Source organism: Pagrus pagrus, assembly GCF_965226575.1.
Source record: "Pagrus pagrus genome assembly, chromosome: 9".
NCBI lineage: Eukaryota > Metazoa > Chordata > Actinopteri > Spariformes > Sparidae > Pagrus > Pagrus pagrus.
The window spans coordinates 7,020,311-7,271,805 of NC_140193.1; the positions used below are offsets into that span (position 1 = coordinate 7,020,311).

The 251,495-nt window shown below is 40.6% G+C and overlaps 9 protein-coding genes across 30 annotated transcripts; 2 read left to right on the forward strand and 7 right to left on the reverse strand.

The window, feature by feature from the left end:
* Positions 1-2,518: 2,518 nt before the first annotated feature.
* slc39a10 (solute carrier family 39 member 10) lies at positions 2,519-39,457 on the forward strand. Of its 4 annotated transcripts, XM_084362769.1 has the most exons (12): positions 3,726-3,774; positions 12,562-12,644; positions 13,196-13,444; positions 19,913-21,304; positions 22,693-22,870; positions 30,824-30,999; positions 32,341-32,511; positions 32,609-32,717; positions 32,791-33,099; positions 33,968-34,048; positions 36,502-36,692; positions 36,883-39,457. In XM_084362769.1, exons 4-12 carry the CDS (start codon positions 19,934-19,936, stop codon positions 37,033-37,035), a joined length of 2,739 nt encoding a protein of 912 aa, XP_084218895.1. In that variant the 5' UTR covers positions 3,726-3,774; positions 12,562-12,644; positions 13,196-13,444; positions 19,913-19,933; the 3' UTR covers positions 37,036-39,457. The 4 variants fall into 4 exon arrangements, with proteins under 4 accessions (XP_084218893.1, XP_084218895.1, XP_084218892.1 ...); XM_084362767.1 differs by lacking the exons at positions 3,726-3,774; positions 13,196-13,444 and adding an exon at positions 2,519-2,537; XM_084362766.1 differs by lacking the exon at positions 13,196-13,444.
* A 1,150-nt stretch (positions 39,458-40,607) lies between these two features.
* On the reverse strand, positions 40,608-116,081 carry dnah7 (dynein, axonemal, heavy chain 7). Its single transcript, XM_084362155.1, has 66 exons — positions 115,915-116,081; positions 115,565-115,661; positions 115,321-115,480; positions 114,786-114,849; positions 114,067-114,247; positions 113,707-113,779; positions 113,406-113,531; positions 112,437-112,556; positions 110,639-110,822; positions 110,374-110,553; positions 109,810-110,082; positions 109,300-109,427; positions 108,909-108,987; positions 108,364-108,588; positions 108,087-108,233; positions 107,438-107,617; positions 106,603-106,743; positions 106,044-106,411; positions 104,366-104,552; positions 96,683-96,876; positions 94,329-94,527; positions 93,981-94,121; positions 92,829-93,041; positions 92,638-92,747; positions 91,814-91,982; positions 91,153-91,255; positions 90,255-90,382; positions 89,828-90,040; positions 89,398-89,496; positions 88,807-89,055; positions 87,558-87,707; positions 83,681-83,863; positions 81,839-82,015; positions 81,348-81,479; positions 78,578-78,799; positions 77,331-77,528; positions 74,510-74,665; positions 74,093-74,261; positions 72,952-73,078; positions 72,001-72,220; positions 71,169-71,795; positions 70,788-71,033; positions 70,271-70,500; positions 69,786-70,116; positions 69,330-69,676; positions 68,480-68,660; positions 68,087-68,272; positions 67,233-67,396; positions 66,311-66,465; positions 64,233-64,423; positions 61,414-61,547; positions 60,982-61,317; positions 60,623-60,749; positions 60,302-60,496; positions 57,197-57,289; positions 56,879-57,055; positions 56,477-56,638; positions 56,183-56,383; positions 55,821-55,982; positions 54,908-55,093; positions 53,737-53,874; positions 50,308-50,538; positions 47,745-47,897; positions 45,185-45,362; positions 44,378-44,481; positions 40,608-40,995 (listed from the first exon to the last, which is right to left on the reverse strand). Exons 1-66 carry the CDS (start codon positions 115,975-115,977, stop codon positions 40,789-40,791), a joined length of 11,970 nt encoding a protein of 3,989 aa, XP_084218281.1. The 5' UTR covers positions 115,978-116,081; the 3' UTR covers positions 40,608-40,788.
* Positions 116,082-117,984: 1,903 nt separating this feature from the next.
* Positions 117,985-132,282, reverse strand: esyt3 (extended synaptotagmin-like protein 3). Of its 3 annotated transcripts, none has more exons than XM_084362416.1 (24): positions 132,152-132,282; positions 130,775-131,200; positions 128,784-128,825; positions 128,518-128,652; positions 128,316-128,392; positions 127,903-127,972; positions 127,700-127,789; positions 127,335-127,390; positions 127,100-127,220; positions 126,619-126,795; positions 126,400-126,482; positions 126,147-126,195; positions 125,970-126,059; positions 125,618-125,680; positions 125,462-125,521; positions 123,301-123,372; positions 122,759-122,845; positions 121,310-121,459; positions 120,701-121,080; positions 120,467-120,565; positions 119,901-120,032; positions 119,663-119,768; positions 119,398-119,447; positions 117,985-118,652 (listed from the first exon to the last, which is right to left on the reverse strand). In XM_084362416.1, the coding sequence occupies exons 1-24, from the start codon at positions 132,152-132,154 to the stop codon at positions 118,598-118,600; spliced, it is 2,673 nt and encodes an 890-aa protein (XP_084218542.1). In that variant the 5' UTR covers positions 132,155-132,282; the 3' UTR covers positions 117,985-118,597. The 3 variants fall into 3 exon arrangements, with proteins under 3 accessions (XP_084218542.1, XP_084218543.1, XP_084218541.1); XM_084362417.1 differs by lacking the exon at positions 132,152-132,282 and adding an exon at positions 132,109-132,134; XM_084362415.1 differs by lacking the exon at positions 132,152-132,282 and adding an exon at positions 131,333-132,098.
* Positions 132,283-134,113: 1,831 nt separating this feature from the next.
* On the reverse strand, positions 134,114-156,266 carry LOC311262745 (protein mono-ADP-ribosyltransferase PARP14-like). 4 transcript variants are annotated; one of them, XM_084362405.1, is made up of 17 exons: positions 155,902-156,266; positions 155,677-155,777; positions 154,981-155,011; positions 150,257-150,529; positions 148,364-148,585; positions 143,904-146,173; positions 143,381-143,611; positions 142,894-143,115; positions 138,322-138,400; positions 138,067-138,213; positions 137,622-137,684; positions 137,224-137,400; positions 136,649-136,870; positions 135,954-136,547; positions 135,480-135,616; positions 135,092-135,266; positions 134,114-134,870 (listed from the first exon to the last, which is right to left on the reverse strand). In XM_084362405.1, the coding sequence occupies exons 1-17, from the start codon at positions 156,074-156,076 to the stop codon at positions 134,587-134,589; spliced, it is 5,403 nt and encodes a 1,800-aa protein (XP_084218531.1). In that variant the 5' UTR covers positions 156,077-156,266; the 3' UTR covers positions 134,114-134,586. The 4 variants fall into 4 exon arrangements, with proteins under 4 accessions (XP_084218531.1, XP_084218529.1, XP_084218528.1 ...); XM_084362403.1 differs by having other exon boundaries at positions 155,662-155,777; XM_084362402.1 differs by having other exon boundaries at positions 154,981-155,020; positions 155,662-155,777.
* Position 156,267: 1 nt separating this feature from the next.
* Positions 156,268-209,118, forward strand: parp9 (poly(ADP-ribose) polymerase family member 9). Of its 2 annotated transcripts, none has more exons than XM_084362419.1 (8): positions 156,268-156,323; positions 203,375-204,253; positions 204,748-204,984; positions 205,316-205,531; positions 206,070-206,136; positions 207,355-207,833; positions 207,994-208,153; positions 208,337-209,118. In XM_084362419.1, exons 2-8 carry the CDS (start codon positions 203,390-203,392, stop codon positions 208,609-208,611), a joined length of 2,298 nt encoding a protein of 765 aa, XP_084218545.1. In that variant the 5' UTR covers positions 156,268-156,323; positions 203,375-203,389; the 3' UTR covers positions 208,612-209,118. The 2 variants fall into 2 exon arrangements, with proteins under 2 accessions (XP_084218545.1, XP_084218544.1); XM_084362418.1 differs by lacking the exon at positions 156,268-156,323 and adding an exon at positions 201,564-201,817.
* Positions 158,448-182,104, reverse strand: LOC311262746 (protein mono-ADP-ribosyltransferase PARP14-like). Of its 3 annotated transcripts, XM_084362406.1 has the most exons (18): positions 181,743-182,104; positions 180,521-180,823; positions 180,297-180,397; positions 174,721-174,751; positions 170,174-170,449; positions 168,299-168,520; positions 164,812-167,081; positions 164,289-164,519; positions 163,802-164,023; positions 162,646-162,724; positions 162,391-162,537; positions 162,001-162,063; positions 161,613-161,789; positions 161,016-161,237; positions 160,321-160,914; positions 159,852-159,988; positions 159,464-159,638; positions 158,448-159,211 (listed from the first exon to the last, which is right to left on the reverse strand). In XM_084362406.1, exons 2-18 carry the CDS (start codon positions 180,693-180,695, stop codon positions 158,928-158,930), a joined length of 5,406 nt encoding a protein of 1,801 aa, XP_084218532.1. In that variant the 5' UTR covers positions 180,696-180,823; positions 181,743-182,104; the 3' UTR covers positions 158,448-158,927. The 3 variants fall into 3 exon arrangements, with proteins under 3 accessions (XP_084218532.1, XP_084218533.1, XP_084218534.1); XM_084362407.1 differs by having other exon boundaries at positions 170,174-170,446; positions 180,521-182,104; XM_084362408.1 differs by having other exon boundaries at positions 160,321-160,911; positions 180,521-182,104.
* On the reverse strand, positions 182,533-201,550 carry LOC311262748 (protein mono-ADP-ribosyltransferase PARP14-like). Of its 6 annotated transcripts, none has more exons than XM_084362414.1 (17): positions 201,361-201,550; positions 201,145-201,245; positions 200,440-200,470; positions 197,089-197,340; positions 195,903-196,124; positions 190,721-192,990; positions 190,197-190,427; positions 189,736-189,957; positions 188,692-188,770; positions 188,437-188,583; positions 188,000-188,062; positions 187,602-187,778; positions 187,004-187,225; positions 186,309-186,902; positions 183,798-183,937; positions 183,409-183,583; positions 182,533-183,190 (listed from the first exon to the last, which is right to left on the reverse strand). In XM_084362414.1, exons 1-17 carry the CDS (start codon positions 201,533-201,535, stop codon positions 182,907-182,909), a joined length of 5,385 nt encoding a protein of 1,794 aa, XP_084218540.1. In that variant the 5' UTR covers positions 201,536-201,550; the 3' UTR covers positions 182,533-182,906. The 6 variants fall into 6 exon arrangements, 5 of the variants coding, with proteins under 5 accessions (XP_084218540.1, XP_084218539.1, XP_084218537.1 ...); XM_084362413.1 differs by having other exon boundaries at positions 197,089-197,343; XM_084362411.1 differs by having other exon boundaries at positions 201,130-201,245.
* A 613-nt stretch (positions 209,119-209,731) lies between the features above and the next one.
* Positions 209,732-217,015, reverse strand: faima (Fas apoptotic inhibitory molecule a). Of its 6 annotated transcripts, none has more exons than XM_084362138.1 (5): positions 216,876-217,015; positions 215,433-215,563; positions 215,120-215,348; positions 212,769-212,818; positions 209,732-212,522 (listed from the first exon to the last, which is right to left on the reverse strand). In XM_084362138.1, the coding sequence occupies exons 2-5, from the start codon at positions 215,544-215,546 to the stop codon at positions 212,373-212,375; spliced, it is 543 nt and encodes a 180-aa protein (XP_084218264.1). In that variant the 5' UTR covers positions 215,547-215,563; positions 216,876-217,015; the 3' UTR covers positions 209,732-212,372. The 6 variants fall into 6 exon arrangements, with proteins under 6 accessions (XP_084218264.1, XP_084218263.1, XP_084218262.1 ...); XM_084362137.1 differs by having other exon boundaries at positions 215,433-215,566; XM_084362136.1 differs by having other exon boundaries at positions 215,433-215,588.
* A 3,534-nt stretch (positions 217,016-220,549) lies between these two features.
* On the reverse strand, positions 220,550-225,225 carry cxcr2 (chemokine (C-X-C motif) receptor 2). The gene is made up of 2 exons (XM_084361727.1): positions 225,095-225,225; positions 220,550-223,655 (listed from the first exon to the last, which is right to left on the reverse strand). The coding sequence occupies exons 1-2, from the start codon at positions 225,167-225,169 to the stop codon at positions 222,573-222,575; spliced, it is 1,158 nt and encodes a 385-aa protein (XP_084217853.1). The 5' UTR covers positions 225,170-225,225; the 3' UTR covers positions 220,550-222,572.
* Between the last annotated feature and the right edge of the window lie 26,270 nt (positions 225,226-251,495).

Sequence of the window (251,495 nt, forward strand, 5' to 3'; positions counted from 1 at the left end):
ACAGAACACCAGCGGGTCTGCTGGGGTGCCAATATTGCTCTGTATCAGCAAAATGTCAGCCAGGAACACTCGCACTCACACACACACTCACACACACACAGGATCCAGGCTGCATATTCCCGATGCCCAATTTCCATCAGCTGTAAAGGCGCATTCAAGATGGACGACCTTAACTTGACTCCAGTAATGCGGGTTTATAATGGGGGATATGACACGAATGAACTATTTCACTTGTGCCTGTGATTACACACATGATGGCCATTCAAGCCCTTATGGCCTCTGGCTCGTGTGAAAAGTTACACTTGTTGTCCTCATTAAAAATCACCTCACCTTTTTAACCACCGTGTGATAAAAAGGGCAATATCACCACGAGTCAGTGCCTCGTCTTTCATGCCAGTCGGCGAATCGTAGGCAAAAGCTGCGTCAGGTAGATTGCCTGCGGACCATAACCACTCTAGTTGCAGTGCAGGAAATATTACCTCAGTAATCTGCAGCAAGAGGCATTTCAGCAGGAAATGGCTCCCTGTGCTGGGTTGTATATATGGCCGGGGCTGAGTGGAGCTCATAATTCAAAGCGGCCGTTGGCACTTTTCATCCTCTGTCTGCTGGGGCTGGGTACTGGCTAAATGACAGTGAAAGCCACAATGGCACTTCTACTATTGCTTTACGACTGGCAGAGACCCTGGGGCGCCATGACCGGAGTGCTAAGTGAGAACATGGCTGCCAATCACTTGATATTAATCTCTCCGTGTTCAGGAGAGACAGTCGACACGAGAGGGGGAACCTGCAGTGGGGAGGAGCTGGGAAGTGGACCCAGGTGGTGCAAGGCCGACAGAAATTAGCTGTGTGTCCGCTCTGAGCATCCAAGCGTCTCACACTTACCTGCACACACACACACTTAGAGACACAGTGAAGGTCACTGGTCCAGAGCCTTTTCTCTACTGTAATATGGTAAGACATGAAATTTCAGACCATCACCTGATGGATTGCTTGGAGCACTGTGTTTGAAGTTATTGATTGCTTGCAAAGACTGCAGAAGAAGTCCAGTGTAAATATATATGAGGCCAGGTGGAGAGTTCAATGATAAAAACAGCAGCACAGAGGTGGTGAACCCCTCAGGCATTTACTGTTTACACAAATATGCTATGCTGGCATAATACAGTGTGATGTTTGTGTATTGTATAGTGCAGGATGCAGCGGTGATTCCCAAAGTGTGAGCTGTGCCCCCCTGGTGGACTGTCAAGGTAATGTAACATGGGCCGCGAAATGTCATTTACAATAAAAAAAATGAGTTTTAAGTTTTAATGTTCGAAGTTTTATGTTCAATTTTGTAATTGAAATTGCCATTAAACGTGTTATTCTTCATTTATTTGACTTTTTTTATTATCCGGTGTTGTGTTGAAGTCTGTTTCCTCAACCTGCAACCAGCAGTGTAGGTTTTAAGGTCAGATGGCATTGCAGCAAACACAGTTTGAACAAGAAGGCAAGATTATTTGACCAGGGAACAGACTTGTGCACAACATTAGCAGCACATATCTTCTGTGTCAACGATGGGATCAGAGTTGTTATTAAAAGTTTTGGTGGGCCCTAGAAGATTTTCTGATTTTAAAATGGGCCGCGTCATTCTTAAGTTTGGAAACGGCTGTTTTTAGTATATTTAGTTATATAGGCTGTGTCCAAATTTACTTCCTATTTACCAAATAGTGCACTATTACCTGTGAATTTCTCCCAAGGGGGATCAATAAAGGTTAAAAAGTGGTGTTCATGTTCAGAAAATGATTGTCTGAAATCTCCCTGTTGTACTAATCACCCTTGAAACTATGTGTAAACTGTGTATAATTGTAGGATGTAAACTCCTCCCACAGGGATTGAAACCTCCACATTCCCAGACACAATACTGACGACACGTTTGTCCTCAACTACGACCCTGCTCAGGTCACGTGCCCTGCATGCCACAGTGCTAATCCAGCCATGGTCTGCATGTGCTCATTTCCAAACGTGATAACCCTGCAGTAATCATAAGATAAATTACTGAAGAAAATAATAGATTGATCATGAAAAAACTCCTCAGGCCAGACTGTGATCTTTTAAACAGATTTAATTCTTGTAAACACTCTGGGCCAACTTAAAAGGGCACTATGTAGTTTTGGAGAAATTCAAACTCAGACTTCCCTGACCACTGTTTGAAGCTAGAAAGGTGGCAGGGTCCACATATAAACAAAGTAAAACAGTATGAAACAGTGTTGTTTATTTAGTTTGTTAAGGGATAATAAAAAAAATATCCATCAATGAAAATCTTTCTCTTCTGATTAAAAATTCTTCTCCAAAATCTACAGAGTGCACCTTTAAATGTTCACACACTACTAAACAAGCTGTTAAGTGTGCGTCAGTTCAAACATTTGGTAAGCGAATGAGGAACCTGCAAAAAAAGTCAGATTCAGCTGGTTTCAACTCGCATATTTATCTCTTCTCTCCTGGATCTCATGGATTTATTGACATTGATTTGTTACTTCAGCTGATCAATCAGCTGATGGAATGTAAGTACATTTACTCAAGAACTGTAGTTACTGTAAGTAAACTTGTATACATACTGTAACTTTATACTTCAACTCCACTACATTTTGGAGGCATATATAGCACTTTTTTTACCAGACTGTAACTAAGTATATTTGCTCAAGTACTGTACTTTTTTTTTTTTTTTTACAATTTTGAGGTACTTGTACTTTACTTAAGTATTTCAATTTTCTGCTACTTTATGCTCCCAATCCATTTTATTTTGGAGGAAAATGTTGGACTTTTACTCCACTACATGTATTTGATAACTTTAGTTACTAGTTACTTTGCAGGTTGCAAGCTGCATCAGAACCAAACCATAGTAGTGCATGTTAAAATGCATTTAACACCAATCAGATTAAACAAAAAACACTGATCCCGATAGTCAGTTAAATGCTGAATATCAGATACAATAATGTCAACAATCGGTCGACCCATAGTATACAGTGTACATGTAAATATATGTACATTTACATATACTTTTACTTGTACTTTTGATACTTAAGTACATTTAATATCAAATACTTTAAGACTTTTACTCAAGTACTTTTCATGACACAATTCAAGGGGGATCATAAAATGATGTGCCTCTCTTCACTCACTATCATGCAAAGTTTTTCCCATATAAGGTCTCATGGGGTCAAACCGGAAAGGGGCGTGACTTCAGCTCCCTATTGACTTTTTGGAGGATTTAAATTAACCTGAATTATTTATATTAAGTTTTGACACATCTTTACTCGGAAAATGAAGACTGTTTAAACGCATTTAAATAGTTTAGGAAGAAACAAAAAAATGGCTTCTCTATATCAAGAAACATGTGATGACACTGTAACCAAAGTTTGATGTGAGGACATCGTCGTCATCTTCCTGGACGTAAATGATGAGCTGCCATGAAATCACACAGGCAGGATGTGACTGGAGTATAGTGTGTGTGTGTGTGTGTGTGTGTGTGTCTGTGTGTCTGTGTGAAAAATCATTTCCGCAGGTAGTCATATGACAGCCCCAGACACAATGTGGCGGAAAGAAGCGTCAGTGCTTTCTTCTTCAACTCGCTGCGCACATGGCGTAGACTCTCGGTCCGCCTCTTCCGGGTTTCTACGTAAAGTACGTACGAGCCGTTGGTGAATGTCAGGCCTTTCGTCCGTTGACGTAAAGCAGACGGCGGATTTTTTTTTTTTTTAGTACCGAGCGGAGAGGGGATGCACACGGCACTCGAGTGAGGTAACTATATAAAAAACCCATTTGTTATCATTCACTCCCACAACATGGACCCGAGCAGCGTTTGCCGCAACGTGTTAGATGTTACTAACCACTGTTTTGAACATTTATCTCGCTATTACAGACGGCATGTGTCACGGTCGCTCTTTGTCGGCTGTGAGCTAATTTCCTCCGAGTCGTCCGCTAGCTAACGTTAGCTGGTTGAATTGTTGCTTCGTTTACGGGGCTGGCGTTAGCATTAGCATGTCCGAGAGGGGCGACTCTCAACTAAACAGACAGGTTGGATGGCTTTGAGCTCGTATCTCACGTGGTTTAACCGGCTGGATTTGGGTGTCGGCGAATTGTTAATTGCTGGTGTTGTAATCGCTTTTGTCTGTTTTTTTTTTTTTTTTTAAAAAAGCTGCCGTTTGCTAGGCACGTTTCAATGACGAGGGAGCCTAATCAGTGTTTCATTATGCGCACCACGTGCAGTGTTCAAGCCCCCCTCCGTTGAGTAGTCACTGATGGGCGGTATCCGTATCTTAACTTCATCCGAAAGCCAAATAGACAATATGCTCAAAGCAAGAACAAGTCATCTGATTGAATTGGCTTGATATGTAATTGCTTTTTTTTTTTCGATTTTTTTTTTTACATAAAATGGCACATTTCATCCAGGTCGTATGCAAATGTGGCATTTACCTCATGGTCCCTCCTGATGAATATTCAGTCCATGTGTTGTAATATGGCGCATGTCAGTATAAACAATTCAGTGTCAAAGAGATTAATTTTGAATGCACATGAGGAAATGTTTTGATTTGCTGGTGTGCTGATGTGAGAGAAATGAGTTTATAGATTTTAAGTAAAAATGGCGGTACTACACAGTGAAATACTTGCCCTGCTTTAAGAAGTATCAGCAACAAAAAATACACAGCACCATGACTATCTCAAAATAAGGTTTAATGGTATCATGGTTTCCAATATGATATTGTTATTATTATCAATTAAAAATACCTTTTTTTCATATATAAAAATTGGACACAAATATATATTTTTTTAGATACTGACATGGTTAAAGTTATTACCTTCGATCGGCAGGTGTACACGTTATGTTAACCGTCACTTTTAATACCACAGTATACCCTAAAACATGTATACCACCGAAAACCTAGTTCAAGGTCTGGTTTTTTTCCGGCATGTGACACAGCTGCAAAGCAGCCACCTGACCCAGAATTATTAACGTCCGTTTCCCCTTTCAGGCAGTATCAGCTATGTTTTATCTTACCGGTGCCCACGCATGTTTTTTTGTGTCAGGGACCTGACCCTGACCATTCACTGATAGCAGGGCCCTATAGGTAACAGATTCATTAATGGAGTAGTAGAATTTAGAAGGAGTGATTCCATAAGGCTTTAAGATCAATGTTTAAAATTGACTGGAAATTTGAAAATATTATCATTATCATGTGTTATTATAAGACATTTGTGTAACACCAGGTCTTACAGTCTGCACTCTTGAAACGCTGTTCAAACAACCACAAATATAAATAAATAATAACAAATAGAATTTAGATAAATAATATCAACTGTCTGCACTAAAAACTAAAAAACAACTGCCTGGTGTCTCCAGAGATTTTTATTCTTTTCCTCAGAGATTTTTACAATCTGGAGTCACGTGAACATGACCATGCAACTTTTTACGGTCAGTCGTCATGGAAACGTGACAATCATGGATCTACCAAAGGTACTCTGTAATCTCCTGTTTGGACCAGAGTAAACAAACATGTGTAAACGCGAACCAAGCTGAAAAATGAAACACTGGGTCATTTTCACATCTGGTGAAAGCTGCATGGGTGACATGCTAACAGCTAACAGCTACTAGCCGCTGCAGCAGCTGGCTGAGCCTCTAGAGCCGCGGCTTCACTCGCGTTAATGGCTACGAGGTCGACGTCGACTTGGTGCTTTCCTCTCGGTCAGCTGGTGAAGCAGCGGTCTGATGAGCATGGTGTCCGTGACATGTCCCGTTATGCGCAACGAAGTTGTGACGTTGTCAGGTGATGAAAAAGACACCTGATCACGTGTTGATGGAGCGCAAGACTGATTTAAAAAGATAAATAAACAATGCTTAGCATGGCGTGGGGGCAAGTAAGACCTGGCAGCCCGCCAGGCTTATAATACACTGGGGGAAACTATGGTATGTATGTAATCCGAGTTGTCGTCAACACGATTAGTAAACTGGCCATTCTGTGTAACAGTAGTGAAGTGCCCTGTGAAAATGTGTCAAGCTCCATTACGAAACCGTGTTCACAACCACAACATACTGCCACCTCTTATGATTGCAACACGCAGCTTGAAAGTATAGCTTCGGTGTATGGTGTAGAGACTTCCATTAGGTCATCATGCATTTTAAAACACTTACAGGGCTCAATGATCAAGTGTTGTTCTTGTAATGCAGTACACATGATCCCCTACATGAGTAAACAAATGCCTCTTCTGTAAAGTAGCAAACAGCCTCCAAGGTTGGTCAGAGGATCATTCCCACATGTTCAGCCGCATGATTACTCACAATGATTGATGGTTGAGATACAGGTCAGTGCTGGAAAATAGAACAGAGATTCGACAGTGTCACAAATGGGATCTCATGAGTTTGTCTGATCTGTGTATTACAATGCAACCAATTTTGTCTTCCGTATCACATACACAGTCTTGAATGCTGAAGTTGAAATTGTGTTTTTGTCCCGCCTTTGCTTGCTTAAACATCTTAAGTAAGCTTACTGTATGTGGACAGAAAACCAGGGCTTGTATATGTAACTGTTTACAAAATGGTTTTGTTGCTAACTTTTGGATTACACTGGGATACAAAGAAAGCAAACACAAACATTGCTTGGAGCTGGATTGCAAGCTGCCCGACCTTCCTTGAGTTTTCTGTAGTTTGAGGCCCACTGAGGACCAAGCTAGAGTATAAGGCATTATACTGAGCCAGACTGTTGCTGAAGTCAACTCTTAAATCCAAGAATGACCGCTCAACCACTTATGTAATTAAACAAGCCCTAAATTACCCTGTGATTGCTATGAGTGATGTGGTTGAATATTATTTACAGCGTCTATGAGTAAGATATCTCTTGCAGTATAATTTGCCAAAAATGGCCTTTGGCAATTTGTCCGCTGATATTACAGTCTCATGCTATCAAGGGAGTTTTTTTTACTCATCCTCTCAATGACGATTAATAAAACGACATCTAACCTCGCCCTTTTCAAAGTAACATACAGTACCTGGTAACTGTAAAGATACAAGGAAGAGGGGTGAACACCTGTAAAAAGGAGTGTAACACCCCTTAAGCCTGACTGTGTTAGCCACTTATTCAATGTTTACATTAACAACGCCTTTGTTGAGCTTCATTCTTTATCGCAAACATTTATCTTTCAGTCCCTCCTCAGTGTCCTCAGAGGCTTAAAGGTAATGTGGTTGGTACAGGTGCTGGAAATCCATGTAAACTAATTCAAAAATGGTTTTCAATGGTAGGAAAGTGCTTGGATTTTAGATAATGTGTTCAGAACTGTTGAAATTGTAGCTTTCACAGTTGTTGAAGTTGTTGTAAAATGTTTGATAGTGGCTCAGACAGGTTGTATAGGATGCAAAGTGCAAGGTGAGGCATTTTTTAAGCCTGAGTGTGTTAGCGCCTCATTATATATTTTCATTAAAAACATCTTTTGTTGAATTCAATCATTTCTTCTCAAACATTTGTGTCTTGGTTCCATGCCAGTGTCCTCGGGGGCTTACAGGTAACAGGATTTGTAAAGGTGCTGGAAAAGGCTTGAATTGAGAGGAAAAAAAACAATATTTTGGTTTTGTTGCAATATATCTTGTCATATGAAAAAATATTGACTCAATGATTAGCTCTATTTGGAAATAATAGGTCGTTCTAGAATGATTGAGGTGATTTTCTAGGGGGAGTACATTTATAAGACAACCAAAGCAGGCCAGGCCCTGCTCTGTTTGATAGATTTATCAAGGATGATTGTGATTGGTGATTCAACAAACTCCCATGTATTCAAGAACGCTTACATCAGAGTTAATGTTGTATATTACATCAGACAGGCTTCTCTGGTAGATTAGTCATGGAAAATGAGAACATAGCTTTTTTTGCCTTCTTGTATCAAGCAGCAAAAAAGCGTTAACGTGAGTCAATTCTTCTTTCTTGAAATTGCACATCTTGTGATGCCGCTATTACACATCAGCACATTGCAATGTCGATGTTGGAAATTGTAACTGCATTACTTTCATAATAAATTGTTTTATTTTGGCTCCGTCAGGTTATATAGGATGCAAAGTCTACCTACAGACAAGCAACACACTTTGAAATGTGGTTTTCCTTTAATTCGTCAACCCTCTTAGAATGTGTATAAACATGATATTTACCATGGATGTAAGATCCTGGAAAAGCTTGAAAACGCACCTCGAAAAGTGCTTGAATATGAACCTATGTAAAATGTATAGGAACTCTGAGGTAAGAGGACTGTGAAAAGCCTCTGAGGTTGTTTATTTTTTCATGTTACCCTACCTTGATACAGTACAAGGCCGGGGTGAAACTTACTGTTGCTGCCAGCTGCAGGTTTTTAATAAGAATTCCTCAAACATAGGCCTGGCTCTGTTTGTTTTAGTGCTCCGTGTCCACAACCTGCAGCACATGTAACAACATTCCCACACACCTGCTGTTTAAGATAGTCTTTTATGTGAACAGGGCATTTTGAGCCATGCTAGAGAATATATGTTAGTGATGATAAGCAACAAAGTACATTTACTCACATTTACTACTTTATACTTCCACTTTACTGCATTTTTTCGGAATAAAAAATTCAACTCACTACATTTGGCATGTAAGTACATATCATCAAGTATTGTACATAAACACCATTTTGGGATACTTTTACTTTACTGAAGTATTTCCATTTTCTGCTGCTTTATACTTCCACTCTACTAAATTTTGGAGGCAATTGTACTTTGTACTCCACTTATTTGATAACTTTAGTCACTAGTTACCTTACGGATTGCATGTTGAAGTATTGCAAGTTAATTTATTTTAGCAGCTAATGGATTGAAAAAAAACCCCACTGGTTCTGATAATCAGAATGATGCTGAATATTACATCTGATCTATTACATACATTCTATCTGCAGCCTTGTTTCTATTGGACTTAATTGACGAACACCATTGCAGTTTAGCTTGAGCACTATATTAATGTACAAATGTATTGTTCTCAGTCCCACCAATGTTTAAGCCATAACCTAGACGGAGCACATACCTCTGCAGGACAAGGATCAGTTCAGATCAGTGCTGACATGAGGTGGATAAGCTTGAAGTGTTTCAGCAAACTTACTGAGAATGATTTTTTTTAAAGGAAAACAAGGTGATCAGGGATAACACTGTGGCTGGACATTTTGATATATTCTATACATTGTAAGTTGCTGACTCGTGACTAAAATGTGCAGATGGTCTTACCAATAGTACGCATACACACCATGGGTAGCTGGTCAGGTGGTTGATTTAAGACTCAGCTCCCTGACTGCTAAAACATGCAGACACGCATTCCCTCCCTGTGCCTCCCCTCCTCCCTGTACACATTAGTTAAGTCACTCGACTCCAAAGCCTCAAAACATTCAACCTGTTACTTACGTTAGTGCTGGCGTGAACATTTCTTATTGGTGAGGAGTGACTCCCGTCCCTCTCTGGCTTATTTGTGACTTGAGGTAAGAAGCATCACTGTGTGTGTTGCCAAGGTGTTATTTCTTTGATATGAGCACAGTGTAGTATTTAGCTGACGATTGTCTTGTGTTACGTCTAGCCTTGCAGTCTTTTTTTTTACACTGTGATGAACATGTTTCCAGGCCGCGGAGCATCAGCCACGCACCTGCGTCTCGCCAGTCTAAATTCAGCACTATGTACAGCATCATCCGCATCCATCCACAATGTTGTCTTAACGATTCAGTGGCTTCAGCCTACAAAATGTGAACTTGTAGTATTTGTTCTTGTTTTTTAGTCAGTAAGAAGCTGAGGGTTGTTGTGGCGTGTTTATATGTTTGCACTTGTATGTGTCATGGTAGCCCACAGCGTAATTCCATACCACAAAGGGATGCAGGGTATTGCCTGAAATGATGAGGTGTCTTGAGGTGATTGCTGACCAAAGACAATCACACAGACAGTAAAGAGAGTTTGGATTAAAGCTGCAGCGATTAATTTGTTATACAACTATGAAATAAGTGGCAAACTATTTTGTGAATCAGTTAATCTGTTTGAGAAATTATATAAAGAAAAAAAGAGTCAAAATTCTTTGATTCCAGCCTCTTAAATGTGACTATTTTCTGGTTTCTTTAATCCTCTGTGATACTAAGCTCAATATCTTTGGGCTGTGGACAAAAGAAGACATTTGAGAACATCATCTTTGGTTTTGGGAAACGCTGATCGACATTTTTCACCAATTTCTGACAATGACTCGATTAATTGAGAAAATAATTGACAGATTAATCAACATTAAAAATAATGGTTGGTTGCAGCCCTAGTGTGGAATGGCCAGAAATCTGATTTGACTTTTCTTGATCATTATTTGTCTTCATATTGATTCGATGATGAGTGTGTTGGGATCTAATCAGACTAAAACATACGTATCTACCTACCACCGCACTGATAATGACTGCTATTATCAGGCTGGCTGTTAACAGGCTTTCTACATGTGTTGAGTCAGGAGATTTGCTGTCGACCTACCTACCGCACAGCTTATGACAAATTTCACAGAATAGCTACTCTTGATCAGAGGATTGCTAGTCTGACTATCCAAATGACTACAGTGATCGCTGTTTTTGTTTTGCAGCTAAAGTGGGTGGTTGTCCGTGTAATGACACAGATCCCTGCTAGTGCCTCTTCTGGACAGTTGAGCTAAGCTGTAACAATTTCATGTTTTGTCTTAAGGTGTTGATTACGTCTCTAAAACACTGATGGTTAAGCTGAAAACATCTATTATTTCACAAGCTTTCTGTTGTGGTCGTCAACAGAGATATGTTGCGTGAACTCAGGTGTTTCATCTGTCTTTCACTTCACTACATTGGATGATAAAACAGCAGATCGTGGTGCCCTGAGATTCCCACAGACCATCTGCTGTGAGTTGGGTCCATGTGGCAGCGGACATCTGCCCTGTCTTTTGCACCTCAGGCCCTGCTAAGTAAACCTCCACTCTGACGTATTTGTCCCATGACTGGATCCCAAATTGTGTCATCACCATTTATTGCAATTTTTGGTTGTATAGTTCCCCGGCTTCGCATGCGTTATAGGGTTGCATAGTTTAACTAATTTCACTATTATCTGCAGTTGAATACGGTTTGGAAGCCATGAAGGCAAGTTTCTGTTCTTACTCTCAGAAAAGAGACATAAACAACCAGACAACAAAGCAGGAAAAGGAGCATTGCACCATTTAAAACACCCACCAAAATGGCACTTTGACCTGTCATCGTAGTGTATTTTTGTATGTATTATTGTGTACTGTATTTTAGTTACTGTTTTATTTCTGTAGCAACTGATCACCAGAATAAATGTTGCCATCTAAGCGGGATATGTTGAAACTTTACTTTTCTTTATTTTGCAACTTTGTTTTGATTCAATTTTGAATTTAATCTTTAACAATGCTGTGCTTATTCTCATGGTTTAGCTCATGTAAAATGGTAATTTCTGCCTCTATTTATTGAAAACTTTCCTACTACAACAGATCTACTCTGACACCCCTCTGTCAAAGGATATTATTCAAAACACTATTGAACATTATACCAAATATTGTTAGTAACCATTAAAAAAAAAAGCTGTAGTGTGGGTTATGTTTTTCTTGTTACAGGTCTGAGAGTGCATTGTGCATATGTAGGTCAGTGTCTGTGACATAAATGCTTACAATGTTATAATCATATGGCAAATTTTTGTTACAAAAGTGACATTGTTTTGCAAAAGAAAACATGTTTATCTTATGGTCATTTCTTAAATACCGGAGGAGATTTTTATGTTTCCTTCCTGTTTTCAGTTCCCCTGCTGGGACGGGCTTTATGCTGATATGAGACGGATGTGTTGGTCGTGTGAGAATCATATGAGACAGCTTAGGGGCCAAAGTCAGTTTTTTGCTCCTTGAGAAAAATAACAAGGCTCCTGTTATTTCCAGGCGTCAACAACCTGTAAAAAGGGAACATATTTTTGAGACATGGCTTAATGACAGAAATAAGATTTTCTCATAACTTTTATCTTACAGTTCAACATAAAAGTTGTGTGTGTTAAAGTCTTTTAACCTGGTTACTTGGTCAGTTTTTTAAGACAAAACATTCATGCTCATCTAGTAGTTTTAGTCTACAATTAAACTGATTCAGATCATGATATCTTGATTCTGAAAGAGGTTGTATCTTTGTGTAAAAGTATACACAGGTTTATGTATCATTATGTAGCTTTAATGTATAGTTTATTTAGAAACCACTCCATGCCAGAGAAAAACAATACGCTTGGTTTTCACTCCAAAACCCAAAAACTTGGGTGGGCCATAACATAAGGAAGGTGTTTATTATGTACAAAAGCAATCTCAAACAAGCCTAAGGTGTCCATAAACCCAACTTCAGTTAATTTAATTGATTTAGTATCAAGTGTGGACTGCACCCATACATTAAAAGTTTCACTTCTTTTAGCTGCTGACAGAGAAGTTGTCACATCACTCTTCACTTATGACAACATGAGCACTGCTCGAGATAACCTTTTGTCATGTTAAATTCACGTATCTGTCCTCTTTAATGTCTTCACAGAGTGCACATTTCAGAAGAGTTTGAAAATCCCCCACATACAGTAGCATCAGGACTGGGGGCCAAGAAGGAGGAAACGTATTACGGTGAGTTGACCATGTTATTGTAATCCACAATGCGATGATTGGATTATTGACTTGTCAAACTGTGATTATATCAGTGGTTATAAAGGGCAAAGGGCAGACCTCCCCCTGGAGGGGTGTAGAGCCACTGCAGGGGAATGAAACAAAGTTGAATGAAAATGATTTGATCTTAAAAATATGCGAACCTTGCTGATGACATTGCGTCGACCTGTATTTCAGTTAAACTCAACTTGGATCATTTTTGGTTTACTACTTTACCCATTTATTGTTAATGATTGATACAGATTGCTAAAAAACAAAAGGAATTCAGGTAATCTGATGTTTTCTACAACAACACCCATTTAATAGAAACAAACCTGGAGTGCATATTATTGCACCGCTCACTAGATGCTTTATTTTCATTTATTAGAATATTAACTTGTAAGTAATCTCTTTATGTCTCTTAATCCAGAGACAAAAAAAAATCTGGATTCCCTTATAGTGAATGTAATGCTTACCTTTGTCGATTCGACACTTTAATGTACTAAACAGAGATTCTCTTGTTTCCCTCAAAGAGCAAACACAACAAAGACTCCAATCAGGAAAACACAGCAGGCTCTGTTACTGCTCTTAAAGATAAGTCCTGCTTTTGCCCCAACCTATCTGCCGCGAGGTTCATAGGTCACTGCTGTCTCATGTTTATAAACACTGTCTTCACGTAGGCTTGTAACCACACTTAACGTCTGCAGCCTGAGTCAGAACGGCATCATTCACTCCTTGGCCAAACTAAATTTCACACACCAGTCATTCAAGGGCTCACAGCGGTAAGTAGCCTTGCTTCCCTTGGCAGAATGAAGTCAGTGTTAAGTAACCAATTTAACTTGGTATGGTTTGAAAATGTTTGAATGGCCTTCAGAAGGCTTTGAATTGCACCGTGTGGTTTGTCTCATGGTTGACTCGTTGTAAAAGTGCATGTGTTGGGTCTAATTTGGCTGTTTTTTTACTTCAGCGCCAAGAAAAATCCTTTACTATGTCTTCATGAAAAATGTATCTCAATCATATAACATTATATTAAGTACTTACAGGTTGATGGTAAATACTACTTTGACACGTAGTCCTGGCCTTGTTTCAATGGGAGAAGGAAGTCTATGACAGTTACTTTACTGATAAGCTGTTGATATTGCTATTACAATATCGATATTGAAATGTCTTTTCCTGGTTTTAAAGGCTGCATGAAAGTAAAGAGATGACATTTTCTGAACTTATTAGACTGTTGTACTTGTTTTAATACTTGCCTTTACTCACTTAGTCTCTATATCCACATCCACACATGTGGTCAAAATATTGTAATGTTTGATTCTGTCTCCCAGTCCTTGCATTACCGAAGTGCTTTTGAGGATGTTTAAAAGTGTCAAGGTATATTGTGTGTTGAAATATTGCCTAAAAATATCAGGACATGATTTTCAGGCCATATTGCCCAGCCCTAGTGGGATGTGGGTAAAGCTGTAGCAAGCAGTATATAAATGTATAAGTTGAACTTTTTTGATTATTGTTTGTTTTAGTCACATTTCAAGCAAAAATGTCCAACATTTGCTGGTTCCACCTACTTAACTGTAAGGCTTTGCTGCTTTTCTCTGTCATTTATGATGATAATAATAATAATAATAATGATAACTTTAATTATATAGCACCTTTAAAAACAGGGTTTACAAAGTGCTTTGACAAACAAAGCAGAAGCAGGATACTCAGGAACAAATTGAGACAGAAACAGCAATAAAGAGCAATAAAAAGATTTCATATAAGAACAATGGAAACATATAAGAAATGTTACATCAATTAGTAATTACATAGAGTAAAATACGGGGGGGGGAGGGTAAAAAGGAGACGACATCACAAAAAGGCGGGTCTATAAAATCGGGTTTTAAGAAGTGATTTAAAAGAAGTTACTGATTCTGCAAGCCTTATCTCCTCAGGTAGGTCGTTCCAAAGTCGAGGGGCTGTGACAGAAAAAGCTTGGTCGCCTTTAGATCTAAGCCTCGACTTTGGACCCTCCAGGAGGCCCCCACCCAAGGATCTAAGGCTGCGAATTGGCTCATATGGGGGCAACATTTCAGTTATGTAGCTTGGAGCCAGACCAAGGCGAGCTTTAAAAGTGATCAGTAAAATCTTAAAATCAATTCTAAAACGAACAGGGAGCCAGTGCAGCGAAGCTAAGACTGTTAAAACCAGTGAGAAGCCTAGCTGCTGCGTTCTGAACCAGTTGGAGGCGAGAGAGGGACTTGTGATGTATGCCGGAAAGGAGGGAGTTACAGTAGTCTAGTCTTGAGAACATGAATGCATGGACAACTTTTTCCAAGTCAGAATGTGAAAGTATAGGTTTGATTTTGGAGATGGTTCTGAGTTGGAGGTAGCAGGACTGGACGACTGTTGTAATGTGAATGTGTACGAATGTGTCCAGCTCTGGTGTCATTTGTTCCAATATGGATGATGATGGTGCTGATGTTGGAGTACTTTGTTAGGATGGTGGGGAGTCTGTGCTTAATGTCCAGGATGCGGGCACCGGGAAAGCAGAGGGTCTTGGAGGGTCTGGATGAGGGGTGGAGGCGAATGTCACAAACTATGGAGCTGCCGACGACCAGGGTGCAGGTTGTTGAGTTCACAGGAGAGGGGAGGGGGGCAGGGGGGTCATACGATCTGGGAGGAGAGGGCTGAGATAGGTGGAGAGGGGGAGGTCGAGGTTTTGAAGATCCAGGGAGCCTGAGGGCTTGGGGTTGGTGGGGACGGGGCTGGTGGGGATGGGACCCATTAACCTTTTGGTGCAGCTCTGTATAAAGGGACAGATCAGACATTTTTTCTCACTTTTTTTACCTATGCAAAATAGGGCGTTGTTTGACATTTTCATTAATTTCTCAGGGATTCATGGCCGGATCTTGATTTTAAAAAACAGTATTTAGGTGGCTGGTATCTATAAGATCCTAGATCTAGTGAGCTTAATTTATGGTTAAGCAACTATGGGTTTAAAATCTAGAGTGATACAGGGCCATTGAGTGTGATATTGGATTAGGCTTGATTGAATTAAAATAGACTGCTGGACCTTGGTGGAGGTACATACTCTGAGTGACATTCTAGTTGTTGAATGAATCATTTTAAATTGGCGGATTGTTACAGGCTATACCAAACAGACAGATCAACAGCAGCCCATTGTAAACCTAACATGTTCTGTTTTAAAATGACTCTTCTGTGATACTTATATTCTGTATCCTCTCCGCTGAGTTATTTTATTTAGCAATGTCTTGCTTCGTGTGGGCATCCAGAAAGAAAGCTATGTAGTTATATTGTGCTGTATTTTGTTGTTGTTGCTCCCACAAGCCTACAGTGTGCAATCTGTTGTTTGGTAGCCTTGATAGCTGTGCGGAGGATCCATCACCCTCTTTGTTTTTAACATTTAGCCCAGTATCTATGGTCGGCACAGCACAACTCTATTCCCTTATGATGTGCAGGCTGTAAAACCAGTGTAAACTTTGCTAACAAGCTGGCTTCCAAAGACCTGTGTGTTACAGTATTCCTCATCTGACCTCTCTTTACTCCTCTCCAGTCCCGGCCCACCCCCACCCCTCACGCATCAACCACCCACAGGCTTCACAAGAGACCTTATGAGGATCATTTGACTGGAATGATATTGCTGCTTCAGGCTTCTGCGAGTGGGGAAAACAAGCAATTTGTTATACAATTCTCTGCAGAGAGTTTATTGTGCTCCAGAAGGGTCCCTGGTTCAGTTAGTAGACCTGTGATGCTAAGCTAAAGGTAGCAGCTGAGGTGGTTTGAGTGTTACAGTATGTATGGTGTGAAGGCTAATTATCCTGAATCTTTTTGTGTTTTCTGCTCATTATATTTCAACTAATGCTGACAGTGTTACACTGTAAGATATCAGTGCATCATTACTAGGGAAGGTATGATAAGGCTTTTTAAGGCAAATAGTGATCACTGTTTTAATTAACAACACAGGGAGTCATTAATCTGATCTCTTTAGGGTAACCACGCTGCCTCTTGTCTTTTATCCCATGATAATTGTGAGTTTACTACAACTCATTTTAGTTGTGAATGTGTGAGAATATGCAGTTTCATTATTTATATACATTTCAGTTTCTTGACTTAAACCCTGTAAGACCCAGATATAGCAAAAAATGAGCAAGAATTTTTTTGACCTCTCAGATATTGTTTTAGGAGGCCTCTGATGTAGAAATTAAAGAGTTTTCAAATTTTTTACATTTTAGTAAGTTTTTAGGGAAATGTTGCAAATTAGCAACGCTGGGGATAGTTGGGAGCAGAATTTCTGTGTTTGTACTCACTTTGTCTGAACAGATATACAGAACATTTAAGTAGCCATGGTCTGAGTTTCCAGAGTTTGTCCTTCGTTTCCATCTCTGACACAGTCAAGTAGAGATGTCCCGATACAGGTTTTTCCCTTTCCGATCCGATTCCGATACCAGAATTTTATGTCAGCCGATACTAACGTGCTTAAAAAAGCAATTAAAATGTATACGTCATTCTAAATTGTAAACACAATCAAATTGAGCATATTCTTCCTCTTAATAAAATAAATCAGCAAACAAGTTAGTCACAAATTGAACTTGAACATGAATACAGTACCAGTTATCAAACTAGTGCAGCAATACAGTACTGTAATATACTGTAACAACAATCTTCAATAAGTAGGTAAGCACAAGTGAGGTACCTATGGAATAAAGAAATACACAATAATCCCTGTTAAAGTGCAACCATAAAACTTTTATTTTCTTTTGTAGAAATATTTTTAAAGAAACAATATTGCAACGACAACAACATCTACAACTACTTCTATACTCTGCTGCTTCGGTCCCTTTTTTTTCTTGTTCTCGACAAACACCGCATACTCGTCGCGGTGCTTTTTCTCCAAGTGCTTAATTAAGTTGCTTGTGTTAAAATTGGCGACCTTTGTGCCACCCCTCGGAACATCCTTCTCACAGACCTTGCATTTAGCTGTTGGGCTGGTGGGTGTTTCTATTGTAAAAAACTCCCAAACTGCTGACATTTTTTCCTCTTCAAAATACCTAATCGCTCCACTCGGCTGCAGCAGCACGCATGCTGTTATGTTGTGATCATCTGTTTCCTGGTGCACGCAGCAGCGTGTACCACGTGATCAGAGCCAGAGCAGAATTTAAAGGAGCCGCGCACATTTTATCGGATCGGTGGCTAGGCTGGATGGTGCGCCGATCCAAATATGCCCAAATATGGCAATATCGGGGGCCGATCCGATATAAATATCGGATCGGGACATCTCTACAGTCAAGTTGTTTGTAAAGTGTAATGAAGTCAACAGAGATTGGAATCTGTTGCGGGATTTCACATCAGAAACAGGGATGTACTGTGTGTCTGCCTCCCAATACATAGGGACTCCATCCATTTGCATTAGGCCCATCTTCAGGTACATGCCAAGCATCTTCTCAATTCCCCTATTATTGGTGTTAACAGATGTTCCATTTTTTTGCAAGCTGTACTCATTTGTGTTTCTTGTCAGAGCCTCAATCATGTCTTCTGTCACAAACTTTTGGAATAGACAGGGTGGTAGACCATGTGTCGAGGGTGGAGATCTAAGTATTTCCATTAGTATGTCCATAAGTATTATCATTTCAATACAAATGCTAATCAAAATTCCACTACATTCAAACAATACTGTCTGGCTGGCCTATTATGCACTGTACTTATCATACTAAAAGGAACACATGCATCCCCCCAGAGTACTTACAGGTTTACATTCAAGACCATTTACACCTGTCCCTGAACAATGCAACAGGCATCCCCCCAACAACTCCAGAACATTCAGAACCTGTTTTTCTATCTCCTAATGCTACAAACTGCTACTTGGGCAACACTGAGAAAAATAGCTCAGGATCATTTAGAAAGTTAAAAAACAAACAAAAAACTACAAAGATACAAGGAGTTTCAAATACCCTATACAATTTATTCATATGTTTAATTATGGTCTAAGCTAAACTAACTGAAAATTTAACAGTAAAAACACATTTAGAGCTTAGTTACAATGAATCCTCTAACACTTTAAATTTCTACTACATTGTTTTTCAATTTGTGACCATGTGAGAAGTGCAGTGTCCTTATGTAATGTGTAAGGAGCACAGGCTATTTTGACTACCACCCTGATCCAACGTGGCAGAATTGCAACATAGACATAAGAAGCTCTAAACCAAATTTTATGAATGTTTTCCAAAATAACTAAATATGTACATGTTCTAGACATTGTAATAGACACAAAAAAAAATATCTAAGGAATTTTACTTACTTTAATCCTGACAAATCAAGTCATGCAAAAAAAGGAGATGAGCTCAGCGGGAAGTTTGCAGGTAGAGTGAGTTCATGGCCAGATGACCGAACCTATAAACACTTATTCTATCCAATAGCATTGTGAGGACAAACAATAGGACCCATTAACTATGTAAATGTGGTCTTGAGAAAAAAAAACATTTGCAGGCATTTTTTTAGAATTGTTAAAAGTGATGTGGCAAATTTGCAACAGTGGGTCCTACAGGGTTAAGTAGAATCTAACTGAGATGATATAATCATTTAAATCATTATGTTATTCTGTTCTGCCGTCTGAATTAGGGGTGTGACGATAGCACGATATTTAAATATGAAATACTGATTATTTGTTCAATGTATGATAAATATAGATATTGTGAGAATTCAGTGTAACTCAATATGCTGATATTCTAGGCAGCAGAGCATTTTGAGCAATCAGTTGATAAAACAGACATTTTACATGTGTTACACACCTCAGAAACACACCAAACCTGATATAAAGTCGGAGTTGCTGTTGCCCTTGTTGCCCATCAAAAAGTAACACAGTCACCTCAGTCTTTTGCGATTGTGATCTTAAAACTGGGTGCGGAGATTTGGAGCAAGACACATCTGCCTTAGACTGTGACTGTGACAGCCAGGACAACAATCCTCCAAAAACCTGCTTTCATTTATAAAACATTTGTAAATGATCTTTTTTATTTACTGGAGCGCTAATCAGGAACACAAACTCGAGAACACATGTTTACTTTGTTGCTTAAGCTGTTTTCTTCTAACTGTTTTTTCTGACTGTCAAATTTGAATACCACTGAATAAATCACAAAAATTATTGAAATATTGGCTACAAACATCTTTCCCACCAAGATAAATGTTGCGAAATGTAATAGTTTGAGAACAAAAAGGGATCCAACTCTGAATCTGTTACTTTCTTGTTTTGGCAGGGGACCAGAAGTGAGGGGACAATGCGAGTCCAGGTGCACACCAAGTTCTGTTTCCTGTGTGTGCTCACCTTTCTCTTCCATCAGTGCAACCACTGCCATGGAGAAGGGCACAGCCATCAGCACGGTGGACACCACCATACCGACCACAACCACACCCACAGCGACCTGCAGATTTCTGAGGCTCCGTACGTGAAAGGAGCCACTTTGTCTCCGGACTCCAACAGTACTCAAGGGCACTATCTAGAGGAGGAGCAGCGCTACTACATCCACGAGCTGTTCAAGCGCTATGGCCAGAAAGGCCGCCTGGATTTCCAGGGATTTCAGAGTCTGCTGTACAGCTTGGGTCTGGGCGAAGTGAAGGTGGTAGATGTGGATCATGAGGATCTGGGCCATGATCATGTAGCTCACCTCGACCTGCTTGATGTGCAGGAGGGCCTTCACTCACATTCATCCACCAACAAAAGCCATAGCCAGGGTCACGGGCATGGGCATGGGCATGGGCATGGGCATGGGCATGATCATCCGCACCACAAGCATCCACACAAAGAAGAAGCTCCCACACCGTGCAACCAGACTACTGCTGCCAGTCCAGCTGCTGGTGCATCTACAGGACATGAACATGACCATGACCATGACCACAATCATGATCATGATGGAGAAGATCATGATCACGCCAAAGTAGAGGATAGTGACCATAAACATTCTGATGGACGTGTGCAGGACACACATGATCATGATCATGCACATGACAAAGAGCACAAACATGATCAGGTACAGGTTCACTCTAACAGTAAGGACCCGTCTGCTCAACCTCACGATGATCACGACCACAGTGATCACGGACACGGTGATCACGACCACAGTGATCACGGACACGATGATCACGACCACAGTGATCACGGACACGGTGATCACGGACACGGTGATCACGACCACAGTGATCACGGACACGGTGATCACGACCACAGTGATCACGACCACAGTGATCACGGACACAGTGATCATGACCACAATCATGTCCATGAAGTGCAGGTGGTCACAGGCATTCCTCCCATCAACCAAGCCCAGCAGCCCTCTCCCCAGCTGGAGCCGTCCCGAGTCCCTCAGGAGCCACCGTCCTCTCCTGCCACCACAGAGAGTCGGCTCAAAAAGCAGAGAAAGGCCGGCAGGATCCGAGGACAAAGAGGACGAAACAGAACAACTTCCCCTCTCACGCCTCTGTCTGATGACCATGAGCATGTACACAGTCATGATCATGATCACGATCACGATCATGGTCACAGCCATTCTCATAAACATAAAAGAGAAGCACCAGAAGGGCCTGCCACTCCCACTTTGCGAGCCCAAGTCGCGCCTGGCCATCCAGGAGGATTGGCTCATCAGCACGAAGAGGTAGGACTTTGTCTGAACTCACAGTCTGACGTCTGCTTTGAGAAGCGCCACTTTCCCAAAGTTATGTTTTAGTTAACACTGGCAGTTATCTGCAGTTGAAAACATCTGACATATACTGTATTAATATTTTAGTTTAAAGCATTAAAAAATAATTATAAACAGAATGTGAAGAAATCACAGTTTTGACATCTATGACATCTATGCTTTGTGTTGCAGTTATATTTGAGAAGTTCTGTCTTAAATCTATTAAAGTAAGCACGCTAACCAGCTAGCACATAGCTACTTTGTACTTCAGACGTCCCCCAGTGCCCTGAGCTCCCAGTCTAGGCAGAGGCAGCTAGTACAATCACTAGCTTCATGGTTAACTGAGCTTACTGGCTAAAGGTTAACAGCAGTTGGCAGTTATTTTACTGTTATGCTGCTCCATGTTTGTTGAGAGTATGAATTTGATATCGGGCCACTTCGTACAGATGGCACCTCTGTAAAGTGATGCAACAACTGTCCTGCTGATGACCTGAGCAGTACAACAATGACTGCTCATTAATTTTTCTTAGCGACCTCATTATTCACAGAAATACACTGTTTTTTTCTTTGTTATACTAACTTGTTGCCCTGGAGCAGTTTCTGTCTTTTTTTCAAAAAAGAAAATTTTGCCGATGGGTATTTGTTGATAGCCTTTATTTCATGATTAAATGGTAATGACAATGTGAATGTGGAAAAAAAAAAGTAGACCACAAATAAATTAGTGTGAAATCTCTGTTCATTAGGCCCTGATGATTAACAACAGGATGAAATAATGTGCTTTGTTTGGGCGTACGACCTCAGTTAGATCACAGTTGCCATCTCACAGCTTTGATTGTATTCATTTTTAACCAAGCATTTATCTCCAACTCCAAACATCTTCCTCATGTTCCTGCTCAGTGCCATTCCAGTATCAGCTTCCGTTGTGGTCGAATGTAGAAGAAGTTTGTTCACGTACACAAAATTGTGGAGATTCTTTCTTGTTACTATTTGTGCTTACAAAGTTATTTTTAATGCGTTGGGTTTCATAAAAATTAGCTTTTTATAACGCTGTCACTATTGAAGTATTTTTAGAGTCTTTCTGGTCCCCTCTGACACATCACTTCAATGGATGTTGTTCTTTAAACCAAAACACCAGGAAATCGTTGGCTTTTCTTAGAGAGCGAGGAGTTTAGTAATCAATACTGTAAGTGTCAAAAAATCCTGAACTGTACAAGTGATAACTTGACACAAAATCTGTCTAACGAGGATCAAACACTCCACCCATGCAGTGTTAAAATGTGGCTGCAAGAAAGAGGAAGTATTTACACGGAGGAAAAGTCAAGTTTAGAGTCCCCTCATACTGTATGTTCTCTGTCTCCTTCCAGTGTTTGAACCTGACTCAGCTCCTCAGCTACTACGGCCTGAATCCCGATGCCCCCATCTCCCCCAGCCAGTTCGTCTACCTGTGTCCTGCTCTGCTCTACCAGATAGATAGTCGTGTCTGCATCCGCCATTACCACCAGATGGATGTGGAGCAGGAAGCCTTGCCAGAAGTCAGTTCCGGTAAGAACCCAAGTATCTTATTGATCCGGTCCATTTTCACTCAAAAGACTTGTAATGTGAAGAGAAACAAACAATCATTTTAGCTAGTGTCAACCTCAACACCGCCAAGAGCCCAGGCTGCAGTACGAGACCTCAGTCAGGGTTTTACTCCAGAGCCAAATAAGGTTGTGAGCCGACTTTATGTCCATCAGGATATGTGTTTCAGTTTGCGTCACATGACCTCTTGCCTCTTTACAATCAGCTCTGTGCGTTGTCATGCGGTAGAGAGGCGCTCTCCCCGAACAAAAATCTTTTTTTGCTCATCAAAATTGGATATTAACAGGTTTCTGGATATACACAAATATATGTAAGCTACTCCGCCACCAATTTAGAAGCTACGGTGCCATTTTTCCATATTTTGATGTGATAAACAACATGTTGGAGTAAACATGGTTGCATGTAAATGGGAATGAATATTCATTTTCATTAGCCATATAAATAGCTTAGTAGGAATATTGTCTTTTTCAGAATAAAAGAAAAAAACTGAATATTTTGTACACGTAAAAATGTATGTCAGGCATTTGAGGTGCAGAAAGTGCCTGCTGCTCTTTACCTAACCATTGTTCTGCATGAATCTAATACCCTGACAAAAGAAGTGGTTCATAGTTAGAAATTGTAGTAACAGCATGCCAGCATCGTCACGCTCTCAGTTAACTTGTCCTCTGATGTTTCTGCCCAGTTTTGTTTTGTTCCACACTTGACTTGACTGTGAAAGCAAACACTAGCTGGGCTGCCTGCTCTGTCACTGCTGAACGACATCCTGATGTACAGGAGATTTCAGATTTTTTACGCTCCATATGGCTTTTAAAGATCAATACCCCCCTCCTGAGCAACACAAATACAATGCTTGGATCAGGGCTGCCTAAAGTTGGAAGGCATAAGGTTCAGTTCGGCCCGCGTACGAGGTTTATACGGAACCAATTTAAACACAGTTTGTGTCATTATTCTGTAAGCATTACATTGTGCAATCAACATCACTTCACAATGCTCAGTGAAAGCAAAAACTTGTCTATTGGCAGTTTCATTAAAAAAAGGAATAGATAATATAAATCGCAGTTTATGCTGTTTTTCTTTTTTGTGAGTAAAAATGCTCTTTAAATTTGTTGGATGCCTAATTGTTTATTATTTTTTATAATCTGGGCCCTGCAGGTAAAGTGACACAGTCGAGTAATTTAGGGAACTTTTCGGTTCCCTTAGTTTAGGAAGCTTTGTCTTAACAAAACAATACAGTCGCCCGCTCACCTTTTAATTTTCAGTTTTGGCCGTCCAAGGGAAACTGTTTGGGTACCCCTGGCTTGAATATTGCCATTGTTCAGTCTTGGAAAGTTGTACAGTCTTCATACCAATAATTAACTTTATTTGTACAATACATTAAGTAACAAGAACCTTCAACACCCGTCAGTACATAATCACATTTGAAACCAACCTGCATGTTTGTTCAGTAGATCATCGTTTCGTAGTCAGAACCCATGAGTACAAAATCAAAAACAACAGGAAACAACTGGTGCTAGAACAGCAAATGAAAAACAACAGGAAACAACTGGTGTTAAAGCAGCATCCTGTATATAGTGACAGGATAAGAATTTTGTCTATGGAAGAAATAAAAGTCAACTGTAAGTGTATCTGCTGCCATCAGCCAGAGGAAACCACTATCGTCATAAGTGAAACCATTGGGGTTTATAATGTGATGCTATCAGGATCTATAACCTGAAGCTCCTCTCTTGGGGAGGAGCGTCAAGCCTGCATAATGTAATGTTTATTTGACCTAATTAAGCCATATTTTATAGTGATGATAGTTGAAGTGATCCAGGAGTAATAATCATCATCCCCTGGGTATACCCACCAATCTTTGCCCCATCTTCTCATTTTCATTTCATTGATAGGGAAGTTTTTGTCTTCTCATTTTCTGCCTTCCGGAGCAGCAGTGAACACTCACCAGAGCGTTATTTCAACACTGACATTAGTTTAAACAGAGTGTTGAAAGTCAGTGCAAGTTTCTTGAAGTAATTTGAGAGCCGAGACCCTCAGATCCAGTGAATATGCTGTGGCTGACTAACCTCAAGCTTCTTGTGTTTCCGCAACACCATCGCTTAATTAACTTTTCTTTAGAGATGAGGAAAGCATAAGATCTAACGGTTTTAAGACAGCCGCTGTGGAGAAGTTTGAGAATTAGCAGTATCAGAGAGGTGTTTTTTCTTCTTTTATTGATGCTCTTTGATCTTATAAACACTTTGCCAAGTCTGCAACATCACTGCCACAGACCTATCTAAGTGCAAGAACATGTTTAACTTTTATTTAGACTCAGAAATGGTTGTTAAAACCCCACATGCCATTCTCCAGGACATTGCTTCTTTTTCATGTTGTACACTTCTACACTACACTACTTTGCAGCTCTGCAGGAGCTCTCTGTAACTAAACGGCATACTCATGGCTCAATTGATAGTTACAGTGCACGGTTATAATAGTTTTGAATTTTCAAGCATTTTTTAAACTTTATTTTAGCTTTAAATTTTAGATTTCGGCTAGTTTTAGTTTGGTTAGTTTTAGTTTTGCAGTAGTTTGAGTTATTATTTTTCATGGCCAGGTATAATGTTTCAGAAGTGTAGTGTAGCTACATATACATACAAAATACATTACAAAATGTGCCTCTAAATGGGAACCTCATGTGAATTAGGAATTTGCATAGGATAAGCAAAGTCTGTTTTTGATGTGAAGGCTCCATGTAACATCAACGTTTCAGAAGTGGATCCTGACTGCTCTTCTGCAGCCACGTTAATAATATAGTTTAGAGTTGTTTTGCTCACTTTCTGCATGTGTCAGAAGCATAAATAGTTATTTGAAACTCATGTAGATAACAGGTGCCTGTGTGGCTGTACTTGAAAATGACAGCTTTTTGTTGCTGCTAACCTTCTCTGTCATCACTCAGGCTAGATATTGCCCCAGAGTGCCTCAATCGCAAACCAAAATAAATGCACACATCGTTTATTCAAAAAAGTTGTAAAAAATATATATTAAAAGCTGCATCTGAATGCACACTATTCATAAAAGTCAAACCGAACTGTACAATTGTGCATTGCTGATCAAATATGCATCAAGATTATGTTGCTACAAAGCGTTTATCCCACTTGAAATGTTTTCAGAACCATATTTTAGTTTGCGGTCAAGCTCTCAGACGAGAATGTTTATGACGAGTCAGCTGCCACTTTATGTCCTGCCTTGAAACGGAGGCTCATGTATCTCAGATCGTATGTCAAACTAGGTGGTGCTGATCAAATATGAATCTATACTCTGCTACTGCATTACCAAAGACATATTTTAGTTTACTGTTTAGCCGTATGAGAAAGTTTCTTTCCAGGCCGGCATGTTGGAAAAGTACATAGGGAGGACAGAGATTACTACAATATATCTTAATATAGCAAATAGTTAAGTGCTGCTATGTTAGACTTCTAAATGTAATAGATTCAACCTTTAAAAATCCACTTTTGTCAGGATAACTGCAGTTAAATGCATCCACCTGGAGATGTAGGTGAATAAAAACCAGTACAAAAAAGTCTCAGTTCAAACATAACGGCGTCTTAACTCATTACACTTCTTACGCCTAGCTTAAGAAGAGGGCTTATTCCAGTTATCATCCATTTAATGAATGGAAAGATACATTGGTTATTTTTAGACGTGATTGTGGATGCAGAAAGTATTTAGCATAAATCCTTAATTGATTAATTCTATCAGTCAATCACTCGTCTCCAGTGAGCGTATGCATAACTAATGGCCATCAGTGGGAGTTGATGGGCAATGAATGTATTAAGAGAGCTGAATATTTTGTGGGAAAGTCAATCTGGCATGAAGAGTGCTTTGAGCCACCCAGGAAGAGATAATTTATTCTTTTTTGGCATATTTACTGGGAGAAAGTTTGAAGGAATAGGCGGCCAAGTCACCATATCACACCACCACCACCACCACATCATGCGATCGACGCTCCAAATCAGGACCGTTCACTCACCTACCTGCAGCACTCGTGATGAATGTAGGATGATTTGTGTCTGTGCCAGTGTGTGCCCTCGTTATTAACTAATTTTGGTTGCCATGGCACCAAACTAGTGATCCTATTATGTGCTGTCAATTTGATAAAAAAAAAAAAACCCACAAAAAATACTCTTTTTGTGGACTCATCTCACTTATGTTCTTCAGATCATTGTTCGTCTTCATTTCTTTTCTTTCAGCTTGTGATCCAAATCCCCGAAGTAATTATATACAGAAAGGAAGAAACCCAGAAAGAGGCTGAAAGATCAGCTATAAAAAATGAAGGTCAATGTTAAGCCCTGCTCTGGGAGCTCACTGTGTTTCTAGGTTTATGAGAATGCAAATCATAAAATCACAGTGCCTTAAAGTTAATGAGTTACAGGTCATGAAATAAAGCCATAAAATATTGCTACAAATCAAACCCGGACAAGTAATAAAACTACAGAAAAGGCTGCTTTTTTAGCCGTTATGGTTCTGTGTGTGTGCATTAGTGGGTAATGTAAATGTAAATCTCTAAGAATAGAAAATGCAGCGTGAGCACCGCATGATAATCAATCTGATCACGCTGCATTTTTTTACCTGGTAAATTAATTTGTCCCCATGTTACCTGCAGCGGGATCAGATTTTAGTTTTCAGTTAAGTTATGCAAAGTAGGCGAAGAGGTCTGGGAGCTGTCACTGTAAACAACAGACAACATGGCAAGTGTGGGGTCAGAGGATGTTCTGCAGAAACTGGATTTATTTTTAATTAGAGGTAACAAGTGCCATTTTAATGAAAAGCTGAAGTTATCGCTGCTTTTCGTGAACTTCAGCATGGAATAACACTGTCAAAGCAGCACGGAAGTTCAACCATGAGATTGGAGGAATTCCCAAACTGTGCGCCCTCTTAAATCTTTAATTATTAAACACACACTCCCCTCTGGAGACACCTGTATCACGTGTGCCTCAGGCGGCAGAGTGCCACCACTGAAAACACTCATAAAAATGGTAATGACACCGAGGAAGACAGCACGAACAAGTCAAAAGGGCAAGAATGGCTCCTCATTAGTGCAAAACTAGAGGCGCTAGACTGTCTGTAATGGCGCACCAAGACTCAACCATAGGCATCGCCACACGCCACGACGCTACCTCTCATTTACCTCCTGCCGGCATCTGTGGGGGAGCTCAGAAAATTTGCAGTTGGTTTCTCTCTGGTCCCCACTCCCTTCTCTTTTTGCACAGTGCCAATTAGGAGAGCCCGAGCAATACCCTGGGCCATTTTTCTGAGCCAGGGCTCACAGGAGATGCGTAATTGGAGAGAAGACACAGACCAGTGGGTCTCCTTCTCGTCTGTTCTCTTCCCCTATCTACACTTTCAGTCGCCGCGCCGCAACCCCCCGCACACCTCGACGTCGCCACACACATACACACACACACACAAAAAACTGCATAAGGGTAATGAGATAGAGAAGTAGATGAGCTGCGTGAGTGTGAAGGACCTGCAGTAAAAGTACTGTCGGCCTGATATACAGTCGCCTCTCAGGGTTACACCATGTTCCGCTTGAAGAGACAAATAAGAAAGCAGTCAGCTGGAGCACCTTTATTTCTGTAAGGCACATTGGAAATGGTGGTAACAATAAAAGGAGAAGGCGAGGGTGATTAAAAAACATTTTCATCAGTCGGTGAGAGAATGAATTCAGCCCGCCCAGTTTGTCCTGTCTAATGATTGAGACTCTTCACAGTGTACCTTTTTTATCAAGTGAATTCAGCTTCTTGAGATTTTGATTATTTTTCATCGAGGTAACTAAGTGAAACAAATAGAGACACACTTCATGGAGCCACATTTTCATCAGTGTTACGAACGCCTATCAGAGGTTTCTCTTTATTAGATATTGATTCTGCGACAGAAAAACACTCTTACTACATTACATATTATTCAAAGAGTATTAAAGCATTAGTGTCCAAAATAAATGCAATAAATCAATTTTTTGCACATATTTACATATAGTCAAATTAGCTGACATGAAGACTTTGTTGGTGGATTCTTCAGAAAACTTGCTGCCATTTTGTTACCTGTTTTAAAACAGACGAGCCAAACCGAGCACCACCCAGCTCACAGTATGTCACCCATGATCAGGCTGGTTTATTGGCCTGGTTTGTAGGTTTTCTACCTGTTCAGCAAAAGGAAACAGCTCTTTTTCTGTTTTTTTGAGCCGGTAGCACCACTCTATGCAGTAGAAATACTTTTTTTTTTTTTGTTAGACAGTCCAGTTTTATGAAAAGACCATCTTCCCAGCAGTGAAATACTTCTTGAAACACCTATGGGAAATTTAGCAGCGATGAGCACCATCATTAAAACCCCGAATGTCTCAGATTCTTTGAGGGCGCATGTAAACCTGCAGCAAGAGTCAGGGTTTGGGTAGAAAGCTTCCCCAAAAGCTAATAATGCCAAGTGGCTGCATAATCAGCTCTTAAGCATCAGGACCTTCCTCTTCAGTGAAAACATTTCCCGCCGGAGGAACTCCAGCCTCCTGTTTTCTGGATGGAGAGTCGGCTGCCGGGGGACAGACTTTTTTTGGAATGTTTTTCAGTCCTACAGCTGGGTAATGGGACAGTAACAGCTTGATTCAGTCTCTCTAAAGACCGCTCTGTCAGGCAAAAGACATGTTTCAGATCATCTCTTCAGAAGAGACACCACCTGGGGCCGATTAGAGGAGGAGAGGAAGTGTGTCTGCCACTGTGATTTTACTGTTATTAGTCATTTTTCCTTCTGGCTCGGTGGCATCTTTGCTTCTATGTTTATATGAATTAAGCTTCATCAGTGCCCTATGGTTTGTAATATGACTAGATATATTGGGTGTTTTGCTTGAAAAATGGCTTGAACAAATAAACTATAATCAAAATATTTGGGAACTAATTGTTTTTTGATCAGCGCAGCAACAAGTGGACTAATTGTTGCAGCTCTAGATCGAACATAGAAAGAACTATTGGCCTTTTTTTAGCAATTACAATTTAGATTTTGCCTATGAAGCCTTTTTTTTATTATCTTCAAACACAAAAGTATAGAATAACCTTGAGGAGATTCCTTAAGACAAAATCCTCTCAGATTGAGTGTCTGTTGTGGAGGTACTTGACATGAAAAAGTTTGGGAACCCCTGACCAAGATAACCTGCTAAATCTGTGAGGAAGTGACATGTGCTTCACCTTTCTGCGCTGTATTTCTGGAGCATTCCTTGAATGCCTCACTGAATGCACTCAACAGCCTGGAAGATGTGCATTACATGCACACTGCGTTTTAGTCAATAGACGTCCTACAGCTGAATGTCAGCAGTGAAGGACCTGGCGTCGCTTTAGCAAACACACCACCAGCTGTGGTGTGACATTGAATTTCATACAACATTAAAGACTTTGTCCTCCGCCACGAACAAAGTTTTTCTCGCTCAGTGTTGTGCAGGTTTGAAACGCGTCCTGCGCTGACAGCTGGACTGACAGCTTAAATGATAGTGTACCTTTCTGACTTTCTCCTCTTCTGCTTCATGTGTCTCGTCTGTGGCCTTGAATGAAAAATGAGGCGAGTAAAATTCTGCTGAAATGTCACTTCCCATTTCTCGCTTTAGGCGTCATGTGTCATCACAAGGACACACGGATTGAAAACCTCTGGAGGTTTCCATCACATGTGAACAGGGTGGGAAAAATACCTTTCGTCAGGAGGAGGATGACAGTAAAGCCGTGGCTGTTAGTGTAGTCAGCTGGCTGAAATTTTGACAGCTTCTGAACCGACCGTACAGGTCCTTTCTTCTGTCTTTTCACAGCTCAACAGTCACACTACATCTCCAAAACAGTGGATGTGGCTCCTGACCCTCGCAGTGTAGTAAATGTAGAGTAAATAATACTCTGTCTTTGTCTCTTTCTCCAGTGTGGATTTGGCTGTGGGGTTTCGTGTCCATCACCATCATCAGCCTGCTCTCTCTGCTGGGTGTGGTGCTCGTACCCATCCTCAACCAATCCTGCTTCAAGTTCCTGCTCACCTTCCTGGTGGCGTTGGCAGTGGGCACGCTCAGCGGCGACGCCCTCCTCCATCTACTGCCTCACGTGAGTACACCAGAAGAGATGTCCAGAGCACAATCTGTGTACGGTGGATTAAAAACCTTTTGTAGAACTGTAGAATATTTTACATTATGAAATTTGTGGTCTTGACTTGAAAAAAAATCAGGGTTGGTATGTATAAATTGAAATAAATTAATTGTCCTGTACTGATGGGTTATAAGGTTTGCCCAAAGTAAAATGACACGTCGGGCTAATAAATCACATGTTGAGAACTACATTTGCATTACAATCACAAGAAAATGGTGGCTAGTAAAGATGTTTATGAGCTGAAGTACAAGCAAACATTTCAATGTTTAGTTGGGTTGTCTTGTGGAATGAAACTTCCACGATTCATTGTTTTGTTTTTGTTTTTGTTGTTTTACAAGTTTGAGATCAAAGCGGATAACATTAAACGTGACACTTAACTTTAGTTGCTGTTATTTGTTAACCGCTAATATGTAAAACAGTTTGTAAAGGGGCAAGTAAAAATTTACTTCTGAACCACGTGCATGACCAAACACTTCAATGTTTAGTTGGGTTGTCTTGTGGAATAAAACCCCCCAAAACAATAACCGTTGAACCCTGTAAAAGTAACTTTATACAAAGTCTTAGTGTGATTCTTTGGTGCTGAACGCCTGCATTCTTGTATCTCACAACTTAGCTAAAAGACTTATCACCATTTTTAAGACAGATATAAAACTGTTAAATGTAAACAGAAATGTGGGATAATATACGTGCAAACATTTGACTGTATTCAAGCTGAATCCGTCATGTCATGAACTTTTATATGCTTGGATAGTGTAGGAGAGAGATTCTTCATGAGGAATAACCTCTTGAGATGTATCACCTTGTTTCAGGAGGTTCCTCAATGATTATCACAATATTATATATAAGTAAATACAATATAAACGTAATTAGACAAAACATTTAATAGAAACAAACACAACAGATAAGATGAGTAAATGACACCAAATGAGATAAAAAGGAAAACAGAACAAACAGAAACAAAAAGAACAACAAATATAAAATGTTAAGACATAAAACATCCTTCAGACATCAGTGTTCATACTCATGTCATCACATGTGGCTGCTGACCCAGTTCACTTTTGAGTTCCTCGTCGTCTGTCCGAACACAGCAGGTCAATCTGTGAGCAGTCACACAGGAAGTGTCAGTGATCATCAACCATCCCCTGCTCGTTCTGTTCTTTCTCTCAGCCAGACGAGGCCTCAGGGATTTGATCTGTGTGACTCTAGGAAATAAAATCTATGTACTGATGAATGTGCGATCCACCTTCCTCACTCTCATCCTTCTCTCTCGCCGTCCTCTGTTGCTCTCCCTGTCTGCAGTCTCAAGGAAACCACGACCACGCCCATGGCGAGCCTGACGACGGCAGTGACACCAATCTGGTAGAAAAGTTTGATGGAGTGTGGAAGGGGCTAACGGCGCTGGCCGGCATCTACCTCCTCTTCATCATCGAACACTGTATCGGCATGTTTAAGCACTACAAAGACCACAGGGTAAAATAAACACGATCAAGCTATAGTTGCTGCTGTTTGCTTTATTCCTTCAGTTTGGTTCTTGTGACAGAAATCATAAAATTGTCTCTGCTCACAGGGCATGAAGAAGTCGAGCGAGGAGGGCAAGATTGGCAGGAAGCTGTCAGATCACAAGTTAAATCGTCGCTCAGACGCAGAGTGGCTGCACCTGAAGCCCCTCAGCGAAGGTAAGAAACCTTAACAGTCTTTACGGCACTTTGTTTCTGTGGCGGTCACCGTAACATCTCATCTCTCCTCCAGACCACGACAGCACCGCCGTCTCCTGCGACAACGGTCACAATGACACGCAGCTCTCGGAGCTCCAGACGCCCGACTCGCCCACCAACAAGACTCCACTGGCACCCACGAACACCCAACTAGACCAGTCGTCGCCCACAAAAGAGAACGGACGCAAGGCCAAGAAGCACGGACACTCTCACGGCCACGGTCACTCTCACGGTGGGAACTGCCACTCAGACCAGGAGATGAAGGACGCTGGTATAGCCAGCATCGCCTGGATGGTCATCATGGGCGACGGCATGCACAACTTCAGCGACGGCCTTGCTATAGGTAAGAGGTACTGTAAGAGCTGGATCAGCAGTCAGCCTCCAGTTTCCTGGGAGATTTGGTGCCCAGTTGTTGACAAAATTGCACGATATCGTAAAAAGGGGGACACAGCTGGCCTGGCTCTGTCCATAGGTAACAAAATCCACCTACCAGCACTTTATAAAGCTCACATTAACTGAAGTGAACACATTGTGGTTTCATGGAGAGTTATGTGCCAAACTAATAGCACTTTTGCCCAGAAATAGGAAACGGTAGAAAGCAGCAGATCATATCCCTCCTCAGACTACATCCCGAAGGCATTCAACATGTTTTACATTCTGAATTAGACACATCGTTTTTACCAGAGCTGATGATGAAAGTAGCTACGGAGGGAGACATCTCACCTCTCTCATTTCTGTTTCGAGTTACACATGCGCAGCACCGATCAGGCAGCTGACAGTAAAGATCGGGTAGCGACACAGAAGCCGCTGACAGCGTTACGGTGGTTACTTTTTAAAATATCTTCTACTTGAGTCTCTCTTTCAAAGTCGACACCAACTAAACGATGAAATAGATAAAAAAAGTAAAAAGCCAGCGTCGTTAACTTCAACACATGTCAGACCATCGTGGAGTAAATGCCGATTGTACCCACTCACATTGAAGACAAAAGCCAGAAGTTAGTGGGTGTTTGTGTTTTTTTGTCCAGTGTGAAAGGACAATAACCACCCAGGCGCAGTGACTTTCTCTAAAGATGACTTTTTGGGTTCAGAAGAACAATAGACTGCAGGAAGTCACGGTGCCTAGCCAATCACATTTCACAAAATGTCAAACTTTTCCTTCCTGTTTCTTTTTTTTCAATCTCTGACATTTCCTGAACTTGTTGTCTCTCCAGGCGCAGCGTTCAGCGCCAACCTGACAGGAGGCATCAGCACATCAGTGGCTGTTTTCTGCCACGAATTACCTCATGAACTTGGTAAGTCGATCGCACCGAGATCTGAAAAAAGACTAAACAAAACAAGTTATTTTCTCATTATACGCCAGACACTGCACACTTCATTTACTCAACAAGTCGAACAAAGCCGCTTTGTGAGGGGCTTCGCAGAGTTACTCACATAATGACAATGTCGAAATCACGGTCTCATGCTAAACACCTTCTTTTCTTACTCCAACTGAAACTTTAATCCGAGTTGGTCTCGCGACCCTCGGTCCCTAGGAACCCGCTACGAACCCAGTGGTGTCAATAATCATGGCTCCTCTCTTCACTCACACAAAATACACTTTTTTTTGTAGATTAATGGCTTTTGTCTGACAGCAGCGAGATGGCTCGTCTGTCAGTGGGGATGACGTACCGTACCTGGGACACGTTGTTCAATAGAGTCAGACTCAAAAGACGGTACAGCTGCCGGTGCGTTCATTTGCATTCAGATCTGTTGTCTCCGAGGACACTTTTGATTCAGTTTGACTCGGCGACTGTGAACATTTTCGTTCAGAGTAGTGTGTGTTTTTTTTTCTTTTCTCGCTTTACTCCACGGTGCTCTCCTCTGCCAGTTTGTTTATAGCGAGAGCAAAAGGTGGCGAGAGCGGGGTGAAAAAGACAGACAATGGGGCCATCCACGGCAGATCAGTACTAATGATGTGTCTCGCCACCGTGCAGCTTCCATGCCTCGTTTGTGTGCTTGATGAATAGAGTAGTGTCAATTACGGCAGAGTGTGAAGCGGTGAGTAATAGCCTTCGTTTGCTTGCCTGCTCCCTCTTGTGTTGACTCGCGGCTTCCTTTGCTATTGTTGTTGTTTTGTTGAGGGAGAAAAAGGCAAAATCTGTTGAAAGCGCCAGTGTGAAGGCTGAAACTAAAACCTGTGATGTTTAACATTTAGCTGTTTCCGTCTGTTGTATCTCGAGGCTTCAAGATGCCTAAAATCTTTAAGTCTTATCCAACATTTCTGTCCTTTTATTGCTATTTTTACTCCAGTTTCCAGATGGTTAACTGCAGCACGAGGAAGATTTTCAAGATCACTCTCTCCCCGTGTAATTTCACATTTCCTGTTGATTCGGCGCCCGTTCTTCAGGAGCCACTTGCCGCAGTGCCTTCACCCCTGTCGAGCCGCTTGTCAGACAAACCCAGCAGTTTGATGAGTGCAACTCACAGCTCCTCTTCAACACAAAAGCCGTCCCCCGACTGGCAGCTGGATGGCAAAGATGATGATTATGAGGGTTCTTTAACCACCCAGAGTGAAGCTAATTGGCAGTGATGGGTGTGTTAATTGCGGTAGATGAGGCGGCGGCAGGCGTGTCTGAGTGTCTGACGGTTTGGAACCGGGGAGGCAGGAAATGCCGGAGTAAGTTGAAGAGGGGGAGAAAAAAAAAAAGAGGCACTTTTAAGTGAGGTGTGTGCGGACTGTCTCTCTTTAACTCCCCCCGCCTTCTTCTCCGGGTTTGATTGATGGATGAGAGAGAAGTGGTAATATATTCATTGTGGTAATTAGCAAGGAAAAGAGGCCGCTTGTTACACGGTGCTGGAAATGTAGGCCACCCCCTTCTCAGTATTCATCTCTCTCTCCAAATCCAGGGCATTTCCGCTGAGACTTGGGCCTCTTCCCGCATTTGGCCCGGCAATGATTGAAGAGGGTAGAGAGGCTACGGCGTGCATATGTAATCATAAGTGTATCGGGACGGGAGTTAAAGACATATTTCTTAGAAAGAGTTCACCTGCTTCGAGACAGATCGCTGTGGCTGATGCATGGAGGGAGTTTGCTTCGAGCAAGTTCACATCATCGCAAAAGAGCAGCGCGCGACGTGTGCCGAGCCGCTCAGCGAGGGGTTAACAGGCAGCACGTCACTCTGCAGACTGTAAACAGAGACTGGACACGCTGCTGCTGCTGCTGCTGCTGCTGCTGCAGCACGTCACTTCCTGTCACTTTCACAAACAGCTTGTGAGTGAGCAGAATCATTCATGACAAAGAAGCTGCACTCAAACAAAACGATGTGGCGAAAACGTTGACGCGACACTTTCATCAAATGAAGTGTCGCGTTTAATGCAAAGTTCTTCTGTCATGTGGATTCCACGTTGATAAATTAAATAACTTAAAGTCTGATTAAATTAAAGAGCGAGTCCGTCGACGCTCTCTGCTCGGTTTTTAAACTGGAGTGGGAGTGAGTTTGCAGCACTCGTGGCCTTTCCTCCACCCACAAGTGTGATGATGAGTGACCAAAATGTCGGCCTGGAGGTGGAGTATGATGCTTTTATATCATCATGATTAGTCACTACCTGCATCGCCTCTCTATAGAATTAGATGGAAAATGTACATGTATTTAAAATCCCTAAAGTCGGTGTTTTAGGCGAATTATTCTTGGTGTGTTGCGTCAGAGTGAGAGGATGGATGGGGAAAGCTGTAATTGAGTGTGTGTGTGTCTCTTCTGGCTGACAGGTGACTTTGCGGTGCTGCTGAAAGCCGGGATGTCTGTGAAGCAGGCCATTGTCTACAATCTGCTGTCCGCCCTCATGGCCTACGTCGGCATGCTGATTGGCACAGCTGTGGGCCAGTACACACACAATGTCACGAGCTGGATCTTCGCCATCACAGCTGGCATGTTCCTTTATGTGGCTCTGGTGGATATGGTAAGTTGGCACACGGCACTCGAGCAGCCCCAGAGTGATAATTGTCCCTCAACAACATCAGCTTTAACTTTTGCTGTCTCCTCTCCCACGTGGGCAGTCAGACCTCTCCTCTCTGCCTCCAGATCTGCAATGCTAATTCCAGGAAAGTCTGTTTTTTGATCCCAACTGGTTACTTTTGTCTCTTTCATAGCTGCCAGAAATGCTCCACGGGGACAGTGAGGACCACAAGCGCTGCCAGCTGGGACACTTTATCCTGCAGAACCTGGGCATGCTGACCGGGTTCGGCATCATGCTGCTCATCGCCATCTTCGAAGACCAAATCGTTTTCGATTTTGGCTTTTAGTGAAGGACGCGAGAGGGGAGAAGGGGAGAGCTGGATGTATCAATATTGTTCTTCTTGGCCTTAACATGCTTTGTTTGCGATGTAACGGCCCAGTCTTGCATGCGATGTGAGTCTCGTTCATGGCCCATGCCTCCATTCCAAACAAGCCGCGGTAGCTTATGCATATCTCATGACTCTGCCAGTGATGTTTACACTCTGCTCCTCCATCACCTCTCCTCTGTCAGCTCCAATCTGTCTGCTCCCTGCGACACAAAGAGAAGAAGAGCGAGGCTGCACTCCAACCAGAAAACCTCCTCCTCTCTGAACCAGTAAACACCGTCTTAAAAAAAAAAAAAAAAAACAGAGCTGTAGATAGTAAGGTGGTGCGGGAGGTGTGTTCACGCAGAGTCGCAGCTGTCACAGCCCAGCAGCTCGCCGCCTATGCATCATCACCTGTTGTTAAGAGTGTCGTCGTCGTCGTACCCCACCGCTCCGTCTCTGATCCGCTCTGTGCTGTGTCCCATCATCCGTGCCTCGTACATCTGTGGCGTGTGTTCCACCCCGCATCCATCATCAACCTTCAGTGTCATCACGCTGTGTGTATCAGACGTCTCGTGTCTCTCTGTGCCAAGCCCTGGCCACTGGAGCAGCGTCGCAGCCGCTCCACGCAACCGTCACACCGCCGGAGCTCAGTTTAGCTAGCTGCTACACCGGCTACATCGTCGCTTCGCCCGCAAACCACGTCGAAACAGAAACGTGTTCCTCGGACTCAGTGTTTTTATTTCTTTTTTGTACAACTTCATTTAGTTGTGTTTAATCGTCTAATTTGATCTTTTTTTTAGTTCATAGTGATAGCTAACACAGCTGCCAAAAATAGCATTTAAGACTTGTTTTGACTCCGTGTTTTTGTTTAGAAACTAGATGTCACAAATGTCTGACGGATCTTTTTCTTTTTTTAAGGGTTTGACAATCTGTAGCCAGAGGAGACGCATCCTTGTTAGGCCTTTCTTTATAAGAATCAGCATCTTCAAAATGTGAATCCAGAAAAACTTGTTATCATCAGAAAAGTGTTGTAGTTTACTAGATTTATTTAGGGTGCCTCTTTGAGTTCCTTAAAGGTGCTTTTGTCCGACCGCACCGCCTGCAGTGGACTTTTTTAATTACACTAGGAGGTTGAGTTGTCTCATTATTTTAAATGTACTGTAAATACAGGAGGTCTTTATAGCGTCAGTAGTGTCAGTGAGCAGCTAAAAGCGAATAAGTTCCTGTTAAATAATAGTTTTTAAAGTACTTCTGTAAAGGAACTAATTAACTAATTAACCTGACAATCTGAGACAGACCAAGCAAAAGACAACAGAACGATAAACTGCTCTCAAACGACGGCATTCCCTGCACTTATAATGGAGTTATTAAACCGTTAGACTATAAAAATGATTATAATCTGTAATGATATGTTAGAAATCACACTGCTGATCGTGCCAAAACTGGCCCGAGTGTGGATTTTTCAGTGGCTGGTGCTTGATACTGCCCCATGCATCGTCACCCGATCCTATCCCCTCCCCCCTCCCCTGACATTCCATTGGCTGTTCTGCAGCTCACATGCTAAGCTAGCTCGCCTAGCTTCAGCTGCTGGAGCACACAGAAAACGTGTGTGGCTTCATTTATCCTGTCACTGTGTGACATCCATCGTCTTTGACTGACTGATGATTTGCACCCAGTTAAGACAGTCACTCGTGTGATCGATCTGACTCAATCATGCATGAAGCATGAGTGAAAAAAACGGTACGGACATCGTGTCGAGTGTAAATTTGTTTTTCATTCTTTGTACTGCAAAATTAAAATACTGACAGCCTTTGTTTAGTTTTTTGAATGAACTATGTGAAGATCATGAAGAACTCTTTGGGGTGTAGTGCACCTGGTGTTTCTAACGATGCAGCTGTGAGAGCTCGTTGATCATCTTTCTTTTTTTCTGGCATTGTCTTATTTAATCTTTTGTTCATATTTAATGACGGTGCACGCGACTGTTTAACGAGACCTGAATGTATTTTCTTTCAACACCAAGTTCATCATTTTCCGTCTTATTTGACATGAATTCAGTTGTTTCCTACAATATTCATTTGATCGTGTTTTTTGTTTCTTTTTTAAAAGATTCTGGCTCCTTTTTTTTTTGAAACGGTATTTCTCTTTTAAGTTCCTGTATTACTTGTATAATTTAAATCAGAACTGTGCTGTAAGAGTTGGTGACACTATGCCCCAAAGAACACGTTTCTTCACTGTTTACGAGGCAAAGATTGTCTGTTAAATGAAGGTCCATGATTATTTTGCTTTGTTGTATGTATATTTGTTTAGTAATCTGGATATAAAATGCAAAATGTGACATCCTCGCTGTTTGCCTGTCTGTGCATTCTCCCCATTACGAAAGGAAAATAAACTCTGAAAAGTTCCTGGACTCCTGATCTCTGATGGTTCTGGCATAATGTTACAGAGACAAGCTGGTGTACAGCTGCGAAACCACAGCAGCATAACACATCCATCAGTAATGTTCTTGTGCCTCTGGCTGCTCTGCTCCCCGCTCGTCTCCTGCTTCACTTTCTGCTCCCACATCAGCAGGTTTAGCTAAGTCGACTCTTAAATAAATGTGAAGGCTCAGTGAACGACGCATACGTTCAGAAACCAAATAGATGTATAAGGTGCTGCTGAGTTACTGTAGCAACCACGGCTGCTGCAGGAGCTGTCAAAACTGACTAGGGGAAGTCTCTGCCATCAAGCCTGAAATAAAGTACAACATGGTAAATTCAATTATCAGAGATGTGGCTGCTGTAATGTGTGGACACGTGACTTCTTCTCGGGTTTGTTTTGTGAGTTGCTGAGTTTCAGATATCGGCTGTAGAGATGTCTGCCTTCTGTTGAATATAATAGACCTGGATAACACTCTGCATGTGGTGCTCGAGCCAAAAAACTCAACAGCAGTGTCTCTGTAGAAATCATGACCCGGTTACTCGAGATAATCCAGAAACCTTGTCGTCAGCAGTTTCATGAAGGAACTGTGCGTCTACTCATGGATGAGAGGACAGATAACTACGCCAACTAACGTTACAGACACAAATCTACTATTTGGACCTGGAAGCTGTGGCGCTGCTCAGCTTTGCTTCCAATTTTGCCCAGCAGCCGCTCAGCAGAAATGTCTGTTGATAAGACACCTCGAACTGCAAACGTGGTCAATAATGACTCGATCAATTGTGAATTCGATCCATAATGATTTTTTACTTGTAAACCTTTCCTGGAGCTGAGGAAAGCTATTAACGTCACCACAATGTAAAGTCAGTGGGTGGAGCGGGAACTCGTGCACGAGGCTGGTCAGAGAAACTACTGTGCTTAAACTTTTTTTGGCCACTCTCATTGGACTGACTAGGCGCCGTCTTTGAGTTTGGTATTTCTATTTTAAAATCTATAGCTCAGACAATGAGGACACATTAATGCTGCACTGTCAGGAACTCGAGCCTTGTGGATTATTACCTTCAGTGACAGAAGAGTGAAATCTCTATGGCGTACATGTCTTAAACTCAGATCTAGATGGATTAATGACACTACAGTAAGAGAAAAAATATGACTTTATTTTGAGGTGAGCTTTCCCTTTAATGTTATGTACACACAATCAACTAAATCATCAAAGAACTTGTGCTCAGTGTTACACTCACTCATTGTTATGTACAACACAACAGAGCCTGTGTCTTCTTCAACCTCTTCCTTTAATTAAACGTCAAACAAAATAAACTATGAGCTGAGTTGGCAGAGCAGCGCTACCCCTCGTCTGATCCAGTGTTCAGCGGGCACGTTGGTGTCGAGCGTCATGGCGATGACATAATTGGTGGAGTGGCCGGTGGTGGACAGGGTGCCGCGGCGCTCGCTGGTCTTGTAGACGGGCGACAGGTAACACATCCTCTGGGGGATGTCCTGTCGCTTGACAGGCTTCAGCCACATCTGACGGAGACAGAGGAAGCCACGTGGTTATTACATTTTTTAAGGCTGCCACATTTGCCCTCTCCTCCTCCAGTCGCTTCTTTAGCAAACAGTCGGTGTCATTTAGCAGCTGCTTCACATGTAGAACAGTTGACGAGTGGAATAATTAAACCGGCAGTGAGATTGTGTTCGCCTCTGCTGACGTGCAACAAAGTTAACAGTGTTGATTTGATGAAAAATTCATGACGATGGGCGTGGCTGCTGTGAAAGAAACAAATTGATCAGATTGTATTTAAAGGGGCAGTTCACCAAAAAATTAAAATTCTGTCATTATGTACTGCATCCAGAAACCGATGAACAGCCAGGTTTCTGGAGCTTCACAGCAAAACAGCGTGACAGCGTCCTCCCGAAACAACTGAAGTGGATGGAGACGTTTTACAACATGAAAAAACTGGTGGGAAAAACACATAAAATTTCTCCTTACAGCTCGTCCAGCGTAATTAAAATGTCTGGCAGCTCAGAGATCCAACATTTGAATTTGAATTTATTTTAAAAACACTTTATTTACACCATTTTTTTACACCGAAATCTTCGCTGTGGCCGCTTACTTCAAATGTAAGCACACACCCCGTCTGAAGAGGACGCACGAGCTTGACTCGAGGGTGTAAACAACGTCTTTTCAAATCAATTTGGGATCTCAGGGCTTCCGGATACTTCCAGATGAGATGTATGGAGTCATTTTATGTTTCGTCTGCGTGTTCAGTAGATGATGAGTTTTCATTTTTGGGTGAACGTTTCCTTTCAGGTTCAAAAGTCAGGACAGGAAAGCTAAACATGAAACTCGGCGGAAACTTACCCGACCCTCCACTTTTTTTTAATCCAAACGTTATCTTACAAATCGGAAGTTTGGGGACGTAAACTTATAAAACAATAGCGTTAACGAGCAGGAGTCCCCTCTGGGCTATTAAGAAGTCTTGGTTTTGCAAAAGGGATAAACTGGGCCACAAAAAAAACATCTTTAAAAGAAAAAACAAAAACAGTTTGTTGAGCTGCAGCCAGGAAAGTACTCGTGTGGTTCCATAACGGGCGTCTCTGTTAGGATTTGCATTTCAAAGCCAGCCTCTGTTGTGCTCCCCTCCCCCCACCACAAATAATAAACACATTTTTAATTAAGTTCCGCTCTTGTCAAAAACTGATTCTGTTAATAACTTGCCCTGAAATGTCTGAATATTAAAAAAGTCAGTCTCGTGCATTATTCATAGTCACTGGATGTATTGTGGAGGAGAGAGAACAGAGGGAGAGGAGAATAAAAAAAAATAAAAAAAACTTGATCAGTCGACGCTCTCTGCCACCGGCGCTGTGTTTCCATCACTCTGTCAGTCTGCTTTCATATACCATATCAAGCTCGGTTAATTAATAAAAAGGATGAGAGAGCAGAAGGAGCCGGGCTTCCTGCAGGCTGAATGCTGCTGCTGCTCAGTACCAGGTCCGGAGAACAAGGAAGCTGCTGAACATCCTCCTGGGTGCAGCTGCAGCTACAGGATGACGCTTGTTGTTCGCTTTCTCCTCGGAGACTCGCAGTATTGGTCTCTGATGAAAAAGGAGAAGAAAAACTGCCGCCTCGCAGGAGTTTATAGGCTGAATAATGATGGAATCTGCCCCATTTTCATAATTTGATACGTGAACAGATATTATCTTTCGTCTCGTTTCGACACCCAGAGGGATTCGCAGGAGCAGAATCAATAAACCTCCTCCCTCCAACTTTATGTAAGAAAATGTTATGCAACTATTTTTTTATCTCCTGGTTGCCTGCAGTGATTTTTTTTTTGATTTTTTTTTCCCACCATACGCTGCCAACTTATCTTACAGCAGGGCTTGATAGTTTCTCATAATGAGGAGTCAAACCCGATTCTACAATACAGAAAATGTAAACCCACACATTTCTCTCTGCGTATTTGTAGTTTCACTAAAAAGTTTATAAAAAGTAAAAAAAAAAAAAAAAGCACAGATTTCAACTCTGATCGCCCTCGATTCGATTTCTCATGGAAGATGAAGACTTAAACTTGAACTTGACAAATAAATGAACCCTGAACCTTACATCAACTTTTATTCCAGTTCAAATCATTCAAGTGAACCAACATCTGAAAGCCTTGTAACTTATAAAAAAATCAAACCCTGCAGAGGATTCTCGATTCATCGGAGGATAAAAACTGAGCTTCAGAGTTCATTCCTGACCTTAGAAACAGCTGATTAGCAGCTGATCTGGAGTCTGGACTTTTTTTGCGTACTTGATATCCACGCTGGCTTAAAAGTTGAGTTGTAAAAACTGTAACTTTGACTTAAAGCCAACACGGATGAGAGAATCAAATGCTGAATCTCAGATTTGTTACTTAACTCAGATGGACTTCTACAGCTCTCCTGGTTGAATCATGAGTAGAAAAGATTAACAACTTTATTCGAAAATATTTTGTTCTTTGATAAAAAAGTACCAAAGCACGACTCCCAGGGTGCATTTCGGCAAGACACATCCACCCAGAGCTTATGCTGCAATCCCCTGCAAGTCGGAAGTCAACATTTCCAAGTCAGCGCGCCCGACTTTCAATAAAAATACATCCCGGTGCATCTGCTCGGGAAAACATGGCCCACAGCAAACGCGACAGCCATCTACAGCAGCTGATTTAACAGATTAGCACGCTTGAAGAAGACAGGAGGAGTCGGCTCGTATCACACAGTTGGAAAATGCCGACTAGTTGTTGTTACGGCAGGTTTCCCAACACAAACACTACATGAAATAAACAGCGATGAAAAGTTGATTGTTGGAGTTTACGACCTGAAATTCGTTCCATCACACTTTTCCGTGGTCGAAGTAGGTTTGTCTAAAGTCCCAGTGAGATGGACTGCAATGTTAAAGTTTTGAAAATTTGCATTTTTTAAAAATAAAAAAATATATTATATTGGATGTCAATATATAAGAACATAACATACAAAAATATACCTTTAACGTCTTTTTCTTCACAACTATATTTCAGGTGGGTTGGACATAAAATCAACCAATCGCACTCAAAAGCAACGTCATCGCCGTCTTCCTGCAGTTTGCTGACTATGTCCATGAAAAATAGCAAACACATAAATGGCCACAAGAATGAAACCCAGCTGCACAGACTGGTGGAGGTTGACTTTAGAAAAAAACAATAGCACTTCAATCCTCATGAAAAGAGTCGGATTGAAACATCACTCGCTGCAGAGTGGTCACGGCAGAACAAAACAAATAAAAGGAAATTGGCGACCCGAACACGATGTCAGAATGAAGGAAGGAAGTGAAACACAACGGAAAAATTCAGGTTATTTGTGAGATTTGATGCTCTGATCTAAGATCTGTGTACAGTGTATGTGTGCTCCTCACCACGGGCATGGGGTCGTGCAGCACTTTGGGGTAGGACTCAGCAAGAAGTTTGGTCTGTCTGTCCCAGCGGGCGCCGTCGAGGAACAGACCTCTGATGTACACACCTGAGTGTCACGCACAAGCACAGAGACAATAAGCGATACAGTGACATTAACATCCCCAAATACCTTACGATGTCTGCTGGCTCCTCCAGCGACCATAAACCTTTCTGACTCAAGCTGAACGGACCTCTGTGCGCTATCACTGTCTTTTCATAAAGCACGCGAGCCGTCCTATTAATAGGCTGGGAAAAAAGGGTGAGATTCAGAGATAGCTGACTATCAGTAACACACACCCAAATGCACAAACACACTGTGAGATTTGGAGCCTGGCAGTGTACTGTGGGCTGTGTTATTGTGATGAGGCTCCAGCTGGGGACTGATTGAGGGTGAGGCATTATGTGAGAGTTAGACTGAGATCCTCCGAGCAGAGCTGGAGGCACAGCGAGGGGCTGACGCAGGCCTGCATGCAGACGAGACGCGGGGAGGATTTGCTTCAACTTACTTTCTCACTTTACACTCTGTCTCTCTTACATTCAGCCAGACTAACGTCAGGTTTTGTTTCTTCCTACACCCACTGCTCATTTCATCTGCTTTCTAAAACCCCTTTCTGACTCCTTCCCTCTTCTTCTATATTCCTGGCCATTTAACCAATCAAAAGCTGTCCTTATATTTTGCTTTTACCATTAAACTACCATCCTTCACTCTGTCTAAACATCCAAGTACACAAACGTCCTTTCTTCTCCACCAACCCCAGTTAGTATCCTACCGTCCTCTGGGGGCTGTTTGTACTGTTTGTCATCCAGGACCTGGAAGTCGAAGCCGAGCAGGTCGATGGGGACGGTGTGTTTCCTGGCGTAGTTCTGCTGGCTGCCTGTGAGGAAGGCCTGCGTGAAGAAGAATCCCGACACCCAGAATACAGCAGGCGTCCCCTGATCGTACCAGTCCTGAAAACACAACAGGTCAAAGACGACAGACGGGTTAATCCATGAAATAAAGAATGTGTGTAAAAATGCACGGATGAACAACAAAAAACATAAAGTAGCAACCGCTACCATTAGCACAGCTAAAACAAATATGCTTATGAGCCTTACAGCTCAACAAAATCACTCTCTGCAGCTTAAAAGGTTGTCTTTTTTGGAAGTCAAGCTGTGCAGCCCTGGACCCCTGCAAACAGACAAACAGGACGAACAGAGAGATTTCTGTTGATAGATGCAGATAGTGAGTTAATCACTTCTGTCCAGGAGGAATTAGTACTTTAATCCACACGCCACAGCATGTGGATTAAAGTACCCACTTACCCACAACCATGCCAGTCCATTTTTAGTTAGGAGGGAGTAATGAAACACATTTGTAAAATGTGTGATGTTGCAGCCAAGTTCATCACAGTTTAGTTCACTTTAGTAAAGTGAGACAGAGATGTGCTGTTTCCCAAAGATCTGCTTTTTATTTATATTTATGTACGGGGCTCATAAAGCTATACTCATGGGGCTCTTGACTAAACAAAAGTTCAAGTCAGACCATCCTTTTTTACAGTATTGTTTTATTTATTAACTTGTCTATTCATTTTAAACAAAAAAAGCTTGTTTCTTGTGTGAATTCCTTTACATCTGTCTTCAAAACTGCCATTATTACACACTACAACATCATATTACATCTGTACACTTATCTTACATGTTTTCACTCAATCTGAATACTTCTACTGAACACACTGAGATGAAACTGATGTTTTTCTCCCAACTACTGTAAAAACAGCAAACATGTCGAGGTATTGTGTTTTAAGGAAGCAAGCTGTGTCAGACAAGAAACCCGTGACTGTCCAGCTCGCCCTGTGGGGGAGTCATGGGCATTCCTTTCATTCCACGAGCACCGACGAACAGGAGGGATACAGTACTTCTCCGACATGGGAACCGACTGTTGGGTGATGAAGGTCACTTTGCAGACTCACATGATACAGTAGCTCATGTCTCTGCATGTGTTTCTTGCGCCAAATCATGAGTGAAAAGCGTTTCTAGACCTCCTCTAACTCCTGTGTGTTATTAATTGAAGTTGTCTTTTGTGACTCAAGTGTGACACAGCTTAAGGCAGCGTTTCAGGTCTCTTAACATGTGATACCAGCTCCTCATCTCTGGGGGCCGAACGTTGTTCCAGGTCATAGAGTCTACGACAAGGAGCACTGAGGTCGATCCAGATGACTGTGGCGACTCAATCAAACAGATTTTATATCGGCTTTTCTTTTATGTGAGAAAGCCTGCTCACTGCCCAGCCTTTGAGGGGAATTCTGGTATTTTTTAAAACGTGGGCCCTATATTGACATTTTGGTGTGTAAATGATTCATATTTGATAAAGCTGTTGGAGACGGTCCAGCAGGTCGCCTCAGCTGGCAGCATCAGGGCTGCAGTGTAATCTGTTGAGGCCAACTTATCAAACTCACATCCGCTACAATAGACTGAGGTTGGTATTCTAAGTGTCTGACAACGTTATGGAAATGATTCCTGCAGAGAGAGACTGCTTCTGTTAGACCATGAGGCTCTTTTGCAACCAGAAACACAAGTCAAGGAGAGGTCTCGCTCTGAAATCTTACAAGAGGTGAGTTGTTGCAGAAAGATGACGGTGGAAGGAGTTACAGAGAGGAGTTTGGACTTTATCTAGAAGGAACTGCCAGCCAGAGTTTATTTCCAATTTTTATGTAACTGATTTTGACAATCTCCACTCAGGAACAACTGTAACAACTCCCCTCAGAGTGAGACCTCTCCTTGAACGAGAATTGTGTTTCTGGTGACAAAATGGCTGTTATTGTCTAACAGAAAGGTTTGTCCCCATAGGAATCATTTCTGTAATGTTGTCAGACACTTAGAATAACAACCTCAGCCTGTCAGTTTAAAGAAAACAAGCATTCTTAAAGGATGTAAAGGACGTTAAATATGAATCATTTACACACTGAAACATATAAATATTAGGGCCCAGGTTTAAAAATACCAGAATTGCCCTTTAACAGGAAAATTCTGGACATTCTTGAGTATTAATCACCATTATGTGATGTGTGCATCGCTATAATGTAAGTTGTATTTATGTCTCATTCAGAACTTATGGTTGCTGTTACATGTTGTTTTGTAGTGTTTTGCCTTAATTAGCTGAAAATACTTTCAGTTTTTCATATGCTCCTCATTTAGTACTGCCATCGGAGGTTTCCTGTATTGACAAATGATCTGAGAGTGATTTGCGATTGTACTCCCAAAGGCTTTTTTACTCAGTAGTGGCGTCAAACCCCAAAACACTTCTTTCACTTTTCAGCGTCTGATTTTGAGCCTCGTAGCTGGTTTCAGTACCTGTAAGAACTTGAGTCGCTCCAGGTGGTCCCTGACGTAGCTTCCCAGCGGTTTGAGGCTGGGGTAGGACTTCTTCATCCACATGCCCGGGATACGACCCGTCAAGATGCTGCTCACCACCTCCTCCAGCTCTGCAGACATCACCACCAGCCCCTGCGCGGGAACACACACACAAACACTCACACGAATGCAAATGCACGTTTTCACCCACAAACGAACAAACGACTGATTAACACCGTCGCTTTTTGAGAGTGTGAAGTTTTTAAAGCGCTCTTCTAACACTGAACTGAATATTAGAGATATTCAAGCTTGCACTTACAAACTTCTCTCTGCAGATAGGTGACAGACAGCCACATAATGGCAACCCTTATCGCTCTGCAGGGGGCTTTTCATACCAGTATGAAAGCTGATGTGTTCATTCGCCTTCCTGACTCTTGATGCTCTCTCCACTTCAGTCCCCTGAGACTGGTGTATCTCAGGGGGAGAGGGAATGTGTCTGAAGTTTGTTTACTAAATGGAATAAAAAGACACACTTGTGTTTTGGTTTTTATCCAGTTTTGAATGTGGTGTAATTAGGAGTGCGATGCTGCACACATTCGTGTACATATCTACTGTATTCAGATCACATTCTGTGTAGTCTTTGCCTGCAACACTTCATGAAATAATTTTATGAGCCAAATAATTACAGTCGTACTCTAATGTGGTCTAATTGTTGGCTGTGTCCTGTCCTACGACATCTCCAAACGTTTGGAAATACAAAGTCACATTTTTTTTTGCCTGAGGATGTTGTGGTCTAAGTAGAGACTTTCATTTCTTTCAGCATCACTTGCTGGCAATTTTTAAAAACACACTGATTAAAATTATATTAAGACTTTAAAATAAATATATTTGGGAGTCTGCCTAATTATCGAGAGTGTTAGCTCATCACACGCAGCAGTGGTGGTTACTGCTACTACTACTTAGGCACCCTCCCTCGTCCTTTTTATGAATCCAGTGACTGCAAAAGCACCACCAAAGTTTAAAACTATCCCTTTAGAAATCTGACATCACAAACATACGTTCATATTTTTAGGATATGCAAACGACGCGGCTCTGGGGATGGCCATTTTCAGTTGGCTGGACCACCCCTCTGGTTCAGACTAAAATTTTATGACCACTGTTACATAGATTAAGATCAAATTTGGGGCAGATATTCATGATGCAGAGAGCACGAATGTAGCTCTGAGGATCTCGATATGACGATCAACCGAAGATGATCTAAACGAAGATGATGAACGTGGTTAACATAATGCATAAGGCATGTTAACAATGAGGTAGGACTGTCCAACCAATCGGAGGGTCTGTGGTTTCAGTCAGTGGCTGCATTCAACACCCCCCAAACCTTTCCTAGTGGTTGTTCTAACAGTCAGTGCCACCAGTGCTTGAATGCTGACTGAAATGTGCTTTGAGTGGTTGGTGAGATTACAAAAGTGCTATACAAATGCAGTCAGTTTGCCGTTGTCAGTTAACAGGTAAGCTGTTAGCTTAAAGCACTGCTTTGCTTTGGAACAGCCTCAAGTACGACTGTAGATTAGAGCTGAAAACTAGAGACCATCGTGTGACAGGATCACACTGTATCATATAATTTACCTCTGTGGTAGTTCCTGCTACAGCAGGTGTCTCCGCGAACCACGTTTTGTCATGATGACACAAACAGATTCACAAAGCGAAAACATTTCCTGGCGATGCACTCACTGCTGGTAATAATCAGCGGAATAATCGATAATGACAATAATCATTAGAGGCAGCCTACTGTGGATTATTTGGTAGAGTCTATGGCCTCTGCAAAAGAAAGCAGTGTGACTAAACGTCTTTGCAGAGTGAGCTCAGTTCTTTTCTCTGCTACAGCAGAAAGGAGCACTTTCTGAGAGAAGGTCAGGAGCACGAGTTAATGATTTAGGTGGCTGCTTCATCCTTGTCATTCCCACAGGGTCGACAACATCGACAAGTATCCATTTCTTTTTTCCACAGCTCGTTGCTTTATAACTTTTTCTGGTGCATAATCTAATAGCAGAACTTGTAAGATACAAAATAAAGCAACAGACTGTACATAGATTTTCGGGAGGAAGCAGCTCTGCACGATGGTTAATTGCCCTAAACTTTCACAATTACTGTCCAAGTGTTTCCTTGTAATAGAATATTATGGTGTTACATCAGTGCATTCGGAGCGCTGTGCAGAGCGCTTACAGTATCTGATTTCTGAAGATGTATTACCGGAGTTTCCTCCGTAATCATTCATCAGAGGTGTGCCTCCTCTAATGCAATATTGCTTTCACTGTACAGAAATGTAAAATCAATGATGATTCATCATTCGGCCTCACTGTTTATCTAAAACAAACAAATTTAGTGTAATTACGGTCCATTTGGCCGTACATCACACTATAAGTATCCAAACAACAAGGATCCTTGGGAATGGGACCAAGATTGAGACTGTTAACATGAACATGAATCTCACATGTGGTCAATGTAACAATAACATTTTTTCCACCGCCCGACTGCATCTCTACCAACTCCTCCCGCTTACCTTTATGGCCTTCTGAATGTTGACACAGGAGTCTCGGATGGTGCTGAGCAGGTTGTTGAAGCGGCCCATCTCCTGCACCAGCACTGTGTTCATGCTCTGATTGTAGCTGGTGGGGAAGCGCCTCATCGCTGCCTCCAAGTCGAAGTCTCCCGGCAGCTTGCTCAGGATGTCAGCTGCCACATCAAAGACCATGTCATCTGAGGATTTGGCGTCTCCGCCTGACGAGCGGGACTGATCAGAGACACAGAGCGACAGAGGACGGATGAGAAGCGGAGGCAGGACTTGTGGCTCAGATCGGTGTGACAGTTCATCGTTTTTTGGGGAGAAATTATCTTTTGCCGTCCTTTGACTTGTCAAATCATATATTCCCTTTTAAGGACTCTTTTGCACTGGTGCTAATTTGGTCCCCAAAAGACCCTGATTTTAAGGGGTTGCGACTTCTGACTTGTCTTTGCTTATATTTCATCGTCTTTGTGCCGGATTGCTTTAGATATATGCTTTGAAACGACACAGAATATCGGTCATGCGATTTAAATCTTAATTTCATCTTCCCTTTCTAAATTCGACATTTCTCAGGCTAGAATATTGCCACGACTGATGATGAGAATCTATGCATATATTTACTGGAATCCCTCTGTGAACAAACACACAAACACACACACAAACACACACACACTCACACAGAGCCTCATAAGATGGAAGGCTTCACAACATTTCCCCCCCACACACAGAAATCTGACACAATCTTATCAACAATTCTGATAATCGTTCATGCTGATAATCACTCACTCTAATCTGTGATTCTTCCGCCTTCCTCTCGGCTCAACTTGCACCATTTACCTATTTGATGCTCAGTCACCAGCCAGCGGTAATGGATAATCATTGGCTAATGGCATTGGGGTTACAGTAGGGGAATGACAAATAGCTTTTTCATTCCATTTGAAGCCTCTCCCTGTTTATCGGTCATTGAGACTGATGAGAACGTATTAGATGCTAATAAAGTCCACACATGACTGAAGCCATTATTAATCTTGTTGAAAGGAGTTTATATGAATAAATGCCAGACTCCATTGAGCTCTAATTTTAGCTTGGAGTGGCAATGCCCGTGGAAATGATTTTCTATTTGTTTGCAGCAAGCCAGGTCTGTAGCTGTCTGAACATACTATTGGTGTTTGTGACAGCGTGCTGTATGTTGGTATCTTTAAGAGATTAAATCAGGGGAATGAGAATGTATAGGGTCCATACAGAGCGTGCACACTACATAGCTACATATACAACAAGAGTGTGATCTCGTTGTATATGTAGCTCACTTAAACTTGTTCAACATCAAGTTTAATTCCCACTGGGGTTTAGACAAGTTTTGGCAGGGTGAGAAATCTTTGCTAAATGAGAGGCGCCGCTCCGTATCTTAAAATAAAAAAAATAAATGGATACATGGATATATAAAAAAACTCTTTCCACTTTGCAGGCGAAGCTGCACTTCTGTCTTCTCCAAGTAGGTCTTGACTTGAAATCTGTTAGATTTGATTCGCAGCCGACACTGACTGGAGCCGGGAAGTGTTAAGATATAATCCTCAACAAGCTAACCTAGTCTAACTCTGCAGAGCTGAGATATAATGATGTGGGATCACACAGCTCCGCCAAAGCCACTGTGAGTCTTTGCAGTGTCAAAGGAAGAAAACGTAATAAGAGAGATTTCTATTGTTCTTTGAGAAGTCTCTCCGCAAACAACTGAAATATTTATTCATAGTTTTTCTCTTTAATTAATGTTGCATAGTACATTTTAATGGAGGGCAATAAAATATTTAAGGCTCGCGAAGATAGTTATAAAAGTCGGTGGAAGCTCGTGGGAAGCATATTGATGCTGTGTGCGTCTGTGTCAAACAGTGTTTCACTGCCTCGGTGGAAGTGTGTTAATGTGTTTACTTATTTGTTTGGTGTTGTTGTTTTGGTGTGTGCGTGTCATGCATGCGCTGGGCGAGAGTGTGATGCATGCTATCGACAATTTGAAAACGTACCAGTTGAGTGGTGACACTCCGACTGAGCATCTGGGATTTGGGCCAAGAGGGGGCGCATTAGTTTGGGAAGCGACCCAGAGCAGCTGGGACTGAAAAGCAGTGCTCTCTTTTTTCCCCCCTGCATCCACGCCAGGCCGCGCTGCTGTTTCATGTCTGATAGATTCTTAAAATGTATTTATGGTCATAAACCTCGAGGTCATTTAATGGCAGAGGGATCACAAAACTGCATGACATCCTGGCCCTCTGTCTTCATGAGTGTAAGCCATAGTATTCATCAACCAACCAATCATGAGCGAAACGGACGTCATGTCACAACCTGTTGATTGTTTGTTATCAGCTTGTAGTATATGAAAAGGGACACAAAATTATGAAGCCAATATGACAAAGGTGACTTGGGATGAGTGATTTCGATTGCTCCCTGCACAGGCAGACTGCTGTAGGATTTACTGACAGGGAACTGAAGCTGTTATATCCATCTGTGGTGTCAAATCCACCAGACTACTTTGATAAAAACAGTCGTTTTACCTCGCAGAACATGAGAGCTGATCTATAGCTGCCACGATCGCTAAGGTTGTTTGTAACTTTTGCGTTTAAATGTATTAATACATCATAGTGGTCTGGACTGGAGCCAGAGACAGTCAGCTGAGATGAACCAGTCGATGTGGCCTCTCTACCTGTCAGCGAGACGGTTAGTGCTGCAGTGCGACCCAAAAGGTCCCCATGGCCCTGTCATAGCTTTGTTAGCTGGCACTGTTTATCTACCAGTCCCTGCCCTGCTTCTTAAGCTTAATTGTAATGTGATAATATACCTGTGTCGCAATATCGAATATCGGCGCATACTATCAATCGAATTCACGTCACTGCCAGCGTGAATAGCTTTGAAGCAACATTTTATGCGTATTCTTGTTGTTTATTCGTGACGTTCCCAAAGTGTAAAGTTACAATGGCTCAAATGAACGTTTTGTCGGTGTGTTTTAACATATAGTAGTTTGTTTGTTTTGATCAGTAATCGACTTGGTGTTTCACAGGCAGTGGTGGAAGTTGATCAGAGCTTTTAATAAGTTAAAGCGGTAATACCACAGTGTAGAAATACACAGGTGCAAGAGAAAGTCCTGCATTCAAATGCTGACTTCATCATAAGTACAGCATCAGTAGTATCAGCATTCTGTTATTGGATTATTATTATTCATGTGTTCATCGTCTTAATGTTGCAGCTGTTAAGTGGTGGGGTGGGGCTTAGTTTTTTTACCATGTGTACTTCCAGGTATATATATTTCCCTTTGAAATGTAGTGGAGTGGAATCACAAGTAGCATAAAGTAAAGATTTTCAACTAAAGAAAAAAAGTAACACAACTTGAGTAAATGTATGTAGGTACTTTCCACCGCTGTTTCCACGTCCAGGTGTGTTTACCTGTGTAAGCAAGATGCTGTCAAACAGCAGCTGTGTCTCAGCCTGATCTTTGGTGATATCTGCGTTGGCGTTCATGCCGAAAATCTCCGGCGACGGGTTGAGCGGCAGCGACTTGGTGTATTCTATGTAGCTATTGTACTGCAGAACAGAGAGGCAGGAAACAGAGGGAGAGTGAAGGGAAAGGACAATTTTCAACGCAACATCAGGAAACATCTCGAGTAATAACACTCATTGAAAAACAAGTCGGCTCCTTAGATTGCTGACATTTATTATAATGACTATGTAAATGTGACTTCATGAATAAAAGATGTGGTTGGAGGGGGGTGCAGCGCTGGAGAACAAAATGCCAAATAAAATGGAGCGCGCCATAGATTGCACTTGTGTTAACAAATATATCAACTCACACTGATGGTGGCCGCCTGCTGTGCCTTGTTACACACATTTTATCTCCTAACGACTTTTTAAAGGTAGCTCAACGACAGTGCTAAGCAACTGTGAGTCCTGTGATATGCTTAGTTTAAAAACAAGCACATTAAAGTGAGTTTCACTTTTCTTGAGTTTTTGAGGCACTGACGGTTACGTGGACGAGGAAATGTTTTCAGTTCTGCCGTCTCGACTGAGGAAAACTACTTTGTTGGACGACATTTTAAAGAAGACTTTCGATATTTATATTTAAATAACGTGCTGCCTAACATATCTTTGCTGAGATGTATGATATTTCAAAAAGGTCAATCTATTGTGAATACACAAAAACAGCTATTCCATAACAGTAGCTAGAGCTGTGCATGTGGTTACCTCAATCACACAGGCAGAATATGTAGGTTTGTGTAGAATACATACTTGATTGGAATAAGGAAGTTTCCTTGTTGTAGTTGTTATTAAAGGATTGAAAAAACATATCAAGTTACTGTATAAACATAAAGGTAAAAACAACCCTTGCAAGAGCTACTTAACATTCAGCAGCTCCCCCTTGTGGTGAAACTGTAGCCTTTTAAATGTGACCGAGTGTGATTTGCATCCAAAAACACTTTTTTCAACCTAAATCTCCCTGGTATTGATATTTGGCATTTCCTTATCTCTGTAAATCTTCAAATCTAAATATAAATTTGAAATGCTAAGAGCGGAGTTAGAAAAGATTTAAAGCTGTTTTGTGGGATTTTCTTTTCCTTACATCCCCCTCAGCTGGTGCATAGTAGAGCCCACTGGGATCAAACTTGTAGTCAGGGTCCTCGGTGACCTTTGAGGTGTAGAAGTTAGAGAGGATGGTGCCCAGGGTCCGTCTGTCCCAGTCATCCGTCACACGGCCTCCATAGTTACACTCGCCAGTCATGTAGCGGATGGCATCAAACGGCACTTCCTGCGGGAAACAAGAACTCATGCATTTTGAACAGGTGCCGTGCGTTAGGGTTGCACATTTAAATAGAAGGTGAGCACTGAGAAATGCAGGATTCAATGCGTGTGTTTAATCTTCCTGTATTGTGTGCACCTGGCTGAAATTCACTTTACGACATCGACTTGGAATGGAAACTGACGTAGTAGGAGGTGAAAGGGTGGGGCTGTGGCCACTGTGGCATTTTCCGGAGGAGGCTTCCACTTACAAATTCAGTGAGCGACACTTGGTTACAAGATGAAAATGTCACTCCGTTCACAAAAAATACCCTCGGTAGTTTATTCCTGCCACTTTTTCTCAGCTGCAGCTGAGAAACAGGGGACGGTGGAGGGTTGGAGTGCTATCTGTTTGTGGAAAAATGTCAAGAGGGTTTTTGAATATAGCTCATGAAAGCTGATACTTGAGTGAAGAGGAGCCCACTTGTAAAAGCCAGAATTTCTATTATGGGCTTAGATGTTGAAAATATATATGTGGGAGTGGATGGTGTAGGTGGCATCTGCATGTGACAGTTTTAGAGTTTCATTCTATAAAGTCAGTTCATGCGAGTGCCTCTAAAGTATATATATGACAGTGTATGTATCTTGTGACTGGGGAAAGGATCTGATAATGTTACTCATAACTCTTTTTAATGACGCTACAGGAGAACAATACGATAAATCATCAGTTAGAGGAAAGACACTTAAAAATGAACTACCTGGTATTGTTCAAGGAACATGTGTAGCTGCTTTACAGAGATCCGGAGGTCGGTCTCATTGAACTCGTAAGGAATGTTCCAGCCTAAAGGTCCAAACTTCCTCCTCTCCTGGATCAGGGCGTGGAAGAAACACAGGCCATATAGTAGCTTCTTGAACGCTGCCTGACAGGTGGATAAGCATACATGGAAGGTGTGGTCTTAGGTAAATAATTAGATGAACACAGCTAAAACAAACACTCTGAAAAGCACGGTAGGGGTGATTACAGACACAAAGGAGCTCAGGACACCCACCGGTGTAGGTATGATGGATATGCACAGCGCGATTTCTAGACATACACAGAGACATGCAAGCACACACTGACCGGCTTGTTGCAGCTGCCAAAAAACTCTGGGTCAGAGATGGGGTCCATGAGGAAGGAGCGTGCAATGTTCGCGCGCAGGCCTTTCGGAGCCTCATTGGTCATCTTCACCCCATTTTGAAGCACCGCAACTGGGAAAGTGGGAGACGGGTAGCTCGTCAGCCACAGCCTGAAGTCTGGGTGCGTCGTGTCAGGGTTCAGCTCCTGCACACGGCCACGAGGGAAAAAAAATATTCAAAGACCTGCATCAGGACTGTTCCCATCTGGTGAGTAGAAAGCATAAGTGCGTGTTCTGACCTCACAGACTCTCTCCAGTGTTGACATCCAGGAGGTGGCTAAGTGGCAGTTCTGCAGAACCACCCAGGTGCCCTCTTTAATGGCTGTCTCAATCATACGCATAGCAATAGGGCCCTGGCCTTGGCCCAGGGAGAGCGAGGTCAGCTTGTTACCCGTAAAGCCCTAAGGGATAAGAACAGTCGTGCACACACACACACACACACACACACACACACACACACACACACAGACACACGCACACTTATGTAGCTGCTTTTTGACCGAATAGGAGCCAAAAATACCAGTGCTTTCAAGATGTGTGTGGGAGCCTGGGATATCTGGAGGATTCAATTTCTGCTTTCATTTTGAGTTTGTACACACAGCAGGCTTCAAAGCTGCTGAATTTCCCAGGTGTCTCCGTACCTTTTCATCTCCGAACTTTAGCAATGCAGCCATGGGGTCAGAGCCGGGGGAGAGAATGAAGATGAGGGAGGCACAGCAGTGGCTATCAACGAAGGCCTTACTCAGGTTAAAGGGTGGCGCTTCGATGAAGGGGCGACCCAAACTGTCGGAGACAAATTCCTGCACCATGGGAATAATCTGGGGGCAACATGAATGGAGTGTGTTTACTGTGTGTGCAGAGAGGTAGTCCTTACAACCTGACGAACCTCCTGAAAATACGATGCAATTTACAACTCAATATCCTAATAATATCATATCATCAACAGCATATGAACTGACCTTGTCTGGTCTCAGACAACGGACCACCAGCATCCTCTGAAACTGGGTCAGCTTCTCCTGCCATTTTTCAGGGAAGGGAGTCTGATGGGGGTTCTGCAGATATGCACAACACAGGCCATACTGAATTCTGACTGTACATAAGAGTTACTTCAGATTCCTCTAAGGTTGTGGTGTTATACCGGTTTCAGGGTACAACGTGGTATGAAAATTAACAGTTGTCAAAGTACATTTGCTTATCTATGGTATTGAAATCTAGCAGTTTATTAGTATTAAAAAACACATATATTTGAAGCTAATTAAGTTTCATGTCTTTCATGCTTGTTGTCATGTCGTCATTCTGTTGCATTAGTCAAAAATTAAAATGCCAACACTGAAGTGACTGTCCCACAATACAATAAAGTAAACGAGAGAAGTCCCTAAAAAGCCACACAGATGTTTAATTGATGGATATTAATGGTGTTTATAATGAGAAAATCCAGTCATTTTTATTCATCAGTGAAGGAGGCTTGTCCCTCATTAGGTTACCTTCAGCTAACATGCAGCTGAGTGCCTTTTTTGTCAACTTTCCTGGAGGAGGATGGGGAAAAGTTCTGGGGTCGGGTTGCATTGTATTGAGCTGTTGCAAGATTAAGCAATGTAATTAAGCAAAAGAGGGGCAATCTGTAATGTGAATGGGGAGGAGAGTAATGCGGGGAGAGAGATAAATATCTATGAACAAGCAAAGACTGTAGAAAAGCAAAAAAAGAGGAAGAAGAAAGAGGTGGGGAAACTGAAAAGCCACTGGGTGCTGGGTCAGAGCAAAATGTTTGATTAATTTGTGGAACAAGTGTACCAGAGGAAATGAGCAATGGTAGCCAGAACTTTTGGAATTATTTTCCCCAGGCTGTTTATCGAGAGACTTCTGGCTATGTGTGTTGGCAGGTGCTTTGAGACGGATACACCTATTTAGGATCTCCTGGGGATTCTCTGTGTGTGCAGTGGTGTGTTCGCGTGTGTGAGCCTGAGTGCCTGTGTGCTTGATTGAACAGCTGTTCTTGCATCGAGATTGAATAAATGTGAATTCCACAACTGGAACAAACTCGATTTAATTAGATAGAAGTGTTGTGGCTGATTCTGTTGATTATAAATCAAAGGTGGTGTGTGCTTGTGTGTGTCATCAATGAGACAAGCATGTGTGCTGCACACGTGTTTGTTTGCGTGCACCACACGTTGATTAAACAGCTGTTCTTGCGTCTAGATTGCATAGATGTGACGAGCACAACAGGTACAAAAAAGATTTAATTGGATAAAACTTCAATTTTAGATTCTTTATCATTCAAAGATGGAGGGAGGGTGTCTGTGTGCATCATCTCCACCTGGCAGGCAAATTATTTTCCTCCCACTCTCTTTCTCCCCTGTCCCATTTGTCTATACCAAATTTAAAGGGGCAATATGTAAGGTGTTCGGTTTAAATATGTTTTTAAAAATCAACTAAAATTATCAACAGAACAGTTCTGACATTATGTGTTGCAGAGATATGCAAGGCTAGCCCCAGCCTGTCCTGTCTCGTAATACCACTGCAAACTCCCAGTTTGGACCATTAACTGCACGGCTAGCTGAGCGAACTAGCCAATAGCACCATCAGCTGGCAGTAATTAGCGGTTACTGGTGATATGCTTGCTTCAACAGGTGGCAGATTCTTACATATTGTACCTTTAAACTCATAAAACTCAATTATATGACCTTAAAACTTAAACATTCAAAAGTGAATCAGCATCACTTAATCAGCAATAAAAACTAATTAAAATAGAATATTTTAAAAAAATTACAAAGATTGTAAAATAATCATACGGTATGCTCATACTGTAGTAAAATAAGAAATACTAAGATGACCTGTTTGGCAGCATTAACAATATTATTATATTTGAAGACATGCAGTTGTAGAAGCAGAACTGCTCGGGAAACTAAAATGAAGAAAACATAAGTATCAATTTATGAAATGTGTCCAGTATGTAATTGTTAGTATAATACATGCTTGAGTGTTGTGGGATCCCACTGAGCTGCAGAATGGGCGAAGCTGGCGTGTGGTTCATGTGCCAAACCCACTAGAAAATAGGTTTAACCTGTTCACTCTGCCCTCGTTCTCTTCCTCTCACACCTTACAAACACTGATGTTCGTCTGCACTCCACTAAAATAACGTCTTCTCTAATCCACACTCTGTCTCTGTTCTCTCTCTCATATCGAGGAGAGACTTGATTTTGTTTGATGTTCAGGTTTTATCAGGAAAGCAACAAACAACTTTTATTAGAATCTTAGCCTAAATGACAAGCAGTCTGAGCTATGGCTGCCACTAAGCTAGGTTCAGTGTTAGTGCAAAAAGCTCAGCTCAACATCAATACGTCATCAGTGATGTTTTCTCCATATTTAATCTTTTTTGGTCGGCCATAATCTGATTGGGCACACTTTGAAATGGCTGTAAAAAAGAAGTGTTAGATCGTGCCTGGTAAATCCTAGCGGTGCATAACACACAGGGTGGCACTGATGCAAGGTTTGCTCTCTCTTCAGAGGCAAACAGTTCCTCAAGCTGTTGCCAAGTAGTTCTGCCTTGGATTGTGTGTATAAGGCCTTAGTGTTTAAATATACTGTGTTGACAAAATATCCAGTAAAAACCCTAAATATCTTTACCATTTGCTCTATAGACTTTGGTCCAGTGGCACCCAGAGAATCCAGATGTTCTGGTAGTCTTAGGGGCAGTGGACGTATGTGACCCAGTTTAAACTGCTAAACTCAACCACATTTAAGCTGGAAGTCAACACATGTACAGCTCTACAAATAAGACATGCCGTCCATACTAATGTGCATATGGACTAAATATACATTTGTGTAGAATTCATAGCCTTTTTTCTTCTTCTAGTTCTCTTGGGTATTTTGATTTAATGACGTCTTTCTGTTCATGCTGATTTAAAATGTGGGCATTAACCCTGATTGTCTGCTATCAGGTACGTAACCACACTAATCTTTTCAAAGAGAGGAAGGGCAAAAAAAAAAACCCAGAATTTTCCCAGTTTGTCTTTACCAAAACAGAAATGACACCCTCACCAGCCAGTTGGCGTGATGACACTCACTTGGCTGTCGTAGACCTTCTTCCACTCATTCTTGAGGGGAGCCATGTCTTGACGCAGACCCTTGAAACACCTGAGTTCATCCAAGCGGCAAATCTCGTCCCAGGCCTTCTTTGGGAGCCAGGTGCAGGGATTGGAATGAGGGTTGTCCAGGCCCACGCCGCCCGTCAGAAGGAAGCGCCAATCGCCCTCATCCACCTGCGACAATAATTACTATCATGCAGCTATTGAAGGGTTGACACTTAGCCTGACCAGTTCTTAAACACGTTTTTTAAGTGACATGCTGTAAACTTGTGCGTGGGTGAAGTGTGTGTACAATCCTACCAGCTTGTTGTGCATGAGCAGATTGACACTGAGGCCGAAGGAAAAGAGCAGCTTGTCCTTCTCAAAGAGTGAGCGACACACATTGACATACAGCGTGTAGGTAAAGTGGTCTCTCAGGATCTGTAGCCTAAAGAAGATACACATGATAGCATTTTAATAGTGTCATTCAAAACCAAACACATCACACAAAATCACCCACACTCATGCACTACTACTGGTCTTACATTCCTTGTTTTCTAATCATTTACAAGCCAAATCTGATTTTTCAAGTGGAAAGAAACCTCCAAGCCGTTCGACGACCTGCTTAAGTGACTTCTAGGAATAATTATTTGACTAGTGCATTTTTCTGCCCTGCTCACCTCTGCTCCAAATCGTCACTCTTATCTGAGTTGTCGATGGAGCTGATGAAGAGGTTAATAAACCAGTTGAGGGAGTACTGGTACATGGGCTCGATGTTAGCCAGATCAGCAATGGAGAAGAACAAGATGGCTGAATGCTCAGCGATGGGCGTGTAGCCCATGCGGGTCTCATCAATCTTCTGCTCCGTCACCTCAGCCACCGCCTGCTTCTCTGTGATTTCATTGGCAAGTACTTTGGAGCAGGAGAGGATCTTGACGGCCGTCTCGTCCTCCAGGATGTTTCCCTCAGAGGAGGAGAGCACCTCTAAGATTTTGTCCTCGATCTCCTTCAGTTGTCTGATGATGATGAAATGCAAGGACACGTTTGCAGCATGAGGAAGGAGACATTCTACTTCATTAACACATACCTGAGGTTGGTGTGCACTCCTCTACCTTTTGTTCTCTGCTCCCTGCAGGATGAGAGCCTGTTTCTCCTCCTCCAGGTCAGGCCTTTCCCGGGCCACCACGATGCCTAGCAGCTGGTCCTGGATGCCCTCTGGGGTGATCATGAAGTTCAGAAGAGTAACCTGCAGAGCACAAGAAGAAATACACAGACATACAGTTAACTGGGGCTGCAACTACTTTTCATTATCAAATTAATCTGCTGATTATTTTCAGATTGATCGATTCATCTTTAATCAAAATGTCAAAAAACTGCTGAAAATCACATTTTCACAGAGCCCAAAGTGACGTCTTCAAACTTCTTTTATCCAACCACCAGTCCAAAACCCAAAGGCTCTTAATGTACTATCATAAGTGACAAGAAAAACAGTAAATATTTACATTTAAGAAGCTGCAAATGTTTAGGATTTTTGACAAAAACGACTGATAGATTATCAAAATAGTTGCTGATTCATTTTCTTTCGATCAGCTAATCGACTAATGGTTGCAGCTCTACAGTTAATGGACATAAAAATGTACAAATGAGTGTGTATGTTTCGGGGTGGCGGTGTCTTGCCCCACCCTTGTTTTCAGACATTTAAGTGAGGTACTTTACAGCACAGTGTTGATCATCTTGGCTACAGTGCCTCTCCATGAGCCTCCTCCATCCAATCAATTCCAATAACCACTCCGGCCTTGGCAAAGTACAGGTAGGACGCATTTATTTCTTTTTCTTCTATGTGAAAAGTGTTGCAGATAGAAGTGAAGGAGTGTTTCTTTTACCACAGCCTTAGTCATTCTGCTCTGCACTTACTCGGAGGTTAAAAGCCTATATCTGCTATCTACTCTCTGCCCTAATAAACGAGTGCACTTCTCCGGGGCCTAATTCCATTTCTATTGATGCTGCGGACCCACTCAGCTGGTGGTAAAGACTCAGAGCCCATATAAATCTCCCGTTTGTCCTTTTCACACATACACCCCCCTCCTTCGCTTCCCTCCGTCCCTTGAGCTCCTTAAGGGCTGGTTTACTAGATGCTCGCCCTCTTGTATTTGAAAGTATTGCATTTCAAATAGGGCTTAATGGGAATAATGGAAGCCTCATAGTGTACTGTACTGTAAAAAAAAAAAAAAAAAGACTCGAGCAAAAAGGGGGAAAAAAGAAAAGAAAAAAGGATAGAGCCAGTTGTGAAAAATGAGTTGAATGTATCTAATAGCTGCCCATAAAGAGCGGGGCCCCTGCAAATAGATGCCTGAAATGTGATCTTCAGTAATGCTCTCCAACCCCGTGCCTCACTGTAATTCTGTAATGCAATTTCCTTTAATGCTTCTTTTCTTGGAATTTCTTTTTTTTTTTTTCGGAGACTGTATTCCACAGGGGAGGTGGACGCAGAGAACCATGATTCATTGTGTTTCTGGGGTAAAAACTATGCTATTTGAGCGCCATGAAGCAATATGTGGGAACCGGAAAGTAGGGCTCATCTATTTGTAAGAAAAAAAAAAAGATGTCTTAATAATTATTCACCGTAAGTAGTTTTGCAAGTATCATGTTATAAAACAAACTAGTGGAAAAGCATTGTACAATTTAGTTTTTTCACAGAACTGGAATTTCTTCCTTTGATACGAAACCTTGAAAAATATCAATATGTGATACCGTGTTCAATACCACATGGAAAAATTGACAAAAAAGTGAGCATATTTGATTTTTGTTAAAACATAACATATTGATTTATTTGTGGAGGAGGTGGGACAATGTGAGCACTACAGCTGTGCATGTGTCAACTCGCTGTCAGAAAGGAGAGCGCAAAAACGCAGCTAGTGGTGGTGTATCGATACATTTACAAATAAAACCATTTCAAATATTCAGTATCGATATCTAATGATAATTTGAAAACACTAGTACAATTTAAAGTTTTGACTAGATGCCGGCGCTGGATTGCCAAATTTATACATCTTAAGACGACAGGAAATGTCGTGGTAAGTCATCCAGTAGTCAAGACAAAACATTAGGCACTGAGGAAAAAATCAGAGGATCACCAAAGTCATTAAGATTCAAAAGTGACATATTTCAGTCATGACTAAAGCAGTCGACTGACTAACTGCCCAACAAACATCGCCACCTATGATGTGGGTCCAAAAAAGACCTTTAACATTAACAACCTTTTCCTCACAAATCTGAATTTTCGTGGTACCAACAGAACATACAGCGCCCCATGTTCTGTCACCTGGATTAATAACAATCACACGGGATAACAGAACAAACTGGGTTGACTGTTGCTATTAGGTGTGATGGTGATGTGAATGCAGATGTCTGTGTTGGTTCCGGTGAGAGCACGTGTTCTGTTACTCCTTTCTGTTTTGGCAGCAGCTTTGTTGTGGAAGATTCATCCTTAGCTCCTGGCTCCAGTCAAGTGGTGAGTAGAGGAGGCATGAAGGACTACAAAGGGCTCATAATAACGCAACTAACACCTGCTGCAAACAGTTAAAACTGCTTTAATTACACTGTCACGACAGAAGGTGAGTGCAGGCTCATGCGTGTCATACTGAGCATGTTTGTTAGTGTGTGACTGGTGTAGGTGTGGATGGAGGTTGCAGTGGTGGAAGTGCTACTCCATTATCCTATCTCCTTTGTCAAACTGTAGCCAGCTGACCAGTTCATTTGTGATAGGCCATGAGAGTTTCAAATGTGACCGTTTGAATGCAGCAAAAAAGCTTGGACTCACTCTATTTTCCATGTTAATAACAAAATGTGTTTCTACAATGTGAAGCCAGTGAATGTGTAGTGGGATACTAAAAAATATAGCAGCGCCTGAGGCAGTTTACCACTACGGTACCTTGACAGAGGTCTCAGGCAGGTAGTGTGGGTTGCGCAGCTTGGTAGTTATGTAGAAGCGAAAGTCGGGAGCATATTCGATGGTAGAGTCTCCCAGGCGGATACACATGGCACCACCCTGTTTAAAGGTCTGTCTCAGCAGCAGGGGCTCAAGGATAGGGTCCAGCTCCTCACCGACATTCTCCAGCAGCACTGAAAGAAATCATTCAATCCTTATCAATATTTTCTTACCAGGGAGGCCGACTCTTTTCAGGCTTTTATTTAAAATCACACATTTACAAGCAATCTCATTTCGGGGCTGTCAAGTTCAACCACTATCTGCATTAACAGCTGAGTCATTTGCACAACTTCAAATGAGACAACTTTTGTCAACCGGAATACAAATCAACACAAGGCATTGTAGGCCAAATCATTCAAATCTTAGCATCACTGCAGCACTGGTTTCAGATCTCTCATTTTTAATACAGTTTTAGTACTATTGATAATCGACACAGCCTTATATTCTTGTATAAAAATATCACTGAGATCTGCGAGTTTGGGTGTTTTAGCAGTTGCATCGTCCAGGTTAATAACTAAGAGTGATCCTGCTGTTGCTTTGCTGGTTCCTAGATCATTAATAAACTTTCATTTAGCACCAGTTCAGCTCATAATGTATTTACAGAATGGCTTTTCTAAGCAACTAATGTAATTATTTGGCTTGTCTTAATTTGTCCCTTTTACTTCCAGTCATTGTCTATATCTTCCCGCCTCAGGCAAACACTTTGTGCATGTTGCTTTAAAAGTTCTTTTTAAATCAAATACTGGTTATTTATATCTTTACTGGAGCTGTCGGAGACATTTCCCTGCAATGAAAGCCTGCACACCAACCAACTTTAGTTGAACTGATACATCCCTTACAAAATTCATTACAAAACTTGTAAGAGCTTAAACCCTCAGCATCTTTCAGCTCCCTGAGATTAGCATTTAACATTTCACTTCCATGCCAGACCTAGAAACTTGTGTGCACACGTGCGCAAAACCAAGAAATCAGTGAAGCAAGTGAAGCGTTACCAGTTACAGATGCCTTGTTCCCATGACATCATTATTAATTTCCACCTTCACATTAAGTATGATAATGCTGTTCTCGTGTTAAGAACATTAGCACATCTATAATTGACATTATGCCTCCGGGTGGTCTGGTAACTAAGTTTTTATACAGCGTTCAGTGCCAGTGACAGCTGATGAACTTTCTCTCACAAGATAGGGAATCAAACCAGGTCACCCTTCTCCAAATCATTTCGTTCTGGTTTATCACATCAATATTGCTAATCTCAGCGGATTAAACAGAACCTTGCATCACTTAATAAAGCCTAGGCTATCAAGAGATTAGACAGGGAAACACAAGTTCAACCACTAGCACATAACCAGGATTACAGGCTGCAATACCAACAGTAAGAAACCATAAAACTGGGAGGTATAGAGAATTGTTTGTGGAGGGCGGAGCTGTAACCTCTGGGGAGTATTTTGCACCCTGCAAGGACAAGCTAGTCTCTGAACTGTTAGCCTTGCAGTCTGCCAGTGAGCAAAGAGCCAATGGCTTGCTGAGATGGGTCATTATTTAGATGTCTTTTTAATGGCTATAAAGCTGCCTCTGCCTGTTTCTTACTCTAACTCATCTCTTGCTGTTCCCTCTCATACCCTCTTAAAATCCCATAAGACAAAAGTATAGACACACTGAGAAAAAAAAGCACAAAACATAGCCACATCTCCTACACATGTCAATATGGTCAAGAAAACATAATTGATTTCTTCTGGGATTTTGTATGATTTACAGTAGTCTGCCATACTAATAGTCACAAAGGTTCATTGAAACGTCTCACTCAGAAATTTGTTTTTATGAATTCTCCCACTTGCAGAACAGAGAACAAAGGAAAAACACAGCCCATGCACAGCTATTATCAGTCCCTGTGGTGAAGAGAGACCTCCGCAGGCAGTGACAGGAACTGCAACAATGTGGGTGAGGCACACACACACACACACACGCACACAGACAAGACAGCAACAGCAGAGGCATCAAACCAGAGAAATACTTGTGCTTACCTGGCGTGCCAAACTGGATGCAGTTCTCCAGAGTGCGTACAAAGTCAGCATCACTCAGTTTAATGATATGCAGGCTATTGGCTTTCTCCATGTTTTTCACCCACTTGTTGGCCTGGCCCTGGGGATCAATCATCAGAGGCCACCGCCTGGCATTACTACAAACACACGCACGCGCACACACACACACACACACACACACACACACACACACACACACACACACACACACACAGAGTAGTGGCGGATCAAACAGTGCTGCCTCGTCAGAGTGGGATGAGACATCACAACAGCAGGAGGGCTTGTTGGAGGACAAGAATTGAGATGTAGAGAGGGGGTGAACATTCACTCGGAGCACAGTTAGACAGCTCACAGTTGGGTGGCACACCAGGGGCCATAGTATTGTGATTAAAAAGCAATGTTGCTGCGTCGTTTACACAAACAAGCAGATGTCTTGTGATATTACTCTTTTTTCATGGCTCCTTAAGATTAAAGCAGGCAATGTTACGTTTAGGAGAGGTTACAAAGTCCTGTCATACTTGTTGGAATGGGCAATGTAATCGTGACCCCTTAATTGATTGTAGTCCATTGTGGTCCAGGTATGCTAGCTGTCAAAAACAGACAACTGCACACAGGAATACATAGGAATCTGTTCCCTGTGCACAGTGAGCAACACAAAATCAGCAGCTTCAATGACAGCATTCACGCTCAGAGGCCTGAGGCAAACCACTTTGGGTTAAAATATACAAATATTAGTTAAGTAGGAAAATATACATATGCTTTGTTAACACTGGCTGTCAGAAGATTGTTATTAATAAATGACTCAGATCAGGAGCAGCAAAATTGTTGTTTGAGACATCCAAAAGCTGAGTACAAAGGAAATATTGATGCATTTTCCTCTGCAGAGATTGTCTTTAATACTCACGAGATCATGATACCGTTATCTATAGAGAAGCTGTCTGATGGCAGGCCAGCGATGGTCCATGAACGAATCTTTACCGGATCCCCCAGAGAGTTCATCAGAGACATGTTGGGGGAGCACGGGATCTCTTGGCTCTTACAAAGATTCATCCACTCCTCTGTCTGATCCTGCAGAGGAGTACATTTGCTGGTAATGACTTCATTTTCACTTGACTATCAAACACACACATTAAATTTTAAACAAATAAGAGCATATGCATGTATGGACAATTCAACTGTAAAGATTCATGTAAACGCATTATTAAAAAACAATAATAAGGCATATGCAAACAGACAGAAATAAAGAGAGTGATTTTGCACAAAAACATAACTCATTCACTCTCCTGCGTTCTGTTTTCCAGCATCACAATGGCCCTCTGTGTGTCAAAGTATAAAAGATGACCTTTAAACACTGGCTTGGTGTCCGAGACATGTGAATCTCAGCACGGGGAAAAGGCAAATGGCCTCTGTACCTCCAGAGTGTTTGTTTCCCACCAAACTGATCGCAAGCATTTGGCCTTTTTTGGCCTAAAAACAGTGTTGGGATTTGCATTGGTCACAGTGTGCGTAATAGAAACAACTCATCAGTCTCACAACAAATGAAAATGTTAACTGGAAATGTAGCCGCTATGTCTCTGAACATAGACTTTACATAAACACATGAAGAAATATAGGGAAAACACAGTATTGTACATTCACATTCAAGTGTGTACCATTGATATCAAAACCTTTTATATCATACAGGTGCAGGGCTTTCGCTTAGGTAATACTCAGTTACTATCCACTTCCAAGTATGCACCACCTCCTCCCTCAGCTTACCTGTCTGTAGCTGGAGGTAAAGGCTCCCAGGTAAGCCACAATGCCTGCTGAGATAAGGATGTCCCCAGTCAGGTTATTGTAGAGCTCCCCCAGATTGAAGGCCATTTCGCTCCAGCGTGTCTTCTCTCCACCCAGGCCTCCAATAAGCTGCTCCGCTCGCTCCAGCTTCTTACTGCACAGATCCACCTGGAGGACATGATCGGAGGGGGAAAGCAAACATTTGTTGCAGTTATTTTTGCAGGGCAGGAGGACATCATCCTTGTTATCATGTTTCATTTTGAACTGTAGTTACACAAACTTTTCTTACATTACACAGGTGAAAAGGACGACTATTAAACAGATGTTTTAACTATCTACAACATAACAAACTAAACTGATATAAAAAGCACAAACCTGATTCTCTAGGTCAGCTTTCTTGTTTTTGTTAGCCTCCAAAGTCTCCTGAAGGTTTGTGAGTTTATCTTGGACTTCTTTGAGGGCAGCCTGCTTTTTCTGGAGGCTCTCCATGGCCACCTTCAGCTCCCCCTCGGCCTGTGCCAGCTTCTCTTTCTTCGGAGCCACCACCTTGGCAACTCTAAGAGACACAAGAAGCATTTCAGACAGCAGAAGGATGTAACAACATTTAGGATAAGGATTGTCTCAGACAGTGCAGATTCTTGAAGAAGTTGGATGAGCTACCTCACTGTGATAATGGTGACATCATTATAAAAATCAGCATGCTGTAGAATATGCAATAAAAAATACTCAATCTTTACACTGTTTATACCTTCTGTTTATCTTTACAGATCATATTCTGTAACTTCCTGATGGCTTTTATATGATATATTGCATATGATTTAATACGATAACCTTTATGCTAGGTGATGTTATTAGTATGCTCATTGTAGTTGAGTGTGTATGGGCAGCGTTAATATGAAACACAGTGCTTTCTATTAACTGTTAGCGGAAATTAGATTCTTGTGAGCATACATTGGGTATTAATGAAAGCCTTTAGCTATAAATGTGGGTAACATTTAAGACTGTCGGAACAATAATGATGTGAACATTTCCCTTTAAATGATTGCATCTTGATTGGGCCTGTTACATTAATCACACTTGCGCCAGGAAAGTGATTATTCCTTTGAAGTCACCAATAACCAAGCGTCATGTTATTCACTTAGACTGATGAAAAACTCTCTCAACCTTTGTGAATGTGCATCAATTTTTATAACTGAGAACACAGGAGGAAAAACACATTACTTACGTGTCATACTTGTCCATGGCACAAACCCAGCTACACAAGCCTTCGGCTGCACGGGATGCGGTTCGAATCTTCTCTGGTACAAAGTCTGGGTTGGTTATGTACTTGTTGCGGATGATGGCGATGAGATTTGGTGGGATGTTGTCTTTGTCGTACTCGTGGAGGCCTTGAAGAAACCTCATGTCTCCCAGCAGCTTTTTGGCCGGGCCCCAGAAGTCCTCAATTTTTTTACCAATGCCTGAGGGGTCAGGCACACGATCTGGCTTGATGCCTTTGAGAATGCAGATCGCCTCCATCACAAGCTTGACAGCTGTAGGTGGGCATTTCATGGACTTCACCACTGTGATATCCTGTACATAAAAAAGAAAAACACATCTATTGATGTCCTCTTCACGATTCTATTCCAGTACACCTAAGCTTTGAGCCAGATGGTGCCACATAACATGCTGCTCCTTTTACCTGAGGGGTGAGAGTATTCAACGCAGAGAGGGCAGACTCCAGGATAGGCATGGCTATGGCCAAGTCGGCATCGCACTCATCCTTGATGGCCTTGGCAGCCATGGCTTGTTCGTTGGCTACAGCCTCGTCCACTTTCACCACCTTCTCTGTCTTAGCCACTTCCACAGATTCGCGCTCGATCACCACCATCATCTCATCTACCTCCTTGCTGGCAACAAGCAGCTGTGGCTGTAGAGCCTCCAGCTCAACTTGCATAGTAGCCACCTGGTCTGCTGCCGACTCTAGCTTCTCCAGGCCAACCTCATAGCGGCGTTTTAGCTTCATAACCTCACTGGGCAAAAGAAGAGAGATAAGGAAATAAGTCCTACAAATGGAAACTGATTTTTCTTGTTTCTAATTCAAGTCCTTTACAGCTACAGGAAGTAACAAAACATCAAACAACAGTTAAAATTCAATGTCCACACACAGTATGTCTTAAATCTTACGCTCTTTTAGTCTTCAGCAGGGCCTTGAAGGTGGAAATGAGTTCCAGGTATGAGGTTGGTGTGACATAGTTGTGGCGCTGCAACTCAGACAAAAAGCGAGCTGATAGTTCTATGGTGGACGTGTGGAAGCTCTTGCACATGTTGATGCAGCCTTCTCGGGACTCATCCGTCATCTCAACATCCTCCAGGAAGCGACAGGCCACAGCCTGCAGGGCATCCTCGGGCCAGGTCTGATAAGGAAGGAAGTATGCTGTTCTGCCGTTGTGTATGAAGTGTATTTTAATCTCTGCTAAAGTTTTCTGTTAATGTCATCAATTTTCACTGAAGGAGCCTGGATACGGATGTGGGTGATCCATCCTACATGATGTTATGGGTTGAATTATAAAAACACAAATTGTATACATTTTTCTTACAGTTTTCATATTCTTCACCCATCTTTTGATTAACTACCTGCGGCATCCTTAGGTGCAACCAACAGCACACCAGAACTCATGTAACATACAGTGCATACACACACCTGGAACCAGTTAATGGTGCAGCAGTTAATGAGGGCGGGGAAACGTCTCAAACGGCTCCTAAACGCGTCTCCAATGGGACTCATGGCCAACACCACATGCAGCTGTGTGCGACAGCGCTCCACAAACATGTTGAAGAGGGACAAGGGGCTGCCATCCGTCTGCTTGTCACGGTCACGCTGCCGGTCCAACACACGCATTCGCTCACAGATTTCCTGCTTCTCGTCAACTGCGAACAGGTTAGGCACCTGGAAACAAAAGTCAAAAGATTGGTCTGTGTTTGGGTACTGGCTCTATTCAATTAAAACATCTTCAGATCAATTTGTACATGTTATCCATACCTCAACTCATCCATCAATGCATGCCCCCCCCATACACTTTACCTCACCAGTGTTGAGCAGGTTGCCAATGTCCTCAAGGAAAGACTCCGTTTTGATTTGAGTGTCTGTGAATAGGAAAACTCCATGAGCTTCACCCTGTGTAGACTTCCTCATGATAAGCTTCAGGTCGTCATGCCATTCAGTGGTGCCGTAGGTCTTGGAGATTTCCACCTGGAAAAGCTCTGCCTCAGCCATGTGGGCAGCCAACCGAGTGAGAGACTGGCGCCCGCTCCCACCCACACCCACCAGCAGGGCGTGACCACTTGGCTGCTTTAGGATGCGGGAAATACGGCACACGTGTTCAATGGCAAAACGGAAGAGCACCAGATTTAAAGGTGCTTTGCTGATGTTGTTGAACTCCTCCAGGTGCGACTCCACTACTTGACGGAGCTGGTCGAGGTTGTGCACCTCTCGGTAGGTGCGGTCCTCACCCTTGGGGTCGTGAAAGTCACAGAACATGAGGCTGCGCAGGTCATCCTCCGTGACCTTTCCATCACTGTCCTGGTCTAGATGCTGAAAGAGCTGATGGAAGTCTTCCTCCATGTGACTCTGACACACCGCCTGTAAATGGCTCACGAGCCAGGAACGATCCGCGTCCTGAACCAGTCGATCATAGTAAACCCTCAGGACCTGAGGATCAACAAGACAAAGAAAGTGTGAGTTTGAGAGAAAAGTACAAAGGAATATTCTAACCGGCATGGGCATAGCTTGACTGCAGATCTATGTATTTCCACTTTCTGTATTTTTATGATATTTCTTTTTCAGTTGCATGTTTCTGATGGATTAGTTACATAGCTGTCAGGTATTTTCCACTATTTGTTGTGTAGAACGATACCTCGTGCACCAAGAGGCGTTTGACGACAGATGGTTCATCTGCAGTCTCTGGCCGCGACAGGCAGATGCCCTGGATGACCCGGGAGACATCGCGCAGATTGAACAAGTAATGGGACTTTGCAGGGGTTGGTAGCAGGTTCTTGGTGGACTCTTTGTACACTGACATGGTACTGTTAACGATCTGAGCGGTCAGAGCTGCAAATGGCTTGGGAAAAGAAAACCTGTTGATGAAATGGTTGATTGATTGTTAAGACTCCATTCAGAATATTTCCCACAGTTTAGTGAAAAATGTATCAATGAAACATTTATAAGTTAAATAAATTAAATATATATGATCAAGGATACTTTTCTATCATTATTAATGCATTAACATTGTATGTCCAAATCACCAATATACAGTATGTCAAAGTGTTAAACTGCTATCTTGTTAGAATGCAGGTGATGCTCCTATTTGCAGGAGTGGTTGGGTAGATTTGAAACCTATCCAACAGATTTGATTGCTTCCGGACTTGTGGTCTCTGAGGTAAACACTGTAGCAGTGCAGTGAGAGGGCAGGAAAAAGAACATATTTAATCCTCTGATTACTGAAACAGAAACTCATGTGCAGAACAATGTATCCTCCTAACTTTTAATTGCCTGTCTGTTAAAATAATATCATTATTTCTGTTCTAAAGTGCATTATTATATTAAAAAGTAACTTCACAACCGTGGCATTTTCCAGAGATGATATTTAATCTTTAGTTGGTTAATTTACAATTCATTGTGTTGATAAAAGTGGAGGGATACTATCCCAGGGCCTTAAAAAGTTGTAAGTCTAATGCCATATACTAAAGACTGAAATTGAAGCAGTTTATGTGCACCAGAGTGGCTCAGTGGATGATATGTAGAGCCCTGGTTATGAACATACCTAATCTTATTCACTCACTCACACTTACACATGCTATTTAGGTACCTTATCGTGAAATGCCAGTCTATGATCCTGGAGAAGATTGTATACATAGTCTTCTCGTCAAAATCATTAATGGTAATCATGTTGAAGTGGCGCAGGTACCGAGGGGTGACAGGGTTCCTCCCTCCACCTGAAATACAAGCAGGACAAAAGTAGATAAACTATCATCTCTGTCACAGATAACATTCCTCATACTGTAGGTACTGTATGCCTCAACTGATCTGTTTCTGTTAGTCTAACACTATGACCCAGTGTACTTTTCAGTATTTCTTATCTATTTTATGTCTTTTTGTGAGCTAAACAAACCAAACAGTTAAGTTATTTCTGTTCTTGTCTATTTTAGATGACAAAATGCACTACATGTTGCTCTCATGTTCAAAGTGATGTACTTTGAAGAGTAACCTTGTTCAGTATTTGCTCACATTTTTCTAGACCTACAGTACAATATGTCCCCCAATGGCACAGCACACAGGGAATCCAATCATGACTTGATCTGAGTCTGAATCTGAGTCAACAGAGTCCACGAGGGGGACATTCTCTGAGGAGTACAACAGTAGCTGCTAGCTCTATGGTTCATTGATGTTTGAGTTACCAGGACATAGCACTGGTCTCAATTCAACACACACGTTTACATTGGTAATTCAATATACTTGGACACCAGTAAAAATGGGCTCCTCCATTGTTTTCCCTGGTGTGGGTTCAGTGGCTGCCATGGCTACACTGGGCAGCAGCTTAGAAAAGCTGAACAACAGTCAGCACAGGCATCACGAGCAAATACTGTAGCTGTGTTGGCACCTGAGCGTGGCACCCAGCCTCTTTCTCTGACAGCTGTCGCTGCCAGCTGCCTCAGCGGACAGGGATGGTTTCACATTTACACCGGCAGTTGTGGTGGAGGTGGAAGTGGTAAACACTTGCTATCTGTGAGCAGCTTAAGGCGGTGAGGAGCTCCACGAAACAGCAGGTAGTGGTTTGTGACACTGACTTGACAACACCTCAGCAGCAGTTTAGAGGAAAAGAAAGTATTCACTTTACCCACCTAAACACCTGCAGTCCGTCAACCAATCTTGGGCTCTGATTCAATATCACTGCTGTGACAATATGCTTCTGATAAAATTATAATATAAATACCACAACTGCTACTCACCAGGTGGTCCCATGGCACAAATGACCTGGATATCCACCAGGTTGATCATGGAGCAGTCCTTCATGTCATACCAGTTCCAGTGGTCCAGCCACTGACGCAGCAGCTCCACAGGGGGCTGGGCACCATAAACCTCCCTGGCTGGCATGTTCACGTCGTCAACAAATATGACCTTACAAAGTATAACATTAGAAAGCAAGATTAAATACTGATAATGCCACAACGTACTTAAAACTATAGTCTTTTTGTTTTTTTACACATGCATCTGTGAATAAAATTGTGCTTGTTTTAAAAAAGGACTACAAATCATTGCGACTGCCAGCATTTCAGTGACTCACTTCACTGATATGAGCGCACACTGAAATACAAACAAGCCATACCAAGATAAAACATCTTATGAACACAAGAAAGAGGTCGTACCATTTTCTTCCCCAATGGAGGACCGAACACTCCTTTGCGCCGCTTATCTAGCTTGGACATAATAATGTTTTGGGTCTGAGCAGCTGTGGTCTGGGCTGAAAAGTTGATAAATAATGGGCTGTACACATCCTTCTGCAGCTGATTCAATAGGAAGTCCTGGGCAAGAGATATTAGAAATACAAACAAAGATTATCATCAAATCTCTCAGGAAAAGAGACACTTTGAAAATAAGCACAGTATGACAGTAAATGGAATGATTACACGGTTTGGGTAAGGATTTACTAATGAAGTACACACTGTTGTTGTACAATACAATTTATATGTACTGTATGTGTGTTTTTATGGGGATATTTAGAACACCTAAGGGGACTGTAAGCAAGCTTGATAATTGCGTATTTGACAAATAGAAAATGTGCATTTGGTTGAAAACGTTTCAAAGTAATTTCACTCTCTGTTCTGTATCAGCATGCCAAAGACAGCCTGTACAGGTAGAGTACACATAAAATGATAATTTCCTATTTGATCCTGGCAAATGGTTGTGATAAGCTTCATAATCTAATTAAATGTGGCATTTAGTGAGTATTTCATTAGATAAAAACTGGATCTAAGTTAATCCCTGAAAATGACTGTGAAATGAAGTAGGCGGCTAGTTGTCCTCTGAGGACAATATCTAAAGTAATGTTCTGCAGGTCAAAAGGGTAAAATCAATGAATTTTTGATTTTGCATGAAGGTTTACAAAAGGGCATTTCACTAAAAGCTTTAAGAGGCTTTCATGAAAGGTCATTTTGATAAGATGGCCTTTTGGACGACTGGCCTTTCGTGTTTCTATGAGCAGAGAACGTAGAACAGGGAACATAGTCACGGGTGATTTGATGTCCTTTATTAGAATCTGATCTATTTTCAGGGTATTTTATCATGTACCGTGTGTGTTGAGCGCTCATGCTTCCCCTGTGCACATGTGTATTAGCATGATCACAGTGCTCACACATGATTGTGAAATCATGTGGGTAATGACCTGCATAATTAAAGGGGGCTTGTGATGAGAATGATCACATGCTGCAGCCGTGGTGCATCATCATCCTCTTGACTAAATTATAAACCAGTGGCACAGCTTCTGTCTGTCTCACTCAAGAGTCCACTGAGGCAGGTGAAGGAGCCTTGTGTACAGCTGTCTGATGGTATTGGTGCCGGCATCGTGCCAGTCACATTCTTATAGTCTGAGTAGCTGGTGCTCCTTTATCACTCCTGCCAGATTTGGGATTCAGCCACGGTCTGCTGGTTGCACGGGACATGGCTGCTCCACCAGGCAGACAGGCAGGAAGTGGAGAACAAGGCAGGCTCCCCAGTGAGATGATCTCTATTCACCCCAGAGTCTCAAGTTTGAGCACACTAATGGAGGAACTAATGAAGCAAAGGGAAGGAGGGGGGATTAGTCCTTGATATAAATAGCTGAAGGTCTGCGGAGAGATACTCAGTATTCCTCCAAGGTGGCCGTTTCACACCTGGTGTCTGTAGCTGTATTGCCTCCAAATGATTTGTGTACAGAGCACTTGCTTTGGTTTCCTGAGGCTGGGACTGCACTGCTTGGAAACAAATGCTCACTCAACCGACAGAATTACAGTGTTTTTCTGCTTATGAAAATAATAATTTCTGCTCATAAAAACTGCTTCAAGTCCAATCCCCAATTCCCCTCGGAGAGCAGACGACAGGCAGAAAAAGAGACAAACAGAGAAAGAAAATAAATAAATCTAAAAAAGACCAATTTAGCTCAAGCAAATTATAGGGACCCTGTGGAGGTTTTGACCACATGTAGCACAATGGGCAATGTTTTGATGAATGGGTCCCAGTTTCGTTTGTATCTTGGGACTCACATGCATGAGGATACAGGCGGCATGATTCACATTCGTGCCGATGGTTTCCTGCTATTTCACTGATCAACGGTGATGGTAAAGGCACCACGAAGCACAGCAATACGCCAGCTAATGTAGAAAAACTCTGCAGGCTAGCAAATATACATGTAACAACGAAGGTTTCGAAATATCTAAAAAGTCATTTTAGTGAGGAAGAAAATACATGTTGCCTCAGGGATACACCAAATGAATTTTGCAAACAAGAAAACTCCACAAACTACCTTTTAATACTATTTCAATAATTATTGTGGATTGTCTGAACCTTAAAAATATAATCATGACGTGCAAAAATGGTGTTATTCTTAAATAACATCAACAAATGTTGTTGTAGAATGGCACTTAGCAGAGCGCAGAATTCTACCAAGGCCCAACAGTCCCCTTTTGTACTCAATCATAGTTATCAGCCACCGAAATAAGCCTGATTTTGTACAGTTTACGCTAGCTAGCTAACACTAAGGCAGCACGGTATGCTAAGCGCAAACTTTTCTTCCACAAACTGGTGATGCTGACGAAACACGGATACCATGTGATGCCAACAGGGTTATACTATTGTTAGCTACCTTGTTGACAGCTGGAACCAACTGTCAGAATTCTTACACAGAGGTAAACAAAACAACCATTTTGGACCGGACAAAAGTTTTGAAATTATTAATTCACAACCATAATGATGTTTTTAAGGAAAAGTGACACTTTTACTCTGCACCTTTCTCTAAGCTCTGTAGATGTATTATGATTCATCTAGGTAAAAATGATATTAATATGACCTTTAAGTAGCTGTGGCTGATGAAATCTGCTGGATGTGGTGTATCTGCATCATTCTTACCTAAAAAATTCCTTTCTGCTCAACACTAAATACCAAAGTGCTTTCCAAATGTCACATTAATAAAACAATACAAAGCAGATGACTCACTGTAATGTAGACACTCTTGCCAGTACCAGTGGGGCCGATGAATATAGTAGGCTTCTGGTGGGTGACGAGGAGGTCCATCAGTGCCATGTAGCGCACTGTGTTCTCAGTGGGCACGATGATCTCATTGAACTGCATGTCTTTGCATATGGGGGGAGCAGTCTTTAGCTCATCTGTCCAGAGCTCCCACCTGCCTGGGCCCTGAAGAGGGAGAGAGAGAGAAAAAAAAAAGTAAGAGTTGCATTTAAGATATGAAAAGTCATTGTGCTCCCACTCAAACACAACATATCAAGTGGACACATAATATCTAGTCTTTGGCTGTAGATGTGAAAGTATGACAAAACGGAGCGTACAAATGGATTTGTCTACACTGTGAGACATAGACCATTCAGGTATTTGTACATGAAAGGTCTCTAATCTTATGTGACCTTTTCCTTCAATAGCCTACAAAATATCAACATGATGTATATGTAGTAAATGGCTTTGAAGCTAGATGTGGCATCGACCATCCCTCATCCTTTGGTACCAAAGAGAAATCCATAATAGTCTTGTGTAGCCAGACTTCTTTGTTAAATCCATACTAACTCTTTTCCTCTGATCAAGTTGTAAAATAAAATTGACCACTGCTAAATAGAGATCGTTTTGGCCAAAACCATCTTGTATTCAATAAAACCTGGACAATTACTACAATTTAATGCACAATAAATGCAGAAATGTCACACAGTTGAGATAAATTCCAGATTTTTTTTTTTTTTTAAACTTGTGTAACAGTGGACACTTTTTCCAAAACACATTTAAAACATATCTCAAATCTGCTTAAATGGGGAACAGGACTGTAACATTCACATGAAACTGAATCCTCCATGACATAATAAGACAGAACAAAATAAGAAATAACTGGCTGAAAATTAGGAGCAGGTGGCGCTGTGTGACAGAGACTGAAGCAAGACACTATAAAGGTCACACAAAGACAAAAAATTAGCATCCCTCTTTTGCCCCCTGAGGAAAAGAAAAATGTAATAATGGTATGTAACTCTGTCCAGTCCATAAGTGGTTTTGTCAGTTATTGTGGTCATGACAGTGTAAAAAAACTACTGTATAATCATTTGTATGTACATTCGGGCCAAATTTGAAGAATTTTCCTCAAGGCTTTCTTGAGATATTGCGTTCACAAGAATGAGACGGATGGACGGATGTATGGATTGACAGCGCAGTGCTTTCCGCTACACAGTTATCAGAAGCAGTCGTACCTCTTTAATGAAGCGATACTGGTAGACTGTTCCAGCAGTGGGCAGCGGCACTGTGAGCTGTTTAGCTGGAGCCTCGACAGTGGCCAGGATGCCGTGGCAGGCCCGGCTCTCTTCACTTAGAGAGCCGGTCAGTAACTCCCTGACCACAGCGTCAAACTTGTCTCGGCCGATATCATCACAGCTGGAACCCACTGACCACACCAGGCAGAACACAAAGATGCCCTGTGTAAAAGAAAAAAATAAGGACAGCCTTTACTGCTTTTGCAGGCTTAATCGTTGAGGGCATTAATGCTTCACACTGTTTGCTTTAGTAGAATATAATTACTGGATGAACATGGACCTTGTTACACATGATACAGTAATTGTTTGTTTTTTTATGGTATCATAAAATCACTTACTTTACAGCTGCATGTTTTGTACTTCCCTATTATTCAATATATTTTACAGTCCTTACCTGTGGACCACAATCCAAAAAATAAACTTTTATGTTCAGTAAAGTGTTTCTAGATAATTGCCGAATATCAGGCTACTAAACATATCTAACAAAAGTATGAAATCTTCGTAGAGATAGTTTGCAGTCAAAATTGTCATTGCACACACAAGGTTTACAATCATTGAACTGATTCAAATGTACAGTACACAGGTTATTTTATGAGACAAACACCAGAGTCCACAGAGCACAGATGTCTTTGTTGGGAAAAACAACAGGAATCCTGTAGGCATTGAAAATTCCAATGGCCTCATGAGCTATCATCAGCTTAGCAGCCTCATGATAGCTCCTGCTGTTTAAAGGCTGATTAATTCAACACTTTGATAATGAATGGCTGAGAAACATGGGAGAGAGAGGTTGAAAGGCATTCATCAGTGCAGTGTGCCACAGGGGGATAATAGCAGTGCTTTCAAAAGACAGGATTCAGGACCAAAAAAAATCGATTGGAACTCATGCAGGGGGCAGAGAAAGCACTCATCTGCTAAAACTTTTCCACGCTTTGTGGGCCTGTTCAGAGGCAGACTTGATCGAAACAGTATGTAAAAAGGGAAAAGGGCGGGCTTTTTGGTGCGTGCTGTATCGGAATTTACTGTTCGGTTACAGGAAGAGTTTGGATGTGCATTGAAGAGGAAATGCAATGAATAACAGGAGGGCCAATGCCATCGTTGATTCTGTTGTTTTCAGTTCACAACCTGAGCTGTGAACTCATGTATCTCATGAGGGAATGCAGAAGTAACAGCAGACTGTCTTAAGCTGAACATCACTCAATCAAGGTGTGTAAAATGATACCTCATAAATATTAGTACTATAATAGGAATGGCCACAACTTTGATACTAGAGAGGCATCAGGAGGTTGCTTTTCACTTCCTGTCTCAGAAACTAATGCAAGGAGATTTACTGTCGAGTAGTTTACCATCAGATATTACACATTAAACAAGTAAAACTGTTTTTAAAAAGTTTGAAAAAAATATCTAATGGTACAGAACACCAGCTGCTCTTTAATAGACGGGTTTTACTACATAATTACTGAATATATGATCATTAATGAGGGACATTCCTGGTCATGTTTTATATTTATTTCATTTCATTTTATTTGCTTTACAAGCTGTATCAAATATTTCACTGACTATAGATACAATTTGGGTACTGTGTCATTGATTTTCTCATTAGTAGTTTTATTGTTGTAGATTCATTGTTTTGTTTTTGTTTTTTGGTTGTTTCTTTTTGTCTTGGATATTTAGTTGTTTTATATTATGATGTAATTTGTACTTGTGTGGACCCCAGGAAGAAAAGCTTCTACAGATTACTTGTACTGCACAATATGATTATTTCATACATGTGTAACAACATTCCCTCTGGCTAGGCTGTGAATTAGGCGTTTGCAGAATTTGGGAACTGACAAAATAGAGGTCAGAAAGTGTGCCTGTCTTCACTTCCATACTAGGTCAAAACAGGGGAGATTAGTCTGTCAATATGTTGTCATCTTTGGTCAGTGTCCTCTGTAGATTTGCAGTGTATCTGGCACCAGTGGCTCTTGTCTCTTTTCTCTTGCTATCCAGTCAAGCAAGCCGGTCATTTCTCCCATTTAGTGCAGTTTCTCACTTATGTAAGCCTTTTTGGTCTCCACCATGATTTTCTGCTCTCACAAGCAAAACCACAGGCTTACAACATCAATGGGGAAAACAAAACTTGACACTGCAATTCCTTTGAACCAGAATTATTCTCGATTTGTATTCTGAGCATATAACAACACTGTAGATTTCTTACTGGTTATTTCCTCTCATACAAGCACAGAATATACGCACATGGTGAGATTTAGTCTTTGCTGTGTGTTCAAGTGTTCAACTTTTTGACAGAAGATGTCATGAAATGTGAGGTGACACATCAGTTAGTCTTGGATTTCAGATTAGCATTTCTAAGCTTTTGTGTTTCAACTGTTTTATGTTTGCTTTTATGTTTACTCATTTGGCAAGAATGTTGTATGTTGCATTATGAAAGCAGATGTTTGACACTCAGACCTTAAGAAACAGAGGCTTGGTTATATTATGTATGTATGTATGTCAAGTGTATATTGTACCTGGCAGGATGCTTCCAGAACACTGGGCTGCACTGTAAAACCTTAATTAACTCATTAACGCTGTCTAATAACCCATAATGGGCACTTATGTTGCTGTAGCCACTTGTGGTTTGACATATTCAATGAATAACTTATCATTGTTAATTACACAATGATAATTATTAGTAGCAGGAGCAATAGTAGCAGTGGGTGTGTTCACAAACCTCCAACCAGGAGCAAATATCGTTTTCATTCATGCTCTTCATCTTTGCTTCATCATGAAACTCATCCATCATACAGTCCATCAGATTCATCAGGGACTTGACTAGATTGGTGTCAGAGGTCGGCGACAGCTCCTGAGATCGGTGGAAGAGAAACAACACACATGAGGAAGGAGCAAAACTGGAGGAGAAGTGATGTCTGAGTACAGTACTGCACTCAGAACTCAATAAAAGGTTCGTACAGTTGACTAAACGTGTCAATCAAGAGACAATGCTGCAAGAAAAAGAGAAGCTCAACTAAAAATGGAGCTATTTAAAAGTCAAACTTTGCTTCTACAACATGCAGGAAGAATTACACAGTCATTATATCAATACCCAAAGAAAGATCCTCATGCTGTAAATACAGAACATTATTTCGAGAAAAATATTTTCTTTTATTTGCCAACCAACTCCAGCTGGAAAATACACTGTATTAACTGAGGATGGTTCAGCACCTTGGTGGCCTTTCGAATGAGCTGTAAGCAGGCGGGCAGTAGGCGGTCAAAAAGGGCAGTGATGAGGTCTTTGTGCGCTGCACTGACTGTAGTGGGCAGGGTGTTGAGCCAGGACAGCACGAGGGGCCGCCAACCAAGCATATGAGGCTCCATGTAGATCATACCACAGCGAGACACCTGCCACAAACACATGTCACGTCTTAAAAACACACATCTGAACCAGTGGTACACAAAGAACAATCGATTTATAAGGATACTATTCCTAATGCAGTGTGATAATCTTAATTTAGATATTATCACCTTAATCAATAAGCAACATGAGAATTGTGGTGGTCTTGTGGCCCTGCCAAACATCATTATATTTATGGAGTTCATCCAAATAGTTCATATCATATCCTTTAAACTGGTGTATGCTGTAAATACGAGTGTGCTGCATATGTGATACCATGTCTAATGACTATCTGATAGCTAGATTACTGCCTTTTTCTATAGAGAAGCTTTTTAATCAGATCCCATAGCTCCAAGTCCCACCCAAAGAAAAGCTTCAGTGCAGGTAAAGTTAGAAGAAAAGAGTACAGATAAGCAGAGATGGGTGAAGACATAATGTATGAGCAGTAGCTAAGAGGCATGCAGATATGATATGAAAAAGAAAAAGAAAAGAGTGTGTCTTAAAGAGAGCACATAAAGGGAGAAAAATAACTTTCATAGACAAAGAGAGAAAGAGAGGGAAAATGAAGGAAAGAAAGAGAAGGAGAGATTAACAGCGCACAAAAGGGACCCTGCACAAAGTAGGGGGAGTTCACTGTGATCACAAAAATGTTGATGCCTCTGCATTCAGCATGTTGAAAGGAACAGCTGGCAGGCTATAGAGAATAAAAAATGGAAGTCTGCTTAATAAAAAACGTAGAGCCAGGGAGATGCAAAGGTATTCTCTCAAGGCATCTATGTATTGAAACCGGGCTCCTTTGTTACCGCCTCACAACAAAGGACCATAAGGAGAGGTACCATTTTAAAAAATGTTGTTCTTTTTTTATGTATTCTCTAGATCTATACAAGGACTGCAATTTATTTCAAAGCCTGTGATGTTTTTGTTTGCAAAGTTTTAAAGTTTTATGACTGACTACATTTATAATATGTTGGTTATTTCCTTGAGCAAAAATACAACCTGCACAACATGTTTATCTACTGCCAACTTCCATTTCACATGGCCTCAGTGGAAATGAAATAAGAGAAACAGAGAAAAAGTAGTTATGTGATTTCACTCGGATAGGACATGAAGTCCTGGAACTGTTAAATGGATGAAGATATTTTGATCAAAAATACACAAATAGACTCTTGAACAGAGTACTTCCTTGTGTTTGTCTGAGCTTAATAGCCTTCATTATAGCCATTTAGACACACATATAGACACGTTAATAAAGATTAATCAGAGACTAAATATGATCTCAAAATGCTGACCCAAGGAAATAAAACCCCCAAATGTGTCTTACAGTTGTTCCTTTTCTGACAAATTCTAGTCTATTCAGGTAGATAACAGACGATGAATCCGACAGCACCATGGCATGACCATTTAAGATGCGTACTACAGAAAGTGTGTAATAAAGACAGGCATGAAGGGCATTTGTGTGTCACTGGTAGAATGATGGGATGAGGCTTTATCTTTAAAAGAAATGTGCTCAAAACCAGTTGCAGTAGAAAAACTATCATCTGTGTAGAAAAAAAATTTACGTTTCTAAATAACAATACATTTTCCATCCTCAGTTTTATCCAGAGATTGAAAATCATCACTGCTAGAAAGAAAACTCTGATGAAACCCTTAATCAAAGTAAAGATGTCTCTCACCGTGGCTGGCGATGCCACCTCCAGGTCCATGGGCTCAAAGATGAGGCTCATTTGTGGTGACATCTGAATGATCTCACCGCTCATCAGACACAGCTTCTTGTTGTCGTCGAGCACTGTGTTCATATTCTCAATCCACACTGCGTCCACCGGGCCGTCAAAGATGAGCCATTTTCTGTCGGGGCTCTGAGAGGAGAAAGAAATAGGGTTGCTCACACACTGAGGGAACATTTTCAGGACAATTTATGGCACAATTACAACAAAAGAAAGGTCACAAACAGTCACCACGCTGACCACATTGGTTACCTACTCGCTTGAGTTTTTTATTTATTCTAGCTAACCAAAAAGGTAAATACACATTCCCGATCAAACAAATATAGCTAAAGTGTAAAATTGTGTGATAATTGATGTAGATGCAGCTTGACAGATGGAAGGAGGAATGTATGGATGTAAGGAGGCACAAACAGTCTGACAGATAAACGCTTAAACTTTTAAACTCTGAGGAGGAGGAGCTTTTTACTTCAAGGAAAAGACAAACTAAAATATGCTAAATTTCTTAAGTATTCATGGAGCTTTAAAGTTTAGGAGGGGGGCTTAAAAGTGCACAAAAACTTGGTTTATGAAGACAGTGCCGGTATCCTTTAATCGTATGCACATACTGTTTCCATTACCTTCCCTCTGACAGAAATCTGTGTGCATACTTTCAAGGTCACGAAACATATCCTGTGCATTATAATGCTAGCAAAGAATGTTTGCTAAATGAATGAAATTAACACCTACGCTGTCATAATGGGGGATGACAACAAGAGTCTATTCCCCAGTTAAATGGACTGGCAAGGGCTGTGCTTTAAATTGATTTGTTGAAATATAAACAAATGGAGATGCCTGAGCTGGGGCCATCTGGTGCTTGAGAGGGAAGTGAGTACGCTGTAATGTAATGATCTGACAGAGAGCGTTGGCACTGAAAAAAGAAAAGAAAGAAAATTACACTGTGTATGCAGTGAGTTTAATACACTACACTGCTGCTGACTCCAGATTAGCACACAAAGAATTAGTTTAGTAAAATGTGATGCAGAAAAAAAAAAAGAGCAAAACAAAGAAAGACTTCTACCCAGAGAGGAAAATGAGTTTTTTGAAACTGAATTAAGACCAGCCTTGTTCTTGTTTTCTATTTTCATTGCATCAGTATGTACTGCCTCGGCTGTCATAACCACTCCTCACACTCCTTATTCATTGACAAAAAAACAATTTGTACAATGACAACTTTATATACACAGACAATTTTTAAAATGACAAGTTCATTTGGAAACAATTTGAGAATAGGACGAACAAATGATTTTCCGTTATGACGTGCACCCGCTGCCATCAGTAAATCACCGTACGTGTGTGTGTGTGTGTGTGTGTGTGTGTGTGTGTGTGTGTGCGTGAATGAAAGAGAGTTATTAAAGATCTAAATTTAACAAGACAGCAGAATGTTTCTTTTGTTTACCCTGTCACTGCAGCCTTTCTTTCTACCAGCTTGAAATTAATTGGAATGTCATGCCTATTGTACAACGATCCATCCTAAACTCGTAAACTGAGACTGAGGAGACAATAATGGATCTAAGTCTCGTCTTCTGGCTGCACGGCTCCCTATAACATGAAACATTTGAGCATGTTGCATCTCTGGCAACATCCTATTGTGTCTCAAGTATAACTTGCTTGAAGGTTTGAAGCCATAGGAGGAAGTGCAGCAGCACTTTTCTCAATTACTTGTTATGGAGGAAGCACATGGCTTCAAGGAATAGAATAATTCTACTGTCATCTCAGTGCTGCTTTACAAGTACTGTAGGTAGCCTGAATGTCTATTTTGAGCAGCAGCACAAAGTAGCTGAGGCCGAGATATTTTTTGCTTTAACTAGTGGCACAAAGTTGCTTCAAATGCCTGTTTCCATAGAGACAGTATTGGTTTTAAAGTCTGTGATCTATGCTGATATTATATATCATTTACTCTCACTACTTTAATGTAACATTCTTTGATGTATAATGGAAATTTTCATGTAAGTGGATAAAATTCTAACAGGACATAGGACTTGATAAGGTCGGGATAACTAACAACTGATACCTGTGTACAACAAATCCAGTCACATAGTAACAAGTTAACTGAGCACCTGATGTCATCCTAGCAATGGTGGTAAATTTGGCTAATGCCTTTGGGGATAGGAATAAGTGTGAAAACGCTTATGTTAATGGGGCTAAGATTAAGTTTTTGTTAAGTAAACAAAATGCAGAAATCAAGCTGTGTTGACTGTGAGGAATAGAAGTGTAAACAGTAGAACATCGTACAGAAGTTTAACGGATCTAATGTACAGTATGATGTCAGAAGCCCAGTTTGACATATAATTAAAAAGCTGGAAGCTTACATCAAAAAGTTGATGCTGAACAGCATGATAGACATCGCACTGCTGTTCCTCTGAGGAACATCTTTATAAAATGTAAACATTACTCTAAAGCTTCTTCTAACGCTAAACTTCCTTCACCAAAACAAAGTTTTGACTGTTTTGACAAATGTGAAAAAGGGCATCAATCAAGACTGTTGTGCGGGAAGCCATTAGCTGTGGACAACAGTTTCAGAATAAAAGTTTTGTGTGTAATAACACAAGATAATGACATTGTTTAAAATCTGAAATGAAAGTATTATGAAGCATAGTCTTGGTTGGCACGTATTTGAAAAGTGACAAACAAACAGTACAGTATCTGACTGTGTTTTACATGTGGTGTGTGAATATTTGTCTGCCTGTATAATCACAGTGAGGAACCCCCGGCTTAGACTCAATCAGCGACCTTGAGAAACCTCTCAGAGGATACCAATAGTAAGTCACCTTCCTAGCTCGGCTCCTCAGCCATGTCCTCATTCACGAGGAGGTGTGGTATCTCCATGAGGATAAATGATGTGGATTACCCACCTTCCATCATGACTGAGGGAGCCACTCCGATAAACACCAAGAAGGTTTTCAGCTTAGAGTTCCATCATAACAAACCCAGAGGACTGTTTACATATGTCGTATACCAATTCGACACAAAGTACCGTCTAATTCTGACTGACTGGCAGGACACAATTCAAATATAGTTCCAGTGAACCTCTCTTCTAATCTGTCTGCAAGGCATGTAGAATTACACATAACAATAGCAACAGTACTTTTGCTCTGTGTTTGTTTACTAGGTAAATCATTTTCAATAGAAATACATTCATTAAATGTGTCTGTGAGTATCAAGAGTATGAGAAAAAATTTAAAAAACGAGAGCTTGTACAGCTGATACATAACATAACAGACACATAACATGGCTCTGAAGATTTTGCTTTGGAGATATTCATTATAGATTCTTCAATAAAACCTAAATACAATTTTGAAATACGGCTTTCGGTCTGGTCACGGTTTTTGGATTCCTGAATGAGACACCTTTTTTTTTTCTTCCGTTGGAGGTAATTAATCAACTTTACCACAGTCTCCCCAACAGGATTTGTGTATAAAAAGATGTCAACATTGAATATACACGGTATTAAGCAGATGAAAAGCTGTGGGAGCCAACGTGTGATGGTAGGGCTCCCACAGTTCCTATGCTCAATTGGCTCTATAGAGGAGTTTGTGCAGCGTGACATATTATATGAATATGTAAATTTTACCACATATATCAACATGGATGAATAATGTGCAATTATGTTGGACTTCAGGTGCTCTGTATCACAGAGAAGAACAGGTGGTGTGTGACTAACCCTGCACATCTGTATCGTTTAATCAACTTGGTCCTCACAAGTTATACAATAGTGCGTGTTTTTTTCCTTGTGTTTGAACCTCAAAGAGTTTAAACCAATACAGTACACTCTGGGCAGCCATCTTACCTGAGAAGCAGCAAAGGATCTGTAGCTGACGGCGAGGATGCCGTCAGACCACTCGTGAGAGATGGGGTCAAACTGCCCATACAGCTGGCCCATGGTGATGGATTTAGGATTGATAACTGTGATCTGTACCTGGTTCTCATCCATCAAACCCTGGTGTGAAAGCAGACATAAAGAAGACAGAGATATCATAAACTCAAGAATGGGATGCACAAAAAATAGATACGCACATACAGTGTATAAATACATTGTTGAAAAAAAACTGCAGAAATGAGCATGACGAGCCACTCATTTGACCAACTTGTCTTTGGCACGACTGAATCGCTTGAAGATTAGCATCCGTATGACAGGACTTCTGCTAATGGAGGAAAAAGAAGCAAAAACCGCAACAAACAGCTTTTCAGACAAGGTGTCACTTTGAGTTAAAAACAATGAGTAAAGTGAGCCGCTGAAGAAAAAAAAAACAACAAAAAAGGAGAGAAAGGGGAGGGGGTGTTGGACATGATCAGTGGATGTGCAGCAACAAGGATGACGATGATAAATGTGGCATTCCCAGGCGCTCCATCAGCAGGCCTTCATCTGTCTCCTTGGTGGGATGCCTCTCAGCCCTCTCAGCCATGTAAATACAACAAGCCAGTTCTGCTCTTCACCGTGAGATCGATAACTACCAAACAAAGACTACAGCTCTGACAAATTGGATGGATGTGTTTACTTGGGACAAACATGTAGCTCAGATAAGCCTTGGATATTGAGTGTAACGCATATTTTTACTAGACATGAAGGTTTATATCATTTTTTAATGTTTTTTTTCCTTTGCTGACAGAGCAAGTTCATGTCCCAAGGACTCAGGAAACCCCAACAAAATCTGTAATAAAATACAATTAAAAAATGCTTGGTTAACCATCCAAATGACGATTCCTGACAAATTGACCAAGTTAATACCCGACAGGAACATTATAAATAAGTTGGACCTCAAGGGCAACTACGGGAACACAACGAAGAAAACAAAGGAGTGTAGAACAGCTATTGATCAAGACTAAGTAGCATGCAAGGAATCATGAAATGGAGTATGCTGACATACAGTTTAACGTCCCATTTTTCTCCACTTTCGTTGCCATTAATTTACATCACAATTCTTTCTATGTTTCGCCAACTACCACAGTTTGAATAGCAAGATTTACTTCCTTAATTCTTATCGTGAACAGATTAAGAACACAGCGGCCACCTTCCTCTACAGCCCAGGGTATCATACCTTTTCACAGACGTCGTGAAGGGCTGCTGCCAGCACACGATAGGCACTGGTCTTGCCTCCAAAGGGCTCGCCCACCAGCATGAAACCATGCCTCACTATCATCATCTCAAAGATCTGCAGGATTTTCTCAGCAAAGAAATCGGTCACTTGCAGGTTCATGCGCTGGCAGTTTTCCTCGATGGCCTCCAGCAGAACGCGGTAGTCTCGATTTGGAAGCTGGACCCCCGGAAAGAGGTCAGAGGTGATACCCTGAAATGGTAAAGTAAAGTAGATGGGAGCCAGTAAAGGAGAAGATTGAGTTGAAAGAGAGAACACACATACTTTAACATTGTTTTAAACACAACCTTACTCCCATGCATACAGAGGTTCACCTTGAGATAGTTCGACAAATGATGATCACACAAACTTTCAGAAACTCGCACACACACACACACAGACACATAATCCAGTGAACCTTTGTGACTCAGACAGACTTAAATTGTCCTTGTGCGTCATGGTTCCAAATGAACTGACTGGAATTAACATGGGCAGACATCACTTGATGTGTATCGCTCCATTAATCAAGACAGGAGGAGCTCAACTCTGTCGCACCTCAAACAGCTTCAGATCATGGGCCAGGAACTTGGGTAGATTGACGTCGATAATGGACCTCAGCAACAGGGTGTCTTCATTCTCCTCTGGAAAAGCGAGCTGCAGTGCAACACACCCGAAGAGGAGAAAACGAGATGAGAAAATACAAGTAAAAAGGGCACATAACAGAGATGTAATAAGAAGTGGCTGAACTGCAGAGCTTACTGAAGACAAATGTCACTGTAAAGTCACTGCAAAGATGTAGTTAGTGCCTAATGACACCCCTATTTTTCCAAGAGTGGATTTTAAAATGAAATGCAACAGGCTTAGTGTCTGTGCTCAGTCAATATGGAACACACTGAAAGAAATAATATGTAAAGTGTATATCAGGTTAAATATTTCAACCAAAAATTCCATCCAATCACATCATAATGAATCAGTATTGAGATACCTTGAGGTTTCCAGCAGCAGTCAACACAGACTTGACAGCCCTCATCCCATAGTCGTAGTGATGCTGCGAGGAAAGCTGCTCAGAACAGAGTCGATAAGTGGCCACAATTTTCACAGACAGGGGCCGCGCAGTCACAAAGCCGCACGAGTAGAGCACAATCTCCGCGATCATTGCATAATCTGGTACCATCATAGCCACAGTCCTGAAGAGAGCCTGGAGCAAGGAGACAGTTTTTAATTCTAAAAACATTTTAAATCAAAGTTTTATTTTAGCAGTTTTTACATCAGTAATATTTCGAGACTGTATCTTGAGCTACTTTAATGCAAGAAACATTAAATGCTGTAATTCAAACTCCTCAGAATTATGTGAATGTGGCTCACTGTTTGGACATTTAGATAGAAAGAAATGGCTGAGAAACTGAGTCTACCTTGAGGTTGTCTGGTAGCTCAGAGCGACCAGCGTACCCAGGATTCATAGTAATGAACACAGCACAGGAGGGGTTGAGTTTTAGCTCCGTCCCTTCAAACATCAGCATCTCAGAATGGGCAGCGATACCTGGACACACAGATGCAGTTAGACACAGTGTGTATTTAACTTGTACTTTGGGCCTTTCGACTCAGACTCAGACGGTTGAAGATAAGAGTAGCCTCCGGTCTTCACTCCTACTGCAGATTCTTTGGACACTTTTTTGTAATGAGCACTCCCTGAGGATTATATCTATAGACACTCCATAGACGCCACAACTGTACACCATATCAAAAGATGAAATATCAAATCCAGGCAATAGGCTGGGCTTTTAAATTCACAGTAGTAGTGTCAAGTCAATTTAATTTTGGCCAAAATCACAAATTTGCTTGAGAAGGCTTTATAACCTGTACAACACACAACACATTTTGGATTTAAGTAAAAACTCCAGGTCTTGAACTAACTGTGAAAAATATTTGTAATGCAGCAGCAGTTAAGTAACAGAAACCTATTAGCATTTTCCAACCTCCTTTTCGAGTGAAGAAACATCTGTATCCCCCCTTTGGCTCTTGCATCTTATGGTGCAAGTCATTCAACGCCTGTAGCACAGGACACACTGCTGTGCTGCGTTGAACAAAGCTATGCTTGAAGTTCTGCTGGCCAGCCTTCACAAATTGCCTTGGCTCTGTGTTGCATCTCTTTGTAGTCAAAAACCTGCTTCTTTTTTTTTTTTACTACTGAGAATATGCCAAACTTGTTTCTGGTATACTGGCTGCTTATGCAAAGATCAAAGGAGAAAAAAAAAGCCGGGAAGTCAAAAACAATATACAAAAAAAGAAAAAAGAAAAAACAGCACAAACCTCGCTGTATAGTGAGAATCTGTTGAGCCACCACAGACAGCACCTCCAAGTCAATGCGGTTAAACTCATCAAAGCAGGCCCAAGCTCCGCAAGACAAAAGGCCCTGGTCACACATACACAGACACACACAAATACAACTGTTTGAGCGGCAAGTGGGACGACACTTCAGTAAGGTGTAGGCAATATCAGTGTTAAAAAAAAAAAGGGATTTTTAGCACTTAATAGGTGTGGCATATATTTCATATACTACATATATTGTATATATACTGCATTTACATCATATTTGATGCAGAATGGTCGACAAGCACCTTTACTATGGTATTACAATGTGTTTGTAATGATACATTGTTGTGTTTTGTATACAGTGACATTAAAATGTTTGTGTGCAGTTCTGTGAGCATGGGACACTTTGAAGTGCTGATAGTAAGACTACTGGTATATTCCATGGTGGAAGTATCTGTTCTGGCGCACTTCCATCTGAAGAGTGAATATCTGCTTAGTAAACTATTTCTTCTACATGCTTGGTTTCTCTACTGGAAATAGTGTGCATCAGCTTTTACTGATGTGTTCATTCACAGCTGTGTGTGAGCGTTAAAGTTTGGAGAGCAAGTAGTAAGAAAATCCTAGTAATTCCAACTTATGGCGAAAGAGTTTTACCCACTTTAAAGAACTTGCCCAGAGCGATGTAGTCCAGTCCATCAGAGCAGTTGAAGACTACACACTGCTTCGCCACAGCTTTGGCCAAGTCTTTGGTTGTCTCCGTTTTTCCTGTGCCAGCCGGGCCCTCAGGGGCCCCTCCCAAATGGAGGTGGAGGGCACCAAACAAAGTGCTGAAAAAGGAGGAATGGACAAGAGAAGGCTCATGAATACCTTACGACCTGTCAGTGATTTATGTGATGACGTGGCTCATCACTGTGCTATGTACATATATTTCTATCAGCTTCTAGATTCAGCTTTGAAAAACAGCATAAACAGCATGATTACTGTTTAAAATGCATATTTACAGCCTTATAAAATCAATATAACTTTAACCTAATTATTACAAAGTCAATATTGTTACTGCAGCCTTTTGTTATGGAGATAGTAGTCATCCAAGTTGGAGCTGTAATCTTTAAAAACTTGGCGAATTGCCTGTGTGTGTAGCTGAGGAGCATTGTGCACAAACAAACAATTTGATGACCATTAATTATTTCCAGGTGCACAGTAAGAAAGAACTCTCAGTAGCTCCAAAAAAACAAACTGTCACTTTAAAAGGCTAATAAGAAGGTAGACAAAAAGAGGAATTTAGCATCCAAAACGGGACAAGAATGTGGGAAGAGTGGTTTATAAGCCAGAATAACAAGGCAAGTGATTGATTAATAGTGTACAAGTGAATATGTACTTATCTCTAACTTGAAGAGTGTAGAGTCATTGTAAGGACAATACTTTTAGCTACAAGCATCCTGACAAATACATTTGTTGAGCGGTCTTGTGTAGTATCTTTACCGGTAGCAGCGGTCGGTGAGTGGGGTAATGACCAGACGTGGAGTGTTGCCCAGGTATTCATAACCATAAGGTAAACCAGCATTGATCATCTTGGTCTGGAGGTGGTTTTCCTGCACAAGTGTGATGCAGTGTTCAGAAGTCAATCAATCAGTTGAAACAAATCCCCAAACAACCCTTCCTCTTTTACATACCACCCAGTAGTAGCGCAGTTGGCTAAGCCACTCAAAGTCATTCTCGTCACTGATCCCCTTTTGCACCAGTGTAGCGAGCACGTCCCTGGCGTGGACATCCAGCACGACAAGGGCTCCGAGGGTCACCCGGTTCTGCTTGGAGAGCTTGCCTCGTACAAGTGCCACGATGTCGTCAATCTGTCTGTTGTTCTGCTCCAGGTAGGCATCTAACGCCTGAGGGAGAGAGGCATGATTAAAAAGAAGACAGAGCATGCTGAAGTTTATCAAGACAGGGAGAATGCTATCAAGACCCCATCTATGGAGGTCACAAGTTTGATGTCTTCAAACGACTACTACGTCCATCACTGTCAAGACGTCCAAGAGATAAACACCATACTACTATCAGTGACGAGAAACACAGAGACCCACCTCGGTCTCTGTGTTTAAAGCTGGACTGTTTTGAATTGGATGACAGCTTGTAGAAAATGCCACTGGGTAAGTCATTACTGTAAGTAGCACACTCACTGAAAGGTAATCTGTTTGTCATACAGTTTATCCAAAAGTGATCAGACGTTTGTTGACCTCATCTTGACAACCTTTTAATCCTTTAGGTGGTCTCACGCAATGTGTCTGAAATGACATACTTCACATCATGCGTCGCCATGGTTACAGCTTTGATACAGATGACATGGAACTTCAGAGCATACCGTTTGATGATGTGTTTCAGGGAAGCACGCTGGTTTGCTCACTTTCAACAGAATAACGTGTGTGGGTATGTGGGTTATGTCTGTCTGTCAAAAATATTGAGTCTGTTGCACAGTAAAACGGTGTAAACTGCGATTTGCATGACTTGAAACAACATTTTACAATAGTGCATACAGTGGACGGGCTATCCAAGTGGTTACAAGAGTCTTTAGCAGGAAGTGTGTTAAATTAAATTCTAGGTTTTTCTATCTTTTTTTCTAAGATAGTCATTTATTTTTAAGAAAAAGAGATACTCATCTCTATGACTTGCATGTATGTGTAGCAATACTGTACATCAGAGGCACAACTGGGGCTAAATGGAAGCGAGCTTATGTATTGAAGAGCCCAGGCAACAAAATAATGGACCTTACCCTAACATGATTCAGAAAACACAATGCATGTCATCATATACAGTAAGCAGTTGATCACCTTCTGTCCTGAAATGATGGCTTCATGAATGTCCTTCGTCCAGTAGACCTGTGAGACGCAGAGCACCGTCTGGCCTGGCCAAGCACGCACCCAGTTGATCCTCAACTCTTTGGGGTACGCCTCGATTGCCTCCCCAATTACCTACAATGGACCAAGCAGCAACAGAGACTTTAACTCCCATGGTCCCACATGTATCATGGAAGAAAATAATAAGCATAGGGGGAAAGCCCTTGAATCTCAGAGCTCAGTTTTGGTGCCAAATGTTGAGTCGAGTGCGTCTAATCCTATTTGAACAAGGGAGAATAAAGAAGCTTTAAAGATAACAATCATTAATAATCCACACATCACCTTATGCAGTGAGGCAATCATGCCATTCTCGAGTTCCAGAAGCCATTTCTCCACCTGACCCCTGGCTTTGGAGGTGGAAATGATATCCAGCAGCTGCACCATCTCGCCCTCACTGCTTTTCATGTGGGTGATGTCCAGCACGTCGGTGAATACTACACTAGCAATGCCTTCAAAGCACTTCTTCAGATGAGGCTGGACCCTGGAGGAGAGTAAGGCGAGAGAAATGAATCACAAAGGTAATGTCTAAAGACTACAGTATATCTGATATAACTGAATCACACTGTACTGATAATTGACACAATGTGGACATTTTACTGATTTGAACAATGACAACTGTAACGAAGATCTCTTTCCATCTAAACCAATGCAGCTTACTTCACTGGTCGCATAAAAACTTTACTCACACTTAATGCACACAAGTATGTGATTGTGTACGGGCTGGGAGGTTTGTCAAAATGTTCTGAGAGCACAGCAGAACTGTGTATGAATGAATCCAGTGTATACGATAACGGACGACTACATATGTTGCTGTTGAACAACAATTTTTCTGATGAAGATTTGTATTCGATTGAAACCATTGCAAAGATAAAATAAAACAGAATAGAAATAAAACAATAGTTTGAAAGATGCCATAATCACATAAAAATTCTACGTACCAGAGCTTTTAATGGGTATAGGTTTCCCCTAGAGGGTAGTTTATTAGTCCATATCTAAAATGAGTGTGCATGCTGTTTTTTGCAGATAATGATGTAAAAATTTGCATTTATTATAGAAAAGAGTAATGATGCACCCAGTATGAACGCCTGTCCCCCTCCTGTGAAATTATGTTTTGAAAATGAACAATGAAAACTCTTGGCAATGCACAGATAACATTAAGACATGCTGACATAAAGCATGAGAAGAAGCTACAACTCATTTGAGTCCAGATTACTTTAGTAAACTATTTACAAGGTCACAAATTAATTTCAACAGTCTCACAGCTGCTCAGAGTCAGCCAGCTTGAGGAGGGAGTCAGGTGCAGAGCCACACCTTCTGGAGGATAGATTCCCGGAGTCACATCAGATTCTGTCTGATCTGGAGCCGTTTACTGACGGGAGGAGAGCTCAGGGATTACTTTTAAACTTTCCGGATTAATAAGTGGATTTATCTTCACTCCCATTGATCAACCTGACTGCAGCAGAACTGCCTAGCTGAGCTCCATTGTTGGGTGCTTATGTTCTGTTACGTTGACGGCTGACTGAAGCTGGTGGGGAAATGTACTTTATTTTTGACAAATTACATTTCCGAGAAGATGGAAGAAGGAGAGACAGAACTAGAGTCTCTGGTGAGTGCTGAATTTAGTGAGAGTTGACCTGAATTCAAACACACAGACAGACACACACACACCCAAAGGCTGTGCCATTGCTTGCTATCTTATAGCTAATGTACACTAAGTAATCTCGCTGTTTGGGGCAAAGAATCAGAATTCTTACATATTATTTCTTTAAGGAGAGAATTTCTAAGGATCTGTGATATATCCTATATAATATATCTTCTTAATAATAATGTCCTCTCCAACTGTCACCCCCATGAAGTGGTCCTGAGTAATGTGACTGCAACTGAAGTGCAATGTCCACCGAGGTCCTTCTTATTGTTATACAACTCTTCTTAAATGTCACACAGTAAACAGTCTTTCCTAGTTCCTATTGGTTCACATCTCTATGTTTCTGTTGCTGCACTCGCTGTGCACAAAAACATTCAGGGAAAACAGGAAATAGGAACAAGTATTCCGATGTGAAAACATTCAAACTTTTGGGTACTTTGCCTCCTCTATATCCTGTAATAAAAGCAAGCCCTTTGTCAGTGTTGCGTAACATTCAGCAACCAGTGTATGAAAAAAAATATCAAACTAGCACTTTCCCATCATTACACTGCCCTCCCCAGCCTACAGAAGAAATCCCTTCTTTACAGAGGAGCTCATGATTGTGTGCATCTGCACTGATGTGATGACAATTCCCTGAAGTGAAAGAGAGAACAGAGGGATTGCAGAGTGGAAACGAAAAGAGAAATAGAAATGGCATGAAGAGAGCAAGAGGCTGGAACATCTTTTGTGTGGAATCACATTCATTATTAACCAAACGCTCTGGGTGAACTGAGACAAGGGTAGGTTATCAGTGAGGACTCGGGAACCACTTTGGAGGTTTGTGTAGGCGTATTAGTTAGCTGAATATTTTTAGTTTAGTTTTTTTTTATAATTGTCTACATACACAGATATCCACTGGTGCTGTTAATAGTTATCACGGATAATGATTGATAAAACTAAATACAAATTATGGCTGTGTGCACCACTATGCCTGCATGTTTAAGCCGTTTACCTCGTGGGGTCTTTGGTCTCAGAGAGGATTTCTAGCAGCTCTTCATTGGACAGGAAGAAGAACCGTGGGAAATAGAGACGCTTCTTCTCCAGGTAGTTATTCAGACCTTTGAGGATCATCTCCAGAAGCTCGTTGGACTTTTTTAGCCTCTCCAGCATCTTGTCGATGGCTATCACTGCCAACACATGCTTGTCCTGACACAGATAGGAGGGAACAGTGTTTAAAGCAAATATTCACTTTGGTTAACTACTTTCAATCTGCTTCTAACTAACATTGGCCAACAACATGCTGTTAGATGTTGATGAAGGTTCTCAGTCAACAACAATTGTTAGCTGATAAATTCAGGTCATGTCAGACTCATTTGAAGTTCTCAGTATCTGATCTCTTGTATGACAGTGGTAAACTGGCACAAATAGCTGACAACTACCCAAAGCTGAGTTTCCTTTGTCTCTCTGTATTGCAAAGCTTTTTCGAATGGAGCAGTCAGGGCCATTATATCTGAAAGAAAGCAGCAATTTTGTTGCATTCACTTTCCAGTCAAATGACATGACCAACTACGAAGTGGACAACAGTTTCTTTCCCAATTACAAACTAACTTTAACTCCGTGGTATCAGGGAAATTTTAAGTGCTGGCAATGTAGTCAACTTTACTGAGGAAACATATGACAAAAGGTTGTTGTGTTCATATTTTTTCAGCAGTGCAGTGTTGTCACTGCTGCCTTGCAGGTAACACTAAAACACTGCAATATCTTCCTTTAGCAACATCCACTTCTGTGTTCCACAGTAAGGCCCACTTGTCACACAGCGCCCGTAAAAAAAAAAAATCTATGATGGGACAGTAATAGAGATTTCACCTGAGGCCTGTCTAGCACCTATGAAATATTTCAGGTCTGATAGCATCCCATCTGTACACTAATTCAATATCCTCTCGTACTGTCACCCCCAGGAAGTGCCTAAATAAAAACTCTATCTAATCTTCAAGGTTGGACAGTGAATGCCTGAACCTGCTGGTATGAAAATGTTGGCGATGCTGAAATGAAGCGTAAAGTCTGATATCACCCTCTGAATGGAATGAAATAAAATGCAGGAAGGAGCAGAACACAGAGCCAGTGTGAACAAAAGTGAGGGAAAAAAGTAACATAAGGGCATGCTATCTTCTATTGCAAACAACTCTGTAAAGAAATGGAAGGTAGAGATGTTGAAAACAGAAAACTTTAATGTTTTAAATCCTCATTAACCCAGTCTGCTATTTCACCCTGCAAGAGGTAACACCACTCTTCTAAAGGATGCAACACTTGTCAACATGGTTTCTACTTTTTGCAAATGGATACAATCTAACCGTAAGGGAAACAGCTGATATAGTTGAACAGCTCACCTACAAAAGGACAAGGCGCTTTCATCATTGTTTGATGTGATCAGTTAGCCTCAAGTCTGTTTTTGCTTTGTAACTCCATCCAAGAGCTTTCACACCTTCTAATGACATGCAAGGTGAAATGTTTACATGAAACCATCTACATACAAACACATGACGATGAAAGACGGTATAGATATGATATCGCCATATTACACCACAGACTCTAGTAAGACAAAAGAAATTGACACAGCAGATATTCGGTGTTGGGCCTCGAGTGTAATACAAATAATTCTACATTAGCAGATGCTTTGGAAAAATCTACAATCAATACTGCTGGAAAAGCAGCAAAGAGGAGGATGTACATTAGTGCATTGCTTTCACTTGGCAACACTTCTGTTTTGTATCGGATAAGAGGTCACTGTCCATTAAAAAGAGGCCCGGCCACTGAAAGAAACTATTAATCTCTTCAAGTTCTGTTCAAAACCAGAACCACAAAGAGTTGCTAGAATTAGATATTTATGTTTTGATCTCTCATGATTTGGTATCGATTTCTCAGGGTGACTCAAGTTGAGGCAGTGGCTGTCGATTCATGTCAAAGGGGCTTTTTCCAGTATGGGTTCATCATATGATACAAGTAATAAACAGAAATTAAAACCATTTAGATTTTAATAATGTTGCAATAGTATGCAGAAAAAATACAGTTACTGACACTAAATAAAATGATAAAGCTTTGACTGCATTTCAATGGATCATCCAATTATACAGGCTGAGGGTGTCTGATTGATGAACTGTGATCCTGGCTTTTCATAGATTTCATCAGACTTGTGATTTTGGCCCATTCTCTGAGAGTGAATGTAATAAGAGGGCTATTTTTATATTCAGTGTGCCAGCGGGAAGCTATTCATGAGCATGCTGAAGGGATAACAATGTTCTAATGCATGTATTATGTGTGATAATGGGGTTTTCATGCACAAAACAGATGGCTTCAATGGGCGACAGGCACTGTCCCCAGCAGATATGAAGCAACTCTGAAATCTGTGCAGTGAAAACATAATCTACAGAAAGTATTTTTCTTTGTTCTAATGTGACACACGCTTCGCACCCAGGACAAAGCAGAGTATTATGTCTGCACGAGTGAGAGTAATATTAAGTGAGCTATTCTTTTTCCTGACTATAACTGTGTTGCTACTGTGTGAATCCATTGGTCTATTAGTAAACAATATGTCAGTCATCGTCCCTATGAGCTCAGATGGTCGATGTTGTTTCTCCCTTCCTCAGCTCATTAGAGAGAGCAGTGGCGTGGTACGCCGCAACGTTGAGAGGAAGCAGGTTCATACAAATAAGTCTTTTAAATTGATTTGGCCCTGTTTTTATCTGCAATTGTGCATGCAATGGTAGATAAATGACACATTAAAGCAGGGAGCAAAAAGGGAAAAGTGGAGGAAAAGGGAGTTAAGACGTGGAAGCTGGAAGGCACTGGAAGATCAGTGGATCTTGAGCAGCTCCCAGTGGTTGATCTAATGACAACAACCCCAACAAAGACCCTGATGTGATTTGTGGGTAGGAGAGCTGCACTGTAGCCTGCTTTCTTGCTCACACTGTTCATTGGTAGTGTGGAGTTGAGATGATTCCAATTTCATGCCCTGCTGACAGATGCAATGGACGAGATGAAAGGATGTGTTCTTTGTCAGATTTTGATGCAGTGTGAGCGAACGCAGAGGGGTGTTCATACTATAACTGCCCTACAAGGTATGGTGAATTGGAATCATTAGATTTAAACATAGCACGATGTGAGTGATTACAGAAGAAGGGCAAAGTGAAAATCATCATTTTATTATCAATGTTGTTTCTTGACAATGTTCAGATGTCCTGGGGAACAGCTAGGTTTGGGTTACTCTCATTTAGGATCACCACTCGTGATATCTAAAACAATCATGTCCACATTGGTAGCCATTCAATAGCATTTACATGAACCTTAATATTCCCCTAATAATTAGAACAATAGCCCAATAAGAACAAAAATGCCACATAAAACTAGCTCATTTGGAAGAGACTGAAAATGCATTTAGATTAGATTTCTCTCTTGCTGGAATAAAAATATTCTGTCTGTGCATCTTCACCTTACATGGGGGCTAACATTAAGTGACGTTGCTTCGGGAACAGAAACATGGTGGTAGCAAGGCAGAACTGGTGGTGGTTGATTGTCAAAAGGCTCGAAACAACAAGTGTTTGAAAAGATGAACGAAGCTGGAATCCAACCAGTCAGAAACGCAAATATTGTTCTCAGGACACAATGTGGGTCCATAAGCTATAAGCAGACTGTAAGCTTCACAACTCTGATTAAATTCGTTGGGGCATGTAAATCTTATCAGAACGCTTTGTTTTCTGTCCATGTAAACTGTTAAGTTGGAATCTCTACTCAGATGGATTTCAGGTCGAAGATATATTGTCCATGTAACTCCAGCTAGTGTATTGATTACAAAATGACGAGCAGAATCATCTGTAATTAAAGAACACTTCCAGTAAAAAAAACGATGCCAGTTTTCTTGTTTCTGATAGTTTACATTTCTCACAAACAATATCAACCATCTTGTAACCAAAGCCCACTCTTTAATCAGGTGCTACCCAGACTACTGAGATACTATAGGTTTCTATAGAGATGACTTGCGCAACCATTATGAAAGGCAGGAGAGAAAGAAGGAAAGATCGAAAGAAAGAAAGAAATTGTGTTTTCATAACATTTCAAGCATAGCACTACTTATTACAATACACTACCTACAACTACAAGTGATGTGCTTAAAAGTGCCTCAAATATGCTTAAGGGGTCTCCACTGTTACGATCGATAATTAAGAGCAGTAAACAGGCAGGGGTTAGTTTTTCATGTCAACATCTTGTGCAACAAATTGTGTTTAAATCTTTCAAAACAATCTCACCCAAGATTCTTGAGCCACAGTGGTATATGTAATATTGAGTATGGTGTGTTTCTTGCGCTTAACAGTGAGTTGAAGATCCTCTAAAAGGCTGACCGCAGTATAATAAGCAATCACACGAAGGAATGTAACCTTTGTGCCAGACTAACTGTGTACAGATGGGTGGGAGATTTAAATAATTTGTGAAATTACAATAATACACACAATGATATTTTTTTCCACGTCTCTCCAAATCATCTCACTCTTCAGCAAAATCATTCTGTCTCCCGCTCGACAAACACACACACACACACACACACACACACACACACACACACACACACAGGCTTTAATTAGCTGTATTGGATATGCATTAATAGATCCTTGGAGACTCTACAAGGCAAAAGTTAAAGGATAATTCCTCTCCAACCAGTCATAGTTGCTAGTGCAGCAACAGAGACTAGAAAACCTCGTACACTGTGTTCTCAGACAGTAAGCAGTAAAGCAGGTACCAGCCTATTCATTTGGAAAGCTGACAATCTTCAGTGCCCTGAAACTACATAATTACCTTACTAAGGAAGAAAATGCCAACACAAAATTAAATTGACACAGCGGGTAACAATGAGAAATCCTTCCTGACTGTCTGAGCTTATTAAGTTAACTAAGTGGCAGTGTGGAGGCTAAGCCAGTTAACAAAATACAAATACACACAAACAGAAAATAGCTTGTGACAAAGCAATTTTTTTGCAATAATTAACAAAATAGATGCACATCAATATAACTTTAACACCTGTTTGGTGTTTCTACCAATCACTCAACAAAAGGATCCATGTTTGACAGGGTACCTGAGTACCACCACAACTTTAAATGTTGTCTGACATTTACTACTTATATGACTTTTATTAAAGCTGCTACAAACAACTTCCTTTTTTTTTTTTTGGGTGGATTCTGGCGGCCCCTGTGTATAAAGGTGTGAGCAACACTGCCTGCGATGATAAACTTCCAAGTCAGAAGCCGACGCGGGGACAGGCCGTAAGAATAACTATGCAGAACTAGCCAATCTTTTCGCTGATGGTCTCCTTTGTTCATGTAGGTCATAAAAAAGTCAACATTAGCATTATGTATGAGAATGGTTTCCTAGCATACATACAGTACAGTAATCACTTCACTGAAAAAGTCTAATAAACTTAAGAAATGGGGCCCTATTTTCCTGAAAAAGCGTGAGCAAAATGCAAGTGTAAAAGATTCTATACCAACATTTGTGCCAACATGCTCCACAACACAGTGTACACAACTCACTGTGGACTAGACAATACGCATGCGCATCTGTGTGTGTAGGCTCCCTGTCCCTTGGTGACCTCATTTTCTTTGTGGCTCAGTGTAGCCCTGCCTCTTCCAGACAAAATCCATAATTTCTATTTGATGGTGCAGTCAGGCTGGGCTTTCTGGAGGACACTGCCTGAAATTGATGTGTCTCATTTCAGGTCTACTGAGGACGCCAATTACCCTTTGGAAACTCTTTGAGGATGCTGGTGCAACACTGACTTTTTATCCTCGTTCTGTTGTTTCTGTCCAGTTCTCTATCCTTTTCCTGCTGATTCCCTCCTCAGTCTGCAGTCTTGCCCTCCCTATCTCAGTCTAAAGACTCCTTCCTGCTTTTACTATATACTTGTGAGCCTCTTGTTTTCCTATGTATTTCATTCTCTGCTGTCACTCTCACAATTGTGCATGTTTATTTGTTTAGGTTTGTTTTGCCCGAACTAGTCAGCTTCTATTCTCTTCTATTTTTTCTTCATACAAGTCAAAGTGTGTGTTAAAGTCATTCTGATTATAGTAAATAAGCTTATATTTTAATTAGTACACTGCCTGTTAATGTACCAGGCTTTTGCTGTGTACAGTATATCTCAATTACGAAAAAGTTGTGACGCTGTGTAAAACATAGATATAAACACAACAGTCATTTGCAAACGAATTGTGTTTGCCACCGACAGTTTCCTGGTGTGGTGAAATTATAATCTTTGTATGTTTTTCAGTTGTGTATATGTCAAAAAATGATTTTTGTTTTCCACAGTGTCCTAACATGAACATGAAAACCAGCCTTTTGCTGACGTGTCCGGTAAACCTACTGATCAGTATGTGAATATTTCCAACTGTTGGTTAATTTTACATTACTGAAATATGTAGTGTAGTAAGGGATCAATATCACTCCAGTTATAAAGAAATGATAAAAATACAGCACCCATTCTGTAGGAAATAGCTCTGTATGCTGGATGGGTTGAATGTGTTCCTGTTCGACCAAGATTTTAATTGGCTGAGTATTTGGGTTTGGGGGAAGTATGTCACCGTGTGCCCTTCTAACTCTCCGTTCTATTACTGTGAGAACAATTTACTTTGAGTTGGTGATAAAAAAGTTGAAAAAGATTGAGTACATCCTAACTACTTAGATTCAGACTTTATAGTTTGCTTATTTAATAAGGGTATTTAATTTTTTCATGGGCTAAAAGCCTTCCCTGTAATGATAGGGACACCATTGCACTCCTTTAGGCTTCACAGTGTTGGGGTCATTATTCAAATAAAGTATTGTATTGTGCATTACTCGTTACTTTATTAAACATTATAAGGCTATGTTCAGACTACTGGTCAATATCTGTTTTTTGGCATATCCAGAATCTATCCAGATTGAATTTAGGAGCAAAAAACAGCAAAAAATCCAAAACATTTGAAGGTGGTTTAAAATGTGATTTCTACAGATGTGTCTCAGTCCGGCCACTCTTCCCGCTGTTATTAGTTTTCAAAGTGTCATTTGTGTTACTCAAATCCATAGTGATAGAAGTGCATCAGAGCCAAAGAGCAACAGTCCGTGGAGTCGTGCTGAAATAAGTCATCTCCTCCGCGATTTGACAATGTGATTGTTTGGAGGGCAAGATGATTGCAAATAATAGTGCAGACACTATGTCTTTCAGATCTGATTTGAGAAACAAATCTGCCTAAAAGAGGCTGACCTTCCTAACACTACCTATTACAAATATTAACTGTCTCTAAATAATACCTCAATAGTATAATACCTCTGACTTTTTTCTGATTTTTTCTCTGATCATGGACTTTTAGTCAAAGAAAATTTTCCTTGCTCATAGCAGTTTTTTTGTTCTGGCCACCACCTACTTGCACGTCTTTAAAGCCAAGTGATTTTACAACCTGTTGCACTGTGTAGATGACTCCTGGAACAAAAGGTCAGCCAAGAGTAATAGTCTATTGATCCACCAAAGAAGAGGGACATTTTTTTTTACTCATGCCTCTCCAAAGAAATTTAAATGTATTAAAGACGGTCTTCCTAACCATTGTTGCATCCTGCTACAATAATAAGATCGTTAAGGAACAAAATCAAACATAACAAAACCAAATTAAGTCTAACAACTTACCAGGGAAACTTGTTTCATGGTTTCCCTCCAGGTTTTGTCAACAGTTGTGAAACGGCGTCCCTCTTCAGGCATCTGAGTCATGATGTCTGGGGAGCTGAAGATGGGCTCCAGGTAAAGCCAAGTGGACTGCACCTTTAACCATTCATCCAGGATCTCTTGGAGGAGCAGCAACTTGCCCTCCCATTCCCTACAGGAGAACATGAGTATATGAAAGTGCGAAGACAAAATTTGGTGGTAACAGGGTCTATATGGCCTGTAAAAGGAATTTCTAAAATCTCTAAATCTCAGGTACACTAAAAAAGAAAGGCAATTCTTCACCAACCATAAGTAATATCACTTAACTACATTTACAAAATCATTCCCTTTTGGCGCTTTTGTTTGGAGGGATAAGAAACCTTGAATGAATCATTATGCATTATCACCGCTCGAAGGTAAAAGGGGTTTTGGAATCCTAGATATGTGTTAATATTATCTTGCCTTAAATGCCAAATATTATCTGATCTGTAGTGAGGACATACAGTATAAAAACAGTCGCGACTGGCTCTGGATGTTCCGAAAAATACAATTTCTTTATCCTCACTATGGTATCATCCTCTCCCACCCACAAAGCTAGATAATTGCATTATAAAGTTCTCATGCGATAGTACAAAAAATGTTACAATAACTGCTTTGGCATCCTGCTCAATATGGCACAATGCATTTTTAAAAGCTGCAGGGAATCCTGTGTCAAACTGTGCCTGGCAGCAACATAACATTGCAATAATATCACAAATTATAGTGGATGGGAAAATCTGATCATTTGCTGAACTGAGATACAGATAAAAAATTGAATAGCAATGAAAGAATTATACAGTGTGCTTGACTGAAACCGTTGTTTTCCAAGTTTCACAAAGAATATTGTCACTACAAGTCTGAGACAGACAAAGAATTCAGGTTGTTTAGCTTCAGTCAGAGGTATCGGGTCTGTTTAGGTTGTTGATTCATTATTCTACAAATATTAATGCTCCAGCTGAGACCCATTAGGAGCAAGACGTAGGAGTGTCACTCACCTCTGCAGAGGGGAACTCTATGGTAATATCTAAGTCAGTAAGATTCAGAGTTATGCACATAAACATTGTATTACCCCTTCCAAACATCAACAAAAGCTCCTCTTATCTCTGCTGGCATGATTGTAGATGCTTGCTGCAGGATTGTCCAGCAGTCCAAGTCCTTCTGGACAGAAGTGATTAACTCACTATCAGCTTCTAAATTAAAAAATCTATCTGTTTTGTTATTTGTTTGTTTGTTATTTGTTTGTTTCGAACAAAGAGGATTTTTCTCTTCAACAAAGGCGGTCTGTCTCTGTAGGAATCATTTCTGTAAAGCTGTCAGACACTTAGAATAACAATCTGAGCCTATCGAGGCAAAAACAACTTTTAGTGGACGTACTTTGACGGTCGAAGTCGCCCACAAGGAATACATTATGGTCATTTCTCTGCATCTACTGGTTAAATTCCAAAAGTCATTTACATGCCAAATATATATAAACATAGGGCCCAGGTTTAAAAATATCAATTCACCATTAACTTGAACAATAACAATTAGTCCTACCATGTGTACACACTTAATAACATTACAGAATGTATTTATTTAAAGAAGCTAAGAAAATAATTCTCAAGCAAATCCTCTTATGTCTTACTGTATCTCCACCTCGAAAGGCTTAATGAATGGTGAGCCCCTCATGGTTTGCGTCTTCACAATATGGTCGTCCAACAGCATCTGCACTTCATCCACAGATGACAGGATGGAGGTGCCCGTCTCTCGGTAGGTCAGGAGACTGAACTCCATGTCACCCCACTCACCGGCCATCTTCTCCATGGCCTTCTCCAAGGAGTACTCCTTGCTGGCTGCCTCACTGACGCCCTCAAAGCTGCTAAGGTGCTGGTCAAGTCCCATGGATATGAAGTGAGCCACACAGGCCTGACCATGAGCTGGCTGCAAAGAGACACCAGCCACCTCAGACATGGCATCCCAGTGGCGTTCACGTAAGCCTGGGTTGCACAATACCTATGAGGGAGGAGTAGCACAAAAGAAAAGACTTAAATAATGTAGTGGACAGACATTCCCATTTTAATTGATATGAAGTATGTTGGAAGGACAAAGTAATTGAGTGCATTATGATTATTATTATTATTATTATTATAATTATTATTATTATTTAACTCCTATAAATATTAAATCTCAGTTAGGAGTCTTACCTGCACCATAGGAATGTGCTCCTTGAACTCCTCCACCTTAGTCTTCATGGTGGTGGCGATGCTTAGTGCTTTGGGAACATCACTGAAGCCTTTCTCTAGCTTGTACAAAGTACGCCAGTAGTTCCCAACATCTCCTTCTACCTACATGGGAGAAGGGATTTTGATTCACAAAGACACCAGAAACACACGGAATGACTGTGATAAAATAAACTGAATTATTAAAATATATACTATCTTGTATATATATATATATATATAGAAATCATCTTCTCATCCTTTAAATCACCTCAGTAATTTAAGAGAAACTATTATAGAAAAAGACATATGAGCACTGGCATTAGAGCCAACTTAGAAGGACTCAAGCTGTTCTGGGCACCCACAGCGCTAAAAACAACCACCTACAATATGCTATTTCCATACCACTATTGTTAATGACTATGACAGCTCATATTACAGTTTATATAGCAGCCTAATCATACTAAGTTTGTTTCCTGGTAGGTAAGTTTTCCAGCACATTAGCATTTTTTCAGGACTTCCCAGTGACTGGGTGAATGGCCCTACAGAAAAATATGAAACCACCAGATACCCAGCATTCCTGAGGTCCTCCACAGTTCAAGTTCATACTGCTCCCATGAACCTGGCTTGTTATTAAGGTCAAGACTGGCTTTCATAATCTTTGTAAAAACTGCTTCTTAAAATAACTCTTTAAAACTTAAACGTACTTGTATGGACTTGGACCGTATAGTCATGACTTGTATGAATACTTAATGGTATGATGATTAAACTTTCACACGATATCCAACTTTATCACAAAGAAATATCCAAGTTCTGGGACCTTGTCTGGGTTCACACCCGAGAGCGGTCCATTGAGCCACTGCTCGTGCTGGTTCAGGAAATCAGTGGCTGTCTCATAGAGGCGCAGGAAGGGTGTGAGCTTGTCATGGATCTTCTTGCGCTGTGGGTACTGGGAAACAGGCCAGCCATAGGCCTCTTCCTCTATGTTGAAATCATTCATCTTCCCAGAGTGGCAGAAAGGTTGGAAGAGAAGCAAAGGTAGGAGGATAGAAGGAAGAAAGATAAAGACATACAAAGAAGAGATTGATGGATGAGTAAATTAATCAATGTATGGATGGCAAACAGCTGATGAAGCTTCTTACAAGGCCTGTCCTTGAACGATTTTAAAGCCAATACTGCCCTCTAGCGGTTAAATATTTAATAGCATATCCTGTTATTCAACTTCAAATAAAATGCAATAATCCACTGTACAATGAATACAAGTCTTTCATTCAGAAGCATGACCACCAATTTATTCCCAACCTTACCGCAAAAAGGGGAATTTGGACACCTGTGTAAAGTGCACCTTCTGCCCTTGCTATGATAGGTTTGAGTTTAACTGAAATTCCTATGCATGATTTACTGCATATTGGCCAACTGACCTCCTTTTTCTCTACTCCTATATTTTAAGCATTGAAATCCTCATGTACCTTTTCCATGGCTGAATCCAGTTTTGCACTGAGGGCCTGGGATTTCTTCAAATACATGCTGAGATCCGACAGCTCACCGAACGTGGTAAACTCCTCCACTTGTGCGCTGTAGCTCTCCAGTTCTTCCACAAAAAGATCACGGCACAACTGGAATACAGAAAAGCATTTTACATTCACATTAACTATTTAGTTCTACAGTCTTGATGCAAAAATCTTTTAGATTCTAGTCAACAGATCAGTAGGTCAATAAATTGATATATACAGTAGAAACACAGACCTTAAGGTCCCTCTGATATTGCTCTGTCTTTTCAGTAATGATCTGTTGGTGTTCCTTAAAGATGGATGGCATACGCTTAAGCCACTGGATGGTCTTTGTGTTGAGCTCCATGTCCAACGGTGAGAGTGTGACAAAGTCCATCAGGTAACACAGCTGTGTGCTGGAGTCTGCCAATCTTTGCTCCAACAGGGGCATCTCATTGGTCTCCACCTTACTCATGAAGGCCTTGATGGGGTTACAGGGCAACAACAAACTAATTTTAGAACTTCCTTAAATGGTACACAAGTGTTTATATCCTGAAAATGTGTGAACTGTATCTCAGGCTGTCTATAGCAGAGAGTTTAAGTTAACCCATGAGCCCTTAACATTAGGCACCTTGTCGCACAACAGCAATAAAGACATTAAAATTGTCATCTGTTATTACCGATTACTGGATGTGTAAAGCCATGCCTAGTTGCTTTGTGGACAGAGGTGTGAATGACATTAAGCTGTACATAGGACACCATAACAGGCTGGTCTGTTTGGCATGAATTTGGGGTAGTTACCTTGAGCTCAATCAGTGTCTGCGTGTCAGGCGGTGTGCTCAGTGCCTTCTCTGCAATCTTCTCAAATTCATTACAGAGCCTGTGAAAGGAGTTTAGTGACACATACAAATGGTTACACAGATTTACTTATTAGGGCACAACTTCAGCTAAGTAGGACCATTGGGAGATGCTAATACAGCAGCCAGCAGTGGGCCTAAAACCAAAAAGGGTACCACTGCACATTCTCTTTGAGCTGCACAATGTTTATTTCATCAACTCTGGAACTTCCCTTTGCATCTCGGCAGTATATGTCAAAGATAAGCTTTATTTTAAATGATAGCTAGCTTCAGTTGCATTTTGGCATTTTTACATGGATGGGAAGAGAAAAAGTGAAAATGGTGAACCGACTGACTTGTTGTTGATTTCCTGATGGTCTTGTAGCATCCGTTTCACCAACTTCTGCCGAAGCTCCTGAGCACGCTTGACGAGAGAGTTGATAAGCTTATGTGACTGAACCTCGAACATGCCGAGACGTACCACCTACGGCCCAAAGTACTGGTCAGTGACACGATCACGTCACATCATTTAAGAAATGACTTTGGATCCTAAAAACCTAAACAATCTAAAAATCTCAACAGCTAGTTGATCTTCTTCTATGCTTGTTTCATAGATCGTTCTCCAGGTTGAATCACAGTTATCATTGGAATTAGAGAACAAAGAAACTTTAGTAACCTCGTTGCTGTCACTCAACATTTGTTTGGTTTAATTTTAGTAAAATTGCACATATTCTACTCCTTTAATCTAACTTTGAGATTCTTTAGTCAGCACCAGCACCTAACCGTCTAAAACCCAAATCTAATATGTAACTTTTACAGGCACTGCACTGCCATTTTTAGTGAGTTCCATCTGGCTGACCAAGTACCTTGCATGCTGTGTACTGGATCTGGTCAGCAAGCTGCTGGTAGTGTAACACCTCTCCCAAGATTTCCTGGAAGGAGTGCTGCTCACTGAGGAACTGCTCCAGATCTTCCTCTGCCTGCCTGGATACCAGTGTGGCGTATTTATCATACTCGCGGACATATTCCTTGGGCCTGACACACTCAGCCCAGAACACCCTGCGCACTTCCTCCTGCTGGGCCTGCAGGATCTCTGGCAGGATGATGGGCTTCAGGGTGTTTCCAAACGTGGAACCCGGCTAAGAATACAAAAAGAAGGGTATAAATCCAGCAGATGCAATGCCAGGATTAGTGAGTGTGATATTAAAATATAGAATAAGGTATCCATCCAGACAACATACTGCAGGATGTAAACAATGAGGGTAGGCCAATTAACAGAAACACCTCTCTGTATAATGCAATTCATGTCAAGGGCAGAAGGTAAGATTTAGTGTAGGACAATATTAGACTCAGAACATTAGTTTTAGCTAGTTGTATCTAACTAACCAGCATGTACAAACCCAATAAACACTCACAAACACTTGTCTTACCCACTCAGGGAACAGTTTGGTTTCCACACGAGGTACCATGCTGATAGAACTGAGCATGAACTCATAGACATTAAGGAGGGCCTCCTCGTACAGTTTGAAGTTGGGCTCAAACTTGATCTCCTTGTCCTCCAGGATCAGATGCAACACGAAGCCTGGGTGCTCACAGGCCCGCACTGACCGCTACACAAGACAGAAAAATATCACAGTTTCAAGTGTCCACCTGTTCATCCATTTGTCTAGCTGACGTTTTTGCGCTTTCTCTTACCGGATCTTGGGAAATTAGGTGTGTATAGTCGCTCATTGAGTCTATTGCAAGGTTCTGCAGCTGGGAGGTCATCAGTGCAGCAGCACAGTTGAAGAAAGACAATAGCTTTGGCATGTTGCTGGAGGTAGGCACCAGCTTGCGCCTGCAGCCCTGGTAGTAAATATTTTGCACTTCAGGAACCCAACTGGTGTAGAAAATAGCAAAACAACATTTAAAATTAAATTCAGAGCATCGGTTAATACTCAAACCACAGAGGCATAGAAAATTGAAACTTTGGTGTTCCCAACGGGGGAACTGGGGCAGAGGAGTACACTGCAATAAGTGGCTTGATGGTTTGGACAGTAGCTTCCCAAACTTTTTTCTGCAAGGCCCTTCATAAGTAAATGACATATACACGTCTTTTGCTTGCAAACACCTATAGAAATTGTTTCAAACATTGTAATTAACACAGAAATGTCACTTCAATGGGACATCTTACAAAAATACTAAATAAGGAAAAAGTCACATTTAACGTGGAAGCATTTAAAGCACAGCATGCATCTTCTCCTTATTTTACTGTGCAAGAGAATTCATTGCTTTCAACAGATTTTCTCAAAATTGCCTCTCAGCACAAAAAAGGGCCAACTTCCTGGGAACAAATAAAAACCTGCATATTTTCTTTGCAAGAAATAGAATGTACTGTTGCATTGGTAAGGCCAAGGGCACAATATGCCTCATAATATTTTTTTTATCTTTGTTTTGGTAGTCGTCATGTTTGGTGTAGACTCATTGTCTGTTTTACATTTACCTGGGAGTCCTATTACAAACTTGTCAGTGCTTTGCTAGCAGTGCAGAATCAGGCCACATTCATTTAGCCTCGCTGCACCCCGCTGTTAGGAGTGCAGCAAGGCTAAATGGGGTCAGGGTCCGCGTTACAGATGGCCACACATTTTGGAAACCACTGGGTTTAAAGGTGGAATTAAGTTTTGTGCTGTCTCTTAATTCATTCATCAGACTAGTGCGGTTGATCCACACCAATAACTCCATTGTTACCTTAATGGCTGTTGATTTCAAGTTTCAACAATGTCCCATGCCTTCTGAACCACCCATTGTGCCCAACACACTCGGTTTTATTTCTCTAAGACTCAAGTGACCTTTTGAAATGTGATGGGAGCCTCAATTAAAACATCTATGCTGATGCAGAGTTGGCACTGCATTTGATTAAAGGTTAAGAGAATGCAAGCTCCCCACAGCATCACATTTGGTAACATTATCATAAATGCGGCTGTAATATCGCTTGTGAGTTTACACATGAATGGCTAGATGATTATTTGAGGCATAGTGTCTTTAGCTTTTACTCTGACTATGAGCAGAGTGGTAGCACCTCGAGTCAGTTTGTATTCTGTGAAGGTCTGTAAACAAGATGATGCATAATTTTCGTGAGGTTGGGCAGACACACTGAATATTGTTGTGATATAGCCTCAGGTCTAAATCACTGAAGTACTGATAAGCATGAGATTTACCAGTACTCAAATATAGGATTTATAAAACGATTTTTGGAGTTGTGGAGGAGGACATGTATTTGCTGATGTACTACAACACCTTCTTACGGCTACCGCTCGATGTTACTACATAAGAGCAATATTATACTGCATGAATTTTTTATCGCTCGTCCAAGATTAATGTATGCTTCTCTGCACTCCTGAGCTCTATTGAACGCACATCCCTTACATCTGTGAATGAAATCCACAAAGACAAGCAATTCTGATTCTGGTTGTTATTTTAGCTGAGGACAGGTACCTGGGTGACATGGACTCACTTTTTGAGAAGGATTCCTCTGGCATTATCAACATGTCTGTTGACAATCTGCTGAAACACAGAGAGCTCCATGGACTCTTCTCTGCTGTGGAATTCCTCTACATCTATCAGACGGAGATTTCTGCAAGCAGGTCACCCAGGAGGGTAAGATGATGGTCAAACATGGATCTAGTACAACAACTGCGTTTTCAGGGGGACACAGGATGGTGTAGTAGTGGCACAAATTTTACGAAAAGCACCATATTCTTTTAATGAACACTTCGTTATGTTTATTTCTTCTTTAATCTGTCAATGCAGTTAAGGCAGCTGCAGGTATTTGCAAAAAACTGCTTGAGAGCTTGTAAATAATGTGAAAGGTTTGGAAAAGTGTCCCCAGATATCTTCGAAACCTGAAAACTTTTTTTCTTAAGAAAACAGGAAATAATTTAATGAGATATAAAGTACATAATGTTTATTATTATTTTTGATATAAAATGTTTCACAGATAAAAATAGTTTTCCATTATGTTAAAGGTCCAATTTGTAAGAAAGTTGACTTTTGAGTCTTATTCCCAACTTGTCAAATACTGATGCTCTTTGTGATTGTAGGTCGCGTCGGCTGCCATCCCAAAGTGTCAGCATTTGACGTGTTGGGAATTCTTACAAATTGGACCTTTAATTAAAAATACTATAAGGAACATTTAACTGGTTATGAAACGGTCTCAATTTATTACGGATGACTCTATACTGTATGACCTACATGAGCAAAAAGGCCATCAGCTAGAAGTTATTCTCGATGCATGTCACCTGGTGGTTTCTGATTTATCTGGGTTGGATAAGTCATAAATGTATTAACTATTTAACTATTTATGTGTAAACAATGATGGTAAGAAGCTGCTCTGAAGTCTGTTGGTTCAGTATAGCACTAAAACAAATTTACATAATGTTGCTTTAAGTACATAAACAAACAGAATGTATCATAGCCAACTTACTTGTAACAGACATGCCAAAGGTGCAGAACCTGAAGCATAGTGGGGTTGATAGAGTGAAGCTTATCTCTCATCCTCTTTCGTGCATGGACAAAGGCTTTGTTCCATGGTTTTGGCACTACCTCCACTCTGACAGGGAAAGATAAGAGAAGGACTGTGAGAAACAGACTTTTTAATATGTTAATTCATAATCTGAAAGGCTTCAAGTCATTTTTTAATGACACTCGTACAAAGGAAAACAAGGACTCTCTATGTAATGACAAGAGAAACATGAAACATTCTCCATCACGTCCTGCTGACTTACTCAAGTCTGTGAGGGGGCAGATCCTTCACTTTGTCCTCATCAGTTTCCTTTGAATCTTTGAATGTATATTTCACTGCAGTCACAAACAAAAGATATGAAGCAAGAGATATTTAATTACCACATTCTTTATTCATAACAAATTATCCAGTTACCAAAGATTTTAAGGAAACACTGTTAATGCTAGAGGAAATTTTATATCAATATCAAAAATAACTTTGTAATTTATAAATTTATGGATGAGTGAATGATTTCAATTCCTCATTATGGTGTGTGGATTTTATAGGTCACATGCATGCATGTAGGTTACATGCTTGCCTCTATTAAAAGCCAATCACTACAAGTTAAAAAAAAAATACACACAGATTGCTGTCTTCACGCTGAACAAGTAGTCCTCCTTGATCTGATCGACCAGCAGCTCCAATGGTGCGTTCAGGCTCTTCAGGTGGCAGGGGACCATTCCCTGAATGTTATCCAGACAGGAATCCTCCAGAGGAGCCACATCCTGCAGGTCTAACCCTTTCTGGATGAAGTAGTTATATTTCTGATGAAACAGAATATGGCAAAACATTTTCAGTGGCTGTAAGAACTTTTAAAGCAAACAATGCCTAACATGAATTTCATTTTTTGGTGACAGAAAAATATCTACATCCAGGACCTTGACAGTGAGCTTCCATTTTAGCAGACCATATGATTCAGTGTGTAAATATTCCAGCGCTGATTTCATTTACCATGCTGTGTATGTCAGCTCAAGCCATATTTACCACTGCACACAAAAATGATAAAATAAAAATAAAAACACAACATAGCTTTATAGTGTGGTCTTAGCACAGGCTAGAATTACAAGTATCAAAAAGACTGCACTAAGCACAACGTAGGAAACATACCTAGTAACTGCAACCAGTAAGACCACACACACAACAACACAGCGATTTAAAGGCTACCATATCAAATGTCTTGAAAAGCCTATGTTAAAGAATGACGGCACAATGTCTTTATTACGGGAACGTGCACAACAAAAGAGGGCATGTCATATAATATGTGGTGTCAAGTGTGTATTCATTTTCACTGTTATTCTTTACTGTAAATTTGGGAATGCCACGTGGTGAAGGGTTGCCATCCTCCTCCCCCTCCTCCTCCTGGGGGCTAAATAGGGAGAAAAATGGGCAAAATGTGACACAACAAATACCACTTAAAGCCAAACTTTTGGGTAATGACCATCATCTCACTGTGCTTATGCTTCAAGCAGCTAGGATCTGTATATATCCTTCATTGAAACGTTAAAACTCGAAGATCATTAAGGGTGGCCCTCTTTTACAATGATGTTGAGTAAGAGTTTAAAATGATGTAAAAGATACAAAATACGAAAAGATACAAAACTGAAACAAGCATTTAAATACAGTTAATAAAAGATACAAAAACAATTCAATTAGAAACAGGTACAACATCAAATTTATATGGAAGGGGTTAAGTAGTTAGTAAGTTAGTCAGTTAGTTAGTCATGTCCTCCCTATGGTTCTGAACAATATAGAGGACACAACTGATGTAGAAATAAATTAAACATAAATTGAAAAATGAACACAGACAGCAATTAAGATGAAAAACTGTGAAACTCACCATATGAATCTAACCAGAGTTTCACGTAGATTCTTGTGCTCTTGGCCGAGTTGTGTGCGAATACTTCTGCTGTGCTTGGAGGCCTTTCTGCTCTGGAGCAGGTTCAGACCTCCATAACTGTTACCTGGTCTGCTGTCTGCCCCTTCAGTGAGCCCATCACCTTCAACACACACATGGCAGATCAAACAGAATTTCCAAGAATGTGATCATAACTCTTATGTTTGACTTAAGTCTTAAAACCCACTTTTCTCAGCTGCTTCAGGTCCTTGGGATCTCTGTATGAGTGGGGGATACGGCGAGAATGAAGGTTTTGTTTCCATCCAGGGCTGTCTTCCGTGGACCTGTACAATGGAGTCTGCCATTAGTTTGGGGCTGTTTTCACAATTAAGTGGAGAGGTGTTTGGACCAAAAAAAACACGCAACCTAACTAGTTGGAACTAACTTTCTAAAAGTTATTTTTATTGCCAAGTGTCAACACTTGTCTTCCAACTGAAAAAGTTAGCTTGGGTACACAACACAGTCGGTCAAAAGATTGTAGCGTGAAAACAATGACAGACATTTCCTGGCTTCTCTAACGATGTTTTCCAAACTTACCTGTGGATGTGGTAGTAACAATACTAAACTGTCAATTTTACTTTTCTTCTTGGGTGAACTCATGTCGGTAGTTGTGCAAAGTTATCATTAGCTAACGCCAGAGTTAAGTCCTTAACGAAACACTTGAGCCGTTGCTATGGCCGTTGCTAAGGAAGCCAACGGTGAACTCGCGTGAACTCCGGGACCAACGGGAGTTGCGGATATGTTGTATTCATGCTATAAATACAACGTTTTTGGTAATAAAAATAACACAATGGAAACAAGACCATGACCCAGTTTAATTCCAATCGACAGCAGTTAACCTGGTTCGTGTTGTTTGAGTACAGGTGTTGTATCGAGCTCTGTTTCCTCGTCGAGATGTGTTTCCCCTAGTCCCGCCCCCGTCCGAAATGGGCGAAGGAAGAGCGCGTTCATAAAAAGCCCCTCTGTTCAACATGAAAGGAGGCTGGCACATCTTTCAAATTCATACTGCTGACTTCTTTCCCCACAACAGATAAGTCCTGTGATTTTCAGGCTGATATCATTAAATTTGACCATTTACAACAGGGGGAACGCATCCTGACAGCTTGGAGTATTACTGTCAGATACTGTTCCCCCTCTGCTCAATATGAAAGGAGGCTCGCACATCTTTCAAATTCATACTGCTGACTTTTTCCCCCACAACAGATAAGTCCTGTGATTTTCAGGCTGATATCATTAAATTTGACCATTTACAACAGGGGGAACGCATCCTGACAGCTGTTCTGTTCAATATGAAAGGAGGCTCACACATCTTTCAAATTCATACTGCTGACTTCTTTCCCCACAACAGATAAGTCCTGTGATTTTCAGGCTGATATCATTAAATTTGACCATTTACAACAGGGGGAACGCATCCTGACAGCTGTATTACTGTCAGATAAATGTAAATGTATTAAGATCTCAACTTTCCTTATTTGGCGGACTTCCTGCATAAGTGTCACTCCTACATATTTAAATAGCATTTTTACCTCACAAAAAATGAAACAAATAAGCAGCAATCTAATTTTTAGAATTTTCTAAAATACACTTTTTACTTTTTTAGCAAAAAAGAAAAAAGGACAAATTAAATCTTATGGCAGGCCCACTCTGGCTAGCCCTGCTTCAGTTTTATATACCCTTATCCCACGCTAGACTCTTGATTGTTGGACCCTGTCTTCCTTCTTTGTCCTGAGGCTTAGACGTAGGCCTACAGAGAGGTAATTCATTGACTGAATTTACGGGTTATCACAGTAATGAGACAAACAATCAGATATAAAGTCACACTTATTGAAATCCATTTAAGTGAAAAATCCAAAATTTATTCGCTTGAACATGTTTATTTGCCACCAAAATGTTAGCTGGAAAAACACAAATAATTTCACAGCCATTAAAGTGTCATGAACGACAACACTGGATTATTTTCAGCAAAAATATCTATTTAATAATTTAAATGGACAACAGATACACAGCTCACCATGAGTCAAGATCAAATTCTTGGCTCACCTTCTTACATGTAACACTCAACACATATTTTAACGTATATGGCTACCATAAACAGCAATCTAGCTATGGTCCCACAAAAATGCACTGTGATGATGGTTGTATTTAACATAAGAGGCATTTAAACCTAATGAATAAACATGACTTTTCAGGCAAAACTCTATATAAATGCAGTTAACTAATTTATGAGCACTCTCTTTTAAAACCACGTTTAATAATGAAACTGGGATATATAAAAGAGTTTTCCTGAACACAGAGGCAAGCTTCTCATAAAAGCTGTGAGATTATTGAATTTGAAGTCACTTTTAAAGACCAGGTTTAAAATACGTACTCCCTCTGACCTCCCTCAATAACTATGGTCTTGGCATCCTTGAGGGAAGAACTATCCTATATCTCATGTGCCTCGCTAAGATGCAGCTTCACTCCAAATGAACCCACCAGAACTGCTCAGCTGCCCGCACAAAACTCTAGCTGTGTCTGGTGTCTCCAGCTGTGAACATGTGGCTGTTTTAAAGTGTATAACCCTTTCTCACCATGCTAAAACTCTCCTGGATTTCTGCAACAAAAACATGCATGGACTTTCCTTTATTTCCCCTTTATATATTACATTAAAAATATCAACACAACTATTTACATGAAAATACAAAAAGATATCTGGTTCAGATCAACTCAAGAACCAAACCTCTCACAAAAAATATCCAAAACAAACACATCAACTTGTCTCCCGACAGAGGAGAAATGCTATGAATGGTGGAAAAGAAACAAGTACATTAAAAGTAACATTATTCAGGATCATCATCGTTTGTGTTTGTCAAACCAAATAACCTAGAATAAACTAGATCATAAAATGAAACAGTGCTTATGCTAACATTATCTGGGATACTGAAGCATGTTTAAAAGCCTGAGTATTTTAGTCTGAACATTTTGTTAGATCATGAGGAACATCTGTAAGTGGGACAAGATGAACTTCAACATGTTATTCCAAGTAAGTGCCGATGATCACACACACTTTGACATACATCACTGAACATGTCCAGTATCTGAGGTGGGTTTCGGGCTGCTTTTGGAGAAACCCAACTCTGGTCCACAATAACAAGGAAGACAAAGTGATATGCGCTTCTCAAAGCACTCATCAGACCTTGCAGTGGCTGAGAAGCTGCTCTTTGAGCTCCAAACAAAGGTTTTAAAGTTCTGCCCGCGAAACGGCGTTCTTCAGGCCAGGCAGTGTGAGCTCAAACCTTAGGAGGAAAGAGAAATGAAATATTAGTATAATTAGTTAAACCATATTAGCCATTTGTCTCCCCACAAAAGTGTCTTTGCCTTCTTACTATTAACCAGAAAGGGTCAGTTAGTTTGTTGTAACATGTCCGCTGTGAAGGTAGCAGCTAGTTAGCTTAGCACAAAGACTGGAAACAGAGGGAAAAAGCTAGCATGGCTCTGTCCAACTGTAACTAAATCCTTTACTATAAGGATATAAGAGTGGTATCGATTATATCCTCTAACTCTCTGGATTAAGGTGACTAAGCTTATTTTTTTTTCAAAATGTCACACTATTTCTTTAAAGAAGTTGGTTAGGCAGGATTTTATATATTTATTATATAGATAATGTACACAGAAGCATTGGTACTCCAAATTGTAGGGGTTGCAATCTTTTGAAAACTGTAAAATGTGAGACAAAATGGCCTTCACGTGTTGTGCTGTGGAGATGACCTGGCCTACAAATTCTGCTCTCCAGACCCCAATAAATGTCACATCATCATGATTTTAATAGTTTTTTCAGTGTAAATGAAAATTGTGATGCATAAATGTTTCTTCCCACTTATCACGAATCATATCGCACCTGTTATATCTGTAAAAATAACCACAATATGACATACGTATGCCATATAATACATCAAACTCAACTTTGTGTTACACTCAGAAGGATTACTTGCAGCCACCATTTCACACAAATCATGGAAAGTAGAAAACTGAGCCTCATACCAATCCGTGATGCCTTTGGTTAGATCAAACTGTGAAAAATCGACCATCACCTGTTGACAGGAGCAGAACTTCAAAATCCAATTGCAAATTGCAGAAAGGTGACAACCATAGCGGCCAATACATTGATTTTTGCAATACATGTGTGAAATAAAAACAGTTCCAACACTGAACCATAATGAACTAAAGCTGGAAATGTATTCGTCTCACCCATGGCTTTGAAATCTTGTGCCAGGAATGAAAAGACACAGTCTATCAGAAGTCTTACCATGCCAATGTCCTTTCTCTGCCGTGTGTGGAACATCCTGTTATTTTTCACTGACACATCCAACTTCCTGGTTTGTACTTCTTCAAGTGGCACATCAAACTCAAACCTGTGATGAAAGAGTTCCAGACATCATCTCAACTTCTGTGCCTCTGAGTGTAACGACGTCATGTTGATAATCAGAAAAGCAAGTCATTAAAATGTCTATTTTGCTGATGTAAGACGGATCCTGTGAGCTTACTTTTCATTGAAGACTGGATTGAGTGATCTCTTCTTGACATGTGTCTTCTTGCGGTGTATCCAGGATTGGTCAGGGAGCAAATACAGGCGGACGTAAGAGTCTGTGCCATTCTCACTGCAGGGGAATAAATTCCTGTCGGCAACAGAGTACACGTGGTTCTTTTAACAACTTAGCCATATGAATTTGAAAAGAAATTCATTTGCAGGTTCGATGAAAGCAATATTCTACTTTGTTAGGTTGGATTCATCCACATGATTCATACTAGGGATGGAAGTTATTGGCTATTTAATGAAATCATGGTCGATAATAAAAAGCCATATTGCTTTCATTGACTAATCAAGTGCAGCATCTACACAGAAGGAGAAGAAGAGCAAGCGCAGAAGAAAGAAAAGACAATTAATAAGTTGATTAAAGAAGTTGATTTTCACATTGCAGACTTATATTGTCGTTCCATCACAATATAAAGCTACATACATGCACAGTATTTTAACAAAGGACCAGAACTTTGGTTATCAATTTTATCACACAGAAATTGAAATATGTGATGTTGGATTTTTCTGAAGTACCTGCAGGCGTCAACCATGACGATGAGTTTGTTCCTCAGGGTGGCGTAGCGTACAGTCAGGTGGATCTCCCCAAATGAGCCCTGATGTCTCCTGATGGCTCTACAGTGATAAGAACATTTGTAAATGTCACAACTCCTGCTCAAATCCATTCAGTTCATGGCAGCAGGTTAGAAGTCACCACACTGAAGGTGTAAAAAAGACATGAAGACGCACAGAACATAACTATAGACTCACTCTGGAAACGAGGCCCCCTCCGTGAGGTCGAAACGTGACGAAGCGATGGAGTTGTCCGACAGCAGGCTGTGGGAGTCGAAGCGGCGCATGTTCAACGTGGAAGGTGGAGGTGACCGCCAGGATTCAGACGGTAGGAGGGAGCCGCGACCGTGACTTGAAGGGTCGTCATGCAGGTCATTCTGGATATCGGCTGCCTGTGCTGCAGGTGAAAAGGGGACAGCGGGGCTGGTGTTGGAGGAAAGTTCTGGAGAGGACGATGAAGCGGCGGAGGGAGTGGATCCAGGACCGTTAACTCCTTGGTTGGTCTGTGGTCCTCGTTGTCTGACTTGGGAAGGAGGTCTGAGGACAATCTTGGGTGGAGGCTTTTCCAAAGTAAGAATCTATTGTGGGATTGAGGACATGGCTAATGTCAGTGACACAATGTCAAAATAATAGGGCTCACTTGGAAGTTTTCATTATCTCATTTTTGGCTGAATACATTTAGTTACTTTAACAGGAAGTAGACGGTAGCAAAATGTAAATTCACTTTAGATGAACAGAAAGCAGCTTACTGTCCTTTTTGTATCTGAGTCTGTATATTCGTACTGTGGGTGTGTTATTTGTACCTACCCTGAGCGTCGCTTTCAGCTTGATCTGGCTGTTTGCTCCGGAGCGCTCCAGCGGGAAGCGCTGGTCTATCGCCATGTTGGAGGCGTTGAGGAGGCGAGTCAGGGGCAAGTTGAGAATGCCGAGCACAGTCTTCTTCTCTGGCTCTTTGACCTGGAACACAAGAACACAAAACAAAACTGTTCAAGCAGTGAATGGAAATCCTGAAGATATAAAACTGACTGAAAGAGGTCTAAAGTTATCCAACAATTACAATTCCATTGTGTAGATCAAGGTAACGGTCTTTTGTCAGTGCAATACCTGGTGACACACAGCTTCATAGGGATGCACAAGACGGACGATTTCTAAATATGGTGATGTTCATTTAAATTTGAAGCCTTTATGATCATAACAGTAGACAGTCATGGGGGTTTGTCCAGCAACATATAGGCTACATACATGCGTCCTGGACCACACTGAACGACCGCCTACTTAACTGACATCCTCAGCGAAACAACAAGAAGAAGAATAGATTGTACGCGGTCTGATTTTCATGTGATTCACTGTAATTTAAATTACATGTGTGGGTTCTATTAACCGGCCAATATTAGCAGCAGATGTTTGTGAACACACTGTCTGATCCAACTATTTAACTAATAATCACAACATCCCAAGACTCCCTTAGAAATCACGTGTAATTAAGAGTTATTGGCTGAGGAGACACTTAACAAGGTTTGCAAAACTTGGCTATGACAAATTCAACATTTTTCATGCATTCTTGTTAATTTGGCATTTAATGCAATACATCAAATTGTTTCTTTCCCTGTAAAAAGTGTCAGTTTGTCACATCAGTGCTGTACCAGCCTGCCTGCTTCTGTGTCTTAAGTCTGTCTTACCTGCACCTACATTTAGCAGCTGGTTGAACACACTGTTTTTGAACTGATTTCATCGTTCATCATTAAATGGACTATAAACATGTCAAATTTTACAAATACAGTAAACAGTTACCAATATAGACAACTTTGTTTAAAAAAAAAAAAAAAAAAAAAATGCTTGATTTTGTAAGTTGTAGAGCAACTTTAGAAACTTTGTGATCTATCGCCAACAAGTTCTGAACTAGTTCGGCCTTCGGCAAACGTTATACATGATGGTATTTATTGTGTGAAAAACGTCACACGATCAGGTGGTCACTTGAGATGTATCTTAAGACGCTGAGGGGCGAAAAGCTGTCCACGTGTAATCGGATCACTCCCGATACAAGTTGATACCAAATGTGAACAGCTTCATAGATATTGTGGCAGTTGATCATTTCCAAAAGAGATCAACTTGAGTTTTTTACATTGTTGACATTTTCATTAGTTATGATTGAAAACATGCAAAAAAAAATGTTATTTTAATAGAGTAAAACATTGACAGCTGAGTCACTTCCCCTGAGGGAGAAATGTATGGCGTGTACAATATCTCATGACAAACCTGAACACCGAGTTGCTGTGTTTTGATATCATGCACAAAGAAGGTAAAGCCCTCCTCCCACACCGGGTCTTTGGATGCAAACGCAATCTGCGGAGAGAGAAGACAAGTCATTGCAAAAGGCTACACACAGCCATGTCAATTTTAAATTAAACTTTTCTCTTTTGTCTTTATTTTGGGTTACTCTATACCCAGTCTGCTCTGATTGGTCAGCTCACACACACCTGAGCATGAACCGCTAACAACAACAGAAAAGGTGTGCTAAACCACTTCTTTCATGCCAAACTAGCCACTAGGTATAAATAATGCAAATGTGTGACATGGTGACAAAGCGTGACGTCATGAAGTCACTGAATTAAATTAGGGACTACTGACGAGACGTTTCAGGAGCAGTGTTTTCTGTCGGAGAGAGGAGCTTCTGTTGGTGCAGACCTTGACCTTCTCAACTTTAAGGCCTTTTACATGCACAAGAACATATACAAAACACTGAAAGAAAGGAGAAAGCATAATAGGTCTCCTTTAACGTGACAAAGTGAGAGCTGTACCTTGCTTTTCTGAACGTCTTTATCAAGGGATAATTCCACACGAGAGTCGGGGCAGGCAGTTCTCTTTGTGAGCTGAAAACAAAGCAAATCAGTTCGGCAGTGAAAGATCGCATGCTTTCATGCACTGTGTGTCAACAACACTGACACAGAAAAACATCAGCAACAATGAGGAATGTTAGTTATCATTATCAACAATAGCTTTGGACCTACTTAACACTTGCAACTGCTTTCTTTTTGTTTCCCATATTTTACAGTTGTGTCATTATTGTTAGACCCTCTTTTTAACAACAACAGAAGAAAAAAAGCAGTTGATTCTTCACCAAACTAAGCACAATAAATAAACACTATACATATGTTCCCACTTGGATCGTTTGTTTTCCCCCAGAACCTTTAAGGTGCACTGTGTAGTTTTGGAGAAGAAATTTTAATCAGAAGAGAAAGATCTTCACTGACTGATTTTTTTTTTTATACCTAAACAAACTGAATAATCAAACTCTATTTGTTGTGCCACCTTTCTAGCTTCAAACAGTGTTCTGGGACCTTATTCTCCTCTGAGAACAGCTTGTTTATTCACTTATGGAAACAATATATTTTTCTAAATTTGTATCTTTACCTCATTAATATTGTTGAGTTGAAATTTTAAAACTACATAGTGCTCCTTTAAGACAATGTTATTTAGTAGTTTCTATTGACTATGTTTTAAAGTTTCTGATATTAAATGTACTTAAGTATCAAGTACAAGTAAAGGTACATTATATATATGTTTACAAATACAGAACACTGTATGTATTTGGGTCGACGAATATTGCATCTGATATTTGGACATTTTCTTCTTATCAGAATCAGTGTTGTTACTGACACCCTGCCAACTACTGTTTTTAGAGTGGCGAAGAACAAGAAGATCCCATTGTGTAACGTTAAGCAGAGCTAATGGAGCTAACTGGGAAGTAGCAGGTTCCCGTTTCTAAATAACGCTGTAGAGACGGAGCTGACAACATGTCAGCTATTTAAACTCCAGCTCTTCCAGTCTGCACGCGGACCCGTTGACAGGCATTAGGAAAAACTAAATAGAAATAGTTAATCTTCTCCTCCTTTGCTCATGTAGGTCATAAAGAGGCATCAGTATTATATAGAGGCTGTTTCATAAACAGTTAAAGACTCCCTGTAGTCGCTTTAAGTACAGCGCTTGAGTAAATGTACTTAAGTACATCCCATCCTTGCGTCTCTTCCACTTTACTTCACTTTTTTAACTGTATTTTCACACAACCACCAGCAGGGGGCATTCAGAGGCAATAGCTGTCACAAATAGTTCAAGTTAGGACACTGTGTGTTGACATAGATTTGTTCACTGGGTCAAATAGTGTCCTTAAATAATTTGTAGGGTTTGGACACAACTGTCTTAATCACCAGATGGATGGGTTTATAACATGTGTACACGTTTGAGTGGAGTGGGTCAGAAACTGTTACGTGATCTGTGACCTTCGTGGCATTATTGCTCTCTTTAATCTTAAAATCCTAAGAAATATCTGTTTATGTTAAATTTACAAAGAGGAAAAATGGGTTTAGGTGTAACAAGTGTTGAAATTTCCCAACAAAATCCACACCACAACAAATATTCAACACCGTTCTGCGTGTTTCTTCATGCTGGGATCCTGAACAAACATCAGGTTGAGGTAGAAATCTAGCAACATGAACACCAGCTGGTAATAACACACCCACATGAAATGACAAACATGCAGCGGACAAACTGGAAAAACCAGCTACAGCACAGAGACAAGCGTACCTAGAGCACTACCAGAAAACATCTGATCTGACCGAGGCTTTTGTTTGACAGGGACAAACAAAAGAGCTGTCAACTGTGAGGTAGTAAAGTGAAGAAGACGCTGTGTTACTGCCTGATTTTACCTTTAAAGAACTCTTTTAGTCACATATTTTCTTTAGTTGGTTACACCCATTTAAATGTGGAACTACTATCGCTCTCAAAATGGCTTTTTATAAAAGACACAGAAGAGAAATCCAGATTTTCATGTTAGGTGTCCATGAGCTATGAGGCCTCATGCATTCCCCTGCAGTCTATTAAAAAAGCTCTGATATTAAAGAAGAAACAGTTCTGTTGAAACACGGGTTACAATACTGTAAGTTTAAAAGACTCTCGTCCTACCCGAGCTTCCCTTGGGTGCTTCCCATGTTTCTGATGCTCGGTGATCTCACTGCGGTCTTTCTGGAGACAACACAAGAACACACATCAACGCATGTCCATCCATGTGGCATCATCTGCTCTTGAGAACTACAACAGGCCCTATCAGAAGCCACTTACTGGTATGTTTGACGCATTGTCCAGGTACACTGCAAGCATAGCACAAGCAAAGCCGTCTTCAGACTGGAACAGAAAGATGGAGAAGAAAACACGATTTACACAACTGTTGGCGCAATAACTCAAGATACACACAGGACCAACCTATGGTTAAAGGTCCAGTGTGCAGGATTTAGCAACATCTAACGGTGAGGTTATCATACAATAATTTAAACATAGGTATAAATATTCAATTTCTGCCCTTAAATCCTACACACTGGACCTTTAAGATGGCCAGGAGACTTGAATGAGTACCTGATGATATTAAATGTAAAACATAATCAAGATTAAAAAAGTAAAGCAACAATGAGGTCACCTCCGTCAGCAGTTTGGGGTCAGACTGGAGTGAAAACCACTGGAGCTTGAGGTGAACTTCTCCATTCGGGACATCTTCCAGAGGAAACCACTACAGCAGTGCAGAAGTTCATTAATCAACATAATAAAAACACATCTACAGAGATTGTGGAAAGGTTAAGGTTTAATAAAAACTCACCTGATCCAGTTCTTTCTCCCGCTTCACTTCTCCTAAATCAAGGTAATACCTGAAGTGAAAATCAAAACAGCGCTAACATTTAAAACTAATATATTTTGAGCACTCATACCATCTATACTCAAATGTTTTTACTTATCCCACCTCACCACTCAGCTATCTCCTCTAAAAAGATGCCTCTATTTAGACAAAAATCGTAGTAATGAGAGTCTGCCATTAAAATGACCCAACTTGTTTGTGCCGTTAATATCCTTACCTCCCAATGAAGTCATCTTTATCTGTGTCCTCATCGTACAGGTCCAGCTCCAGCTCTTGTCCGGGGGCCTCATGGACGACAAACTGCACACAGATAAAAAAAATGATCCCGAGGTTTTAAAGCTAACTTAAAGAGAAATCAAATTTTTTAAACCAAAGCGTAAATATTTGCTTAAAACATTACTAATATGACAACTACAGTGTGTTACTGTTACTCTACCTCATACACTTCATTCCACACGGGATGCAAATTCTCTTTGATGGTCTTGCTTTTGAAATGACGGTCGCCGACTCTGAGTGTTGCGTAGGGGTCTGATTTGCCTTTCACTAAACCCATCATGTACGTGTCCTTAGCCACCAGGTCTCTGGCCTCCAGCAAGTGGACCCTCACCACACCCTGCGGAGAAGACAAGGAAAGGAAGACTCAAATTAAAGATGGCTGAAGCCACACGCTCCCACACACAATACATGGATCTAACAAGTATATCAGATGAAGCAGATTACAAACTCGTTCACCTTTTACTAAACAGTGGAGCCCTGTCATGGCTTTATTAATACACTGAGGTTTATTACCAATCAGTGTCAAAAAATACATTTCAAAAAGATTCAAACTCACAATATTTTCTCACATGAAAGGAAAAAGACAGGGCAGGTGATGAAATGAATATTAATGCGTTAAATGGAAAGCTTATCTCACATACACGAGGTAGCGGGAACCTCATCTGGTCCACTTTGACCTGGTCTACGAGGGGCACACACATGCGGTTGGGCAGCACCATGAGTGAGGCGATGACGTCAATGATGGTTCCCTCAGACAATGAACTGGAAGGGGACGGATGAGATGAGAGAGCTTTACAACAGCGAAATGTTGAGGTGACCATTAACACTCTAGAAAGTACTGGCACCAGAGTGAGAAGGTTTTCTGTGGAAACTAACCTGAAGGCCGGGGAGTCCAAAAGGTTCGTCATGCCAGTCCAGTTGATTTCAAGAGTCTAGGTGGAAAAAAGTAGTGGTAAAAAACTTGGCTAATTCCACAGTTCAATTAATGACAGGAAGGCAGTGTGAAAACTGAGAAAAAAAGCCATATTGATCTTTTTTTAAATTTTGTTTTATCTTAAATAATAGCCGAAATTTTAAAAATAACAATTTTACTTAGTTTTCACAGAAATTAATAAAAATGCTGAGATAAAGGCCTCCTGTATTTCTTTTTTAGGCGTCGCAACCCCTCTGTGAAGCTTTGATGGCCCCTCAGGTTGGGAACCAGTGCAGAAAGGCAATGAAAATGTCATCGGGGCACTCACGGGCCGTCGAATGAAGAAGAAGGTGACTCCTCCCACCAGTGGCGCGTCACCAATAAGCGGCTCCAAAATGACCCTCATCATTCCCTTGAGCTGGAAGATTCAGGACAGTTTTAACCCGACTAGTGAAAACATATAATGATGAAGATGATGACGATGATGAAGATAAGGGTAATGCAGAGAATAGTAAAAAATGAGGTGCCTACTTTAAGTCCTTTGACTCCAGCTGTGATCGGCTCTTTCACCGAAGCGTCGATGTCCACATCACCATCATAACTGCAAAGTGAGTAAAGAAGTAAAGACTGTACACTCACTAGACTCTTGTTTTGGGATTATTTTAATTTTGAATAATCTGCCCATTATTTTCACAATTAATTGATTAATCTTTAAGCCTATAACATGTCAAATTTCTTTTAAAATTCTCTGTACAATTTTCAGAGCCTGAAGTCAAGAAGCTGGAACCAGCAAATGTCTGACATTTTTACTTGAAAATGACTGAAACGATTAAGCGATTATCAAAAGAGTTACCAATTAAGTTTAGATTTTAGAGTGAACCGAGCGACCAAAACCCATCTGACAAGATAGAAACAGTTTCAAGTGAGAAATGAGTCTAACCAACCATATATTCAAGTCGAGAATCACCTCCCTCTGATCCACTTCATGTGTGTACGCTCTCATCCCAGTGATCCTGAGAGGCTGGAAATCAGGGAAACATTTCAAATGAACCTCCTCAACCATCTTAAATAAGACACTACTACACTCTCAGTTTATCAGACGCAGGTGCTTAAGGAGTAACGGAAGGTGAATGAATACAAACTCACAATGTGTCCGAAGTGGACCTTGGTAAACTTGAACGTTTTGAGAGCGGGGTTGGAGAGCCTGACTGCCGGCTGGATGATTTCTTTAAGGAGCTTCTCCATGTACATCCCAAAGAAAGGCCAGGCCTGCTCCAACACCTGAACATATAAAACATGTGAGCACCAGCAAAAAACACCAATTTGATTTAACAAATTTAGGATGACGATGCTTAAACTCATCGGATAGAACCAGAAAGAAGTAAGTAGATAAGGTTATTTTGGTACTGTACCTTGTTTACCCAATCAACTTTCTCCACATCAGGAAAGTGGACCTGAGAAGGAAAAAAAACAGGACAGTGGAGTTAGAGGTGGGTCTGTCAGTACATGTCCAACTCACACAACAATAAAGCATGCACGGTGGTGGTGATGGGAGACAAAATCATGTCAGTAATTAATTATCCATCATGCAAATTTTAAAATGGCTTATGTACCACATTGAAGGAACAGTTCACCCAAAAATTTCAATTCAGTTATTATCTCGCCACCCGCATGACGATGGAAAGTGAATTCTCGTGGTCCAGAACACATTTCTGGAGATTTACAGTGAAACATTCTCCTGAACAACTTAAGTAGATGGGGACAGACACTTGGATTACACTGGAGCTGTTTTAGGTTTGTTTTCCCATCTACTTCAGTTGTGTTGGAGAATGCTCTGACGCTGTTTTGCTGTGAAGCTCCAGAATTTTTTTGTGGACTGCAAAACTTAACCCCGACTTTCCATCGGCACGGTGGTGAGCAGACAATGACTAATGATTGAATTTTTATTTTCGGTTGGTCTGTTCCTTTAAAAGAAATAAGTCACAAACATTGGAGGATCCAGCTTTGAAAATTTCAGCTATTTTTTTCCATTTCAAAGATTTTGACAGCATTCCTTCATTGAAAAAATTAGCTATGGAAGAAGCACAGTGATATTTGCTATGGAGGGCTTACCAAAGTTTGGTTGCAGCATCAAAACTGTGGACTGTAACAGAGGGTTTAAATCATGTTCTCATTGTTTAATGTTCCCAAATAAACTACAGTACAATCAGTGAGATCTGCTGATTTTTAAGAGGGAGAACTTACCCAAAACTGAGATTAATCAAGACCTATGTATGAGATGCATTGATATAGGCTGACTGCTTTAATTGGGCAGAAATCATAAATCTGCATATTTTAAAATACAATTCTGCTTTACATTTTAAACCAGTCTTATGTCATCATCATCATCATTTCAGAGTTGTAACCTGCTGCCTTAACAAGCGATTAATCATTAATAATATGTGAAATATGTTGAACACATCTCCTTTAGAAAGCTGTTTTAACCACTGACACGATCTATGTTTGATGTAAAATCAGAGTCGGCTTCATTAGCAGCTAAAAGAACAGATATAGCAAACATGAAGTTACTTGAGTGATGAATCAAATAACACAAAATAATGACTGCAATTTAATCACAGAGCTTCTATCAGTCACTGTCCAAGAACTGGCAACTATATCCACCCAATACTGAAGCGACTTAATGGCTAAAATGTAATAATATCAGTTTGTGTAAAATGTCTTTTTGTATATTTTTAAATTACATTTTACTTCCAATTAAATAAGTTTTCTCACACCAGTATTTTGTGTTTTATTTGGACATATTTGAAAAGCAAATATCAGTAATCTGTTATTATAAGATACTTTTTGATGCGTCCGTGCCCATCTCTTATCGTCGATGAAGACATTTGTAATCGGTTAAAGTCTTAACAGCGATTAATCGATTAATGACCATTAAAATGACATCTGATCTCACATTGACTGTGCATATATCACATTCCTTTGACATTGGCATAACCCCTGGGATTGTCTCTCCCTTCTCAGTTCCCATGAGTCACACTATGAGAGGGTGTGGTGTAACCAAATGTGTCCCGCTAAAGTAACAGCCCGTTTGGCTGGCTCCATGACCCATCCCTGAGGTCCAGCCCCAGTCTGGCATGTCATGCAAATACAGTGTGTTGTAGTCAAGGCAACAGAGAAGGTGACATGTCCCACAGCACTGGTTGTTTCAAGGTGTTTTGAACAACTTAGCTGTAAACTTTTAAAGGCCTTGTTTAACCAGTAATATATCAGCTCCTCAGAAAACAGAGTAAAGACAGATGGACCCTGGACCTTTCCTCAATGACTGGAATGTTGTTGAATGGCTGGTTTCTGGAGGGAAACCAGTACAGATGCTCATAATTAAACAGTATAACACAATACATACCCATGATGCCATCTGTAAGGCACTTTGCAGCTCCCTGTGGACCACTTGTGTTTCATTGTCCACAAAGTCGATGGCGGTTCCGATCCGGGCGTCCTTCCACTGGCGATTCTTCTTCCACCAGGAGACCATCATCATGCACAGCAGCACCCAGCTGATACTGAGCCCCAGGTATCCTGTCAGATACACGGGGTAGAGGACGAACATGGCTCGGCCGAAGTAAACCAGAAACTCCATCAGGAGACGATTGACAGCGGAGGAGCTCAGCTTCTCCGTGCTGCCGTGGCTTTCCCCGAGCCCCGCTCCCTCGGCCGCCCCGCTCGGATACATCTGTCCGTCGGATGCCATCGGGTCGGACTCCCGCTGGAACCTGGTTCCTGACGTCCAGAAGAGTCGATCACACCGACTGCCTGAACAGATTCCTGCGGTCTACGACAACAAAACAAAAACAAGGGAGGCCGATCGACTCCACACACCATAGGTGCAGCAGTGAAATGAGCCGTGGCAGTCCCAAAACTTCCGTGTTCGGAAACTTCCAAAAGACAGGTAGGTTAGGCTCACCTGCGCCCATGGGTGGGGAAAGAGCTGCGCAACAAAAACATAAAAAAAAAAAAAAGGAAAACGAAAAAGGAAATCCACCCTAAAAATGAATGCGAAAGTAACTTTAATGTGTTTTAGTGTTTTTTCATGTGTTTTTGTCATTAAAATATAAAGTTTTCACTCTGTTTACAGTTTGACTAATAGCTGGAACAATCATTACACTCCCTTCACGTTTTATTAAGGAGGACCACAAGTGTCACGGAAATAGTAACAAAGCATTTAACTATTTAATTTTAAATGATGTAATTATGACCGTCAAATGTTGTTTTTGTAAATCCCTTTTAAATTTGAATTATTTATTGATGTATTAATATTTCGTTTGTACATTCTATTTATAATCCCTCTTTTAATTGGCCATTAAACTATCAAATAATGAATAGCTTTGTAATTAAGTCCATTTATTTATAGATTAATCAATTAACTTGTAAACTCATTTATTAATGTCCATTTTTATTGTACAATTAGTTAAATGCTTTATTACTATTTCCGTGACACTTGTAGTCCTCCATACATGGGGGGATGAATTAGTCCGCTCAGCTCAAAGAACCGTTTGCCTCCGCTGTTAGCCAGAAAGCTAACGTTATGCTCGGGGGATTCAAAGTCAATGACATTGCGTATGGCTCACAAACACAATCTAAATGTAATGTAATGTAAATGTTATTTAGCTAGCCAGTTGTGTCATTATCCCCAAATTAATATCAGGATTTTCACGAACAAACGACAATCTATAACGGTACCTTCGGTCGATGGTGTGTACCAACAGCGCAGGGGCGGATTTACCATTAGGCAAAACTAGGCGGTTGCCTAGGGCCCCACGTTCCCGAGGGTCCCATAAAAATCCTCATACAGTTATGGTTAATACAGTTATTACTTATTTGCGCACATTAATTATGTTTTTGATTAAAATCCTCTCGCTAAAATGCCAGCAGAATGCTAATCATATTATGTGTGTGTCGGAGCCCCCCCTTCAGTCTCCACTACATTGGATCAGTCCATCTTACTGCGCATGTGCAGAACGGATCCAGGAAGACAGCAGCAAAACGAAAACAAACGGCGCGAAGTGGCGAGAGAAGAAGAGGAGAGTATAGAAGAGAAAAGTAAAGAAAAGAGACAGATGACAAGAAGCTACCCCAGCCGTGCTGAAAAGAGGAGAAAGAAGGAGGAAAACAGAAAGCTGATCTCCAAGTTACAGAAAGTGACTACTGTCTTCACCTCGGCGGCAGTGGCTAGCAGCAGCAGTAGCAGCAGCAGCAGTGGCAGCGGCAGTAGCAGCAGCAGTGGCAGCAGCAGTGGATAGTAGCAGCGGCCGTAGCAGCAGCAGTGGCAGCTAGCAGCAGTGGCAGTGGCTAGCAGCAGTGGCAGCAGCAGCAGCAGTAGCAGTGGCAGTGGCAGCAGCAGTGGCAGGCAGCAGCAGCAGCAGTAGCAGCGGCAGCGGCTAGCAACCCACACCCGGCAGGTACAACAACGACGACGTCGACACCTGTTGGGGAGGGTCCGTCGTGTAGAGATGAACTAGTGAGTATCAAAACTGTCCAAGGGGTGATTTTTCCCCCCCTTATATCGATAAGTATTCCTTGAAGGCGGAAGTCATTTTGAAGTAAGCTTTGAATTACGTTTCTATTTGCTACAGAGGCTGAGAAAACTTAAGGAAGTTATTAACAACTACTACCCCCAAGATGGAGATACACTGTTCAATTTTAGGAACTGTATTCAAATCTAAATGAAATTAAAATTAACTTGTTAAGGATACAGTGCTTCAATGGGCCACATGCCAAGGCTCTTTTAATGATCAATAGCTGGGATAGATAATTCTAAAAGGTAAAATATGACATTTCTAAAATGATATGGGTCAAAATCTTGATCAAAGATGTAAAGCCAGTGATTTATACAATTCCATTCAATGTTCAGACCTTAAAGCTCTGACTTAGCTGCTGGGACTTCACTTGTAAAATAGATTATAAAAATGACCCACGGTACATTTTTCACATCTGCAGCAATGTCAGTCCAAATGTTATCAATTGATGCGTGTCCCTGAATACATGTTTTGTAGTAAGAGCTAACAGAGAGCTCTGGACTTTTATTTTTAAATTTGTCAAACACACTGTGTAAAATTGGTGTACTTGCCCTTTAATTCGCACCCTGCAGCCAATCAGAATCAAGTATATACCCAGACCATGGTATAAATACATTTATTTTCTTTTGTAGATGTCAGTTTTTTTTAAAAGGATTTAGTTTAGTCAAATGTTTCTGTGACTGCGACAATAAAATCACAATCACGTAGAGCTGATAGAGCAGCAGCAGTGTGCCACTTCTGTTATCTGCAAAGCCCTAAATCACAACCTTTACAGCTCTGCCATAAGAGAAAATAGTCTGGGTAGACAGTGTGCAGTGAGACCTGCAGGTGGAACCAGAGTCACTCTCATAAAGCTGTGTGGCAACATGTCTGTGATTTCCTGTCCTCTCTATAATACTCTCACTTATCTTATGTTCTGATAATGGAAATGCACATGCAGGCAAATCAGCACTTAAATGTTACAAGCCATATTTATTTATTTATTTAACCAGAGATAAAATAACACTGAAAACCAGGGCCATGTATCCTACTGTTCAAAGACCTGTGATGGAAAGGTAAAATGCATTTATTAAAGGAAATTGCTACAAATTACTCACTTTACTGTGTTTGCTGCTCTAAGAGACACAAATTAACTTTAAATGGAAAATATACAAAACAGACTACATTAATGTGCTTTAATCAAATTTTATTTCTGCAGTGTGGTTAGTGGAATGTATAAGTTTAAAATTTACGTACAAAACCACAAGTAATTGATGGACAGGCGTACACAGATAAGCTTTTATTATCACATGATTTCCTTGAACAGAGCAAGTACTTTCCAGGAGCCACAGTGATCAGTGCAGTTACACAGTGCATAACATGAAGGCAAAACTATTTTCCCACAACCTTCTCTTTGATTTCTTCTTCCATGACTACTCTACAGTTTGTTCAGATATTTTCAAGACACTATATGGGTCTGGACTACTAATACGTTCATGACTGAGCCTTGTAATCATTATCATTGGTTGTAAACCTGTTACTACATAAATTATAGGCTTCATTGTAAGATTAAGCCAAATGTCTTAAGCAAATGCTGAAACAAATACATTAATCAACTGGGATTTCTTTTTGTTGTAAGGCACTGTCAAATGTAAGAGATTTGTTATTGCTTGAATGTAATCAAATATTCAGGATAAGCCTGGTTGTCATGGAAGATGACAAACTTAGTGGGCGTGGCCTCATCGTCCACGACACTGTCGTACTTCTGAGTTCCGTTGGAGTCCTTGGGCGGTGCGGTGATCATATCTGGTTTTCCAAGCGTGTAATCCCCTGTCAGCACTCGGCAGAGGTACATGAGCTTCTCTCCATTATGTGGCTTGGAGTAGGCGTCATCGGCAGAGTAACTAGCCTCGACTGCAAAGTATGCGCCATTGCCACAAGAAGCATCTGAAAATGGAATAACAGCAGAAAGTTATTGAGGTAGTCTGTCTCTGTGAGATACTTTCTGTATTTTCATTGTATTATTTGCTTTTTCAAACTGTAGTGTTGTTGCCTGGCATTGCCATACTAATTTGAAAATGTGTCATCCCTGCAGCACTCTATTACATCTGTCATTGAAATCAGGTGACTGCAAACAACCTATTGAGTTTTCTACATAAACTTCTCACCAGTTTTTCCTGTTAAACTCCTGTTGAAGCCATAGTCGTTGATGTGGGCTATAGTGTCATGAGCGGTACCATGGAAGAGAAGTCTCTCGTTGTTCTGATGACCATTTCTTTTCTCCATGTCCATTTTTTTGATTTGTAGGGCCTTCCACATAGCAAGATTTTGGATCCTCTCAATCTAAAATGAGGGAAAAGTACATTGTTGTTCATACAGCTCTGAGGTTATGTCTATTAAGCAGATTGTTAATACGTTTGATTTGATTCATTAAAAAATGTACAAGTGATTAATTTATCACCTGATGATGAGGGACAAGAGGATGGAAATGACAGATACGACAAATGTTGACAGATAAAACATTATTTCTTAAAAATACAGTGCATGTTAATCTACCTTAATAATGGTTTGAGTACACGTGGCCCCGAACAGTTTCTCGACTTCAGCGTACTCTGTTGTCCCAGCTGTGATGGGAAAGGCCTGACTCGTGGTGTCAGCTGGCATTGGATCCCAGTTCATAGGGAAGTCTTCGTCTAGTATCATAAAAATGTCAATTTTATTATTCCTGACATCAACAATTTATTACCATTTTTCTTTTTCAACTCTGGCAAATACAATCTGCATCAATGTTTGGATAATTATTACCCAACATACAAACATCTGAGTGGGTTGTCAATTTAAGAAAAAACATACTAGAACAAGATGTAAATTGAACTGACTTAGCTAGGTTTGAATGCACATCATTCTTGATCAATAATGAGGAAACTATCAGTTTCTCCTGCATTGTTGTGAATGTTACACAGGAGAAGCTAGGTTACAATAAACAATAAATAAGATGTATCCACTTATCAGAGGACACAGGTAAGATACCTTTTGTTTTGTCAATGCGCTTTATCGCAAGGGTACGTCCCTGGTTATCAGAAGCAAGTCCACTCGACGTGTCAACTTTGTAGATTTGACCCTGGATGGTAACTTGTACAGTTGGTATTTTCTTAGCAAAAGCTTGCTCAAGCTTGTAGTTGGTTTGTGGATTAAAACTATGAAAGGAAAACCCCTGATGGAATTGCCATTCTGCCACGTTCTTCATCAGGTCCTCCTTTTCTCTTGCTTCACTTAACATCTGATGGATCTCCTTGCTGGCTTTGAACACATCTTTAATGAGCCCCTCAATGATGATTGAGGGTTTTTCCTTCTGGCTCTCAGTCTTTATGCTCACATTCATGGTCTTCTGGATGTCAACAATGCGCTTACGGTTTGCATCAGAGAGGCTGCGGATGGCGTTTTCTGATATTGACATGCTGTTCTGCTCTTGGGATATCAGGTCATTGATCCGCTGCTTGGCTAAGTCAACTTTAGCCTGTGACTCACCACAGATGTGGAAGCAGGCAGGGTCTACTTTAACTGTCTCAATGTCAATTAAATCCTCTGCTTTGTTTGGCTTGTCAGGACTTCCAAAAAGTACTGCTGTAAGAATAATCAACAAGATATACATTAGAATTTAACATTTTTAGCAATTTAGGATTAAGGAAAATGGACCTCAAAATTATTCTCTTCACTGTACTTACATTTGACTCCAGAGGTAATTTTTCCCCACAAGGTCGGTACTTTATCTTTAGGATCAGTGGCTTCTCTTTGCTGCATACTGTTGTAGAAGTCTTTCAGCATGGATGACTGGAAAATAACTATCCGGATTGTATTCAGAGTACTGGAGGGGTTTTGGCTCAACACTTCAATGACTGCATCCAGCATGGCATCTGCCACCTTTCCTGCTTGAGCACCGCCTTGACCTAAAATGGCACAAAACACATTACACACTCAACAGACTCTACAGCAGGTTACAGAGGTAACATCTGAATAAGAGTAGACACAATTACACACACAAAACTGTCATGACTGATCAGTGTCTGTCAATGAATAAGATTAATGCATCAACATTCCCATCAAGTTCTGTAAAACTCTGTGTAAAGGAGGAAATCAAACCTAATTAAATTTTAACTGATTACAAACCCCATTCAAACTGTACATTTTCAATAAAAGGGATTCATGAGTTTTATTTATGTTTACAAACTCATCAACTGAGATGGGATAAATGTCAATATTTTACAAATGATAAGCACAAAGTTCTGCTGATGAATCTTACCTGTGCCAATGGCAGGAAGTGAGACAGATGTGTGTGAGTTTGTCACACACATTTGGAGTGCATCTTTCACACGCATGTTGATTTTTACTGGGTCCGTCTGTCCAGCTATGTGGAGGATCTGCTTACACTTGAGGTTGCCTGGCTGGGTCATTATCATGCCTGGGTTGGGCTGGGCACCTGAAGGTGTAGACAGTAGATCTAAATGTCTCTGACCTTTGACATCCATGGGTGTATGTGTGTTTGTTTGTTTTTAGGTCACACTTTCTCTCTGAACAATCTTACAATATATATAATCGTAATGATCAAAGAATCGGCTTGATAATTGACTCTATCCATGTCATGACCAAGCAAGAGCATTCTTACACATAAGTCAACTGTGGGTGTTAATGTTTTCTTACCAAGTTCTTTGCATTCATCTTCAACAGCAGAACCAGCTGCCTCCAGAATGGCCTTCGATACCCCTAGAGAATACAAAAAGATCAAATAAATATAATAATAATGAAAACTGGAGGACATGATAACTATGTGGCCTAATTTTTGTGTCTATACTGATATAAAGTTGGATTCATGTGTCTAACTTGTAGTAAATAGTTGTTTTTTTTAAAAGTCATACTTTTAAAGTAGCATCCAAAATTTAAAATAATCTGAATTTATATTTATAGTTTCACTTCATTTAAAGATTTCAGTTTTGGATTTAATTTTTTAGATTAGATTCAACTTTGAGATCACGTTCGTTTTTATTGCCATGGCATAGCACAGAGACGACAAAATGCAGTTTAGCATCTACTGTAACGAGAGGTGCAAAAAGCAATGAAGTGTCGAGTGTGCACATCTGCAATTTACCTGACTTAAGAGAGAAACGTTCATTGGAGGAGTTGACAATGACATCAGTGGTTTCCTTGGTTATGTCTCCTGTGACCGCCTGTATAACCACACTTCCCATTTTGGTCTCATACATTCCTAAGCTCGAGACAACTTTAGAGAACCCACCTTGAGGCAGCAGACACAGATACAGTATTAAGAGCAGGCTGCACAAAAAATCACACCATTACAGAACAGCAATTATACACATTAAAATGTTGCAACAGTATTTCCTACCTGTACTCTGTGGGGAACTTGTGGGCACTGGAACACCCGAGGCATTGGGGAACTTCCTCTGAAATTCATCACTAAAATCCTGGAGACAAAATCAGTGACACACCTGTCACAAATATCACAGCAAAAGAAGAATACACAGACCTAACTGATTGCCTCTTTGTTATCAATTCTGTAATAGTGAGCCATTATTGGTTGATATCGCTGACTTCTTATTACAATTAGAATTTTCATTAACTCAAACTGTTCATGGATTTGCAGTTCATTTACACTCTGAATTTACTCCCTACATACTGTAATAGTTTTCATGATAAGTTAGCCATTTTCATGTGGGATTACCAGGAAATGATGCATCCAGCATTATGTTTTTCAATTTTATCTCAATACTAATAGCCTCACTGTTACCGTTCACTCTCATACAGCTATATTGGAGCTGTATTAAAAAACTGTCAATGGAAACACAACACTTCATGATACTGATAGTTCCTATTAAAAGGAATCAGCTGGTGGCAGTCACAGGAATCATAACCTGTCTTCCACTGAAGTTGGCACTAACCTTTATAATTCACTGAATATCGATGGCCTTTTTCCTACAGGGGGATAATTTTTATACATTACAGGGAGTAATGGAACCGGAGGGGGCACGAGTTGTTCAGACATACGGACTCAAAGGCTGGGACAACTACAGGCTGCTGTGCATTGTGAATGGGACCTGGCGTTGCAGCCCAGCATCTCCTGCTGAGCTACAGATATTTAAAAGGCACCCAGCAGAACTACAGGGTAAAGTTGACAAAAAGCATTATGCAAGTATCCTCTGGCAGAATCCAAGTGACAACCAGGAGAGAGCTAATTGCATCTGTTTTAAAGGTACAGTTTTTGAGCTTGAGTTTTTGAGGTTTTGAGCTAGAGAAAGAGTTCAGACAGAAATCAAGGCTGGCAAAAATCCACTATAAAAACAAAGTGGAGAGGAAATTTACAACAGGGAATGTCAGGGAGGCCTGGCAAGGGCTCAATACCATGATGGGCAGAGAGCAGAAGCCTGTCCATATCAAATGCACTGATCCCACTTCTTTTGCAGAGCAGCTTAACACATACTATTCACCTTATATATGCTCCCTCTAGGAAATATAATTCGGAAACACTCCATAAACTTTCATTGTTATGCAGATGATACACAGTTATACCTATCAATAAAGCCAAATGAAACTAATCAGCTTACTAAACTCCATGCATGTCTCAAGGACATTAAGACCTGGATGACCTGCAATTTTCTGCTGTTAAACTCAGATAAAACCGAAGTTGTAGTACTTGGTCCTAAACACCTTAGAGATGCATTATCTAATGATATAGCGAGTTTGGATGGCATTAACTTGGCCTCCAGCACCACCGTCAGGAATCTGGGAGTTATCTTTGATCAAGATATGTCCTTCAACTCCCACATAAAACAAATTTCAAGGTCTGCATTTTTTCATCTACGTAACATTGCAAAAATCAGGCCCATCCTGTCTCAAAAAGACGCAGAAAAGCTAGTCCATGCATTTGTTACTTCCAGGCTGGACTATTGTAATTCTCTATTATCAGGCTGCCCTAACAAGTCTCTAAAGAGTCTCCAGCTGGTCCAGAATGCTGCAGCACGTGTACTGACAGGAACTAAGAAAAGAGATCATATTACTCCTGTATTGGCCTCTCTGCACTGGCTCCCTATAAAATCAAGAATAGAGTTTAAAATCCTTCTCCTCACTTACAAAGTTGTTAATGGTCAGGCACAATCATATTTCCAGGAGCTCATACTACCCTATCACCCAACTAGAGCATTACGCTCCCAGAACGCAGGATTACTTGTAGTTCCTAAAGTCTCCAAAAGTAGAATGGGAGCCAGAGCCTTCAGCTATCAAGCTCCTCTTCTGTGGAACCATCTTCCTGTTTTGGTCCGGGAGGCGGACACCCTCTCTACCTTTAAGAGTAGACTTAAGACCTTCCTCTTCGATAGAGCTTATAGTTAGGGCTGATGCGCCTACTGCTACGGCCCTGCCTGATCGTGGATGCGCCTACTGCTATGGCCCTGCCTGATTGTGGATGCGCCTACTGCCATGACCCTGCCTGATACCCACCACTACTGTCGCTAATATTATTCACATCTCTGTTACATACGTTCCACTACTATTATTGTAATGCATTACTACATACCATCCTTACCATTAATCACTACTACTGTTATCACTAGTAATCACATTTCCATGTGCATTTCATTATTATTGCTGTAATACATCTTTATGTACTTTCACTCCTGTCAACCATCGCTTATAATTGAATACATTGTGATCTCGTTGATCTGCTCTGTACATGCGACATCTATTGCACGTCTGTCCGTCCTGGGAGAGGGATCCCTCCTCTGTGGCTCTCCCTGAGGTTTCTTCCGCATTTTTTTTTCCCTGTTAAAAGGGCTTTTTTTTTTTTTTGGGGCAAGTTTTTCCTCACTCGACTCGAGGGTCGAAGGACAGAGGGTGTCGTCTCTGTACAGATTGTAAAGCCCTCTGAGGCAAACTGTGATTTGTGAATTTGGGCTATACAAATAAAATTTGATTTGATTTGATTTGATTCTACAGCAGGTTTGATAATTCACAACACCCACTGAGAGATAAGACCCCTAGCACTCCAAGCACTCCCAGCCCTTCATACACATCAGTTACAGTTACAATAGAGAAAAATAAAGTGGTCCACTTTCTGTCCAGAGTGAACCCACATAAATCATCAGGCCCAGACAAACTACATGGTCGAGTTCTCAAGGAATGTGCCACTGAACTCGGGGATGTCATGACCCAGCTCTTCCAGCTGCTTTTGGACTCAGGTTTTGTTCCTCATGTATGGAAAGAATCCACCATCATTCCAATTCCCAAGACCACAAAAGCTATGGCCCCAAAGACTACAGACCAGTGGCTTTGACATCTGTTCTGTGCAAGTGCATGGAACGGGTGGTATGTGACCTGCTGACCTCCTCAGTCGCAGACAAACTGGACCCACTCCAGTTTGCCTATAAAACAAAGCGAGGGGTGGAAGACGCCTGCCTGACACTCTTGGACACTCTTACCAAAACCATGGACCACACTCACTCATGTTCCAGGATTTTATTTATGGACTTCTCCTCGGCTTTTAACACAGTCAACAAGAACACCTTATCAGACTGCCTCACTGAACTACAGGTCAACCCGGTACTGGTTAAATGGATCAGAGACTTTCTACAGGACAGATCACAGCATGTAATGGTCAATGGCAAAATATCCACCAACACTATCATAAACACAGGGGTCCCATAAGGTTGTGTCTTATCACCCATTCTTTTTTCCATATACATAAACAAGATAACCTGCAACATGGACAATATGACACTATTCAAATATGCAGATGACATGGCCTTGGTGGCTCACCTGACGGACTCTAACAGCCTAACAGCATATCAGCAACAGGTGGACTCACTCACCACTCTCATTGAGGAGAGCTTCTTAGAACTGAACATCTCTAAGACCAAGGAGCTGTGCTGCTGCAGGAGAGTGACACCTGGTGACTCCGCCCACCCACTACTGCAGCCACTAAAGATCAAAGGGCAGGAGGTGGAGCAGGTGGAGGCGTTCAGGTATCTGGGCATTGAGGTGGACAGAACACTGTCCTTCTCTGTCCACAATGAACACACCTACAAAAAGGCACAACAACGTCTCTTCTTGCTGAGGAAACTGAGGAATTTTAATGTGAGCAAAGACATTTTAACAGTTGTTTACAGATCACTCATCGAGTCAGTCCTCACTTACAACATCTCATCCTGGTACACCTTTCTTTCCGTCAGAGACAAATCCAAACTGTCGCGCACCATCAAACACGCAGGTAAAATAACAGGCACCAACAGTCCTCCCTCTCAGACCTCCACACACAGGCAGTCAGACGCAAAGCCACCTCCATCATACATGACCCCTCACATCCACGCCACAACTCATTTCAACTCCTTCCTACAGGCCGTCGCTACAGGGTCCCACTAGCTAGGACAAACTTAGTGAAAAAATCATTCATCCCATCCGCCATCAACATCATCAACAATGCACTATAATATCCTTTTTAATGTCCCCATCCTGCATTGTATGTATTGCACTGTATTTATTTTATTTTAATGTGCTGCTGTTTTTTATGTTGTGTGTTGTAACTTGTGCACATCTGGGAACATGTCAAAGACCAATTTCTACTGCTATTTGCAGGAGACAAAGTTTTTCTGATTCTGATTATGTAGGTGATTCTGGAGTAAGATAGTTAAGTGACGATTCTCTTTGGATTAACCGAAAGCGTTAATTTGACGATCTGAGAATGAGATTCAGCAATCAACTATCTTTCTTCAGTATCACTTTCAATGCAGATAGAGGACCTTAAAGTCTTGCCTTCTGACAACTCTGGGGGGGAACACTACCTCAAATTCAGTAAAAAAAAAAAAAACAGTTACATCAGAAAACAAATGTCCAGTCAGAGCAGAGTATGTAAATTTTATTTTAGCACTCGGGGCTTTCAAGTACTACAAAGCTTGTTTTTTTTCCTTACCTGGATAGTCTTTGGGTCTCCTGGGTAAAGTATGATCACGATCTCCTTCAGAAGCTTAGGTTGACTCTTACTGCTATACGCCAAGATTTCATCCAGCATCAATGAGGCTACAAGGTCTTTTGGGAAACCCAGGTTTCCAGTGCCGATGGCAGGGAAGGATATGGAGGTCAGACCAGTGTCCTCTGCCCTGTCCAAGCAATCCTTGAAAATGCCCTTCAAGATCTGGAAGGCAAAGCATAAATATGATCTTTTCTAGTTCACACTAGTTTTGCATCCATAAACCAGCCTATGTATGACTTGTGAGCTCAAATACAGCAGACAATAGCTGAAAGCAGTATGTCTTGTGTTATTCAAATTAGCGTCATTACATCCAGAAAAGGTAAGGTAAAAACAGGGCACATCTGAGGGATGTTCCTTATTATGTTTATTGACCTTTCATTACATTGAGATCAAGTCATACAGTATAATATACATGATGTAACACTACCTCGTCAGCTGTGCCTTGTCCATTGTCCCATTGAGGTGTGATTGCATGAAAGACTTGTTTGCTCGTCAGTTTGCAGCCCTCAGTGACAATGATCTCACCAAAGCTTCCACTAGGATTCTTTGCATTTACCAACTGCTGAAGTCTGGCTCCAGCCACACCAAAGATGGCGTTTGAAACTGCCCCTTTACTCAGGTCAAGATCTTCAGACATAGAATTCACTGTCACCTCCGTCTAAGAACGTGTTAACAAAATCTTATTAGTTCTTCATTTTACAATTTTTTTTAAATAATGGAACAGTCAAGTATCATTGCTGTGAAACCAGTCAGAAAAGAAACAATCAAGCCCTGTGGGGCCACACTCAGACACATCATAGATTATTTATGGCGTTCTATAGCGCAGTAGTAAATGCTACATACTCCAGTAGTCTGTAGTCCCTGTATATGAATGTTACAGTTCTAATCAATACTGTTTACAGTTCATGTAGAATACTAATACAAATTTAAAAAAATATATATCAAATTACCGTGGCATGCTGAATATTTCCTTTCATGAGAGTGATGTGCAAGCCCTCTTTGGTCTGTGCTTGACCCAAGCAGTTCATAGGTGGAGACTTGGTAGCTTGGCTCGGAAGAGTTTGAAAGGAATGACTGACATCAAGACTTCCAGCGTGTTTCACATGTGGAGACTGACTGACACCGTGACTCCCAAACTCATGTCTGACAGCTGCCTCCATAACCTTTACAGCACTGTCACTGCTGTCAACAAAATGAATCGTCTTCAAGGTGATGTCATCATACTTTTCATCAAGATATTCCTTCACTGCTTTTATGATGGTGTCCGCACACAAACTGTGAGGAAAGCCTTGGCTTATGCCAATAGTGGGCAGAGCCACAGAGATGCAGCCGTGCTTTTCAGCAAGTTCTAAGCTTTCTTTAACAGCTTTTTTCAACTGCGCCTGAACCTTCTGGACTTTCTTTGAATCAAACTTGGGCACTACTGCATGGATGACTTTGTTGCAGCAAAGCTGCCCCCCTGCACCAGTTATGACACAGTCACCAGGCTTGAACTGTCCCTTTTTAATTTGTTTGTCACATTCATTCTGCAACTGAGGGCCAGCAGCTTTAAGAAGTGCTGCTGCAAGACCTCCTTTAAGTTTCAAGTCCTTAGTAAGAGCATTGACAACTGCTTGCACTGGGTGCCTGCACATATCTGCCTTACAAACAGCTATTTCTACCCCCTCAGTTGTCTGAAGCTGGTACACAGGTCCTGTTATCTGTCTTTGGCCCAAGTCGCCCTGCCCACCACTAGTCTCATCAACGAGTTGGACCTGGCAGCCAGTTTCATTTAAGATTGAGGGGACAACCAATTTTTCATTATCCTGGAAGAATTTCTTCATTCCAGGCTTGCAGATGTTTAAACTGTCAAAGCTCAAAGAAGAGACCAAGTTTTCAACCCAAGTCTTGCACGGTGTGACATCACCTCTAGAACCACTCAGACAGATGCCGTCCTTTCTGTAAGACACAGCCACTTTGTCATTCAGTTGAGCCGGCCCAGAAGATTGACGTTTTTCAATGTATCTGACTATTGTGTTGGACTTGACCACAACAGTTTCTTCCACATGAGCATTCTGCTTTAAAAAGCTGTTAAGATCACTGCTGACACTGATGACATCATCCTTGTGGCCAGACACCACAACTTGTTGACTAGTGGTGTGGATTCTAATTCTCTTGTATGACTTATTGTTGGCTTTCTCTAACCTACCGACCAGGTGCTCCCACTCTGGCTTCTTCAAGACAGCGCTGTCTTCAACATCAATGCATTGAGATATTAGCAGCTTAACCAGATGGTCTTCAGCATCATTCAGATCTTTGTCAGAAGCAGCAATGAGCCGCACCTTCTGTGCCTTGATCTCAAATGCTGCATTTACTCCATTGGATGTGAGGAGAGCTTCTGTGAGCTTCTCCTGTTGTTCATCCTTCAACAAGTCAAGCACATTTTTATCGATTTCTAAATGCTGACATTTTAAGTCAAACATTGCATCACATATAATTTGCTTTGTTTTCACGATCTCATCATTTAAGCCAGTCACCATCAAATCTGGACTATCTTTGGTAAATGACATTTTGAGATCTGGGTAAATGCCTTGCAGCTTGTCCTCAAGACCATCTTGACACAGGATGTTGTAAATCGACTGTGACACTTTGATATTTTGGGTTGTGCTTGATTTGTCCCTCTGCGCCCTTTTGGCGATCTTGTTCATGGATTCATTAAGAGTTTGCTGTAGTTTGTTGACATTATCAACTAGGCCAACCACTGATAAGACACCATTGGCTTTATCAGACACTACAACCACATCCTCATTCACTAAAGCCTTTCTGATCTTCTCCTCAGACTCGTCCCATAACTCTGACTCTGGCTGAAGCTTCAGGGATTTGAATTTTGACAGAGCTTGTGCAAAGGCTGACTTCACAGTATTCCTCCACTCTTTGATGATGGCTTTGGCATCCTTTTGCTGTAGTAGTGAAGATTCAGGGCTCAAGAGCACAGTAGATTTGTTGAGGTTCACGTTGCAGAAGTGTTTTGCCAAGTGGCTATGAATGGACTCTGCTGCTGATTGATTGTCATAAAGGTATCTCCAGACAGCACTGTCAATCGGTTCAGAGATGGTGGCAGGGAGTTTTGGTGAAGGTTTGTCTTTCCCATAAAGGGCTGTTCCCAGGGATTCGTAAAAAGGATAAACTCTGATCTCGTTCTGTTTGATTTGATGTTTCTTCTTCAAGATTTCCTTAACAGCTATTGGGAGAGAAATTACAATAAAACATTACATTGTCACATTGTCTAAGTTGGTAATCTCTGATGTTCATCATGCATGTATATTCACAAAGTAAAGGCCTTTACACACTGCACCGTGACAAATTAACGATACGAATAGCTGAAATACTCGTATGCAAATAGTTTGCTCCTTTTAGTTACAAACAAACTAACCGATCAAGGCAGCTGTACATCAGCTCCCATGTGTCATATTAGCAGCATTCACACTGCCTTTTCAAGGCGGCAAACTTGCGCCGATATTCCAGCAAAAAACTTTTTGTCACTTTCCACGATGCATGGTGGGTCAAGATCTCAATCATAGCACATTATAACAGCATCCATATCTTTTAGACCTTGTCCACAGGTACACAGAATTTTTATAAAACGCATTTTTTTCCTCCTCTAGTTTAAGAAAAAATTTACGTCCACATTACAGTATGATAATTTGCAAATGCAGGCTGACAAGTGCACGCCAAAGCAACAGGTGGTGATATAACCTCTACCGCAAGACCACGGTGGCCAATCAGAAGCCTGCAAAACACAGGAGACAAGCCAAAAAACCCAGTTCTTCCTGACTACACATTAACACTGACAACAGCGTTTCTGAGTATCTTCACCCTGGCAGGAGTTTTCCATAAGCTCCGTTTTCAGTGACCTGAAATGGCATTTATGTGTGTAATGAAGGCCAAAACGCATAGAAAAAACTTTGGTTCAGGAAATACCTGTGTACATGTGTACAAGGCCTTAAACAGTCAGTGGATACATGTTTAGATTTACAGGTGGAAACCAGGGGAAACAAATTAAAAAACCTCACAGATCTCAATGTTATGATGTGTACCGTCACGCCTCTTTTGGTTCCGCAAAAGCTGCTGTATGAAATGACACACTGGAGCAGGTTTATACCGGCGCTGCTCGGTAGGGATGTGCACGGTTACTCGGATACTCGGGTACCCGAGTAGACAATCTGTTAATCGGTTACGAATTATTAACCGGTTAACCTAGGATTATTTCATTGTCAGCGATGCCGGGTGTATAGTCCAAAATGGAAAACATGATCTGCCAAAGATCATTTATTTACATCAAGATGGTTGCTCTGTTGCCGTGTGTGATTACTACTATCAGGAAATCTCCCGTAAATCCTAATAAATAATGCGTAAATTAACATGTATGCAATATTTCGGGGTCCGCCTGCTATTCCGACATCCCGCTATTCCGACATATCTCTCTTTAGACATGCCGCTATTCCGACAAGTCTCCGACAATGGCAAAAAACAATGTCGAAATAGTGGGACGCTTGAAAAATAACTTTAATGCCGCTATTCTGACAATTACAGGTCACTGTCTAAATAGCGGCATGTCGGAATAGCAGCATGTAACCGCATTTGTAACCTTAAACTGGCTTACAACCACTCAACGAGTTCGATGCGAAACCACTTAAGGTTCAAGAAACACGAAAGCATAAGCACCGCTAATTACTGAAAAAAAAAAAAAAATCCCGGGGTATAAATGCGCTCCGTCCAGAGGGGAAACTTTTTTTTTTCCCAGTCATAAACTCACATGTGCATCTTAAACTCCAATCCTCTCTTATTAACCACCTGATATTTTGTCTGACGACGCTGTGTGTCAGCAATGCGCTGTCTGATGGACAGAGCGCATTTATGAGTCATATATTTTATTACTCGGTTACTCGATTAGGACCAGGTTCGGGTTCTCGGTTAGAAAATTACTCGAAATGCCCATCCCTACTGCTCGGTTCAGTGTGAACAAATAAAGACGGAGAAAAGGTGAGCCTTCATTGCAGTGATATTATGGTATGTCTGTGTTAAAAGGGCTATTGTCTTTATAATTTTGTGTCGTTTGTCATATAATACAGGCTGATGACAATCATTAACAATCGACAGGTCCATCATTCTCACGAGTTGTGACGTAATGTCCATTTTGCACAACATGATTGGTTGATGCCTTCATTCGCTGTGCAAAAGTTCAGCGAAATTGACCTTGTTCCAGAATTTTTTTTTTTTTCCGCTTTTTTCGCCGTGTAGTATTCACTTTCTGTGTTCAAGTACTTATGACAAAAACATCTGTACGAAAAAAAAAAACATTGACGTGCGAATAAAAACGCCTTCAGTGTGTAAAGGCCTTAACACTTAAATGGTATTATAACTGTGCTACCTTTAGGGTCTTTGAAGGTGATGATGGCAGATTGTTCCATTTCATTAACTGCAACATTTTCCACTTCGCCTTCATTGTCAAAATAAAGGCGGAGAAGATCTTCATCAAGATTACCCAGGTCGTCAACTACAACTTGCTTTGTAACTTGAAGAGCCTGGACTGATAGTCCCTTGCTTTTGAACGTCCTGTTTTGGGGGCATCTTGTCACGAAATCGGTGGTTTCTGTGAGATAATGATAAAAGGTTAAGGTTAATGAGGTAATCACACTTCCATAAACAATAAATAGCTCTTGGGGCTTTCTTAGAAAAAGACATCAGCCTTGTAGAGACCTTTTGTATGAGGAGTTGTTCAGGTAACTGCAAAAGATATTGATATTTCCCAGAGGGAACATGCTTCTAGAAGTCTACAAGTGTAAACCCACAGTTATGTCACCCATAGTTTTGTGAACTGTAGTTTTGAAGCCTCGAGTATGGCATTACGCCATCTTGGTTTTTTGGAGCTACAATTGAGCCTATTTGGACAAGGAGGTGGAACTAGGTCGGATATCATGACTAGACTAGACTGAGAATCCGAGGATATGCCGTGGTAGAAAATTGTCAATCAAAACTGTTTACTGGGGTAATAACTTAAGTTAGAATAAACAATCAGACTTTGCCCCCTGCTGGTCAAGAATACAGGTTGAAGGCACTTCTTGATGACTCATGACTGCGTCCCAAGGGCTACCACCAATCACATTGTGAAGTTTGCGGACGACACAACAGTGGTGGGCCTCATCAGGGATGACCACGACCTGGCTTACAGGGAGGAGGTGGAGCAGCTGGTGGGCTGGTGTAGAAAAAACAACTTGATCCTGAACGTGGACAAAACCAAAGAGATCATTGTCGACTTCGGGAAGAAGCAGCCCAGCCATGCTCCACTTCTCATAAACAACACGGCTGTGGAGGTGGTCAGTAGCACCAAGTTCCTGGGGGTGCACATCACAGACAACCTCACCTGGTCTGTGAACACTGCGGCACTGGTCAAGAAGGCACAGCAGCGTCTGCACTTCCTGCGAAGGATGAGGAGAGCCCTCCTGCCCCCGCCCATCCTCACTACATTCTACAGGAGCACCATAGAGAGCATCCTGACCAGCTGCATCTCCATGTGGTTTTGAAGCTGCAAAGCCTCTGACTGGAGGAATGTGAGGAGAGTGGTGAGGACAGCGGAGAAGATCATTGGGACTTCTCACCCCTCCATTCAGGTCATTGCTCCCAAGTGCTGCATGTCCCGAGCTGGGAATATTATCAGAGACTCCTCCCACCCTCACCATGGACTGTTTTCCGTGCTGGCCTCTGGAAAGAGGTTCTGCAGCATTCGATGCAGGACCACAAGGCTCTGTAACAGCTTTTTCCCCCATGTCATCAGACTGCTGAACTCTAAGTGAAAATTGTCGTCTATTCTTAACTCAACTTGTCACTTTCAATAATTTGCACTTTTTAGTATGTTTCTGTTTTTGATATTCATTTTCTTATTGTGGTATTTTTTGATATACTTTCATTTTAATTCTATGCTGAGCCTCTGAAACGAAATTTCGTTCTGTGTTCATTTGTTGCTCACAGAATGACAATAAAATCTGTCTAAGTCTTCTTCATTGACTTTACTCTTCAGACTTGGAGGCTCTGTCCATATCTTATACAGCCATTAGACTTCTATAAGATTGGTGTAAAGTTCTGTTGGGACACACACAACCCACTGTGTTACCTTATTAGAAGTACCCTGTGGAGCTGCAGTATAGCACTTACTTTAGCAAGCTACCAGTATATGCCGACCAGTAAATTCAATAAATCACCTAGGTACTGTAACTGGCAAACACACACACACACACACACACACACACACACACTATAGTAGTACCTTTTCCACTGTGTAAAGACACCACAGCAGATGAGATGTCAGGAATGAATTCCAAAGTGAAGTTTTGAGAGGCAGATGAAGAGTCAAGGTCCTTTAAAATGTTCTCCACCAGCATCTCCAAAAAATCTTGGCTCAAGGACTGTGGAATATTTCCTAAAACAGCCGTAGTGGACTCTTCGCCTGCTGTTTCATCATCTCCGCCTTTCCCCTCTGTCTTAACTTCGGCTGCAGGTGTGGGCTCGTCAGTTTCTTTGTTCTTCACAGCAACATCCGCTGTTAATGAGACATGAAGGTTAATCAGGAAATGATAACAGCTGTCTGTGCCTGTATACCTGACATTTTTTATGTTGTTTAATGCTTATTTTGTAGGTTTGTATGTTGAACTTGGCATTAGTGTGTTGCTCGGCCAATGTAGCTACTCTTGGATGCGGTCTGGGGTGATGTTGGACCACTGCAATATTGTGCACTGGGTCAAGGAATTTTTAAGTGACTGCTCACAGAGAGTCTGTGTTATAAAGACTGATGAGATTATTTTAAACACAGGGGCCTTGCAGGGCTGTGTTTTATACTATTTTCGGTGTATACGAATGAAATGACACTGCACAACAGCAATTTAAAATTATTCAAATATGCTGATGACATGGCTCTAGTGAATCTTTTCCATAAAAATTATGTTGTATTTTGGTCACGTTTCTGAGTTAGAAGAATGGTGTAAGTCCAGCTCATTGCTCATTTATGTTGGAAAATTAAAGGAACTTATTTTAAACCACTCTCATAACAGAAATTGTGCAATTGTTAACTGTTTTAAGTACCTGGGTACATATATAGATGACAAACTGAGTTTCAAAGACAATGCTGATTTAATATGTAAGAAAGCCAATCAGAGACTATTTATAGTTAGGAAACTGAAGGGGTTTTGGGTCAGTGTTGACGTCTTGGAAAAAGTGAATGTCAGTCTGATAGAGAGCATCCTTGTTTTTACTATTTCTGTTTGGTATGGGCATCTGACTTTAGGAAATATAAACAAGCTGAATAGGATTGTTAAGACAGCAGGGAAGATAATAGTCCACCAACAGAAGCAGCTAGATAAGCTGTAAAGATGTGACAGTACAGAATACCTCTGGCAAAGAAAAAGATACGTATACAATGGCTAGTTATCCCAAATTTAAATAGTGTAGTCAACCAATTACAGTAAGCCTAAATACGACAGTGTAAACTGAACACTATGGGTATGAACACCAGGGGTAGACAATAAGGGAAATTTGCCTGTGGCCCGGAGGGCTTTTGAAGATCACTGGCCCCACCATTGTAACCACTGGCCCAGGAATCGATCCCCATAATAACGAAAAAGAACAATTTGATTTAATAACATTTATTTTAATACTGCAGTACTAAGGTCAAAAAGTGCAAATACATAAATCAAAAGTGCAAACAGTGCTGCATTACTTAAGCACAATCAATTCTTCCTCCATCTCCTCCTGATAATAACAATAATAATTCAAACGCCGATCTACAGTGTGTCACAAATGGGACACGTGTGCTTGCAGATCTGCATTTTTTTTTCGTTAAAGTACCACTCGACTACGAGCAACATGAGTGCACACCTCCATTCAGTGCATTACTCGGAGTACGCAGAACTGTTAGCGACTGAGGAAGAGCCACGGTTAAAACAGGCAAGAATAACAACGTTTTTGCATCCCTCCTCATCTCGTTGTCTGCCAGCTGCTCGGCAAGAGGCGATAACGAAAAAGCTGACCACAGAGTGGTAAGAAAATTGCCTGCTTTATCCATGAAGAGTTGTCTTTTTGAGACTTAGGATGTCTGTATTTGAATGATTGAACATCAGCTTCTTCATTAAACATAATGGCTTGAATATTTCTGGCGTTATATCTTATCTATTTATATATATTTATTATACATTTCTGGCCATATCTATATATGTGTATCTGGCCTAATAACATTTCGATTTCCCTTCATGAAGTTTTGTATTGATTTGGTAAAACTTGTTGCAAATGTTACATAACAGATTTGGTTAAAGTGCCCTCTAGTGGACGCGGGACGTAGGCCTAATAATAAGCTGGTATCGGTGTATATAATGATATAATAAAAAAAAGAAAAAACATTTAAAAAATTTGAATATTATTCGAATATTTAACATAAGAAGCATTAGAAATTCGGATATGATTTGAGGGGAGGATTGACAGCCCTACTGTGCAGGTGGTGTGTTTATGTCCCAGGGAGAGCACAGCGCTGGCTGTCTTTGATCGGGATCACGTAACACTATGTGTTAGCGGTAATAACCGAGACGATTTCACAGAAAACATTGCAAAACACAGTACCACAGGGAATTAATGTGAAATTTGATTTTTTTTTTTCCAAACCTTTTTTTTCAAGGCATATTTTTCACTGGCCCCACTGGGCCAGTGCTTGGAGCGTTCTGGTGGCCCTGACGGTTTTAAAAGTGCGTCCGGGCCACCGGGCCATTTCTATTGTCGACCCCTGAACGCACTGACTGTTGTAAAGTTGAGTGATCTCTTATTGATTGATGTGACGTTTCTTGTTTTCGTTTATAATTCTGTGAACGTGTTTGTATTTTCCTGGGTGAGACCAGAGATGATTTTCCTGCTGGATAATTAACTTCTAATGTTTTCTATCCTACATTAGGGCATGTAAACCTATTCTACTGTAGTATATACCTAAAATAAAAGAATGAACCGGAAAATTACTATAAAATGGCCTCATTTTACACCACCCCTTGGTTCCCAGATTCAAGCACAGTGAAAGTATGAACTATAAACATGATGGGTTTACAATATACATGTGCCAACTAATCATGCTTTTCAGTGGTGATAATACTGAATAGTTATTGCCTTATGAGATAAGATATGTCCTGCCTTGTCCTGAACAAGACAGCCAAGTTAGTTTTACTAGTCTGCGCACCCCATCAACTCTGACTGGAAAAAGAGATGGGCGTTACTTAACAGCCATTTTAGATTGATCATTACTGTGATTTAGAACAAGTCAATCCCTGCTGGGCTGTGGAAATGTATTTTCATGTTACTGATGTTTGTATGACCATTTACATCTACCCAAACAGACAAAAAGCAAGAGCAAAAGAAATCAAGAGACAGAGAGAGAGGAGGAGAGAGAGAAAGAGCACAAGTGAGAGGCATGTGCTTACAACCGAAACAGAAACTAACTTCATTTGTGCTTATGTAATGCATTTCTATGAAATCACGTGGTTTAGCAGAAAGCCTACCCTAAACATGTGCATAACTGGACCTGTTCAAAGCTCAGTATGAAAGTGAAGCATTATGTTCTCATAAGTGAAGAAAGTGAAGTTTTTTAATGTATGTTTAGAAATCATCAGAAACAATGTTAAAAAAGTCTGTGCTGAAAAATGTTGAGCATTTTCTGTTGTGCTCAGTGCTTAACAGCAAACATTAAATGATGAGCAGAAGAATTAAAAATTAATAAATTATTGAGAATAGCTTTATGTAAAGATGGTGGCTTCCTGAGTTAAGAGGGAAATTAAAATCTGCCTGACACTACTACAAGGAAGGTGTTTTTCCTGTCACCTTCACAGAGTAAATTACCAAAAACAAGTTCTGAACCTTTAACAAAAAACAGAACATCCACAACTCTACTTCTGATCAACTGCCTGTTTGGTGCTGCATCAGCGTCTGTGTTCTGTTTAGCTGATGGTTCGTGATGTCTGTTTCCTTGGCTTTTATGACATTATTACCTGTTAAAATACATGGTCAAATTTTGCTACTACTAATGTAGTGTTCAACTATGTGTGTTTGTTTGACCACATACGTTAATTTGTGTGCTTATTTTACTTCTTCCTGACTCAATACAGGATGATTCTTAAACAGGAAATACACACAATGGTTTGGTTTGAGTAGGCGTGAGGCTGAACACACACAACGTGGCGACAATAGCAACGAAAAAAAAAAAAGTTATCTCAGCAAAAGCATTAAAAGGTTATATTAAAAAGATCTCAGTATATAGAGCAGTTCCTGGCTTAAGACCTTCACTACTCCATGCTGTTTATGCTTTATGTGGCTGTCTGTCCAACGTGCAAATATATGGTATCACCTTTGGACCCATATAAATGTACATATGGATCTCACACTCTACTAATTAAGAACAGGTTTCTTTCTGGGAAGGAATGTCTTCCAGTTTTCATCTCAATTTGGTTTGAATGGTGGGCTACAAAGTTTAAATTAAAACAGAAAAGTGTTTAAATAGAGCTTGCAATATCCAGATATATTTTTTATTAAGTTAGAGTTAAAACAAAACGTTTTGATAACCACAAACGCATGCACAAAATTATTAAGTTATTAGGCTATTAGTAGACTTTACTACTATAACATTACATGTTGATGTTTTAATTTAAAAAGGAAACCAGATAATGGATAAAACAGATAAAACTGTCGTGTATGTTTAGTTGCCATACATTTCCTTCATCTCATTCATATACTATAGTACCTGAGAACATAATGCACTTTCAGTGAGTGGGCTCAAGGATCGACAAAGAAGGGGAGAGCACAGTAGGATTGTTACACAGTCCTGGGACATAACACTTCCTGTGTGTGTGTGTGTGTGTGTGTGTGTGTGTGTGTGTGTGTGTGTGACTATCCAAGAAGCAATTAAACACTTATCTAAAAAAAAACACAGTAACAGAGTATGACACATATTTGTATTTAAGCAGTACTTACATTTCTTCTTGAGTTTTCCAGATGGAGCTTCCTGTACAGGCTAAAACAAAATATATAAGTATAAATTAACTACCTCTGTCATCTCATGTAGGTAGTTTCACATGCAATAATGCCAAAAATGTCAGCTGATTTGAAAATAAACCCAGTAAATGAAAATTAACAGTTGTTGTGTCAAAAGAAATATCCTGATTATAATGCTATATAAGTGTGTTGTAACTTTAATTCAGAACACAGTGGTATCCAAACACTTGAAACCGAGAGGGCCATGTATCACAATGTGCAGCACCGCCTAAGGTTAATGATTATTCACATGACTGCCAGTTTGATAAAAACTGCACAGGGACAGCTTTTCTTGCCTTTTTATTCTCTCTTACAGCTTATCTCACACTGATAAGAACTACAGTCTCATCAGAGTCTGTGACCCCCAGCAAATGATTAGTGCTATTTCATTTGAAATGAGGGCAGAGAGTGAATAATATAACGTTAACATAGGAATGACTTAAGTGTAAAAAGTTACTTTTATCTGTGACCTCTCCATATAGGCCCTGCACCAGTTGGCACATTGTAAGTGAAACTAAAGGAATCTATAGGTGTGGTCTCGAAAACGATCACGAGACTGCTGCTGCCATGTTTTGCTGTGTATGGCTCATTTTTTAAAACTTATATTTAAAAAAAAATTACATTTTGTGCGCTCACCGGCGTTGTTGTGTCATCTGTTATCAGGCAGACGGTCATCTTCAACACGCCTTTATCCAAAGGGATCTGATGCGAAGCTTTCGCCAGAACATTTTTCTGGTCTGTGAGGGGAGAAAACAGCTCTCAGGAAAACAATCGATTGATAAAATTGGAGTAACGTTACTTTTAGGGTTTCTTTACGTTACAAATGTACGCATACAGTCTAGTTTATCGGGCAAAACTTACCCTCCTCTGCGCGGAAGCGGAGCACCGCCGTCCTGCTGCCGTTCACGTACTCAACTTCACAGTCGCCACCTTTAGACTTCTTACTTTGAAAGTACTTCACTAACTTGTTCTTCAGCTTTGGGACGCTGTTCTCTTCGAGCTCGACGAGCAGAGCATACGAATATGCGTCCGCCATCGTTGCTGGTCCGACGCGCACTGCTCCGATCTACTTTCACTTTTGAAATGAGTCGCTGATAGCGTTTACCTCTTTCGTCGTCGGGTCATCAAGAGGCGTTGACGCAGAATGGGCTGCACATACAGAGACGGACACAATTATCGTAAATGCGTCACCGGCATTAAACTTGGCTAACATCCCAGTTTGAGGAGAGGTCCGCACCCTTTCCTTCCCCTTTCACTTACTTCGGCACTTTCCCGTGTGCTCAGTGAGTATACGAACATCTCCGCACAATAAACTTGCCTCCCTCGTTCAAATTGAAAGCATATACTTCGTCGAAAAACATGTTAACAAATGTTCGTCACTGAAAACTAGCTTAAATGTTTTAGCTGTCTCGTAAAATGGTGCGTCAGGTTGCACGCGCTCATTAAATATAACCGTCCGATCTTTTTTTTTTTAAATGGCGGTTTTATTAATCTCACGATGATTAAAATGTCTGACGAGTCCAAAGAAACTTGTGAGCACTGAAACCGATAATGTCACCCATTTAAAAATGTTTTTCGGACAGGAAATCCAATGTCATTTAGATTCCTAAAGCAATGCTGCTTGAGACTGTTAGAAAACTGTTAGATTTTGGAGACAACCTCAGCTTTGAGTGGCTCTTGGATACAATCTGTGAGGAAATATGTGATGGAACTTTAGCAGTTTGATGCTTTAGTATACCAGAATACATGCAGGATTAAGAAAAAACTTCTTGTTTTAGTTGATCTCAAGGTTTTAGAGCTAACTGAAAGATTAAAGATGGCTGAAACCACACGCTCCCACACACAATACATGGATCCAACAAGTATATCAGATGAAGCAGATTACAAACTCGTTCACCTTTTACTAAACAGTGGAGCCCTGTCATGGCTTTTTTAATACACTGAGGTTTATTACCAAATGGTGCTTGCCCTTTATCTTAAAGGAACAGTTCACCATCACCATCATAACTGCAAAGTGAGTAAAGAAGTAAAGACTGTACACACTAGACTCTTGTTTTGGGATTATTTTAATTTTTAATAATCTGCCATGTCATTAACCCCAAATTAATATCAGGATTTTCACGAACAAATGACAGTAACGGTACCTTTTGTCGATGGTGTAGATCCATGGTACTAACACCGTGTGAGTTAAAGGCGCCATCCTGTGGTGTTCACAGGATGATACACTGAAGGAGTACAGGAAGAGCTGTAAATAAGATTTTACGACTATTTTTCATCCATTTAAGTGAATTTATACTTAACGTTGATGTGTCTGCAGCCAGTTGGTGCCAGTCCCACTTACTTTAGATCCAGGATGTGGCGCACTGATTTAGAACTGTGAACAGGCCGTTTTACTGGAACTACTTGAGGATGTGCAGTAGTTAAAGGGTAACTCCATCAATTTTATATATTAAACTGTGTTTACAGGTCTTGGGGAGCACTACTGTATTTTGTGGCTCTAGAGGAAGCTAGCCCCCCCCCACACACACACACACACACACACACACAAGTCTCTCACTGGCTAAGCTGCATTGTGGGTAATGTAGGCGCCCGGACAAAAAATGTGTTGAATACAAAAGGCGATAAATCTGATTTTGTTCAGTGAATTTTGATCATTTATTTTAAACTGTATATAAGAAGTCCAACACTGTTGTTGGAGTGCAATACGAGACCTGTGGTCTTTTTTTTTTTCAAAACTTGTCAAACACACTTTAATATGTAAAATTGGTGTAGTTGCCCTTTAACTGACACCCTGCAGCCAATCAGAATCAAGTATATACCCAGACCATGGTATAAATATATTTATTTTCTTTTGTAGATGTTTTTGTAGCAGTTTCTTTTTAAGGATTTAGTTTATTCAAATGTTTCTGTGACTGCGACAATAAAATCATGATCACGTAGAGCTGATAGAGCAGCAGCAGTGTGCCACTTCTGTTATCTGCAAAGCCCTAAATCACAACCTTTACAACTCTGCCGTAAGAGAAAATAGTCTGGGTAGACAGTGTGCAGTGAGACCTGCAGGTGGAACCAGAGAGTTACTCTCATAAAGCTGTGTGGCAACATGTCTGTGATTTCCTGTCCTCTATAATACTCTCACTTATCTTATGTTTTGATAATGGAAATGCACATGCAGGCAAATCAGCACTTAAATGTTACAAGCCATATTTATTTATTTAACCAGAGATAAAATAACACTGAAAACCAGGGCCATATATCCTACTGTTTAAAGACCTGTGATGGAAAGGTAAAATGCATTTATTAAAGGAAATTGCTACAAATTACTCACTTTACTGTGTTTGCTGCTCTAAGAGACACAAATGTAGAGATATTAACTTTAAATGGAAAATATACAAAACAGACTACATTAATGTGCTTTAATCAAATTTTATTTCTGCAGTGTGGTTAGTGGAATGTATAAGTTTAAATTTTACGTACAAAACCAAAAGTAACTGATGGACAGGCGTACACAGATAAGCTTTTATTATCACATGATTTCCTTGAACAGAGCAAGTACTTTCCAGGAGCCACAGTGATCAGTGCAGTTACACAGTGCATAACATGAAGGCAAAACATTTTTTCCACAACCTTCTCTTTGATTTCTTCTTCCATGACTACTCTACAGTTTGTTTGGATACTTTCAAGACACTATATGGGTCTGGACTACTTATACTTTCATGACTGACCCTTGTAATCATTATCATTGGTTGTAAACCTGTTACTACATTATAGGCTTCATTGTAAGATTAAGCCAAATATCTTAAGCAAACGCTGAAACAAATAAATGAATCAACTGATAATTAGCAAAGATTTCTTTTTGCTTTAAGGCACTGTCAAATGTAAGAGATGTGTTATTGCTTGAAAGTAATCAAATATTCAGGATAAGCCTGGTTGTCATGGAAGATGACAAACATAGTGGGCTTGGCCTCATCATCCACGACACTGTCGTACTTCTGAGTTCCGTTGGAGTCCTTGGCCGGTGCGGTCCTCATACCTTCTTTTCCAAGCGTGTAATCCCCTGTCAGCACTCGGCAGAGGTACATGAGCTTCTCCCCATTATGCGGCCTGGAGTAGGTGTCCCGGGCAGAGTATCTAGCCTTGACTGCAAAGTATGTGCCATCGCCATAATAAGCAGCTGGAAATGGAATAACAGCAGAAAGTTATTGAGGTAGTCTGTCTCTGTGAGATAGTTGTTGTATTTTCATTGTATTATTTGCTTTTTCAAACTGTAGTGTTGTTGTCTGGCATTGTCATACTAATTTGAAAATGCGTCATCCCTGCAGGACTCTATTTCATCTGTTATTGAAATCAGGTGACTGCAAACAACATATTGAATGGGAACTGTCTGGTTAAACAGTGTCCCCTATTTTCTACATAAACTTCTCACCATTCTTTCCTGCAAAACCCCTGTCGAAGCCATAATCGTTGATGTGAGCCATAGTGTCATGAGCGGTACCATGGAAGAGAAGTCTCTCGTTGTTCTGATGACCATTTCTTTTCTCCATGTCCATTTTTTTGATTTGTAGGGCCTTCCACATAGCAAGATTTTGGATCCTCTCAATCTAAAATGAGGGAAAAGTACATTGTTGTTCATACAGCTCTGAGGTTATGTCTATTAAGCAGATTGTTAATACGTTTGATTTGATTCATTAAAAAATGTACAAGTGATTAATGTGTCACCTGATGATGAGGGACAAGAGGATGGAAATGACAGATAGGACAAATGTTGACAGATACGACATTGTTTCTTAAAAATACAGTGCATGTTAATCTACCTTAATAATGGTTTTAGTACACGTGGCCCTGAACAGTTTCTTGACTTCAGTGTACTCTGCTGTCCCAGCTGTGATGGGAAAGGCCTGACTCGTGGTGTTGGCTGGCATTGGATCCCAGTTCATAGGGAAGTCTTCATCTAGTATCATAAAAATGTCAATTTTATTATTCCTGACATCAACAATTTATTACCATTTTTCTTTTTCAACTCTGGCAAATACAATCTGCATCAATGTTCGGATAATTACTACCCAACATACAAACATCTGAGTGGGTTGTCAATTTTAAAAAAAACATACTAGAACAAGATGTAAATTGAACTGACTTAGCTAGGTTTGAATGCACATCATTCTAGCTAAATAATGAGGAAACTATCAGTTTCTCCTGCATTGTTGTGAATGTTAAACAGGATAAGTTACAATAAACAATAAATAAGATGTATCCACTTATCAGAGGACACAGGTAAGATACCTTTTGTTTTGTCAATGCGCTTTAGCTCAAGGGTACGTCCCTGGTTATCAGAAGCGAGTCCACTCGAAGTGTCAACTTTGTAGATTTGACCCTGGATGGTAACTTGTACAGTTGGTATTTTCTTAGCAAACGCTTGCTCAAGCTCGTAGTTGGTCTGTGGATTAAAACTATGAAAGGAAGACCCCTGATGGAATTGCCATTCTGCCACGTTCTTCATCAGGTCCTCCTTTTCTCTTGCTTCACTTAACATCTCATGGATCTCCTTGCTGGCTTTGAACACATCTTTAGTGAGCCCGTCAATGGTGATTGAGGGTTTGTCCTTCTGGCTCTCAGTCTTTATGCTCACATTCATGGTCTTCTGGATGTCAACAATGCGCTTACAGTTTGCATCAGAGAGGCTGCAGATGGCGTTGTCTGATATGGACATGTTGTTCTGCTCTTGAGATATCAGGTCGTTGATCCGCTGCTTGGCTAAGTCAACTTTAGCCTGTGACTCACCGCAGATGTGGAAGCAGGCAGGGTCTACTTTAACTGTCTCAATGTCAATTAAATCCTCTGCTTTGTTTGGCTTGTCAGGACTTCCAAAAAGTACTGCTGTAAGAATAAGCAACAAGATCTACATTAGAATTTAACATTTTTTGCAATTTAGGATTAAGGAAAATGGACCTCAAAATTATTCTCTTCACTGTACTTACATTTGACTCCAGAGGTAATTCTTCCCCACAAGGTTGGTGCTTTATCATTAGGATCAGTGGCTTCTCTTTGCTGCATACTGTCGTAGAAGTCTTTCAGCATGGGTAGCTGGAAAATAACTATCCGGATTGAATTCAGAGTACTGGAGGGGTTTTGGCTCAACACTTCAATGACTGCATCCAGCATGGCATCTGCCACCTTTCCTGCTTGAACATTGCCTTGACCTAAAATGGCACAGAACACATTACACACTCAACAGACTCTACAGCAGGTTACAGAGGTAACATCTGAATAAGAGAAGACACAATTACACACACAAAACTGTCATGACTGATCACTGTCTGTCAATAAGATTAATGCATCAACATTCCCCTGAAGTTCTGTAAAACTTATTCTGTGTAAAGGAGGAAATCTGTAGAAAATCTTTCCGAATCCAAACCTTATTAAATTTTAACTGATTGCAAACCCAATTCAAACTGTAAATTTTCAATAAAAGGGATTCACGAGTTTTATTTATGTTTACAAACTCATCAACTGAGATGGGATAAATGTCAAGATTTTACAAATGATAAGCACAAAGTTCTGCTGATGAATCTTACCTGTGCCAATGGCAGGAAGTGAGACAGATGTGTGTGAGTTTGTCACACACATTTGGAGTGCATCTTTCACAAGCATGTTGATTTTTACTGGATCTGTCTGTCCAGCTATGTGGAGGATCTGCTTACACTTGAGGTTGCCTGGCCGGGTCATTATCATGCCTGGGTTGGGCTGGGCACCTGAAGGTGTAGACAGTAGATCTAAATGTCTCTGACCTTTGACATCCATGGGTGTATGTGTGTTTGTTTGCTTGTTTTTAGGTCACATTTCTCTCTGAACAATCTTGCGTAATGATCAAAGAATTGGCTTAATAATTGACTCTATCCATGTCATGACCAAGCAAGAACACTCTTATACATAAGTCAACTGTGGGTGTAAATGTTTTCTTACCAAGATCTTCGCATTCGTCTTCAACAGCAGAACCAGCTGCCTCCAGAATGGCCTTCGATACTCCTAGAGAATACAAATAAAGATCATAAAAATAATAATAGAAACTGGAGGACATGATAACTGTGTGGCCTAATTGTTGTGTCTATACTGATATAAAGTTGGATTCATGGGTCTAACTTGTACTGAATAGTATTTTTAAAAAAAAGTTTTGCTTCATTTAAAGATTTCAGTTTTGGATTTAATTTTTTAGATTAGATTCTTTAACTTTGAGATCACGTTCGTTTTTATTGCCATGGCATAGTACAGAGACAACAAAATGCAGTTTAGCATCTACTGTAACGAGAGGTGCAAAAAGCAATGAAGTGTTGAGTGTGCACATCTGTAATTTACCTGACTTAAGAGAGAAACTTTCATTGGAGGAGTTGACAATGACATCAGTGGTTTCCTTGGTTATGTCTCCTGTGACCGCCTGTATAACCACACTTCCCATTTTGGTCTCATACATTCCTGGGCTCGAGACAACTTTAGAGAACCCACCTTGAGGCAGCAGACACAGATACAGTATTAAGAGCAGGCTGCACAAAACATCACACCATTACAGAACAGCAATTATACACATTAAAATGTTGCAACAGTATTTCCTACCTGTACTCTGTGGGGAACTTGTGGGCACTGGAACACCCGAGGCATTGGGGAACTTCCTCTGAAATTCATCACTAAAATCCTGGAGACAAAATCAGTGACACAACTGTCACAAATATCACAGCAAAAGAAGAATACACAGACCTAACTGATTGCCTCTTTGTTACCAATTCTGTAATAGTGAGCCATTATTGGTTGATATCGCTGACTTCTTATTACAATTAGAATTTTCATTAACTCAAACTGTTCATGAATTTGCAGTTTTCATGATAAGTTAGCCATTTTCATGTGGGATTACCAGGAAATGATGCATCCAGCATTATGGTTTTTAATTTTATCTCAATACTAATAGCCTCACTGTTTACTGTTCACTCCCCTACAGCTATATTGGAGCTGTATTAAAAAACTGTCAATGGAAACACAACACTTCATGATGCTGATAGTTCCTATTAAAAGGAATCAGTGGAATCATCGGCTTTTGTTATGAAACAGTCACAAGAATCATCACATGTCTTCCACTGAAGTTGGCACTAACCTTTATAATTCACTGAATATCGATGGCCTTTTTCCTACAGGGGGATAATTTTTATACATTACAGGGAGTAATGGAACCGGAGGGGGCACGAGTTGTTCAGACATACGGACTCAAAGGCTGGGACAACTACAGGCTGCTGTGCATTGTGAATGGGACCTGGCGTTGCAGCCCAGCATCTCCTGCTGAGCTACAGATATTTAAAAGGCACCCAGCAGAACTACAGGGTAAAGTTGACAAAAAGCATTATGCAAGTATCCTCTGGCAGAATCCAAGTGACAACCAGGAGAGAGCTAATTGCATCTGTTTTAAAGGTACAGTAGGTGATTCTGGAGTAAGATAGTTAAGTGACGGTTCTTGGATTAACCGAAAGCGTTAATTTGACGATCTGAGAATGAGATTCAGCAATCAACTATCTTTCTTCAGTATCACTTTCAATGCAGATAGAGGACCTTAAAGTAAATCAGTCTTGCCTTCTGACAACTCTGGGGGGGAACACTACCTCAAATTCAGTAAAAAAACAAACAGTTACATCAGAAAACAAATGTCCAGTCAGAGCAGAGTATGTAAATTTTATTTTAGCACTCAGGGCTTTCAAGTACTACAAAGCTTGTTTTTTTTCCTTACCTGGATAGTCTTTGGGTCTCCTGGGTAAAGTATGATCACGATATCCTTCAGAAGATTAGGTTGACTCTTACTGCTATACGCCAAGATTTCATCCAGCATCAATGAGGCTACAATGTCTTTTGGGAAACCCAGGTTTCCAGTGCCGATGGCAGGGAAGGATATGGAGGTCAGACCAGTGTCCTCTGCCCTGTCCAAGCAATCCTTGAAAATGCCCTTCAAGATCTGGAAGGCAAAGCATAAATATGATCTTTTCTAGTTCACACTAGTTTTGCATCCATAAACCAGCCTATGTATGACTTGTGAGCTCAAATACAGCAGACAATAGCTGAAAGCAGTATGTCTTGTGTTATTCAAATTAGCGTCATTACATACAGAAAAGGTAAGGTAAAAACAGAGCAAATCTGAGGGATGTTCCTTATTATGTTTATTAAACTTTCATTACATTGAGATCAAGTCATACAGTATAATATACATGATGTAACACTACCTTGTCAGCTGTGCCTTGTCCATTGTCCCATTGAGGTGTGATTGCATGAAAGACTTGTTTGCTCGTCAGTTTGCAGCCCTCAGTGACAATGATCTCACCAAAGCTTCCACTAGCATTCTTTGCATTTACCAACTGCTGAAGTCTGGCTCCAGCCACACCAAAGATGGCGTTTGAAACTGCCCCTTTACTCAGGTCAAGATCTTCAGACACAGAATTCACTGTCACCTCCGTCTAAGAACGTGTTAACAAAATCTTTTTAGTTCTTCATTTTACAATTTTTTTTAAATAATGAAACAGTCAAGTATCATTGCTGTGAAACCAGTCAGAAAAGAAACAATCAAGCCTTGTGGGGCCACACTCAGACACATCATAGATTATTTATGGCGTTCTATGGCGCAGTAGTAAATGCTACATATTCCAGTAGTCTGTAGTCCCTGTATATGAATGTTACAGTTCTAATCAATACTGTTTACAGTTCATGTAGAATACTAATACAAATTAAAAAAAATGTATATCAAATTACCGTGGCATGCTGAATATTTCCTTTCATGAGAGTGATGTGCAAGCCCTCTTTGGTCTGTGCTTGACCCAAGCAGTTCATAGGTGGAGACTTGGTAGCTTGGCTCGGAAGAGTTTGAAAGGAATGACTGACATCAAGACTTCCAGCGTGTTTCACATGTGGAGACTGACTGACACCGTGACTCCCAAACTCATGTCTGACAGCTGCCTCCAAAACCTTTACAGCACTGTCACTGCTGTCAACAAAATGAATCGTCTTCAAGGTGACGTCATCATACTTTTCATCAAGATATTCCTTCACTGCTTTTATGATGGTGTCCGCACACAAACTGTGAGGAAAGCCTTGGCTTATGCCAATAGTGGGCAGAGCCACAGAGATGCAGCCGTGCTTTTCAGCAAGTTCTAAGCTTTCTTTAACAGCTTTTTTCAACTGTGCCTGAACCTTCTGGACTTTCTTTGAATCGAACTTGGGCACTACTGCATGGATGACTTTGTTGCAGCAAAGCTGCCCCCCTGCACCAGTTATGACACAATCACCAGGCTTGAGCTGTCCCTTTTTAATTTGTCTGTCACATTCATTCTGCAACTGAGGGCCAGCAGCTTTAAGAAGTGCTGCTGCAAGACCTCCTTTAAGTTTCAAGTCCTCAGAAAAAGCACTGACAACAGCTTGCACTGGGTGCCTGCACATATCTGCCTTACAAACAGCTATTTCTACCCCCTCAGTTGTCTGAAGCTGGTACACAGGTCCTGTTATCTGTCTTTGGCCCAAGTCGGCCTGCCCACCACTAGTCTCATCAACAAGTTGGACCTGGCAGCCAGTTTCATTTAAGATTAAGGAGATAACCGATTTTTCATTATCCTGAAAGAATTTCTTCATTCCAGGCTTGCAGATGTTTAAACTGTCAAAGCTCAAAGAAGAAAGCAAGTTTTCAACCCAAGTCTTGCACGGTGCGACATCACCTCTAGAACCACTCAGACAGATGGCCTCCTTTCTGTAAGACACAGCCACTTTGTCATTCAGTTGAGCCGGCCCAGAAGATTGACGTTTTTCAATGTATCTGACTATTGTGTTGGACTTGACCACAACAGTTTCTTCCACATGAGCATTCTGCTTTAAAAAGCTGTTAAGATCACTGCTGACACTGATGACATCATCTTTGTGGCCAGACACCACAACTTGTTGACTAGTGGTGTGGATTCTAATTCTCTTGTATGACTTATTGTTGGCTTTCTCTAACCTACCGACCAGGTGCTCCCACTCTGGCTTCTTCAAGACATCACTGTCTTCAACATCAATGCATTGAGATATTAGCAGCTTAACCAGATGGTCTTTAGCATCATTCAGATCTTTGTCAGAAACAGCAACGAGCCGCACCTTCTGTGCCTTGATCTCAAATGCTGCATTTATTCCATTGGATGTGAGGAGAGCTTCTGTGAGCTTCTCCTGTTGTTCATCCTTCAACAAGTCAAGCACATTTTTATCGATTTCTAAATGCTGACGTTTTAAATCAAACATTGCATCACATATAATTTGCTTTGTTTTCACGATCTCATCATTTAAGCCAGTCACCATCAAATCTGGACTATCTTTTGTAAATGAAATTTTGAGATCTGGGTAAATGCCTTGCAGCTTGTCCTGAAGACCATCTTGACACAGGATGTTGTAAATCGACTGTGACACTTTGATTTTTTGGGTTGTGCTTGATTTCTCCCTCTGCGCCCTTTTTGCGATGTTGTTCATGGATTCACAAAGAGTTTGCTGTAGTTTGTTGACATTATCAACTAGGCCAACCACTGATAAGACACCATTGGCTTTATCAGACACTACAACCACATCCTCATTCACTAAAGCCTTTCTGATCTTCTCCTCAGACTCGTCCCATAACTCTGACTCTGGCTGAAGCTTCAGGGATTTGAATTTTGACAGAGCTTGTGCAAAGGCTGACTTCACAGTATCCCTCCACTCTTTAATGATGGCTTTGGCATCCTTTTGCTGTAGTAGTGAAGATTCAGGACTCAAGAGCACAGAAGATTTGTTGAGGTTCACGTTGCAGAAGTGTTTTGCCAAGTGGCTACGAATGGACTCTGCTGCTGATTGATTGTCATTAAGGTATCTCCAGACAGCACTGTCAATCGGTTCAGAGATGGTGGCAGGGAGTTTTGGTGAAGGTTTGTCTTTCCCATAAAGGGCTGTTCCCAGGGATTCGTAAAAAGGATAAACTCTGATCTCGTTCTGTTTGATCTGATGTTTCTTCTTCAAGATTTCCTTAACAGCTATTTGGGAGAGAAATTACAATAAAACATCACATTGTCACATTGTCTAGAATTCATTGAAAGGTGGTAATCTCTGATGTTCATCATGCATGTATATTAACTCAGTAAAGGCCTTTACACACGGCACCTTGACAAATTAACGATACGAATAGATGAAGAACTCATATGCAAATTATTAGCTTTTTTTAGTTACAAATAAACTAACTGATCAAGGCAGCTGTACATCAGCTCCCATGTGTCATATTAGCCCCATTCACACTGCCTTTTCAAGGCGGCAAACTTGCACCGATATTCCAGCAAAAAACTTTCTTTTTGTCACTTTCCACGATGCATGGTCGGTCAAGATCTCAATCATAACACATTATAACAGCATCCATATGATTTTGGACCTTGTCCACAGGTACACAGAATTTTTAAAAAACATTTAAGAAAAAATTTCTGTCCACATTACAGTATGATAATTTGCAAATGCAGGCTGACAAGTGCACGCCAATGCAACAGGTGGTGATATAACCTTTACCGCAAGGCCACTGCCAATCAGAAGCCTGCAAAACACAGGAGACAAGCCAAAAAAAACAGTTTTTCCTGTTTACACACATTAACACTGACAACAGCGTTTCTGTACATCTTCACCCTCGCAGGAGTTTTCCATAAGCTCCGTTTTCAGTGACCTGAAGCGGCATTTATATGTGTAAGGAAGGCCAAAACGCATAGAAAAAGCTTTGCTTCAGGAAATACCCGTGTACACGTGTACCATGCCTTGAACAGTCAGCGGATACATGTTTAGATTTACAGGTGGAAACTGGGGGAAACACATTAAAAATGGTTTTGTTTTGTTTTTAAATGATGTCTACTGTCACGCCTCTTTGGTTTCGCAAAAGCTTCTGTATGAAATGACACACTGGAGCAGGTTTATACCGGCGCTGCTCGGTTCAGTGTGAACAAACAAAAACGGAGAAAAGGTGAGCCTTCATTGCAGTTATATCATGGTATCTCTGTGTTAAAAGGGCTACTTTCTTTATAATTTTGTGTCGTTTGTCATCATTAACAAACGACAGGTCCAGGACCTTGTTCCAGAAAAAAAAATCACTTTCACACTTTCGGTGTTCAAGTACTTAAAAGACATCTGTACAAAAAAAAAAAAACATTGCCGTGCAAATAAAAATGCCTTCCGTGTGTAAAGGCCTTAACACTTAACGGTATTATAACTGTGCTACCTTTATGGTCTTTGAAGGTGATGATGGCAGACTGTTCCACTTCATTAACTGCAACATTTTCCACTTTGCCTTCATTGTCAAAATAAAGGCGGAGAAGATCTTCATCAAGATTACCCAGGCCGTCAACTACAACTTGCTTTGTAACTTGAAGAGCCTGGACTGATAGTCCCTTGCTTTTGAACGCCCTGTTTTGGGGGCATCTTGTCACGAAATCGGTGGTTTCTGTGAGATAATGATAAAAGGTTAAGGTTAATGAGGTAATCACACTTCCATAAACAATAAATAGCTCTTGGGGCTTAGAATAAAAAACATCAGCCTTGTAGAGACCTTTCGTATGAGGAGTTCAGGTAACTGCAAAAGATATTGATATTCCCCAGAGGGTACATGCTTCTAGAAGTCTACAAGTGTAAACCCACAGTTATGTCACCCATAGTTTTGTGAACTGTAGTTTTGAAGCCTCGAGTTTGGCATTACGCCATCTTGGTTTTTTGGAGCTACAATTGAGCCTATTTGGACAAGGAGGTGGAACTAGGTCGGATATCCTGACTAGACTAGACTGAGAATCTGAGGATACGCCGTGGTAGAAAATTGTCAATCAAAACTGTTTACTGGGGTTATAACTGAAGTAAGAATAAACAATCTTTGCCCCCTGCTGGTCAAGAATACAGGTTGAAGGAACTTCTTCATTGACTTTACTCATTAGACTTGGAAGCTCCGTCCATATCTTATACAGCCATTAGATTTCTATAAGATTGGTGTAAAGTTCTGTTGGGTCACACACAACCCACTGTGTTACCTTATTAGAAGTACCCTGTGGAGCAGCTGTATAGCACTTACTTTAGCAAGCTATCAGTATATGCTGACCAGTAAATTCCATAAATCACCTAGGTACTCTAACTGGCCCAGGTCCGGAGCAGTTCATTGAGAAGCTGCTGGTTATCAGTACATTTATTAGCGGTTACTTTAGCAACAAAGTGCTCTGCTTTTTATACATCCATAAATAAAGAAAACATGTTTATTAGATGAAAATACAAATACGCCCCCGAGTACAAGTTTCCAGTTCAAAAGCTCTATTATTCCAGATTTATTTGGTTTGAAATTAAAATGTCTGTATAAATTGAGCTGTTCGGACCTAATAACAAACACATTTGAAATATTTGTTTATGCCCACATAATAAAGAAGTACAAGGGTTCTTGCACAAGGGACATAAACACTGCCAGTGCAGTTGACAATGGAAGACGTCAGTCACAAAGCGCCTGGGCGGCTGAACACAGTTACATACAAAATGACCTACAGGTCAGATAGAAAGCAGACATTCAAGGATATAAAAAACATCGTCTCCTCCAGATTGAACGGCTACCAATAATAACTGAGACTGAGCAGTACCTGGCTAACTGTTTAGCTCTTCTTTTAGGGAGGCCAGCCATCTGAAGGCCCCTCACAACCAACTTATGCACATGCCCCAGACTACCAAATATAAAGACTAGAAGTTTACATCTGCAGCCCAGCTGAGAGATGGTCTGCTTCAGCTGCTGGTATTTCAGCACTTTGGTTAGAAAGGCCTCCTCTAGGCTGGAATCAAAGGTACAGCCGACCTCCAGAATGAACACCTCTCAACGATTTTCATTAACAACAACAACATCAGGAGTATTAGCTGTTACATTAGAGAACATTGAGACATCATTACACAGGCTGAACATACTCGGCTTCACAGTAGAATGTTTATACCGCATGATGGTAGACCTGAAGATAGAAGAGATATCTGCTGATATCAAATCCACAATTCTGTCGTGCCTACATATGTAGAGCCCTGTGTAAACATGGCAAACACACACACACACACACACACACACACACACACACTATAGTAGTACCTTTTCCACTGTGTAAAGTCACCACAGCAGATGAGGTGTCAGGAATGAATTCCAAAGTGAAGTTTTGAGAGGCAGATGAAGAGTCAAGATCCTTTAAAATGTTCTCCACCAGCATCTCCAAAAAATCTTGGCTTAAGGACTGTGGAATATTTCCTAAAACAGCCGTAGTGGACTCTTCGTCTGCTGTTTCATCATCTCCGTCTTTCCCCTCTGTCTTAACTTCGGCTGCAGGTGTGGGCTCGTCAGTTTGTTTGTTCTTCACAGCAACATCCGCTGCTAATGAGACATAAAGGTTAATCAGGAAATGATAACAGCTGTCTGTGCCTGTGTACCTTACATTTTTTTATGTTGTTTAATGCTTATTTTGTAGGTTTGTATGTTGAACTTGGCATTAGTGTGTTGCTCGGCCAATGTAGCTACTCTTGGATGCGGTCTGGGCGATGTTGGACAACTGCAATATTGTGCACTGGGTCAAGGAATTTTTAACTGACTGCTCACAGAGAGTCTGTGTTATAAAGACTCTCTCTGATGAGATTATTTTAAACACAGGGGCCTTGCAGGGCTGTGTTTTATCTCCAGTACTATTTTCGGTGTATACGAATTAAATGACACTGCACAAGAGCAATTTTAAATTATTCAAATATGCTGATGACATGGCTCGAGTGAGTCTTTTCCATAAAAATTATGTTGTATTTTGCTCAAGTTTCTGAGTTAGAACAATGGTGTAAGTCCAGCTCATTGCTCATTTATGTTGGAAAAACAAAGTAACTTATTTTAAACCACTCTCATCACAGAAATTGTGCAACCAAATTGTGGAAATTGTTAACTGTTTTAAGTACCTGGGTACATATATAGATGACAAACTGAGTTTCAAAGACAATGTTGACTTAATATGTAAGAAAGCCAATCAGAGACTATTTATAGTTAGGAAAAAGAAGGGGTTTTGGGTCAGTGTTGATGTCTTGGGAAAAGTGAATGTCAGTCTGATAGAGAGCATCCTTGTTTTTACTATTTTTGTTTGGTATGGGCATCTGATTTTAGGAAATATAAACAAGCTGAATAGGATTGTTAAGACAGCAGGGAAGATAATAGTCCACCAACAGAAGCAGCTAGATGATCTTTACACAGCACAGCTGTAAAGATGTTCTCTGCTCAGTTGCAACAGTACAGAATACCTCTGGCAAAGAAAAAGATACATATACAAGGGCTCATTTATCCCAAATTCAAATAGTGTAGTCAACAATTACAGTAAGCCTAAATATGAGAGTGTAAACTGAACACTACGGGTATGAACACACTGACTGTTGTAAAGTTGAGTGATCTTTTATTGATTGATGTGATGTTTCTTGTTTTTGTTTTTAATCCTGTGAACATGTTTGTGTTTGTATTTTCCTGGGTGAGACCCGAGATGATTTTCCTGCTGGATAATAAACTTCTAATGTTTTCTATTCTACATTAGGGCGTACGTAAACCTATTCTAGTATACCTAAAATAAAAGAATGAACCGGAAAATTACTATAAAATGGCCTCATTTTACAGCCCCCCTGGTTCCCAGATTCAAGCACAGTGAAAGTATGAACTATAAACATGATGGGTTTACAATATACATGTGCCAGCCTGATAAACTAATCATGCTTTTCAGTGGTGATAATACTGAATAGTTATTGCCTTATGAGATAAGATATGTCCTGCCTTGTCCTGAACAAGACAGCCAAGTTTGTGTTACTAGTCTGCGCACCCTATCAACTCTGACTGGAAAAAGAGATGGGCGTTACTTAACAGCCATTTTAGATTGATCATTACTGTGACTTAGAACAAGTCAATCCCTGCTGGGCTGTGGAAATGTATTTTCATGTTACTGATGTTTATATGACCATTTACATCTACCCAAACAGACAAAAAGCAAGAGCAAAAGAAATCAAGAGACAGAGAGAGAGGAGGAGAGAGAGAAAGAGCACAAGTGAGAGGCATGTGCTTAGAACCAGAACAGAGACTAACTTCATTTGTGCTTATGTAATGCATTTCTATGAAATCACGTGGTTTAGCAGAAAGCCTACCCTTAACATGTGCATAACTGGACCTGTTCAAAGCTCAGTATGAAAGTGAAGCATAATGTTCTCATAACTGAAGAAAGTTAAGTTTTTTAATGTATGTTTAGAAATCATCAGGAACAATGTTAAAAAAGTCTGTGCTGAAAAATGTTGAGCATTTTCTATTGTGCTCAGTGCTTAACAGCAAACATTAAAAGATGAGCAGAAGAATTAAAAATTAATAAATTATTGAGAATAGCTTTATGTAGAGATGGTGGTTACGGTCTTCCAGTTTTCATCTCAATTTGGTTTGAATGGTGGGCTACAAAGTTTAAATTATCACAAAAGTGTTTAAATAGAGCTTGCAATATCCAGATATATTGATTATTAAGTTAGAGTTAATAAAAACATTTCGACAACCACAAACGCATGCACAAAATTATTAAGTTATTAGGCTATTAGTAGACTTTATTACTAAAACATTACATGTTGATGTTTTAATTTAAAAAGGAAACCAGATAATGGATAAAACAGATTAAACTGCCGTGTATGCTTAGTTGCCATAAATTTCCTTCATCTCATTCATATACTATACTACCTGAGAACATAATGCACTTTCAGTGAGTGGGCTCAAGGATCGACAAAGAAGGGGAGAGCACACTAGGATTGTTACACAGTCCTGGGACATAACACTTCCTGTGTGTGTGTATGTGTGTCTATCCAAGAAGCAATTAAACACTTATCTAAAAAAAAACACAGTAACAGAGTACGACACATATTTGTATTTAACCCTGCTATTTTCCTCACATTTTGACTGCACCATCGTTCCTCAGGGGTCATATTGACCCAAGAAATGTAAAGCTCTATAAGTAGTTGTGTGTGGGAGTAGGACACATGATCCAATTGACTTTTTTGTGCTCCCAAGTCTTCTGAACACTGAGAATTCAACTGTGAGTCGATCTTACCATCATACACTGAATTATTGTTGTTTTGATACCGTTTGGCGGCAATTTTGACCGTTTTTTATTGATTTTTTGGCACACTACGCCCCCCCTCCAGATAGCCCCCCAGTGGGAAAGCACTTATGTGTGCTCCTAAGTCCCCTGAACACAAAGAAATAAATGGTGAGTCAATCCAACCATCGTACACCGAGTTATCGTAGTTTGAATACTGTTAGGCGGCCATCTTGAATGTGACCGAAACAGTGATTTTCGTAATTCCTGAACCAGATAACATACAAAGACAATATAAACTCAGTTATTCATATAATTGTGACACCAACAATAAAATGAAACGATCACTGGCATCGTACAACCCCTCTATATTGGTGAAAAACACATTTCAACCTCAATACAATGCAACTTCTGCAACTATCAGCCTACAATATAGCCTACAATCAGATCAGATTATCTTGATGACTATGAACCTGCTTTTAGGATGTTTGGTTGTGAGGAGTCTGCCACTCCCCTTGCTCTCTCTATATCTGTCCTGACCTGTGGTATTATGCTATGTTGGGTTTACGGAATAAACCCCTCAAAATAAGTTTGGAAATCTTGTGTTGCTCTTTCCACAAATGCACAATTCTTTACAAATTGTACCTAGTTGTAAAAGGAACAAGTCTTTCCAACCATATAAAATGCAAAACAAATGTATATTATTGGAGAGGAGTAATAATCGTATGTTGTTGTTGTTGTTTTTTCGCCATTTAGATTGCACTTAGACCTGCTATAGCTCTTAGGGTCATGGAAGCATGCAAACCCCCTGACCACGATAAGGTGGCAATCCTTCAGGGGGAAGTTTTTTATTATTTTTTATATTTTGTATTTTTTAAATAACACTGAAAGTGTCCCATTTCATAGAACATTTCTTATAAGGATATTGTATGTCATTTATAGTACTTGGATGTTCGCAAATTGTATATCAGATCTGTTTTTCGCCATTTGCGGTGACATTCAAGATGGCCGACTGACAGTATTCAAACAACAATAGCTCGGTGTACGATGGTTGGATCGATTCACCGTTTTTTTCATTGTGTTCAGGGGACTTAGGAGCACAAATAAATGGTTTCCTACTGGGGGGTTATCTCGGGGGGGCTACTGTGTGAATAAAGCAGTTAAAAAAACGCCAAAATGGCCGCCAAACGGTATTCAAACAACAATAATTGTGTGTGATAGTCAGATCGACTCACAGTTTATTTCTCTGTGTTCAGATGACTTGGGAGCACAAAATAATCAATTGAATCATGTGTCTCCCTCCCACACATAAAGACTTGTAGAGCTTTACATTTCTGGGGTCAATATGACCCCTGAGGAACGATGGTGCGGTCAAAAAGTGTACAGAGAGTTGAGAACATATCATGCTGTTGATTTTATATTTTTCTGTGTCTCCCTAATGGATTAGGAAAAGTCATGAAATATTAGGAAGAAAAACTAATGACAACCATCTTTTTAGAGACCCTCAAAATGCATTGGGGTCATATTGACCCCAAGGTCAATAGGAGGGTTAAGCAGTACTTACATTTCTTGTTGAGTTTTCCAGATGGAGATTCCTGTACAGAATAAAACAAATTATATCCGTATAAATTAACTACCTCTGTCATCTCACGTAAGCAGTTTTACATGCAACAATGCCAAAAATGTCAGCTGATTTGAAAATAAACCCAGTAAATGAGAATTAACAGTTGTTGTTTCAAAAGAAATAACCTGATTATAATGCTTTCTGTAGGAGCCATGTTTTATTTATAAGCACCTATAACACCAAACCGCTAGGCGGCAGTATTTCCTTTGTGTTACTGACCTGAACCAGATGTTGGCGGGGGTCAGGCAGGTTACTTTAGGTTACTCAGTGGTATTGCCCAGGTGTTGTTGATTAATGGAGGAGCAAACAGTTTTCGACTGTGCTTGAGCGATTTTTCTGTTTATTTTTTATGTGAATAATTGATAAGTACGTGGCTCCATTAAGAAATTAAATGACGATTATTATTTCAAACGCAAAGGAAGTTTTTGTTGGTTTATTGCTCGAGTACACGTCAAAACAAAACAATCAGCATCCAGTAGTGAACAAAGGAAAGGACTAGTCACTACACTTTCTAAAGTGTGTTGTAACTTTAATTCAGAACACAATGGTATCCAAACACCCTGAACCGAGAGGGCCATAAATCACAATGTGCAGCACCGCCTTAGGTTTATGATTATTCACATCGAGGCCGGCTCTATGCAGGGGCAAGAGGGGGCAGCGCCCCCTCAAATAAATGTCTTGCCCCCTGAAATCAAAATTTTAGAAGTTGAGAAAGCAACTCCGCCGAAAAACACACACACGATTCAGTAAACATCCAATGACTGTTGCAGTATGCAAATGAGCCAAGACCTCAATCCTGCCTGGTACCGCACACGACCATGGCTAGAGTATTCTGTGGTGAGAGACGCCTGCTTCTGTTTCCCTTGTCGGAAATATGGCAGCACTGTTAATGAGAGGGATGTTGTTTTTACCTTAACTGGTTTTAACAACTGGAAAGCAGCACTTGATCGACACAAGGGGCTACAGAGGCATGTGTCCAGCCACAACCATGTGCATGCTTCAACTGTATGGACTCAGCACAAAAGCAGAGAGGCTACAGGGGGAACTGTTGACTCCCTGTTGGTTGGTAAAACACAACTTGAAAAAAAACATTTCTATGTCAAGAGTGTGGGCAGTGCTGTTAAGTTTCTCTGTGTAAATGAGTTGGGGCTCCGTTAGGGCTGGGGCGACGCGTCGACGTCAAAAATACGTTGACGCAAAAACTGTACGTCGACGCGTCAACCGACCAAAACAAAAAATGGTGGCAGCGAGTAGCAGCAACGCCAGTAGCCCTTTTCACACAGACGCCGTATTATCGCCGCAGCGGCGGTTCGCCAATTCTCCGCCGTTGGTTGTTTACAGAGAGCCGAGCAGCTCCGACGTAAAAGACGAACCAGAGTGTAATTCACACAGAAAGCCGGCGCCGCGGCTCCAAAAGAGGCGTGACGGTACACGTCATGGTGATGACGTGTGGTTTTTTTCAACGTGTTTCCCCGGTGTCCACCTGTTAATCTAAACATGTACCTGCTGACTGTTTATCATCATATGGATGCTGTTATAATGTGCTGTGATGAGATCCTGACCCACCAAACATCCTGGAAAGTGACAAAGTTAAGTTTTTCTCTAAATTACATAATTAAATAATCACCATCAGTAAACAGGACGCTGTCTGACTCTTTCACTCCCGGGGAGGGAGGCTGTTTTCTGGGGGAAAGTTCACTGAAGTCTCGGTGGAGGGCTGACCGTCCCGGTGATTTTTTTCACTGTGACAAACACTTGGTGAGTTAAAAGTTTTTTGCCGGGGACAGATGCTGTTTTTCGGCCAGAAATGTGACGAAGAGTCGGTCGGACCGACAGGCTGACAAGACACTTATCCATGAATAACTGCGGTATTATTGGACCTGTTTAGTTATCACACAGTGAACACCATCAGACAGACACGCCCTCACTCCGTGCCGCTGGCTTATCTGTTCACACTGGTTCGGTTCGCCATTAATGCGCCTCTGATACCTCCGGAGAATTGGCGCAGGATCCCCGCATGCAAATGGCAGTGTGAATGGGGCTACTGAGTCAGCTGACGCTGAACTCAGCAAAAAAAGAACACGTATTTCGAAGGTATGGGACTATTTTACAGTAAAAGGGAGCAACTCTGTTGTTTGTCAGCTTTGTAAAATGGAAATGGCCTATCATAAAAGCACGATGGCTATGCACCAGCACCTCAAAGTGCTGAAAGACATGAGGCCGCTTGCTATTCATTACTTGAATTTTATTTTGGAATTTGGTAATTAAGAGCAATAAAAATGTATTGGAATGAAGAAATTTGTGTTTTTTCATTGAGATACATAAATTAGCATATGTAAATTGCTATATAGGTCAAATTATGGGGAAATAATCGCTAATCGAATCGAATCGGAATAGAATCGAATTGAAAAATTAATCGTTAGATTAATCGATGCATCGAAAAAAAATTTGCTAGATTAATCGATTACAAAAATAATCGTTTTGCCCAGCCCTAGGCTCCGTGGGACTGCAGAAACTTTGAGGCATGATGCAGCTGACGATGACATTGCTTCAGTTCTCTTTCTAAAACTGATGGAGTATACCTTAGAGAAGGATGACAAGCTAGCAAGCATGGCTAAGGGTATCCCAAAGAATGCAAAATACACATCTAAGGATATCCAAAGTGAAATTATTGAAACACTGGCAGACATGGTGCTTGGAGAGATCAAGAAAAAATATGAAAATGCAGATTCTGTGGGGTTCTGCCTCAAAAGTGATGGGACCAGAGACAGGTGCAATGAGGAAAATTTGTCTGTGATGATTCGCTTTGTCAGCAATTTTCATGCCAGAGGAGCATCTTATCGGGTTGCTTGACTCGCATCAACTTGATGCAGAGTACATCACCTCTGAGATATTGACACACCTTTCTGATGCTGGCTACAGTGCTGACAACATACTTACCCAGTGTTATGATGGGGCTTCTGTGATGAGTGGGGTAAGAGGTGGTGTACAAGCTCTGCTCCAAAAGAAGCTTTCTAGATATGTCCCACATATCCACTGCTACAACCACCAACTGCACCTAGTAGTTGTGCATGCCATGCAGAGTGAACCATGTGCAAAAAGATTTTTTGACGTCTCTAGTTCACTCTACAAGTTTTTTCAGCACCACCATGTGTCCAAGAAATATGATGCACCTAATCTTAAAAGACTGCTTGAAATCCGATGGACAAGCCACTATGAGGTGACGAGGTGCATTGTTGAAAATCAGGACCATATTCTCAATATCCTATCTGACATGACAGAGGAAGATGATGCTGCAGTTGACCTGTGCACTGAGGCATCAGGCCTGCAATGTCAAATTAAGAGGCATCACTTCTTTGAGACTGGAAAGTTTCTAGTGTGGGTGCTTGGTGTCTTGAAACCAGCAAATACAATTCTACAGTCTCATTCTGTGGATATGTGCAGTGCTTCTGAGGTCATTGGTGCAGCACTGGAGTCCCTGAAAAACATTTGTGAAGATGAGTGTTGGGCAGAGTTATCTCAGGCGGCTGCTGGAGATGATTCACATCTTCCAAAGAGAAGGAGAACAATGAACAGACACCGTCGTCAAAGTGTTGTGCTCTCAACTGTGGGCCATACAGACTCTGATGATCCTATCCTTAATCCCCATCGGTCTCTGAAAAGATCTCTGCTCAACATCCTTGACAGGGCCATTTCAGAAATGGAAACTAGATTTTCACAGAGAAATGTTGACCTGATGAAAGCCATATCTAGTCTTGCATCCAAATCTAGTGCATTTCTAGATTCAACCCAGTTGCACCCTCTGCAACAGTTGTTGCTCAAGAAAGGTCCAAATGAAACAGACCTGTCCACTGTGTGTAAACACCTGCAGGAGTACAAGAAAGCATTTCCTGAGTTGCATAAATTGTTTGTAACAGCCCTGGTAATTGGTGTGTCTTCAGCAGCATGTGAGAGTTCCTTCTCCACATTGTCACGGGTTCTAACCCCCTATCGTCGCACTATGTTACACAATAAAAAGAGGAATCTGGTTATCTTGGCCCATGAGAAGTCCATAACAAATAACTTGGACATGGATGAATTTGTAAGAGTTTTTGCAAAGGGAAACAGGAGACTTTTGTTGTAGAGTGGAGTGGAGAGAAAAAAGAGGAGTGAGAGAGAAAGGAGATTTTTTGAGCTGTTAAGTTGCCAACAAAAAATGAAAAAACAAGCCAAAACATTTTTTACAAAATAAAACATAAAGAAAACATAAAATGTTCTGCTCTATATCTGTTGTGTTTTATAAATTACTTTGATAAGATTTTTTTTTATTTTTCATAAGACTACCTTTCAGTTTTGTTATAATAATATAATAATATTGACTATAGTGTGTGAAGTCCTACTTTAGATTAAGATTTATTTGAGATCCAGTTAAGATAAATGTTATGTTGTTAGCTGATAAAATCGGGATGAAGGATATTTTATTTTATTTATTTATTTTACTTTTATTTTTCAGTTTCCCCCCCTGAGGGATTGCCACCTTATTGTGGTCAGGGGGTTTGCGTGCCTCAGTGACCTTAAGAGCTATACCAGCAGGAGCTTAGTCTTCAGGTGGGACACCCAAGTTGGACAGGTCTGAAGGTAGAGGCCTGACAAAGTGCAATCCACTTCTCCAGGTTGGGGTTGGACACATAGCTAACAACCCAATTCAATGAAGAAACACTGTTACTATAAGCACAGAAAAAAAAGTGCTGGAGCATGATGTGTACACATGATGCCCCCTTCACATTTCTGACTGCCCCCTCATATATGCCTGTCTAGAACCGGCCCTGTCACGAAAATGTCGTCATGTTTTGTAAGGACTGCCGCATGTACGCAAAAGAAAAAAACAAAACAAACAATTTCGTGGTGGGAACTAATAATTTTAAAGTCGAGGCTGTAAAGGACCATGAGAGTGCCCGGAGTCATCAGGAGAGCCTAAGGATTAAATCCGCCAAAACAGGTCGTATTGAAGAGAGCCTTGCTGGGAGAAGCCTTTCTTTATTAAAAACGTCGGAGCTGGAGAAGATGCAGCTACTTTTTCGAGTTTATGTGCAAACATGGAACAAAAGGAACTGAGGATGGCTCAGATTCAGATGAACAAATGAGTTCAGAGAGTGCTGAAGAAATTTGATGCGGTAGAGATCTGAAATTATCAAAATGAAAAATAAATGAATTTTTTGTTGTATGCATGTACTGTATGTGTATGTGTATGTATTGTACTTGGATTGTGTTAATAAAATCCAAAATGTAAAAATAATTCATTCAGCGGCACTCATCTCATCATCTTATCTCTCTTATTTTCACTGGAAAAAATTTGGCTGCTAACTTGAAAAAGTTAATTTAGAACCCTGATTATAAGTGAAACTAACGGATCTTACAGGTGTGGTCTCGAAAACAATCTCAACTGGCACACACGCCACAGCTGCTGGCATTTTTTGCTGTGTATGGCTCATTTTTTTAAAACTTATATTTAAAAAATTTACATTTTGTGCGCTCACCTGCGTTGTTGTGTCATCTGTTATCAGGCAGACGGTCATCTTCAACACGCCTTTATCCAAAGGGATCTGATGCGAAGCTTTCGCCAAAACATTTTTCTGGTCTGTGAGGGGAGAAAACAGCTCTCAGGAAAAAAATCGATTGATAAAATTGGAGTAACGTTACTTTTAGGGTTTTTTAAGTTACAAATGTACACATACAGTCTAGTTTATCGGGCAAAACTTACCCTCCTCTGCGCGGAAGCGGAGCACCGCCGTCCTGCTGCCGTTCACGTACTCAACTTCACAGTCGCCACCTTTAGACTTCTTACTTTGAAAGTACTTCACTAACTTGTTCTTCAGCTTTGGGACGCTGTTCTCTTCGAGCTCGACGAGCAGAGCATACGAATATGCGTCCGCCATCGTTGCTGGTCCGACGCGCACTGCTCCGATTTACTTTCACTTTTGATTCTTTTGAAATGACTCGCTGAAAGCGTTTACGTCTTTCGTCGTCGGGTGCAGCCAAAGAAGGGGCGTTGACGCGGAATGGGCTGCACATACAGAGAAGGACACACGTATGAAACAATAGCGAGGTTAATGCGTCAGCGGCATTAAACTTGGAGTGACGCCGAGATCGAAAAGTGGCCAAAGTTATGTCGATTGCTGCTCAGCGGCTTATACCGATCCCCAGACTCTTATACCGCTCCTCGGAGTGGTGTGCCGCTGTTATGCCGCTGATATTCCACCGACACATGACGGTGTGTGTCGCTACAGACTGTTGTGCTTCTGAGAGACTGCTGGATGGGTACCGCCCCCTGATGGATATGCAAATATAATGCCACTGGGCTGGTTTTACGACAAGTGCTGCCGTAAATGTATACATTGTTGTAGTCTTTTTTGACAATGCTAACTTAACACATTGCCGCAAATAAAGGAACGTAGGCTATGTGTTTCTTTTGGATATTATATTGATGGGATGTACGCATATAGACAGTGGGATTCTTGCGATATAATAGCAAAGTAATATGTCTAAATTTGGGTCTATAAACTACTTAAAGCTAATGAAAGAGATTGGCCATTAAACTATCAAATAATGAATAACTTTGTAATTAAGCCCATTTATTTATAGATTAATCAATTAACTTGTAAACTCATTTATTTATGTCCATTTTTATTGCAGTCCTCCATACCTACGCAATGGAAACGTTGTTCACTACTCCAGTAAATAGGACGAACCTTAGCCTCAACGGGGGATGAAATAGTCCGCTCAGCTCAAAGAACCGTTTGCCTCCGCTGTTAGCCAGAAAGCTAACGTTATGCTCACGGGATTCAAAGTCAATGACATTGCGTATGGCTCACAAACACAATCTTAATGTAATGTAAATGTTATTTAGCTAGCCAGCTGTGCCATTATCCCCAAATTAATATCAGGATTTTCACGAACAAACGACAGTCTATGTGTAACGGTACCTTCGGTCGATGGTGTGTACCAACAGCGTGAGAGTTAAAGGCGCCATCCTGTGGTGTTCAGAGGATGATACACTGAAGGAGTACAGTAAGAGCTGTAAACAAGATATTACGACTATTTTTCATCAATTTAAGTGAATTTATACTTAACGTTGATGTGTCTGCAGCCAGTTGGTGCCAGTCCCACTTACTTTAGATCCAGGATGTGGCGCACTGATTTAGAACTGTGAACAGGCCGTTTTACTGGAACTACTTGAGGACGTCCAGTAGTTAAAGGGTAACTCCACCAATTTTATACATGAAACTGTGTTTACAGGTCTTGGGGAGCACTACTGTATTTTAAAAAAAAGTAGGATAAAGCATTTTGTGGCTCTAGAGGAAGCTGCATGTAATCTGAAAACTGCTGTCCTCTCTATAGTACTCTCACTTATCTTAAGTTCTGATAATGGAAATGCACATGCAGGCAAATTAGCACTTAAATGTTTCAAGCCATATTTATTTATTTAACCAGAGATAAAATAACACTGGAAACCAGGGCCATGTATCCTACTGTTCAAAGACATGTGATGGAAAGGTAAAATGCATTTATTAAAGGAAATTGCTACAAATTACTCACTTTACTGTGTTTGCTGCTCTAAGAGACACAAATGTAGACAAATTAACTTTAAATGGAAAATATACAAAACAGACTACATTAATGTGCTTTTATCAAATTTTATTTCTGCAGTGTGGTTAGTGGAATGTATATGTTTAAATCTTACGTACAAAACCACAAGTAATTGATGGACAGGTGTACACAGATAAGCTTTTATTATCACATGATTTCCTTGAACAGAGCAAGTACTTTCCAGGAGCCACAGTGATCAGTGCAGTTACACAGTGCATAACATGAAGGCAAAACATTTTTTCCACAACCTTCTCTTTGATTTCTTCTTCCATGACTACTCTACAGTTTGTTCAGATATTTTCAAGACACTATATGGGTCTGGACTACTAATGCTTTCATGACTGGCCCTTGTAATCATTATCATTGGTTGTAAACCTGTTACTACATAATAGGCTTCATTGTAAGATTAAGCCAAATATCTTAAGCAAACGCTGAAACAAATAAATGAATCAACTGGGATTTCTTTTTGTTGTAAGGCACTGTCAAATGTAAGAGATTTGTTATTGCTTGAATGTAATCAAATATTCAGGATAAGCCTGGTTGTCATGGAAGATGACAAACATAGTAGGATTGGCCTCATCGTCCACGACACTGTCGTACTTCTGAGTTCCGTTGGAGTCCTTGGCCGGTGCGGTCCTCATATGTTGTTTTCCAAGCGTGTGATCCCCTGTCAGCACTCGGCAGAGGTACATGAACTTCTCCCCATTATGCGGCTTGGAGTATTTGTCCCGGGCAGAGAAACTAGCCTCGACTGCAAAGTATGTGCCATCGCCATAAAAAGCAGCTGGAAATGGAATAACAGCAGAAAGTTATTGAGGTAGTCTGTCTCTGTGAGATAGTTGCTGTATTTTCATTGTATTATTTGCTTTTTTTTGCAAACTAGTGTTGTTGCCTGGCATTGCCATACTAATTTGAAAATGCATCATCCCTGCAGCACTCTATTACATCTGTCATTGAAATCAGGTGACTGCAAACAACCTATTTTCTACATAAACTTCTCACCATTTTTTCCTACAAAACCCCTGTCGAAGCCATAGTCGTTGATGTGGGCTATAGTGTCATGAGCGGTACCATGGAAGAGAAGTCTCTCGTTGTTCTGATGACCATTTCTTTTCTCCATGTCCATTTTTTTGATTTGTAGGGCCTTCCACATAGCAAGATTTTGGATCCTCTCAATCTAAAATGAGGGAAAAGCACATTGTTGTTTATACAGCTCTGAGTTTATGTCTATTAAGCCGATTGTTAATACATTTGATTTGATTCATTAAAAAATGTACAAGTGATTAATGTATCACCTGATGATGAGGGACAAGAGAATGGAAATGACAGATATGACAAATGTTGACAGATACAACATTATTTCTTAAAAAATACAGTGCATGTTAATCTACCTTAATAATGGTTTGAGTACACGTGGCCCCGAACAGCTCCTCAACCTCAGTGTACTCTGCTGCCCCAGCTGTGATGGGAAAGGCCTGACTCGTGGTGTCAGCTGGCATTGGATCCCAGTTCATAGGGAAGTCTTCATCTACTATCATAAAAATGTCAATTTTATTATTCCTGACATCAACAAATTATTACCATTTTTCTTTTTCAACTCTGGCAAATACAATCTGCATCAATGTTCGGATAATTATTACCCAACATACAAACATCTGAGTGGGTTGTCATTTTAAGAAAAAAACAGAGGTGGGAGTAAGTCACATACGTGCAAGTCATAAGCAAGTCTCAAGTCTTAACCTTCAAGTCTCAAGCAAGTCCCAAGTTACTGTGATGAAAATCAAGCAAGTCAAGTCAAGTCATTGCTATAACTCAAGCAAGTCACAAGAAGTTACGTCACACAAAATTCTGATCTTCAAGTTTCCTCTTTTAAATCAGTAAGTAGACGTAGTGGTCATAAAAAGGTTGAATTTTATTTTCAACATCAAAACACTTTTGTTGATTTGATGTATTGGGAGATGGGAGGCTGGCTGGGATCAGACGTCCCTTTCGTATGAATGACAGTAAACAGAAGAGGGTGGTTAGTCAATAATATGATGTAATTGCATAGTTGATCAATTTTAGTATTTTTTTTAAACCCATGAATACAAGAATAAGATTAGATTAATATCAACCCTGGAACTGCACCATACTGCACATCCTGATAGCTGAGAATATTACTCTCAGGTATTGTTCCCCCTCCACCTCCTATAAAAGGAGGCTGAAAATCACAGGTCATGTCTGTTCTGTCCTGAAATGTGTGTTTTTCTTCTATAAAACACATTCTACATCTCGGAGGCGACGTCTTTACACATACGGGCCCCCTTCTCCTTTCAAATGGGGCAGAGCTCCGTGAGAAACAGTAGGAGAGACACAGACACAACACCTGAGGGAGAAGCAGGTCCGTCGCGGACGTGCACGAAAAAACAAGTGCTTGCACCAAATGGATGCCGATACAGTGTTGTCTTGGGTTGTGAGCGCGCTTTATAATACACGCCTACATTTAAAATAATGGCTTTGTGTGCACTGAAGATGCTATAAAACGGTGGTTGTGGGGGTGTCACTTATTTTAGAGCTGCATACTGCGAATACTGCTGTTCTCCTCTTTTCGTCAATGAAATAATCTTTGAATCCAAATTTGATGATTTTCGGAGCTCCCTCCTGTCCTCTGATCCTGTGTGCCAGAGTGCCACTCTGGCACGCCCGCCACCTGCCAGGCTTGCACGCACCGCGTCATACAGTGGCAGAGGGCAAAGTATCAAAAACGAAACTAACGTCTCAATATGCGCAAAAGGAAAAAAAAAGAAAGAAAGAAGACTTTCGAGTCATCTGTGTCAAGTCTAAGTCAAGTCTCAAAGTTATGAATGCCAAGTCAAAGTCAAGTCGAGTCTTTCAAAAGTGTCAAGTAAGTCTCAAATCCTCAAATTTGCGACTCGAGTCCGACTCGAGTCAAGTCATGTGACTCGAGTCCCCCACCTCTGGAAAAAACATACTAGAACAAGATGTAAATTGAACTGACTTAGCTAGGTTTGAATGCACAATCATTCTAGCTAACTAATGAGGAAACTATCAGTTTCTCCTAGGGATGCACCGATGCATCGGCTGAACATCGGTATCGGCCGATGTTTGCCTCGTTAACTGCCATCGGCCATCGGCAAATAAAAATGACATTCGCCGATGGCCGTGGCCGATGTTTATATCTTGATTTAAAGCTCTGGTCTACGATCTGAGAAAGGTTTGAAAAAAGCATTCATCTTACTTGCTGCTTCATTTAGCTGCCAGGAGCAAATAAATAGGCTAATTTGGTGTAAGCATGATAGCAATGTCAGCTTGTTGCTAGCTTACAATGCTAGCATAGAGGCTAACATCTCCGTCAAACAAGTAAACAAGTGTTGACAACACTGCAGAGACAGACACCGTCTAATATCACAGAAACAAACTAACGGCAGCTTTCACAGTCATAAACCAGCATCAGCATGAAAGTTATCTGTGTCACAACATCCACAATAAAGATGAAGGTTACCTGCTCAACAGAAACGCCGCTGTAACAGCGTCGCTAGACAGTGGTCTGGCTAGTTCTGGCTGCATGGCACACACACTTCATATAGTAATCCATGACGGTGGTTTTTTTGTTTCATAAATTGGTCTGATTGGATTTGTACTCATTCAAGGATAGTGTGATGAAGAGCTGAAAGACTTGTATGTTTCTGTGGCACAAAAAAAGGAATAAATAACAAAAAGAAAAAACATTGGTATCGGCATCGGCCAAGTTGTTATGTTAAACATCGGTATCGGCCCAGAATTTCACAATCGGTGCATCCCTAGTTTCTCCTGCATTGTTGTGAATGTTACACAGGAGAAGCTAGGTTACAACAAACAATAAATAAGATGCATCCACTTATCAGAGGACACAGGGAAGATACCTTTTGTTTTGTCAATGCGCTTTATCGCAAGGGTACGTCCGTGTTTATCAGAAGCAAGTCCACTCGACGTGTCAACTTTGTAGATTTGACCCTGGATGGTAACTTGTACAGTTGGTATTTTCTTAGCAAACGCTTGCTCAAGCTCGTAGTTGGTTTGTGGATTAAAACTATGAAAGGAAAACCCCTGATGGAATTGCCATTCTGCCACGTTCTTCCTCAGGTCCTCCTTTTCTCTTGCTTCACTTAACATCTCATGGATCTCCTTGCTGGCTTTGAACACATCTTTAGTGAGCCCCTCAATGGTGATTGAGGGTTTGTCCTTCTGGCTCTCAGTCTTTATGCTCACATTCATGGCCTTCTGGATGTCAACAATGCGCTTACGGTTTGCATCAGAGAGGCTGCAGATGGCGTTGTCTGATATGGACATGCTGTTCTGCTCTTGGGATATCAGGTCGTTGATCCGCTGCTTGGCTAAGCCAACTTTAGCCTGTGACTCACCGCAGATGTGGAAGCAGGCAGGGTCTACTTTAACTGTCTCAATGTCAATTAAATCCACTGTTTTCTTTGGCTTGTCAGGACTTCCAAAAAGTACTGCTGTAAGAATAAGCAACAAGATCTACATTAGAATTTAACATTTTTAGCAATTTAGGATTAAGGAAAATGGACCTCAAAATTATTCTCTTCACTGTACTTACATTTGACTCCAGAGGTAAATTTTCCCCACAAGGTCGGTGCTTTATTTTTAGGATCAGTGGCTTCTCTTTGCTGCATACTGTCGTAGAAGTCTTTCAGCATGGGTGACTGGAAAATAACTATCCGGATTGTATTCAGAGTACTGGAGGGGTTTTGGCTCAACACTTCAATGACTGCATCCAGCATGGCATCTGCCACCTTTCCTGCTTGAGCACCGCCTTGACCTAAAATGGCACAAAACACATTACACACTCAACAGACTCTACAGCAGGTTACAGAGGTAACATCTGAATAAGAGTAGACACAATTACACACACAAAACTGTCATGACTGATCAGTGTCTGTCAATAAGATTAATGCATCAACATTCCTCTCAAGTTCTGTAAAACTTATTCTGTGTAAAGGAGGAAATCTGAAGAAAAGCTTTCCGAATACAAACCTAATTAAATTTTAACTGATTGCAAACCCAATTCAAACTGTAAATTTTCAATAAAAGGGATTCATGAGTTTCTACTTATGTTTACAAACTCATCAACTGAGATGGGATAAATGTCAATATTTTACAAATGATAAGCACAAAGTTCTGCCGATGAATCTTACCTGTGCCAATGGCAGGAAGTGAGACAGATGTGTGTGAGTTTGTCACACACATTTGGAGTGCATCTTTCACACGCATGTTGATTTTTACTGGATCCGTCTGTCCAGCTATGTGGAGGATCTGCTTACACTTGAGGTTGCCTGGCTGGGTCATTATCATGCCTGGGTTGGGCTGGGCACCTGAAGGTATAGACAGTAGATCTGAATGTCTCTGACCTTTGACATCCATGGGTGTATGTGTGTTTGTTTGTTTTTAGGTCACACTTTCTCTCTGAACAATCTTATAATATATATAATCGTAATGATCAAAGAATCGGCTTAATAATTGACTCTTTCCATGTCATGACCAAGCAAGAACATTCTTACACATAAGTCAACTGTGGGTGTAAATGTTTCCTTACCAAGTTCTTTGCATTCGTCTTCAACAGCAGAACCAGCTGCCTCCAGAATGGCCTTCGATACTCCTAGAGAATACAAATAAAGATCGTAAAAATAATAATAGAAACTGGAGGACATGATAACTGTGTGGCCTAATTTTTGTGTCTATATTGATATAAAGTTGGATTGATGTGTCTAACTTGTAGTAAATACAATTTTTTTTAAAGAGTCATACTTTTAAATTAGCATCCACAATCAAAAATAATCTGAATTTATAATTATAGTTTCACTTAATTTAAAGATTTCAGTTTTGGATTTAATTTTTTAGATTAGATTCAACTTTGAGATCACGTTCGTTTTTATTGCCATGGCATAGTACAGAGACAACAAAATGCAGTTTAGCATCTAACCAGAGGTGCAAAAAGCAATGAAGTGTCGAGTATGCACATCTGTAATTTACCTGACTTAAGAGAGAAACGTTCATTGGAGGAGTTGACAATGACATCAGTGGTTTCCTTGGTTATGTCTCCTGTGACCGCCTGTATAACCACACTTCCCATTTTGGTCTCATACATTCCTGAGCTCGAGACAACTTTAGAGAACCCACCTTGAAGCAGCAGACACAAATACAGTATTAAGAGCAGGCTGCACAAAAAATCACACCATTACAGAACAGCAATTATACACATTAAAATGTTGCAACAGTATTTCCTACCTGTACTCTGTGGGGAACTTGTGGGCACTGGAACACCCGAGGCATTGGGGAACTTCCTCTGAAATTCATCACTAAAATCCTGGAGACAAAATCAGTGACACACCTGACACATGAACAATCACAAATATCACAGCAAAAGAAGAATACACAGACCTAACTGATTGCCTCTTTGTTATCAATTCTGTAATAGTGAGCCATTATTGGTTGATATCGCTGACTTCTTATTACAATTAGAATTTTCAATAACTCAAACTGTTCATGGATTTGCAGTTCATTTACACTCTGAATTTACTCCCTACATACTGTAATAGTTTTCGTGATAAGTTAGCCATTTTCATGTGGGATTACCAGGAAATGATGCATCCAGCATTATGTTTTTTAATTTTATCTCAATACTAATAGCCTCACTGTTTACTGTTCACTCTCCTACAGCTATATTGGAGCTGTATTAAAAAACTGTCAATGGAAACACAACACTTCATAATGCTAATAGTTCATATTAAAAGGAATCAGCTGGTGGCTTTTGTTATGAAACAGTCACAAGAATCATAACCTGTCTTCCACTGAAGTTGGCACTAACCTTTATAATTCACTGAATATCCATAGCCTTTTTCCTACAGGGGGATCATTTTTATACATTACAGGGAGTAATGGAACCAGAGGGGGCACAAGTTGTTCAGACATATGGGCTCAAATGCTGGGACAACTACAGGCTGCTGTGCATTGTGAATGGGACCTGGCTTTGCAGCCCAGCATCTCCTGCTGAGCTACAGATATTTAAAAGGCACCCAGCAGAACTACAGGGTAAAGTTGAAAAAAAGACACCAACAGACAGCGTCTTTATTTTGATGATCTGACAATGAGATTCAGCAATCAACTATCTTACTTCAGTATTACTTTCGATGCAGATAGAGGACCTTAAAGTCAATCAGACTTGCCTTCTGACAACTCTGGGGGGGAACACTACCTCAAATTCAGTAAAAAAACAAACAGTATTAGCACTCGGGGCTTTCAAGTACTACAAAGCTTTTTTTTCTTCCTTACCTGAATAGTCTTTGGGTCCCCAGGGTAAAGTATGATCACGATCTCCTGCAGAAGCTTAGGTTGACTCTTACTGCTATACGCCAAGATTTCATCCAGCATCAATGAAGCTACAAGGTCTTTTGGGAAACCCAGGTTTCCAGTGCCGATGGCAGGGAAGGCTATGGAGGTCAGACCAGCGTCCTCTGCCCTGTCCAAGCAATCCTTGAAAATGCCCTTCAAGATCTGGAAGGCAAAGCATAAATACGATCATTTCTAGTTCACACTAGTTTTGCATCCAGCTCAAATACAGCAGACAATAGCTGAAAGCAGTATGTCTTGTGTTATACAAATTAGCGTCATTACACACAGAAAAGGTAAGAGAAAAACAGAGCACATCTGAGGGATGTTCCTTATTATGTTAATTAAACTTTCATTACATTGAGATCAAGTCATACAGTATAATATACATGATGTAACACTACCTCGTCAGCTGTGCCTTGTCCGTTGTCCCATTGAGGTGTGATTGCATGAAAGACTTGTTTGCTCGTCAGTTTGCAGCCCTCAGTGACAATGATCTCACCAAAGCTTCCACTAGCATTCTTTGCATTTACCAACTGCTGAAGTCTGGCTCCAGCCACACCAAAGATGGCGTTTGAAACTGCCCCTTTACTCAGGTCAAGATCTTCAGACACAGAATTCACTGTCACCTCCGTCTAAGAACGTGTTAACAAAATCTTTTTAGTTCTTCATTTTACAATTTTTTTTAAATAATGAAACAGTCAAGTATCATTGCTGTGAAACCAGTCAGAAAAGAAACAATCAAGCCTTGTGGGGCCACACTCAGACACATCATAGATTATTTATGGCGTTCTATGGCGCAGTAGTAAATGCTATATACTCCAGTAGTCTGTAGTCCCTGTATATGAATGTTACAGTTCTAATCAATACTGTTTACAGTTCATGTAGAATACTAATACAAATTGAAAAAAAATATATATCAAATTACCGTGGCATGCTGAATATTTCCTTTCATGAGAGTGATGTGCAAGCCTTCTTTGGTCTGTGCTTGACCCAAGCAGTTCATAGGTGGAGACTTGGTAGCTTTGCTCGGAAGAGTTTGTTGAGAATGACTGACATCAAGACTTCCAGCGTGTTTCACATGTGGAGACTGACTGACACCGTGACTCCCAAACTCATGTCTGACAGCTGCCTCCATAACCTTTACATCACTGTCACTGCTGTCAACAAAATGAATCGTCTTCAACGTGATGTCATCATACTTTTCATCAAGATATTCCTTCACTGCTTTTATGATGGTGTCCGCACACAAACTGTGAGGAAAGCCTTGGCTTACGCCAATAGTGGGCAGAGCCACAGAGATGCAGCCGTGCTTTACAGCAAGTTCTAAGCTTTCTTTAACAGCTTTTTTCAACTGCGCCTGAACCTTCTGGACTTTCTTTGAATCGAACTTGGGCACTACTGCATGGATGACTTTGTTGCAGCAAAGCTGCCCCCCTGCACCAGTTATGACACAGTCACCAGGCTTGAGCTGTCGCTTTTTAATTTGTTTGTCACATTCATTCTGCAACTGAGGGCCAGCAGCTTTAAGAAGTGCTGCTGCAAGACCTCCTTTAAGTTTCAAGTCCTCAGAAAAAGCACTGACAACTGCTTGCACTGGGTGCCTGCACATATCTGCCTTACAAACAGCTATTTCTACCCCCTCAGTTGTCTGAAGCTGGTACACAGGTCCTGTTATCTGTCTTTGGCCCAAGTCGGCCTGCCCACCACTAGTCTCATCAACAAGTTGGACCTGGCAGCCAGTTTCATTTAAGATTGACGAGACAACCGATTTTTCATTATCCTGGAAGAATTTCTTAATTCCAGGATTGCAGATGTTTAAACTGTCAAAGCTCAAAGAAGAGACCAATTTTTCAACCCAAGTCTTGCACGGTGTGACATCACCTCTAGAACCACTCAGACAGATGCCGTCCTTTCTGTAAGACACAGCCACTTTGTCATTCACTTGAGCCGGCCCAGAAGATTGACGTTTTTCAATGTATCTGACTATTGTGTTGGACTTGACCACAACAGTTTCTTCCACATGAGCATTCTGCTTTAAAAAGCTGTTAAGATCACTGCTGACACTGATGACATCATCCTTGTGGCCAGACACCACAACTTGTTGACTAGTGGTGTGGATTCTAATTCTCTTGTATGACTTATTGTTGGCTTTCTCTAACCTACCGACGAGGTGCTCCCACTCTGGCTTCTTCAAGACATCACTGTCTTCAACATCAATGCATTGAGATATTAGCAGCTTAACCAGATGGTCTTCAGCATCATTCAGATCTTTGTCAGAAGCAGCAACGAGCCGCACCCTCTGTGCCTTGATCTCAAATGCTGCATTTATTCCATTGGATGTGAGGAGAGCTTCTGTGAGCTTCTCCTGTTGTTCATCCTTCAACAAGTCAAGCACATTTTTATCGATTTCTAAATGCTGACGTTTTAAGTCAAACATTGCATCACATATAATTTGCTTTGTTTTCACGATCTCATCATTTAAGCCAGTCACAATCAAATCTGGACTATCTTTTGTAAATGACATTTTGAGATCTGGGTAAATGCCTTGCAGCTTGTCCTCAAGACCATCTTGACACAGGATGTTGTAAATCGACTGTGACACTTCGATATTTTGGGTTGTGCTTGATTTGTCCCTCTGCGCCCTTTTGGCAATCTTGTTCATGGATTCATTAAGAGTTTGCTGTAGTTTGTTGACATTATCAACTAGGCCAACCACTGATAAGACACCATTGGCTTTATCAGACACTACAACCACATCCTCACTCACTAAAGCCTTTCTGATCTTCTCCTCAGACTCGTCCCATAACTCTGACTCTGGCTGAAGCTTCAGGGATTTGAATTTTGACAGAGCTTGTGCAAAGGCTGACTTCACAGTATCCCTCCACTCTTTCATGATGGCTTTGGCATCATTTTGCTGTAGTAGTGAAGATTCAGGGCTCAAGAGCACAGTAGATTTGTTGAGGTTCACGTTGCAGAAGTGTTTTGCCAAGTGGCTACGAATGGACTCTGCTGCTGATTGATTGTCATTAAGGTATCTCCAGACAGCACTGTCAATCGGTTCAGAGATGGTGGCAGGGAGTTTTGGTGAAGGTTTGTCTTTCCCATAAAGGGCTGTTCCCAGGGATTCGTAAAAAGGATAAACTCTGATCTCGTTCTGTTTGATTTGATGTTTCTTCTTCAAGATTTCCTTAACAGCTATTGGGAGAGAAATTACAATAAAACATTACATTGTCACATTGTCTAGAATTCATTGAAAGGTGGTAATCTCTGATGTTCATCATGCATGTATATTAACTCAGTAAAGGCCTTTACACACGGCACCGTGACAAATTAACGATACGAATAGCTGAAATACTCGTATGCAAATTATTTGCCTCTTTTAGTTACAAACAAACAAACCGATCAAGGCAGCTGTACATCAGCTCCCATGTGTCATATTAGCCCCATTCACACTGCCTTTTCAAGGCGGCAAACTTGCACCGATATTCCAGCAAATTTTTTTTTGTCATTTTCCACGATGCATGGTGGGTCCGGATCTCAATCATAACACATTATAAATTATAGAATTTTTTTCCTCCTCCAGTTTAAGAAAAAATTTCCGTCCACATTACAGTATGATAATTTGTAAATGCAGGCTGACAAGCGCACGCCAAAGCAACAGGTGGTGATATAACCTCTACCGCAAGGCCACGGTGGCAAATCAGAAGCCTGCAAAACACAGGAGACAAGCCAAAAAACCCAGTTCTTCCTCACTACACATTAACACTGACAACAGCGTTTCTGAGTATCTTCACCCTGGCAGGAGTTTTCCATAAGCTCCGTTTTCAGTGACCTGAAATGGCATTTATATGTGTAAGCAGGCCGGAGTGGCTAATCGGGAGGACCGGGACAATTCCCGGTGGGCCGGTCTGAATTTTGGGCCACGAGGGCCAGTGTTCAATTATTATTATTATTTATTTATTTATTTTGGGCCGGTGTTCAGTCATGGCACTGAGTGGGTATTATGTGTATGCTGTTACCGCTGTCCCTGGGCTGTCTCCACTGGCAGCTCTTTTTTTTTTTGCAGACGCAGCCTGACGTAACACGTCCGTGCACACCGCACACTGTCAGTGGTGTTTGTAGCCTGGCTCCAGCCCCAGAAGTGCAAGGGTGTTTGCAAAATGGAAAATAAAAAGAGCAAGGGTGGCGCAGGAAAAGCGAGAATTAAAAAGAGAAAAGCACTGGAGACAGATACAGCCAAATGTGCAAAAATTGGCAGCTTTTTCAATGAAACGAGCTCGCGGTCTGAAACGACCAATGAAGATGATGAAACGGGTAAGGCCAGATGTTGAACAAAATGCAACTTTACCTGCACCGTTCAAGTTAATTAATTAGCCTATCAAGTCAATGAATTGCGTGGCGTTGTAACATATAGCCTGCCTAACCTAACGTTACATAATTTTAATAATAGGTAGGATTGCTCATTGAGTGAATATTATTAGAATTAGTATAATGAAGAGTATGGTGTAGACCTGCTCTATATGAAAAATGCCCTGAGATAATTGATGATGATGATAGATGATTCAGCACTACAATAATGAAACTGACTTGAATTTTTGACTTGAAAAAGGGGAGATTTGTGTTGAGAATCATGACCATTTTTAAAATGTGATTTAGTGTCAGAGGCAGAGCCAGGAGCCACTGGTGAGGAAGGAATAGCTGCTGTCATGGAAGGAACAGGTGAGCTACTGTGTTAACAAGCAAGCATCAGTTCCAATATAACCACTTTCTATGCCCAAATGATAGTAGTGGCCCGATATAAACAAAGCACACAATTGAAAGTGAATAGGATGAAAGTAATATGGAATAAGCCTGCATATTTTGCCACTGAAAAAATCTTAATTGGTTCAGTCAAAATGTGTTTTCCATGTCAAATATGCTAAAGCCTTACAGATTATTGTTTTTTATGTGATACAGGTGCAGGCAAGTCTAGGGAAACTGGAGGAAGTGTGAAAGGGAGAGCAGAGTCTACTCAGGGACTGATTACAGAGGCAGCAGCTCAGCAGCAGAACCCTGAACCACAAGTTAGGAATGAGACAGATGAAGATGAGTCTGTTGATAGTTTTGACTACTTTGCTCGCCCTCAGTCACACATACATATATTTTTTTCTTATCATCCTCAACAAACCCCTAAACCCCCGGATTTGTTGAAAAGGATGTTGTGTTGCAAAGAATAATGGTGGAGATGTGCACTCATGTTGAAATAAATCCACATTGTGAAGCAACCATGACTTGCACTGAATTGGAATTATTTTAGAAAAAATACATGGAATTACAAGGCTTTAGAGAACAGTGCGCTATTGTAGGCTTAACATGTAAAGTTATAATTACATTATTTTAATATAATAGGTCGTGATCTAAAGTTGGCCGGTCTGAGGCATGAAACTCCAGGGCTGAAAATGAGTCCCACTCCGGCCCTGTGTGTAAGGAAGGCCAAAACGCATAGAAAAAGCTTTGTTTCAGGAAATACCTGTGTACATGTGTACAAGGCCTTAAACAGTCAGTGGATACATGTTTAGATTTACAGGTGGAAACCAGGGGAAACACATTAAAAAACCTCACAGATCTCAATGTTATGGTGTGTACCGTCACGCCTCTTTTGGTTTCGCAAAAGCTGCTGTATGAAATGACACACTGGAGCAGGTTTATACCGGCGCTGCTCGGTTCAGTGTGAACAAACAAAGACGGAGAAAAGGTGAGCCTTCATTGCAGTGATATTATGGTATCTCTGTGTTAAAAGGGCTAATTTTGTGTCGTTTGTCATATAATACAGGCTGATGACAAACATTAACAATCGACAGGTCCATCATTCTCATGAGTTGTGACGTAATGTCCATTTTGCACAACATGATTGGTTGATGCCTTCATTCGCTGTGCAAAAGTTCAGCGAAATTGACCTTGTTCCAGAAAAAAAAAAGTTGCTTTTTTCGCTGTGTAATATTCACTTTCTGTGTTCAAGTACTTATGACAAAAACATCTGTACGAAAAAAAAAAACATTGACGTGCGAATAAAAACGCTTTCAGTGTGTAAAGGCCTTAACACTTAAATGGTATTATAACTGTGCTACCTTTAGGGTCTTTGAAGGTGATGATGGCAGATTGTTCCATTTCATTAACTGCAACATTTTCCACTTCGCCTTCATTGTCAAAATAAAGGCGGAGAAGATCTTCATCAAGATTACCCAGGTCGTCAACTACAACTTGCTTTGTGACTTCAAGAGCCTGGACTGATAGTCCCTTGTTTATGAACGTCCTGTTTTGGGGGCATCTTGTCACGAAATCGGTGGTTTCTGTGAGATAATGATAAAAGGTTAAGGTTAATGAGGTAATCACACTTCCATAAACAATAAATAGCTCTTGGGGCTTTCTTAGAAAAAGACATCAGCCTAGTAGAGACCTTTCGTATGAGGAGTTGTTCAGGTAACTGCAAAAGACATTGATATTTCCCAGAGGGAACATGCTTCTAGAAGTCTACAAGTGTAAACCCACAGTTTTTTGGAGCTACAATTGAGCCTATATGGACAAGGAGGTGGAACTAGGTCGGATATCCTGACTAGACTAGACGAATCCGAGGATACGCCGTGGTAGAAAATTGTCAATCAAAACTGTTTACTGGGGTAATAACTGAAGTAAGAATAAACAATCTTTGCCCCCTGCTGGTCAAGAATACAGGTTGAAGGAACTTCTTCATTGACTTTATTCTTCAGACCTGGAAGCTCCGTCCATATCTTATACAGCCATTAGATTTCTATAAGATTGGTGTAAAGTTCTGTTGGGACACACACAACCCACTGTGTTATCTTATTAGAAGTACCCTGTGGAGCAGCTGTATAGCACTTACTTTAGCAAGCTATCGCCGACCAGTAAATTCAATAAATCACCTAGGTAGGTACTGTAACTGGCTTCGGTCGGCATATACTGGTCGGCATGTACCCTCTGGGTAATTGATATACCGAGTATGGCCCCGGTCCGGAGCTGTTCATTGAGAAGCTGCTGGTTATCAGTACATTTATTAGCGGTTACTTTAGCAATAAGCTGCCCTGCTTTTTATACATCCATAAATAAAGAAAACGCATTTATTGGATGAAAAATCTACATACGCCCCCGAGTACAAGATGACTCATCAACATTTTAAATGATTTTCCAGTGAAAAAGCTCTATTATTCCAAATGTATTGGGTTTGAAATTAAAATTTCTGTATGAATTGAGCTGTTCGGACCTAATAACAAACACAAACACACACTATAGTAGTACCTTTTCCACTCTGGAAAGTCACCACAGCAGATGAGATGTCAGGAATGAATTCCAAAGTGTAGTTTTGATCCTTTAAAATGTTCTCCACCAGCATCTCCAAAAATTCTTGGCTTAAGGACTGTGGAATATTTCCTAAAACAGCCGTAGTGGACTCTTCGTCTGCTGTTTCATCATCTCCGCCTTTCCCCTCTGTCTTAACTTCGGCTGCAGGTGTGGGCTCGTCAGTTTGTTTGTTCTTCACAGCAACATCCGCTGCTAAAGAGACATGAAGGTTAATCAGGAAATGATAACAGCTGTCTGTGCCTGTGTACCTGACATTTTTCATGTTGTTTAATGCATATTTTGTAGGTTTGTATGTTGAACTTGGCATTAGCGTGTTGCTCGGCCAATGTAGCTACTCTTGGGCACGGTCTGAGGCGATGTTGGACAACTGCAATATTGTGCACTAGGTCATGAATTTCTAACTCACTGCTCACAGAGAGTCTGTGTTATAAAGACTCTGATGAGATTATTTTAAACACAGGGGCCTTGCAGGGCTGTGTTTTATACTATTTTCGGTGTATACGAATGAAATGACACTGCACAACAGCAATTTAAAATTATTCAAATATGCTGATGACATGGCTCTAGTGAATCTTTTCCATAAAAATTATGTTTATTGTTTTTGTATTTTGGTCACGTTTCTGAGTTAGAACAATGGTGTAAGTCCAGCTCATTGCTCATTTATGTTGGAAAATCAAAGGAACTTATTTCAAATCACTCTCATCACAGAAACTGTGCAATTGTTAACTGTTTTAAGTACCTGGGTACATATATAGATGACAAACTGAGTTTCAAAGACAATGCTGATTTAATATGTAAGAAAGCCAATCAGAGACTATCTATAGTTAGGAAACTGAAGGGGTTTTGGGTCAGTGTTGACGTCTGGAAAAATTGAATGTCAGTCTGATAGAGAGCATCCTTGTTTTTACCATTTCTGTTTGGTATGGGACAGCAGGGAAAATAATAGTCCACCAACAGAAGCAGCTAGATGAGCTGTAAAGATATGCTCTGCTCAGGGCGACAGTACAGAATACCTCTGGCAAAGAAAAAGATACGTATACAAGGGCTCATTTATCCCAAATCCAAATAGTGTAGTCAAACAATAACAGTAAGCCTAAATACGAGAGTGTAAACTGAACACTATGGGTATGAACGCACTGACTGTTGTAAAGTTGAGTGATCTTTTATTGATTGATGTGATGTTTCTTGTTTTCGTTTTTAATCCTGTGAACATGTTTGTGTTTGTATTTTCCTGGGTGAGACCGGAGATGATTTTCCTGCTGGATAATAAACTTCTAATTTTTTTTCTATTCTACATTAGGGCGTGTACACCTATTCTAGTATATAGCCAAGTTCGTTTTACTAGTCTGCGCACCCTATCAACTCTGACTGGAAAAAGAGATGGGCATTACTTAACAGCCATTTCAGATTGATCATTACTGTGATTTAGAACAAGTCAATCCCTGCTGGGCTGTGGAAATGTATTTTCCTGTTACTGATGTTTATATGACCATTTACATCTACCCAAACAGACAAAAAGCAAGAGCAAAAGAAATCAAGAGACAGAGTGAGAGGAGGACAGAGAGAAAGAGCACAAGTGGAGAGGCATGTGCTTAGAACCGAAACAGAAACTAACTTCATTTGTGCTTTTGTAATGCATTTCTATTAAATCACATGGTTTAGCAGAAAGCCTACCCTAAACATGTGCATAACTGGACCTGTTCAAAGCTCAGTATGAAAGTGAAGCAGAATGTTCTCAAAACTGAAAGTTTTTTAATGTATGTTTAGAAATCATCAGAAACAATGTTAAAAAAGTCTGTGCTGAAAAATTTGGAGCATTTTCTGTTGTGCTCAGTGCTTAACAGCAAACATTAAATGATGAGCAGAAGAATTAAAAATTAATAAATTATTGAGAATAGCTTTATGTAAAGATGGTGGCTTCCTGAGTTAAGAGTTCATCATATTTTAAAATCTCAGCAAAAGCATTAAAAGGTTATATTAAAAAGATTCCAGCAAATAGAGCAGTTCCTGGTTTAAAATAATATACACTGAACAAAAATATAAACGCAACACTTTTGTTTTTGCTCCAATTTTTCATGAGCTGAACTCAAAGATCTAAAACTTTTTCTATATACACAAAAGATCCATTTCTCTCAAATATTGTTTACAAATCTGTCTAAATCTGTGTTAGTGAGCACTTCTCCTTTGCCGAGATAATCCATCCCACCTCACAGGTGAGGCATATCAAGATGCTGATTAGACAGCATGAATATTGCACAGATGTGCCTTAGGCTGGCCACAATAAAAGGCCACTCGGAAATGTGCAGTTTTACTTTATTGGGGGGGTCTGGGGGGGTCAGAAAACCAGTCAGTATTTGGTGTGACCACCATTTGCCTCACATCTCCTTCGCATAGAGTTCTTACTTTGAAAGTACTTGACTAACCCCCCAATAAAGCAAAACTGCACATTCCAGAGTGGCCTTTTATTGTGGCCAGCCTAAGGCACACCTGTGCAATATTCATGCTGTCTAATCAGCATCTTGATATGCCACACCTGTGAGGTGGGATGGATTATCTCGGCAAAGGAGAAGTGCTCACTAACACAGATTTAGCCAGATTTGTGAACAATATTTGACAGAAATGGATCTTTTGTGTTTAAAGAAAAAGTTTTAGATCTTTGAGTTCAGCTCATGAAAAATGAGCGCAAAAACGAAAGTGTTGCATTTATATTTTTGTTCAGTGTATACATATTGATCTCACACTCTACTAATTAAGAACAGATTTCTCTCTGGGAAGGAATGTCTTCCGGTTTTCATCTCAATTTGGTTTGAATGGTGGGCTACAAAGTTTAGAGTTTAGTCCAGATATATTTATTATTAAGTTGGAGTAAATAAAAACGTTTTGATAACCACAAACGCATGCACAAAATTATTAAGTTATTAGGCTATTAGTAGACTTCATTAACTGAAACATTACATGTTGATGTTTTAATTTAAAAAGGAAACCAGATAATGGATAAAACAGATAAAACTGTCGTGTATGTTTAGTTGCCATAAATTTCCTTCATCTCATTCATATACTATACTACCTGAGAACATAATGCACTTTCAGTAAGTGGGCTCAAGGATCGACAAAGAAGGGAGAGCACACTAGGATTGCTACACAGTCCTGGGTCATAACACTTCCTGTGTGTGTGTGTGTGTGTGTGTGTGTGTGTGTGTGTAACTATCCAAGAAGCAATTAAACACTTATCTAACAAAAACCACAGTAACAGAGTATGACACATATTTGTATTTAAGCAGTACTTACATTTCTTCTTGAGTTTTCCAGATGGAGCTTCCTGTACAGAATAAAACAAAATATATAAGTATAAATTAACTACCTCTGTCATCTCATGTAGGTAGTTTTACATGCAATAATGCCGAAAATGTCAGCTGATTTGAAAATAAACCCAGTAAATGAAAATTAACAGTTGTGTCAAAAGAAATATCCTGATTATAATGCTTTCTAAGTGTGTTGTAACTTTAATTCAGAACACAGTGGTATCCAAACACCTGAAACCGAGAGGGCCATAAATCACAACGTGCAGCACCGCCTAAGGTTAATGATTATTCACATGACTGCCAGTTTGATAAAAACTGTACAGGGACAGCTTTTCTTGCCTTTCTATTCTCTCTACAGCTTATCTCACACTGATAAGAACTACAGTCTCATCAGAGTCTGTGACCCCCAGCAAATGAGAAATGCTATTTCATTTGAAATGAGGACAGAAAGTGAATAATATAACGTTAACATAGGAATGATTTAGTGTTAAAAGTGTATTTTGTCTGTGACCTCTCCATATAGGCCCTGCACCAGTTGGCACATTGTGAGTTAAACTAAAGGAATCTATAGGTGTGGTCTCGAAAACAATCTCAACTGGCACAAACGCCACAGCTGCTGCCATGTTTTGCTGCGTATGGCTCATTTTTTAAGACTTATATTTTTTAAAAAAATTACATTTTGTGCGCTCACCGGCGTTGTTGTGTCATCTGTTATCAGGCAGACGGTCATCTTCAACACGCCTTTATCCAAAGGGATCTGATGCGAAGCTTTCGCCAGAACATTTTTCTGGTCTGTGAGGGGGAAAAAAAATCGATTGAGAAAATTGGAGTAACGTTACTTTTAGGGTTTATTTTACGTTACAAATGTACGCATAGCCTACGGTCTAGTTTATCGGGCAAAACTTACCCTCCTCTGCGCGGAAGCGGAGCACCGCCGTCCTGCTGCCGTTCACGTACTCAACTTCACAGTCGCCACCTTTAGACTTCTTACTTTGAAAGTACTTCACTAACTTGTTCTTCAGCTTTGGGACGCTGTTCTCTTCGAGCTCGACGAGCAGAGCATACGAATATGCGTCCGCCATCGTTGCTGGTCCGACGCGCACTGCTCCGATTTACTTTCACTTTTGATTCTTAGGAAATGACTCGCTGAAAGTGTTTACCTCTTTCGTCGTCGGGTGCAGCCAAACAAGAGGCGTTGACGCAGAATGGACTGCACATACAGAGAAGGACACACGTATGAAACAATAGCGAGGTTAATGCTTCACCGGCGTTAAACGTGGCTAACGTCCCGAGAGGCGGTTTCAGGAGAGGTCCGCACCCTTTCCTTGCTCTTTCACTTTCTTCGGCACTTGCCCGTGTGCTCGGTGAGTATACGAACATCTCCGCACAATAAACTTGCCTCACTCGTTCAAATTGAAAGCATATACTTCGTCGAAAAACACGCTAGCAAATGTTCGTCACTGAAAACTAGCTTAAATGTTTTAGCTGTCTCGTAAAATGGTGCGTCAGGTTGCACGCGCTGAATAAATATAACCGTCCGATCTTTTTTTTTTTAAAATGGCGGTTTTATTAATCTCACGATGATTAAAATGTCTGACGAGTCAAAAGAAACTTGTTAGCACTGAACCCGATACATATAATGTCAAACATATTCGTCTTTTGCACCTTTTTTACTGATCATAATCTTATTTTGAGTGCCCCAGTTGTTTACATTGTTGTTTTATTATGCTAAAGCACGAATGGAGCAGCTCAAAGTTGGTGAAAAGTGGACAAGAAGACAACTGTACATATAGTTTTTGTCTATCTGTGTAAAAAGGTCACGTACATCTGCTCATTTTTTTTTTTTTTTTAAAAAGTCAAGCTTAATTGCTTTCTTGTATACTAACTGCCAAGCAGGACAGGTACTAGACTACAACTAGCATTTCCTTTTACAACCCTGCGTTGTAAAATGATAAATAAGCGAACCTTGTACCCTGAGTGCTCAGTACACAGTCTGTACATCACAGGAACACGTTGAACTCTTGAGACAGGTATAACCTATTTATTCTATACCGTCTCTGCCTCCCTCTACTGTAGGGAAAGGGAGACTATAACCTATAGTATATGATTAAGTACACAATAGTAACATGCATTTCAGTATTAGATGTTAAAATGATTATTTACACACGTAAAACTGTATGTGTAAATGGCTTCAAGGTGCACTATGTAGTTAGGGGGAGGAAATTTTAATCAGAAGCAAAACAGAAAGTAAAGTAAAGAGAAAGATCGGTATCGACTGATAGACTGATTTTATTCCTGAACAAACAGAATAATCAAACTGTCTTTGTTTTCATGGCTGACTAACTGAATAAACAGACTGACCCTAAAGGACAACACAGTTTTATACTGTTTTACTTTGTTTATATATTTGGCGGACCCTGCCATTTTTTCTAGCTTCAAACAGTGTTCTGGGGACCTTATGTTCCTCTGAGTACAGCTTCATTAATATTGTAAATATTAATGAGGTAATAGTAATATTTTTTTAATGTTTGTTTTTACTTTTAAACAACTGAAAAATCATGCCAGTAACTTACTTTTTCAACTTGTGTTATTTTGAAGGAGCAACATAAATGTCCACAGCTGTGGACATCATGCATCAACAGTATAAGAGATATTGCAAATCCTTTTAACCAGATTATAGTAATATTTACAAAAACTACAAGCCATACCCTTAAAAAATAATCTACAGAAAATATGTTTATTGGCTAATATATGTTCAAAGGCAACTGGTGTCTTTTGAAAAATATATTTATAGGCTAATTTTTTTTTTTAATCAGACCAAAATGGGACCAATAAAAATGTTAAGTCGAACTGATGTTTGAGGTGTGAGTGTCAAATGTATTAACCATTGTACAATTTACTCACTCAACATTTTTCTCTAGCTCTGTTTAGGAACCATGCTGAGTAAGTTGGATCTTCGTGGGTCTTCGGTCGACGTTGTGAGACAGTGTGGACCTGCTCTGAGTGATGTCATTCACAGCAAATTTGGGTGTGTTGCTACTTTCCATGGAGTGGATTTCGCACAGCAGAAAAAGCCAACTGTTGTCCCAGAGAAAAGGTTTGAGTCCACACTTCACCCATCAGGTGTCAAGGTGTCTGTGTGGAAGGCTGATCTCACTAATTGCCCGGTGGAAGCTGTTGTGAATGCTGCTAACGAGAATCTTCAGCATCATGGTGGCCTTGCTTTAGCTCTGTCCAAGGCGGGTGGTCCACAAATCCAAAAAGAGAGTCAGGATCACATCTCTGTGTTTGGTGTCGTGAATACAGGCAATGCTGTTGTCACTGGTGCCGGGTTACTACCATGTAAAAAGATAATTCATGCCGTTGGCCCATATCTTCGGACATATGCCTCTAAGTCTGAGCTCGATCAGGCTGAATGGCAGTTGAAGAAGACCGTTCACAACATTCTTGAGAGAGTTAAAGAAAACCAGCTGAAGAGTGTTGCCATTCCTGCTGTAAGCTCTGGACTGTTTCACTACCCCCTGCCACAATGTGCAAACACCATAGTGGCAGCTGTGAAACGCTACTATGAAATTTCCTCAGGACATCGACCAAACGAGATCCTGCTTGTGAACCATGACGAGCCTACGGTCAAGGAAATGGAGAGGGCCTGCCATCAGATAATAGGCTCTCAACAGTCCATGATGTACAGTCATGTGGCAGGGGGCAGGACCAGAGGTGATGCCAAAACCTCAACGCCTACTGTCCAGATGGGAAATGTCTGCCTGACACTGAAGAAGGGTAAAATTGAGGAACAGCAGGTACAATAATTAATGAATTGATTATTTACTTACTTCCTAAAAATTATGTTTAGCTGAATGTGCTTCATGTCATATGTTTTTTGCGTATTGCCAATATTATCACAGATACATTGGTATCGGCATTTATGATGTCCACTATGAAAACTTAAGAACATAATGCAGAAAACAATGTTAATGCATTTTGGTTAACAGACTTTATTGACAAGATGTGCAATTTCCTGTCTCTATTACATACAATTGTTTTTCAAGTGTTTGATGGCCACATTTGATAGATAATTGCAAAAAAAAAGTGCGGGTTTATATATATAATCTATGTATATAAAACTATCGACCTATATATTGAAATAGGAATTTTTATACTCTCCAGTAACAGTATTGTCATCTGCCCCAAAAGTCTAGTACCGCCATGCTCTATGTTTGATTGTATAAACCAATACGCTTTATCCTTGTTCTGTTAACTTTTCATTTAACATTATCGTGTTTCCATCCCTCAGACAGCTGTCATCGTCAACACAATCGGAGGCAAATTCGACCGAAACCTGAGCAGTGGTGACATTTCCAGAGCCATACTGAAGAAAGCTGGTGATAGATTACAAAACGAAATGTATAAGGCTTCTGTGACAGAATATGTCATTATCACAAGCGGCCACGGGCTTCAATGCAAAGAGGTGTATCACACTTTTTGCCCCGTGAAAGGAGGGCATGCAGCTCAGGAGGCAGCAGCACAGCAGGTACAGTATAAGTTTAACTGTTATGGGGCTCTTGTGTAAAGCTATCATTTATTGTGTTCATAGCCTAATATATCTCTAAATCTGTAAATAAATCAGATTTATGTCACATCTCAAAAATTGTTAATCTTCTTGGTGATATCAAGACAGCACATATTCTAAGTAGCATTACATACAGCTCATTGCACAGATAATTATAGAAAATAAGACAACTGAAAGTCAAGAATACACACTGTTAAGAAAGTAAATATTACATATACACTGTTTTATTACAAGTTATTTTACGCTTTAACAAAACTGTTTATTTGTCTGTCTGTTTATTTATTCATTACAGTTTCTCTTCAGATCAGTATTGGAATGCTTACAGTTGGCAGCCAGAAGCGGCCACAATTCAATCGCCTTTCCAGCCATCGGCACTGGAGCCCTCCGGTTCAGTAAAAAGGAAGTCGCCCATATCATGTCAGATGCAGTGGCCACTTTCACCCAAACATTCTCAAAGAAGATGGATGTTTATTTTGTCATATTTCCTTCTGACATTGACACGTTTAAGGTTGGTCACATGATATGATGTAGTGTCTGTCTTCAGCAGGAGGCAAAGAAAAAGGTTTCCTTGACAGTAATAATAATGGTTCTTGCACATGTAAAAGGTCTTGAAAGGTAAAATTGAGGGTAACTGCAAGCTCAAAACAGGACAGAGCTGGCTGGAAACACAGAGTGAAGCTGGCTCAGGCATGTGTGAGCATTAAAGCAGGTGAACCTCTTCTAGCAGTAACCCAAAATAAAATTGTGAACCTGAATATCTGCATTATATATCTCCTTTAATCTGACATGATCTTAATCTGATAATGCAAGTAACAGTAATTAAATCTGAAACCTGTGATGTTTTGATTGAAAATCTATCTGTAAGGTGGAATGCAGTGTGAGACACTCCCTACACCTGCTAGGAATTGTTGGCTGTGTTTTTCCGGTCGCCCAAGTTCAGTTGCCAATGCTTTATACCTGAACAACTCAAAGTGTTGTTTATGCTTCCTGAAGTGTCTCACACAAAAGAGTAAATAAATAATAAAGAAATGATCTTCTCTTTTTAGGCTTTTGAGGAGAAAATGAGATTTTTCCAGGAAAAACCATCCCATCCCACCATCCCACCTGGACCTGGTAAAACAATATTTCACTTATTATTTCTTGCACACAAAGGGTGCCTTTAATGTAGGTACTAATGGGGATGATATTGATGGAAGACCTTGTACAATCTGAAGCAGTGGAGAACATGAGCAGTCTTCAAATTTATTGTATTGCATCATTTTAATGCTGTCACAGGGAACAATCATTGTGAGCGAACGCTGCATAGATCAGCAAAAAACAACTACATTTATGTTCTCTTTGCCAAGATACTCATGCCTGCACATGATTTGTCTCCCTGATTCTTTAAATCACTTCATGGTAAAGATAGAAACCAGTAAAGTTAACGTACAGCTATTGTACAAATTATCAGCTTAGTGGGTGTTCATGCTTGTGCAGTCGTGCTCAAGTGATCCTAAATCACAGCACTGATCGTGGACTTAAAGGTTCACAGAAAAATGAAAACTCAGTCATTATCTCCTCACCCCCATGCTGATGGAAAGTTTGTTAAGGTTTCGTAGTCCACAAAACATTTCTGGAGCTTCACAGCAAAACAGCGTTGCAGCTTTCTCCTTAACAAGAAGTCGGTGGAGACTTGTTTTAAAACATTAAAAATATATATATTTTATATAATATATAAAACAATCATATAATGGCTCAGTACAGTTTGTCAGGTGTAATCTTAGTCTCCGGAACCTCCGAGATCCCAAACTGATTTGTAAGTCATTATTTACACCCTTTTTCAAGATAAAGTCTTTACCTTAGCTGCTAGGCTAAAAGTGTTGGCGCACAACCTGTATGAAGTGTGAGCACACGCTCAACCACGTGTCAAGGGGTCTTTTTAAATAAATTGTGGATCTTGGAGCTTCCAGAGACTTTTACAGACACCCCCCCCCCCCACCCCCCCCGATCTACTTCAGTTGTTTAGGGGAATGTTGCAATGCTGTTTTGCTGTGAAGCTCCAGAAATGTTTATTACAAAAAAGTATTATTACATAAGCTTCACTGGTGTCTATGGCCTGCTCTACGATAAATAATTAACTTAAACAATATCTAATAAGGGAAACAGATCATGTGCAGACACAGATTTCACAAAGAGATTATGTAACTGTTGTGGTTTCTTGATCTCTTCTGCGTTTGTTCACAATGGTCATTGGCTGTGGCAGCGTAAACACACAATTATGGAATAACTTTGACAGAATCAATCGTGAGATCACTGCAATAAATCCACCAATTATGATGTCTTCCCCACCAGAACCTGAGGGCAGAGGTAACTTCCATGGCAGCCAAGATTCCACTCCACGGATCAGCCTGAGCAGCCCCTCCATTGAGGCAGAACATGAGGCTAAACGATGGCTCCGAGGCATTCTCTTGGAATCCTCAGGCTTTTACACTATCTGCAACAACTTCATTCTGCACTTTGGCGAAAAGGAACAATTACAACTGTCCCGACTAATGGAAAAGAAACCCGTTTCCATCGAGGAGTCATTTGAAACGGGTCGTGCAAGCATAATTGTACAAGGGAAGTCATCTGTAGATGTTGCAGTTGCTGGGTTGCAGGTGGAGGCCCAACTCATCAACATCCAGAGGGAGTTTGTCGAAGAGGAAAAAGGGGCCATTTTTGAGTTGATATCTCAGGACGCGTCCTTTGAAAGGAAGACAGTCGATGACTCAAGCAAAGAGTTCTCAGCCAGGATGACTGCCTTCAAACAATCGGGGTTGCGGCTAGTGAAGGTACAGTATGTGTAAACGCAACATGCACGATGATGTTGTAGGAAACTATATATTTTTTTAAGTCTTCACATGGTTTCATTAAGCAGTTTCAAATTGTACATTTTATTTCTTCAAATGGAGTAGTGTTTGTACTTATGCTTCAAATATCCTGTACTTTTAGGTGGACAGAGTGGAGAATGCTTCACTGGAGAAGCTCTTTGAGCTCAAGAAAGAACAGCTAGGCTGCTTCAAACCTAAAAATATGCTTCAGTGCATCCCTGCACAGTTCTTTGACATGGTGAGCCATGTTGGATTCCACACAGAGTTCGCTCCACCTGATGGTAAGATTATACTTAATACTACAAATAGAATTTGACAATGCAATTTTTTTTTACAACTGGTACATGATGATTTTCTCAGGTCTTAAATTGTAAGACATAGAAACAGTAATAAAATAGTAATCACAAACATATATAAACAATACAAATAATTATTTTTTTGTGTGTGTCTTCCTCTGATTAAAGACCCAGCATATGGAGAGGGCATCTACTTTGCCAGCAGCGCGAAAAAGGCCATGGAAGTGTGGAAGGAGCCAAACAAGGAGTATCTGCACTTCGTGGAAGCCGAGGTGCTGACAGGAAACTCCACCCTTGGTCAAAGGGATCTCATTCTGCCACCTCTCGTGGGGAAAGACCCACTAAAGATGTACGACAGCGTGAGCGGACCTGACATCTCGGTCATATTCAGTGGTTATCAAGCTCTGCCCAAGTACATCATCACCTGTAGGTCTGAAAAGTGATTTGTTTCAGTTTCGGCTTCTTGTGTTGTCGTGGTACAAACACAAATGTAAGAATACTTTCCTTTTAATTGTATTTACTATTAGTAAGAGATAGATGATTGCATTACTCCTTGAAACAATATAATGAGACCAGAGAAATCAAAGCTGTCAGATATTTTTCTGCAGCTTGATTGAGTTTTGCTTTCTAATTTCTTCATTACAGTTCAACATATTTTTATATCTTTTTCTTTATCATATAATCATCCATATATATGCAATCAGTATAACTGCAACATATTGTACCAGTGATGACATAACATTTAAGTTGATTTTGCCTTTTTACTTTACAAAGACTATTATAATCTTTTAATTAGCAGGTGAAATCTTTGGTCGACGGCTATGGGTTTTGCATTTAGAGATGGTTACAAATACATAGTTATAATCTAATTGTAAAATGATCATAAAACTATGATAATGTCAAATTGTGTCTGATGCTGATATCAAAATTAAAACATGTAAATTAAGTTTGATGAATATTCTTTGTCATTTGTTTCAAGTATCTAGACCAGGGCAGATCAAAGTGGGTCCCGGGGGGCAAACTTGTTTCAAGCAAATGCTCTTTAGGATCCCAAATCAGAAATATTTTTCCATTTTCTGGCAGAGTGACATTTTATGCAGGAAGACAGTCAATTAAGGGAATTTGGGATCACAGTATTACGGAAGCCCAGAGAGGCAAGTGAGGAGTTGTCCTGGTAAAACATTTTTTTCACCAGTTCTTGAGTCATAAACACTTGAGAAAAAAATTTAGATCAGAAAAAAAAATCAATCAGTTTTTTTCTCACTTGCCTTCAGTGCTACCATAGTATCATTATGCATCTTAACAATACAGTAGTTGTTTGTTTTTGACCTTTATCCAACTATAAATTTCAGTTTTGGCCTTCCAAGGAAAAAAGTCTGGGCACCGCTGATCTAGACAGTTTCTTTTGACACCTATGACACCTACATCCACCTAAAGTCGCAACAAATGACTTGACTTGTATTTCCCTGTTTACTTATAATTTATATATTAAGATCATTGATGAAGCTCAACAACAAAACCTGATCATACAGTTCACATTTTCCAAACACGTACCACCCGCAGTAAACAAAACCAAAGACATTTATTAACATACATCTTATATATTGGACATATGAAAGATTTATAATGATACAGTAACACAAATCTTTGATATCACAGTCTATTGAGCATTCACGTTCATCCGTGACCTTGGATATAGTTCGACCACAAAAAAATATTTCCTCAAGGTCCATTTAGTAGTGTTTACTGGAGCTTTCAGCTGCATCTTGCAGACCAGTGGATGAAGTTTCCCAGTTGTCATGGAGACTTTGTCAAGTGGGTGGACCTTGATTTAAGCTGTTCTTTTTTTCTATTGGCCAATCCAGACACGCTGTATTTGACCAGTGCACAATAAATAGTAAATGCCACTCTTTGCAAAATGTAAACAAACATTAGAGATACACTGGAGAAATTGTCATTATTTGACTTGTAGCCATAACTATAAAAATGTTCATCTTTAAATCTGTATAAGCACACGATCATCTGGCCTGTACATAGAAAACAGTTCATTTGACAGCACAACAGACTTCCACACATCTCCGAGGACGACACAGTCTCCAAAGTATTAATGGTTATCAGCAAGTGATTTACTTCAGCTGTGTGTGTGATTTACTACTGGCAATAATGTCACATCTGAGTGATTGTCTATAAAGTTGTTACAGCCATTTAGTTGTAGACGAGGATGTTTTGACACATCTACAGCAGCCTGCTAAAAGCTAATTACATGTTACAGTAATATCAACTGGCTGATCATACAAAGACCACTTAACATGTCAACATAGGACTAAAACAAAGATCACTCCTGAGCAGTGCACGCTAGAATGATGCTACATTCAAGGAATAATCTTGTACCCTGGTATTTGACCTCCTACTGCGCAACATTAAAAAAACACAAGAAAGCGAGCACAGAGAGCAGGGAGAACAGGATGAGCCACGTTAATGTACAGTGGGTGGCTGTTTTCTACAAAACAACAACAGTTACAGAACATCTGAAAGATAACACTAGCTGCTCATGTTAACTGCAGGGCAATGCCAGGCTGAGTTAGATAAATATGGCACATCTGACCTCCAGTATTGATAACAGCATTGGAATTCTGTGTTTACATCAGGGGTTTTCAGAGTCAGACTGTGGGCCTTACCTTCAGACGAAGGCTTACTGTACTTACTTGCTTAGTTCACTGTGGGATCTTGATTATGTCATTGATGCTTTTCTGTGTTTCAAGACTAAAATATCTTCAAACTAAGGGCATGTTGAGTTAGTCAACTGTTACTAGCTCACTTAGTTGCAGATGTTACGTTGCTGTGTGACACACGGCTTGCAGGTCTAACTCACACAATTCTAGGAGACCAAAAAACATAGGGACTAGAGCCGATATGCAGTTTCGGGAGCTAATGCCAATACCATTATTAGAGAATTATAAATTCTGATATCAATATATTGGCTGATATATGCACATTTTTTTGTAGTGATCTCTCAAAAGGTGTTGCCAAACACTTGTGACAAAAATATGTGAAGGATGCAGGATATTTTACAGTTGAACAATAAACTAATTGTCTGACAAATGCACTGAAAGATAAAACTTCATATCGGTCAACAACATATACACCGATACTGATATATCTGTAATAGGTACAACTAGACATCTTTGTAGAACTTTACCGAATTTACGGATTCATTTATTCATTTGTCTTAGAAAATGTTGGTTGTGGGCTTATTTGTATTGGGGATTTTTGCATGATTATATATTTATAATTCATAAAAACATCAGACTATGGAATTTGGGATGTTATGTGGATCAGTGATTAGATCGGAGCAGCCCCAACTCTACTTAATATTGCTGTGTTACATGACCTCAGACTACACCGAATACATAAAAAAAAAAGGTCTGTCCTAAGGCATTCATTAGTTTCTGATTCCGGGAAAGTGGGAAATACACTAAAAATTCAATGAAATTGCTGAATCTCTGAACTCTCCAGACGCATTCAGACTATTCTATGAGATCTCCTGGAAAGAGACCATATTCACACGACGGCCATTTTTCCTCTGACATCATGCTATGGGTGCTAAGCTCGAATCCTGGGATAAAGGTATGCTGCTGTGTTCCAGGTTACAAGTCTTATACACTTAGCGAATCTAACAAATAGCAATCATACGTTAGCATTCAACCACTTCCTAGCTAACGTTACTAGTGGTACCTTGAATGCTAGCTGTTGTCTAATGGAAGCTAATGGTTATCAAATGTGTTGTTTTACCTTAAAATATGGCCCGATGTTCCTCCAAACTATTTGGGGGCCCACCACCCACTTTTAAAACCTCAGATTTATAGCAGTATAAAGTACATGTTCAACCCGAGACAGTTTTTCAGTGTGAAATAACATTTTCATACAGTAAATCCTTTTTTCTGACTGAAATTTATGGCTGCATTCTGTTCCCTAAAACTGCCCAGACAGCAGGTCTAGTCTATCTCTTGTGCTATAAACGTTACACAACAACATTTACAGTACCAATGTATGTGTAATATACCCGCCCGAGCGTGGCCATCCAAACTTAGGAGCGTATATGAGTTGGTCTCTGACTCCCGACAGCTTTAAATGACATTCTTCTACTCTTCACAGACACCAAGAGTCACACGTACAAACCAGATCTCTGCTTCCACATACGCAGTCACTCTGTGCACTCAGCTATCTCTGTGCCGTCCACCAGCAGCGTGTGAATGATCCCGTCTCGTCTCTTCCCGCTGCTCACAGCCTTCACGCAGCAGTTGTGGTCTCCGAGTGTGAAATGTGTTTCTGTGCCATCGTCAACAAACTCCCCCTGCAGGCACAAAGTGTGGACAAAGGAAAGGACTCATTTAGTTCGTGTTCTCAGCTCTGGAGCTTTCCGAATGGAGACAACTGTAGAACCACAGGGTGATAGAGGCTTTCTACCAGTAGAAGTTCAAGTGTTTATAGTGCTTACTAAAGGAGACACGTATTAACTGTTGATTTAAATTGCCCTTGACACCAGAATTAACATTAAATTCAGTGATGATGAAGTATCAGTTACTGTTGTTATACTTACTGCAGTCTCTATGTTTTGTCCATTACACCAAACATCCATGGTGTCTTTCTCTGAAAGAAAGTAAACAAACACACAATGAATCAATGAGACACGCAACTCTTGGGCAATAACAGAATGCGATGTGACTTCCAGCTAACTGTTGCTAAACAGGTCTCAGTATGTGAACCGCCAGGTTTGAGTCTATGTTTGTTTTTAATGCTGTCAGGCGTTGGTGTGAGAATGTTTGAGTTTATCTGATCATCTTGTATCACACAACAACAAAAAGTGAGCACTGCCACAATTAGTATAATCTGTCTTGAATCACGTAGAGGTTTCCTTGACACCCGTCCTTTCTGAAATATATCATAATAGTTTCTGTGGTAAAGAATCGTGCTCACATGATAGTTTAAGTTAGAACAACAAAATAAAAATAAGCAATAGACAAAATTTGCAGAACATGGTGTAATAACAAATATATATATATATATATATATATATATATATATAAAATGTAGTTGGGGCTCCAGTTCATGAAAGACCTTTTTAAAAGACAGACATTTTCCAGCTGAACAATACAGATAAGAGTCCACACATTAAATAGTGCTCGCATGAATATTTGCTACCACCATGTGTGACATTTCAAGCAATACAAGTACCTTTACAGAGGGGACTTTACAGATGTATGTTCTTATAGCATATTCAGTTTGTTTAGATAATACTGTACATATGAGGTAAACTTACGGGTTGATTGTAATTGTATTTGTAAGGTCTAGTAGTATGTTAGTGTATTATTTGACATGACCTGTCAGGTGACGCCTCTGCACAGGTATGGTATGGTTTGTCTTGTGCCCAAAACGACACACATGGGAGGTAATAAATGTTGGACTCTATTTTTGTATTTTCCCACTTTTGCTTCTGGTCAGCACCTCGTGTTTACCCTGCTTGGATGCGTGCAATTTTGTAAACTTTTTGCACAAACCTTTCTTAAATCACGCTAATATTTACTTTTATCCTCTGAATCACAACGATGAAACAAATTGAAAAGAGGGAAATAACAACACCCCCGCAAAATTTTCAACTCTACATATTTTCTTGTTTTTATTTCTAATTATACAGGAACAATGTTTAAAACTCTAATTTATGAAGGGAAACAAAATGATGAATGTACCCCTACACTAATACACTTTTGTCCACATAGCCACATTTTTATGTGTCTGAATTTTAAAACTTTTTACATGTGTCTGTGTAAAATATCCTAATTAAGATACTCCCTTGATTGGTAAAATAAGAAATATGAAAATAAAAAATAAAGATAGACTAATAAACTGCGTTAACACGAAAATGACTGCACCATTTAACCATGTAATTTCAGAGAAACCCCACTCTTGTGAGTAACAACTGAATTAAACACTTGGGAAAACCTTTCAGCTTCAAAAAGCATGCCTTGATCTTCTAAACATGTCCAATCTCAATTTTCTATGGCAACAAAAAAATACTAATGGTCTCCCTTGAAACCACACGAGGGCAACATTTAGCTGGTTTGGGTGTTCTTATGACAACACAATAGATATTTATTGCACACTAATGTACAGTAGTTCTTATGTCATGCACATGCTTCAGGTGTTATGCCACCTGATCAGCTGTAAGCAGTATAATTATAAGAAGGATTAACTTGCCCAGATGACAGAGACAGCGTGGGACTTAGAGCTGCTAAAGAGCTTAGCCTCAGCTCCAACATCATATTAGTGGCCGCTTCTCAACGGGCAGAAATCACACTATGCTAAATATCAAGCCATTGTCTATCCTGATTGATTACCTGAATGAAGAAATAAACCTAGACACTAATACAAATTTAAGGTAGATGCTCTTGTACCTTAACATGTCACTACGGTCGACCGATGTGGCTTTTTCATGGCCACTACCTATTATTAGAAATCCAGGAGACAGATAACTAATATTTGGAGCTGATACTCATTTGCATTAAAAATGAAATCTTAGTGTCAAAATTTAGGGTAAACAGTGATGTAATGAAGTACAATCTACTCAAGTACTGTGCTTAAGTACAATTTTGAGGTACTTTACTTGAGTATTTCCTTTTTCTGCTACTTTATACTCCCTCTCCACCACATTTATTTGATACTAGTCACTTTGCAGAGTCATATTATTTAGTGTTTAAAGGCTATTCATTGTGAAGTGTTGTGGGCAGGACATTGTGTGAGAGGATGCTGCATCAGAGTCAAAGTACCACACTTTTGAATGAGTGTGTTTTAGCAGCAATCTGACTGGAAAAACCACTGACAACTGGAAAAATGCAGTTTTTTGCAAACTCACAGTACAGCAGGTGAATAATGTAGAAACACAGAGAGGCTCACCCAGGACCACCCTGCAGTCAGTGCCGTCCAGGTTGAGAACCCACGTGCTGGTGACCTTTGACCTGTTCTCCATGTACTTCTTCAGGCTCTTCCCGTTGATCTCCAAGGTGTACTCGTAGGCAAAGCCGCTGACTGCATCAATGTTGATGGTCGCTTTGGTGTCCGACTTGCCCACACTGAAAGTCTCCTTCCCCACAAGCTTGAACATCCAGTCTCGTCTCAGGATCTCCTGCAGAACGATGTGAAATCAGAAATCAGAAGTAGCCCCCCATTAAAACTGATCTCGCAGTAATAAGAAGCTGCGTGACGTTACCTTTCCATCAACGTAGATGACCCTCTTTCCGGTGGTCGTGCCGTGTTCAAACTCTATCCTGTGGACTCCATCGCTCAGCGCCACCTCCCACACACCAGCAAGATCATTCGACATCCTGCCTCGTTCAGACCCTGCTGGAGACGAACAACAAAACAACTAGACTGCTAAATGTCGAGACAAATGCATGACTAACGTGAATAACGTTGCCCAACTAACCTAGCTTACAAACTAGGCTGACGCTAGCTAGCTGGCTAGCTAATAATAAAGACGTAAAACCTAATCATACTTTTCGCTGCAGGTTCAAACGTATCCCCGCATATAGACACAACTACCGAAGTATACTAGTATATCGATTTAGCATGATGTTTGAATGTTTGCTCCTGAGTGAAAACGGCTAAAGATTATGTTGGAAGTTGTAGTTGGTAGTTGCGTTACGACTTCCGGTGTCAGGTTTGCCCTTTCAAAATAACAGCAGGTAGCGTTAACGACTTACTGAATACTTTCTGTATTCAAACAAAAAGTAAGTGGCTCTCATGTGAGGTTTCTAACAGAACACTTATCAACAACAACAGCCTTATCAAATCATATATGCATGTAAGAAATTATCAAAAGAACGAGTATCTCACACGGGAAGTAGGAGTGCTTGAGGGGCAGCAGCACATCCTACAACTATGACACAGACACAATGTTTTTCACACAAGAACAGAAAAACCTCCGTGTAAAACCGTTGCCGAATTTAAAAGAAGGCCCAAATAATTAAGAGTTTGTTGTAGACAGCGCTTCAAAAAGTTTATAAAGTTACTCCTAACTCAACAACTCACAAAATTGAGAGGAATTTCTCTGCCTGTTCATCTCCTTGCAGAAGTATGTTGATGTTCACTTTGCTGTTGTGCAAAGTTTGTTAAAAATTGTTGAACATTTATCTTAATAACTATTAGATATAAGTTATGCCGGCCATTCAAATTAATCCATAAACATGAATGTCGCACACAGTTTACTAAAACGTCATTATATAGAATGATCCACCAGCACTTTCAACAGTGACTGACTTCCAGCGTCCCTGGGGTCATAAGGAAAATATTAGTGTGAAAATGCCACGTGTAAATATTTTTTCCTTCCAACTGTAAAACCTACAAACTCACAATATAATATTTTGCGAGTTTCAACGTTGTCTTAAGGCATACTCGCTCTTCAGCAAGACTGATATGCACAAACACAAACAGACTTCCAGTAAAGCCAGAGCACTAAAACATTACCAGTTCAGTTTGCTTCCAACCTGTCCTTTAATTTTGAAATGAAAACGGAAGCAGTGCTGCGTCAGTCAAACACTAGGCTGCCTATCTTTTCAGTAGCTCTGACCGCTAACGTTACCTTCTTAGCAATAGGAGGATAACAGTAGCCATTAATTCAGGAATATCATCCGTCATTACACTTCGGGGTTACCTTAAAAGTCCTGAAGTAAGCGCTCTAGCTCTGTGGCTAACAAATCATCTGCAGGCCACTTTAGCGAAGTTTGTTCACAGGTAGCTAGTCAGCTAGCTTACCGCACAGAGTCAACAGACGAGCTGTGGCTATGCTGTTGCTATGGTAACATGACATCCGCCTACGTACAAGCTTAACCACGCCCCCCATCCAGGAAAAAGCAAGTACAACTTTTTGTATCACATGAAATACATAATAAAAAGGCTATTTGGGGGCAGGGACGCTTCCTGACAGCTGAAAATAAAGTGCAGTATAACTTCGACAGATGTGTGAGCTACCTTTCATGTTAAACACAGGGGGGACAGTATTATTTATATATAATAAAGGTGGTTTTAACACAAAGATAAAACCTGAAAAAAATGTTTTTGGTAAGTCTGCAATTTCATTTGTCCATCTCTCAGTGCTGTGAAAGTGTGCTTGTTGGAACATAAAACCATCATTCATATAGTTCATAGGGGACAAATAGAGAAATATGATCATCAGCCTGCATCCAGGTATTGTGCCTTATGATAGGCCTAACAGTCTGCAATATTCAAAATGAAAACTCTTACAAACATAACATTCAGCCTATTTATTGGTAGAAGTAACAGTAGTTTGTTTTGTTAATAACATAAAAAATGCAACAAATATTGGTTCTGTTATCTCAATTTCAAAATACAGCAAGACAGTCATGACAGTCCAACAGGTTCAACAGGTTGAAGTTGGCAGAGCACTGCAGCAAATTACATGTCACCAATCACTATGTATTGATAAGATTAAGAAAAGATGTCAGGTTTAGTTATTCAGGAACTAAATGATTCGGTGGAAAATGTCTCCATCTTCTGACGGAGCGGCCTTATGTCTAACTATATGTGAAGGCTTGATCTCATTTAGAAACACTGAGTATTGTGCCGCGTGTACCAGGGAGAGCTGATTTATCTCAAACTGTAAAACTGTGACGGAGGACTGACTCCTGGTACCACACCACTACACTTAAAACTTCTGTCAGCTGCAGAAATGCAACATTATGAGGATAACATTTATTACAAAGCGCAATGCTATGTTTAGTACACCTGCAGTTTGTACAGATCCTAAAGACGTGCATGTGAAAAAGAGATGAGCCAGACACTATCTTGAACTTGAAAAGACACTTCTTCCTGTTTAAAGTTAAAGACGATAGATATCTCTGATAGTGAGATATCTTGGTTTCACTACTGTCTGGTGTAATGACAAAGAAAAAAAAAAATCAAGTCAAAAAGTTCACAGTATTTAAATGTGCAGTTTGCAAAAAAGAAATATGGTTCTCCTCCGGTCACGGCCACAATTTCTCAGAATCTGTGTTTTCAGAAATGTGAATTTGTGTTATCATGACTTCCTTTTCATGAAAAACCACATAAGCTTGGAAAATGAACATAATTAACATTTTCAGGGCTGACTCTGGTACCAAACCACTGCATTACAACATTCTTTTTGAAAATGAACATGAAATGTTTTTGTTTTTGGTCAGGGGATTCTTTAATTTCCCTACAGCATCTTGCATTTTATGAGTGTGTTTTCTGTTTTTTTTTCATTCACTTGTTCATATGACATAACATCAGAGGGGTCATAGATAGAAGGAGATAGGTGATAATGGATGATAATAGTGATATTGTATAATGACAATAAAAAAAATTACAACTTTAAAAAGTGTGATGTGCTTTTTTAGGCATAAGCACAAAAGTGTATTGTCAACTATGAGAACAATGGACAAATTATGCTTACTTAAGACTCTACTTCCTCTTTTTATTTCTTCTTTTTAATCATGCAAACATCTCAACCTTTTTCAAGGTCATCACCTCTTCTCATTTATCTTTGTACAGAGCAAATGCTGCATTCCACTTCACTCAGGACTCAGGGGGCAAAAAACTACCTGTGAAACATGAACGCACACATAGTGAACAATTACTTTTTACATCATGTATTCATGTATTGGTTTTGGACAACAACTCACTGTAAAGTTTTTTTGGTAGGAGACCTGCGTCTGTTATTGTACCTAACAGGGGCACAAATATAGACACTGCATTTTCACCAGGGCCCACAGGGAGAGGGGGGCCGTCTAACAATGCCTTCAGCAGCATAGACTTCTTCAAGTGACTCATTTTTCTGACGTTTCAGTCCCTCTGGACCTTCCTCAAGACTGTTTCACTGAGAGGACAAAGGGAAAGACTCTTGAGGATGGTCCAGAGGGACTTAAACATCAGTAGAATAAATCAATTTATTTGTGATCTTGAGTGAGATTTTGCAACGCACCGGCATTTGAGTTAGTTGGATGTGCAAATGTCTTCTTTGCTAGTTCGGGTGCAAAATCTAGCAAGACTGACAAGCTGAGCACACCTTCATAAAGTCTGCTTCACACTACCGTGTAGTCTGGCCCGTCATTATAGCGTGCATTTGGGCCCATCGTAACTACTTTACGCCACTGCTGAACATATAATCTATGGCTAGATGCACATTTAGACCCCGTACACACGTAGCCGGGTATCTGCTAAAACGAATATATTTTTCTACGTTTGGACCTGTCATCCACATGAAAACGCATCATAAACGAATATTTAAAAAAACTCCGGGCAAAGTGAAGATTTGCGAATACTCCGTTTATGCATTTGCGTGTAGACAGAGATAACCGGAGTTTTGCGTTTTCGAACGTCACAATATGCGCCAAAACAACAACAAATCTGCTCTGACATCAAACGTGCGACCTTTGTTTACTGCAGAAGCATGGCTCCGAGTGCCTTGAAAACTGTGGTGGTGTTAATTATTGTGCAGGCGCTGTTTACCTCTTTGATTTTACAAGCCCAACTACTGCTCCAAGAGCACAGGCGACGGATAACATTGTCGGTGATTTGTGATTGAAAACGCAGATGTTCGGTTATGTGTGGAAGGGGTTTTTTTCGAAAACGAGGTAGTGTGGATAAAATTTGTTTTATAAACGGAGGGGGGGAAATATTCGGTTTTAGAAATACCCGGCTACGTGTGTACATAGCCTTAATAGACCCTTTTCACAGCAGACATTTTGACTTGTCAAAGCAAGAAAAGCTCAGGTGGAATTTGTAATGTCAATGATGGCTGTATTCCATTTAGCTGAGCTTGTTCCAGTGCTCTGGTATTGTGCATGCTCACTCACTGACATGACTTACTGGGACACTTGATAGAACTGAGCCATCATTAATGTCATTGGTCACACCTGCACTTTTCCTGCTTTGACAGGTCAAAATGTCTGCCGTGGAAAAGGTCTATAACAAACCTGTTAAATGCCATCAGATGTTGTTGTTCGGGGAGTGTTAAACTCATCACCTGTTTTGTAGAGAAAGCTTCTTAAAGAGGCTTATCATTATATGTATTAATCACTTTTTTATAGGCCATATGTGAGTGGATTGTAACGTGACGTGTCTTTGTGAAGGACTTTTCTGCGACACTCCAAGGATGTGACTTCACACACATTCTCGATTGCCTCGTCTCAGTGTCTCTCTCCGCTCCGCTAACAGACGGCAACAGTAGCTAACGTTAGTTAAGAAATGGAGTCCGCTGACACACAGATAGTTGAATAAATGTAATGAATGAAGCAATCACGAGTCACACAACTTGATGAGCAAAGAAACCGCACCTGGTTTCGAGTTTAAGGCTTTATTTTAACAAAAGTATAAGCTACATCAATCCAAACTACAAACAGTGCAGATATGCCTTAAAAGATAAATGTAAATTTGTAGGTGCACAGTATACGGCACGTGTATATTGAGTTATGTATCTTTAAACATCAAAAATTATCAAATGAGTTTTGCAGGCAGAGCTGAGAATAATAGAATGACTGATAGCATCTCTTCATGCGTCATTTAGTTTTGCAACCGTGGCTGCTGCACAATTTCAAACAAAGACAGTCACCCCTCTTCTCTATTACACCAGCCACAAAACCGCCTGCTCAGGTGAGCTAATGAACATTCACATGCACAAACATTCATGTGATCAAGGCACATGCAAGTTGGTCAGATGTCAACTGCAAAAGTACATTTTGAGAGTATAACATTGATTACAAAGAACAATGTTATGTTTGACACACCAGCCAGTTTCTACAGACCCTAAAGGTGTGCCTCAATGAAAATAGTCATCACATCACTTTCTAGGTGTTTGAACAAGAGCGGATTGTACCACTTCTTACTGTCTGAAAAACTAAGATTTCTGATTGTGAGAAAAACATTTTTCACTCGTCACTTCTGTCACTTCTGTAAGAACAAAAACGTCACGTTGTTCAAAGTTACAGGTTGCAAAATAAAAGGTGGTTCACCACTCACGTCAACAATTTTTCAGAATCAAAAACACAAGAAACGAAAAAGGAAATTACATAATTAAAGGATAAAACCACACGCGTTTTGTAATATGTGCATAAGCAACAAAATGTTCTCAATGACTGAACAATTTTAAAAGCAACAAAAGCATGGCTCTAGCTTACTAACTACTTTCATGATGTGTCACTTTTTCCTACATTGACAACTTCTTTGTATCTATATTGCAAATATGTTACGCTTTAAAAAATTACATTTCACAGAAGGCTAAATCTCAGCATCAAAAGACATAAGGCAAGTATATAATAATAATAATACAAAAAAACCCCAAGACAGCTGCTAAAGGGAGAGACCACTGCTCAAGACGGCAGTTTAACACCTCTAAGTATGAAACCAGCACATTTTCCAGCCCGTGTTAGTGGCAACAAAACCGGATATTTTTTTAATGAGACGTCCTGACAATGCAGCTGAAAACCAGGTACTTGTCAGAAAAAATTTCCACCCACAAACACCAAGTGCTTTTTGTGCCTAAACCTAACCAGACCATAAGTACAGCATTAGCACAAGAGCACAACAAATCCGTGGTTTGCACGAACGGACATTGCCAAAATTTATTCTGCCGATTGGGTTGCATCCAGTTGAAGCTTTGACGTGACTATCCCATTGAGCTTCGGTACTGGCCACGTGAACCTTATACATCCTTGTTATTATTTGTTATGGTAGTTACACACTAGGGGGTGACACTGTCCACTGTACAAAGTTGTCCCATGGTTAATAGCATCATCTAAAGAAATAGTTTTACATTCTGAAGAGCCTGTTAGCTTAACTTAGCATAAAGACTGGGAATAGGCAGGAAACAACCAGCCAGACTAGTCTAAAGGTAGGGTTAATGATTTCAATGGCGTTCTTTGTGTATAATGCTTTCATTTGTAATTAAAATTGCCTGATTATGGGAGAAAAATTTTGCTATTTATGTTGCCTTTATTGGTGAAATAAATGTACAGCTGCGTTGGAGGTTTAAAGTTGTGGTGTCATGATTAAACTTAAAATGTTAACCTTAATGTTAACGAGGACATTTTTGAATGGCACCTCATGTCAAAAGGGACTCTTCTTTTAAATTCAGACACTTTAGAAACGCTGTGATGAGGCAGGCCTAACAAATATGAAACTCTATTCAGAGTTTGACTAAGCAAGTTAATTTCTACATATTGGTTTTTCTGGGATGTTCAGATCATATTGTACATGTTCGATAGTATCAAATTTGACCACTTGCTTGTTGGATCTGTAATACTCTTTCAAACTAAAGGGCAAATGAAAACAACCTTCAACCGAGCCTGTAAATGAATAATCAATCATCATTATTTTACATAGTAGCAGAGGTGAGTCTTGATCTGGTGCTCCCTGCACTGTTGACAGAGCCCTTCCTGAGAGCCATCCGGAGCCTGCTGCTGATGATGCCGTGTTTGTAAAGAGCTGAGAGCAGCTGGTTACGGAACTTTTGCCCAATGAAGGCGTACAGCACTGGATTCACTGCACAGTGCATGAAGGCCAACACTCGGGCCACATCCAGCACCAATTCCACTCTGTAGCGAGTTTCACACGACCCCTCTTTGATTGTTCCGCCTCGTAGGAGTGTGTCAATCAGTACAGTTATGTTATACGGCAGCCAGCACAGAACAAATGCAAACACCACTGCCAGGATGACGCGTATGGCCTTGTGCTTTTGTTGATTACGTGTGTGAGACAGCGTCACCAAAGTCCAGCCGTAGCAGATCGCCATCACCACCAGTGGCAGGAAAAAGCCCATCGTGTGACGCATTACACGTATGCCCACACGCCAGTGCTGACTGCTCTCACCAGTAATGTTCTCGTAGCAGATGGTCCGTCCCAAATCTAAAGCTTCTATGCTCTGCTTCTGAATGGTCACAGGTAAGGCCAGCATTCCGGCCACCACCCACACCACACTGCACACCACGTTCACCAACAGGTGATGGGAGGACATGACACGTGTAGCTCTCACGATGGCGAAGTGACGGTCCACACTGATGCATGCCAGCAGGAAGACGCCGCCGTAAACTGACGCCTCCTGAAAACCCGACAGGATCTTGCACAGGAAGTTGCCGAAGATCCAACCAGAGTGAGCATCGATGGCCGAGAACGGGAGGGTGACGCTGAAGAGAAGGTCTGCCATCGCCAGGTGCATCAAGTAGATATCTGTGCTGGATCGACATTTCTTCATGGAACAAACCACGTAGACGACTACACTGTTGCCTATGATGCTTAAGACAAACACGATGATGTAGGTGATCATCAGGGCCAAGCTGTTGAATTCAGACACTGTTACAATGCAAGGGGAAGAAAATCCATCCTCATCCTCATGTAATGTAGAATTGTAGAGCTCGTGAAGGAGGTCAAAGTCAAGGTCAGGTCCATCTGGTGTTGGCAGCTGAATAAAAACAGAATCATTACAGTTTGTACAAGACGCTGTAGAAGAAGCATCAGCAGCAGAGCTGAAGATTCAGTGTTGCCCTCAGTGGCACAGTAGAGAAAAGCTTTCAATGTAATCAAAGAATACTGTTAAAGCTGCACTAGGTAGTTGGTGCTTTTGCACTTTTCAGCCTGATTATCAGTATTTCTATCAAGAAATGGTCACTAGTGGGGTATCTCCGCAATACAGTGATGGGGTTGGGCAACATATTGATATTATATCAGTATTGTGATATTCAGTGTTCAAGTCATACTACACTTGCATGAATAGCACTTTAGTAAAAGTTAAATTAAAAAATGAAATGTACTTGAGTATAAAAATAACAAGTAAAAGTAAATTATACATATATTTGAATGAACATAAAATATATATTGTGTAATATGTGTCGACTGATTATTGGCTGATTATGTCAGTACCTGATTTTCTTCGCATTTTTTGGCATTTTTTTTATTCAACTGCCGATAAAATACATTTAAAATGTACTATACTTTGGCTCTGATGAAGCGTTCAATCAGCAAAGTAACTAGTAACTGAAATTATCATCTAAATGTAGAGTAAAAAGTACAATGTTTGCCTCAAACATGTCCTACCAGCACTAAAAAAGCTTAACATCAAGTCAGCTGTAGCTACTACATTGTAAAGATTCCTAAAACCTGGAAATCAGTTCCAGTTCCCTCGTCTCAAAGTCTATGGGTTTTTTTGAGTGGGTTTTCAGTTAAATGGCTGAAATAAGGTCTGTGGTTTCCACAGGCTGAGGATATTTACATATTTTGTTTTACGACATAAAAGACATTAAATGTCCCAAAATTTAATTCACTGGGGACATTAAACATCATCGCAGACTCATCTACTCACTAGTCCGTCTTTAAAGGCCGACTTTAGTTGCAAACTATTCTAACTCTGACTTTACAACTTGTAAGTTCATCAATTTATAGTATAGTGTAGTTAACGTGTGTTCATATGCTGTCGGAATTATTGTAAAAATGAAAAAAAAAATGAACACAGATATGTCATATGATCATGTCTCAAGTCCCGTCATGAGTTCAAGTTGAGTCTCAAGTCAGCCATATTCCGTCAGGTCAAGTTGCATGTCACCAAAACAGCCCACTTCTCAACCATCATTAAAATAAATCGATAAGAGAGTGGTATTTTCTTATGTGTATAGAAGTATACTTCCCACAATGTAAAACTATTCAGTTCAAAGAAGATCCGTTGACTGCAGCATACTGACATCACAAAAACATTATTTCTGGTTGACGAATTCGACAACATACAATTTCTTGCTATTTCTTGGCCGAGCATGCATACAGTAGGTCCACAAATTTTAAACTTTTAATGAATTCAATACCTCAATTGCAACTTGAAAATAATATAAATTCAGGATTTTTACAGTTTACCTTTTTTCCTCCTCCTTCTTGATTGGTCAGAACCAAGCACTTTAAAAAGGTAACGATCAAAAGGTGCCGCTTCATCCCTCCTTTCTCGAGGCACACGGGTTAACAAAAAAAAAGTTTTGACAGCGTTGATAAGCAGAGTGCGTTGTCTTTACTCAGACGTTCTTGTGTAATGTGTGTGCCAGTGTGAGCAAACTGTTCATCTTCAAGGGAAGTATCCAGACCACAGATACAATCTGTCTGAAGCAATCTACATGAATAAGACTTTTTTCTAAACCTTTATCCTTGATCTTGTGTTGACTGTGACAGCCAGTTGATCCTGCAGAGTAAAAAGATGATATTGTAACCATAAATGACATGATATCATTTTAGTTTGTTTAATTTTTGCTCTCTTCTAACATCTGTTAACATGCCCAGCTATGAAATAAACATCTGCCAATGAAAAATACAACACAGGTACACCGATTTCTCAAACCTGTTTTCCCTTTGCAAAATACTGGTGGAAAAAACTGTATAAACAACCGTAAAAAATATGTTTCTAAAGAGCACAATGTTTTTCAGATTCAACCGTACCACCGAAACAGGCCTTATCTGATCAAAGCTTAATGTCAGACAGATTTTAAAAAAGTTTCCACTGAAGCGCTGCCTGTGTTTTTCTGTTGGTTTATCAAGCCACAATCTCTCAGTTTGTCATTTTATTTCCAGTACAACTATTTCAATCTTCTCATTTGTAGTTCATTTTGTCAGAACTAAAGGTGTATCTGGAGTTCAACAATGGTCAATCCTCGGACCCTCGCTTTTTAATAAAAATAAATAAACAAATAAACTTTTAAATTTCTCAAGCTCATGACAAGTTGCAGGGTGAGTCAGTGCTTGCGGTTTGTGTTTCTTGGGGTTAATCACTGTCTTGTGGGTGTTTTCTCTTTTTTCTGTTGTTATTGTTACATTCAGTTATATTTTATTCATGACATTCTTCTACACCTGTTGTTTGTTGCTGTAACTTGTAATGAAATATAATGAAATATAATATTGTTTGCTTACCTTCCCCGTTAATGATAAACTCACTGTATTTTAAATTATAAACCCACTGTAACTATAACTGCATGTTGTGATGGCAACAAAATGGCAGTTTTATTGTACTGAGTTCTAAAATAATAGATAACCTTGCCAATTTTTTTCATTTCCCTGTCTTTATCTTTAAAGGTGTAATTAGTAAAATATGGCCAGAATTCGAGAGTAGCTCCAAAAAAATGCAAAAAACTTGACTATTAAGTTAGGAAAATAGAAGTAAGAGTATTTCAATCCCTTACATTTTGTGAGTTTATTTTGTTCATTTATTATGCTAACAGCTGGCATATATCTGCTGACAGGCTATCAGAGTATTGCCTCTTGCTGGTACAAAGCAGTATTTTGAGACAGGACTGGTTGGGGCTAGCTTGTTAGCATGATAACATCAGCAGACATCTCTGTAACACAACAGAAAGACATCTTAGACATCACTGTTGTTTCTTCACACTCAATTCATTTTTAGAAAGTTTGAGACTAAAATTCAGGCCATATCTTACAATTGGTTACCATTTGGTTGCTTATACTTGGTGTTTGTACTTGTAAGTATATCCATTTACTGAACAGTTTGATGACTAACAAATGCTGACTTTGGTTTTCTCTCAAGCATATTTTCATGTGGCAACATATTCCTCATGGATCTTCTTAGAGGCTCCATTAGCTGCTTTATACGATGTCACATCCAACACATCCAACACATACCGTATGAATGAACCATCTTAAATATTTATTTTACACACACAAGTGAAAGGAAGTGCAACATGTTCAGGGGTGTCAATTAATTCCATGCACTTAAAGGCACAAGCCCAAAGCGTTGATGTGAACGTTGTAGTATTTATCATATCTGCCTACTAAGTTTCAGTTTTGGTCATAACCACACTTTCCTTTTTTTTTTTCTTCAGGATGTTTTTCGACGACTGAACGCTGTTGTTTTTGGGTTGTGACAGACTTCAAAAAGCAGAACATTAGACATTTTTTTTCTTCTGTTGCTTCAGATATCGTGACTCATGATTCAGTGTGGCAAGCCTTTTTAACATTTAATCAGTGGGGCTGACAGGTAGCAATTCAAGTTTTTAACCAGATGAAATGACATTTTCAATTTGTTCAAATATCATTTAAAGGTCAGGTCAATTGTAAAAGTTGATAAGTTGTAATTAAGGTGAAAGAAAAAGAATCAAAACGTATTAAATAGCAGTAAAAGCAAAGGGGGCGTCCTCTTATTTGTCCAGTGGAGGGCAGCAGTAGTCTAGATCTAGACCTTCTCCGTGACATACAGAAATAAAACTGAGAAAATAGATGTAAGTGTCCTGCTGAAAAAGGCACTCAGTCATAAAGTTCAGTCATTTAATGAGGAGTATGCTGTTTTTATAGCTTGGGAAAACACTTGTATCACGTTTCCTGAGGCTCTGGAGGAGTTGCAGCTACAAAAATAACTCTGATGATCATAATCAATCAAACTTTATTTTTTTTTTAGCCCCTTTCAAACAAATCAAAATGCAAAACAAAGTGCTTCACGAGTGATTGAAAACAAATGATGGGATATAAAGAAAACACAAATGGATTTAGAGAAAGATAAAAACAAAAAGATAGAAACAGGCAATTAAAAACAAAATGCAAAAACACAAATGTTAATAAAATGAAAAAGAATATAACCAACTACAATCAGTAAAATATAGATAAAACAGAATACATATTAGATAACAGAAAGTCTACATAATAAACTAGAGGTGTAGAGTCTCCAAGGGAAAGACGCTATTGAGTTGCATCATGGGAAATGTAGGATCTAAAGTTTCTTGACCTATAGGGACAGGTCAGGATATCGCTCTGATCTTTTTTTCCTCCTGTCTCTTTTGAGTTTTCTAACTTTATGGGAGACTAAACTGTTAAAGTGTCCCTTTAAACATTTACAGACTAATACAGTAAAAGGATTAAAAACAAATATTTGAAGTTATCATCAACAAATAGCAATATCGCAGTAATAAACACAGAAACAAAGACTCAATAGACACAATGATAAAATCATCATCAATTAAATTGGGAACAACTAAGTAGAAGCCTAATCACATTTTTTTACTAAATACTCAGCAACAGGGGATTTCAGTCTCCTCTGAACACAGAAATAATAAGACAGAATATCAATCATCTTATCCAACTCCTGGCAACACAGCAAACCACCTCCTGAAATATCAGAGTGATGGAGTGTTGCTCGCATCAATCTTCTCTGACTTGTGATTGTTTTTTCACAATGTTTAATTATAACATATTGAGCCTTTGTAAGATAGAGTGTGTTTCTTTGAGCCTGTAGGACCGACACCAACCAGGTTTCTACCAGTTTAGTCTTTCACACATGCATCGGAAATATCTCAATATTCCCTAGAACGAAAAGTACTCAACCAAACAATAAAGTAAACCCGGTGCTACATGTCTAAACAGTTGTTGGAGCAGCGTTGTAGGGTGATCATTAAAGAAAAAAAACACTGCTCTCGCTCTATGAGGAATATCATTGTTTTGATCTTGTGTGTATAGAGCGGTGTAGTCTGTAGTCCTGCAACTCGGAAATCAGTTCGCATTTTTAGGAAAGTCTATGAGGGTTTTTTTTTATTTGTTTTCGTTTAATGCCTGAAATTAAAGTGTGTGGTCAGACAGGCTTAAGATATTCACGTGTTTTGTTCTATGACAGAAAATACATCATTAAATGTTCCACAATTTAATAGTAACGTGCTTGTGTGTTGTAAAAACGTTGGTTGTTAACAAGATATCTTGACGGACATTAAACGTCATCGCACTGAACATGGAGACTCATTTATCAATTTAAAGAACATGTATAGTAGTTGTGTAGTAAGACACTTGGTGGTAGTGACGTTTAAGTCATGTGACCGTGATGTAGTCTGATTACAGCCTTACATTAGCTTTTTACTTCTTGCACCTTAATTTACGCTCCGAAAATCAGAAAAGCGTTGTTCATCCGTGAAGATTATCTCGCTGAACAAAACATGTAAGTTTCATAAACTTTCTAAAATCCCATGTTCCTTGTCGAGGAAACAGGGCGATGCTAACTTCCGGGGTAAGCCTACAAAAATACGTCATCCCTACAGCACTCCATAGAGATGGCTCTGAACATCAGTGTCAATGACAGCACCAACCAAAAGGAAATGTTTCCTGATATAGCCCTGCCCATGTCCATTTAAAGACTGTTGACTGCATCCATCTGTTGGAGCACAGGCTGCTCTAATCAGCACATTGTAGCCTGGATGACTGGGCAGAGGTCAAAAGTCAGTCCTTGTCTTTCAGCCACTCCGTGTTCTCTAAGTAACCAAACACACAGTAGCTGTAAAATGAGATGAACAAGAAAGCAGGTAAATCTCTTTTGTGAAATAAACCAGCACAGATAATTGAGCTCGGGGTCTTTCTTTTAAATGTTCTTTTTTAAATAACTTCAAGTAACATTCATTATGGAGATTTTTTACATATTCATTCAAATTCATCTTCTTTGAAAGTAGATTCGCACATTGCAGCTTGTTTGAGAACAGTTGTTGGTCCTCTTGGTACGACTGTAGGATGGAACAATCGCACAGTTTGTGTTTTCTTTGGTGAAAGTGCTTTTGAAGTTTTTCCTTTTCTTTTACGTACAATGTGAGGTTGTTTGTTTTAACCTTGTTGATTGTTCCTTTATGTGAAACTTTTTATGACGATGTCTTGGCCAACATTCCTGGTAAAACAAAGGCTGAATAAAAAAAGTGTTTAAACTTAAGAAATACTTTCTTAATTAATAAATCTGAGGGTGTGATGGTGTTTCTATTTCCTCTATGAAGGCATAACTCTACGGAGATTAATTTAGACACAGTAGAAGGCAGGGCCCCTCTTTGTTCTCTCTAACACCCAGTTAATGTTTCCGGGCGTTCCTCGTCACGATTGCTTAATTTATAACTCATGCCCAGCTCAGATCCAACAGACAGGACATTATATGAATTGGTCCTAATATATTTCATTGAGTATCAAGTGATTGCAACATGCAGAGTTATATCACCGTATGAACCGGCAGTTTCTTGTCATTGGTCCTCCCTGCAGACTTTGTTTTCTTGAGTCCTGACATCTTATTACTCAATGCAATCTTAAATATTTGTTTTTTATTCACTGGTCTTTCTGCGTGCAGTGTGGATCCAAAGAGTTTACTTTCCACATCCCAAGATTAATGAATACCCGTTACACAACTTGCTATCAGAACTGAAATTCTTTCTAATGATTTTCAATTACTTAAAAAATGTCTAAAATCTATTAGCAGTCAACAACTTTGGACCGTTAAGCAAAGACTATCCTGGGAAGACTTGTAAAAACTCACTGTACACTAACTTTCTAACACCAAGCAGCAGACAGACACAATTACTGATTAGCTGGAGAACATAGTGACCAACTAACCAGCTATAGAGACACATATACCAGTCAGGCATTAGTGGAGACTGTGAAAGAAAAGTTAACAGTTTCATCATTTATTTACTCTGGTGTTTCTCTGATGCTTCTACCACTACTTTAAGGACATGTCCTTTTGTTATACTCATATTCTGTTTTTCTGTAATATTTTGTTATAGTCTTCTGCCCAAGAGAGGTATATAAATGAATCTTAGTAGGACATATTTTAAGGAAATGTTTACTATCTAAAGACACTTGACCTGGCACTCTGACTTTGAGTGACATCAAGCAGTCAATCAGGGGAATGAGTTTAACTTCTTAATTAGCCAGCATTGCAAACAACTGCAGTGGGTGACAGCTGCTGTTTGCAAAACGGTAGATGTATTTTGATTATGTGCATGTTTGAAAGTAAAGACATGTTACATTTCTTTGGCTGTTTGTGGACAATGTTAGCTGTGGATCAGTACCGTCAAGATTTAGTTGTTATTTCTAACCCTCGTTTAGAAATTAGTGTTTTTCTGCAGGATGAACAAAAATGTGCTACTGTTTGTTTTCGTCAGTCAAATGAGACGTTCTCATTGTGTTTGTGGAGCTGTTGCGTATTTATAGATACTTCAGCGGAGCAGGTGCATGTTGTCTGTGTTAGAAAAGCTCACATACTAAAGGTGTTGTTTAAGCCTTCCCTGCTATTTGAGCACTTCAATCTACAGTGGCTTTAGAAAGACAATCCGGCACACAAATCAGCCTGTTTGCCTTTGGGACCACCCAGACAATCCTCCCATCTACCCAGCCTGCTCTGTTTACTTTAGGTTTTGTCAGCTTGATGGCCGGAGATTAGGTTGTGGACACACCACTCAGAGGTCCTGTCTATTTCAGCGTGTGTTTAGTTGGATGAGAAAACAGTAGCCAGAGTAAACTCCTGCTTGTCAGTGGAGCACTTTATTATTATTGCTACCTGCCTTTCTAATGCAGGACATCAGTGGTAGTTTAGGAATTCAGTGTTGCAGTAAGGGACACACTTCCTCAAAAATGATTCAAGTCTTTCTCCTTTAGTTCCTCATATTTTCAACTGACACTGAGCAACAGCTTAAGAGTGGTCTTTGAAAACGTGCTTCATAGTTCATAAACTATGCTTCACATTTTGTTACACTGAACATTTTGAGGACGTTTACAAGGGCGAGTACATTTTGAAAAATGATCTCTGCATCCTTGGAAGTGTAAAAACTCTGACTCAGCACTTCCTTTAATGTCCCGACTGTGCAAAAAGTCATTCACATCCCTCTTTCTCTCTCTCTTTTTTTTTTTATCGAACAGGAACCAGTGATAGACTGCCTTTACCAGATGGCTGGCCTGCCTTACGAATATATCAATTTATATAACCTGTTACATGGAAATAAAATACTTACCCAGTCTTATGACAGTCTGGGGTAAACGTATGTGTGTTAGGACGGCTCTGCTTAATGCCTCGCTTCCACATCCCTGTTTGTTTTGTGTCTTATTAGGAACATATGCCCTTAGTCGTAAACGCAAGGAAATGCATATTTTTTACAAACGTCGCCACTAACGTGAGAAATAAGCAAATTTTCTCGGTTTTTATATGCCCATGCAGCACTCTCGAGACAAAGACAGGACCAATAAAGCTGCTGTAAGAGTAGTTTTGGCTAACGTCCTACGTCACTACGTCAACACATGAAGGCGGACCGGCAATCGCCAGCAAACAGGAGGATCCTGCTCTCTGCAGGACTGCCTCTTTATGGAGTTCTCTGTCGTGATTGGATAAAGAAGGCAGGGATGCCAGAAAATGTCTTTACTCTTTTTACTGCATGAGCTGTGGGAGGAGAGGCATGGGTTACTGAGCAAACTGTGGCCTGCCAGATGTTGTTTACTGGAGCGGGAGACATGTTTCTTATACAAAGAAAGGAATAACTTAATTTATAACATGAGACAAAATTACAAAAGGCCCACATAATTAAGAATTTGTCAGAGGCAAAACTTTATAAGACAAAGTTTATAAAGTTTCTCTGAACACAGCAACTGGGGAGTCTGGGGAATTGCTCTCCCTGTTAATCTCCTTGCTGTTGTTGACTGTTGGTGATGTGGCATTATGTATGTTACACAGTTAGCATGTCATAAAGTTGGCTGAATAGGCCGTTTCACTTGGAAAAAATGCATAAATAGACTGATTCATTAATGCTAACTTCCTGTGGTGCAGAGTGCCTACAGTCTGTCCAAAATCCACAGCAAAAGCTCAATTCTTTCAGCACACTCGAGGCGTATTCTGATCTGAATCAAAACAAAAAAACAGAACGGACGACTTTAGCAAACACATCACAAAGGTTCCCATAGGAATAAATGGACTTTGACTTGACTCATATACGCATAAGTATTGCTCTCTGTAACTGTATTAAAGATGAAAAAATAGCAAGTTCACATTAAAAAGGTCCTGGACACAGCAACGCTGTAACCATGTGATGATCTTACTGCAGATTAAATGACCCAACAGTATTTGCCTTTTCTTAAACTTGCAAGTCATTGAGGGCTGGCTCTCATTTACAATGTCGAGTAAAGAAAAATAAAACAATTCTGCAAATACTGTGCATGGACACAGAAAGCAAGATCCAAAAACAATCAGTTAAAAAAAGTTTCAAACACAGACAGTATAATTTAAGGATTTGAATACACTAAGGGGTACCAAAGTATTTATTTCTTAAGGAGCTTTGTAAACAGCTCCAAGGGGTCTTAAACATCTACAGCAATAAAATGAACATTCACAATAATTCTGAAAAAACATCACTGAGAGGAAAGATTTTCTGCAGAACGACTTTACTTTTGATAATAAGTACATACGTTTACTTATGTAAGGTTTTGAATAAGTGCAGCAGTAGGAGGATCTGAATACTTCTTCCACCACTGGAATCAGAATTAACTTTATTGGCCGAGCATGTTGACACATAGAAGGGATCTGACTCACTGTGGATGTCAAAGGCACATTCCTAGTGGGTCAGCATCTTATTTCTTTCCTGAAAACTATGTGCAGTTTCTGTTTGGGACTATTTTCTTGTGCCCTCTCTGTTCATTGCTTTTCTTTCTTTTGCCTCAATTCTGCTTCTAACCAGATCATCTTTTCCTGTTTTGCCAGTTAAAGGTGCACATACAGTCCAGAAGGCTTTTTCTGTCCGGCTGTAAAGTTCTTTCTTCTCATGCAAGCTTTATGAGAACGAAAGCCAAAACTGTGTGGAAAGAGGATCTGTTTTTATACATATGATGACATACGATGGGGTCTTATTTTAGCATCCAAACTCTTTTTCGTTCAATAGAGGGCGTGTCAAGGGGCCAGAGGCTTTGGGTTGGATTTCCTGGTTTATATTACACTCAGTATGAGTCACAACAACATGGACCACAGCATATATCCCAAAACCAAGTCTTAATCAAGGTCAACCGCTGTGCCATTTAGGGTTATTTTCGACCGTTCAAGTAAAGCCTTAAATAACACGCCTGTTCTCTCGCACAGCAGGAAGGAGCCGTGGAAATGTTGTGCCAGCCCACACACTGGTGGTGTGTTGTTTGCCCGAAACAGGAGGAAGTCTGTGTGTTTAAGTGGCTGAGAAAGGCTCAAGCTATCTGGGTTTCACTGACAAAGTGACTCTTTTGCCAACATGTAAGCTCCCCTTGAGATTTTTGGCTGCAAGGCCCCTGAAAGCACCCTTTTATGGGTTTGTTCGCAACGTGACCAGTTCAGGTGACCCTCGGGCAAAGCTTACGTGGGCCAATAGGCAATTTAAAGCATTAAATTTTTAATTTTTCTTTCTTAAAGTTGTGATGTTTTTGTGAATTAAATGTAATCAAATTTAGTTTATAAAAATGTGAATTGAATGTTGACATATTTAAGTTTGCTTAAAGCTGCATTCGTGGACTTTCTGGCCACTACGGGGCAGCAGAGAAGGCTGTAACCACAATATTGCTTTGGTGAACGTTAGCGACATAACAATAGCGACCATTTGAAGTCGTGTTACTGGTCACCTTAAAAAAACTCTTCGTCCAAAATTTCACTCTCCTTTTAGCGCCGTTTGGACCACCAAACATCTGTCCTTTCAGCTGCCATGTTTGCTGGCTATTTGCTAACTCTGTCTGTTTTTCAGTGCCTCACAGTCAGTTTATCAGAACTTTTCTTTGCTGAAAAAAGTTGCCCTCTGAGGCTCGAAAGAAGGTTGATGAGACCCCATTACGGGCCCTGAAACCAAGACTTTGCACTTAAAGGGGCTCTGTAGAGTCTTCTGTGTTGTGGTGGAAGCCGCTTGTTACCAACATTAGTTGCTGAGTGAAGAGAGGCGCTGAGACGAGGCACTCAGGAACGTGCATGAAGCTGAAATTCCTACCCAAGTTCTTCACAAAGAAATCTACAGTCCAGCAGCGTTAAACAACTTAAACTAATCATCCAGACTTGTATAGGCAGCCGAGAGAGACGGGGAAGGTCTCAGTTTTCACGTCATGTTACAATCTGCTAAGAAAAGAGTCCCTCAAAAGAAGGAAAAGGACTCTGTAGAGCCAAGTGTCAAAACACTAGAGCTAAACTTTTCACATTACACTTCATTCACCTCATTTAGTCCATTGGTAATTTAAAAATATAAGCGCACCTTTAACACATGATGGAAGTCGTAAGTAGTCTGCAGAGGCTAGAGGATACAATTCAGATCAGAACTGTGTTGATAGCAAAAAAAGCAATGTGAGCTCACCAGATAATGTGAAGCTGACATTTTTAAGTTCTATTTTCTGCAGCAACAATTCACATCGTGTCTTCTTGGGGGTCAGAGTGACATAAGATGGTCTGAATCTTGAGATGCTCTGACTGACCTGTGTGCCACAAGTGTGTTCAAAACACTGATAAACAATCACAGTTTTTTTTAATTTTCTTGCACTGTGGCCTAAGAATCTCCAGTTGAACCTTGTAAAGAGTTGGCACGATATAACTGTACCCTTTGCCTATGAAACAAGTCATATCAGGTTCTTTGAACAACATGGGCGTCTCTCTTGCTTCAGCAGTTATGTACAGTAAAGAAAAGGCAGACCTGATGTGTCAGGTGACAGGAAAAACAGCTGAACTTCCCTCGCCATTATAATCAAAAACAAGTTGGTTAGATTTAACGGGGTGGGATGGATGTCAGTGTTTGAAAAGCGCTTGGCATGCACGCTATTCAGGATAGGAAGAATTGAGGAAATTAAAATGTGTAATTCACCCTGAGGAACACAATCAAAGCATTGCATGCAGCTAAGGATGATGATACTAGGTGGGGCCGGTGAACTGAGTGCACAAGCCACATCAATCTGACAGGTCACGAAGAAATGTTTGTGCTTTCCACAAGCTGAAAAATATTGTGTGTGCCTGTGGTCGAGTACATTATGTTGAACAATGATTGTGATATTGACAGAGCACGGCAAATAAATCCCATAAGGCAGCAGTCAGAGGGCACGGAGGTAAAAGGGCCGCTTCACAAAGACCGAGATGCATTCAATGACCTGGAAACTTTATTCTTCTTTATCCAGTGGAACCAGTTCAACCCCTCCTCCTCCTTCATAAACCAAATATTGACCTTTTATAAGAAGAATGCAGAACGCTACACGCCAGGCATGTGCAAGAGCTACAGTGACACACCACTGAATATATACACAGTTGCTGGTTATACAGTGATAGACGGGCGATTAAACACATCAAATATAGAATTTAATGTGTTAAACATTCAATTATAATGAGCTCTGGGTGAATGCATTCAGTGAATAAATGTCCTCTGTCAGTATTTGGTGACTCAACAACAGCTTTTGTCCGCAGTGCTCATGTGCTCCATGACCTGGCACAGAATACCTGTTTAACAGGAGGCTGCTGATGAGACATGTATCTTCAGTTATCCTCCACCTCTTCATTGTTAGGCTAACGCTGTCCGAGTTGTTGGCCGTAACACCAATATCTTTGTCCCTCTATAATGGCTTACGGGCAGTGAGTGCAACCCAGCAAAACAGGAGACAATAACACTGCCTTTCACTCCCCGACACACACTCGAGAGGCACATGCATGTGCACATACAAGCCTCTCAACCCACAGGCCAAAAAAACAGTTTGCTTTACGACAGCCTCTGGCTTTTTTACACAACTCATGGGTTACAAAGGCGGCAACAATTAATCCTCATTTTCTGACAAACACTATTGAGACATATTGTCATATTAATTTTTCCATGAAGTAATTACTGTCTCCATACATGTTGGGACAGTTCATGGTGAGTTACCAAAAACAGACAGGTGGCAGAAAACAAAGCAGAATGAATCAGAGCTCAATATAAGGTGTTGTTTTTGTGCTTAAACCAGACGGGTGGATAGAGTAATGGGGTGGGACATGTTTGGTGTCCCGAGGGGGAAAACTCCCTTTTAGCCCGGAGAGCATAGTTAGCTGTTAGCACTTAGCCATCTGGTGAGAGTCATGGATTTTAATAAATTGTTGGATTGTATTACACGGACACTGTTCACACTGTTACTGTGTGTTTGTGGTTAACATGTGACAGGAGATATTTTGACTTCAACCATTTTTCCCTCCCCCCTATCAAAATGTTCAGCATAGCGTTGTCAGAACATCAAACAGACGTTTCCAACAGTGATTTATGGTTTTTGGACGGCACAGACAAGTGATGTCATCTTACTGATAGGCGAAGCACATCAGCTAACGCTTTCTTTTCCCATAGAGGGCATTTACAAATGATATACGACTGCCCTCAGAGCCATCGCTTACCATGCCAATTAAAAGTGCCTGATGTGATTGTCATGGCCGTTCAAAACACGCTGTTTGGCACCATTTATCTGGTGATGTGAGGGGTTTACCGATCCAGTCTGAAGCCTCCTGAACTGCTCACATATTTACAATTTCACACCTGGATTATTACATCAGTGGGCCAGTCCACAACAACCAATGAGATGGGCATCCCGGGGCAGCTGACGGTGCTGCCAAGCAACGGTAAACGTTCTAGCCCTTGAGGCTAACATTAGCTAGCATACTACTCTCAACAGGAACTTAAAATCTCACCTCTAGTTTTTGCTGAAGAATTAAAAACCTGTGTTGACCACGTCTCCCCACTCACCCAGACTTTAGACTTTTTTTTTACTTACTGGATCTCCATTTTGTTTACGTCTGCTTCCCCTAAGAGATCACGAGAGAGGGATCATGTGAGTAAGAAGCACATTGTTTGCCTCTAAATACAAGTGAAGAAAATATAATATATAAAGTGGCATAAATTGGAATTACTCAAGTAAAGACCAAGACCAAGTACGTCAGAACTGCACTAGTACTTGAGTTCTCTCCACCACTGCTTATTTACAGGCCACAGAGGAGAGTGCTGTGTTAGTGTGAGCTTTGTCTAACTGGAAGTGGCAACTTATCATCATCACCGTGAGGAATTCAGTCCTACTTGGAAACGACTATTTGTCAAGCAGTGAATAGCCGTTGTGGGTTCTTTCATGGCTCATGGATGAATATGACTAAAACCCCTACAGCTGTTTTGTTTCTTGGCTGGAAGAAAGCAGTGGAAAGTTCATAAATTCTTCTGGAGGAGGACACAGCTGTAACTATAAATCTGTCTTAAGGTTTTTATGAATAACTGTGCACCCCCTTTTTTTCAAATCAGGCCCAAGTAAGGATTCACCAGATGGATGAATTATTTAAATAGTATAGACCGACTGTGTTAGTCAGCTGGTGAGATGTGGTTTGCTCATGTTGCTTAGACAGTCTGAGCTGTCATGGAACCGGCTCGGCGGCAGGGTTTTCTTTCATGTCTTGGTCCTAGAGCCAAGCCACCAGACCCTCCCTTGGTTGGTGACCAGAAGTGACGTAAGAAGGGAACATTTCAGCAAGTCTCTGATGATCACAGTTAAGCCTAAAGTTAAGCTCTTCAATATCAGAGCATAAAATAAGGAAAGACAAGGTTACAACAACACTTTACATGGTATTAAAGGATACCGCAGATACTTCTGTATCTCTTGCCAGATGGCAGCAGGGTGAACAGGCTGTGGCTGGCTTGGTTATTGTTTTTTAGTATCGTTTGGGCTCCGCACAGAAGCCTAACCTACATAACTGATGTACTGTATATGTATTCCAATGTTCTGGCTGGTTTTCACCCAGAAATTACAAATTTGAATCATGTAGAGAAGCTCAAGACCCAGATGGTTTTGACTATGGCCCAGACCAGAGGATTTTTTCCGACCATGACAATGAATTCAACACACAATATATAATTTCTGACACTAGCAACACATCTTCATTTCAAAACAACCAAGCAGGTCGATTGCAAGCATTTCCCAAAACAACATGACTGTGGCAGCGTACCAGCAACAGTGTATCAGACCTTCGTCCCCACGGTCGAAGTTTGGAAAGGTTTAGGCAAAAAAACTACTTGATTAGGTTCAGGAGAACAATGTGGTTTGTGTTAAAATCACTATTATGTAAGTAACTTCTGTTACATTATGTACGTGATGTGACTTACTTCAGTTATTAACTTAAAAGAACGCACTGTTGACTTCTGGCTTCACACTGGACACACATGAAAGTCCTGCTTGTCTGACCCAACCATCCATCCCTGACCTCCTCCAGACTGTGCATGGACTTTTCACTCTTTATACTGTTGCTTCTCCTCACTACCTCCTTTAAAGCCGGAACAATTACTACAGCTGCAGGTCGCCGCCATAATAACCTGTTTTCTTAGTCAACATACATGGTTGTTTCTCTGATGAGGCAGGGATCTCTCTGTCAAAACAGGCCGAAAGACAAAAGTGTGGGATCATGGGAATTGTTGTCTTCATTGTTAAGAAACTAGCATTGCCACTGAAAAGCATCATTTGCCGACTTCCTCCCTCATTCTCTGACACTTTTGTGGAAGTTATTGACACGGGAATGAAACGCACTGTTTCCTTAAATGGGATGATAAGGATTTCTCTGGGTTTGAGCATTGTTGGAGAATTTAGATAGATCTAGTCGTTTTCGGACATGTTATTGCCGAAACGTTATATATCTTTAAAGCTCCAATAAAATAATTGAATTTTGGGTCTCATTACCAACTTGTCAAATACTGGCGCTTTGGGTTGGTAAGTCGGGTCTTACAAATAGGGGCTTTAGAGTTGTTAAAACTCAAACAACGGTTACAACAACGCTGATGCATTGTCCAATCTTCTGACGTAAGAGGAAACTTGAATGACACATTTTTAAAAATGCTGACTTGTTTTTTTTTTTACACATCCACTGCAACTGATTTCTGAGACTAATGTTTGATGCTCAGGTCCACCAATGACAAGTTACATGTTGTAATAGTAACATTTCCAACAACGTGTTTTTTGTAATGACAAAATCCTTCCTCTGGTCATCCATCCGTCTTCATGTGTCCTGTGCGTGAAATAAAAAAATGAAACAATTCTTGATTCTTCATGTGTCCGTGGTTTAATGGGAAGACAGTTTTAGTTTTATGTTAAACATTGATTTAACATCTTTCAAATGTTCACTGCTGACTTTTCTGGTCAAATAACCAAAGTCAAATGGAAACAGGTACATAAAAGTTCTGGAGATACCGACAGACAAACATAGATACATATGTTATGTAATTCCTGCTGCTAGGGGTCGCCTATCAAAAGAAAACAAAAGACGTAAGAAGCAGATTGTTGGATTGTTTCCATTCATGTCCAGTTGTTTGCTGTCACCAAACACAGCTGTGGCAGTTCCCCTGAGCAGTCCCATTAATGCTCAAAAGCAGTTCTGAAGAATGTTATTCTTATTATAAGCTGAAAGGAGGCAATTCGAGCAGCCAATGGGAAGCGGGTTTACAGACTCAGCACTATCCTTGTGTTTGTAAGTAGTTTCCTCCAGTCAGGGCATAAAATGTCTGAGTCATCCGTACACAATGGACTGACAACAGGCTTCACACGCCGTAAAGAAACCCGACAAACACTTCCCATCCTCATCTAGAGGTCAGTGTCACATTGTCCTTGCTTGTGTCCTCATAAAGATTGGGCTATTTTTAACAAAGGTGTCTGACAAGAACACTGTTTTGTTTATCTCATCTGCAAATTATTTCTGCTTGCCAAAACAGTCTTACTCTTAAACCCCAGGGGAGGTTTAGTTGAAACAAAGTGATTTTTCATAAATTTAGGCAAAAATGTGTCTAAAACTAATGTTTCCAATTGTATTAATGGTGCTGCTTAAAAGTCATTATATGGATTCAATTAAAGGAATCGTTTTTGGGAAATGTGTGTACTTCTGTTAAGAGCTGGAACAAACAAGTATAATGCATTTGATGTGTAACATAGAATAAAGTGTAATTTCTTCATAACTCAGGGTTAAAGAGTTTAATCTGATCTTTCTATCTTATCTAGGCCTACTATCCCCAAGGTCAAGACTGAACGTTGGTGCTTGTGCTTGTGTTTGGGCTCAGATAAGTATCACCTCAGGCAGTCAAGTAAATAACTATTCATGTACAAACACATTTAAATGCCCTTAATTGTGACCTCACCTTCAGGATTTAACTCTCAATGACATTTGCATGCATTGCTTCTCTGCTCCTGGTTTTCGTGTTTCCATGTGTGAAGGAACAATGGGATGATAATGGGAGGACACCGGACTCATTCTTGTAAATTTGAACCTTTTGTTCAACTTCCTCAATCCCTGATTAGCTTGCGGATTCTAATCTGCACACATTTGAGCGAGTACACCCTCGAGACGCATTGAGGACGCATTTGTGATACCATCGCTCACACATTGAAGGATCGCCTTCTCAGCAAATCCTCAGAAAAACACAGCAACAAAAAGAAGAAGGAACAACAGGCCGAATGGATTGCACGCTGTAACGTAAATTACGTGTTTGGGCTCTCCTAACTGGCCATTATACCCAGACTCCCTTACAAATCGTGTAATTTTGATAGCTGTTGAGTGTGGGGACATTTTACAAACTTTGCGAAACTTAACGACGACAAATTCATAATTATTCATGTCTTCTTGTAAATTCGGTTTTAAATGTAATACATTAAGTTGTTTTCTTTCCTTGGAAAAAGTCAGTTTGTCACTGCTAAGCTATACCAGCCTGTTGTCTAAAGTGCGTTTTACCTCAACTTACTCAAAGTTTCAACACACTTTTTCAAATGATTTCACCATTTGCACCATATCCATGGAAGAAGAGCATTTTATTGAGGGTAAACATGTCAAATTTTACAAATAAAGTCTACTTCTTTATCGCCTACAGAGAAAGTCCCCAGACTCCCTTAAAAAATCTCTCAGTTTTGTGAGTTTTGGAGTGAGAAGAAACTTTATAAACTCTGTGAAACTCTGTCACTGACAAATTCTTAACTATTTGGGCCTTCTTGTTTATTCGGCAAATGTTATACATGAAGATATTTCTTTATTTGTGTGTCCCTTTGTTCCATCAATGTGCTGTGTGCGTTTAAAAACCAGGGAAGCGAGATCTGATCACAAGTGGTCACTTGAGACTCATGTCGGCTCAGGATGGATGTTAATACCAAATGATTCGCCTCATAGATCCAGTAACCACTCATATCCTCTTTACAGCCTCTACAACTGTCTCCACAAATGATAAACTTTTCCAAAAAGGGCTAAGTCATCCCACTTTTTAAACAAGCATCGTGGTGTGGGTCTGCGGCACACGACTGTAGTCATTGTGAGTAACTTCAACTGAAAATGTGTAATACGTCCCATCCAGCCCACACTCAGAGTCTCCCAAAAGCCCAACTTTGACCCAGTGCGTAAACTGTGGTGTAACAAGAAGCTGTGAGACCTCTCATTTAATGACATCACCACTCAGACATGAGAAGGCAGAGCCAGATGGAATAAACACATGTTCAGGACAAGAACCATGTCCAGTGTCTGAGGACATACCACTCCTCAATCAAGCTCAAGGCTCTGTAACATAATACCTCTCGTCAGGAAAGGTGTGATATGACTGATGACCGAAACGACCCTAATATGCGAGAACATTAGTGAGTTTCAAGCGGAGTCAACTTGGATTTATATTCAAATTATTCCTCTCTGAACTTGCTCGAGCATCCTAAAGTGATACTGGAGCTCAGCCTTCACCTCGTATTGTCACGACTCCAAATCATCTTTTCCTCTGCAGTCTCTTAACTGCCGCTTTGATAGATTATCTCATTTTCCTGTCACCGAGAAGGAGGGTCTGTACATGCTGAATCAATGGTGATCTTAGCAGTTTTACTCAGCCCCATAACTCCTCTCTGTCCAACTTCACTCGAAGCAACATGGCTGCCAAGTCTTTTACGCATTTGTGGCTCTTTGGCGCAGTCATGCTGACATCACCAGAGTGGCCTTTTTTTTATGACAAAGAGGCCGAGGGGTTTAATGGTCTGAATGAAGGGCAATTGCTTTTGTAGTCGGCTCGGTCCTTTAACAAGTGCTAATAAGGTGGAATTTGTGGAAGAAAGGGAACGCTATTCAGAGGCAGATCGTGTCTTTGACCAAACACATGATTGGGTGTCACTGGGAAAGAGGGAAAAGAGTTACAAAACCTCCAAACCAGATGCGGGCAGCTGGAGAGTGGAGTTACACATGGAGTCTGTTAAGGGAGAATATCCACACGCACACACAGAGATAAGTGTGTGGGAGGCTGCTGTAGCTAGTATTAGAAACCATTTCCCTCAATTGCATAAGATAATCATTTTGCAGTAAGTTATTGTAATATTTTAAAGCTTTTTATGAACCATAAACTACATGGATTAAAAGGGTTTGGTGCTCCTACTTTTCTGGGTCATTTTCCTAAATTCAAGTTAAAAGCGGCTCATAAAGAAAAGAAGGTTTATGGGTGCTTACGCCGCAAATGTAAGGAAGAGTCTGCCAGCCAGTGATGTGTTGCAAGCAGCGGGGGCAGCGGGGCATAGAGGCCATCCTCAATAACCACATTTCCTGCGCCTTGAAGTGTTTCCTTTCTCTCCTTTTAAAAGAGCTGCCTTTGCTCTTCAGCCTCAAGCATTTTTGCTCCCAGGCATCAAAGATCGCTCCTTTCTTTTTTAATGTGTGAGGAGACTCTTGTTTCAATTTGTTTTGATGTCACCCTGTAATTATGTAACTGAAGACCGAAGAGAGCTCCGTCGTCATTCGGTCGCCACTTGGAGTTAAAGGAAAGGGTTGGGTCAGAAATATTAGACTTCGGTATGTTCTGGTCATGTCAGGGAAAAAGAAAGACTGAAAACTTTGAAGAACAGACCAGGAAAACCAACAGAAGAGGGGTGAGGGGGGGCACACCGAGCTAGCTGTGGTGGCTATGCTAACCACTATCTTGCTGAGTTGGGCAAAGTGAAATATAGTGCTGGCTAAAGAAAGTTCAGCCCCCTATTAAAAGGGAAAACAATCATATTGGCTTAGTTTTTTCATGTAGGGCTCCATCTCTGTTACTGTTTCTCAAAAGCAGCTATAGGGAAGACTGAGAAGATATATCAATAATCTGTTAGCTTTGGATGTACTGTATGTACGGACAGTACGGATAAGAGGAACGATTACAGCAACCAATATCTCTTTAAAGAGCATGTGCTCATGTGAGTTATGTCACAACAGCCATGACTGAGTGGGAATGCAGAACATTTAAAAACACTTGAAATATTGCAAAAGGACATCGAGATCGTTGGTGTATCTATACAAGCAGAACGTGACTAAGTGAAGTTTAAACAGACAGAAGTGACTGATGAATGATCCAACCCAGTTGCCGGAGTAAATGTTAGCTAAGTACGTTTCTGCAAAATCACAGATAAGTTAAAACTGAAAGTGTCTTCATGCAAAAATTTTACATTCCTCTAAGTTGAGTTTTCTATTTCTCTCTTTTGACAACGCTGTGCTCTGGTTAGGTTTAGGGACAGAAAAACACTTGTTAGGGTTAGGAAAGCATCATGATTTGGCTGGAAAATCGACAGGTCTCCTTAAAAAACCGCTGTTTTTTTACAATACAATAGTGGCTTGAAATATCTGCAGGTCTCCGTCAAAAAACACCCCGTTTTGGTCGCTACAAAAAAATATTTTTGCCTTAATTTTGGATTGTAATAATACAACCACACCCTCCACCTCCTGCTTCAACAGTTGGCTAATAAGCATAAAATGTGAACCTTTGGTCCAAATGTCAACCTTGGAAGTATCTGTGGTTTGCAGAAACGCTAATTGATAACATTATATCTTGGTGACTGGGCTGTAATACTCATGACGCACAGATCTTTATTGCTTTTCCAATTAATATATGAAACAAACAAATAAATGCAATGTTTCATCAGGCTGTCCATGTGGTTTTCCATCATTTGAGGTTTGATGGCATTCATTTATTCACTTCATCTTGTTGCATCTCTTCTTCTGCAATGATTTAATAACGCCAGCCTGGAGATTTAACCCCACCAACTTTTTATTTCTTTGTTCCCCAACACCAAATATTCACATAAGAGAGTTAGAGAAGGAAGGAAACCCATTTATTCACATTCTTTCGCCGATTTTCTGGATATGTAGTTAAAATGTGTGCCACATTGTAATGAAAACCTGATTAAAGACTGCGATCCTCCAATTTAATCAAGCTACAACTCATTATGATACTAAATGAATGGCTGCAAGTGTATCAAACCTTTTAATTTGATCATCTGAGAGGTAACTTTTCTTCTTCTCTGTAACCCAGAAAACAAAACAAACCTGAGCCACCTGTTCCGTCGAGACACACAGAAGCTGTTGTTTCGGGACGGAAACGCGAGACAGATAATCATCTCTGCATCCCGCCATCACTATACACCCAGCCCCCGATACCCTCACCACCACCATCTGCTACGGGGGTAGGGCTGTCTGTTTCCATGGTAACTCTGTACCCCTCCTCCCTATAAGCACTGAGGTTTCTTTTGTGTGTCCCACGTGCAGTCTGTTCCAACTGTACCCATCCATGCTGCTGAGGGGTGCTGGTGTTGACTGCATGACTGACACAAGCGGTTTCGCAACAGGATCTGCACCCAACAGATAGCAGGGTTTTTGGTACATTATCACAGTCGCGGATTCTTTTGGGAAATACAGCACTGGAAAGATTAAAAATGTAAAAAAAAAACAAGGAGCCTCACTGTTGAGAACATCAGTCCCCCTCCCCCATGCAAACAAGGTGACCTTGCAAATTAAGCCCACCCAGCCCCCTTTTACCCCTTGCCTAGTCACCCTGTCCCCCTCTGCAGACTGTCCCAGAAGTGGGGTGATAGGCAGGAAAAGGAAGAGCAAGCAGTAAACCAGCGAGGGATGAGCAGTAAACCAGGCAGAGGAATGTCTTCAAGGACCTTCAATTTCAAAATGCAGAGAACTTAAAGGAGCAATTTGCAAGATATGGCTTGTGTTTTTGTTTACAACACTCAAAAATTAACTTTATCAACGGAGTGTGAAGAAGCGTGGACGCTATGTCAAAAGTTAGCGTGCTAACGAGTGAGTCCACAAGTTTTCAGCTGGTCAAAAGCTGGAATAATTGCACAAAATGTCAAGAAATAAAATAATCTTACTTCTATATTCATTTCAAAATACAAAAATACAACCACACAGTTTCTTAATTCAAGCCTCTCTCTTCTAACGAACAAAGACGAGCTTACTTGTCTAAAACAAACTTCATTCAAACTCTAATAAATAAAACTCACTGAACCAGTCTTCGTTTGTCTTTCCACAATCATCATCATCTGGATCGGTTGAAATAAATCCTCAATTGACTGAGTAAGATGTGACAATATTCTGGCTCTAGAGCTGCTGTAAATCACCTCTGTAGTGGATCCTCTGTTTTCAATCTGACCTCCTTCGGGCTTAGAGACTGTGTTCAGTCACAGTTCAGTGTCTAGCCATGCTCCTCAGCTTGTCCCATTTCCCAAGTTGGGAAGACAATCTTCCGACTTCGGTGTGTTCATGTAATTCTGACAGTACATGAATGCACACTCGGGGCAAACTGTAACGCAAACGACTCCATGGCTGATTGAGCCATGAGCTAATTAGCTAATAGTAGCTAGCTACAGCCAAGGACAGCTAGCAAATAGCAGTAGATGTCGGTTGCTCTGGTGATATGCTGCCCCCTATGTTTTATGGAGCTACCTTCAAATTCTGGCCATATTTTACAAATTACATCATGAATTACTTTTTTTTTAAAAACACATCAGTCCACTTTGTATTACTGATCAATAATCTTTACTTTCATCATAGCAGTTATTTAATATATTAAAATATATTATTTATCTCACCTCACCCCCAAACATGAAACTTTAAATCATAAACCTTCTCTTACTCACTATACAGTGAGGACTGATGGTGTTTGGAGCACATTTCTGGATAATTAATGAAGGTCGGACTCTTGCGGTTTTTAAAAATACAGACTTCCAAAATTAGTTTTTTTCATAAGCAATTTGTGGTCTGTAATTACACCGACTCTCCTGGGCATGCACGCCACCAACACCTCTGCTTATTAAATACATATGTGACTGAAGGTGTGATAAATGTTGATCATAAAACATGCTTACAGGCCTCCCAGCATATTTTACTGGTCGTACTTTACTGTCCGCACTGTTTTATTCTGCTGTGATGGAGTCCAAACTCAGTGACAATCAGTCCAATCCTTCTGTACGTGTTATGTTTTGAGGTTAAGTCAAACTGAGTCAGTCTGATCTGAGGCACAACCTTATTAGGCATTATTTTGGATACTCCTAAACAACACACAGATGGAACGCATTAGTCTTGCTGGCAGGAAACTCAACTTCCCCGTGGTACTGTGAATTAAAAAGTAACAACGCAGGCTGGACTTAAGTACTCTTATTATGCATAATATCCTTACAGGTGCAGTTAGATCTGCTACCTGAACATTAACTTTGTCTTCTTCATAAAGGGTCTCATTTACATAACTATGGACGGTGGAACAAAGGAATAAATAACCAATAATATAAAAAACTTTAACGACTGACAGCCAGGCTGCAGGAGAAAGGAATTCCTTTCTGTCCCACAGCGAAGTCCTGGCTGGTCATTTTTTCTAAAGTCATCTTGGACGGTTGCCAGGTTAACTTGTGCTAATGCCAATAAAATAATAAAATGAGTAGCGCCCTGTGCATTTTCCTGGGTGTGTTGGCAGGGAGACTGCCTGAAGAATGCAAGTTAAAAGATTAAAACCAGCATGCAGCGAGCATTTCTGCTACCTCAGATACCCCGATACGACTGTAGCACTCGGGTGCTGCGTGTTAAAGGGACAGTTCACCTCAAAATCAAAAGACACGAGGTGGCACCCGGCTTGTGGTACTTATATAAAAAAAACTCTGCCAGCCAGAAATCTTTACCTAAAGATAATCAACAGATCTTGTTGTGAGCGGTTTCATGGAGGAACTATTTTTTTCCACCAAACAACACCTGCCAAGATAACGTAGAAGGAAGCATTCATATAGTCATGGACAAGCTGTGAACATTTATGGCATCCTCCTCGGCTGAGCTGTAATGTTGGCTAGCTAAGTTAGCTTATGCGCCCTTGACACTGGACAAAAAAAACCCACAAACACCTGTTAACATCTGGCTTTTGTCTTTAATGTCAATAGGTGAAATCTGCATTCACTGCCATGTCAAAGGACGCTGCAGGAGTGTTTATATCCAGGTCATGATTTCTCCCGTTGACTTTATCAAATATCATTTTTGGTACTTTGAGCCGAGTGCCATCTACTTCTATTATATTCAAGAGACGGCTGACGTCTCTCCCGAAAATGGCGTCTCACACCAAAAGCAATGTAGATGGATAAATAGCACTTCAGGAGGAAAATATGTATTTTTGTTTTGGGGTGAACTGTCCTTTTAAGAGAGGAAGGGAGTCCCTTGTGATGAATGCGCACACCATCCCCTCCAAAGGGGTAGCTGAGGAAACACAAGCACAGCTGTCAGCGACCGGGATCCGGAGAGAAAGCCATATTTTTTCCATCTTCTTGGCCCTCTCAAGCGTTTCAGCTCCTTCTGCTGACAAAGGAGCTGATCATGAGTGCTTGAAGGGGAACATTATGGCTTTTTCCTAGTAGAACTTGCACAAGCGCTCAGGCACAAAACCAGTTAAAGGCAGACTCTTTCATCAAAAGTGTGTCTGTGCGTGCGTATGTGTGTGTGTGGCAGGAAAGCAAACATCACAAGGGGATGATTCACAGTGGGTCAGGTTCTGAAGCAAACATGAGGGCAACTCTTGAGCAAAGTCCTTTCACCTCTTCGGAAATGTTGCGACATCATATCTGCGGGGCTGTCACCACGAAGAAAAACACGTCTGTTAGCAATAAGTCATAAAGAACAGCCAGTCCAGACACGCTGTTCGTGCGGTGAGACGCAAAGAGGGGAAAAGCAGCAACATTGGAGTCGTGTTAGACCATATCCACGGCAATGTGGCTGAATCATAAAATGCTATTTGTGTTTTTTTTAAAACGCTGACGCCCACGCTGAAAGACCACAACAATAGATGGATGTTGAGGTCTCCTCTGTTGGGTAATCAAGCCAGCTGCTTTGAGCCGGATTGTATGTCAAACATCAGGATGTAAAAAAAGACTTGGAAGGAACTGAAAAAGCAGAGTTGGGTTCAAGAGGCTATTACAGTACAGTAACAAAGGGAACAGTGTTGTTCTCTATATGTGCAGATGAGCTATCTTTGTGGTGTTGGGGTGTATTCAGGGAAAACTGTTCATGTCCATCCTTTTATCTTAATTCAAAACAAGCTCAAGATCCCAACCAGGAATAACTGCACACACAAAAATGTATCGTGTGTTAGCGACGAGAGAGCTAACTGGAGCTCATGGTCTGAAGGAAGCACGAGGCTCGGCTGCTCGGTCTCCAGATTATCTCCCTCTGTCATTTGGACTGTGGTTTACCAGGGCACCCCACTTTGCACCCTATGAATAAAAAGCACGCTTGTGGCTCACAATAGAGCCTCGCTGCTCCCTGAGAAGGGGGAAGGGCTTTGCATTCCTCCACTGACCTCCTGTTTGCAGCAGATATTAAACAATAACTGCTGCTTGTAATAATGTGCTGTTGCCAGAAAATCATAAAGAGAAAGAGCACAACAGTCCCCGATATCTGCAGCAATACGTGAAAAATAGAGTAGATGTGGCTTTGTCTGCGTTTTTTCCTCCGGGGAGGTGGGTAAGCAGTGAAAGACTGGCATTTCGGGAGATCCGGGCAGAGCAGTGTGATCGTTTAATTTGAGCGACGACCTCGGGAGACTGATGCTGACTGGATGCCTGCAGTATTCAATCTGGGGAACCGCACATATCTCATTGGAGTCACTCCTCTGGGGAAAGTGCAGTGTAAGCCTACTGGAAATTCGGCTGCTTAAAGGACACCTCACCACTGATTGAGTGTAAGGCTAATGCCAGGCTGCACATGATTTATTTTTTCTAACAATAGTCCTCATAGCGCTGAGGTCAGATAGCTGAATGTTTCTGCAAACCACTGAAAGTCTGAATATCTTTGTTTCATGCACATCATGTCAACATTTCTACGATAAAGTGATGGAGTTCTGATAACACGCGTACGAGCTGGGTAACCTGATGACAGGTGGCGAGATGGCTGCTAAGCAGACCGAGCCCTGTTTGACACCACCTCAAGACAACTGTTGGCAGCCACTTTCTGGCGACAAAAACAGGTATTATTTAGTGTGAGCTCGGGACATGTGCAGCCATCATTGAGGCAATAAAAGCGTGTATTTTTCACAGTTGTCAGGAAATATGTCGTCTTTTTGGCAATAAAAACAGGTCGGGATATTCTACAGCCATCTTTCTTTTGGCAAAAAAGCATGACCTTGAGACATAGTGCGGCAATATTTCTGCGGATATTTTATAGCGAGACGTCTGAACGTTTTGCTGCCGTCTTTCTGGTAAACAAAAGCAGGTAGGTTTTTATCAGATGATGGGACATATAGCAGCCATCTTATTTTTCTTTCTTGTGGCAAATGTTGGTATTTTTTAACCAGACTTCAGGACATTTTGCTTTCCTCTTTATGGCAACAAAAGCAGATATTTTTTACTGTGATTTTGGCGACAAAAGTGGTTATTTTAAATCAAGGCAACAGGACATATCGCTGCCTTCTTTATGGCAACAAAAGCAGCTGTTTTTCTGGCAACAACACTGTTCATTTGAACTCAAACCATTATACTCTCCGGACCCTAACCAAGTGATTTCACAGCGTTGTCACAGCATAAATCTGAAATGTAGGCATTCAGCATCTGTGGTTTGCAGAAACAAGCCAACATTTACTCTGTTGATCGGGTTTGATTTGTGTCACTACGGCTCCGGGCCCCCTTTTAAAGCCCGACTGTAAACCCTGGCTTCAAATAGCATAAACCCCACTTTGTCCTCTGGTAATGAACGTTATTTAGTGTCGGATGCAGCCTCAACAAGACGGTCAGGGCGGGGGTTGAGGACAGGCACGTGCGACCCTTGTCAAAGAAAGTGTGACATGGAGGAAGGGGCCTCAAATGGCAACAACTTCCGAATATCTGCATCAGCAGGAAGAGGTGGACTGCGTGTCACCGGGGCTGTGTTTTGTTCCACATCCTCTGAAACAGGGGTTATGCTGCCTCACAGACCATTAAACAAAAAACTTGTGTGTTGTGAGGGCTGTTATGTTCACCTACAGCTCGAAGCCATGAGCGCATGATTACACATCTGCAGGTTGTGACATGAAGCACCACCAGAGGTTTTGTTGATAAAGGTGCTCAGTCATCCAGTTCATGGGAAATCTATGTGCTGTATCGTAGGCAACTGGACGCTTCACCTCTCATCCAAGAGGCTTCTCCAGTTTCTAACTAACTGGAGGGGAGTTGGCTGGTTTTTTAAACTCTGCGCGGGTTTAAAACTCTGGTTTTGTTTGCTCTGTTGGCAGAAATCAAAACTTCACATCGTTTGAAAGTTATTTTC

What these genes read in the sequence shown, in the direction of transcription:
- slc39a10 (XM_084362767.1), top strand. Translation starts at nt 19,934, where the DNA reads ATGCGAGTCCAGGTGCACACCAAGTTCTGTTTCCTGTGTGTGCTCACC. An exon ending in TCCTCCATCTACTGCCTCAC is followed by an intron (nt 31,000 to 32,340) that starts GTGAGTACACCA and finishes CCCTGTCTGCAG; the next exon opens with TCTCAAGGAAACCACGACCA. An exon ending in ATGTGGCTCTGGTGGATATG is followed by an intron (nt 36,693 to 36,882) that starts GTAAGTTGGCAC and finishes TCTCTTTCATAG; the next exon opens with CTGCCAGAAATGCTCCACGG.
- dnah7 (XM_084362155.1), bottom strand. Translation starts at nt 115,977, where the DNA reads ATGAGTTCACCCAAGAAGAAAAGTAAAATTGACAGTTTAGTATTGTTA. An exon ending in AGTATCGCTTCATTAAAGAG is followed by an intron (nt 77,529 to 78,577) that starts GTACGACTGCTT and finishes CTCCCTCTTCAG; the next exon opens with GGCCCAGGCAGGTGGGAGCT. An exon ending in CTCCATTGGGGAAGAAAATG is followed by an intron (nt 74,262 to 74,509) that starts GTACGACCTCTT and finishes ATACTTTGTAAG; the next exon opens with GTCATATTTGTTGACGACGT.
- esyt3 (XM_084362415.1), bottom strand. Translation starts at nt 131,473, where the DNA reads ATGACAAAAACACATGAAAAAACACTAAAACACATTAAAGTTACTTTC. An exon ending in TTGGACTCCCCGGCCTTCAG is followed by an intron (nt 127,221 to 127,334) that starts GTTAGTTTCCAC and finishes GTCCCCTTCCAG; the next exon opens with TTCATTGTCTGAGGGAACCA. An exon ending in ACCCCAAACTGCTGACGGAG is followed by an intron (nt 125,681 to 125,969) that starts GTGACCTCATTG and finishes TTTCTGTTCCAG; the next exon opens with TCTGAAGACGGCTTTGCTTG.
- LOC311262745 (XM_084362402.1), bottom strand. Translation starts at nt 156,076, where the DNA reads ATGGCGGACGCATATTCGTATGCTCTGCTCGTCGAGCTCGAAGAGAAC. An exon ending in CACCTTCAAAGACCCTAAAG is followed by an intron (nt 146,174 to 148,363) that starts GTAGCACAGTTA and finishes CTCTCCCAATAG; the next exon opens with CTGTTAAGGAAATCTTGAAG. An exon ending in AGATGAATGCAAAGAACTTG is followed by an intron (nt 137,401 to 137,621) that starts GTAAGAAAACAT and finishes CTACACCTTCAG; the next exon opens with GTGCCCAGCCCAACCCAGGC.
- LOC311262746 (XM_084362406.1), bottom strand. Translation starts at nt 180,695, where the DNA reads ATGGCGGACGCATATTCGTATGCTCTGCTCGTCGAGCTCGAAGAGAAC. An exon ending in GTACTAAAACCATTATTAAG is followed by an intron (nt 159,639 to 159,851) that starts GTAGATTAACAT and finishes CCCTCATTTTAG; the next exon opens with ATTGAGAGGATCCAAAATCT. An exon ending in GGGTTTTGCAGGAAAGAATG is followed by an intron (nt 159,212 to 159,463) that starts GTGAGAAGTTTA and finishes TTCCATTTCCAG; the next exon opens with CTGCTTATTATGGCGATGGC.
- LOC311262748 (XM_084362410.1), bottom strand. Translation starts at nt 201,535, where the DNA reads ATGGCGGACGCATATTCGTATGCTCTGCTCGTCGAGCTCGAAGAGAAC. An exon ending in CACCTTCAAAGACCCTAAAG is followed by an intron (nt 192,991 to 195,902) that starts GTAGCACAGTTA and finishes CTCTCCCAATAG; the next exon opens with CTGTTAAGGAAATCTTGAAG. An exon ending in GAAATATTCAGCATGCCACG is followed by an intron (nt 190,428 to 190,720) that starts GTAATTTGATAT and finishes ACACGTTCTTAG; the next exon opens with ACGGAGGTGACAGTGAATTC.
- parp9 (XM_084362419.1), top strand. Translation starts at nt 203,390, where the DNA reads ATGCTGAGTAAGTTGGATCTTCGTGGGTCTTCGGTCGACGTTGTGAGA. An exon ending in GTAAAATTGAGGAACAGCAG is followed by an intron (nt 204,254 to 204,747) that starts GTACAATAATTA and finishes TCCATCCCTCAG; the next exon opens with ACAGCTGTCATCGTCAACAC. An exon ending in AGAGTTCGCTCCACCTGATG is followed by an intron (nt 208,154 to 208,336) that starts GTAAGATTATAC and finishes CTCTGATTAAAG; the next exon opens with ACCCAGCATATGGAGAGGGC.
- faima (XM_084362138.1), bottom strand. Translation starts at nt 215,546, where the DNA reads ATGTCGAATGATCTTGCTGGTGTGTGGGAGGTGGCGCTGAGCGATGGA. An exon ending in TCATCTACGTTGATGGAAAG is followed by an intron (nt 215,349 to 215,432) that starts GTAACGTCACGC and finishes ATCGTTCTGCAG; the next exon opens with GAGATCCTGAGACGAGACTG. An exon ending in TGACTGCAGGGTGGTCCTGG is followed by an intron (nt 212,819 to 215,119) that starts GTGAGCCTCTCT and finishes ACTTTCTTTCAG; the next exon opens with AGAAAGACACCATGGATGTT.
- cxcr2 (XM_084361727.1), bottom strand. Translation starts at nt 225,169, where the DNA reads ATGAAGCGGCACCTTTTGATCGTTACCTTTTTAAAGTGCTTGGTTCTG. An exon ending in AAGAAGGAGGAGGAAAAAAG is followed by an intron (nt 223,656 to 225,094) that starts GTAAACTGTAAA and finishes GTTTTTATTCAG; the next exon opens with CTGCCAACACCAGATGGACC.